The sequence below is a fragment of the Melopsittacus undulatus genome, chromosome 18, assembly GCF_012275295.1.
Source record: "Melopsittacus undulatus isolate bMelUnd1 chromosome 18, bMelUnd1.mat.Z, whole genome shotgun sequence".
Lineage (NCBI taxonomy): Eukaryota > Metazoa > Chordata > Aves > Psittaciformes > Psittaculidae > Melopsittacus > Melopsittacus undulatus.
In genome coordinates this window covers 1,736,933-1,975,574 of record NC_047544.1, presented here as the reverse complement: position 1 = coordinate 1,975,574, position 238,642 = coordinate 1,736,933, and the positions used below count along the sequence as shown (strand labels likewise).

The 238,642-nt window shown below is 47.8% G+C and overlaps 8 protein-coding genes across 15 annotated transcripts; 3 read left to right on the top strand and 5 right to left on the bottom strand.

Annotated features, from left to right (window-relative positions):
• Positions 1–10,960: 10,960 nt before the first annotated feature.
• Positions 10,961–15,816, bottom strand: BMP10 (bone morphogenetic protein 10). Its single transcript, XM_034070511.1, has 2 exons — positions 15,483–15,816; positions 10,961–12,069 (listed from the first exon to the last, which is right to left on the bottom strand). The coding sequence occupies exons 1-2, from the start codon at positions 15,814–15,816 to the stop codon at positions 11,129–11,131; spliced, it is 1,275 nt and encodes a 424-aa protein (XP_033926402.1). The 3' UTR covers positions 10,961–11,128.
• Positions 15,817–28,408: 12,592 nt separating this feature from the next.
• GKN2 (gastrokine 2) lies at positions 28,409–32,128 on the bottom strand. The gene is made up of 6 exons (XM_034070596.1): positions 32,120–32,128; positions 31,208–31,261; positions 30,603–30,734; positions 30,040–30,150; positions 29,013–29,166; positions 28,409–28,488 (listed from the first exon to the last, which is right to left on the bottom strand). The coding sequence occupies exons 1-6, from the start codon at positions 32,126–32,128 to the stop codon at positions 28,409–28,411; spliced, it is 540 nt and encodes a 179-aa protein (XP_033926487.1).
• Positions 32,129–32,831: 703 nt separating this feature from the next.
• LOC115945500 (gastrokine-1-like) lies at positions 32,832–41,722 on the top strand. Its single transcript, XM_034070595.1, has 5 exons — positions 32,832–32,852; positions 38,579–38,695; positions 39,114–39,221; positions 39,464–39,605; positions 41,667–41,722. The coding sequence occupies exons 1-5, from the start codon at positions 32,832–32,834 to the stop codon at positions 41,720–41,722; spliced, it is 444 nt and encodes a 147-aa protein (XP_033926486.1).
• Positions 41,723–42,199: 477 nt separating this feature from the next.
• On the top strand, positions 42,200–45,736 carry GKN1 (gastrokine 1; the record flags this gene model as incomplete). Its single annotated transcript, XM_034070594.1, has 6 exons — positions 42,200–42,247; positions 42,785–42,838; positions 43,178–43,315; positions 43,501–43,611; positions 44,926–45,064; positions 45,642–45,736. Coding segments are annotated over 6 exons (585 nt in total), but the record flags the coding sequence as incomplete, so codon positions are not given.
• Positions 45,737–48,835: 3,099 nt separating this feature from the next.
• ANTXR1 (ANTXR cell adhesion molecule 1) lies at positions 48,836–110,812 on the top strand. The gene is made up of 18 exons (XM_034070433.1): positions 48,836–49,340; positions 56,665–56,736; positions 57,259–57,330; positions 59,304–59,385; positions 60,469–60,502; positions 61,881–61,960; positions 62,491–62,559; positions 63,391–63,471; positions 66,443–66,503; positions 68,700–68,798; positions 75,448–75,517; positions 75,611–75,689; positions 79,576–79,671; positions 87,676–87,717; positions 93,565–93,660; positions 93,990–94,157; positions 98,460–98,540; positions 110,474–110,812. Exons 1-18 carry the CDS (start codon positions 49,189–49,191, stop codon positions 110,744–110,746), a joined length of 1,707 nt encoding a protein of 568 aa, XP_033926324.1. The 5' UTR covers positions 48,836–49,188; the 3' UTR covers positions 110,747–110,812.
• A 5,219-nt stretch (positions 110,813–116,031) lies between these two features.
• Positions 116,032–148,843, bottom strand: GFPT1 (glutamine--fructose-6-phosphate transaminase 1). 3 transcript variants are annotated; one of them, XM_034070431.1, is made up of 20 exons: positions 148,787–148,843; positions 140,200–140,307; positions 139,720–139,827; positions 138,943–139,068; positions 138,301–138,359; positions 137,170–137,304; positions 135,968–136,029; positions 135,697–135,776; positions 134,909–134,962; positions 132,100–132,205; positions 131,092–131,255; positions 130,125–130,220; positions 129,767–129,864; positions 128,330–128,450; positions 126,600–126,757; positions 124,900–125,014; positions 124,475–124,602; positions 123,675–123,842; positions 123,237–123,398; positions 122,397–122,684 (listed from the first exon to the last, which is right to left on the bottom strand). In XM_034070431.1, the coding sequence occupies exons 1-20, from the start codon at positions 148,791–148,793 to the stop codon at positions 122,640–122,642; spliced, it is 2,100 nt and encodes a 699-aa protein (XP_033926322.1). In that variant the 5' UTR covers positions 148,794–148,843; the 3' UTR covers positions 122,397–122,639. The 3 variants fall into 3 exon arrangements, with proteins under 3 accessions (XP_033926321.1, XP_033926322.1, XP_033926320.1); XM_034070430.1 differs by lacking the exons at positions 122,397–122,684; positions 134,909–134,962 and adding an exon at positions 116,032–116,286; XM_034070429.1 differs by lacking the exon at positions 134,909–134,962.
• A 4,116-nt stretch (positions 148,844–152,959) lies between these two features.
• NFU1 (NFU1 iron-sulfur cluster scaffold) lies at positions 152,960–164,605 on the bottom strand. 2 transcript variants are annotated; one of them, XM_034070530.1, is made up of 8 exons: positions 164,537–164,605; positions 162,632–162,738; positions 160,430–160,565; positions 158,329–158,395; positions 157,427–157,541; positions 156,494–156,557; positions 154,054–154,228; positions 152,960–153,298 (listed from the first exon to the last, which is right to left on the bottom strand). In XM_034070530.1, the coding sequence occupies exons 1-8, from the start codon at positions 164,581–164,583 to the stop codon at positions 153,251–153,253; spliced, it is 759 nt and encodes a 252-aa protein (XP_033926421.1). In that variant the 5' UTR covers positions 164,584–164,605; the 3' UTR covers positions 152,960–153,250. The 2 variants fall into 2 exon arrangements, with proteins under 2 accessions (XP_033926421.1, XP_033926422.1); XM_034070531.1 differs by lacking the exon at positions 164,537–164,605 and having other exon boundaries at positions 160,430–160,539; positions 162,632–162,731.
• A 2,631-nt stretch (positions 164,606–167,236) lies between these two features.
• Positions 167,237–232,747, bottom strand: AAK1 (AP2 associated kinase 1). 5 transcript variants are annotated; one of them, XM_034070381.1, is made up of 21 exons: positions 232,122–232,747; positions 210,350–210,468; positions 208,565–208,673; positions 206,224–206,366; positions 203,554–203,675; positions 202,159–202,240; positions 200,158–200,290; positions 198,908–199,011; positions 198,055–198,134; positions 196,506–196,660; positions 196,131–196,420; positions 195,157–195,381; positions 193,233–193,462; positions 192,505–192,662; positions 191,994–192,110; positions 190,382–190,477; positions 184,632–184,733; positions 183,024–183,125; positions 181,788–181,898; positions 180,149–180,253; positions 167,237–171,707 (listed from the first exon to the last, which is right to left on the bottom strand). In XM_034070381.1, exons 1-21 carry the CDS (start codon positions 232,282–232,284, stop codon positions 170,569–170,571), a joined length of 3,885 nt encoding a protein of 1,294 aa, XP_033926272.1. In that variant the 5' UTR covers positions 232,285–232,747; the 3' UTR covers positions 167,237–170,568. The 5 variants fall into 5 exon arrangements, with proteins under 5 accessions (XP_033926272.1, XP_033926268.1, XP_033926269.1 ...); XM_034070378.1 differs by lacking the exons at positions 167,237–171,707; positions 181,788–181,898; positions 183,024–183,125; positions 184,632–184,733 and adding an exon at positions 176,592–178,585; XM_034070379.1 differs by lacking the exons at positions 167,237–171,707; positions 181,788–181,898; positions 183,024–183,125; positions 184,632–184,733; positions 190,382–190,477 and adding an exon at positions 176,592–178,585.
• Between the last annotated feature and the right edge of the window lie 5,895 nt (positions 232,748–238,642).

The following is a 238,642-nucleotide window of genomic DNA, read 5'->3' as shown; positions in this document are numbered from 1 at the left end:
GCTGTGATGAGGACAAGTGCACATGATCTTAGTATAAACTGTGCATTCCTCCCCTTCCGCTGCAGATAGGCACAGTCAGCCCTGCTCTGGAGAGCACAGTGGCTTTGGCAAGATGCTCTGCCCATTGAAACCCACAGTGTTTGTAGTGGTCCTGCTGGAAAAGGCTTCCCAATAGAGGTTGGGAGGGATGGGAGCTCCTTCATGCATGGTGGGGAGTGAACAGCCCCAGAGAGCACTGTATCAGTTGGTATTGCTGTTGGGTGCTGTAAGATAAAGAGGGGTTTCCTGGTTGTTAGAAATGAGCTTATTCCAGAGGCAGAAAAGCATGGATCTGCCATGCCAGACCTTTGGAAACTGCAGCCCAAAGCCACACCTGGACACTGGCAATGCCCCAATCCTGCTGGATTTAATGCTCTGTTGGAGACAGCAGAACATGAGATGCCCAAAAGTTGATGCATGACCTCCATCCCCCTGTGAAGCTTTGTGGGGAAGGAGCAGCAGAAGAAGTCTCCCCTATTCCTGAAGCAGGAATTGCTGTTCCTCTATGCTGCAAAGGGCATTATACAGCCAAGGAGAGTAGTTTGGTGGCTGCTCTTCAGCTCAGCTGGCTTTAAGCATTGATTGTGGAGATCCTAGAGAGTGTGAAACTGCTACTACCTCCAGTGCAGCAGGTTGTCTATCATAGAGAAAGAATATATAGAAAGAGCCTTTTCAACCGTGTCCTGGGCACCATAGGCTTGGAAACTGCCAAAAAGGCAGGGTTTTACCCCATTTACACCTCACACTGCACCTCCTCAGGACACAAGAGCATCCTTCAAGGTGATGGGAGTGCAGGATAACCCACAACTCATGCTGAGGTTTTTCCCATCTCTTTAAATGTGATTTGGCTCTCCATATTACAGCAATAAACCTTCAGATCTGAGTGCATCGAAACCTGCTAACAAACACATGCATTGCAGGGTGGAAATAAAGCATATTATAGGATATCACTTCAGTCTTCTCTCACCTCTTTGTGTTACAGCAAAAACTGTGCATTGCTCTTTGTATTTACTGCATTCAGGTGGAATTAACTCCATTGCATCCAGGCGTTTGATAGGCGTGTGAGGCAAGGAAGGAAACCATCCTTCCCACATTATTCCCTTCGGATCCCGAGCCAGTCACGCTTCTGCTGACCGATCCTGTCCTATTTTATCAAAGTTGCATTTTTGGCATGATAACAACGTTCCTTTTTTAGCTTGGCTACTGCATGGAATAGCACATTGGTGGGGGAGGCGAGGTGGACGTGCAGCAGCAGTGTCCAGCCAGTGCTTGGGGTGGTTTATACACAGGAAAGCAGTGAGAACATGCTGTTCTCCCCAGCAATGCAATCCATCCTTCCGTTACACCCCGAAACCAAGCTGCTTTTAATAACACAGCCCAATAGAGACTTGGTGCATGGGTTACTCTTCACCAAGGTGGGGAGAGACAAAAGAGGTCCCCAGACTCTGGATGCAGTCCCATTGTCCCATTTGATTGGTGCTTTCCTGACACCTTGCTGCAGCACAGGGATGCTGTGGAGCAGACTGGCCTGCAGGAAAACCAGCTGGCAAATAGGATGCTCATAAAGCAAGGGCCATTGTGGGGCAGGAGGGAAGCAGGAAGGGGAGCAGAGGCAGGAGCTGCCTGAATAAGCACCCTTTTAGAGGGAATGCTCCCCTATTCCAGCATAAAACCCTGCAGGTTTAGAGATTGGTAGTTACTGAAGCAGGTGAATGAAGTGATGCTTATATAGTGAATACTGCAGAGAGGTTCCAGATGGGACAGCTTCTTCCCTGGAGCATCCACGTTGGCAAAAGCTCAGCACATGTGTGTTAGGTCTAGGTCCATTCTGTTCTCCTTTACAAGGGTTTGCTGAGTGGGTAATTCCCATAAACACAAGTGCTGAACAGTTCATCAGGAATGTGGTTTCTTAACAAATAAGGCTTCTAATTCCAGGTAAATCCAGCAGCCAGGTGAGTGCTGTGAGTGTGAGGGCAATATCCATTGGTTTGGGTTGGAAGGGACCTTAAAACTCATCCATTTCCAACCCCTTACCGGGGACATGGACACCTTCCACTAGAGCAGCTTGCTCCAATCTGGCCTTGAACATCCTGTAGGGAAGCTTCACCAAATGCCATTCATTTCCCTGCCTATCCCTGTCCAAAAGGCATCCCTTGTGCTCCCTGCGTGGTGCCATCCCCAGGGCCGTCAGCAGCCACTGGTGTGGCCGGTGCCAATTTGCTTTATCACATGTCAAAACACGATGGGATATTTCAACCCTCTTCACACAATGTGCCGAGAACAGGAACTGGGAGCAGGGAATGTGCCTTTAATCTCATCAGCTGGCCAAGATGCTCATTGCTGCATCCAGGGAGCTATTTCCAAACGAGTGTGTTTTAGAAGCAGGGGCCAAGCTTTGGGCTCTTATTAAAGACATGAGGATAAGCATCAGCTTGGCATCTGCTTCCTGAGCATGTGAGGGGTAAATCTTGCCTTTCCCAGAGGTGTTGCCTTGTTTCCTTCCTCATCTCCCTGATAAGGGCCAGCCCAGGCTGCCATCCAGCCGGAGAGGCTCTCCCTGCTCTCTGCATGCTCTGGATGAGGTCCATGCTGGATCCCTATGGCCAGCGCAGGTTTTAAGTCTTTCCAGTGGCACCTTTACCCTGTGTGTCCCATCCTAGGGCTCAAAGGATGATTTTCCAGTGCTGCCAAGCATTCCCTTTACATACATCCACGTTTCTGATACCACTAAAATAAGGTGCTCATTTTAACCACTGAACTCTATGGAAATGCCAATACAAAAGGAGTCAGGAAGTCAGCCAAGCACCCCAAGGACAGTTGTTCCCAACACAACAGCTACAGGCAGTGCTGAGGAGTGAAAGGTCAATTCAAATGTCCACTCCAAACTGCAACATTATCACACGTTGGGAGAGGGATGTTTCCACTGGGATAGAGGGAATATCCTGCTCCCTTGCTGCCCTCCTCCTATCCAGTGTAAAGAAGAAGGGGACAAATCACACTTCCAGTTTGCAGAAGACCTGGGATACATGTTCAGAAGCTCATCAGCTCCATCAGACTGGATCTTTCCCCTAGCTGGCAATGGAAGGGCATTGGCTTGGGGTCAAGGATAGCACAAGAAGGCATGGAAAAGCAGCAGCAGATTAAATTGCTGTCATCCACTCTGCCCTGCTTCTGCTCACTCAAATGCAGAGATAACGGCAAGCAGGGTGGCTTTTAAACTGCAAGGGTAGCAGAGTCTTTGTTCCGTGTGTGAAGAATTCCCATGTCCTGACATCCATCCCAATATGGGGATGGGACCTTCATGTGGTTTGCATCTAGAGTGCTTCTTAGGACACTGGTGCAGGGCTCAGATGGTCAGCCTGATGGTTGCTTTGGTCTTAGCTTGCATGTCACCAAGCAAGGAGCCCAGGAAGGGGAGCCTGAAGCAGTTCAAGCCTTGCAGACCCTAGGCCCATCAAGGCAAAGGAGTTGGCAGAACCATCCAAGCCAAACCAATGAGTCCTCTGTCCCAGTGAAAGTCAAGCCATGGAGGGCATAGATGGTTTTTTGCCCTCCAAAACTCAACACAAAAGTAATGAAGCCTTTGATATTTGCAGAGCACATCCAAAGCAGAGTCAGAAAGAGACTTGGGAGTCCTGGACCCCAATCTCTGCTAGAACTGTGATGCTAACTCATCTCTGGGCTTGCCAGATAACCCTTCCTTTTATTAGCTTTCACCTAAAGGGTTTAGGCCAGAAGTGCTGAGAGCATCGATGCCAGTGGTGAAGATGCTGGTTTCTTCCTTGAGAAGAATGACGCAAGAATGAGAGAATGCTCCCAAATTGGGATGGTTATGGATAAACCAGCCAAGGACGGGTCTAGAAGTGCAATTCATTGGTTAACAGAGGTGCTACCAGGTCCCTCAAAGGCTGCTGCATTCCACAGGGTGCCCAGAGAAGCTGTGGCTGCCCCATCCCTGGCAGTGCTCAAGGCCAGGTTGGACACAGGGGCTTGGAGCAGCTGCTCCAGTGGAAGGGGTCCCTGCTTGTGGCAGGGGTTGGAGCTGGATGAGCTTTAAGGTCCCTCCATCCCAAACCAGGCTGGGATTCTATGTCTCTAAGCTTCTCTTGCAGCCTGAGCAGGGGTTAATCAGCCCTGGGGAGCTCACTGAGGCCCTTGGCTAAATAGTTTGCCTGTCCTGGAGCTCATTAGCGTTGCCTGCAGTGCCCTGAGCTGTGTCCCATAGGAATGTGTGTGGCAGCCCCTCAGGAAGGACGCGTGTCCCACAGGCACAGCCGCTCCTGCTGCTGCTTATCTCCAGTGCACTAATTGGGGCAGGCAGAGGAAGCACGAGATGAGCCATCAATAGGGTTGTGGCTGGTGTACGTCCTCCATTGGCAACAAGGGAGGGCGAGAGAGCAAGAAGTGATGCACGAAGGGAAAAGGAGGGAGTTCAGCAAGGGAAAGGCTGACTTCAGATTTGGTACCTCCATTAAGTTGTATTTGTGTGATGTCAGGATGCTCTGAGTCTGTCCCAGCAGCAACCAACTACTGTAAGCTCAAATCAAGTCACTGAAACTGCTTCAATGGTTGGATCAGCCCATTAGGCTCTTCATTGTGTGGGTCTCAGTTTCCAATGGATCCCCTCTCCCTTTTTAACCCCTAAAGGGATTGAGGTTGGGATTCCATAGGTCTGGTGAAGAGCAAGCACCGGAAGCGATAACTGGTGAACAGTTATTGCTTACTAGTGCTTACTACTCTACTAGTAACTACAGCTACTAGTAAAAATGGGGAAAGGGCTCATTTCCCCTATAACAAGACACTTGCTATGCATACAGCCCAGCTGGCTCCTGTTTCAGGCTGTAGGCTTCTCTGTGTATCAGTATCTTGAGCTGGTCACCTAAGCTCTGCTAGTGATAAAGCAAAGAGAGCACATTCAGTACCGCAGGACATGGCTTGGCTTTGCTTTCCCACTCTCCCAAAGCTTTGCCTTTGGACTTTGCCTGATTAGCCAGCGGTGACAGCTCAGGAAACGGATTCCACCAAATCTCACAACAACTGATTTGAAAAGCTCTAATCTCTGGCAGATAAGGAGTTGCTACAGCAAAGCCAACATAAACCTGAGAGCTAGGGAAGGTTGGGCTGTTGTTTAGCTGCTGTTGCTAGCGAGCTACTGGGCTTGATTGCAGAGACCACCCCGTATTTAAACCTTCTCACTTAACTCAACACCTATCTTTTCAACACCATCCGAAGCTCACATCCTGGACAGCCTCAGCCACACAGGCCTGAAGGGCATTGTTTGGGGAGCTCCAGTGCTGCAGTGAGCATCCCCTCAGCCTAACGTCGCTGCACATAGGGCAGGCAGCAGCTCCTGTGGGGTACAGAAACCCATTCCTCTCCTTTCAGAGCCTTCACTTCCAATTGCTCTTATCCCTCATATTTCCTTTGTTCCCTTAAAAACACAATCAAAGATGCCACTAAGCCCTCGAAATGCTAAGCAGGAGGTTGAGCAGTTTGCATTGTGGATGGAATCACATTGGGCAGAGTAAAACAAGGAATCAAACTTCCTATTTCCATGGTAAGCTCATTTGCCCGCAGCAGGATGTGTTGCAGTGCACATGGTAGAGAGCTCTTCTACATTTTCTGGTGCTTCCTGCTCCACAAAGTAGCTCCAATAGCTGGGATAATGCAGCCATCTCCTAATGGGTTTGACCAGGAATGCTGTGTGCTGAGATGGGCTTGGAAGCAGAGATTGCCACTACTAAACATTAGCTCAAATCCTGCTTGGATTGACATCTCCTTTAGAGGCAGGAGAGTGAACTGGCATTTACCAGCATGGGGATGTCCTCAGTTGCTGCAGGAGATGTTCCCAAGACTTCAGCAGGGAGAGCTGGACCCCCATCCACTATTCATCTTCTTGACAAGAAGATGGGGTGCCTTCCATCTGTTCCCATTTAGGCATCTAAACTGTAGACATTCAAGTGTGGTCCCTTTACTTGCAGATAAGACAAAGGGGTCTCCTCCTTATCCGGTGTCAGTGCCAGAGGTTGGACTTGATTACCTTAAAGGTCTTTTCCAACCTGGTTGATTTATGACCTTACGATTCTATGCTGTACCAAGGTGTAGCCTCAAATGTGTCCCTTTTCACACCCCAAAATCACCCCATTACCCTGTGTGTAAAACACACACTTCATTTCTCCCTAAGACCTCAAAGCAGGAGCTTAGGGTAGGACCCAGCTCCCGTTTTGTGGCTGGTTTCTGTTTTCTGCTCCATAGACACCTCCCTGTGCCCTCTGCACTCCAATGCTGCCTGTGCTAGGAACACACAGCTCCGGCCACACTGCCCAGCTCTAATATCCAACACTAACACACTCCATATAATAAACCTCCTCTTCCAAGGGGTGCTGATAAGAACTTCCATTTTTAGTTGAACCATTCCTCCTTTCTTTGCAACTGAAGCAGGAGCTGATTCTTTGGCTTTTCCTGTAAATAGAGCGTTAATGAAGACAGATGGGTCAGCAGTGTAAACAAACCTCTATCTCCAGCTGGTTTTGTCCTGGCTTTGTTTCCCAATATAGTAAGCAAAGCACCAGCGCCCTGGTTCCCATCCTATTAACGGTGTTTGCACTCCAAACGTTGAACTGGCTTCTAAGGAAGTTTAAATTAACACTGGGCTGTAGTTTTTCAAACGCTTGCAGCAGATGTTCAAGTGCCAGAACTCTTCCTTTCTCTTTGCTTTTTTAACCCCCCTAAAAACCCACAGATTTTGATGGGTTTGGCCCAATATGTGCACAGCAAACGCTGAATTCAACTGTAGGTGAGCCTAGGCTGCTGCAGGTTCTGCTCTGCTTTGCTCTCTGGCTCAGAAGGGCAGTGAGGAGGAGCTGGCCATTGGTTTTGGATGATGGTTTCTTTGGGAGATGGTTTGCCTAAGTGGCCTCAGGTTTGGGGAGGCTGAACCTCACACCTTTGGCTTTGCACACCCACTGGCTTTGCAAGAGGTTATGTGTCCACAGCACTCAGGAATGCTTTGTTTTTCCTCAAGGATTCTCATTTGGACACCTCCAAACGGTGGCACAAGCACACCGAACAGTGTGAGGCTCTGCCCCTTCTCCCCAACAGCCCATCTGCAGTGGTGGTAGGAACAGCTTTAACACCCAAAAAGGTAGGAATCTGTATCCTCAATCAGCTGTGCAGGGTGAGCCTGGAGCCTGGGATCACACCCAAGCAAGGGATAAAACTGGGGAGAAATCTGTTTGAGGAATTCTAGTCCATGTGCAGAGAGCTAAGAGGTACGGATCACTTATGGGAACATCAAACGTGATATCTGGGATTGGTGCTGAGTGTTTGCATAGGAGAGGATACAGCTTCAAAGGCCAAGCAAGGAGTAACATATCTTGAAGTTCATGCTCTTCTGGGGACGTTGTGTGTGGTGTTGGTTTAAGAGCAACAATTCAAGACCAGTGCTCTCCCCTCAACCCCCTTACTGATGTGTTATCCAGCTTGTCCTCTCCTTGTCTCAATTGCTTCTGCTCTCATCCCTCTGCCTGTCCCATTCACACTGTCTGGGGTTTCATATAGCAAAAAGGGGCTCCAGAGCTGCTCATGCTTTTTATACATCTACAGTTAGAAACAGATGAAAGCAAAAATCCAATTGGTGAGACAGGGTTGGTGCCTCCTTTAATGGCATGGAATAGATGGGTGGGTGGGAGGATGGATGGGTGGGTGGATGGAGAGATGGATGAGTGGATGAATGAATGGATGGATGGATGGATGAATGGATGGATGGATGGATGGATGGATGGATGGATGGAAATATAGATACTTCCATACTGAAGCCATATTCTTCCAAACCTCTCTAAAATTGTTTTGTGCTTTCAAGACTGAAATCAAGAAACTTCTGGCATGTCGATAGAAAATAGATTAGAAATGAAAGGAAGATCAATGCATGCTACTATTTAATGTGGAAAACCATTTGCTTTAGAAATAGTCACAGTATCAATGTGGATGAATAGAAAGAAGGAAAAGAAGGAAATGAAAACATGCAGTGGGATGTTTATTCCAGGACTTCTGACATTCCCAGCACTACATCTTGGCAGCACTGGCTCTTGTCACACACTCACCATGTTCTTTGTGAGTGTTGTATCTACATGGACAGACACTCCTGAGCTCGCAGAACCAACCTTCATTTGCTGCTTAGGGAAAGCTCTATAAAATCATAGAATCATAGAAAAGTTAGGGTTGGAAAGGACCTTAAGATCACCTAGTTCCAACCCAAATAACTCCTCCCATTTGGTTTTGGTGCTATTTTGCCTCCTCTCTGCCATCTGACTGCAGGAGCAGCCAACAAATGTCTGTGTGTAATGATATTCAAAGGTAAGGGTTTGCTCATAAAGCAGGTATGCAACGCTAACAGGCACACAAAATACCATTCACAGCAGTTCTACTCTCAGGTTATGAGCAGCATAAGCACAGTTGATTCAAGAGATGCTAAGTTTTCTCCCAGAACAGCACAATCAGGGATATCTCATGCTTTAGTTTTCACCCCAAACTCTGGCTGAAGTCCCCTTCAACCAGCAGCAGAGTCCTTGTTTCTTTAGAAGTCATTAATATTACCGTAAAAACACTGTCCGAGCCCTAATTCTAGAAAACCAGCCCCTGTTTTTACTGATCTTGTACAAATCCACACCTGCAGGTTTACTAACTGCTAACACTATGTGCCTACCCACCTTTGGGTGCTGCAACACACTGCATCTGCTCCATTACACTGATCTCTGGCTTTAAGAGAGTGTGAAGGCAGCCACTCTGCTTTGCTACATGGTCACTTGAATGGGAACAGTGATTATGGGTGATTACAGTGGGTTATTGATGATATTTAGGGCCTCTTCAGGCAGGTTGGCACTGTTCAGTAAGGGCCAGTGGTGCAAAGAGCGCTCTGCTCACATCACTGCCACGGGGCCGGTCGTGGAAAAGAGATGATAAAAGGCAATGTCGGATTATCTCCCTAATGCTGGATTATCACTCCTAACAAGGTGAATGGTTTGTCTTGGCAAATGGCTTCATAAGAATCGTGGATAGTTTTGAAAGGAGCTGTGTGGTCACACTTCAACCGCTGGCTGCTGCAGTTCATGTCAGCAGAGAGAAACATCACACCTCTAACGAATTCCTTTAACGTGCCATTAAGCACAGGCTGATTGCAGTGGGGAAGGCTCTGTGACAGTGTCAGTCACTCACAGGCTGTCACAGCCATAAAGCAGTACAGCCCCACAGCAATCCTGCTATCGGGAAACAGGCAGCACGAGTGGAGACTGTGGAAGTCTACAATAAACTACACCACTGACCACTTAGAGCAGTGATACCCTGCTAGAGAACTTCTATGTTGGACAAGTGCTCCAGAATGCCATTATAAATCACTGCAGAGAGTAAACCATTCCATAATCAAGGAAGAGAACTGTTACATGGTGTTTGTGAATATCTAGAGGAGAAAAAGGATCAGCAACACCCATGTCTGTGCAGCACATCTCAACAGAAAGATTCCATGTAAAACAGGATTGGTACAAGGTTTTATCCAAGTCGGATTACACACAAGCACAAAAATAAACCATTCTGTATTCTACATTATGTTACAAAGGCAGGCGGTCAATAAATAGGTCAATAAATTATGGGAAGCACAGAAGAGTATGTGTGAAAATAGGTGAAACTGGCTTTTAGTTGGTGCATGATAAAGTCATTTGTGTTCATTCCCATGAAGCGCTCGAGTGATGCTTTCAAGGAGCCTTATCACTTCCCGGATGATAGCTTTCCCTTACAAGTGAGCACCAGATGCAGGACAGGGAGTGGGGCTGTGGGACAGGCAGAGGAATCAGCATCACTTGCACTTCCCCAAGAATCTGACAAATTTGCAGCTTAGTATAAATAAAGTGACGGGTCTATTGTTTCTGAGCTCCGACACCTCCTTATCACCACCATGGGATGCAGAAGAGTGGTGGAAACATGGCATGTGACTCCATCCTATGGAGTTTGAGGGGGAGGGCAATATCTTTATGAATTAACAACGTCAGCACATACATAAAGGAAAGATCCTCTCTATCTAGCTGGTACAAGGGGTTTCCTCTTTTATCTCGCTCTATGCAGGCTAAATGCAATCCTACTTGGCTATGTGAATTGGGTTACGGAGCTGTATTGGGTGTGATTTGCTGGGCTGGGAAGAGGGACTGGTTTCTTAGCTGGTATAAACTGGTACAGTTTCCAGGATTCAGGAAGTTTGCTGCAGTTATTTCTGCTCTGGAGACAGGACATGGATAATGCAGTAAAACTGGTACTTTACACAGGGGGCTTCTGTAATAACCACACACATGGAATTCTGTCATTGCCTCTCAGAGAACTGTATAAACCTATGGGGCCCATTCCTCCACCAGGAAAGGTGGGAAAGGGAATGGCTCTCTTCTGCTCCAGATACCAGAGCATCCCTGCCAGTCTCACTGAGATAGGGAGAGATTCAAGGCGCTTAAGAAAACGTGAGCAAAGTTTAACATCGTTTTGTGCCTTTGGGATTTGGGAGCTTGAGAATTATTTGGGCTTGAGATCATGTCCTGTGTTCCATTCCCAGACCATGTTGATGAAGCCCTTATTGACATGGGTTAGTGGTGGCCTTGGCAGTGGTGAGGAATGGTTGGACTTGATGAGCTTAAAGGTCTTTTCCAACCCAGCTGATTCCATGATTCTACCATTCTATTCTATGACCTTTAGCAGCTCTGGAAATCCCTATGGATACCAATCAACATTTATTAAGTACAAAAATATGTTTTTATTTCTGTGGACTCGCATGTGCCCCTTTGGGCACAGAAAACCCAGTGATCTGCTCTATGCCCTGCCAGGAAGTGAGACGCAGCCATAACGTGGACAGTGAAGAACAGCAAGAAGCAATGGAACAAAATATACATTCCCTACGGTCACAACTTGCCCATTCCCCTACCAGGAAACACACAATTATCTGTACATGCCTCATTAAATAACCTTATTAAATAGGAAATCCAAAATGTACAAATTTACAGACTGAATCATTAAATACTCCCCACTGTGCACTCCCCTCTGCTCGCGCTCCCCTCTACTATCTGCAGCCACACTCTGATACCACCATGCCTTCGTATTTGAACTTGTAGGTGACCACCCCTGCATCTAAATAGAGGATAGAGATGGGATCGAGTTTGGTGGGCACACAGCAGGCCTTGGAGGCTTTCTGGGGATTCTTCAGGTGAACCAAAGTCTGGACAATGGCGTGTTTCGTTGGCGTGACGTGCTCTGTTAAGGGGTAGGCACACACTCCATGGCACTCGTAGGCTTCGTATCCCGCTGGGGCGATGATCCATGAATCCCAACCTATTTCCTTGAAATCAATGTAGAGTGGAGTCTTTTTGCAGTAGTTGCCTTTTGCGTTCCTCCGGATGCGGGCAGTGGAGTCGTAAATGATGTTGGATCGCATCTGGAGCAGTGCTTCCTCCCCGGGCTGCCCATGGAAGTTGCCCACCTCCAGGTTCTCCAAGTCCAGGAGCTGCTCGTGGTCTATCATCTCGTTCAGCTCTTGCTTCTCCTCCTTCTTGTCATTGCTTTGGTCATCAGAGAACACAATCAACAGGGGCACGTGCTTTGCTTCGGAGTTGATGTCGATATCAAGCTTCCCTTCTCCATTCTGCTCCTCCCCTTCCCTGCTCTCTATATGAACCTCCAGCCGATGCGTGGTCAACCCTGCCCTTCGCCAGCGCCTGATGGCTTCGGTCACATCGAAGCTCTCCCACTCGCTGCTCGTGCCATAGATGTGCCTGGATGCCAAGGCCATTATCTTCCTCTCTTCTCCTACCCCCAGGTGGTTTTCCAGCACTTCAAAAATGGTGACTTTCCGGTCAAGCCCATCATAGAGCATCTGGTCCCGTTCCACCAAGGTGTAGAGCCGCAGCTCTGCCATGGTGATCTCTTCATGGTGAGGGATGGAAACATTGAATAGGAGAGGGTACTTCCGAATCCCTGTGACACCAATAGGGTGGGAGGCCAAGTCTGGAAATGACAAAGATCAAATAGTTATGAAGGGTCATAAATGCATCCAGCAACACGTGCACCCAAGTTCAGCTGGTACCTTTTGCATGGCTTGGTTTTAGCTGATTCCAGGAGAGTGGGTTTTATCCTTTCCCAAAAGGATAGGGAAAAAGGCTGACTTTCTTTTACTGTGTAAGGACAGCAAGATCCCAGCCATGCTAGAGGGCATAACCTGGATTTAGAGATTCTCTTTCTATCCCCTTGCCTTCCAGGCACTTCCTTGTCACCTGGAAGCATTATGGATTAAGAACACGTAATACTGAAATACAAATTCCTTCAAGGTCACTGCACAGTGACTATTTTAAATGGGGAAAACCATTGCTGTAGAACAGGAAAGGAAGAGGGATATGGCATGAACATGAGATGAGTGACCTATAAACTGCACATGCAAGAACAGCAGGCTGGATCTGTGTCTGCTTAGCATGTATGTGCTAACAAGTATTCCCTTCTGCTGAAACAGCCCTCAGAAACTGAGAGGAACAAGCACTAAGGGAGGAAAAGTTGCTTTGGAAGATGTAAAGGTTCCCGGTTAGGAAGAGCAGGCGGTGAACATCCCATTGGAGCAGATATCCTGCCATAGCCTCAATGGGCTTCAAGTGAGCAGGCAAAGAACTGTACTCAGCCAGGTGCTTTTGACATATAAGTGCATAACATCTGTTTGTCCATCAGGACATCTGCCCTGTCTGCACTGTTTATACACGAGCAGCATGTATTTCTTCACACCATGCAGGAATCAGCTCATCATAGAACCCTGGGATGCTTTGTGTTGGAAGGGACCTTAAAGCTCATCCAGCTCCAACCCCTGCCATGGCAGGGACCCCTTCCACTGGAGCAGCTGCTCCAAGCCCCTGTGTCCAACCTGGCCTTGAGCACTGCCAGGGATGGGGCAGCCACAGCTTCTCTGGGCACCCTGTGCCAGCGCCTCAGCACCCTCACAGGGAACAGCTTCTGCCTAAGAGCTCAGCTCAGTCTCCCCTTGGGCAGGTTCAAGCCATTCCCCTTGGCCTGTCCCTACAGGCCCTTGTCCCAAGCCCCTCTCCAGGTTTCTGATTTCTGGACACTGTGTATTTGCTGCTGAGTTACTGTGCTGTCTGCTTGTAACTCAGGAGACAGATCAGGGCATAGAGACTGTGGGTAACACATCTGCAAAGGCAAACTGTCCATCTTCCTCTCTGACTTCTCCAATTTGTTATGTTCATAGAAAAATGATGCTGATAACACTGCAAGTATTGGCCATGCTCCATCAGTGCACTGAAGCAGTTAACCTTAGCACATTGTCCTGCTTGAGGCACCTTTGCACTGCCATCTGTTTGTAAATGAGGGGTGATTCTTGCACTCCCTACAAGTCAGTTGGTAAAGGTGGGAGCTGGAGATGCTTTGCACAGCGCCAGGGTAGGAGCAGACCATGAGCTGAGGGGCAATGCTGTTCAAGCTTAGCTGTAATATCCCTATTGGAGGTAATCTCTGGGGCTTCCTAGACCTTGCTATGCTACAGTAAGTTTGCAATGAGTACTTATGGTGGAGAAATGCCTCCTGGTCATACAGATAAGCACAAGAAGCTCAGCAGAAGGCAGTAGAAAGCCACATTAGGTGTAAGAAGCCGGGTGAGTGCTAGCAGGGCATGAGAAGTGTTCAATTCTAAGTCAGGATGTGACTCTGACCTTTAGCTAGGAAATCATAGGGTGATGTATCTCCTACTGCTCCCAATGCCTCCCTGGTAGAATCAGGAAGAGAGCTCTGGAGTCCATAGGAAAATGAAGGATTTCCCTTAAGACCTTTATTCAAGTTTTAAGAGCTGATTAGTCCCATCTGGAATGGAGACATTAAGGGCCGTGGGTTAAACAAAGAGCTGATGCCTGTGTTACAGCTCTATAATAAGGGATTTAATGGGTAATGGAAGCACCATTACTGCCAATTTTAAGCCGGCAGGTGAATAAAAATGTTCCATGGTTTCTACTGCCCTTAACATTGCAAGTGATTAATTCCCTATCAGAAGAGCTCTTTAGCATGAAATGGATGGTTCTTGGTTATGCAGACTCTGAAGATATGTAACAAACATACATAGTCCCTTTAACCGGGTGCTTTTATGAAGCTGTCTTAACATCAGCCGTCTGTCTCACTTCACATCCTGCTGGTTTGCATTGGAAAAGGGGAGAGAAATAGTGACATGACAGAGAGTGAAGCCAAGTGATGGCTACAGCACAGCACAGAGCTGTGAACACAGCAAAAGGTTGGTCTGTCCCCTTCCAGAGCTGCAAACCTGATTTTGTCAGTGGGATGATGCCTTGCGTCACTAAACCACAGTGTAGTTTATGTTTTAGCACCTTGTACTGGACCTTTTTTATCCCATTTATTTTTTATGGCTAGTGTAAAACGGGAAAAGGATGTACGTTCCTATGTGTCTTCATTTATACTGATGAGCAGTGACAGGCAGGGCTGTTCGGGTGAGTAACTGCTCCCCAGTGGGTGTTAAGTGCTTTGCCACCAGCCCTTTAATAGATTTCTCCACACTGGAGACAAGAATACATAAAGAAGGTTTAAACCACATTTAAACCAGAAGCAGGTGCTGGTAAAGTGTGCCCAGGCCTGGCAGAAGGACACAGCAGAGCTTTGGGATTCTCTCCTTGCATCTCGCTGCATCACGACACTGAAGTCACTTGCACATAGCCTCTCCTTACAGGTCATAGCTTCAAATAGCAAATGCTATAGGAAGAGTAATAACAACCTTATACTTCATTAATTAGGCTAAGAAAGGATGAGGGAAGCCCCTCAGCAGTTTGAATAGCTACGTCTGCCTCTGATTAAACCAAATCACAGCATTCGTGTTTCCCAGTGGAGTGATTGGTATTTGGGGTTTAGTTGAAACACATTGTGAAGAGAAAACCTGTATTGGTGCAAATAGGGATTGACAAACTGTGGAGTGTTAGCACTGAAACATTCTCTTGTCCTCATTGAGCTGAGAGGAAATGCTGAAGCAGAAACAAGTCACAATCGGGCTTCCTTTTCTTGTAATAGGAAATAATCTACTCCTCCAAAGTACATTCTTTAAGGTATCCATTTGATATCAGGTAATTGCAGATGATGCTCATCCCTATGGGGATAATGGAACTGATGCCCTTACCTTGTACCTGGTGCTACCCAGTCATTAACCAAACATCTTCCTCCAAAACCTTTCAGTCCCAAAAGCGAAAGACAAGGGATCTATGTCACAGGGAGTGGGATCTGGTAACCCTGGTGCCTATTCCCAGTGCTATCCTCATTGAAGGGCCTTTTTCCCCCTAATACGGTTCGCGTTCTGTGCCTGATGAGCACATTTCACATCAACTATAAAGATGCTCATTTGTATTTCCTTCTCGAGACTGCACATCTCTTACCTTCGTTTTTGAAGCTCCTAATGATATTGGCGGACGGCATAGATGTCCTATCCGTGGCAAACCTGTTGTACAGCTCGAGCATGTACTCTGGCGGATCCACCTTGGCCGATTCATGCAGGGGGATGTCGGAGAGGTTCAAGGTCTTCAGGAACTCGTTCTTCATGTTCTGAAGCAGCGTGTTGAAATCAACACCATCCTGCTCCGAGAGGATCTCATCGAAAAGCGGCACATCCTCCTCCAAGGAAGAGTGCTCCAAGCTCAGGATGGGACTGCAAGCAGCAAGGTGGACCAAGAGACAGAGGGCAGCCCACAGCTGGGGGACTAGAGAATCCATGGCTATACTGGAGCCTCCAACCGCACTCAACAAGCTCTAGCTCTCGTGTGGGCTAAGGGGCGGTTTTATCCCTGTGCTGGTGTCACGGAGGGATGACAAGTTTGGAAGCTCTTGTCTTGAAGCTTGTGATCCGTCCTGCCTGTCTCCCCCTTCCCCCTCCCCAAAAGCAGGTCTCGGTAATTGGATATGGCTTGCTCTCTCTGTGGTCGCCCTGCCTCTCTTATCTCGGGCCCTGTAAGCTGTCCACCAGATTTGTTGCTATCTCGCAATCCCCTTTCCCTTAATGAGGGTTTTGTAAACATTCTGCGCTAGGACAGGCCGAGATAGGACAAGTTTCTTCTCAGAGAGGAGCTGCCCTTTCTCCCTGCTCCGGGAGCTGACGCTGCCGAGCGCCAACAGCTCCCATCCATGCATGTTTTGGGCTAACATGGGAAGTTCTATAGAGTCTCCATCCTAACGCATCAGTTTCATGCAGTTGCTCCCTGAAGGTAACAACTCTGCCCTTTACAAACCCGTCTCCCAACTATCCATGTTTCTATGGTTTCAGAGCTAAGTCTTTACATTATGCTTACAGGATAAGGAAAAGGTCCATTCCTCTTTACCTCTACACAGGGAGAGGAGCTTTCGGTGCCACCACAATACTGGAGGTACAAGGAGCAAGATGAGCGAGGAGATGAGTGAGGAGAGTTTCTCACATCACAACTATAAAGCTTTGCAATGGCTTTGCTGGAAAGAGCCCTTTGAAGAGCCATCAAATGCCAGCCAGCAGCATGGCCTGTAAAGCTGGGACTTCATTTCCCTTTATGCAGGCACCATACACTGCACTGGCACCACCGTTTAGTGCCAAAGGATTTCTTATTTCTATTGCAGGGTTTATTTTTGCTATAAACCAATCTTTCCTGAGCTGAACATCAGCACCAGTTGGATGTGAGGGCTCAGTGCTGAGTGCCACACAGATGCTCATAAACAGAGAGAGCTGGAGCATTTGCAATGGGTTCAGACACTCCTTCATCTGTGTGACTTGGTTGCAGTTATCCCTGATTTCACCTTTTTGGCAGTGCTGTAAGCATCTAAAAGCTCTTGAAAATACACAAAGACCATCAGACTACTCTGATTTCACCTTTGCATTAGTTCGAACAGCTCAGAGGCTCAACATGGAAGTGATTTTGCCAGAGAGATGGGCTACAATTACTTAGTGGGCCTTTTTGCTTTGGTATGGAGATTTCCACAGGATGGGAGCACTGTGCATGCAAACATGTGTCTGGTTCTTCACAGTGGTTTTTAAATGCACCCTTGTTTTGGCAGCAGAGCCAGAGCTCAGACTTTGCCATTATGGCTAAGCACATCCCTAGATCTGTTACTCCATCTGTGCAACTTTCTTCCCTTTTCAATAGCCCAAATCTATCAGTGGCACAAACAGACACAGATCCATCTAACTTTATGAGAATGATGCCCAAGCCATGGTTTAAATTCATTCTCTATTTTTTGTCTTAAATATCAGTATCTTTGTGTAAATTCATGTATTGTTGCCATGGAACCAGACATTAGCATGGCCTTTTAGTTGTTTTATTCAACTTTTCTTGCTCTGAACATGTGGAACTTGGATACAGAAGCCAAGTACTTTGTCAAGGTCCCTGTTATTGATACACGACATTAGAAACAGATATTTGAGCAAGAGAAGATTAATTCAGACCTCACTGTGGAGTTCATGGTTATCTGTGCAAGTTTATCTATAAATCCTTATGAAAGGCTCATCTTGGAATATTGCAGCATTCCAGAACTAAGCACAGAAAACTTGGGGAAATTCTGGAGTCAAGTTCAGGTCAATTCTGTTCTTTAACTTCAAAAGAGAAGCACAACCTTCTTTTGGTGGTGATTCATCACCTGACTATGCAGAACTAAGGTCCTTACGCCATAGGAAGTGAGATTAACATTAAAACCATGAGAAAAGGCTTGGCTTTAACTCTTTGCTGCAGCACGACACTGGTTCCTCTAAGGGAAAGTCTTCAGGATGGTTTGTCCCATCCAGCTGTGCAGGTAGGAGATTTGTCATGAGAGTAATAATACCTGGAGAAGTGATTCCCTTTGCTTAATGCTTCAATATCCGTTTCAGAATGTGCTGGTTTCATGTATCTAAATGCAGATGATGGTAAATGAAAGGGAGATGCACACTGGAAAAGCTGCTGCTTGCTTGAGGGCACCACATGCTGAAGCTTCTCAGCACTCACAGACATGGTCTTATCCTCAAGTCCTTGCTCATACTTTCTCAGCCAAGTACCAATAATGGCTTGTACAGGCAAGAGCTCACACATATGCCTCGCAGAGTTGGCAAGCACTGGGATCTAGGGTATTACATGGCTCATCACTAAGATTTTGGGGGTTTCTATGGGATTTAGAGCTGATGGGTTTGAGGTTAAAAGGATTCCTTCAGCATTTGTGAGGCTCTGAGGTCTTTAGACGAGTCTCCTCTCACTGTGAACGCCCCAGCCCTTGGCCAGACACCGAGTAAAGCTCATCTCTCTGTTAATCCATATGAACAGCTCTAGAGCCAGAGGAGCTTCTCAGGTTCACTCCACTTTCCTGGCACTTAAAACTCAGCCTGCTGGGTGTGAACCAACAGCATTCCTGCTCCAGCAGTGACATACACAGCCCCAACACTGCCTTGGAGCACAGACTGGGCTCAGTGACCCCTCTAAGCTCTGCTACATCCAGACAGACTCTCTATGAATCAGTAATTTCACACCCTGCAGATATCAGTATGTAAAAAGTAGGATGTGCACAGGAATCCGACATGAATTTCCTACCCCATGAATGTCATCTTGATCCAGAGGCTCATTAGGAACACAATTCCTGCTCAGACATTCCAACTGCCTTTGCGTTTCCGCTCTCATTTTGATAACTCCTTGAACAATAGCATCCTGCAGGGCCCTGCAGCCTCTGGGTTATACACAGACCCCGTTCTGCTCAGTCCTCTAATTTACTCAATTCAGACCCTGCTGGGAACTGGCCAGATGAGGAATACCCATAGAGTACATCTGCTACAGAAGCAGCTTCCTGCTTCCTTAGGTTGGAGGTTGATGGATTTCACACACATATCCTTCCCCCACCAAATTTAATTGTTTAATTGTTTAATTGTTTAATTGTTTAATTGAAACAAAACTTAATTGTTTAATTGTTTAATTAATTAATTGTTTAATTATTTAATTGTTTAATTTTTTAATTGAAACAAAATTTGTTTCACAGAAGGGTTTTATTTCATGTCGCTGAAATGAAGAGATTTGTCCTTTTAATTCACATGCACAATAAGTATCCGAGAAAGGAAACTGCTCTCAACACATCTATGTTAAATGCATTACCTGAGGTAGCTGGAGAGGGAGTATTAAGAAGCATCATTTGAACTCTTCTTAAATAGCATAAAGAGTGAGCCCATTTCCTTAGTGGTGCATGAGGCAGCAGAGCTGTACACGGGGCGCTTGGCTCTCAGTCCTAGGATGTTTGTGCTCATTTCCTGTGTTAATCTGCAGCTGTGTGTGATGGAACAGAGCTAAGGAGAGCCTAAACCTTTGCACTGAACCTGCCAGTGTTTGGGAACAGCACTCAGCACCTATGGAGCACTGTTTAATGGATGTTTCACCCTTCCTGGCAGAGCCGGAGGTGGCACTATGGGTTGGATACTCTCCGTTCTTATACCATGGCAAGGACTGGAGGGGGAAAATCAGCCCAGAGAGCAAAGAGGGGCCTTTCCTATAGCCAGCACTAAGCAGATGGGGCAAGACCATGAGTGCAGCAGCGCCTGGGAACAGACAGGGTCAGTCCTGAAGCTTGTGGGGCTCCAAAATAGCCTCTAATCTCAGGCACCCCACAACTTCCTCCAAGCCGATGCCTCCACGGCTTCTTCTGTCAAGAGGCAGCAGAAGAGCACGGGTTGGAGCAGGAATGTGTGAGGCAAGCTTGGTGCTGAAAGGCTGGGAAGCAAAGCAGGGCTTTGTGAAGTGTCAAGGTCGACGATATACAAGATGGAAAGGGTGTGATGCTCCTCTGGGTGAGAGGAATGTGAAGGGATTTGGAAGCATCCTCACCCTTCCTTAGCCTGGCTTTTGGGATGGAGGAACACCTGCTTCCACTAACACACCCAGACTGGGATGGTGAACCTTTCCCAGGAGGAAATGCCTCAGCTTCCTGAACATGAATAGGGCTCAGTGAATAGAAAGGAAGTTTATAACCAGTTAGTTATAATGCTGCGTGTAAACTCAGGTGGAGTTTGGTTCGTGTACACCTTCACTGATTTAACTGAGATTTTCATGTTAGATTGTTATCACATCTTGGGCTTTGCTTAAATCATGAAGCAGGTTTCCTTTTTCATGTGTTCCTTTCTTCCTCCCCTTTTCCTCTGGTTGTTTTTGATGGATTCTGTTGAAAGAGCCTCTCAGAAACACCACTGAGAGGTGAAGGTAGAGGAAAACAGAACTGTTCTTGGCTTAAATACAGAAGCATCACCAAAAAGACAATATTCCTTGAAGATATATTCAAATACTAAATAATCTATTGGAGGGGGAAAGAATATTGGAGTTTTGCCTGTCCTACTCATTTCTATGTGAATATAGGGATCACAGGTAAAACTGTGGCTGGAATGTGAAGGGAAGAGCATTTCATTCCGGATGCCACTGAGGAAGGACCCACATCAGGGGCTTTGGGGCACATTTCTCATAGATCTTCAAGCTGCAGCTCCAAATCCTCATACTTAGTGCAGGTGAGACTGGAGAGAAGAGAAGAAGATCTATCAAATGACCTGCCCAAGGTAGCAGAGGGCTTCCATAGCAGAGCCAGCAATAGCACCTCTATTGCCAGAACTCAAGATGCAGCGTTCTGCTTCACCACAAGAAGCTATCCTATATCATAGCTCATATCCTGTATCATATCTGATGTTTGTGTTATAGCACAAGGGAAGCTTTGTTTCTGTGCTAATCCTTTGAGACAGAAAATGTCAAGCTGGAGTCTTTTCTATGTGAGACAGAGAGCTGTAACTTAGCCACAAGAGTGGCTTTGCCCACAAATAGCATTAATAATGAAGAAAAGGATGGGTTTTAATGGAAGAACAGGAGCACCTTTAGTGATGTCAATCAGTGCTCAAACCCATTGGGATCAGTCTGAAATAAGCCCCTATTTTTCCTCTGTAAGGAGGTATCAGACATCCACACCACAGCACTTGGACTGAACCTTAAAGTTTGGATTAAATCTCAACATTCCGATTGAATCTCAGCATTCCAATTGAATCTCAGCATTCCAACTGAATCAACAGCAACACATCCTGTCGAGAAATCATTAACTTCATAGTGGGCAGACCTGAAACCCCCTTCAAAAGCTGTGTAAATGGTTCAGTTCAAGGCTAACCAGGACACCAGAGGCATATGTGCCATTCCAAGGAGGAAGGGGAGGGCTGCAGCTCCAGCACAGCATGTGACCTCCGGTTTTCCACAATCCAGGTTTGAAATTCCTACAAAACTGCCCCACAATGGTCCCTGTCAGGAGATAGCTGTGGCATGAGGTAACTGTTGGGTGCGAGATGGGAGATAAAGAAGAGTGTGACACTGACAGTGTGATGAGCTTGCAATGGAATAACTAAAATTAGTCTCCATTCCTGCATCTGCCCGAGTCCTTATTCCTGTATGCCTCTGCTCATGGCTGCTCTGGTTTGCCTGTCCATAAATGGGCTGTTCCCAGCAGCTCTGCTCTGATTTCAGATGGGAATGGAAAGGGAAAAGATAGGATTTAAAGCATGAGCGGTGCGAGAGAAGCACAATGATGCATTGCGACCTGTGTGGTTGAGGAAAGGAAATGGGGAGAAGAAGGAAAGTCTCTGTGCAGCCACAAGGGCAGGGAACTACTTACACTGAGTGCTCCAACCTCCTCCTGACCCAGAGATGCGCAGCAATAGCTTTATATGGGAAAGCCCCAGCACATCTTCTTCATCCGCTATTTCCAGGCAAGTGGAAGGGATGGGGGTCACACAGACAAGCAGAACACCAGAACTCCCTGCATTGCTCCTGGTGATTCCCTTTCCTCTCTCCTTTTCTCCTATGGAGGTGGCAGAAGCTCTAGGGTATAGGAAGGGAGTGCATTTGCACTCGTGCAACCTGGTCTGAGCTGCAAGTCAATGGCCATGCGGTGGTACAGATACATCAGGATAAGCAGAGATTTTGAAGCCTGAGAGACTGAAAGAGAAAGAAAAGAGCTGGAAATGGCTGGACATTGCCTTCCTGTCAGTGCCCTGTCATCCATGCACAGCAAATTCACTGCAAGCTCACAGCCTCACTGTCCCTGTGTGCTCCGTTCCCAAGTAGTTATTGCGAAGAGCTTGTAGTGTGAATGGGCTGCTGCTTGCTTCTGCATGTTCCAGCATTTAACCTGTGTCCTTTCCTTCTAGGCCTCAAAGGGAGTTAACACAGGCAATAGACACATTTACATTAAACACAAGTGTTTCCAGAAGAGCTAAATATTTGCTTATATCACTGATAGGATGGGAGGTGTCTCAAGAAATCTCTTGGTTTGCCTCCACAACCATTATCTCTGTACATGCCCCTGTGCAGATGGAGGCCTGAATATCAAAGGTCATTCCAAAACCAGCATCCCTAAAGGTCACATCATTTATTAACGTACAAACCTGGTGAGATGTGGTCAAAATCAACCCATTGCTATCAGAGCCCTTGGCATAGATACGACCGCACTGCAGGGCTAATGAACAGCAGCCTAGGCGAGCTGCTTCCCCCCAGGAGCTGGACTCTGCAGGCTCCTTATCACATAGGGAAAGGTCAAGAGAAAGTTTGAATCTGACATGTCTGGAATTCCTTCTCTCCTCATGGAGTTATTCCTTGGAGCTCCGGGATTCCTGCGGGTGTTCAACTCCTCGGAGCAGCTCCAGTGACACTGACAAAAGCAAGGCAGGGATATAAAGCTTCACAGCACCCTCCAGCATCGTTCCTATTCCTCTGTCAGCTCTGGGCCCAAGTGGGCTGCTTGAGGAAGATGATTCTTTCCCTTAATGAACTCCATTTACATGCTCCCACAGCCCTAACAGAACAAATGGGAATGGCTACTAAATGTATCTCGGCCTTGGTTTTTAGGATGGATTCTCAGTCTTGAGCAATGGGTTGGAAGAAAACAGGCTCTTTCACCCCAAATTATCCTATTGATGATCCTGATCAAGGACTTGAAGTGATTCCATTGAAAACCTGATGGATGGAGTATTTTCTGGCAGCATTAGTCAATGACCCAGCACGAGATGGTGATAGCAAAGGCAAACAGCTTGTAGCCACAGCAAGAGGAGAAATTAGGCAGGTCTAATATCTGCTGTTCTTTTGGTGTTAGGGTTGGGATCAAAAGGGGAAAGCAAATTGTATGGAACAGTAGAAATTCAGTGAAAATACTGCTTAAGCACAGCCTCAAAACAGCAAAGATTTCAATGTCTGTAACTTGATGCTTGCAATTAGACTGGGGAAATGAGGGTTGTCAGCAGCCTCATTCATGTTTGCTGTGCAACTGAATATCAGTCTTGTCTTTCCATGCATGTATATGTATATACATACATTTAAGGGGAACTCCTCATTAATTTTTGGCTTTTCATTCAGAATCTGGTCTGGTCCTCTTAGTCTGCAGCCCTTTTAAGGATGCTTAGAACACTCATTACCAATCACAAGAGGCAGGGAAATGAGAGCTGAGGGGTAACAGCTCTATGCAAGTACATTTCCAGTCAGGAAAGTCACCCCATTGACACACACACCGGTTAGCTGCCACATCAGTCAGAGATTTAGTGTACATATACATGCTCTATTTATACTGTATTAACACTTGTGAGGCTCAGGAGCATGAAAATACATCTTAATTGGAGGCTTTTGAGTCAATCTCCCACTCTTTAGACTCTAACAGTGCCAGCTCTACCATTCTTGGTGCGTTGTTCTCTCCTTCACAGCTGTTTAACATCTGTAAGCTATGCAGAGCTATTGCCCTATGTGAAGGATCCCATCCCTTTGGAAGTTCCTTGCTTTTTAACCAGCCCTCCCCTCACATTTGGGATTGGGGGGGTCTGTAACGTGCTTTAAATCATGCTGCACATCTCGCAGCTCTCCCTCAGAGCAGCTTGGCAGATAGGAGTGTCCTGTGAAGCGTGGATGGCAGCTTATCTCATTGAGAGCATGGAACAAGCCCCTCGCAGGCCCTGGTGTTAAAGGGCTCGACTTATCTGGAATGAGTGGCAGAGTGCCCTGGCTCAGCTCTCAGTATGTTGCATCCAGGGGGGACATTGCTTAATGTGCTGCTGTCAAACACCTCCCAGTGTGCTCAGGGCAAACGTCTGCGTCAGTGAGCTTCCATAGGTGAAAACAGCCTCTGCTTCCCATCCCAGGGAATGGGAAAGGTTATTGGCTCAAGCCTCAATGTCCCTATGCCTCAATTTAAGCATTTCTAGATGCTTAACAGTCCTTAAGTGACCATGGTACAATGGTGCCAGTGGGAGAGAGGGGAGACTCCCAGCAGCTGGCATCGTGACTATTAGGATATGTATGGGAAGGGTGGATGGACCATGTCCTACCTGGGAAGTGCCAGGCAGGATTAAGAGCCTGCAAACAGACCTTGGCTACCTCTGTAGTCTGGGCTGCCCTAGGAGCTATGTGAACTACAGGAACCCCATCAGAAAGACTCATTGTCCTGCTTTACCCCTCTGCCCTCCCCTATATCCCCACATCAGCTCCCATCCAAGCACCAGAATTACAGTGATGCTTTCTCCACTCTGAGCATAGCCACAAAAGGATCTGCTTTATGCTACATCCAGTTTTCCACCCAACAAGAACAGGCTATAGCAACCTGAGGTCCCCATTCATGAGTCCCCATTCAGAAGGTCTGAGTCACCTCCCTCTCCTATAGACACCCTCAAAAGATGAAGTGAGATGGGAACTGCCAAATCACTTGGGTCTGGCTGCCTTGTACTGAGCTGAGAGAAAGAGCAAAGAAAAGAACTTGTAGAATAGGAAGATGCTAAAAGCAGCAAAGGAGGTGGCTGTAATGGGTGCTAAGAGCAGCAGGACCTGCCTGCAAGGCTTCCCTTCCAAACCATGTGCTCATGGCCAGTGTGTGATGGATGTTGGTCAGATGGATCATTCAGGCGTTGCTGTATCCCTTGTCCGAAAGGGAAAAGGTTTCCACTCATTTGTGCATCTTTGCTATTCGTGTTCTTTGAAATCCTTGGTGAAGAAACCATCTTTGACAATGGCTCATTAGGTAAAGGAATTGTACATTAAAGATTAAAAACGACAAATAGGAAGGGGTTGAAAGAGAACTCAGTTCGTCACCAAATGGGGCATCGTTACACATGAGAACAAACACCTGCTGCTTCGGGAATGTGGAGAACTGAATCCTCTGCATCCTGACTCCTCTTTTACATCCCATGGAACAGGTCTCGGGTTGACCGAGGTTCATGTGTGTTAGGTTGGAGTTATGGTTTGTTCCTACCCGATGTTTTTATCGGCCTAATAACAGCGAGATCTCACTCAACAGCCGCAGGCTCAGGCTGCAATGAGAACCCAATGGAGTTCTGGTTACTGGAGCCGTTTGCCATCTAGTGGTGGATGAAACCACAGCCTGGTCTCAGCTCGGTGGGAAGGACTGGCCTATAGGCCTTGGAAAACCTTGGTTTAAACAAGGAACTGCTCAAAACCCAGCTCATCTTCCTACAGAAAATCATCTCCTATCTGAGTGTTTAAGGAAGTCCTTCCCTTTTGCATCCTCTTTTCTTCTTGCACGTGGATCTCAGTGCTCAATCACAGCAGTTTCCTCCTGGGTGCTTAGACACACACTCAAGAGGCAGGGTTTTGTCTTCTAAAATCAAGGCAATGTGTTTCTTCCTCCTTGTTGTTAGCACTAAAAGGGTGGGAAGCCCTAGACCAGAGGACACTCATTCCTGTTATGGCCTTGCCAACCCAGTCCCCACAATTCTTGTTTCAAACACAGGTTTGGTTCTCAGTTTGACTTCATTTTGTTTCCTCTAATGGAAACCCTTGCTCTTAAGGGACAATTTGCTATTATCAATAGCTCTTCCCTTTCATTACTTGCTGCAAGCTTGTCTTCCTGTATCAAACAAGATACCTACAGAAGCAACCTCATCCAAATGCTGTTGCTCACCAGGGTCAGAGTTTCCATGTGGAGCTCTGATTTTCAACTTACCACAAAGGTGTCATGCCCTGATCTTGGTACATGATCCTGTACACTGGGGAACTTGGGGGGGTTCTCCATCAATGGGTTTGGTGGTGGAAAGATCTTGGGTTAATGTGCAGCACAGGTGATAAACTGGTGTCCTTGGCACTGAGGGACCACTGAGGCTTCCTGCCCACTGATATGTGTGAGGATCCAGAAAGGTTAACTGCAGCAGAGCTGGAGATGTGACTGGAATGTGTGCTAATTCTGCCCTCCCCAAATGCTTGAGCTGTTTTAGCTGCCTGTCAGTGTGCATCCGATGATACCATTGCTGGGATGCCAGGAATGCCTTGAAACACCTTTTAGAAAGCTGGGAGCAAATAATCAGCATTATTCTGATATCCCACCAGGATAAACAGTGGTTTAACCTACAAAAGCTGTCAGTGCACATGCACTGGCTCCTTTCTTCACTGCTGTGATTGGAGCTGTGTTCCAGCCCTTTGAGGATCAGCACAGCCCTGCCCCTCTCCTGATGCACACACACACCAGCTCCTGTGCTGTTTCCAAGGTGTTAATCTCACACTTAAGGCTAATAAGGCCTCACCTTATCCCCTCTGTACATTAACCTTGGGCAGTTATTAGGATAAGCACTTTGCTTTGTTGACCCTCAACATAACTCTCCCTCTCTCTTTGTTTCTGAAACAGCCGCTGGCTGCTCTCCACTTGGGAAGCGGCTGCAACCCTCCCATGGAAGTCAGTGGGAATATTCCATCCATTCCAGTGGGAAATCTCAGGCAGCACAATGTAAAAAGATCTTTTCCAATAGATGACCTGTAAAGCTACCGGTACCTAATGAGCCCTATGGCACCAGATGCTTCATACTGTATGCAACATCCCAGTGAACAGAGGAATGAAACGAAAGCTCTATAGCTCCTTCAGATCATGAACATTCAGTGCAGACCCTTTGGTGACAGGCAAAGAGTTGAAGATTGATGATGTTTTCAGACTACAGTTGTTTAAGGCAAGAGATGGACCCTGTCTTCAGGGACACTTCACCTCTTGCTGCCTCATTGCTCTTCCACTTTAGTGGAGTGACAATACCCATCACCTCGCAAGATAGGAATAGATTCCTTATAGTCTAAGGCAGGTATGTATAACCCATGGCAAGCTGTGGCACCATCAACAAAGAATGAACACAGTAGGAAACAGCACTGACAAACTACAGTATCATCAAATAGAAAACAGGCTATGTGGAATGTGGTTCTTCCTGTGCTTCCTTTCCTTGTGTACCCCAAAAGATGCAGCACATTGCAAGAGATGTGTCTTCAGGGTGCTCCATCCACAGCAGTTCCCTGTATCTGTGCAGCTTGGCATTGGAATGCCATGGGAGTGGATGGAAGCATTACTAATCAAACAATAAACACACCTGTATTGCTGACAGGCCTGGCTTATACAATGAGATTGTGAGCTAGAGTAAAAGCTAGAAACTATCTTCTTCCATGCTTGTGTACACGAAGGGCAGAAGCATTACCTCCCAGCTCAAACAAAACTAAAGGGCAGATATAAGTTACTAGTGCTTGTTTCAGTTGCTCTTTGCAGAGCTATTTGCTCAGTATTGAGTGCAAACCCACTGAGCTTGTGACACTGCCCTCAAAATGAGCAGGCAATCAACACTAAAAGCTTAGGGTGAGATGTGTATGCAATACTTTCTAAACCAAACACGTGAGAGCTCAAGTATGCTTCTCATTTAAATGGAATTCAAACTACAGCAAAGGCTCTATGGGACTGAAGAGCTGCACTGAGTTCCTTCCATCACTGCAGTCAAACCACAGAGGGTAAGCTTATGCTTTGGTTTCCCACTGATAGCATCAAGGCAGCAAAGTCATCCCCTGTCGTGGTCACTGGCTGCAGAACTCAAGCTTCAATGCACGTGTTGGTAACCTGGCTCTGCTCCATCCCTTTATCTCTGTTCACATTTGCTATCCTCCTCCAGCCATAAGGTGAGTCAGCACCTGAAGGAGCTCATTCCAAAGGGAAGTTCTCCACTGGAACCAACTATCCTGGGACTGTTTCTTCTTCATGTTGACATGAAGCACATCCAATGCCCAGGTTGTGTTGCAGCCTGAGCATAGGACTGCCCCAAAGAGAACCTGCTCTAGTGGAAGGTGTCCCAGCCCATGGAACTGGATGATCTTAAGTCCCCTTCCAACCCAAACCATTCCATGATTCAATGAAGACATCAGACAAAGCACTTTAATTACTGCATTACCTTTATTTGTATATCAGAGGTTTTGGGTAGACAAGTAGAGTCTAACACCCCCTTCTGTTCCAGTTGGAGAATGTGGCTACCATCACAAAAGCATGCAAAGAAACGAGGTGTTTCCATGCAGCAGAATTGCCAGGATGCAGACTAGTTCATTCTTTCACAGATTTTCATGCCCAGGATGCTTGGAATTCCAGCACTGGCACAGCCATTGTCATCCGCTCGTGCTAAAAGGAACAAGAAAAAGAAGCTATTGAGTGACAAGATCCCTGTATCCAGTGAGGAAAAGTCTGCCTACCACACAAATTCAATCCCCAATGATGGTTCTGTTCAAGGCTCCTGTTGGTCTCGATGGATGTTGTGTAAAGTGTTTATGGTGTAACTTAAAGGGAGGAAATGTCTGTGCAGCTTTACATCATCTTTGTGCTCCACATTTCCCATAACCTGCATACAGCAGGTAGCATATAGCATCCAGTACATTCCATGTGGGACCACTGTATTGCTGGGGCATCAATTGAGTACAGCGGCCACACAGTGGCTCGTAACAGCAGGGAAGCCACTTTGGAGCAGGGTTTCAGATATAAGCATCTCAGAGCCTTCCCCTTTCAATCCTATCATGTAGTTTACTCCTCCCCTCTAAAGTAGAACAATATATTCCTGCCCCAAAGGTATCGTTTGGACTTAGTTTGGAAGGACAGAAAGGTGTTTATGAACTGGAACAGAAACATCACGTTCTGATCTTGGAACTTACCACTGGTACTTTCAAGCTGGTAGAGAGGCAGACCTGAGCAGAGCTGCTCAATGGGCCGACCATAGACAAGCCAGTCTCTGGCACGGCCAAACATGGAATTGCCAGGTTGGAACTGTACCCACACGTTGTATGGAGAGTAGACTTTTTTCATAGCCTAAAAGGAAAGCATTAGACACCATCAGCAGTGTAGCTTTGGGTTCATTCTATACCCCCAAATCTAAGATCCCCTTCCTTTGCCTCACCCAAAGCAGTAGCAAAAGAGGCTGCATACTTTTAGAGGAAGTATTTTCAGTCCCATTAGGAGCAATATCACTAGGTATTAACTGCCAAGACAGCAAAATGGAGCTGCATTGCTACTACAAGCTCTGCTAGCTGCCAGTAAGTGTTGCTGTAAATACACTGTACTGTAATGTTGGGCAGTGCAGAACCCAAGGGAAAGCCAGTCCATACTGTGATCACCCCAAAATCACACTGCTTCCCAGGGCAGGGGATGCTGCAGTTTTAGTCCCAATGCCAACTCCCTACAAAACCCTCTATGGGGCTGCCAGGATTGCTCATCACCTGAAAAGAACGTTCTACCTGACATTCCCTTCCAGTTCCATCTTGTCAGATCACCTTCTTCATCTTGGGAATGGAAAAGCCATTCCTAAGGACAGCTGCTCTCAAAGGCAGAGCAAAGGGCTGCTGTCATAGAACCATAGAATGGTTAGGGTTGGAAAGGACCTTCAGATCATCCAGTTCCAACCCCCCTGCCATGGGCAGGGACACCTCACACTAAACCATGGCACCCAAGGCTCTGTCCAGCCTGGCCTTGGACACTACCAGGGATGGAGCATTCACAACCTCCCTGGGCAACCCATTCCAGTGCCTCAGCACCCTCACAGTAAAGAATTTCTTCCTTATATCCAATCTAAACTTCCCCTGTTTCAGTTTGAACCCATCACCCCTTGTCCTATCCCTACAGTCCCTAATGTCACAGCACACAACTCTGAGAGCAGCCTTTCCTGCATGGGTTTACTGTAGTTACCTGTCTCTCAAAGGCCTGACGTCCCATTTCTTCCAGCTCTGGGATTTCTTCCCTGTTCATCTTCATGATGAAGCAGGCATTCCGTGAGAACAGCCTTGTTGCAATGTATCCCTGTGATTAAAACAATGGACTTCATGAACTGAAGGCTACCACTAATGTTAGCTGATTGTCTAACCCTAAAGGACAACCTAGAAGGAACAAAAAGGGGCTGCACAGGCTACTGCTGTGGGATGATTCTGCACCTTTGGGGAATGGAAGCAGCCTGCCCGAGCTGATGTCTGTCCATAAGGCTGGAAGGACCTTTCCCAATAGACTTGCTACATAAGAGTGATGGAAACCCATTCTCCATTGATCTCCTGGAGGTCAGAGGCATCCTTCTCACCTTCCCAAGCAGCCACCACAGATTCCATTCTAAGTCACCACATCGAAGGGGTGAAACAAAGAGGTGGCCCAAGAGGAGTCTTCAAAGAAATCATGTTTCAGGACAGCTTATGATGAGAGTGCTCTGAAGTGATTTCTGAGTTTAATAACTCAAATTAAGGCAGATTCTTTGGTTTACTTACACGTGAGTAGTCAAAAATGGTATCAGAGGAGTACAAGCCAGAACGGACATGGACATCAGCAATCTTGTTCTCATTGTCGACAGTCATCGTCCCAGTGACATAGCCACTCTCAGGTTCTCGCAGGCTATAGGTCTTTGGTAAAACACACAAAATCATTGGTCATCATCTGCTCACAGCTTTTAAAGGGGCAATAAAAACAAGTACCATTGCTTTATGTAAATAGTAAATCCCTTAACCCTGCAGCAGTCTCAGGAGGCTCTTGAGGTTGAGATTAATTGTGCATGAGTGTGTCAGAGAGAGAAAGGAGGGGACAGGCTCCCAGAGCAGGCTCAGGAGCAACACCACAGGGCATCCCAGTCCCTATGTGTACTAGCATGGGAGGGATCCATAGGGATCCATACCCCAACACATTGCTTGTTACCATGCACCTGCAGAGAGCTGCCTCTTTGGCTTATATGATTGCAAATGCTGTTTTCCTCTACACTTAGCCATAAGCATCCTGTTAGTTTCTTCTGTGCTTTTCCCCCTGTTATCTTCCCCCCCTGCCCAGGACCTAGTACCTGTTAAATGAGTACATGCACTCCAAGGCTTCTCATTCTACTTACGTCCAGTGCTGAAGCCTGAGTCCAGAAGACTCCCAGCAAGACGAGGACTGCAGCCTGTGAGAGGAACACATCAGTGCCATGAAAACCCCAGCTCAGGAATAGAGAGAAGCAGCATCAGTTTGCAAAGTCTTTACACATGTATTAGCTGAAAACAAGTCTTCAGTTCTTACTATTAGGCTCTGTTTTGCCTGTAGCTGGAAAAGCAGAACGATAACTTAACTCAAAGTCCCTCCTTGATGCCATGGTTCTGCTTGATTTGCCTCTACAACCACAGCTGTGAAATCATAACTAAATCCCCCTTCTGAATTACACCCAAGTGCTGCACAAATGGTGCTTCCACTGCCTTTAAGAGAATTACTGTGCCCCCCAAAAATGCAAGTTCCCCATGGAACAACCCAAGGAAACAATACACACATCCCATTAGCCCCAGCACTGTACTGCATACTTGAGCATCATCTTCTCTATCCTTTTGCTTTTAGAAAGAAGGAACCTTCTCTACCACAGGTTCAAGAATGGGTATACTCACAAGCCCGTTCATTTTCCTCCAGATAAGACCAAGAGGCTGCAGAAAGGAAGAATGCAGGAAAAGCCCAGAGACCTTCAGCTTTTATACCTTGCTGGAGGTGTGGGAAACACTTGACAGCAGCTTTCTTGACCAAGTCCATATCTACATGCCAAACTATGGCAAAGCTCATATCTGAATTTTGGGCTGGCACAGATAACCTGACCCTGATAGGATAAAAGCACTCAGGAAGTCAGCTTCTGTGAAATCAATCACTGCCAATGGCCATTATTCAGTGGTTTAAACTTTAGAGGAGTTCCCACTCTTGGTGGTTCCAATGTTTTAAATATTTAACAGGATATTGTCTGGAATGAAATGGCATCACGAATAACTCTGCTATTCATTCCTACCAACCGCATTGTGTCTTCTGGCATACAACCCCTAAGAGACTGTAGGCAAATCCTGGAATGAAATACCTACATCATGGTGGCCTAGTCATGAGCAGAGTAATTCGTCAATCATTTCTTCCATCCAATATACCCATGAGCTCTTGACAGGGAGTGCTGCTTGGTTTTGATCAGTGACCATGATGGATATAACACATGCATCAAAATCAATGATGGAATCAGGAATAACAGCTGTCCTGCACAAGACACTGCAGGTAACTGGCAGCCTCCTCAGCATATATGGAGCTCCAGAGGATGTGCAGTTCACACAAGGTCACAGCCCCAAAGGAGCAGGATGGGGATTCCTTCCTTAAAGCTACCTCTGTTCTCTGTAGTTAATCCAAGTCCCAATGACCACATGATATTCATCAGGGATGGTAGCGATAGGACAAGGGGTGATGGGTTCAGACTGGAACAGGGGAGTTCAGGTTGGAGATAAGGGAGAAGCTGTTCCCTGTGAGGGTGCTGAGGCGCTGGCACAGGGTGCCCAGAGAAGCTGTGGCTGCCCCATCCCTGGCAGTGTTCAAGGCCAGGTTGGACACAGGGGCTTGGAGCAGCTGCTCCAGTGGAAGGGGTCCCTGCCCATGGCAGGGGTTGGAGCTGGATGAGCTTAAGCTCCTTTCCAACCCAAACCATTCCATGATTCTATGTGAACCATTCCTCTATCACCACGACCATGCCTGGCTCCTCCTCAGCTGTGAGTCCACACCAGCCCATGCTGGAACCCTGACAAATCACACTCTGCTTTCTATTAGCACAGCATAAGTGAGGCCTGTTCCCTTCTAAGAAAACAAGAGCTCAGCCCAAGAGCCAACATAGCTCTGTAATCTCAGTCACTAGAAGAAAAGGTGCGAGAGATTGCATGGAATCTCTCTCAGCAAACAGGCCTCAATAACAACAAAGGAAATTGCACACATTAGCTTTATTGCACCAAAAAAACAGTACTTTGAGTATAACAAAGCTGTGCTGATAAGGAACATATCAGAATGCATATAGACAGATATAAACTGAGAAGCATTGCTAGACTGATTAGATTAGACTGACATCACTCCTGAAAGCTGGCTCTGCCTCTCCTGCTCAACAGATTCTTTGTTCCTGACATTACAGATAGGTCCAAAACACTCTGATTTCAGCAGCCAAAGAAACCTTCCAGAGCAGGGATTGAAGAAGGTTCAGGTGCCACAAGTGAAACCCAAAAGGTTTAGTAAGTTAAAGTAAAGCTTAAATAACTTAATGTACTCCTTTCTTCTGAAAAACACCCAAGAATGAGCATTTTAGGCACAGGTAAGAGCAACTTGTGCAACCCTCAGCTGTTTCATGAAGGAGAATCACAGCAACCACCACCTCCTGATTTCCACCTCCCTCTGGACTGATGGGATTGTGCTGATCGGATCGGACGAGGGCAAAAAGGGAAAGATTAATTTCTTAATTAACATTATTGCAAGGGAGAATCACTGCCAGATGCTGCCAGCAAAGCCTGCATGCACTGCCCATAGGAAAGCCTTGCTTTTTGGAGGTTCCTGCTTTCCTTCCCTCTATCTCCCAATAATGCATCTGAAATCAGTGTGCAGGCGCTCAGAGGGCAATGTTATCCATGACAATGCCAGAGTCATGGAATCATGGAATCAACCAGGTTGGAAAAGAGCTTTAAGATCAAGCCCAACCATTCCCAGCACTGTCAAGACCACCACCAACACATGGCACTGAGGGGGTGTGAACACTTGCAGGGCCGGTGCCTGCAGCCCTGCCCTGGGCAGCCTGTTCCAATGCCTGAGCACCCTGTGGGGCAGGAATTGTTCCTCAGCTCCATCTAAACCTGCCCTGGTGCAGCTTGAGGCCGGTTCCTCTTGTCCTATGGTTTGCTGGGAGAAGAGACTGACCCCACATTACTACAATGAAGCCAGGCTGAGAACATTGGGGCTGGAGAAGAGAAGCTGTGAGGAGACCCTCAGAGCAGCTTCCAGTGTCTGAAGGGGCTACAAGGATGCTGGAGAGGGGCTCTGCGTCAGGGACTGTATGGATAGGACAGGGGGTGATGGGTTCAGACTGAAACAGGGGGAGTTCAGGTTGGAGATAAGGGAGAAGCTGTTCCCTGTGAGGGTGCTGAGGCGCTGGCACAGGGTGCCCAGAGAAGCTGTGGCTGCCCCATCCCTGGCAGTGCTCAAGGCCAGGTTGGACACAGGGGCTTGGAGCAGCTGCTCCAGTGGAAGGGGCCCATGGCAGGGGTTGGAACTGGATGAGCTTTAAGGTCCCTTCCAACCCAAACCATTCCATGATTCTACGATTCCATGAAATGTAAAGGATAATTGTCCAACTTCGGTTCAAGCCTGATTACCAAACAGGAATTCCAAGATGGATTCAATCACCATCAACTCTCCTGGTGCCTTGTTTTTCCAGCTCCTTTTGGTAAATATGTACTTTATCAGGGAGTGAGCAGGTAGTGGGAGGAAGGGGAAGAACAAAGCAACACCTCAAAAGATCAACACCATTCTCTCTGCTTCCATTAGCAGAATGCCACGCACGAGATAAAGATGGGGTGACACAGCCTGGAGAAAAACTGCCTGGCACAAGGACAGGTCAAGCAGAATGAAGTTAGAGACTAATTCAATGAAGTTAGAAACTAATTCAATGAAGTTAGAAACTAATTCAATGAAGTTAGAACCTAATTCAAGCTTCAAGGCTGAAGGCAGAAATGGTTTCAGCAGCTGTGCCCTTGTTAGAAACATGCAGAAAACCAGGTGAAAATGTGTGTGCACAGAAGGAAATGGGCTGGAGAAAAGGTTTGAGGCTGGAGAAGCTCTTCACCTTAGGAGTTTGCTGCACAGAGGTGCAAGAGGTTTGTGCAGAAACAGGATGTCTTGAGCAGAGCTTTAAAAATGGGAGACAAACTTGTATTGGCACAAGAATAGGGTCTTATACAGTAAAAGCAGCCCTCCCTACCCTGTTTCCTGGCTTCTACTGCTGCCATTAGTTTCATAAGCTATTCCTAACGTCAAATGTGTGTGTTTGCCATGCAAACCACTCAGAAGTTGATGGAAGGATTGGAGGTGCAGGCTTCCAAGTATGACGCATCACTGTAATGGCCAAATTGGCTACGGTTGTTGGAAGAAATGGGCAAAACTGCTTTCCAACTGATTGCTAATGACACCACAGGGATTAGCATTCCACAGTTTGGTCTCAAAATGCCTTTCTTGAGAACTAGTCCATTAATCAAATGTCCAGAGACGACGAGAGGGTTTTGTGACATACAAACTAAGGCTGCTCTGTGTATTTCGGGTCTTGGAAGCTAAGGATGTACCTGTCTCCATTTAACATCCCCCTATCAGTCCGATTCGAAGACCCATAAATTCTTTCCCTTAGGAATTTATTACTTTCATTCAGCACATTTTAGTTGCAAAGTGGGTGCAAACTAGATGGAAAGCAGAGCTCTCTGCTCACAGTGCTGGCAGAGCACAACACCTCCATGCACTCATGTATCCTGAGCAAGGCATCAGTAGCAGGATGACAGAGCATGACCCTGACCGGTGTAAATGACAATTGGGCCTTACCTTCTCAGGTACAATAAGATTCTGTGGCTTTTCCAGTAACAGCTTCACCAAAGATCCTCAGCTCAGTTCAGAGACTTTCATTTATAATGACATTGAGTCCCCGTTGTGCCATTCTGGTGATGAAAAGGGCAGCTGAAGTGTGCAAACCCACAGTGCATGATCAGTGTACAGAGGTATCGAGAGAGCTGCTATTTAATAAGAGTAGGTACTTCTGGAGTAGGTAAATGAGCATCTCTGGAAGTGCTTCTTCTGTAACAGGCACAAAGAAACAAACCCATGCTATCTGAGGAGATACACGTATATATAATCTTAGTTTATTATTTCCTTTGAAATAATAGTGACATTAAATGCTCATTGTTACTGCTCCTCCCTTCCTCATCTTTTGTTTTCCCTAGCTTATAGTCCCTTAGTCACTAACCCTTAGTCTGTAATCGGGTCCTATTCTCATGAAGAAGCCCTGTGAAGACACAGAGGCTGCACCTAAAGACTGACAAGCAGCTGCAAACAGAGCGAGCTCAGACAGGTAACAAAGGAACTAAGATTTAGAGCAACCTCATGATTTCCAGGGACTGACTTCACATTTGACACAGCAAGGTTAGCACCTCCATTGATATAGAAGCAAGTATCAGCTATAGATACAATATCAAGCTGAGTCCTTCACCTGATGTTTTGCCTCCTGTCCTTCAGAGGCACAAATCATATTTCATTAGGCATCTATTCTCCCGTTCCCATACTCTTTTCCCCATTTAAAAGTCACTATAAACCACATTGAACCGACCATGACAAGGCTCCTTTCACCTTCCTGCACCTAATGAACTCCCCGAGGTTGGTATCAACCCTCCTCTTATCAGAGCACTTCCCCAGGAAGCCAGGCACGACTCTGTGAACACAGGGCACGCGCCAATAGGGTAAAGCCCATGGAAGGTTTAACTTTGGGCTATTACTGTATAAAAAGAGTACACATGCATTGCCAGCAGATCTCACCTCGCCTGCCACCAAAATGAAGGTCACTGTAAGTATCTGCATCACTCTCTCATAAAATGGGTAAGGATGAACAGCTTTATTCTGAGTCTTTCTTGGTGCCGAACTGACTCGCACTGATTTGTGCAGGGGGAGAAGGGCAAACGGGTTGGGATAGCAGGGGTGGGATGTCCCTTTTGGCAGGGATATCACTCCATGTACATCCTGAAACGTGAAGGAGAGAAGTGCTCTGTTACAAGGGCAATATTCTCTCATTCACAAGAGTCTCAGCAAGTTTGATAAGTTAGGGCATAGCTACAGCGCAGGGGAAGCACCATGGGACATGAGAGACTCCAAGTGCTTGACTCTAAAGCCAGGATATTTACAGCAGGATAAATCCCAAACTGAGGAACACTGAGTCACACTTGGATTCTTCTCATTAAAATCCTCCTTTGAAGTAGATGGAGTTTGTGACTAATTCAGTATTGGAGGGGTTGTTCACAATAATTATCACCAAAGGATTTGTCATTCTAAGGATATTAAATCTCTCAAAAAGGTATCAGCAGCAGTTTTGACAAATCTGAGCAACAAGCATGTGAGTCACTGAAACTATAGTATAAGTGGGTAAGAAAGTGCTTAACCCTTCATTTTCTGTAACAGAAATGTCTGTTCTACCCTTACACGATTACTCCTGTATTCAGAGGCATGAGATCTATTATATTCAATCCCCATTTCTGCTGTGTTCTGAGTACAGAGCTGTGCTGTGCACCCAGATTCCAACCCTTCACAATAGGTGCACATGGACCTTTCATGCATCTGCTCCATGTCTGAAAGCTAAAGCTCAAGGTGAATGGTTCACTGCTAAAATAAAGCATTTCAGCAAGGAGTTCACTGAACTGGGGCTGGGTGTGTTTTACAACCCTCTATGGAAATGATGCTCTTACCTGTGCAAAGTATGATACTGAGGTTAAGAGAGTTTATCATTAGCAAAAGGAGTCTTCTGTGTATTCAAATACCCTTCAGCCAGACCCCACTTCAGATACATGCGAGCAGGTACCCAAAGGTAAACTGGAAGTCAAAAGGCTTTGAAGACAGCAAATAACCTGATGCCAGATGACCATTCCCAATGTCAAAGTGCTGTGACTTTTGAATGTTCATTTCAGATCGTGATTGCTTCTCTCCTTGGGGTTTTCCTGGCTCCAGCTCTTGCTAATAGGGTAAGTACAGAGCTACCTGCGGTCATACAGTGCGGCCACAAGAACTAGTGGATTTAGCTGTAGCCTCTGAGAAATAGGTTTCTGAAAGAGAGGGAATCTATTAGAGTCTGATACTTAGCAGGAAACTGCATTGTTTTGATATCAAATAAGATATTTGGTATAAAAATACATGATATGAAGTGCTTGATATATTGAGGGGAAGCAAGGCAGTTGCTAGGCGTGAACTCAAAGTCTGTCTTGAGATAAGCATAGGCATAGAACCCCAAATATTAGCATGTGACCACAAGATACAGTGAAATGATGTAAAGAACTCACTGCCTGCATGTTCCTGCTGCAGAGAGAGCAACAGGGAATTCTTTTGCTTTTCCTTGGAATTTTTGCTTACAAGCTTGACTCTGAGCATCCAGCTTAAGGGATATTCCCCAGTGAAACAAGCGGTTTGCACATCTCTTTAGGGGAATAGAGCAGTAGTGTTAAAGCTTGGCTGCCTTTGTCAGGTGGCTGCAGACAAGTGAAAACCAAGCCTAAATGTCAGGTTTGACCAACAGTTCTCAGGCCAGAAATGCCTCCCCTTTAATGGGATCTCTAAGAGCAACTGCTTCCCGAAACGTGGCTACGGGAGCTATGGCTTTGAGTGAACACCTCCTGGGACCCACCATCCTCAATCCTCACCTCCTTTCATCTGTTCCCAAACCCAGAAAAGCGAGAGACACCTCAAGGGGCACCGCAGTGTGAGCCTGTTCTATGACACAGGGTACAACGGATACCCAGAGGAGGGCTCCGACCCTTGGAAATCAGTCTGGGATGTGAAGACGGTGAGTGCCCCTATGGAATCATGGAATGAGACAGCAAAAAGGTGTGCTCCAAACACCTGAGCTTCAATAAACCTTGGCCAGATTCTATAAGAGATGCTCCAAAACGTTCTCATTGAAGCACCTGAGTGCTTCTGCTGCACTGATGGTTGTAGCAGTGAATCCCTACACCCAACTCCAGCAGTGTAAAACCTCATACACATGGTGGTATGGAGAAAGCAATTTACCCGTTACCAGTCCTTTGTCAGCCTCAATGGCACATTTACCTAGGCAGTATCATTGAAAAAGCACTGTTTTCCTTTGCTGTGGTTGTTTTTACTGCATGAAGCCTTATTTCTTCTGCAGATCAGTGCTTCTCTCTGGCAATCCTCTTTCACTGTGTATTGCTTGCAACAAAAAGCTCTTTCTTTTGTTTCCATAGGGCTATGTTGCCACCAAGGTATTGTCAAAACACACCTGCATCATCTCGAAAATGGATGATAGTTTCCTGTTCGATAGCAGGTTTCCTGAGCCACCTCTAGGCAACCAGGTAGGATGGTGAATGAAAGCAGTGAGAAAGCTGGTCAGTGACCTGTGAGAAGTCCTTGTTCCCTACACAAGGAGCAGGAAAGGCTCCAAGAACTAAAGATAAGCTGAATCACTCTGAAGGTTCAGTCATGTCAAAAGCTGCACTTCAAGAACCCCTCGTCCATATTCAAAGCTGAGCAGAGAGGCTCAGCTCCATCCTTGTCTCTAAATGCTGTTGTCTGGGTTTGTCTCTTTGCTGCTCAGGGATCTGACCCTCGCCAGCTTCCACCCAGAGAGAATCGCCTCCTCATCTCAAGAGACAGGCTCCAAAGCTTGCGCCCATATGGAAAACGCATCCAAGCTCTGTGCAGAGGGATTCCCTCTTACCTGGCTTACCCAGCTGCTGGTCAGTACCCACTAACAGTGTTTGTACACCAAAACAAAGAGCAGCAAGGTTGCAAATAGAGAGTGAAGATGTGCAAGCTCCTCATTGAAATCCTGGGGTTTTCTATGGCTTCTTATACAACGGGGAATGAATAGCTAAGGAAGAGCAATAGATCTGTCATCCTTGTGTGTGTAACCTGGAGACCAGGCTTTGGGCTCTGGCTGCTAACACAAGCCTCAATTGTTTTGGCAGCTTCATGCACATACAATCCATGGGTCCTGCCACAGCACAGCTTTGGTTCAAACCCCAATATACAGCTTAGATTTGTCTCACAAAGATGGCACTAACCATTGCTTGTGGTGTAAGCTGGGAGAGATGCAGCAATCCTATTCCCTCAGTGCCAACCTAATCAGTTCTTCCTTTTCTTTCAGGCTCAAACTTTGTAACAGAAGGGACTTCATGCTTCAGAGTTAACATTAACGAACGGCCTTTCCATTACTGCCATTAATTCCTGAAGAATTAGACCAGCATCCGCATGAACAGGATTTTCCTCCTCGATAACCCGCTCATGATCACATTCTCAATCATTCCTCTGTCTCTTCTGCTCTTGTATCTCAGTAAAAATGATCATCACCCGACACTGGTCTGTGCTGTGTTGTTACAAAACCTTTCAAAACCAGAAGCAATTCCCAAGACAAGTTGCTAGAGTTCCAAGAGAATCCCAATGTGGGCATTTCAACCTCATCCCATATCATTCCCAGTGAGATTTCACATGTGGCCTTAGGCAATTGTTAATCAGAGTAAAAGCAAATGGTGCTATACAATTACAAAGAGACAGATGCACTATTGCTCTGATTAACCCAGAATAAGAGAATAAGCATGTGAAATGCAACTTGGAGCTGCATTTGGAGCTGAATACAGATGGTACTTAATGTGTTATAGATATTTCACACAGGAAGCATGAAAGTATCCCTTCACCAAGTAAAAGTTGGACATTTGAACAACTCAAAATGCAGTTAGGCCCAAACTAAGGACTGGTTTCTGCATCTAAACCAATCACTTCAGTAACTCTGTGCAGAAAACACCAACTCTTCACCTCTTCCCTCCTTGCTCAGAGGCCCTTTTATTGGATTGAAAGCAATTCCTTTAGGAGACCCTTTATCCATTGAGGAACAGTCAAGAGTTGCTCTATGAAGACATAGCAGCCTGTTCTGTTTTGGGGGGTCTTTAAGAGTTAACTGACATTAACACCAAAGCAAAACTCCAAAGAAAAGCAAGCATCCAATGTGCCTGAGGTTTCTGAAGAGGATCTCCTCTTCTCTTCCAACCTGAGACTGCCTTTTCCCAAGATAACCCAGGCACCCTCTTCACTTATCCCATTGCATGTCACTGGGAAATGTCTTTCTGGAGCCCTTGAAGACTATGGGCCAGGGTCTGTAACTGATGATGATTTAAGGGTGATTTGACCTGAGCAGGGTCTATGGTACCCTGCAGGCAAACAGGGATAACCCTCCATCAGGCTCACACAGGTCTCCTTGGTGGGGAATACCAGGACACTGATGCCTGCTCCAATAGCCTCTTGCTTAAGGCCAAAATTGCCCTAAACATTGAACATAATTGCCTTAAAATTGCCTTAAGCATTAAACATAATACACCTGCAGCAAGGTCCAGCTTCCCACAAAGCTACTTTAACTTGATGCAGAGTCCTATTCTTGCTATAACACCACACATTGTGGTGCTTAATACTACTCCAAGCTTCTTTTCATTCCATGAAAAGCTTGACTTAACCATGTGTCTCACAGTAACATTTCACACCTTGCAGAAAACACCCTATTCCTACTGACCCAATGAAGGAAAGGAGTTGCTTTTTCCAGATCCAAGGATTTTTTATTGTTTTATATAGTAACACCCCCATTTGTCTCATTTTTTTTCTTAATAACATGCAGAATTCCAGTTTAAAAAAGCAATTTTTCAACCATTACAGGCTTTTTACCTGCCATGGGCTGCACACAATAGGAAACTGAGCAACTTGACTTAAACTCTGAGTATTCCACAACCTCTCTGAGTGATCACCTCCTTCAGTATTTGTATCCACAAGGAAAAGAGTGCGAGACAAGGTAGATAAGGTGGTTGCCTAACAAAGAGACACCCAAAGACTTGCACATCCATGGAATATTCCAGCTTGAGCTGCCTATGGATTGTATGTCGTTCAATGTTGTATTCGGGCCATGGATTTCATTGGGCGCTGTGGTTACATGGGCAGCACGCAGTACATTTTGGAAGGCACAAAGGCTCTGATTTATTTGTCTAGTTCAAGGCTTTTGGGTTTTTACAACTTAGATTATCGCTGGTCTTAAGTTTGTTGTTAATTTTCAGAAGCAATTAGCTGGAAGGTTACTAGAAGACATGTTTGATTTTCCATTGCAAATGGTTTCTGACCCGATAATTACCAGGTCCCAGTTTGCATAAGCACAATCCCCATATTCATAAGGGATTTTGAGCAGGAAACCATGCTCAGGAACTCGCAAACAGGGATACAAATGGCAAAATCATTGTATTTCAACATTTAAGCCTTCCACACCTAATTCTGGAAACATATATAAATTCACATCACTCATTCTGCCCGCACCAGTGTCAGCCCTGCGGTCAAGATGAAACTCACTGTAAGTATGCATGCTTCTTTTCCTCCTTCTAAACTCAAATCGATCGCCTTTATCTCTCCAAAGTGCGTGTGCCTATCTAGAGCAAAAGGTATTCTCTGGAGAGCTTTTTCTCTTCCAGAATGAGCAACTCAGGCCCCATCAATCTCCTCAGGTGAAGGGGTAAGGATCTACAGGAAGCCTAAAAGCCATGTCCATTATTACCAGTGCTTTTGGAGAACTGGAGCAATGCCCTAATGGATCAAGTACATTCTTGTGATGCTCCAGAAGAAGGGATTTAAATCCCTTCTCTTCCTTCTAGTGAAATATCTGGGTATTATTGTGCAGTCTCAGAAGCAAATGCAAATTCACCTCTTAAATAAGCTTTTTCCATGTCTAGTTTGCATTACTCTAGGGGAAAGCAAGGACTATCATAATTCCATTATGGCAGCCCAAAAAGATTCGGGTTACACTTTAACACCACATTAGGAATTAGGGTTCTCAGGACCAGATTTGTCAGCCAGACCTGAGTAACACTTTGGTTTCCCATTTTCATTTCAGATTGTGACTGCTGTCCTTCTCGGGGTCTTGTTGACTCCAACCCTTGCTGAAGACGTGAGTACAGGGACCAAGTGCCACAGCCATTGCTGCTATGTTCCCTTGAGTTTCCTTTGCTTCTTTCCCCATCCTTTTGGAGGAAATGAACCTAAAACATCTTTGTACATAAACCTCTTAAACCCAGCAGATGACCCTTGTAAGATATAGGAATTAGTCATTGAACTATTAATTCTTACAGCTACTCCAGAATGCCATGATCTTAATTCTTTGTCATGTTGAAAACACTGTGGTCACTCCAGGTGTTCCCTGTGGGCAGCATTGCTTCTGTTGCAGCGATTTGGGGACATTAATGGCTGATTTGGAAGTCTTACAATGTTGTTTAATTCTGCTTGGTAGTTTCCGAATCCAGAAGAAAAACACATTGATGTTGAAGGAGGCTACCAAGAGCTGAACCTCAACAACGAGAGGCACGTGGCAACTATTGAGCAGAAGAGCACCCGTGGCTCATGGAAAACCATTTGGAACTATGATAATGTGAGTGGCAATTGTTTTATCAGAAGATATCCTATAGAGCTGACCAGAATAGAGGACTTCTTTCTTTGTTCTTCACATGAGTTTTGGGGTGAAAACTACCAACATTTATTACTTTAATACAGACTTTATTCCAATCTTAATTACTGAAAAGCTGAATCCTACTTGTCAAAACCTTTCTTTTCCAGGGCTTTATTGCAACCAAAGTGCTGCCCGAAGGAACTTGCTACATCTCCACCATGAAGAGAGAAGAGTTCCCTGGGTTCGACAGACTTCGCAGCCTGATTGAAGAGAACAGGGTAAGAGTAGCTACTCATGGAGTTGCACAACAGTGCAAAGCAAACAGATGACAGAGATATCACCACTTGCAATAAGGCTTTTTAACCAAGTTACTTAAAACCCATTTAGATCACACCATTGATTATGAAGCTGTATCCGTTTCAGTAGCATTTTACATTAACCTTTGACAGGTTAGAATGGCCGGGTTCAGATGCTCGCAGTGGAGATATTGCATGTTTTAATGATGGCTTAAAAAGCAGTCAATCTTTGGATATTGTTTTATGTTTGGAGACTTTTGGCTTGGTACTCATTGTAACCTCACATTCTTTGCAGGCTAAAAAGGGTTTTAAGCAACTTGAGTTGAGAAAGAACAAATTACCCAGTAATGAGGGAAAAAGGTTAAGATTCAAGCTTTCAGAACCTTTTCAAAGCATCACATTAGCATGAGTTCTGTCACCAGAATTAGCACAGGCGTTTAAAAACCCACCTCAGCATTCAGCATTCAGCCTTTTGCAGTCACCGGCTTCCCTGGAAGTGTGAGAACTGAGTCCTTAGGAAAATCCTGGCTTTTAAGGGCAAGAAGGCAGGATGGGAAGAAAAAGAGGAGAGTTACCCAAGTACAGGCTTGAGCAAATCTATCCACTTGTAGCTGTAGCTCCAGGTTTGCTTGTACTAAAGTGCATCTCTGTGCCCCTGAAGCTCATCTCTGCACCTTGCTTACCAGCAAGAGGAAGCACATTGGAGTGGGCTTTCAAATCCCACCATCATTTAGAAAGCCTACATCCATCCCAGTCATCCCTTACGCTACATCTGTCTTTAAGCTGGAATTCATCAAGCTGTTTCTTAGCTGTGCTTTTTCTTTCTTGAGAGGCTGAGGTTTTCACAGGTAGAAGGATTTTATTCTTCTGACCAGGAATGTGGCTTGGGAATTTGCCATGGGGGTGGTTTTCCCAAAGGAAAAATGTAGGTGCATCATTCCCCCAGCCCCAGCTCCGTTTTCCCTGAGGAACTGCAGGTTGCTAAGAAACAGCTTAAATTAGGAAACCTCCAATGGCATTAATTATTTTGGGATAGCAATACCTAAAAATAGCTCTGAGTCATTTCAATAGGAAATGGCATTTTCATTCCAGAACGTTGCTTTGCAGATGCTGTTGTTCAGACTTCTGTGTTCCTTTAGGGCACAAGAGAGCATCTCTGGGTTCAGCAGCCATTCCCCCATGTTAATGCCATGAGCCACAACAGGAGTCCACAACACTAAGTCATCATTCCAGAAACAGGAATACACATAGCATTAAAGGCACTGACCTTGCTGAATGATGTTATTTGATGTTTAGGTCCTGGAAGGTGAAGAACAACCCAGAAGGGAGATCCCATTCATCGTCAAGGGACCTGTCCAGGACCTCAACTCCTATGGCCCAGACATCTCCAATATGTGCAGGGGACTCACAAGCTACATGGCTTATGAAGTTCAGGGTGAGTGCAGGCAAATGGATGTTATCTGTATCCAGGCTTTTGTTGGGTTTTGTATGGTGACTACAGAAGGATCTTTTGGTGATACATGGAAGGTATTTCTAGTGCAGCAATGAGTAAAAGCATTGCTCAGAGCAATAAAGATACACCATTGTAGAACTCCAGCTATTGCTATGGAGACTCATCTACATCAGCTGTCTTGCTATGAGGCCATGACCATATTTTGATCACTTGCAACAGGATTTCTTGTACTGTGGGGAAACAAGGAGTTCTTTTAAATTGCATAGGAAGGAACTGAGTCTTACTCATAGGAATTAATCCTGGAGCACCAGCAGAGCACTCAGAGCCTTGCTGCAAGTGGATTGCAGACCCTGTAATGAGAAAGATGCTCTGCAGATCAGGCCTAGGATGGTTCATTCTGACACAGCAGCATTTCCACCTGCTCACTGCTTGCTTTGCTGCTTGAGATGGATCAGGTCAACTAAAAATGAGTGCAGTGTGCCAGGTATCTTTGGAACTTGTGCGGTGAGCACCCATCTTCAGTATTAACGCATGGTATTCTGTTTTCTTGTTCTCACAGGACCCCAAGACACATACAATCAAGGATCTTGCACTACCCTTAATATCTTGCGTGCTGTGGACCTTAAATACTGCCGTGGCTATGAGAATGAGTGAAAACCTTGCTTTTCTTGGACCAAGATGCTCGAGAGCTGCTACACAAAACAGACCCCGAAACTGTTCTTCCCTAGCATCTCTTCTGAGAGTGTTGTTCTTGATGATTCAGATGCTGAAACAGATCAACCTGTGACCATATCTTTCAATTAAAGATCTTTAGCATGGGTTAACTCTGGCTACTTTCTCGTTTCTATGCCCTTTATCAGATGTGAGCACATCCAGAAAGCAGCCCTTTGACTGCATCCCTCCTACCCCTGCCGAGCCCTTAGACACCCTTAGAGGTGGGCAAGTGGCAGCTTATGTACATTACAAATAAGACATGCAGAGTTAAGACTTTCCCTTTCCAGACCATTCACGTGGCATGAAAGGTAGAAAGAAAGAGGAACACCACAAGGAATTTGCCTGTTTTAGTGGAAGGGGATTTGCAGGATTTAGAGCCGTCCCATTGCTCCATTCTCAGTTCTTTCCTATGGAAAGACTATGGTTAGTGGCACTCAAGTAGAGGGGGTTTTAGCAAGGCAAGGTCCCTATTGTCTAAAACTTCAAAGCTGATCTCCTCTGCTCTATGAAAATGCCTTGGGTTTTCCAGGTGACTGCAAATCTGTCTGAAAGAAGAACACCAGCCATGCAACATCCCTCAGCTTCCATTGCACTGGTCCCTAAAGGCTTTGTTCTACAGGATGCAGAGTCCACTTAGGCACATCTCAGGCACAAGCACCTGAATTATGGGTTAGCATCTGAATGTGTGGGTTAGCACCCATCAGGCCTAGCAGAGGAGAGAGACAGACAGCAGTTTGTTATGGCTGATCACTTTCCTTCCTGGAATCACCCAAGTTCCTTTAGTTCCTTCCCACACCATCCGCTCTCAGCAGATGGACACATTGGCTTCACTCTGCTGGGCTGAGAGCTCTGCAGAGCAAATACAGCAGGAGCAGTCTCACTGTAGCTCTTCCAGCCTGTTCCATCCTCCAGCACTGCAGAAGATGACTGTACCCAGCAGGTGACATTTGATGGCAGAGAGCAGCGCATAGCACATGGCCACAGGGTCAGCTCTGATCCACACTGATTTGGGTTTTTCAAAAGTCACTGTTACACCTGCATATACCCCTATGCGTTTTGCCCTATAAAAGAAGAGCAGTACTAAAGACAATACTCAGCCAAAGGAGGCTTTTAAGCATGATTAGAAGATGATTAGGCTGAAGTGTTCCATTTCTCACTGCAGTCCGGACTCCAGTTTGGAGCATGTCAGTACAATTACCCTATTCCAGTGAAAGTCTTCAAGGAGCAATAGGAGCAGTTAAGATAGAGCCTCTTGCCTCATAGATAAATGGTCACCTCCTCCATGATTATAACACTTAGAAAGGGGCAGGGCAGACACTGCAGGTCCAACAGTCCCTGCACTAGCAGGAAAAATAAACCCTTGGTTTAAAATCCCATAGGATTGGGTGAATTGTAGCCAGTAAATCCAAATCCTTCATCCTGCACAGCTCTGCTCCCTCCTGCTGGCATCCATGCTTATCCTTGGCCTGAAACCCAACCACAGTAGATCCTGCTATTCACTTAAACCAACAGTGCTTCAGCAGTGCTGCTTGTGTGCTCATTGCTCACAGATGCATGTTTCTACATAATCATTGTCACCTTAGACTGAATTGCTTCAGATTCATGCAATTTGAGGTCTCTGGGGTGCTAATTGTTGCTGAATATCTACTCAAATACTAATAATTACTAATAATCACTGTCCAAATATGTGAGCAAATGGAACAGTCAGAAAGGCATCACTGATGACAGATGCCCCTTTGATAACCTGGGCTGAACTTTGCCTGCCTGTAAGTGAATGTAAAAAACCCACTTGCAGAGATGCTGCAGGGATGCTCCAGCCTTGGCAAAGTGCTTGAGAGCGGCTGAAGGCAAACACAAGCAATACACATGCAACACTGAGTAGAGGAGGGAAGGCTGTTGAGAAGGGTGTAGCTTTATTGCACAGGGTTGTGCAATAATCACCAGGGGGATAAGGCAGCACAGCTTTATATGCTGCAGCAGAGGGAAGTGAAACAGAAGCAGGGCAGGGGCAGATAAATGGGGCAGAAACATGAATTCTGGATCCCTTGAAAACTTGGAGCAATCCAGGGAAGCAAAAAAGCTTCCTTGGCCACTGGGTGACAGCCTTGAGTTGTACTTGGTACAATCGAAACGTGAACTCACAGCCACAGCCTGTTGTCCTACACCGTGTAGATCAGAGCAGCTCTGCTGGGTGCATTGCACAGTCTGAAGATGCAGGCAGTGAATTTAAGGACATGTCTCTACTGACCATAGGGAAATAGCTCCTGTGCAGTGATGTTTGTGGTAATAGCATTGGGCAGCGCAGGCAATTTGTTACTGCTCGATTACCCATGCAGATGCTGTAACAGCTTCCTGAAGGGCCATGAAAACTAGGGAACAGAAGCCATTGCTCAGGCAAAGGGAGTCCCCCCACCGAAGACACCCAAGTGAGCACCCAGGGCACTGTCAGGGCCTGCATCTCCCCTATCAGCAGCACCACAGGTATCCCAGACTGACAGAGCTGCCTTCTTCCATGCTGTGGGTTTCAGAAAAGGCCCCATGGACACATAGAAGATGATCATAGAATGATCATAGAATGATCATAGAATGGTTTGGGTTGGAAGGGACCTTAAAGCTCATCCAGTTCCAACCTCCTGCCATGGGCATGGACACCTTCCATTAGAGCAGCTTGCTCCAAGCCCCATCCAAGCTGACCTTGACCTATTCACACACTGAGGGCATCAGCTGGAGCTTAATGAACCCCTGTTAATTGCTGTATACAACCCGAGCCCTTATTGCTCATCCCTCCCAGAGCTGTTGGTCCCTTAAATCTCAGACGTTGCCTATGTGGGAAACAAAGCTGTGTCCATGCATTCCTGCATGATCGCTGCTATGATCACCCCTAATGCTGGCCTATAAGGTGTTTGGTGTGCTTAAAGGCAGAGACCCCGCTCAGCCCGAGGTCCCACCACGAGGTGGCATTCTCAGAGCTCTTTTCCCTGCTGAAAACCAAACCTCCCCATCCTTCCTAATAACAATAATCAAGGAAGAGGGGGGGAAACCACCCTCAGACCCTGCCTGTGTTGCCTGGAGCGTGTGACAAAGCCGGGTTTGCCAGGAGGCTGCTGCTCCGTTTGCATAGCGCTGGTGCCGCTCCGAGGGAGGCTCCAGTCCCTTTAAGTACAACAAAGTGGAACCCAGCATTGTGCATCTTGAAACCTGAGACCCAGGACCCGGAGTGCGAGGGGGAACAACGGGAAAGCCTCGCCATTCCCGAGGATAACGGCCGCGAGTGGAGCTTTGGGGGATAAAGAGACGCTTTAAGAGGTCGTTGGATGGCTTTTGTGGGGAGAGCTGTGAAATAAAGGAGCCCTGGAAGAAGAGAGCTCTTTTTCTCCTCCTCTCTGGATACAATGGCCATTGCAAAGCGAAGCATCTTGAGATCTGGCTTCAAATGGCTCTGCCTTGCAGCTTTTATGCTAGCCTGCGATGGACAAGGTGGAAAGCGAGAGAACGGGGGTCCTGCCTGTTACGGGGGATTTGATTTGTATTTCATTCTAGACAAGTAAGTGAGTTCTACTTTGTTTGCAAGGAATTCTTTCCCTCTGCATGCACTGGGATGGCAGATACCGCTCCCGAGGAGTTTTCCATGGATTTGGGGTTTGTAGGAGTCACTGTGTCCCCGAGGGACCTGCCAGACTCCAATTGCTGCTCTGGGCTCTGGTTTTGGTGCTTTGGTCGGTCTGGTCTATAATGCCATTGGGCTCTGTAAATCAGATGGGTTTCGGTTGTGCTTGGGAAAAGGGCCGCTCCATGGTCCCCTCTGGTTTCCCGATGGCCAGAGGAGGTTGAGGCGCTCCTGGAAGTGGGTGCTATTGTTGCAGACGTTACTTCTATAGCTGAAAAGGTGGAGGCAGTGCTCCTGCCTGCAGATCCCATCCTGGTCCACTTGCTCCCGAGCTCCATACACTCCTCCTTAACCTCTAAAGCAGCGACTTTCAGGTAACAACCGGCTCTGAGAGTTGTCTTCTTCCCTTTGGAAGGGTCTGGGTTTGGCCATTGTGATGGAAAACAGCCCTATTTAAAGAGACCTTTATTTGCTCTGCTGAGTCACATTCTCTTTGTTTCCTGTTAATCAATTGCATATTTTGGCTGTTTAACTGTTTATACCGGAGATCACTTCCTACCTCACTCTTTTCATCCTCAATTCTGATGGCAGCATCTTCTTGGCACTGGCAAGTTTGCCTCTTTGCAGGCCTTCGCATTCCAGATGGAGCAATATGGAATAGAAACGTGCTGAGCTTTGGAAAGCCAATGCAACAACGGACAAAAAAGAATAGGCCAGTACTAGCTGCAATGATTCTGCTCATTTTCTGGATTAAGAGGAGCTCTTTTCCACCAGGGGATTGGGAATACTGGAGAATGTGTATGCCAGAGCCGTGGTACTGACATTATTAACCATGAATTTCAGACACAGGAAAGTAGTTGCAAGCTGCCAAAGCACTCATTCTGATCCTCTGGAGTGCCTTGCAGTAGCTCCCACAATCCCTTAGTATAAAAGACTTGGAATTCCATAACACTTTGTTACAAAATACTGGGTAAAAAGTCAGACTGAGACTAGTGAAATGTGCCACTTGTCCTAATGCTTTGAGTCTTCTTTATTCCATGGCAAGATCTAAGTGCCTAGTGCCTTGTGTTGCTTTGGCTGCTCAGCCATTAGTTGGAATACTGCTATTGCTCCACATCAACAAACAAAGCCAGGGCATGGCTCATCCTTCTCTCACATCGGATGGATGTCTGTGGTACACCTCGGAGCTGAAGCAGTTTTAACAGGCACTGATTTCCAGATCTCTTGCTAAAAGTCATCACTTTCTAGCCTTGCTTAAGGGGTTATTGGGGTGATAATAGGAGGCTTGGCACAAGCTTTAAAGCAGGCAGGCTTACCCCAGTGTATGCATCCAGGTATCCAGCAAAAAATCCTGCCTGGAGAACTGCAGGTTTTCCATTGCTGGGATTTTTTTCTGGTGCAGAAATGAACAGGAACTGATGTAAAAGTTTCCTTGGTCTCTAATGGGATTTGGAGGAGGGTTACAGTGCTTAAGCTACCCATGGAACAATATGCCATGGACCTAGTTGTTCAGCCTTTGAGGAGGCTGATGGGGACTTTCTGTGGTGGAATGGGTTATCCCATATCCTTTACCTTTAAAACTCTGTCATTCCTCAAGGCTCAGCTGAAGCTCTAAACAACCTGAGTGCTCTTTAGCCTGGGTTTGCCACCTTCCTGCTGTCTGATTTCAGAAGTCCTGGATGCAGTGAGGTGATGCCTATAGAGGCCTTCAGGCAAACAATGAAAGAACAGGCTCAGGGCTCACTGCTTTGCTTTGACATAGCAATAAAAGTGACTCAAAATGCTTGTAAGTGATGGAGAACAGTGGGGCAGAAGAGATTGAGGCTCTCAAACATGAAACGTGAGTCTCGGTGGTGGATAAAAGCCATTTAAAGCATTGAGCAACCTACTGGCTGGGATTAAAGGAGTAATAAAACCAACAAACACAGCCCTGGAAGCCCCCAGGGCTGGAGCCCTCCACTGACCCTTCTGCCCCATGGATTTAGTGACTCCTCAAGTCCATTATTGCCCTGTGCTGTTGTAGGATGTGCTCCAGCTGCTGCGCTGGGCTCGGTCCTTGTCCCAGCACTGGCTCTTGAAGCACATCTGGCTGCAAGAAGCTCCTTCAACGTCAACGTGTAACCCATGGGGAAGGAGCACGTGTTATGGGCTGTTCTCATCCAGGGATGCTCTAACTTCCTGCAATGATCTCCTTAAGCAAATCTGCTGTTCCAAGCAAACCGGGTTTCCCCCGGCTGTCTGCAGGCAGCTGGAGATGTCACTCCCTCCTCATGGGACCTGACTCCAATCTCCCATTTCTTATGGTCAGGAAGGAGAAGCAAATCCAGGATTCAGCTGTTCAGGAATAATCCCATTAAGCTCCACAGCCTGTGACAAACACCAGCAAAGCTTGGCTGATGCCAGGGGACAGTCTGTTGTCTGTTATGTCTGAATGTTATCACTTCCAAGAGTGCCCAGCTTAGGCAGCAGCAGAGGAGCCTCTCATACTGTGCCTATGGGACCTCAGCCTGGCAGAGTTATGCTCCAGAAGTGATGCAAAGACATCCCAGAGGATGCAGTTTTGCAGAGGGAATTGTCTTCACATGGATTAAGACCGGATGAATCCATTTCTCTTGTGCTTTCACTGCAGAAAAAGCAAAGGGAGGTAGGGCTATTTGGAGTACAGTTGTGTGCTATTGAGGTTACGCATGGGATCTAGTCCCACGGGGTGCTGAGCATCTCACAGTGGAGGCTGGATTACCTTGGGAGAATCGCCGAGAGCTGGTCCTAAATGGCACAGCCACAGCCTTTTGTGTTCCTGTGCTGCTGAGGGCCTTCATGGACCGAGGCTCCCATAGACTGATGAGAGGGCAGGAGATGGTGCAGCCTGGATGCAAGATAAGATACAGGCCTTGGTGAAGAAGGAAGCAGCTGATAAAAACCCAAGCATTTGGGGTTTGCTGATGCTGATATTGTAGAAATATCATCCATGCAAGTCATTAATGAAGATATGACCCAGCCCTTAAGCTCAGTGGGACATTTAAAGGCAGCTCCCAGATGAATTTAGTTGCAGGTAGAGAGGAAGGAATAGCATTGAGGATGTGCTCTCAGTAAGCTGTGGCTGTATCCATTCCATGTCAGAGGTGTTCCTTCCTGTGCTCTTGCTTACTGTGTGCCAAGAGTGGGCATTTATACCCATGTGCAGCAAACTTGCATGTGTGAAGGAAAACTTGGCTCTGAAAGATGCTTGGCAAGGTGAAGTGAGCAATCCAAGCTGTTTCCTGTGATCCCTTCACTGCTCAGCCAGAGCTGACCTGGATTTAACCACTCGTATTGAAGTGAAACTCCTGCTCTAGGGAGGCTATTGGTTGGGGTTTGAGTCTAGCTTGAGTAACTGGAGTTACCAGGATTTAAGTGGGACTAAGTGCAGATTTACACTCAGTGTAGAAGACCATAGGGGCCAGGGTGGGATGGAGAGCAGACAGACATGGCATCACCAGACACGGAGCCTGACCTGTATGAACTGCTTCTGGTACTAGTGACTCTTCCTATGGGAAACGTGAGCCCTCTGCAGAGCTAACCCCAAGACCCTTACAGAGCAGAGCAATATTCCAGCTGTTCTAACCTGAAGAAATACAAGCCTTTAGTAGGTAATGGTAAAATCGAGTGTCTGCAGGAATAGATTCAGACTCATCCCTGATCTTCATTGACCCCATCAGTGATTGCTTGGCTGTTTCTCTGGAATCACAGCCCAATTCCAGAGCAACACATGCATTGTGTTTGGATGGTGGCCATTGCAAGCACAGGGAGGCTTGGTGTTCCTTTTGTTTCGGCTGAGGGCTCGGGGTGCTAGCAGGGCAGGGTGGAGAAACTTGTTCATTCTTGTGTCTCTTTGCTTGTTGCCTGAAGGAGTGAATGAATTCCCAATGCTGTGGGCAGCAATTGCAATGAGCTGAATGACTCTGTGAAATCCCTGCCTGTCGGGACCTGTGGGCACGATTTTAGCCTATGGGGAATCTGAGGTTAACTATTCCTTGGTAAAGGGATGGGCAGGAGGTGCCTCCTACCCAGGGCCAAGTGCATGCCTGCAGCACTGCACTGTATCTACTGCTTGAGATGTAAACCCACTCATGCTTCCTTGTCTATCAGTTGTGTTTTGATGCATCCACCGCTAGTCAGTAAGAGAAGGAAGCTCATGGGCTGCAGTTGGGCTTAGAGGCTTATCCAGCTCTGAACTGCACCTCCAGACCCAGTGTGACAGCATCCCTTATGAGCCATCGAGTGTGGCACAGAACAGTAATGTTTCCTCAAAGAATCAAACATCTCTGTGTTATTTAGTGTCTCTGAATTGCTCCTGAAGTATTTGGAAAGACAACACTTTATTTTTGCCTCATTTGTGTTCTTTGTTTAAAGAGCTCAATAAAAAGATGCTGCAAAACTTCTTGGGTCAATGCCACCTCTGGCAGCTCTGAGGCTTCTTGAAGTGAGTCCAAAACTGTGCAAGTGTAAGGAGAACTTGGATCCACATCAGTCTGATTTGGGTGTTTTTATGTGTCTCTATCAGCTGCAGGGCTATGAAGTCTTTGTGGAAGAGTTTGTGGGCTTGATTCTGTTTTCTTCTGGTTTGTGAACTAAAGAAAAGCATGGGGACAGTGAGAATTAAATGAAGGTGCATTGAGAAGGTGCAATGAGAGGCCTGGGAATGAGCAGTCTAGAAAGTGCAGGACACCCTAAGGAGTCTGGGTTGCTGCAGCTTTGGGTTGTGGTGCATCTTGTCACAGGGAACAGGAGGAAAACACCTGCAGGAGGGCAGGGTTTAGTCAGTCTGGAAGCATGGAGCCATGTGGAGCATCAATCTCAGCCTTGCATTGAGTCGAGATATGCAGAATGCCTCATGACCACAGAATGTCTCATTCCCTTGTCAAAGCCATCATGGTTTACTTGGTCTTCATTTCCATTTACTGGGTTTTCCTCCAGCAAGAGAATTTGGCATCCTCATAATGAGCCTCTTCTTACGTTGCAAGTTTACAGCATCAAGCATTCAGCTGCAAAGTGCTGGCTCGCTGAGCATCGTGTTCCTCTCTGGGAATATGAAGAGATAATGATTTTAAATCTGGCTTTTATTACCTTAGAGTTAGGCTTTAGAAATACTTGTCCCACTCTGAGCTCTTGGCCTGCTTGAAGAGAGGCTTTACAGGTGACAAGTGTCTTCTATCACGGGGCTTCTGAGTAACACAGTGGGTAACTGAGCCAATGGTGCTTTTGTGAACCCTCTGTTGACTGCAGGAAGGTTAGTTCTATTGCTTTTGTCTATTTTAGGTCAAGGGAAGACTGTAAAAAGCCTGTAGTGTGTTTCAGAAGATGGTTTATGTATTGGAGGGGTAATTCTTGGGCAATTATAGCCATGCCCTTGGGCTTGACTGGATGGAGAAACTGGCTGCAAGTAGACTGCAAGTTACAGATGGAAACCTGGCTGTGCTAGAAGGAGTTATTATGGTCAGCAAAGTGTGAGCCTTCATTTTGGGCCACTTCTATAGCTTGTTCTGGTAGAGACGAGGAACAAATGGGCTGTAGACTATTCCAATTGTCCCACTTCAGTGCCTTTGGAACTGAAAGCAGGAACCATCCTCCTTTTGTGGGGTAGAGAGGGTTTGTTTTGGTGATTGTAGCAATGGTAAGAAGAGCCCTTAAAATAGGTGCTCACTGTTCTTGAACTTCAGGTTGTTCCTTTTGTGTGCCAATAGATGTTTGGGAAGGTTCCATGGAAAAAGAGCTGTAACTTCAGATGGGGGAGGTTTGTTCCAGAGGGCATGAAGATGGGACTGTTGATGGGGAACCGGGGTGAGGATGCTGGAGGGGAAGGACATGCAGCAGGAGCTGAAGCTTATTGTGTGAAGAGCTAAAAGCACTGCTTATCCAACCATGGAAGCCCAGCAGGGCAACAGCTGCAGAGACAAACACTCAAGGAGGATGTGCTATTGACGTGTTGACTGGCACAGCCCTGAACTGAGCTCTTGGATTCAGCTTTATCCTGGCCAATGCTGGTTTCTGACTTCCCAGAGCCATGGAAAATGTCAGGGTTTTATGTGACAACCCACATACCTGATGCCTGCATCTCATTCCAGCTGCCCTGCTGCAAAAGTCATTCTATGGGATGATCAACTTCAGTTCAGAGGGGGGGAAATAACCATCCTTTTAAAGGCTGATGGAGCTTCTAGGGTAGCAAGTAGGAGTCAGCTGCAGGGGCTGAAAGCTGAGTTTCCCATAACATAAAGTGTAGTGTGGTTGTCCTACCTGCTGGCTAGAAGGTGTGTGTGTTGTGAAAGAGTCTCTGTTCCATATGATAAAGGATGGTTCAGAAGATGTGTGAAACTTCAATGAGGTGTCCTCTTATGAGAGGTAGATATATGGTCCAAAGCAATATATACGTTTCATTGGAGGAGGTAGTGGTCCGTTGTGGTCCATGGTTTGTCCTCCTTCAGCTGAGTGGTACAAGCACTGGAGATGTGGCTGAAGGTGTTTCACTTTCCCTGCTCTCCAGCACAGTGGGAGCACTAGAGAAGTTTCCTAACCTGTTCCTCCAACAGCATTTGAGTCTCTAAATACACTTGAGCTAAAAGCTGTGTGTAATGGGAGCCTATAGGGATGCTAGGGAGGGATTCTTCAGAAGGGACTGTAGGGATAGGACAAGGGGTGATGGATTCAGACTGAAACAGCAGAGGTTTAGACTGGATATAAGGAAGAAATTCTTTACTGTGAGGGTGTTGAGGCACTGGAATGTGTTGTCCATGGAAGTTGTGAATGCTCCATCCCTGGTGGTGTTCAAGGCCAGGTTGGATGAAGTCTTGGGTGATATGGTTTAGTGTGAGGTGACCCTGCCCATGGCAGGGGGGTTGGAACTGGGTGATCTCAAGGTCCTTTCCAACCCAACCCATTCTGTGGTTCTATGACTGTTGTGAGCTGGTGGAACTGGTCTAAACCACAGCACAGAGAGACAGGTCTTCACTCACATAGTGTTTAGGAGCTTAAGGTCGTGCTAACAGTCTATGGAACTGCTGTGTTATCATCAAGTGTAGCCCCAAACACTTGCACCAATGGGACTCATTCTGCTCTTCAAAGCTAAACCTGAAACATCATTGCCAGTTTGAGATCTTTAAAGTCACAACATGGACAGTGTTACACAAGGCAACAACTGCCTCTCTGAGCAATGTGCAAGGAAGCATCAGGCTGGGCCACGACAGCAGCAGCCGTTACACTGATGTCTCCTGTCCTGTTTCCCCAGGTCGGGAAGTGTCCTGCACCACTGGAATGAAATCTATCATTTTGTGGAGCATTTGGCCCACAAGTTCATCAGGTAAGAACTGGGGCCACACTCTATCATGGATAGCACCAGGGAACACAGAGGAGCTCTGCTTCCTCACTAGCTGCCTTTTCCCTAGGTTCCTGTCACGCAGCAATAGGAGCAGATAAGCCAACTCTTCCCTTTTCCCTGCCTGACTTGCATGGATCAGATAATGGGGATGGAATCCTCTTGGCTGCCTACAACCTGAGTACAGCAGCCTGGGTCTGCAGGGACAGGCGTGAGGCTGTAGCTTTGGGGCACTGAACGACTTGAGGTTGGATGAGAAATGCAGTGGGTGGGATGTGTTGTGATAAACACCATCAGCCTGCCTTTGTCTCCATGGTGATCCCGGGATGTGCTGAAGCTTTTCTTGCATGATGCAAGTGCTATTTACATCTTCCTGCTGGTTTGTCTTCACTGGGAAAAGCATTTTCACCCTGCTGAATGAATCTCTATAGCTCTCAGAGCATCCTGTGTGTTTGGTGTGAAGCTCTGGGCCTTCAGGATAACTCTTCTTTCCCTCTCCTTCTCCAGCCCTCAGCTGAGGATGTCCTTCATTGTGTTTTCAACGAGAGGGTCCATTCTAATGAGGTTAACAGAAGACAGGTAAGAAGAGGTTTAAGCAGCGTTTCTGTCCTTGTAGCTTCCTTCCCCTGCCTCGCTCAGTGATTCCCAGGGCTGTGAGCAGTGTTGGGACACCTTTGTGCCTCTCACTTTCATTGTCTCCATCACCAGCCCATTTTCCCCTGCCAGAGAGCCTAGGGTATGTTATAGACAGCAGTGTTCAGGTTACATTGCAAGGGTGCATAGCTCTGGCAGTGACAGTTTGAGTGCTGTATTTCTGAAGCATGTAGATCCCAGGTTAATCCCAGTAAAACCGATGGGATGGGTTCTCTTTTCTCTCTGACTTCAAGGAGAGCTGCATGAGCTCCTTTAATCACTTCTGCTTCCTCTGCTAACTTCATTGCCACGTGGAGCGAGAATATATGGAACACATGTGAAGACTCTCTAAGCCAGCATGTGTTTTACATATTGGATGTCTAGGAAATGGCATACCAGAGCAGCTACTATAGAGGAATGAAGAGGGAGCTGGCAGCTTTCCTAAAGAGCAGTCCACATACATACCAGCCTTGAATATGTCATTAAAGCCAGGCAGCCCAAGCAGCTCCTGCCACTTACTGCAACTCAAAGTGTAAAGAGAATGACCCTCATCTAACTTGATGCCAAAGGAAAAGCAGTTCTCTGCTTGTTCCTGCTCAGTGCAAGGGTCTCTGGTCTGTTCAGGCTGGAAGTGATGACACTAAAGTGTTTCCCATGTGGAAATGTATTTCATATTCATCCAGCTGCCCTAGAAATGCTGATGGGAACAGGATATTGGGATGGTATCAGTCCAAAGCAATTGACTGGAGAGCTGCTGGGTTTTACTGGGGGACTGACAAAGTGTGGGCTTCTTGCTGGTCCTTCAGTTAACATGGGCCTTTCTGAAGCAGGAAGCTGGAGTAGGGGCAAGCATCAGAAGCAGCATCTGAATGTGGAGATTGAGGGTGCTCAGCATCCGTTGGGAAAAACTCAGTGCATCTCATGGCATTGCAGTGATGTATCTTGAAGGTCTTTGCTGTGTGTTCTGCAGAAGAGTTCTGAGGACAAGAAAAGCTCTGGATTCTATATTCAGCTTTGGCTGGGTATGGGCATAGGTAGCTGAATAGAGGAAATATTGCCCCTACCCACCTTCAATACACAGCTCGGGGTCTGGCTAGTTTGAGATATCACAGGAACAGAGTAGGTTCCTAATAGTTTGATAACCCATTGCAACCAGATACTCTTTCCCCTATGGGAGTTACTGCTCTGTAGAGTGGGTAATGTCAATGAGCTGCTGCAATCAGCCTCACAAACATGAGAGGGAGGATGTGAACACATGGATTGGATTTGTGGAGTAGTGAAATTCAGGGACAAAACTGGCTTCTGGCATTCAGTGTTGCAGCATTAGTGGTCCTCCAAGCACTGATTCAACCCATTGCCCATGAAGCTTGTGTAGTTTGCTCAGAACCCTTTACCTTAGTATTAAAGATGTGTGGCATGCTCTTGGCTTCAGAGTTTGATGCCTGCAACCCAGTGGACCAGCAAATGGGTGCCCACCCCATTGAGCCTGCAGTTACCTGTCATTTTCCTGGGAATTCTAAAGAAATTAAAGCATTCCCTGGATCATAATAAACTATTGGGAAAGGCTTTAACTCTTCAGCTTGGTCTGAGCAGGAGTTGAAGGTGTGATGTTCAAATCCGAGCTGGAGGCTGGTTTGGGATTGGTGGCATTTGTATAGTCAGGAAGTGTGAGGGAAGTGAGCCATGGGCAAGTCAGCCCATGACACAGGGAATACCAGGAAGAAACACATGGGATCTGACCTTGGGGATGCTGTGGGAACCCTGGGAGCACCACTGCTGTTTTCCACCTCCTTAGGAAGGCATCTCCTGATCCATTAGCCTGGATGAACACCAAGCTACCTCCTTTCCCCCTCTTTGCCATGCATGACTCCTGTGCCTGGATCCCAGCTCCTGATACGTGTGATCTGCCTTCATTCCAGGGAACAGATCCGCCAGGGGCTGGAAGAGCTGCAGAAAGTGCTCCCGGGAGGTGACACGTACATGCATGAAGGATTTGAAAGGGTAACCAGATGCATGCCCAGTGTCCGGGTGCTCCTTGGGGTCTGGTTAATGGTTCTCTGGGATGGGATGGGGCTGTTTCCCTTTCCTAGGTACAATAGGTACACTGAAGTGTTGGAGCTGGCACAAGGGACCTGCAAACCCTCCTCCTTAGCTTCTTTTATTGCCTTCATCCTTTATGGGGAAGCTGCCTTTTCAGAAGGCTTTGGCATTGCAATCCCTATAGAACCATGGTCAGGAGGAGTGGAAAGCCTAGAGTCCTGCATTGGGGGCTGTTAGTAGGCTTCATAGAGCTGAGTGAGGGCTAAGGCCATGGCTCTAACTTGGTGGCCAAGTAATGCTGCACAGAGGTGACTGCCTGTTCTTGTCTTCTTCAGAGTTATTTAACAAGCTCAGAGTTATTTAACAAGCTTCTTTAAACCTGAGCTCCTGACCCCATCTCCCATTCCTCTACATATGGGAGGACTGGGAAACTGGCTGCCTACTGGAGATGTGTGTGAGGACACAACAGAGAGTCAATGATGCTGGCTCCCAAGCAGGGGTCCAAAACCCAACCCCAGAGCTTGGTGACTTCAGGAACTTTCCAGGAGAAGTCCAAAAACAAAAGAGGTTTAAATTCTGAATAGTCATGAAATTCCTAAGCCAGGGATGTTCGGATTGAACCACTGTGATTTAGAGCTGATGCACACAGAAGTGTTTGCCCTTCTACCATGCACAGTGCTCTTGTGCATAGACCAAATGACATATCATAGACAATATCTCCCTGAGGTTGGTTTATTTGCAATCAGAGTAGTTGAACCTAGGGCTTCTGGGGAATATTTGGACCTAAGATGCTTCCCAAGGAGGGAGGTGAATGGGGTTTTCCCATAGAGGAATAGCAGGAGACTACATTATTGTTGGCCAAGGGCCTTAGGGTTGGTTTGACTATAGGCAAGACACTTGCTCCGTGAAGCAGCTACCTCTGAAAGCAGAGGCTGTGTGCAGGCATGGCATCCTCACTGCCATCTTCTCCTTCTTTCTGGTGCATGTGTGCCCACAAAGTATTATCATTCCTTTATTGCTAATAATATTCTGATTTAATTTCAGGCAAGTGAACAGATTTACTATGAAAATGTTCATGGTGAGAGACTTTCTTGATACATTGATTCTTGTTTTTCTCTTTCTGACTGATGAATACAGTTGAAATGCAGCTTTACTGTGGGAGAGGTGGGGGGTGGCTCCTGTTCCTACAGGAATATTGCTATTTAGGGTAGTTGTTCCTGAAAAGGAACAGTTGGAGCTTTAAGGATCCAGAGCTGGAATGAATGTGTGTCAAGCCACAAGCAGCAGGATGGAATAGGTAGCTCAAACAATTCGGTTTGGGGTTGATAATGCTTTTAAATGCTGATGTATATAGTACAAGTAAACAGATTGCTATTATATGCAAGAAGCAGTGGACAACTGGGTCTTCAAGACTGAATGCTGGCCTGAGTATTTGTCCTTGCTCCACTCTAAGTGTGTTTCTATCACCTGCAGTGGGTCCAGAGGCTCCTGCAGTAGTCAGTGGATGGAGAAAGGCACCTCTGGAGGCTACAAGCTGGCACAAGAAGTGCTTGGTTTCCTCTGTCTCCTACAGAAAGAGCCTGGCACTTGTCCCTATGTATTGTTCATTGCTTGTCAAGTGCTCGACTTCCCTGTTGCTTCATTGCCACCTTATTTGTTATTGGGGATTTCTAAGTAGGAGAAGTAAGGATCAGATCTCTGTTCCATGGCACCTGAAGCAGCTCCTTGTTGGGATGTTTGTCTCTCCAGCAACAGCTTGTAAAGGTACAGGAATACTCCAGCGATGGATTCAGGGATGTAAAGGTTGATGATTTACACACATGGACACATTCAGCCTTTATCTTTCCATGGCAGTGTTTGTGCAGAGGTACCTACAAGGTTCCATCCATCCGTAACAGGACTGTTGTCAGAAATGGGAATTGATTCTGGTGTAAACTAATACACCTTGTAAACCCCAAGCTATAATCAATGCAGAAGGGAGGCTGCAAGGTTTCACTGCTGGAATCAGTTACATAGGAGTGTTGAGGATTTTAGGCCATTTCCCCACCATATCTGTTGAAATCCTAAGTGAACCTTTTATCACAAGCTGAAAAAACATCATCTCTGGATTTATCGAATTGGCAGCATTGATAAAATCAGGGAATAACTAGGAATAACTAGGAGCACTTTGCACTGGGTTTTGATGGCTGCAGTCTAATCTACTGGTCTGAAAGAGTGCAATAGTTAAGGTGTCAATTAAAACTCATTGACCCATCAGAGGAGGGTGGTATAAAACTGGTCCTGAAGGCAGGTGAGTGAAAGAGCATGCAGCAGTTCATGGCTAGTAAGGACATGGGCTTGGTGACCACTGTGTCTGGCCCTTTCAGTGCACTAGGAGGTCACTAGCAGGATGTTTTCTATGGCAGCATAACAAATACGACTCAAACCCAAGGAGCTAAGGAAGTTTGTGTCTTTAGGTTACAGAACTGCAAGTGTCATCATTGCACTGACAGATGGAGAGCTCCATGAAGACCTGTTCTTCTACTCTGAGAGGGAGGTGAGTGTCTTACATGTTCTTAGCCAGAGAAATGTCCAGGCTTGCTGCTTGGAAGGCAAAAATGAAGGGAAGCCAAAACATCACCTTGGTCCTCCTTAGATGGGGATGGTTTGGAGAGGAGCTAATAGAACAGAGACCCTGGACTTGGCTCTTACACTGGGAGTTGCTTCAGTTGTTTGGGGTTTAGATGCTCGGTGTAAAACTGGAATGATGGTTTTCTCACAGAGCACATTGCTATTGAACTACTTGAACTACGACAGTGTTGTGAGGTAACCTGACTTGCTGCTATCATTCCTGGGAATGGGGTTTTGGTGTAGGTGCTCCTGTTCTAATGGAATGTGATTGAATGACTTCATGCTCATGCAGGCAAGAGCATTTACAACAGTTGCTTTCTGAATGGTAAATGCACCTTCATCTGCCTAGCAGTGAAGTAGCTTTAACCTTTGTTTTACAAACACATGATGAAGACCTGTCAGAAACCTGCATCCATCCCATTTGCATCCATATCATCCTGCCTTTCCTTGTTTCAGGCTAACCGGTCACGAGACCTGGGAGCAACAGTGTATTGTGTCGGTGTGAAAGACTTCAATGAGACCCAGGTAAATGATGCCTCCTGTTTCCAGAGGTCCCTGGCAAAGCTGTGTGTTGAACACGTTCAGTGCTCCTCAAGCACATCCTTGAGTGGTCTGTTTGACAGTGTGAGGTCTCTTGGTCTGGCTGTTGGGTTTAAGCCCCTTTATGTATCCCTATGTGGAGGACTGTCCCTCTGCATGTCACTGCGACTCTTGCTAACAGTGAGAAAAGCAGAGGTAAAGACAACCAGAGAGCAGCAAATGAGCCTGGCTGGAGCTGTAGGCAGGAGGGGAGGGTTTGGGGACTGGTTTTTCCCCATCACCTTGAGATGTTGCCATAGAACACTTCAGTTTCAGTCCAGCTTTTCTTTCCTGGGAAAACTATGCTATAAAAAGCAAACAGCTTTATTGGTGACATTAATGTTTTAGTGGTTTCCTATTTGATAGCCTGACTTCTAAATTTACCATATGAATGCTGATATGTCCATGAATTGTGTTCACACCAAGTGTAATGGTTGGCATTGCTTTTCTAGCATGAGTGAGACACTTGTACAGCCCCTAAGTGCTGGAATAGTTCTGGAATAGTTCTGGTTGGGGACCATCAGTGAAACCCACTTTGTCTTCAAAGCTAAAAGAAGCCTTTTCTGATGCCTGCTACAGAGCTTTCTAAACTCAATCAGGCTACAGAGAAGCTTTTCAATGCCTGACAAAGCTATAAAGCACCAGCACAGATACTTGGAGTATGTGGGGTTTTCACTTGCAAGTGGCTGAGTCTGGAGAGGTCTCACTTTGCTGCCTGCTGCCTCATTCACCTCATTCTTTGCCTTTCTCTTTGCTTCTCTTTCCCCATGGTGTCAGCTGGCCAGAATTGCCGACAGCAGAGATCACGTCTTCCCAGTGAATGATGGCTTTGAAGCCCTTCAGGGCATCATAGACTCTGTAAGTATGTGGTGTTTGTGTGTTGGTCTGGCTTGCACAGTTTCCTGTGTTCACAAGGACCTGCTGACTGCTAATAAATCACTTACATGTGTTAAAGAAACTCACCTTTGTCTGTACTAATGTTGCTACTTCCAGGTCGAGTTTATCAATAGTCCCAATAACGGGAGCTTTGAGCCCAAATGTCCTCTCTGTGGGCATTAACTGACTGAATGGGCTTAGGCACGAGATCTAAATGGACTTAGATCATCAAATAGGTGCACAGCCTCCCATCCCTTGTTCCTTGGGAGCAGAGCCCAGCCCCTCCTGGCTCCATCCTCCTGTCAGGCAGTTGGGGAAGTCAAGGGGAAGGGATGCAAGTGAAGAGCAAGTCACCAACCCCAGCCTCTTCCCTTACCCATCTCATGCACGGGATGAACCCCCAGCCTTAACCCTATAGTGTTTCTCATTACTTTAAGCAGCTTAGGATCAGAACTTCTTCTTTACCCTAAATGCATCTTTAAAAAGGACTTAAATAGATTTATCTTGCTGAGCTCATGCAGATATCATTGGGCAGGAAATGCTTCATAAACAAGTCCTGTTTGTAACTGGTAAGAGCCAGTTATGCAGTAATTAACCAGGCGTGATAATGAGTACCCAGCCTCAGCCTGTGGGTCACTCACACTAACAGTGATGGGGCAATGACCTTCTATTAAACTTCAGCATCCTGTTGGCTAATCAGAATTCCCAGATTTGGTGGAGAAAAACTGTATAAGAAATAGGCAGCTGCTGTGTGAGGTAATTGTCTGCATGCTTGTGGAGCAGAATTCCAGGTGGGAGCTTCCAGCATCCAGGAGATGGATTTGGGAATCTGAGCTCCTCACTAAGCGTGCGCTGCTCAGGACAACAGGATGCTTCCTCACCAAGAGTGATGCCTTTCTGCCTGGGTGCCAAAGCAAGCTGCAGTTAGTTCCTGTGTGAATCAGAGCTGTTGTGCCTCTCCCTATGGAAGTGAGGATGTGGAGTCTGTTCTCCCTTGTGTCCTCTTGGAGCAGTGCTCAGCTATGGGATTGCATCCTCACTCCTGAGTGTTGTTTGCCTTTCATGGGGAGCCAGGCTGCACTGAATGAAGTGCATCTTTAGCTCACACAAGGCTGTGCAGCCCCTGGGAAATAAGAGAAGTGATGAAATCATCATTGCTGAATGCATTGAAGTCCTTTCTGAGTGTGTTTGTGATGAGGAGGAGACACAAAGGGATTCTTGTGCAATAGATGCTGTTGCCTGATTTTCACCTTAGGGTGGGTGCTCCAATGGCTGGAGCATTGGAAGCTTATTCTAAAGCAAACTAAATATTGCAGTGAGCACTGTAAAAAGCATTTCCATAGTCATGGAAACGGATTGGGTTGGGCTGGAAGGGAGCTCTGCACCATCTGAGCCACCTGCTATTGCACCCTGTGTCCAAACTGACTTACAGCACGAGTGTGTGCAAAGGGCTGAACACAAGCCATGAATTTCAAACTCAATCACGTCAGGTTGTGCTTGGTTTTTCAAAGAATGGAATTACTGATTGTGTTATTCATGCATTTGGTCTCATTTGACTGCTTCTCTTCCATTTCATTGTGACATGAGGAAGAAGAAATCACTATTAACATGTTTACGGGTGCTGAGGGAGAGGGGAACAGAATCTAAGGGAGAACTGGGGGGAATGTGAAAAGCTTCTCTTCTGAAAGGAGATGTTTTTCAGTGGAGAGGAAAACCCTCAAGTCCTGGTTGTGCTCATTAGTCCTGGCCCTTGGGTTGAATAATGCTGGAATTTCATAGGAGCAGAACCTGGAATGAGGAATGGGGAGGGAAGCAGAGAACTGACAGGAGATGGAGGGATGGGTAACTACAGACGGGTGCTTTGGAAGTGCTCTTGCAGCCCTCTTTACTCTTCTTCTGCCTTCCCAATCCTTCTGGTGCTTGTCAGTTCTGTTCTCAGCTGTTGACTTTCTCTCTTTTTCCACTTGACAGTTCCTGTATAACCTTGTTCCTGCAGATCCTCCCTCCTCGCTTGTGAGGCTGCCAGCGGCTCCAGCAGCCCTGCTTCCTTCAGTCCCTTGGTACTGCTTCCATCTCTCCCCACCCTGCTTCTGAGTGAATCAAACTCTTGTTTAGAAGTAGAAAATAACTAAATCACTGCTCTGCCTGCACCGTCTGCAATCAGGTATCAGAGTCTGATCGATTCAAGAGCTGTGATTGAGGACAAAGCAGAGATTATCTTTTCCTTACAGAATTGATGCTGTTGGTTGCAGTTCTTTCCTTACAGATGTTTCAATTTAAAGTTGGGAAAATACTTTTGGTGTTGGATTTGTGTCATGATGCTTGGCTGACATTTACTTGCCTCTGTGAGCTGACCTAAATCTTGCTTACCATTGCCTCGTCTGGGGGCTGCTCAGCACTGAACATCACAGCTCTTGGTTGTTGCTCTCACAGGGGCTTATAGACACTGGCACCAGTCTGCTGACTGGGAACAGTGAGGAACTGGACTTGGTGTTCAATCCAGGGAAAGGCTGCTGCATGCAAACAGCTTGAGGTATTCTAGCACCATGTGGGAATAGAGAGTACCCAGCTCCAGAATGCCTGCAAGCAGCATGCCAGGCCTGATGCTGAAGTACAAATCACTGTCTACAGGTGACATGGTTAAGGGCAGTGCCAACCCTACAAAGACATACTGCTTAGTTTGAGTTTGGCTTAAGTAAAGAGCAATTGAGCATACACCCTGATTTGAAACCTTTGAGGATGCACTCAGGTATGCTCTCATAGGTCAGGTTAACACCTGATGAAGTTGGAGCCCCTGTACTGAGGGGTGGGAAGTGGCTATGCAGCCATTCCCAGGATGTTTTAATGTGCAATGTTGAGTTCAGCAGTTGCATGAGACCAAGTGCTCAGGCTTTGCTGTGTGCTTCTATAGAACACGTCCAAGAGACTTCCTGACACGTTGCCTGTCTTTTAGATTCTGAAGAAATCCTGTATAGAAATCCTGGCAGCAGAACCTTCCAGCATATGTGCAGGGGGTAAGTATCAGCTGAGCCCTATTGGTCGTGTCAACTATTAACTATTCTATTAACTGTTAACTGTTAACATACTAACTATTCTATGATTCTGTGTTGCCTAAAACACACTTTGGGTCTATAGAATAGTGTGGGTTGGAAAGGACCTTCAGATCATCCAGTTCCAACCCCCTGCCATGGGCAGGGACACCTCACACTAAACCATGGCACCCAAGGCTCTGTCCAGCCTGGCCTTGAACACTGCCAGGGATGGAGCGTTCACAACCTCCCTGGGCAACCCATTCCAGTGCCTCAGCACCCTCACAGTAAAGAATTTCTTCCTTAGATCCAATCTAAACCTCCCCTGTTTAAGTTTTAACCCTTTACCCCTTGTCCTGTCACTACAGTCCCTAATGAAGAGTCCATCCCCAGCATCCTTATTGTCCCCTTTCAGACACTGGAAGCTGCTCTGAGGTCTCCATGCAGCTTCTCTTCTCCAGGCTGAACAGCCCCAATATTCTCAGCCTGTCTTCATACAGGAGGTGCTCCAGCCCCTCTGGACTTGTTCCAACAGTTCCACGTCTTTTTTATGTTGAGGACACTAGAACTGCACACAATATTCCAAGTATCTCCAATTGCTGGCGAGTGCAAAAGGAGCCCATTAACTGGTGCTAAATCCATTGCTTTTCTCGGTGAAAAGGCTTGAATTAGACAGTTTTGCTCAGTGTATTTCAGGCACTCCAGTCTGTCTCATTCAGACCGTGCTGCATCTGCTCATTTCGGTCTCAAGCAGAGACAGGATCCCCGTGGTTAATCAGACATCCTGCTTTTCCACTGCACTTGAACTCATTCCCCAGCAGTTGAGGCTCCTGTGATTTCTCTTAGGCATTCATCAGCCCCCACACTCCAGAACAGAGCTCGTCTCCCCCCGTCCTTCCCAACTGCTCTCACACAATGGGCCTGTGAGGCTGCAGCAGCTTCCCTGGCTGGGAGTGCTGGGATGATTTGCAACTTGGCTGTAAAGGAGTGGGACCTGGAGGGGATCCCAGATTCCAGAGCAGAGCTGGTTCCTTGACAAGTACAGTGTGCGAGTCCTTCAGGGAGATGAAGGATGATGGGGGCTGTGAAGTGCAAAGGGAAAGCTTTGAGCCTGCAGAAACTTGGTTCCTTCTTGCTCCTGGGAACCATCAGACCAAGGGCTGTGTTTGATGCACTGTGGTTGCTCCTGTGTTGTCTTGGGAGGTGAAACGTTGTGTGTTCAAACCACAGCCAAACATCAGTGGGGGTTAGCTGAGTGCCTCTCCTAGATAGGAATTCCCACAACAGGAATTGTGGGGGCTGCTTCCTTCGCTGGGTTGGAGTCCTTGTGTCCACGGCCAGAACTTGTCTGGGTCTGTGGCCCTGCTTCAGCCTCTGAAAGTGATGCTTCCTTGTGAGCAGTCTGAACTGCTGCTGGTGGTAGGAAGCTTGTAAACCCTCCCTAGTGTTAGGTTCAAGGAGCTGGGATAACAAGGGATAGCACAGAGCTGTCAGACTTGTGAGGAGGTGATCTCATTGCTCAGTGATGCTTGTTCCAGCAAGGACCACACAGTTCAGTGCTCAGGTATAGGGGACCATCCTCAATGCCTTCTGCATTAGACCTTGTGCAGCTGATGTGGAGAAGAAGCAAAGGAAGACTTAGGGAAATGCTCACACCCTGGTTTGTCCCGAGACCTGGAAGCTGATGGAATGAAATCCCCTGTAACTGTATGGAAATGAGTCCCATCAAGGAGTCCTGGTGATGGTACAGGCTCACAGAGCAGGATGCGGCCAAACTCATGGGAAGTGCTCCCAGTTTGAGTTACCTAAAGCTGCCCTTGAACTTCTCCAGGTGATCTGTCACTGGGAGATTGTTTTCCTCACTGTGGGAAGATGCTTTTACCTTTCTTCACCCAAACATTCCTATTTAAAACGCCAGCCTGGGGAGGGGGAAGCTCAGTGTTCTCACTTAAATTCTTAGTCAAAATGCTTCTGTTGTGTGTTAATGCCTGTTCCTAAAGGTTGAATTTGGGCAGGGAGGGAGTGGAAGGTCCATTCTTTACTATGGTTAAACTTAAAACTTATGAAACTGCATATTTTACCTGAGGAGACCAAGTGAAAACTGATGGCATAGACACCTTGTCTACATGACCATCCTTTGCCTCACCATGGATCAATAACCCACTGTCTCTCCTGCTCCAGAGTCGTTCCAGGTGGTTGTGAGAGGAAATGGATTTCGGCATGCCCGCAACGTTGACAGGGTGCTCTGCAGCTTCAGGATCAACGACACCCTTACCCTCAGTGAGTGCTTTGGGTTTATGGCTTGTCTGATCCTGTGCTTGTAAAGTGTTCTGGATCCTTGTTGACTGTGAAGGGTATAATTGTATGGGATGAGGAGCAATAGCAGTGGTGTGCGCTGTGACTGCAGCAAGGATGTGACCAGATGAGCTTGAGCAGTGGAGGGGACAAAATACAGATGATGAGAATCTTGGCTGTAAAGAGCATCTCTGAGTGTCCTGTTGGGTTAAGTACCAGTGAGGTCAGGCCTGTTGGGATGGAGCAGCTCTGCTCTTGAGCCAGGGTGACAGAGCTGGGCTGGAGAAGAGAAGGGTCCTCAAGGGGAGACCTGAGAGCAGCTCCAGTGCCTAAAGGGGCTGCAGGAAACCTGGAATGCGGCTTGGGACAAGGGATGTAGGGACAGGCCAAGGGGAATGGCTTGAACCTGCCCGAGGGGAGACTGAGCTGAGCTTTAAGGTTCCTTCCAACCCAAACCATTCCATGATTCAATGGTTACCTATATTTTGTGGTATTTAGCAGGTCTGCTCATGCAGCTTGATTAAACACTGCTGCTGGAAGCTATAGTGGAGCAGTGGTTAAGGCACTGATGTGCTTCTGTAGAGGCAGCTTGGAAAGAAGATTCCTCTACGGAGGAACCAAAGTAAGAGAAGCAAATTAGACCCCGAGTGTCTGCTCCCTCTGTGAGGTGTATTTAGCTGGAAGAACTAACAATCCTATTGTTCTCATCTGGCACCTTTGCAAACCCACATAGGAAACCAGATAGCATAACTCACACCTAACGCCACTGTGACAGCAGAATTCATCTTGTCTAAAACAGAACCTATTCTGAAGCTGCCTGATCACTTTGGAGGTGGTCCTGATGCTTCTGACAATGAAATAAATGCATGAAGCAGTTAAAGTGTGGAAGTCAAACTGCTCAGTGTTGGACTTGCTCATGCTTTGAGCATCTGTGTAACTTGCTCTTTGGAGCAGGCAGCGGTTTGCTAAGGCTGTTTGTCCTGTGAGGAATGCCACTGAGCGTTCAGGGCCGGTATAGGACAGTGGATGTGTGTGGTTTATCCTGTCACTGTTACATTGGGCTCCTCTGCAGCAGTTTGGTTCTGGAATTGCCAACAGTGTTGTCCCTAAGCAGGAAGCCTGTCCCTAAGCTGCCTGTGCTTGTGGCTCCATAAAATCAGACCCAAACCTGACACGTGGCCAGAACTCCTTAAATCTGGATCATGGCCACACTGAGGTGTTGAACCAGAGTCTGGATCCAAAGTTCTGTTTGGATCACACTTGTTATAACGTCTCCCATAGGAAACCTCTACCTGGAAGGAAGGTTCCAATGGGAATGAAATGGCTGTTTGGATATTTAGAAGCTGATTTTGTCCAAAGTCTGAAGCCACATGGAGCAAACGCTTCTGCTCCTGCTTCCCAGATGGGAGAACTGCTCCAAGTGAGCTGCCTGCAGACACTTCATTCATTTCTGCCTTCGTATCCACCCAATAATTGTCCTTATTATGGCCCCTATGCACTGAGCCTGAATGGAAGGTGAAAGTAGCTCCTCCTCCTGCTTTGTGAGGGAGGGAGGTGATGAGTGTTTTCCTTCATTTCTCTCCTATGTAAACGCTTTTCAGCACTTGTTTTCCTGGTCCACTTTCTCCTCAAGAGACCACTTCTTGCTCCCTTGTCACTGGTGTGAAAGGTTCCTCTGTTACCTGAGGCTAAAGATGCTCTTGCATCCCAATTCCTCCTCAGCTCCGCTTCCTCCGAGCTGGCTCTGCAGGAAACCATTGATTCCTGGAAACATCCACAGTTAAGAATGTCATCCATCAGCTTTCCATTCCTCAGTCTATGGAGACACAAAAGCATCCAGTGCTGCCAATGGGAGGAGCTGTTTGCGAGGGTTACCTCACTCCCAAACACTGTGACCTGGTGGTGCTGAGGAGGAAGACTCTTTCCTTGCTTTGTGATGCTTGTCTGGCTGTGATTTATTGTGGCGTCTCTCCCCATTGTCTCATAGTAGCTTTTAGGAAGGATCAGCTTCTTTTAGTGCAACCCATAGGTGCTTTTTAGTTGAAGCTGTCTTCCTGTATCCACAAAATGACTGGAAAGCAAGAAGGCCAAATGCTTCCTGCCCTCTGACCTGGTGCATCCATTGCATCCTGCATTGATGCATTGAAGTGAGCTCATTCTCCTTGGCACTGATCCGTTTTGCTCAGCTCCAGGCTGTTCCCTATGCAGTGACCTGGAAGCAGGAGGCCACAAACTGAGTTTCTGAGTTCAAACCATCCCCTGGTTGAGGCAACTCAACATTTGCTCCCCTGTGCTCTCAAACCCAGGTCTCTCCGGGTGGGAACAGCTCTCTTAAGCTGCCCTATGTGAGAATGTGCCTTTGCTTTACCTGCAGATCCAGCCTGTGCTCTCTGCTTGCACTGGAGCTGCAAGCAGCTTACCCTAAGAGTTAACTTGAACGAGAGCTTAGTGGAAACCATGTGGGGATTGGCTTGCTCAGCTGGTTTTGTTTGCTTGGAACCTCTCAGCCACTGATTGTATCAGGGAGGGAGTTATTGTTACAGATAACACTGAGCCAACAGATCCTGAAGCCCTCCATTATCCCAGATGAGATGTCAACCAGCACAGCAAGGACTTGCTGAGGTCAAGGGCATGAGCTAATAGGGTTTTATTGGGATTCTTGGCAGGGAGAAGTGGCAGGTGAAGAAGAGAGCATCACTCGTAACGCTATGGGGTAAAACATCTGTAGAAGCCATGAGGAACACTTGGCTGAGCAGAGCTGTAACCAGATGCATGTACAAGAGCAGTGTGTTTCTGCCAGCACAGGACCTGGGAGGATTGCTTTCAGGCTGCACAGAGTTAAAAGCCATTACCCAGTGCAGTGATTTACGACTGCTTTGTGGTGCTCAAATGGCTTTGTCTGCTCAGGCTGTGCGGGAGCCAGCAGGGATAGTTCTGGGCATAGAGACGGGCTCTGTTCTAAGGGTTGGTGGGGAAGCAGCTCCACAGCAAAGGTGGGGTTAGAGCTTTGTGCTCCAGGGAATGCTTTGGCCACTCGGCCCAATCTGAGCCTCTGCACGAAGTTGCCTGATTCCTTTTGTCAGCATTGAGTACCAGGAGCAATGGGGCAAAGGCAGTGGGAGCAGGACTCCCAAAACTGCCCCACAGATGCCTTGTGTTTTCAAAGCCTTGCTCTGTTCTCCCTGTCTTTTTCCTGGCAGCACAGCACTTCCCTGGTGATACCTCTTTCACAGTCTCACAGCCTGCTCACTCTTAGCATAGGAATGGTTTACTTTGCAGTTCAATATTTAATCCCCCATTGATCGCATCACTTTAACCCTCCCCTCAATCCTTTCCTTTTACTTTCTTATAGTAGCTTTGCCCTCTTTCCCCTATGGTACTGGAGGATGCTCATCACTGCATACAAACCCCATCAGGTGTCCTGGGGAGGAGTGTGGCCTTTAGGAAGGGCACAATGAATGCTTCTATTTCTCCTAGGTGAAAACATACACCAAGGTGGGCTTGGCATCATGGTTTGAAGGGTGGCCCAAGTCATTGCTTGACAGAGAATATGACCACAGAAGAAACAGCATTGCTTCCCTCAAATGCTCTCCTCACCATCAAGAACTGCAGGTTAAAGAGCTTTTAAAGCAGGATTCCTATTGAACCCATCAGAGAAAGAGGATCCTTCCAGATCCCTCCTCTCCATCTGGAGATTGCTATGAATGAGATATCATTGCTATGTGCAGATCTGCTCTTCCCCCATCCCCTAACTGTGCTCTCAATGGCTCTGGCATTCAAAGCTCATGCGTCCCTACACAAAGCAGAGCAATTACAACATGATCTCAATGTGGTTTTCATTACAGCATTAACAAAACAGCTCTTATTTACGGGTCGGTCTTGCAGTTGCTTTAGCTCAGAGAGTGTTCCACTGTCTTCCTACATTCCTATGTCCCCACAAAATGGTTGGAAATGAAAACTTTGCTTGCAGAGCTGTCATAGGGAGTGACGAGGATGAACAGAGGTTGGGCTTTGGTAGCTGGTGCAGAGGATTATAGAGGTGTTTTGTCTCATCTTGGGTGACAGAAGCATTCAGGCTCTTTGATTCGATGATTCTGAGTGTGCACTGGTTTGATGGAGCAGAGTCTTCTCCAATGCAGAAGACATCCTCAAAGCATTGCCTGAGATATACTTTAGTTGAATTGAAATCACAAAGAGAGGGATAACAGAAGGAAGATGTTAGTCTAAGAGATGGGCAGTTTGACAAACAGCTTTTGCATCCTCTTTGGGACTAAACTATTGCTGATATGGTGGGTCCAACAATCAGCACTGTGAGAAGACACTGTGCTTCCTCCCATCCCCTTGTAAGGATCTTTACAGTCAGTTCTCAGCGTGCCACTTGGTTCTGGGGTGAACCAGTAACCAAAGAAAAGGCTGTTAAATAGCTTGGATATATGGCTAAAAGAAAGTCCCACTGTCCTGGTCACCTTCTGTGGGGTATTGCACCTCTCTTCATTGGGGTTTGTTCTTCTGTGTTAAAACTTAATGCATATATTGAGGCTTTTATTATTATGGTTGGGAAGTACTCCAAGTGCTGGCTTGCCAAAAGGTTACACCCTGCTAATGGCGAAAGAAACTATTCCCTGATGCTGGAATAATAGATTTTGCAGGCTACAGATAGTTGTTAAAGGTGCAGGAATGCTGGGTAGTGAGTTACAGGAATGCAAGCGGGAGCAAGGACCTTGTTGAAAGGGGACCCACAGAAAACAGATGGATTTTTGTGTGGTTTTTTTCTGTTTCTTCCCTATTTCCAACCTGAACTTCCCCTGTTTCAGTCTGAACCCATCACCCCTTGTCCTATCCCTACAGCCCCTGATGCAGAGCCCCTCTCCTGCATCCTTGTAGCCCCTTCAGACACTGGAAGCTGCTCTGAGGTCTCCTCACAGCTTCTCTTCTCCAGCCCCAATGTTCTCAGCCTGGCTCCATACAGGAGCTGCTCCAGCCCCTGAGCATCCTCATGGCCTCCTCTGCACTTGCCCCAACAGCTCCATGTCTTTATGTTGGGGAAACCAGAACTGCACACAGTGCATCTCCTTTGATGTGCTGCTCACACTCGCAGTATATGGGCTGCATCAAGCAAGTAAGATGCCCAAGCTCTGCCCATGACTGGTGTCTGAGCTGTGCTCCAGACTTGGGCACCCTGTCTATAGCAGACATTGCCACTATATCCATTACCAATGGGTATAGACATTGCCAATATATCCATTGCCAATGGATATAGACATACACAGTGGGATTTCTTCCTGGTTACCCAGCAGGAATCACTTCCTGGGTAGCAGAGACATGGAGTGGAGCACTCCCCTCCCAGCCTTCCATAGCTTTTCCACTCGTGTTGTCAGCTGAGCAGAGGCCAAGCCACAGAATTCCCATCCTGGCAGAGGATCTGGAGTTTGGGAGCATCCAGACCCATCTTTTCCTGCATCAGACTGCAGAGAGCTCCTTCTGTAGCAAAGAGAAGCAGCATTTCACAAGCACATCCTGCAGATACAGATGTAACAGCACATGAGGAGTGTTGTTTGGGTTCCCTAAGTTTTCCAGGAAGGAGTCAGACAGCTGGACTTATGCAAACCAAATGGATCCTCCTTTGTTTGGAGCAAAGGAAAAGGATCTCTCATTTTTGTGGTGAAACACAAGCATTCTGCAAGCAAAATCATCTCTCCCTGTAGCCATGAGCTTCCTCCTGGGACCCGGCTCTGATAAACTGGGCAGGGAGGCACAACTTCCATGGAAGCTGGGGGTGGGAATAGACAGAAAGAGAAACAGAAAGCTCATGGCATCGAAGTAGGCAGCCTGGTGAATTCAAACCTACTGTTTTAGTGGATGCTGGCATGGAGAATGCTGTGGCCTTTGCTGCCAGTGTTAGTGAAGGAGAACATAAGACATCAGTCTTCATTCTCTTGGCATGTGTGTGTTGAGACAATGCCATAAATTGAGGGGACTGAATGGTATCTTCTTAAATCAGGGTGAGAAGAGATCCAGGGCCAGATTCAGCACCACTGCTTGTGCAAGGTGGGGAAAGCTGCTGGTTTGGTTGGGTAACTCCATTGCAAAACAGAGTGTCTATGGGGTGCAAGCTCAGCATCAATCCAGTGCCTGTGCTGCTGGCTGTGGGAAGTGAGGGATGTGCATTGTATCCTTCCATCGTGTGCTTTAAATGCCTCTTGTCTGTCTGCCTCTCAATTAATGAGGAAGTAATCCAGATGGCATGGGGTTGGTAAAGGAATACCCTGTGCTAAATACATCTGCCCACAGTGTTTAATGGAAATGACTGTGTTCTTACCTTAGAGCTGGGTTGGAAGGGACCTTAAAGCTCATCCAGTTCCAACCCCAGGGACCCCGTCCACTGTATCAGCTGCTCCAAGCCCCTGTGTCCAACCTGGCCTTGAGCACTGCCAGGGATGGGGCAGCCACAGCTTCTCTGGGCACCCTGTGCCAGCGCCTCAGCACCCTCACAGGGAACAGCTTCTTCCTTTGCCTCTTACACAGTGCTTGAACCTATCTATGCATCAAGAGTGAGGGAAAGCATTAACTAAGCTTGGTCTTGAAGGTCTGTATTGCTGATCTAGTAATAAAACCCAGTATCTCTGTTTTCCAGATGAGAAGCCCTTTGTAGTGGAAGATACCTACTTACTGTGCCCAGCGCCTGTGCTGCGAGAAGTTGGCATGTATGTGTTTTACTTTGCAGTGGGAGAATGAGTCTCTGTCACCTCACTTCAACCTGTTCCTGACTTATTCCTTGTGGTCTGGCTGTTTTTCAGGGAAGCAGCTCTTCAAGTCAGCATGAACGATGGTCTGAGCTTCATCTCCAGCTCCGTCATCATCTCCAGCACACACTGTGTAAGGTTTGATTCATGTACCCACAATGATCCTGTAGGATGGTGGGACTTAACAGCAGGTATTTTACACTGGGATTGGGTATTGTGGAGGCCTGGTGTGCAAAGGAGCTGTTTCTCCATTTGAAAGGTGAGCTTGGGAGTGTGCTAATAGGACATTCTGTATGCAGTGTGTGCCATAACATGGCAAAGCTCTTGAGTCTCCAGTACACACCATGGTGTAGGATGCAGACCAGAACAGGACCAGCAGCCACTGGTCTGGAGGTGTCTGTATCTGCATAAGAAGCATGTCTGTGGGCTTTGTTAGCTAGTCTGGCTCCTCTACAGCAATGTGCTGCTGCTGTGGAAGGTGTGTGGCTGTCCCAGTCACAGCCTTTGTCTGGACACCAGTGTGGACCAAAAGATGGGGTCTGCACTGCAGTAGCTGGTTTATGGCTGGTAGCAGGGAATTGCTGCGTTCCATCCAGGATGATGAAACCATTTCTAATTCATGGTATTGCTGAAGATGCTGCTTATTTTAAGTCATGTCTATTAGGAATAAAGCATCAAATGATGAACTCTGAGTTCAGAGCAGTCCTTTGTGCTTCAGTGTATGCAGCTTTATCCATCTGTGAGCAGACTGATCTGTTCTTGGAATGGCTGGGATGCTGCTTTACTTCTGTGTGCTTTGGGAAGCCAGAGTAGTTTCACCAGCAAATCTGTCCATGGGCTGCTGTACTCCCTGCCCAGCAAAGGCTCATTGTGCTTTATACAGAGCAAGTGAAAGGCTGTGTTGTAGGACACGGGTTACCAGCAGCCTGCTGCTCTCTACTAAGGCTGATGCAGAAGAGGAGAAAAGTCTTTTGTGTCCCTTGATCTTGCTGCTTGTTCAGCAAGGACCAGATTGTGTGGAAACAGAGCTTACAGGAGGGGTTATATTCCAAACCATACAACGACTTCCTTATGCCTTTAAAGGAGGGGATTAGCTCTATTAGTTAATCTTTGGTTCGAGTTCTCTTTGCTCACTGCCATTTGGGTATTGTCAGCAAATTGCAGGCATATTTTCCTGTGTTTTGCTCATATGAAGCAAGACCTGGGATAGAGCTCTTAGAGAAAAGTTATTCCTGATAGGCCTCCTGCTGGGGATGGAATGAATGTTCCTAGGTTATAGGAGGTGAAATATCCGTTCCTTTGCTATTGCTTTAATCACTGTTAAGGAACCTTCTTTTGCCTGTGCTTCATGGCAGCGCCTACTCCTCTGATGCCTCCAGCCTATGAAACTGGGTTTGCAATGCAGCCAAGCAGCCAGAGTTCAAATCCAGTTCCTACATCCAACCAGAGATGCAGCTACATTTGTTGATTGCTTGGAAAGCTATAGCACAGGCTTCACTACCAATGCTGTTTATCCTGGATGCATTAAGTGGTGCTACTTCAGTATCTGTCAGCTCTGAATTAGACCTCACTGCTTGGGCGCTGGATGGGGTTTTGGGGTTCTGCTTTGTTTCAAGGAGTCCTACATAAACTAAAACACTTTTGGAGCTCTAAAATCCAGGCCCTTTGGAATCCACTTGCCTGGACTGTGGGTGTCTGTTGTGCTTTGAGGGGCTCCTCGTTTCCCTTGGCTTTCTGCTTCCTGGAATGTGGGAAGCTTCAGGGATGGCAGCCCCCCAGCATCCCAAGGACTGTCAGAAGCTGAACAGTGACACTCCACATGCTGGTGCATCAGGAAGCATCATCAGAGCAAAGCTCAACTCCCTGATCTCATGCAGGGGTGAAGGTGAGGTTAAAGATGGAGTTGAGCTGTCTGGCAATGGGAAAAAGCATTGATTGTGGAATCGCATGGGATGTGCAGCCTTTGCCCCCAGGAAGGGCAAAAGAAAGCAAGCAAGAAGATAGAACCAGGTTAGCAACGGAGATGCATTGGGCAGAGCATTGGTTTTATGGGATGCTGGAATGCAGATGAAGCTCTAGCTCAGGGCAGGGTGATATTCCATGTAAACATCCAGCTCACTTGTACCCTCCCCATGCATGGCCACTATGATTTGTCCCTCGAAGGCTTTGCTGACTGCATAGCCCCGACTGGGGATTAGTGAGTGGCTTCTGGTAAAGCTGCTGTGACTGTAAATCAGGGGCTGCAGACAGCACTTTAATCCTGCTCCCCACTAACTTACATATTACCCAGCTAAAGTAAGATAGGGCTGTCCTGAGTGTAATTTAGGGTGTTGTTTGGCTTGGGCTATGTGACCACTGGCAGCAACCCCAACAGAACAGGGGAATGGCTGGAATGAGTGTTGTTAAGGTTTGGAGACAGCCTCCTGTTTATATAAGGGGGATCAGATGCCAGCATCTCCACTATGACAAAGCTCAGCTGGCTGGAAGTATGTGATGACTTTGTCTCTTGGCTTCCTTGTCTTGTGGTTTAATCCCACACAACCACTCACTGTAGGGATAGGACAAGGGGTGATGGGTTTAAACTGAAACAGGGGAAGCTCAGGCTGGAGATAAGGAAGTTCTTTACTGTGATGGTGCTGAGGCACTGGAATGGGTTACCTAAGGAAGTGGTAAATGCTGCATCCCTGGTAGTGTTCAAGGCCAGGCTTGGGTGCCATGGTTTAGTGTGAGGTGTCCCTGCCCATGGAAAGGGATTGGAACTAGATGATCTTCAGGTCCTTTCCAACCCAAATCATTATATGATTCTATGGGGGAGAGAATCTGAAGGGTGAAAACAAGAAAATTCATGGATGGAGATAAAGGGAGTTTAACAGGTAAAGCAAAAGCTGCAACAAGCAAAGCAAGGGATTAATCCACCACTTCCATGGTCACAATATGATATCGTCATTATTATTAATGATGAGTTTAAAAAGCAGTTTCATCCCACTGCTGAAGTCAGGACACCTTTGGTAGCTGAAGGCACCAAGAACTAGAGCCCACTCTCTGCTAAACATAACCCTTCCTCTTGTTGTAACAGCAATAATATAAGACCCAGGGCCAGCAGTGCAATGGGCACTGAGCAGCCTCAGCTTCCACTAGTACTAAGTACAACTCACTCTTCTCCCTCACCTCTTAGTCTCAGCATAGCACCAACTTGGTGTGTGAAGTTGCCCCACATCAGCCTTTAGTGCTTTGAGCCCAGTGTGCATTGCTGTCACCCACACCAGCTAATGCCTGCAGAGTGTGTGCTGCAGTGGTGACTGCTGGAAGTAGCAGCAAGGGATGGCTGGTGGATTTGGGAAGCCCTTAACAAAGGCATTATTCCTGTTGCCATAGTGGGAGTTCAAAGAGCTAAAAGAGGGTAGAACAAAATCAATGCTGGGTATGGATTTGTCCACCTGCAGATGTGCCTGGAGCAGGTTTTGCACCAAGTGTGCTCAGGAAAAGGGATGTCCAATAGAGGACACATGCAGGCAGCGTGTGGAGGCAGGAAGCGAGTCCCACTCTGCTGCTGCCAAGTTCTGCAGTGCAAAAAGAGCATCTCGGAGAGGAGCCAGGATGAGAACTAAAACAAGGCTTTGTTCATCCTCTCAACTGGCCCCAGAAGAGGAAAACCCACTGCTGACCTCTGGCACTGCAATGAAACACTGTGGTGTGAGCTCTCCTATCAATCTGTTCCTTTCACTCTTCACCATACTCTGAGGAGCTGCAGTGATCTTGATCTGAAGTGTGAGGATCAGAAGATCAAGACTAAACCTGTAACTGGGCAGTGAACCTGAGCTCTCAGTCTCTTTGCAATGGGAGGTGGGTGACACATTTGGATGTCTGAGGAAGGAGGAAAACTGCATTTGGCCTTAAGGATAAATGGAATATGGCCATGGCCTCTGGACATGTACTTGCCTGGAAGTAGGATGTGTGGGATGCATGGAGGGGAGTTCTGTGTCAGTGCTGCTCACACGCTCTCTGTGTTTCTCTTCCAGTCAGATGGGACCATCCTGGCCATTGCTTTGTTGATCCTCTTCCTCCTGCTGGCCTTGGCTCTTCTCTGGTGGTTCTGGCCTCTTTGCTGCACCGTGGTAAGTGACAGGAACCCTTAGCACAAACCAGCGATTCAATGATGCCCGAGTGTAAGAGACGAGTGGGAAGCAGGCAAAGGTTTCCAGTAAGGAAGAGCACAGGACTGGTCACTGAACAAGGCAGCGTTTCTTCCATTGCTGGCACTGATTGTGCTTGTTTCATTTGCCTGACCTTTGGATTGTACCCATAAACCAGCACTGTGGCTGACATACAGACCTTGTTGGGAGCCTTTTAGTCTTATTATTGGTTGTGGAAGAGATGACACAGTGAAGCTCTGCTTTTGCTTTGGGTCATGTTTGTGCTGCCAATACAGAACAAGAATCAGGGATGCACAAAAGCAGCAGACCTGGAGCCTGGTTTTGGTGACTGTGTAATGTTCCAGATGCCTCTTTTAAAGCTGCCCAAACTGGTTCCAGTGTGTGGGTCACTGCCATTAATCCTGGTTTTAGATGGCTTACGCAGGGTTGTAGATTTGCACCATGTTGTACCAAAGCTACAGTCCATTGCTGAGAGCTCTGAAGCCACAAACTGCAGGAGCAGCTACACTGGAGGATGAGCCTCTGTGCTGAGATGTTCCCTATCCAGAAATAGGATGGAAATTCCATAAAAATGGAATTTCTTTAATTCAGAACAATAAAAAACTGCGTTCTAAATACGGGCAAAGGATCAGCAGTGTGGGAGGTGGCTCAGAGCCATTGGTCTCAACTGAGTGGCACCATCCCAGAGAAGCTGGGCCAAGGTCTTTGTTGGCACATCTGCATAGGAGGCAATGGAGATGTGTCTTACAGTGGGATGTGGTGGAGAACTGAGGTGGCAGAGAGGAAAGGCTGAAGGTGATGGTGCTGTTTGAAGGTTCTGTTATAGGAGGAAGATGAAGCTGATAAGAAAAAGACCCAACGAAAAGCAGCAGGAGCAAAGGGAGGATGGAGCTGTGCCCAGGGAGAGGGCTGCATATGGAGTGATATAAAGATGGTCAGGGAACAGTGTTCTTCAAGTGTGAGAAATACAGATAAGCAAAGTGAGTGCAGCAGAGATAGGGAGCCCCTTGTCCACAGGAATCCTTATAAGCTTAATGTCTTCCAGATTTAAATGCTGTACTTGGAAACCCTGTTGTAGATAAAAGCTTTTCCTCACCCTCTCTCCTCCTTTACCTCCCACATTCCCTCTTAGTAAGGTCTTCAAGTGGGGCCCATCTGACTGATAGGTTCCAAATGTGAGTCCAACACATGCTGGAAGGGTTTTAATTCCAGAGCCTGTAGGAAGCCTCTTCCATCTCTCTGGGATGGGATGTTTGGCAGTAGATCAGCAACTAAGATACCCCCTGTTGTATTGCTTACCCAAAGAGCAAAACCTAAAGGCATCCATAGAGGAGTACCCAGCCTGTTTGGCTTAGGGCAGGGAGAAGGAGGGCAGAGCAGGGCTAATTTGCTGCTTTGGGAATGGCCCATTAAGGAATGCAGTGTTGTCAGAAGCACAGAGTGAATTAGGGGCTTGCACAGTGTAATCAAACCGCAGCCCCAGAGACACTGTGGGGATTGAAACCCAGAGATGCTTCAGAGATAAGTGTGTGCAGGGGGAAAGGAAGAAAACACAACAAACTCTTTTCTTACCCAGTATAAAGTCATTTCTGAGTGACAAGCACATTTCTAAACCCTGCAATTCCTTTTGGCATCCTTCTTCATTAAATGGGAATCATTATCATCCAGCACTTCTTCAGGAAAGACACCAAGCCAGCTCCATCCCTGGAGTAAATGGACTGAAGTCAATAGCCTTGCTCTGGAGATTCAGCTGGAGCCCAATTGCTCCTTGGCATGCATCCATGAAGGAATGCTGTTTCCAAATGTATCCAAGTTTATTGGTCTCAGAAGGATTCTGGGATGAAGGTTGGAATTTACCACTCAGTTTTACAGTAGATGCAATTGTTGCTGAGTGCATCAGAACAATAACAAGGTCTTTGCTGTGCCTTGGTACCAGCACAGGCAAATTTCCCCTGGTACCTGTTGGAGGGATATTACAAAGCCAAGAGCCAAGCACTGACCTTCCTAAAGGATTCAAGGATGTTTATCCAAAGCCAACAGAAAGCAAAGCAAACAGGTATCCCCAACACTGTTATCCCAGGAGAAAGAGGGCAAATACAAAGCCATCTGTAACAGGGTGACCCCACTTTCCCTGGGCAGAACGTATCTGCAAGACACCAGATGCCACATCCTGGCCTCATTGATGCCTGTGGGCATTTTGCTTCTCCTCCTTCCTGAACACAGCATAACCTGCAATCTGAGCAATCATAGTCAGAACTGTGTGTGCAAGAGGCTCTTTAGGTGCCCAAGGATGAAATTGTTCTGGGTAGGAGGCCAACATAAGGTTTAGGTTTAATATTGATGCAACCCAAATAGATTTGAATGTAAATGGAAGCCAAATAGATAATAAGCCTCCAAAACTATCTGAAGATGGATTTTACAGGCACATTGTTAGATTGGCTTGGAAATGGAGCTGGTTAAAGTGTTTGGCATGTGCAGTGAAGGCATAGTTAATACAATAGTTGGAAGGACTGACTGTGCTGGGACACTTTCCCTGTCCCAATATACAGCACACAGTGAGCAAACATCACCCATGGCCACGGAGTTGCCAGACCCAGAGTTGTGCTTTGCACCTGAGCAGGATCTGCCTCATCTACCCCTGCAGCCCAGATCCAGCTCTGGGGCAGCAGCACAAGAGGGACCTGGAGCTGTTGGAGCAGGTCCACAGGAGGCCATGGGGATGCTGCAAGGGCTGGAGCAGCTCTGCTCTGGAGCCAGGCTGAGAGAGCTGGGCTGGGGCAGCCTGGACAAGAGAAGGGTCCTGAAGGGGAGACCTGAGAGCAGCTCCAGTGCCTAAAGGGGCTACAGGGAACCTGGAGAGGGGCTTGGGACAAGGGATGTAGGGACAGGCCAAGGGGAATGGCTTGAACCTGCCCGAGGGGAGGTTTGCATGATGTTGTGCCTGGAACCAGGGGATAAAATGCAGAGGATACAAGGATATGCAGCTGCGAGTGGGACACAAAGCATTTAGGCACAAAAAGCTGGTATTGTTAATGGCTCACTCAGCCTGTATCTGCACCAGCTTACTCCTTTTTACACTGCAGCTTTTTAAACCCAGGGGTGGGGTAAGCACGTACAAGAGGTGTTGGCATGGAAGCATCCAACACCATATTTAACTCAAAGCTGTTTTCTGGAAGGCAGCATGGAAGAACCCAGCAATTTGCTTGGCTCTGCCTGGGAACAGAGAGCTGGATGGGGGAAAATGCAGAAAATATATATTAAAACCATATGGAAACCATGGCTAAACCAGAGGAAGAGGAGGGGAGGAAATGCACCAGCTCTACAGCAACCCTGAAGAGCCATAACATTACATGGTGCCTGTTGGCTTGATGGAGATGACTTACAAAGGTCCATGTATCCCGATTCCCTCCTGTGGGCACAGGGCCCAGTTTTCCTGCAGTTACATGATTTTCATAGAATCCCTTCCCATCCTCACAAGGAAGAGGTTCTGCCCTATATCCAACCTGAACTTCCCATGTTTGGGAAGTGGTAGCACTGTTACTGTAGGTTTAAAGCGGTGGAAAGAGCATAACCTGCCTTTGCAATTGCAGCACATAAATGGCAGTGAGAGGATCCAAGACAGTGTCATTCCTCATCCAGAGTCCCCACACAACTCACTGCTCCTCTTAGCCTCCTGTCAGTTGGATCAGAATGGGTTAAATATGGATATCATGCTCTATAACTGGCTGTCTTTAAGCAGGCTGGCATGGAACCCAGTAATGGCATAGCAGAGGTGTTTTGCCTGGGCTAACACCATCAGCTCCACAGCAGCCTAGGTAGAGAAGTGGGCTAATAGAGCAGCACCAGGCATTAACTGGGGTGCTTTGACATGCTGTGTGATGGCTCATTACCAAAGAGTTGAAGCCAAATTCTCCATCTGGGGTGTCTAAACTGAAACATCACCATGGAGATCATCTGAAGGGCAGGAAGGTACCATTTGGATAGGCCTAGACTACAGGTTCCCAAACCAATTCACTTGCTAATGCATTTCCTCAAGGTCAGATCCAAAAGCCAACTGCATGAATCTGGACCAGGCTCAGCACCCTTTGTTCCAGACCACAACAGATACTTAATGTGAAGGAGGCCCTGTTGTTCCTTGCTCTCATGCTGCATGGGAAGTAACTCACTCAATACAGATGACATCTTCCTTTGGTTTTTAACCTGGTCTCCTCTCACCTCTTCCAAAGGAAGCTGGCTCAGTCCAGCTCGGGAGAAATAGATCTTTAGGACATAGTTTTACCAGGAAATTCACTGGGAATGAGAGAATGAGAGCAGGAATTCTGCATGTAGGAGAAAGCAGTGATGATGTTTTCCTATAGTCCAGAAAATGAATGTTATTCACATGGGTTTCCAAAGAAAGTGGGTCAGACACTTGGAGCAAATCCCCATTGGCCCTGTGGCAGTGAAGCAGCCTAGGAAAAGGAATGGCCTTTGCAGATGCATTCCCTGTGGGCCCCATGCACACTGTCCCAGCTTAGTGCAATGGAAGGGTTTTACTTGTGTGATGCTGTGTCTTCAATACAGGGCTGATTTTGACATGCACTGTGATGTATTGAATGTGGTTTGTGCTTGTCAGCTTCAAGTCTTCAGGGTGAAACAGCCTCTTCTTCTAGTTCTAATGAGTTAAAATTGACATTCCTGGATGTGCTCCAGGCTGACAAGAGCACTTAACTTCAAAGGATGAGTTAGCTTTCCTGTTGGATTCCATGGACCTCTTGCTTGTGCAGCTGGGAAGAAGAATGTGTTGTACTGCAGGTGAAACAGGGACAGGCTCCTGCTTGTATTACTTGATCCTGCTTGAAGTGTAGACTAAACCCCCAAGGCTTTAATGGGGACTTAGAAGACACAACAGACATAAACCAAGTAAAAAGCAATTGTTTCTCTCCCCAGCTCATCACTGAAGTATGAATCTGTCACAGGACTTAGCAGAGGTCAGAGCTATAAATATGGGGGGGGAAGAAAAAGAATGAGTCAGATGGGTCGGAGTTACTGCTATAAAAAACCCCAATCCCTGTTTATTGGGATAACACAAACACAGATCCTGTGTTCTCCCGAAGAATGAAGGTAAATGAGGACAAAGCATCTGCTCAGTTGAGTTCCTGCTCCCTTCCCAAGTTTTAGTCCTGATTAGAGGCTAAGTAAGTCCTTTATTTCTGATTTTGGACTGTTTTCTCATCAGCCTTCATTTTAAATGATGCTCTGTTCCATCTTCAAACAGATGCACTTCACTGACAAGAAACATATTGCCCCTATTCATCATATTAAACTCCAGGGACAGTTACTCGAGTATGTGCTTGCTGGACACTGTAAACTGGTGGAGTTTTCTGCTCTTCCAGCATGGAAAACATCCTAGACACATTCCTGGAATATGCAGTATTTGGATTCAACATGTGCTCTCTTCTGCTTGAATGGCTACAGAAATGTCAGGCCAATAGCCAGCCAGTCCTTTCCAGTGCTTTGGAACGTGCAGGAGGTGGCTGATAGTGTTCCTCTGCTTGCTTATCCATCACAAGCATCCTCTTCTCTGTGCCACCAGTGTGGGACAGCCAGCAGAGACCTGTGTCCATCACAGGCATGGTGAGGAAAGGCAAAGAATTCCTTTAGCATCCTGAACTGCTGGTGAAGGTTCTCCAGGTTTCTTCCTCTGCCAAGGAAAGCCAATGGCCACCTCTCCATCCCACAGGAAGCCAAACACCATTGTAGGCAGTGGTGCAGTCACCATCCCTACACAGTGTAGACAAGACCCTCAGTGCCATGGGTTAATGATGGCCTTGGCAGTGCTGGGGAAGGGTTGGACTGGATGAGCTTAAAGGGCTTTTCCATTCTATGGCTCTACAGCACAGTGATGCTATAGGAACCCTCAGGTGCTCCTCACCCAGTGAGCAACCAGAGCTGCTGAAGGATCACATCTTCCCCCTTTCAAACACAGGGCCAGGAGCTCCGGTTGCAGCAGCCATCCCAGGACTGGCCTGGGGTTATCCAAACACTTGCAAGTGCACATGCACAAACACAACAGCCTTGCCAAGCTAAGCTGGGCCCAGCGTTTTGCTTGGCCAGGGGTGTTCCCAGCGGATTGCATTCCACAGATCCACATGTGGCAATGGGGAAGGTGAGAGGTGCTGCCCAGGATGAAGTGCGGTGGGCAGAGCTGACTGGTCCTCATTGGGACCTGCAATGGGGTCCCTTCAATGGGGTCCCTTCAATGGGGTCCCTTCAATGGGGTCTCTTTAATGGCCTTTTCCTTCTTGTACCTGAGTCGTTCCTATCTCTGCAAATGGAGCAAGGGAGAGGCCCTGGGGCCTTTCTCACACCCTGTTCACTCGTGTGAGATGGCACAAAGGTCCCATGTGCTGCAGAATAAGGCTCCGTGCATATAGAGCTGTAAGGATCCAAAGGGAGAAGGAGAGGGGTTGTGCTGTTTGCAGACTAAAAGCCTTTCCAGACCTGGGCAGAGAGACAGAAAATACATTTCTCAACTTGAGACTAACCTCTCCCCATCTTTGGACCTGTCCAAACGACCCCATCCAAGTTGGCAGCCTCCAGGGTGCTCCATTGCTCTTAGAAATGAATAGCACTGAAAAATGGAAGGAATCTCTTTTATTTTCTTTCTTCTTTTATTTTCCTTTCCCCTCTTGAACCAGAACAGGGAAAGCTTGATCTGCTCATGAAATCACTTGCTTTGTGTGTATGTGCGTGCATATGTTATGAGAAGGCATGAAAACCATGACAAACACAGCCACCTCTTCATTTCCAAGCCTGGAACCTCCAGTTTTTAGTGATTCTGGCTGAGAAGTTGTGTTTGGATGCTTAGCTGGACCAAATGTGTTGGATGGATCACCCTGAGGTTTCATGCCAATGCAAATGAGAACCCATCATGTTCCATCAGAACAGGCAAATGAGGCCACTTCCAGTTGGTGTATTTTGGATCAGGCGTCTGATGTTTCTCAGCATCCAATGGGTTTAAATGAAGGGGTTGGGTTCAAAAGGAGGTCTGCTGATAAGTGCCATCCATTTCCATAGGCACTCAGCACCCTGCCAGCATCTGCCTCATGGCCTGATGTGTACAGAAAGAGCTGCTCATCCAGATGGACTTAAAACTAATGGGGAAGATCCACTCGTGGGGCAATCACTGGTGTTTGGGCTGGGTTCAGTGGCTGTGCATTGGGGTGCATCTCGTGTAAGGGAGGGACGTTTGACGTGCCTGTATGCAACTGCTTTCCCTTTGGAAGGCTCTTTGTTGCTCTTGGAGTGGAGGGCTGTGGAAATAGCCAAGTGCCTGCTGAGCCCTCGATGCAAACTGTTTGCATGAAATAATAACCTCACGCCCATAGAAACTTCACTTGTTTCTATGGAAAATATCCTGGACCACTGTAAAACCTCACCCTGCTTGCTCTATTCCAACCCCCGGGAGAGCCTAAGATCTGTACATATATATATGTCTGTTTTGCCAGCTTATGAGTCTGGGGATGGGGGGTTATTGCTGCTTTGCAATGTCTCCAGGGCATTCCCCTCCATCCTGGTTCCAGTCTTTGTTCAGGCTATTGGAGGCTGGGTTTGTGCAGCAGCCAGAAGGAGACACTGATTTCATGTGGGTGTTTGGGTGAAACAGTGACTATGGCTCCTGCTGGGATCAGGAGGCTGGAAGATGAAGGGTAAATGGGTTTGCTGTTAGCCCACCCAGAGCAGGGTTCCCTGATGAGCACTGTGAGGCTGGAGCTGTAACTGGGAGATGTCTCCATGGCAGGGCCCTGGGATGCCTCCAGTCTCCCCCCTTGCCTGACACCAGCAGCACACAGAGCCCTGTGACCGAGCTCACTGGTGGCTCCTGGTGCTTTCGTTCTCTTTGGGGTTGCTTTCAGTGATGTTTGCATTGTGCTAAAGAGCAAAGGAAGAATTTACTGTTCTGTTTGTCTTTGATCCTTCCAGATCATCAAAGAGCCTCCCCCTCCTCCCGCAGAAGACAGCGAGGTGAGTAACACCATCAGCCTCATTTCCTTAGGGTTTAGGACAAGGTTCTGCTCAGTGTCCTCATGAGAGGTTGTGATCAGAGTATGAACCATTTAAACCTTTCTGTAGCCTTAAAGCCAATGGAGGTTTAGCTAAACCAGAGGCTTTGTAATTGATGCCTACCACATGTATTTCACTCTGCTCACTCTGCTTTCTACAGAGATAGAGATGTGTGTGTTTAGGAGTGACTGTAGATGTAGGAATACAGGTACCTCCATGGAGAAGGCAGGGAAGGACAGCCAATAGTTGGTACTGCAGAGTTAGGCTGTGATTCAAGGACAACCCTTAAGTCTATGTTGAACTTTGAAGTTAATGGAACCCAAACATGTGCTCACCTGCTTGGGAAGGCACAGTAATGATGTTGGTGGTTCAGCATCTAAAACAGCTCTGATGCTGCTCCCTTGGACCACAGCTACTGTGGGTAAAGGCAGCCCCACAGTCACTGCAATGTGTCTGGAGACAGTGGGTAGATGTAAAACCATCCTGGCCTCAGAAGAGCTGCAGAGAGGGAAGTTTTAATGGAGAGAAGCAGTGGAGCAGCATTAAAACCATCTCAATTCTGCTTGTGCTCTTTAGGTGAATCTAGCAACAAATGGCTTAAGGTTTTGTCACCAGTGCTCATGTTTAATGTAGACTCTGCCCAGAAACATGCCCACTTCTTGATCTGCCTCTCTCTGTGGCCTTCTGCTTCCAGCACATGAGGAGTCTCCACTTCCATTGCTCTGCATGTGGGATTTCATTGCAGGTCCAGGGGTTGTGTTGCCTTGATGTCAATGGGAGCTTTTCCATTGACTTCACTGGGCTTTGGATCAGTTCCTCTTAACTATGCAAGTAAAAGAAGACTTAGACCTCTGCTCAGAGGGCTTTGGTGGCTTCCCTTGCTTTTTGCATATGGAGACAAACTCATTGCCTGCTTCAGCTTGCAAGTGGAAAAGCTGGAATGATCCTCAGTGTCTGTGCCAGGGCAGGCAAACACCCTCAAACTCAGCCCTCTGCAATGCTCCATATGGAATCCACCCCAGCTTCTGCCTGCACTGAGCACAGAGGAATAGCTCAGGGCATGTGGAGCCCAGGCCAGTGCTAGAACCTCTGTCTTGATGTCACTCATCCCCTTCAGAGCAGGCCAGAAGGAAACCTCTGAACGTGAGCATTCCTGGACCTGAGGGAGGTTTGTGTTTGGATCCAGTGCTCCCCATGCCTCCTTTTTGGGCTGTTTTCCAAGGTAGCCATTCCTGTTTGGGCTGCATCTCCATCCATCAGCTTTGTTAGCTTCTACGCTCGGAATGGAAAGGAAAACATGACCCCAGAGCTGCACATGCTCCATTGTGCATCACACACTCCTCCAAGCCAAGGGATTCAAGTGCTGAAACCAATGAAAATGCATCCCTCTGGAATGCTGGCTCACTGGCCAAGGGCTGGAAGGGGAAATCAGAGCTCTGGGCTAAGAGGGCAGGAGTGCTTCAAGTAGAAGGAAGCCTTTTATCAAAGCAGTAAGTGCTGCAAAAACAAACCAGTGTTTGCCTCGGCTTACATTGAATTGAGCTGGTGTCAAGGTATTTCTGAGCATGGTCTGTTTTCTCAGAGCCTGAAACTGGGTAATTCTTATGTCTGTTGTCATCTTGCCCATATGCACCAAAGCAAACACATACAAAGGGAAGTCCTGGGGGGAAAGGACCATTCAGCAGCACAGACATGAGATGCTGAAGGTGTTCATCGTTGTCATGGGAGGCAGCATGAACAGGCAGAAGTGAACTCACTGCAGAGCAGCTGTTGTTAAGCCAATACATGAAACCACCCATCATAGAACCACAGCTTGGCTTGGGTTGGGAGGTTGCTCTCCTCTCTGGCAGGTTCAAGCCATTCCCCTTGTCCTGTCCCTACAGCCGCTTACCCAAAGCCCCTCTCCAGGTTTCCTGCAGCCCATTTAAGCACTGGAGCTGCTCTCAGGTCTCCCCTTCAGGAGCCTCCTCTTCTGTGAGGACATCCCACACGTTCAGCTTGAATCACTTTGATCTTTGTGAACTCATCTCTGAGCATTGAGGAGGCCAGAGGATGGCTAGAAGGGGGTTATCTGCTCCTCTTGCTGCTTGTACCCTCACTCCTTGGTGTTCATGGATCATTTCCCAGTTGTTTTCCTCTCCCTTCCTGAAAAGCTTTGCTGGGGAGACAGCAAAATAAGCTCCAGAGAAAGGATGGGGAATGTTCTGTAGACACAGGATATTGATTCTGTTATTCCTGAAGCAAAGCCAGGTCACAGTGGTGTGCCAGCGCCTTCCTCCCCTCTGCTCCCCTTTTATAGGGAGTTGTGGAAGTATGGGAGGAGGAGAAAAGAACCTTTCAAGGCATTTAGAAGCTTGGGGATGCTATTGGCAACAGGGGAGGTGTAGGTAAGACACCATGAAGGTGTGGAGTTTCATAGCTGGATTCACATGTAACATCTAGGCAGGCCCAGCACAGCAAACTGCTGGTGTAGAGCTGTGCAAGTTGGGTTTGATCACATCAGAGTCGCAGTGGGAACACCAGGGTTAATTCCTTTGACATTATGAGACCTTATTTCATCTTTGTGTAGCTCAGCATCTGAGCTATGGACGGGCAATAGCTCAACCTCCTTTCTTCTTCATCAGAAGAACGTCTTCATCCTGCTCCTTAGTAGAGCACCAGCAGAGCATCCTCTTAAGGATGCTCATGTGAGCTGGCACTGCTTTCTGCTGATAGTCTGCAGGCTTGGACCAGTGACAGGCAGAGATAGGAGAAACCCAAAGCCACGAGTGGATGCAATTGGGATTCACATGCCTGGCACAGAGCAACAAGGAAAACCTTCCACTGCAGAGAGGAAGCTCTGGAGAGCCAAGCAAGGTGTCTTTGAAGGGTAAAACAACCCCTTGGATGATGGGATTTAGCACTGAGCCTGGTGTTTGGAGAACAAGGAGGCAGAGACAAGCCAGAAGCCTCAAGAACAACACATTCACCTCCCTGCTTCCTCCAATGTAGTTAGATGGTAACATCTCTTCCTCAAAGGAATGACTGTCGTGTGGTGTCCGAGCTCTTTGTAAGTGCTAAACCCTGACAGCATTCAGGCAACTGTGAAAGCAATTAGAAGGGTGGGGAGAGGGGGGAAGTATTCCAAGCTTTTTATTTTCCTATCTGGCCACATTCAATTTGAGTTTTACCCGGAGTGGTTCAGATCTCCCCAGTGGAGCCTGGCTTATCCTTGTGTTACCCACACATGAGGTTCTCTCAGGTCAGGGTCAGAGTATAGAGCATGGAGATAAACAGAGATCCTTGTTTTCTGAGCCCAGCAGCTCTGGAGCTGGAGCTGTTGACTGGGAGCTGTGGCTCTGTCCTGCTTCTTTAAGAGAAACTCTAGCTCCATCTAAAGCAGATTTGAGGGGTGGAAAGATGCCAAGTTCTGCACGGTCACTTTCCAGCATCCTTAAATGCACTTGGATTTTCCGGGGCTGGTTTTTGTACTGCTGCTGGGTCGGAGCTGAGGATCCTTTTGCAGTTCTCCCTCAGGCAGAAACCCCATTGTAGTGAAATGTAGCAAAATATGGGCAAAAACTGAGCCAGGACGTGAGAATTCAGCCCTGGTTTATTGGCTCAGCCCTTGGGAATGGGGCAGAGAATCCGTGGCTGCCCCATCCCTGGCAGTGTTCAAGGCCAGGTTGGACACAGGGGCTTGGAGCAGCTGCTCCAGTGGAAGGGGTCTGTGCCCATGGCAGGGGTTGGAGCTGGATGAGCTTTAAGGTCCCTTTGAACCCAAACCATGCTGGGATTCTGGGATTCCTTCACATCTTCCTGCTGTTTCTCTACCCCCTGACCCCCACATTCCCAGTGTCTTCCCTTTCGCTTCTCACGTGCGATGTGAGCCCATTTGCCAAGCGTGTAGGACATCACTGGTGGGGTTTGCTTCCTTTTTGCTGGTGTTGCAAAACCCCATTGCCTTCAAAGCCCATAAACAGACTCCTCCTGAAGGGAGCTTGTGACTCCTTTGTTTTCCCTGTGTCCAGGGCTGCCTTGCTGTGCGTGTGCTCCTTCGGTTGTTGTTCTGGCAGGAGGCTCCTATCTCCCATTCAAGTGACTCGCACAGGGCTTTTAAGGGCTTGTGGGGGAAGATTTCCTAAACCTTGGTATTTCCTGTTGTGAGAAGTCCAGTCTGTGCTGAGCTGCCCAGAGAGAAAGGGAATCGCTGAAGGAAAACGTTTCCATGGCTTTGATTCCTGCTCCCTATAGAAGTCCTCATGGAAAACTTCATGTGAAGCTCTTGGGTTGCAGCAAAGGAGCCTCAGCAGCAATAAGCAGAGGGAGAGAAAGGGCTCAGCTGGGAAGGGGAAGAACCTGGGTGTTTATGGCCCAATTGTTCACTCTTCCTTCAGAGCAGGACACAATTCACACTCAATTGATGCGTATTCTGCAAGAACAGAAAGGCTTTTGTTTGCCGTGAAAAGCTGAGTTTGGTTTGGGTCTTTCCCCCCCTTCTTTTCCAGTTTTCCTTCCATTCCCAAGTATTTTTGGCTTCTCAGTTTTGGGAAAAGGTTTTGGAGGTTTCCCAAATCCCTGTGAGAAATTAAGGAAAGGGCAAGAAAAACGAAAGGGACTTTTTTTCTCATCTCTCTCCCCATTTTCACAGGAAATACTTCACGTTTCTGATGAGCTCTGCGTTTCTGCTCTGCCAGTTCATGGCCTCAGCTGCAGGAATTAAAGGGAAAGGCACTCCTATAGGTCAGGGAATGCATGGAGCTGTTCTATAGTGCAACAAAGGGTGTAGAATATATAGAATCCTACATACAATATATATAGTGTGGAATATATAGAATCCACTCACTAGGACTTTAGATAGACTCCTTAAGGAGAGATTCTTGATGTATTCATTTGGCTGTGTGTGAATGTCACCGTGAAGGTCCTGAGCATGTTGAACTCTGTGTATGGTGATAGGTTTCTGCCTGCACTATGTAGGGGTAAAACACATCCAAACCTGTACATTATGTACATTACGTTTACACTTGACTTCCTGCTGCCATAAGCCATGACCCTCCCTGAAGCCCCATGGACTTCCATGGGCAGCCTCTTTAGCAGAGCTCATCCTTCTAAGAGCTCATTCCATTCTTATCACTCTTCCATTAGGCTGTTCCATCCTATTACACTGGTCCAGCTCATCTCAAAATGCCTCATCTCCATGTTGGACATCCACACTGGGGTTGTTTCCAAGTGTACTCCTAATTTCCCTTCATTCAGGATGAAATTTGCCTTGATTCCTTGTTTTTCCCTTTCCTCCTGTCAAATCTGAATGACCATAGGATGGTTTCACTGGAGGTTCCTCCACATGGGGAACCACAATGCAGGGCAGGAGCTCTTCTCTCCCCAGCCACAGGCACAAGCAAAGGGATGGCAAGGAGGAGGCAAGCCCCTGCTATCACCACTCATGGCTTGCACATCATCCAATGTGCACCCCAAAGACCCCAGCTCTTGAGCTGTGCTGAGTAAGGGTTTGGTGCCTGCTTCAATGGGTTTGGAGCTCATAGACAATTGACTCCCCTGGATTAAAAGATGATGAAAGACAGAGTCTCCTTAAGAAACACTAAACAGAGGGGGATGTGTGAGGGCTGGAGCTGGGCTGGACCTTTCAAGTGGTGCATGTTTATGTCATGAAGCATTTTCTCTTCATGAGTGTACATCCTCTAGAGCATAACCTGGAGATCAGAACCTGGTTCTAGCAGGCTCAGAGGACCACATAGCCTCTGGCTGTTTATTCCTCTCCATCTCCACTCATGCTTCCCAACAGTGTAATCCCTTCCTTCTGTTTTGTAGGAGGAAGATGATGATGGCCTTCCGAAAAAGAAATGGCCAACAGTAGATGCCTCTTATTATGGTGGACGTGGAGTTGGTGGCATCAAACGGATGGAGGTAATTAGATACCAGTTAGTGTACCCAGAGACCTTACTGGTGTGCTATCCCCCTGCAATTACCCAGCAAGAAACTCAGCACATAGATAGGCACAAACTCCTTTAAGCTTTTCTTAGTACATCTGAGCCCAGGTTATTTTTCATGGAGGGATATTTGAGAGCCCTTAGATTCCTCAAGTTTGGGACCATCTTCTTTCCTTTAGTACAATAGGATTCTGCCTAGGAACAAGCTTCATAGCATCACTCTTCACCTCCCATTTGGACACTGGGAAAGTATAGCCAAGGGATGTAACAGCCACACTTCTAATGTGCCCTGATGTATCTTTTCAGGTGCGCTGGGGGGAAAAGGGCTCCACAGAAGAAGGTGCTAAGCTAGAGAAAGCCAAGAACGCCAGGGTGAAGATGCCAGAGCAGGAATATGAGTTCCCTGAGCCCAGGAACCTGGCGAACAACATGCGCAGACCTTCCTCTCCTCGGAAGTGGTACTCCCCAATCAAGGTAAGCCCAGCCTTGTACATCATGGGGTGTTTCTATGCAGTCTTAAGTGCTTTAAGGCTAAGACATAGAGCTGCCCACAAATCTGTCATCTCAAGATGCTGATGTGCATGAGGGAGTCCCTCTGGACATGTGCCTATAGGAAGGAGCTACATGGGGCAATGGGTATTTCCTACCAGGTTAGTGAGGTTTTGGGGTTGCATTGGTCGCTTGGAGCAGAACAGGATCCTGAGCTCTTCTAGTGGTGCAGCTATGGTCAATGAGGTTCATACAGATTGACTGCACCTCCCTTTAGTCCACAGTGCATATACCTCGAGATGGAGGGAATAAAGAGCATCCCTGCAGTGTTCAAGGCCAGGTTGGACACAGGGGCTTGGAGAAAGATGCTCTAGTGGAAGGTGTCCCTGGTTGGAACTGGAAGAGCTTTAAGCTCCCTTCCAACCCAACCCATTCTGTGATAATATGAGTTCATATCCAAATGAAAACCTCACACCACTGGAGCTTGGACCTCATTTCAAAGTGGAGATGCTGGTTGATGCCTTTGAAACCTTTAACAGGCAATTTATCTGCAAGTGGTCTTCAAAGAGGGTGTAACATACGTAGTAAACCTTTTGGTGTGTAGAACTCACCTTAAACTTTAGGCTGGGGAATGAGAAAGTGCCTCAGTGCTGGAAAAGAGAGGGTTTATTGTCCTGTGTTCTTCCTCCCCAAAAGCATCCTCTAGCCACATTCTGTTACCAGGTTAGTGCAGTGCGGATAGGCTACCCTGCAGTACACACAGGTTTCCCTGTGTTGTACCTGCTTACTGACCAGCTCCAAGCAGTGCCCATAGGGATTTGGGTAAGTCGCATGTTTTGGCTCGCCTCAGTCATTGATCTTGCAGCTGGTTCAAATCCAGCAATGGGAATGGCAAGGATGCACAAGGGAGGAAGAGTGGTTTCCGGAGGATACGGAAATGTGAGCCTCTGAGAACCTGGTCCAGTGCCTTCTCTTTTCCCCCCCTTTATCATCTACTAAACAGAGCTGACCAAGGAGTCATCTTGGTGGTGTTATAATGACTTCAACATGTGTTCATGGAGGTTTTTCATTGCCACACTGGGACAGGTTTGAGAGTCAATGTTTGCAGTTTGGAGTGGGAACGCACTAAGCGCCATCCCATATAGCTGCTCCCTTGTTCCTAAAGGCATCTCCTTCCCACTTTGCATCGGTGTGAAGCATTTATAATGCACACTTTGTCCCATCTGGGGGACTTTTCCCTCCTACTCTGTGCTCATGGAAATGACCTCATGGAGCTGAGAGGCTCAGCTCAGTGCTTGTTGCGTGCTGCAGTCAGAAGGGCTCACAGCACACAGAGCTATACCTCAGCCACCAAGGAGCTGACAGAAACACTGATTCAAGCCCTGCAATCCACATGGGTACAACTACCTGAGATCATCAGCTGAGAGCTGGCTCCTTTCCCATAGAAGGCAGTGCTGAGTTTCTCCCCTCTTCCTTCACCAGTTCATGCTGTTGAATTGCAGCAGAGGTTATTCTGCATGGTTGGAAATCAGCTCTGGACAGAGGAGACAAGTTCATTACAGATCTGTCTCCCAGCTGGAAGTCCCCTGGTGTCCAAGAGAGGAAAGATTCAATGCATGTAGGGTTCAAGTTCTGTTCTGCCTCTGCCTAGGAACAGCTTTGGCTTTCTTACACCAAGAATTCAGTTACAAGGAAGCTTATATTATCAGGGGTATCTCATGGGTGATATTCCCAATTCCTTTAGCAATATCTCTTATCCACCATTCAGACTGCATGCAGTTCCAGTCCAAGAGCCCTTATCCAAACACTCCCATAACCCTGCAGTGTTCCACATCTGGGCAGGATTTAACAGCCTGTGGACAAGAATGTGCTTAATTATTAATTGCCACCACATCCCCCATTGAACTGCACCCAAAAGGCAGTGGATGCAGATGGGATAAAGCATCCCTCGCTTTCCCCACCTGCAATCATGAGCACTCATCAGATCCAGAGGGGCTCATTCCTATGCAGGTCCAACAGCAAAGTCCATCAGCACTCTTGTCCTGAAGACGTGAGCATGTGGAGAGGAACTTGCATTGTGTGATACAGGGAAGCTCAGGACTGTGAGCTCCAATCCATCCTCTATCTATGGCCTTTTGCAGTCTGGGGCTTAAAACAACACAGAGGCTCCCACTGCTCCTAGTGAGAGCATTCCACAGACTGCCTGACCTCACCCATAGGAAATGCCTCCTGAGAGCTCAGATTTGCCCTCATCCCCATGCTCCAAGTGCACTGCTAGGAGCAGATGTTGAATTTCCACCCTTTGCACTGGGCTGGTTCAAACACCTCTTTGGAAAGGAGATAACCACACATATAACAAGTCACCCAAATGAGATCCTTGGTAAAGGAGGAAGGCAAAGAATTAGATCTCAGGAGCAGGGAACCAGCATAGCTTGGATCTGACAGAGAGCCAGGAAATTCACATGCCCAACAGGCCTCCTTTTCCCCATGCACACAAGTGCCAGCCTTTACTTGGAGCATTCTGCCTTTTGCCAGGTTATCTAATGGAGTTACTCTTCCCAGAGTAACATCTATAGTATAAGTAGAGAGTGGGGAGATGGCTGTTTGAAACACTCCACACGTTCATCTGCTCCCAAGCGTGGCTGCTGACACCGAACAGATTGTGGTTGTTATTACTGGGATGATTCTCATTTGCTGCTGTTACTTCTTAGCACGGTGCCAACGGATGATCCTGCTTTAAAAATATCATTGCAACAGACTGCAAAGTCAGTGCAAACAACCCAAGCCTTAAGGAACTTGCCAACTCCTCCCTTCATCCTACAGAGGAAGGGACAGCACAAAACAGAGGTGCAAATGATGCCTAAAACCCAGTGCAGAAAGGACCACAAGCTGTTCATCCCCATGCAGGACGTGCCCCAAGGCTGAGGTTGAGGCAATAACTGATGCTCTCAGAAAGAAACCTCAGGTGAATCCTAAGGCAATGCTACTTAAGCATTTACAAAGCCTTGTGTCCCTGGCCCATTTTCTGACCTTCTCCCTCCTGTGCCATGCACAGCTTCCTTCCTAGAAGAGGCCCAAAGGCAGCTTGGATTCATAGATAGCCATGAATTCAGGAAGAGAATGCCTTCATCATGATAAAGCAATGGCTGAAGCTGTGTCCTCCTTCATTTGTCCTCTGCCCTGATTGTTCCTTCCTTCTGCACTTCATTCCCAGTAGGACTCAAACCTTTTTTCCCCCCCAGGTGACCAATTGCAAAGGAGTTCCTAAACAGAGACATGGCCCATGCAGCAGACATAGAGGTGTTTGTATTCCCAGGTGAATGCATTGCCATTCACATTGCTTCGGCCAACATCATCCTTTCCATGATGCACTCTCCCTTCCTTCCACCTGGATGTCCCAGACAGGCCCTGAAGCTCCATTCGAACTCCCAAAGATGGAGCTTTTCCCAAGGAACCTTGGTAGGGTCTTGGAAATTAGGACTGGAGAGTAAAAAAAGGACTTTTTTGTTCCATGGAAAGTTGTAATTTTCCCTTTGGTTTCCTAAAGGAGAAATGGCAGCAAAAGGTGTTTAGTTCTTAAGTTGTCAGAGGCAACAGGAGATCAAGAGCTTGAAGCAGCTCTCATGTAAGGATGGATTGGGATGGACAAGGATGGCTTCCCTCAGGTCTGAGGGTTGTGCTGTCCAAGAAGAGGCTGACAGATGAGTTTCTTGCTTCTTCCTTTGAGGATTACACTTTCCTGGCTCCCACCTTGGGAAGTCTTTCCCCCAGTATCCTATGGAAATACATCTATACAGTCATTCTGTGTGTGTGTCTCCATCCATGTATCCCTCCAAATCCCAAACAAGCTTTGAACCATTGGCTCAACACTGGTTGAAGAATACAGGTCTCAAAGAGGATTACACTCCCAATGGTTTCTTGAAAGGGAAAAGAAAGACTCTGTCCCCACAACAGGAACAGTGCACAGTGCATGCATTGAGTCTTTAGATACCGGAAAACCAGGGGCACAGAGGGATCTTTTCAATCTAAATCACCCCTCTGCCAGTTTAAAGCCATTCCCCTATTACCTTTGGGGGTTTCCAGAATACATAAAGACACATGGATGCTGTTGGCTCTCAGCCATTCCTGCTTATTCCTTTGCTCTTAGAGCAAGTTCAGGTTCCTGTGAGGGAAATCATTGACTCCATCACCTTGGGCAATGACTGAGTATCAAACACATAGGTCTAAGCCATGTACCTTGCACTTGTTCTGGCTCAGAAGATAACACTGTGTCCCTTTGGATTGCAGGGGAAGCTGGATGCTCTCTGGGTCTTGCTGCGGAAGGGTTACGACCGTGTGTCTGTGATGCGCCCACAGCCAGGAGACAAGGTACTGTGCCTTAGATAACACAGACTTGGATAAGTCTTGTTTGGATAACACAGCTGCTTCCAAGTAATACATCCTTCTAAGGAATAGTAGGCAATATTCCTGCCTATTTTTATGGATTAAACTCATATTCTGAAATGAAACTCTCAATATACATGAATGCTGCAGAAATTGAAACTTTCTGGGCACTTGCACAAAGCAAAGTTTGCAGAATGGGGTTTGTTGTGTGAGAGGGAGGAAGTATTCCCACCTCTTGCTGGTCAAAACTGGCTTCATGCAAACTTCTCTCCATTCACATGTGCTAAGTGTGGGTGGAAACAGAAGCCATTGAAGAGAACAGGCTAATGCCAGCTTATGGGAATGATGCTGTCTAGGGCAGCAGGACACTAAAGGGCTCCAGCTCATCTCCAAGGTAGGAATCTCCTCCTCTTCAGAGGAATTAAACATCAGGGTCCTTCCTAATCAATATCAGGACAGTTCCTGCTGCCTCTGTAGGCAGCTACTTGAGCACTGAAGTGACCAGCACACACTCATGTGTTGTGCCCAGCTCTGAGCACCAGCAGACACGCAGGGGTTGTGTGTTCAAGGCACACAATGGGGATGAATTGAAATCCTTCTGGCATCCCCTAACTCCCTGCAATTTAGATGCCTACACCCAGTATCCCGGAGCTGTTCCCAATCCCCAGTTTTTGGTATCCTTAAGGATGGAGATTCAGAGGTTTAATATTTTATGTATTATTTAATATTTGGTATTGAATATTACCATTCCTTCAGAGGGGAGACTTGCTAAAATGTCTTTGCTGAGTGTGACAGTGATATCTGGAAGAGCTCTCCTAGCACAGATTGCCACTTCCTGGCCATTCCCCCTGGATTGAATAATGCCTGTTGTGTCAATCACTGTTTTCACTGCACAAGCTGAGATCACTCACCTGAAGGATGGCACTGGGGAAAACCCAGAGCAGCTCAACTGAAGCTGACAGAGTTGAACAGCAATTTCATAGTGGATTAGGCCAGGTTGGACACAGGGGCTTGGAGCAGCTGCTCCAGTGGAAGTGGTCCCTGCCCATGGCAGGGGGTTGGAACTGGATGAGCTTTAAGGTCCCTTCCAACCCAAACCATTCCAGGATTCTACTGGACAGCAGGCTCCATCCCTTTCTGGTGCTGTATCTCTCAGACACGTGGTTCTGTGTCCTGCAGCATAAGCAATGGCTGAATGATGGGGATGGCAGCATGGACACATCTGGCATGCAGAATGAGGCCGTTTGGCCTGGATTTAGGTATTCCTAGTGGAGGAGATGCTAAAGGACAATGTGCAGAGGACATTCACACCCAGGCAGCCCTGCACATTCACACACAGCCACTGAGATGCTCCCCAGCCCATGTGCTCCTGGTGTAGGGTTTGCCAGCAGGATAGAGCTGTAGGAGTTGTTTTGGCAGTGGGGAGCTCAGCTCTAAATTCCTGTGGCTTCTCCATGTGATTCCTAATAGCTCCTTTGGACCAGGGACACAGCAAGGACAGGCTTGATCCTCACCAGGTTGCAGAATCTACAGTGGCAATGCTGCAGGCTTTCATAGCTGTCCATTGGCAAGTTTGGCTTCGATCCTGTTCTAGTGGGAAGTGAAGGCAAAGGAGTGCTCTGCCCAGCTTGGCAGCAAAGGGGCCCATCAGAGCAGGTATGGACAACCCCAAGCCTTTAAAGTGGCTTTAAATTGGAGGCCCAGATGGTCAAAACCAGGATGCACTGGTGTGAACACAGCCTCATCAGTTGCAGAAGGGAAGCTTCAGGCAGTTGGATGCAGGGATCTGTGGTATTGCTGCACAAGGCAGCTTTTCCTGCCTGCATCCCAGTGCCATCCTTTCCCAGGGAGCTGCCATGTGTGCTCCCATCCAGGTCCTCTGCAGGGATGGAGGAAGTGGGACCAGCAAGTCTCAATAGTACCATATTGAGTACTATTATACATATAGTACCAACATACATAGAGTACCAATAGCCACTCCACTCAGTGTAGACTTCACAACTCAAGCTGAATAAGCACTTCAGTTACTCAGCAGCACACTCTCATACCCACACTGCCCACATACAGGCTGCCAGCTGGAGCAGCCCTTACAGCATGGATGTGCCCTGGGAATGAGAGAAACAGGGACCAGCAAAGCATCTTACAGGAGCCAGCAGGCTCAAATGGAGCCCGTCTGCTTAAGAACCCACCACATGGTGCATTCTCAGGCTGGATGAATAGTCAGACCCTGAGATTTATAGAGGGGGCTTTGACCGTATGATATTCCTGAAAGCTGCAAAAGGAGCTGTTTCAGAAGCAATTTGTACCCCTTTCCTGATGAAAAGAAGGCAGCACTTTTCAGACTCAATGGTGTTGAATGGGCACCTTAATTCACTCACTGGTCAACATACCCAAGTGAAGCCAGATGAGCAATCACTGGAAGGCATCTGTTTGCTTTGGCGCCTGCAAAGGAGTTGGACGTAGTCCCAGGGTTACATCATTTTCATATAGAAGCAATCCCTTGCTATAATCAGTTACTTTATCCCTTGCCAGCACATGAGCTGAGCTGTTCAGATAGATCCCTTGGAACATGGATCCAGCTTCAAACACTGGCTTGACTAATGGATGCTGTTTATGCCCACACAGCCTCCCAGGTACCATCCATGCTGTCAAGGAAGATGTCCTGAAGTCCCCTTTAGTCTCTAACACGACACTGGTTCAAGGGCAGTGACTGATACATTTGCAATCTATATACATTGCAGTGGATAATGTGGGTATAGAAGCTTAGATTCCAGTCCTCCTCCTCTGTGTGACCTCAAAGAATCTCTTTGCCTCTTTGTTCTTGCCCTGAAACCTTGAACCAAGGTTGAGATGCCTTGCACAGGGGCTGCAAAGGGTACGGATATAGAAGTATGTGTAAAGAAGCATAGGATAGAGCTGTTGGAATGAGTCCAGAGGAGGCCATGGGGATGCTGCAAGGGCTGGAGCAGCTCTGCTCTGGAGCCACATTGGGAGCTGGGCTGGACAAGAGAAGGCTCCTGAAAGGGAGACCTTAGAGCAGCTCCAGTGCCTAAAGGGGATGCAGGAAACATGGAAAAGGACTTTGTCCTGTAGGGACATAGGTCTGGTTTGCTGAAGGCTTTTAAAGATGCCTCTTTTCTCCCGAAGCAGAAGGAAAGCAGAGGGATGCTCAGGCCCTGTTTTGAAGGGCACGAGAGAGGCTGAGATGCACTAGAAGGTTGTGAAACTCTTTCTTTGGAGTCAAACCTGGCAGTGGCCTGAGGTTACCAACAGGCACAGATGGTTCCAATAAGGGGAGGAAGTCAGAGTCACATGGGATTCCTGTGGTCTCCTCGCATTCCCAGGAGCCTAGGTTTGCATTCTTGTCAGCATTAATGGGGTTATTTTTACATCTGAACCATCATCACGTTGGGGTGATGTAAAAATACATCTATTTTTTAGATCACCTTATCACTTTGAGAATGGACCAAGGCAATAACTAAGCCCAGGAGCCAAAGAATCAGATTGTCTTCAAAGCTGAAGCTGCATTTCCTTGGAAAACGTTGTGGTGTCAGGAATTGATGGGATTATTCAAATGTGTTCCAGGCTCAGGCTTGGCCCTGAGCTCTCAATCTGGGAGCAAATGATGTTTTCATCGTTATTGCATTGCAAGAATTGTGTTTCCATTTTGTGTTTGTCAAGGGAAATATAGGAATAGGTGGGATAAATGTGGAGAAGTAGAACAAAACCACGTGTGGAAAGATGTAGCCTACCTAAAGTAATGGATCCCAGAATCCCAGCCTGGTTTGGGTTGGAAGGGACCTTAAAGCTCATCCGATTCCAACCCTTTGCCATGGGCAGGGACCCCTTCCACTGGAGCAGCTGCTCCAAGCCCCATCCAACCTGGCCTTGAGCACTGCCAGGGATGGTGCAGCCACAGCTTCCCAGTGCAGTCTGGGATGAAGATGCAGGGAAAGGAGCTGTTTCCAGGCCTCGCTGAGTTGTGCATGGTTGTGGTGCAACGATGTGAGCTCAGCTCTTGTTAGATGTCGGTGATACAGTTCTGGTACAGATTGTGGTCAGCTGTGACAGGAGGATGAGGCTATGAAATACATGAAAATGTCCCCATTAAAGCAATTCCAATGGTTCTTTTTTACTATGAAAGGAAGAATGTGTGTGTATGTGCATGTGCTGACATCAAAACTCGATCTGACTATAACCAGAACAGACAGAGTATGAAATAAGCTAAATTCGCAGCCAAAATGCATGAATCTTCCTGACAGAAGAGTGTTGGTTGTGAACCCAAGCTCCTCAATGCCCCTCAATGCCCTACAAATGCTTTAATATCACAGTGCAATGTCCAAACCTCAAATTAACTGGATTTCAGGCTTCACTGGGGATGTTTTGTGTGGCCAAAGGAGCTCAGACCACTCTGGGTTATATCAGCCCATCCTAATGACCCTTCTCATGAAGGGCTCAATCCTGCCAAGCAAGGACATGAAAGCATCCCCAAAGTCATCATTCTTTGTCCATAGCTGGATACTGAGGAGCAAATTCTGCCAGTGAGACCACTGAAGTCATGAAATCTGTTGCATTATGGAGTAGCCAAGATGTAGCATGGCATAGGCTGGGTATTACTATGGCATTAGTGGGTATTCCTGGTGAAGCATGAACAGCACAAAGCAAGGGGGCAAAATCTGTCACCCTGGGAATTCTCCTGGATCCTCTCCTGTTTTAAGTTAGGAGCCTGTCTTATAGATAAGGAAATGCAGCTTTCAAGTGTCTGATTTCACACCATGCTATTCCACAGCATCACGAATAGAAACCTCCTCCTGAATTCAGAAACCAGGAGGTACAACTTCAAACTCCCCTGCTGTAAATACTGGACCACATTCCCATCTCATACCTGGGTGTAAAACCAGCTGTGTTGAGTCCCAGATCACCCCCCACACAACTGCACATTGCTATGTAGCTACTTGCTTGGTGATTCTTCCTTCTGCAGACTCCAAAGCACACAGGCACTAGTGAGGAGCTGTTGTTTAAGCCATATTTCAGTATAAGCTTGAAGAGAAGAGCATCTCTCTGTGAGCAGATTGTGGGAGCTGGGCCTGCTTAGTCTGGAGAAGAGCAAACTGAGAGGGGATCCCATCAGTGCAGATCAGTGTCTCCAAGGTGGGTGCCAGGAGGACTGGGACAGGCTCTTCCCAGTGTGCCCAGTGAAAAGATGAGGAGCAATGGCCATAAACTGAACCATAAGTTCCACCTCAACACGAGCAAGAACTTCTTTACATTGGGGGTATCAGAGCCCTGGCATAGGATGCCCAGGGGGGTTGTGGAGTCTCCATCTCTGGAGCCATCCCAAACCCATCATGGACACATTCCTGTGTGCCCTGCTCTAGCAGGGGTTGGACTGGATCATCTCCAGTGGGACCTTCTAACATGAATGGTTCTGGGATTCCTGTTGATCTGCTGCAGTGCTTGAGACCCAGATTGCAACCTTTCCACACACCCTAGTGCAATGTGGTTTTCCATTAATAGCCATGGAAAAGTTAACCTAAACATTAGCTGTTTTTCCTGGAACTAACAGCTCCAAAGCCAAAAGCCCAGTGATCTGCTCCTGGGCCTGCAGGATTACTGCTTGCTGTAAAACCAGAGCATGGAGCTGGCTCCTGCACTGCTGGAGCTCTGCTTGGGAAACAGGGAGCAGAGAGCTCATCGGGGAGCATCCCAGTCCTATCTCTATCCAGGCAGCGTTTCCCCTGGCCAGAAGGACAAGCTTATGCCTTTAGCATTGACGGTCAGAGGTTTGCCTTAGAAGCCAAGGCAAATCCAGCAAATGGGAATTGTTTCCCACTGAATAAGACAGAGCTTTGAGCTCCGGCTTGGAGCAGCTGCTCTAGTGGAAGGTGTCCGTGCCCATGTTGGATCTGGATGAGCTTTAAGGTCCCTTCCAACCTAAACCAGTCTGGGATTCGATGACCCCATGAGCTGTGTCCTGCACCATGCCCTGTCTTTGCCCAAAGACAAATTGCACCCAGAGCATTCCCCATTGGGATCACTGATGTCTGCAGGCTGCACGATCCCACCGGCTCTTTCTTCCTCTCCAGAGGGATGTTTATGCCTGCCCCTGGTTCATTGCTCCCGTTATTGCTGCCAAAAGAACCTGTTCCATGTTGTATTCCATGCTTTCTCCTCTTGCTATTCAACCTGCAGAGGCACGATCCCATCCCTGCACGAGGCAGTGTCCCTGTTGCATTGCTCCATGTTTCTCCAAGTCTAGCCACCTCTTTCCAGACAGACAATGGGAGAAATGAGCAGATCTTCCTGGAAACAACACCCATCCCACAGCATCCAACAGCCAAAAGCAGCTCCTGCTAAAGCCATCAGGTCTATGTGCTGACACACAAATGCCCGCTCCTCACTCAAGGAGCCACGCTCCCAAACTCCGGCATGAGCCAAAGGTTGAGGCTATGAAGCTCATTCCCACGCTCAGATTTGGCAAGGTTGAAGCCGGTATTATCTTGGTCCACTTCCTGGAGGGCTTTGCTCTATGTTTTCTTTGCAGTAGGCTCCCCATAGGGGTCAGCCCTGCAGAATGTAGTTAGAGATGACAGCAAGAACCAGAGGTGGCAGAGCAATGGGCAGGATCTGGGCTATAGCAGAGCAATGGGCAGGATCTGGGCTATAGCAGAGCAATGGGCAGGATCTGAGTTGTAGCAGCAATGGGCAGGATCTGGGATATAGCAGAGCAATGGGTAGGACCTGGGCTATAGCAGAGCAATGGGCAGGATCTGGGTTGTAGCAGAGCAATGGGCAGGATCTGGACTATAGCAGAGCAATGGACAGGATCTGTGCTGTAGCAGAGCAATGGGCAGGATCTGGGTTGTGGCAGGTTTGAAGAGCCAGGCATGGATGAGAAGTTATGAGTAAGCTTATGAGTAAGATCTGAAGTGGAGGTTGAATTGGCAGAGCCCTCTTTGTACTGTGGAGCCCTCAGATGCACAGTATATATATCTATATATGCACATCTATAGACATATAACACGCACGCATATATATATAGGTATATGCAAGCTTTAGTCATAAGCCAACATGACGGAGTTGGTACTTTAAATAAACTCTTACTTATTCCAGATTCTATGGCAGTTCTGCTAAAGCTGCAATACTTCAAGGTGTTGTTTCCTCTTGGGTTGCTTGTCTAGAACAGGATCATATAAACACAAATTCAACCCCTTGCTTTAGCATCTGAACAGACCAGCCCATGGGAAGGCATCGAAGAACATTGGGATATTGCTTCTTTTTACCTTTCTGATGTTAGGATGCTCATCTGCACTGCAGGAAACTGCCTCTGCTATAACTGGAGCTCAGTGCCCATGTGCAAGATTACTTGTCACTAAGTTTGTTAACGTGGTTATCACTTACCTGGGGCAAATCCCACCTCCTTACTGGCTTCAGAAGGGAACACCATTTTGTACCGCTCTATTCCTGGGAATTAGAGTCAAATCCAGCACTGAGACCCAACAGAATGCCTGCATCTTGCTCCAGGCTTTATCACCCTGCAGCACTTTCCATAGGGTTTTACCTTCTTTTAAGGTAAAACTATAACAGTCCATAGTATTCAGTGCTACCTCTGCCATGAGAGACGAGGTTATTAGGGCCCTGTTGGAGTGATGATCTCATCACTCAATGTCTAACTCCTATTTTGGGGATAAAACAGGTCAAGCCTCCAATTTCTCACTTATTAAATGGCCAAGGTGGCAGGGATGCCTTGGGAATGGCTTATGAGCTCTGTAATGAGGCACAGATGGGAATGGTTCTGTTGCAGAGCTGCTGTATCACACAATGAGGCAGTGTGAATAGCTGTTTGGTGACTCAGGGGTATGGAGGTAGCTGTATCACTGGTGAGGTGCTGTTTCCATCATCCTCCACACACACTGAGCTCACACAGACCCGGATAACAAACCCCAGAAGCCACTCCACAGCTCCCCAATGCTGTCTCCAGACACTCTTGTGTGATGTAAAAGCAACCCAGGCCTTGCAGACAGGGAGATCTCAAGCTCATGGAAGCCAGCTGGGATGTGGGGAGTTACCTTGACAGGATTCAGAGCAGCAAAACCCATTGGGAGCCCAACCAGTGCTGATCCCAAATTGGTGGGAAGCAGATACTGATGATTCTCACCCTGGTCCTTTCCCAGTAGCACCTTTATCCAGGCACAAAGGGACACATGGAGTGCACAGAGCAAGGACCACTTTGACAGCAGAGCATCCCCATCACATTGGCTGCTGCAGTGTTGCTCAGTGCCACTTGGCTCTTGCAGGCTGTGGACAGGCAGAGCACCAGGTTATTGCCTCCATCCATATCCCTCCTCCTCATCACCCTCACAGGTGTTTGTGGAAGCTTCATCCCTGGACTGGGCTCAACTCAAGCACCTTGGGAAGGGGCTTGGAGCATTTAGCATTAGTTTCTCCCATCCATGTATGTGCTTTGCTTGTAAAGCAGCTGCAGTTTGTAAATCACCTCTTTGCAGACACCAGTGGTAACTGTCACTGTATTGAATAGATTTAATGTTTGCCTCTTATTCATTTGGCCAGACCCTCCCAAAAGCTTTTATTTGAGTCAGAATCAGGTACCAAATCACAGCTTTTTGTCTCTTCCTTTCTCTTTCTCTTCTCATTCCTGGATTTCCTCTTGTTTCTTTCTCATCACAACAGGGTAACCCAGGATGTTGTTTATGGAAGGTTTGCATTACCCACACATTAAGGATCATATCTTTTCCAATGCCTCTTTCTAAACCCAGGAGCCAGCACTGCAGAGCAGCTGACCCAGGCAGCAAAGGAAATAGGAGGAGATAGATAGGGAATGGCATGCTTGAGATGAGGGAAAGGCAACTCCATCCCGGTTTAAGGGAATGGGGAAGAGGTATCTGTGCTGTGCTAGCCCTGGGTTCAGTCTGGCTCTCACGTCTGCTCTCCAGTGCTTTCAGTCGCCTGGTCTGCATCCAAGCATCTAATCCTGCTCAGATTCCAGGCCAACTCCTTGTTAAACCTTGTCCACAAAGCCCTTATTTAAGCAGTCACCAAGTGGAGACCAAAAAAGAGCTCCAGTTCCAAAGCAACCCCATTACTGGAGAAAAGGAGTTACCATCAGCCATGGGTATATTCATGACCAGAGGCTCAGCAGGTCGCAGCTGACTGCAGACCCTACTGTAAACACCATGCAGCTATACATTGGTAGGCATTGTTAATACCTTCTTTATGGCAATGGCTCTGCTTTTAGTCCCCAGGCCCCAAACCCAGCGATTCCAAACCCTCACTGAAGGCAGTGCTCAGTTCCATTTGGATCAGCAGCACCATAACCTCACTCCTGGAGCATCCAGACAGAGCATCCCTCCACACAAACACAATTGCAACTCCTTGTTCTCTGGCTGGGATCCCTGGACTGCTGCTTGCTGTAAATCAGGACAACAAACCCTGTGCAAGGCACAGGCTGAAACGCCTCAATTTGCATTGCAGGAGACGTGGCACTGGAACAAGGAAAACATTCCTGGGGGTTGGAGGGGGGGTGAGTGGAATTGGTTCATCTCAGTGAGGACTTCCCCTCACTCAGCAGGTCTGCCCCACAGGGTTGGCTTAAAATCATAGCTAAGTGCATTAAAATGATGTTAAAGCAGAGACACTGCAAAGAACAAACAGAAGCTGGGGCACTGGGAGCTGATACTGGTGGGGATGGATGGATGGATGGATGGATGGATGGATGGATGGATGGATGGATGTTCTGAGGGTGCTGAGAGAAGTGGTAAATGCCCCATCCCTGGCAGTGCTCAAGGCCAGGTTGGACACAGGGGCTTGGAGCAGCTGCTCCAGTGGAAGGGGTCCCTGCCCGTGGCAGGGGTTGGAGCTGGAGGAGCTTTAGGGTCCCTTCATCCCAAACCCGTCTGGGATGCTGTGATTTATTTCAGGCCTGCTCAGCCTGGCAGCTGGTGCCCAGCTTTGGGCAGCACCAGGCACTGGAATGCTGGGGAGGGATTTGCCCACCCTGGCATTTCATTTTGCTTTGGCATTTTGTCCATAGGAAGGGATGGAGACCACATCCCCACTGCACAGATGGTGCATGAACAGTGCTCAAGCCTCTTCCCCCTTTCCCCTCTCATTGTCCTGCTGTTGGGACAAGCCTTAACTGAGAGTTAATGCTCAAGGAGGGCATTACCATGGGTGCATCCCTGTCCTTTAGTGGGTCTCTGCTCTGCCCTGCAGTCTGATTCCTCGAGGAGAGCTGGACTTGAACCCAGAGGCTCTTCCTGCTGACAGGAAGCCGAGGCTGAGCCACACTGATGCTCTCATCTCCAATGTGATGCAGGTTTTCCTCAGCTGCCCTTTGCTTGCACTCAGCTGCTGTGCACTGCCCTCAGCTCGGATGCTCCTTCACATCCACACTGTGATGCTAGAACTGGCAGAGCTCTCGGAGAGGAGCTGCCTGCATCCCTCCATGTGCCAGCCCCTTCCACACCAGCTCCTCTCATCCCTGTCACATCCTTCTCCCTACCAGCATCTCCCTTAGTTCACTGCAGGTCCCTCATCACAGAGCCATGCAGAGGGTTAAATGCCTGATGTTGTTACCCTGACAGATCTACTCCATCCTGCACAGGATGCTCCATTTGGCAGCTTCTCACCAGGCAAAACATTTACTTTGGGAGAGGAAGGAGGAGAACAGAAAACAAGCTCACACCCGGATCCAATAGCAGAGCATGGGCTCAGGATGATGGGATGATTTCATATCTGAAGGAATGAAGCCATAATGCAGTAGTGCTGATCCTGACAGTTGGGTATTTACAGTGGGATCGGTTGCAGGTGGGACTTAGAAGGGGGAAAAGGAACTCAGAGGGCAAAGGTTTTGTTTTAAAATGGACAACAAACTGTAGCTTAGCACCAAGGAGCAAGAACAGCAGTTCATTGGCTTCCCATGAGCATCAGAATGTCCAAGACACCCTAGTGAAGAATGGAGCAATAAACCCAGCTCAGTTACAGAAACCTCCCCTTTTGCCTGGTAAATGGTTCAAAATCAGACCCAAAAGCCAAGTATTTGAAGGAGAGGGAGGCTCCGAAGGTGCAAAGTCCAGATCCACACTGTTGGGTGTTTAAGACCAAGGTCTGGCAAGAGGCATCTGGGTCGTGCTGGCTCTTACCAGTTCCTGCAGCTTCAGTGTGAAGTATTTGATGATCCCGGGGTCAGAAAACCGTATGGGAGGATTTCATCCTCCTCTGTAAGAGCCGTGGTTGGGGTTTAACCTCTTGGATTTACTCTTACAACATCCATCTCCGTGAAGGAGATGAACAAGGTGCACATCTGGTACCAGGGATGCAGGTATCTCACTTGGGATGCTGCTGCCTCCATAACTGATCTCCTGCTTTGGAGATGAACAAGGTACAGAGCTGGTACCAGGGATGCAGTTATCTCACTGGGGATGCTGCTGCCTCCATCACTGATCTCCCACTTTGGAGATGAACAAGGTGCACAGCTGGTACCAGGGATGCAGGTATCTCACCTGGGATGCTGTTACCTCCATCACTGATCTCCCACCTGGGAGAGGAGCAAGGTTCATAGCTGGTACCAGGGATGCAGGTATCTCACTTGGGATGCTGCTGCCTCCATCACTGATCTCCCACATTGGAGATGAACAAGGTGCACAGCTGGTACCAGGGATGCAGGTATCTCACTTGGGATGCTGCTGCCTCCATCACTGATCTCCCACATTGGAGATGAACAAGGTGCACAGCTGGTACCAGGGATGCAGGTATCTCACTTGGGATGCTGCTGCCTCCATCACTGATCTCCCACATTGGAGATGAACAAGGTGCACAGCTGGTACCAGGGATGCAGGTATCTCACCTGGGATGCTGCTGCCTCCATCACTGATCTCCTTTCTTCTCTCTCCTTTTAGGGCCGCTGCATCAACTTCACCAGAGTGAAGAACACAGAGGCCCCCCCCAAATACCCTCTCAACAACGCGTACCCCCCATCATCCCCCCCCCCAGCACCCATCTACACCCCCCCACCCCCAGCACCCATCTACACCCCCCCTCCACCCAGCTCCCCCACCCCACACACCCCATCCCCCTCCTCCACGCTCCCCCCACTCCCCCCCCCTCCCCAAGCCCCCCCACCCAACAGGGCCCCCCCTCCATCCCGGCCCCCCCCTCGCCCTGCAGTCTAAAGGGGGGGGTTCAGCCTTGTTCCCATCTCTTCCACAAGCATCCGAGGGGCTTTTTCAGCAGTACTGTACCACATCCATTGGTGGGGGGGCTGGGGGGGGGGGTGGGAGGGGGTAGAGGAAGCTGGATTGGGTTTGGAATGGGTGATTTCGTGGTTGTCTTTGTCCTTTAGATTTCTGTTCAATCCCCTGTGCATCAGTGCCACCAAACTGAGTAAGAGCAGCCAAGAGACTGCAGGAACAAGGCAAGTAACTTGAGGTCCCTTGCAGCAAGGCTCTCCCCCTTCTTTGTCCCCAAGGCTTCCCATGGCGATTCCAGGATATATTGGACACAAAGAGGAATGGGTAACTACAGCAAGCTCTCCAGAAAGGGCAATAATCCCCACGGAACAACTGCCAGAGACTCTTCCAAGTGCAGCCATCCCAGGTACAAAGGCACTGGGATAAGACTCAAGGTATGAGAGAGAGCTGCTCGCATCCCACTCACATCCCAGCTGCCAAGCAGGTGATGACAACAGCAGGTCTGCAAGGACAGGAACCTGGTAAATCCAAAGAGGATTCCAATGGACCATGAGCTGGAGAAGGGAAGGTGGTGTCATCAAAGAGGGTCTGGATGGGAGATGGGGTAGGACTCTGGATCCGCGTATGTTGGTGTGTGGAAGTGCAGGTGGATGAGAGCAGAGCACCACTAGGAAATGGCATGGGAAATAACCCAGGTGGAACAGCACAAGGCTTGGATCCCATCCCTTGAGGACAAGGAATAACTGGCTACAGGTCAGCACTCCCGGTGGGACAGAGGAGTTCCTGGCAATGGAGGAAGGGAATCTGGGAAAGGTCTGGTTGATGGAAGAGTCTTTGCATTCAGTTTAGGCTAATACCGGCTATTGAGTTGACAGCTCTGCCATCCAGCAGTGCCATTCGATGCTGCTTTCCAAAGGGAAGTTCCTGGATGCAAGGGATGTATCCATCTCCCTACACCCATTCCATTTGGGCTCCTTGCTGCTGTCAGTTTGAAGTGGTTCCCACTGTTGCGTTTGGTTTTCCTGCAAATTCCATCCTTTCATCCCAGAAATGTTTCCATGTGGATTGTTGGATTCTGTTTTCCTTTGCGGAACAAGCAGCAGGCACCTTCATCCCTGTCCTCAGCTCCCAACATCCCTTCTGGTAGCAGTGGTTGCCTAAGGCAAAACTCAACCCATCGGATGGGCAGGATGGGAATCAGCCTTCCAAGGAATGCACTGGCTGCATTTCTCCATGCTCTGTCCTCGCCTTCATGGGACCCCCACCGTATTCCACACCATTTGCACACACACAATAGATGTTCTCCTATAGCACAACCTGCCTTTGTGACAAATAGAAGTAGGTTTGAGCCTGGTTGACTGTCAGGATCAGTTCTCACAACGTGACTTTCTCTATGGAAGTTGGTAACCCACCTTGTAGCTGCAGTCCGATGAATGTCCAAGGGTTCTCATAAGCATGTATGTTTGTAGCAGCTAAAGAAATGCTTTGCCAAGTGCTTCCTTCAGTGCTATTGGAAATAAATAGGAATTTTAGCTTTTCTAGGGAAAAAATAGGAAAAAAAGGGAAAAAATACTCAAGGAGAAAAGGGAAGAGACAAAAAAGACCCTTCTGGTCCCCATTCATTTATTCACATTTGTGAATGAACCCTTATGGTGAGACTCGGAGTCAGTCTGACTGTTACTCACCAACCTTCCCCACCGTGAGGTCATGGCATCTATCAGATGGGATAACACATCCATCTACTACATCCATGATGCTGGATCTGAGGACGCAACCTCCAGCCAAGGCTGTTGTGCAGAAAGGCTGCTTGATTCACCCCTAACACTGTTCTGTCTGCAGGCAGCACAGAGCAGCCCCAACCAGGAGCAAACCCAACAGTTCTGCTACTCGCTGTTGTCAGATGCATCAGCTACAGCCCATAGGTAGCTCAAGTCAACCTTGTGCTTGGCACATGGGAATGGGAAGCTTTCAACACACGTTCGGTTGGACTCCCTCTTGTGATGGATGGGATCTAGTTCAATGGGTTCGGAAAGAAAGGGGTAAAAACTGGGAACGGTGTGACAAGGATCAAGGGATACGTCTCTGAACAGATCCTCGTGTTCCAAGAGAGTTTGGGAAGGAAATTGGTTTTCAATAGGATGGCATTGGGATTTCATTTGGTTTAAGGGTCACTTCGCTAACAAATCCAAACCTACTGCTGGGGGAAGCCCCATAGCAGTGTGTATCCATGCCTAAGGCCCACTTCTTGCAGATGTACATAGAAACCCTCATTTTCCCCAAACTAAAAGCCCCTCCAGTATCCAAGAAGCAAACTCAAACCTATATGAGGCCAGGGAAATCATTGCCCACTCACGACGAAAAGCCAGACTCCAAATTCTGTGTTGTACATATTGTTACCGCATGCTTACCATATGTTAGATGGAAGCATTCCCTATCCGAGTGTGGATAAGAAGACCATTGTTCAAGTTGTAGTAAATTATTATGAAGCCAATGACATTTCATGGCACGTTATGGTATCAAGCTGTGCTTGTTGTATTTTGTTCTTTACGGTTGTATTGCTTTGTTTTTTATCCATGTACAATATCTCCTGTAGTGACGAATGCCTGTGGGACATAGCATTAACTGCAGCACTACAGCTCCTGCCTGCACACTCCCTTGATCCATCAGCATTGCTTTTCCACATGGATCCAGGGTGGGATGTGGATGGAGCATGGACACCAAAGCAGAGCACCCAACCCTTTGGTGAACTGCTTTTGGTGCATCCTTTCTGATGCTCTCAGACAACAATAGGAGCGCATTTGGTGGTCCTTGGTCTTGTGTTTAGGATCAGCCTCAATGTGGCTGCTAGAAAGGCTTCCCCAAAGCACCGCATGTGCTTTTAAAGATCCATGCTGATCCCTAGGGATCAATCTAGGGATGCATTTCGATGAATCAATCATTTAGATCAAGCCTAAAACTTGGTCCTGACTTTAAATCCGCCTCCACTGCCGATTGATGCTATGTAACCCAGGCTGAACCAGCTGGTGTGCCATACACCGCCCTATGGTACCCTATGTATTCTCTGGCTATAAAACCTCCCTTAGAAACACATTACCCAGGCTATCAATCCTCACTAGCCACTTCTGAAGTAAACCTTCCCTATAGATCAAAGGGAGCTGAGTGGCACCACATCTGCTCCCAGTCTCCCAGGGCTTCCCTGTTCACTGCTCCTCCATGGGCTGGTCTACACAGCCATAAGCAGACATCATTGAACAAACCCTTGTTCCATTTGCTCTGGAGCCCTCCCTTTGATTGCTGCGTTGTTCCTCCTTGCTGCAAACCTCCCTTTGGTGTCCTGCAGCCTCAAAGGGCTCAGCACCTGCGTTTGACAGGTCCAGAGCATGGGTTTTAAGGGCTAAAATGCTCCAGATCATTGCTGGCTGCATCTCAATGCGTTCACCCACAGGCATCTGAATTCACCCTCTGCTCCTCGGTGTGTGAAGGCAGCTCCTATCCCTAGGGAAAGAGGGTAACCAATTGGTGCCGTGGCCTTTATGGGGTGCAGCACAGGAGGAGGAAGAAGCCTCTGCTGTGATGTGGAACCAGGGCTCGTGGGTTCGGCCAGCACTGTGCAATGATGCTCTGCTCCCTCTGTTTGCTGCATGTGTCATTTGTTAAACCCAGTCATTACTCTTGCTGCCCTTGATGTTATTATTAAAGAACTACACCGATTCCTGTTGGGCTCCATGTGGTTCATTGCAAAGGGAACGAAGCAGGAGGCAATGGGTTTGATCCTGGCTTCCCATCACCCTGGAGAGCTGCAGCGTGGTGCTGTGCTTCCCAGCATCCCAGAGCCTCACCTCTAAGCACAGGGGAGCCCCTCATTCACATTCACCCCCTTTAACAGAGCATAGCAATGACTACAAGGAGCTCAGCACCTTGCCTTATAGTCATGCTTGCTCACAGTCCTTAACCCTCACTAACTCATTGTATGGTTGGAGCATCTCATTCCACAAGGGAGATAACAGAGCAGGAAGTTCAGCCTCAGCATCCTGCCCTTTCCCAGCAGGGCATGCAAGGCTCTAGGCTTCCTTGGGAAGCACATCAGCTCCTGGCTTAGCCTGGATCCTGCTTGATGTTCAGGCTTGGGTCTCATAGGGAAGCCACAGGATAAAAGGTGCCTTTTAAATGGAGACAAGCAAAGCAAATCACAGCTGCTTTAAGCTTCATGCAATGCAAACACACCAAGCCCTGATGGTAGCTCAGAACCCATCACTACCCTATGGAAAACACCTGAGAAAGCCCCTATAGTGAGCCCCTGCCCTTCAGCCACTGCTGGCTCAGCACCCCTTGGCTCCATGAGCCTGTTCCCAGCTCATGGCACCCCATTGTGCTCCCACCGTGGCAGCCTTCATCACCACACTGGCACAAAGGGGGGATGCTTTTGGAGCCAAGCTGCTCCATAGGAAGGCAACGTGGATGTGGCCATCCCTTATCCTGGGCTGGCTCCTGATGGCCATCAACAGGCTGGGAGCAGGTCTGGGCTCTGTGGGTGATGCTGGAGCAGCTGGTGGCAGGAACCAGCCTGTCCACAGAGCAGGGATGTGCAGGGATGGTGCTGGCTGCAGATGGGAGAAGCCCAAATGTTGAGTCCTGGCTGGTTCCCAGTAATTCCTTTGGGATTTGTGCCCGGCTGGAGCGGGGTCAGCAGCACCTGCCCCTCTCCATACCAGTTGTGTATCTGCTCATAACTGGACCTGGATTGTTCCTCCAGAGCCTGCTCTGGGGGCAGGGATTCTGTGTTGGCAGGGAAAGGCATTCCTGGTTTTCCTGATTCTGGCAGAGAAAGCCCTTTCTGAGTCACAGATAAGGGTTTTGCATGGGGGTGATTGAGCCTTGAAGCCTGGTGGCTCCTCTTTGTCTGAAGTGATGCTCCAGAGGGGAAAGGACCTTACTGAAGCAACAGCCAAGTTGCTCAAGGCCAGGTTGGACACAGGGGCTTGGAGCAGCTGCTCCAATGGAAGGGGTCCCTGGGTTGGAGCTGGAGGAGCTTTAAGGTCCCTTCATCCCAAACCCTGCCAGATACAGGCTGGGGATTCCAGTCAAAGCCACACAGGTTTAAGCCCTCAAAACCATCACTGAACAGGAACAGAAGGGGATGGGAGGGGGTGTCACGAACTCGGTTTCTTAGCCTGCAGAAGGCAAGAAGGGAAGGATCCACCTAAGCCAACCCCATCCATGGAGCAGGATGCTCCGGGTTTGGTGCTCGCTTTAAAACTCAAGACCTGTTTGGAGACTTTTATTGTTTAAAACCTAAAACCGAAGCAAGAACCGCAGTGCAAAACACAACCAGCAACTGGAGGAACCTGGGGCTGTCTCTGGGGGGGTCTATGCAGGTGAGTGATGCTCAGCGCTGCCCTTGGTGCGGGCAGAGGAGGTGGCACCCATGGGTGCTGCAGCTCACCCGCTCCTTCCCCCGGAGGCTCTGGCAGTGGCTCGGGCAGAGGTGATGCTCAGTCTCGGGAGGCAGCAATGCGGTCCACCTGCAAGAAGGACAGCCCATAAAGAGAACAGAACAGCCCTCGGAGCAGGAGCTGCGGCCACCATTCCACACTGGAATGGGAGCCAGTGTCTGGGAATGGCCATGGGCAGGGACCCCTTCCACTGGAGCAGCTGCTCCAAGCCCCTGTGTCCAACCTGGCCTTGAGCACTGCCAGGGATGGGGCAGCCACAGCTTCTCTGGGCACCCTGTGCCAGCGCCTCAGCACCCTCACAGGGAACAGCTTCTGCCTTATATCCAGTCTAAACTCCCCCTGTTTCAGTCTGAACCCATCACCCCTTGTCCTGTCCCTACAGTCCCTGATGCAGAGCCCCTCTCCAGCATCCTTGTAGCCCCTTCAGACACTGGAAGCTGCTCTGAGGTCTCCTCACAGCTTCTCTTCTCCAGCTCCAATGTTCTCAGCCTGGCTCCATACGGGAGCTGCTCCTGTATCTGTGCTTTGGGAATGCCGGGATACAGTCAAATCAGCCTGGGCTGTGACCTCCCAAACTCCATTGGGGAAGGCAGGAACCAGGATTTACCAAGTCAGTGTCAGCCACAGCCCCTGTGAGGTCGGGAGCTGCTGTGGGTCCCACAGGACCCCTCTCTTTAGGCTTTTCGACCCATTTCCAGCCTTGGAAGCAGCATCCCCTCGGCTCCATGGGCTGAGCAGCAGCTGTAGCTCTTCATCTGCTCATCCAGCCATAGCATCACAGCAGCTATTTCCCTTTGGAACAGGACTTTGGGTCATGCTTTCCACAGCCACTGAAACAAGCAATGCAAAGACAGCAGCATTCCCAGGCGGGTGAGTCCCATCCCAACTTGTTTCCCTGCTTGTTCCTATTGATGGGAGAAGTGTTCCTGAGCTGGTCCCACAGTGTTAAAGCCTCTTGGAGCTGTGTCCAGTTGTTCCGCTGCGGCTGGTGCTGGTGCATCAACTGGTCCTTCATTGCTTTTCCATGTAGGCACTGACCATGGGACCACACAGACACGAATGGGAGGGTGAAGTGATGAGGTACAGGATGCTCCTGATGGATTTTAAGCTGTCCCAGAGTTAGGAGTGGGTTTGAGCTCTCCCTTGGTCTTGGCTGCTCATCAGGAGCCATCATCCTCATTCCAGTGGCATCAAGTCCCTCCTGTCCTGAGGGATGCAGCAGTGCCTGAGGGATAGACAACAGCCCCTGGCTGTGCCTCCTTCCCCTTTGTATCATCCCAAACACACTGAGGATGCTCGATCCCACGTGCTCGATCCCACATCCCAGCTGCATCCCATGCATTCCACTGCCTGCTCCTCTCAGCCGGAGCAGCAGCATCACTTCAGCCCAGCCTTGGGCTTTGTGCAGGACCATTTCCTGCTTGACAAGGTCTTTGGTCACCCTCCACTTCCCCCCATCCCACCCGTGGTCCTGGGGTGCGTCGGGATGCTCAGGAGCAGCCGGGAGCTGTGCTGGGATGTGAGTGCCTCCAGTGTGTCTGGGATCCAGTGTTGGATTGGAGCTGCCCAGCAGCCTGTTTGTTTGAACTCGTTTCCATAGGGATTGGTAAGGACCATGGGAACAGATTTGATCTGACCTAAACAATAAGGAATGAGGCTGAGGAGGGGGAAGGAGCCTGGCTTGTCTGCTTTGTGGGGCTGATTCCCTTAGGCTGGGTAACCTCTGCAGGACCAGCTTGGCAAGTCCATGGGCTTTCTTCTCCTCCTTCTGCTGTTAAATGCCTGCAGTTAATTCCAACCATGATAAATGCATGGGAATGAGTCAGAAATTAACCCTTCTTAAGCACACGGGGCAGCTTTTGGGTCAGGCTTGAAGCTCAGAAACCCTTTTGTGTCTGAGCAAGCAAAGAGCACAGCTTGCTCCTGACACCTGCACAGGCACCAATTCTGTTGTGGTACTAAAGGTACGGGCATTGGTTCAAGGCAATGGGCCTTAAAGAGGAGCTTTGTGGCCTTTTGGTTGTATGGGAAAGGTGTAGGTGAGGAGAGCGAGTCCATGTTATCCAGGGAAACAAAGGATGGTGTTGGTATCATTCCAGGGGAATGGAATCCCAGACACTGCGGTTATCCAGAGTTATCCAAGCATGGCTTAGCCATGAGCCATCCCGCAGCTGCTGCCTTACAATGGGCACTATGGGCTACCCATGGGCTCATCCTCCTCTGCTGGCTCAGCACCCAAACCCAGACCTCCAACACTTGTGGAAGATGGGGAATATTCTCCTGGATGTGCTGGGATTTTCCATTGCCCCGTGTTAGACAAGTGGGAGTTGAATGAGAGTGAGGGTGCCAAAGGCAACACCAATGGCTCTGCCTTAGGGGCATCTCAGGGGCTTTCTTCTTGGCTAATGGATAACCATGGGTGGGAATCAGTCTGTATCTCAGCCAGGACAAAGAGCCTGGCTTTACCCTCTGAAACAGGGGTTTCCTGTTCCCCAGTGGGTTCAACTGAAGACCAGCAGTTCTGTTTGGTTCATGTAGGGCACTTGATTTTATTCAAAGGGTGAGATACAAAAAAGGAAGCAAAAAAGACAAAACCCAACTTATAAAACACTACAGACAAAGGAAAAGACATCTGCATACAGCACACGACAGGAAACAAGGTACGGACTGGTCCCCACTAACCAAGCCAGCTGGGTTATGTACAAGCAGAGGCAGAGAGAGCTAGAAGGGAAGAGATGGGGGCATTTGCCACTTCAAATGTCTGTTTACACAAACTGAATGGAAGGCAAAGAGGTTTCTTTCCTTTTATCCAAGCCAAACGCTTCCTTGTTGCTTCTTCTTCCCGTTCCTGATGCAGAGGAGGGACTCCAGACTTTGAGGCAAGTTTGGTACATCCAGGTAGGATCTAAAATCAGCCACAGCTAAACACGGATGTGCTGCTTCCAGAGCTCAATCCAATCCCTCCCTTCATCCACACACCGAGTACCTGCTCATGGATGGGGTCAAGGGCTGCCAATGGCAGTTCCAGAGGGGAAAAGCCCAACTTCACACTCATGTGCAGGACTTCCTCATGCCTTTTGAGGCCTCAATCTGCAGCTTAACCAAATCTGGGGTGTTTAGGCTGGGTTTAAGGCTCCAAACTGAGCATCATTACCTGCTGTGTCCATGAGCTCCCTCTCACTTGACTGGGAAATGCTCTGTGTGAAGCTCTTTCATACAGAGGGCTTGAGACTTGCCCATTGGGGGTGTCCAGCTGTGGGGCTGGAAGAGCATCCCCATATCAGGGGTACCCAAATCCCCTTCAGGGCAGGCCTTGCTAAAAGGAGATGGCATTTGCTGGCCTAGACCCCCTTCCAGGGACACAGGTGCCCAAGGGCAGGTTTGGGCTCTCAGTAGGAACATGCACATAGGCAAGTACTCACTCATCCAACAAACTGAGGACAGAACTATCCATAGCCATATCCATATCCATAGGTTCAAGATCTCTTGGGCAGAAACAGCACGTGCAGAGCTGAAGGCTCTCTGATGATGAAAACCCCTTCAGACCTACAGGCACATGCTTCACTTTAAGCTTCTGTTGATGGAGATGAGGAGAATGGCTCCTTAAATAGAGATGAACTGCCAGAAGCACTCAGTAAGATGCAGCTGCTGTTCCAAATGCAAAGGCCTTGATCCGTGTTTACCTGTGGCTTGATTTTAGGGAAGGGGCTATTGAAGTTTCAACCACCTCAGTTAGGAAGGAGGGGATTTCACTGGCTCAGTAAGCAAAACACTCATTCTGGAGAGCACAAGACTGCCTAGCTGTTAATAAATACCACGAGACACCCTAACAGTAGCCTAAGGAAAAGAGAAACATCATCTGTTCATCACAACGCATCACACCGAGACGAGATGAGGTAAAGGGAAGCCAAAGGGAGTCCTCTATCCACTCGCACCTCCCAGCCATGGCAATGAGCAGTGAGATGCTGAACCATGCCCTAAAATGCTCAGCAGAGGAATTCTTCATGGCAAGTGTGTTCCAGGCCATTCCTTGCTATTAAACCTTACACCAGGTAGTGACTAAACCTCTGTCCTGGCAGGTGGGTTTAGGAGCTTCAGGCTTTGTGGTGGCGATGTGGAGGATGCAGGGGGTGAATGCTACTTTCCTTCTGACAGTGAGGAACCTGTCACGAGTTTTAATGCCTTAAGTTACAAGGAAGAAGGGTTTGTCTATCCCAGCAGAAAGCCAAATAGCTCAGCACTACCTGTACAGTTACAGCAATGGGAGGTGGGACAGGTCTGCCTCGGATTCCTGCTCTTTGGTCCTCTTTGTGTCCAACTTACTCATAGACCAGCCTGAATGATCCAGCTACTGAACAGCAACTTGTATGGGAACAGGGATATCGAGCATCCTGGTTGGGAGGAGGACGTGGGGAAGCAGTGGACAGTCACCTGGCCAAGGCTTGAGAAAAGCAAAGCTGGCTGCTTCTGTTCTGAGTGGAACAGGAGAAAAGGGGCTTAAATAATCCCTTTGCAGGGTTCTGTTGCATGAGACCCCCCCTTTCCTAATGGGAACAGAGGATGGGACCCTGCAAGTCCTTGTGCTGGGGGGAACTGCCTGTTCCAGCCTTCTGCCCAACACATCTCCCACAAGCTGAATGAGAGGAACTGTCTTCACTGTGTTAGCACTGGACACGTGCATCACCTCCAGCTGAAGCAGGGAAGCCACTGGTCATGTTTAAGCAGAGGCATGTAACTGGCATAGTCAGGGTACACATAAACTGCAGTATTTGCTCTTAGACACTGCTTGTAGATGAATAGCCTGGATTTGGTGTATTAATAAACACAGAATGGTTGAGAAGCTGCTTCCAGCATCTCATACTCAGAATAAAACTAAGCCTTGAGCTGACACTGAGCTGAAGCTCAACAGTTGCTGTGGTTTCTACGTAAACCACAACTGCTCCAGACACCAGGGTCCCCCGTGCAGGCAGAACCAGGTCTGAAGGGGCAGTGGCAGTGTTAGAGCCATTCCTCATGGGCAGTGAGTGATGTGGAACCCTCACCAGCATGGGGCAAGCATCGCTTCACACCTTGTACAGGTGCTTTGCTTTCTATAGGGTGTTGTAAAGCCAACTCAGAACCTGGTAGGATAGTCACCTTTTTGCATTAGGGGACCATGGGGCTGACTGCCCTTTAATGGCTTTGGAGAAGTCAGTGTCACATCCTGAAGGTGGATTTTGTGTGTCCTTGTTGATTCTCTGCAAGCTTCTTATGAAACTATCACCAAGGTATCATAAAGGTATGTATTTCTGCTGTATATGTATCATATACATCATAAAGGTATGTATTTCTGCTGAGTCTGCAGAGCCTTTTCCAGCCATTCCAAGTTGAAACCAGCTGCACTGGACACAAGTCACATAAAACCTGCTCCTGATAACCCAGAACCTGCGTTTCCATTACAGGGCTGGGGCTAAGGCAGTGAGCCTCAGGAGGGGAACTCCAGTGCCCTCTCTGCTGCAGATACAAGGCAGATACACTCTCTTCTACACATTCTGACTAGTCAGTGACCTACAGCAGCACAAGGCTGGCTCCTCACAATGTGTTATAGTGCCACAGTTCAAGGCAGGGAACCCTCAACACAGGCAGATAGGTACTTAAAAACACCCAAACCAGCAGCAATGAGACACCAGCACAGACTGAGCACTGCTGGTTTTCCTTCTTCTCCCACTTGGAGCCTCCACACCAAGTCGGCCACAGCTTCCATCTGTACTCGAAGGCGTGAGTTCCACTGTCTTCACAGGCACAACTACAGGTCTACACTGGTGTTACACCGTGTTGTGGCCCACTGAGTCCACACGATTGTCACTGGCAAGGTATTTGGCACACATAAAATCCTGCTGAAGCCACATTGCTTTCTTAGCACATGAACTTAGGAGGCTGTGACAGCTCAGTTGAACTCCCCTGTGTACACGAGGCAGAAACTGACCCCCCCATGCCATCTGTTAAGCTGTCTGCACAAGCACGACCAGTAGCAGCTCTTGTTCCCGTTGGATACTCTGGTACCCTGGTTCATTGCCTGAGAGCACAACAGGTAACATGTTCCATGGCGTCTCATCAGCAACTGGAGTGAGCCACAGTGGGTAAGAAACAATGACATTGCTGTAAAGTGGAGGCCCCTTCCCTAGAAGACTCAGTCATCCTTAAAGAAGACCACTGAACATCCTTCATGGGAGTCTATTGTTCAAAAAACCCCAAAGCTATTGACATAGCACGTGGAATCAATCTGACAATCACTATGGTAATGGAATTACGGTGATCTTATACACAAACAATGATTTACCAAAATAAGATTTACCTAGGGGACTTTAAAATCAAGTTATTTTGGTACCAAAAAGAAGTCTTTCATTTAATCCCCCTTTTGCCCCTATGATTCAGATGATCTTTCACTCTACAGTTACGGACTTGGCCAGATTTCTTGGGAAATCAACCTGCAGAGAGGGAGGAGAAAGAACACGCTCGTGAGTATTCACACACTTGCTGTTTGGGTATAACTGTACCATGTGGAACGGTGGTCTCGGTTTCAATAGGACACTTGAACATATTTGCATGTTTAGGACAATCTGTGCAGAAGAAGTCCATAAACCTCATAGTCATGACTCCTCTAAGGGGCAAGTCCCTTTACTTGGCATTGCTACAGTGCTCATGTATCACAGTCACCTTATATCACAAGGCATAAGCCAGTGCCTGTATAAAGATCAAACCCCTGACACAAGCAGACTCGGTCACACATCCTCCTGTGTGCTGTCACCTTCCTTCCAGCTTCCTGCAGCTCACACCAGAGAACAGCCACGGGTCCAGACCCCAAGTGCACCAACTCAGCCCTTCCAGTGCTGTTTATAACACCAGCTCCATGTAACCTGCCCTCCCCACAGCTCCAGCAGTTACAGACACCCCCAGACTTCCAACACCTCCCAGCACATCTCCTCCAGGACCTGCACACTGCAAACACAAGCATGGAAGGGGAGGAATGCTGTACTTACATCATATCCTCTGAGAACTGCAAGGTGGAAAGCCAGGAGCTGAAGGGGAATAACGCTCAGGATCCCCTGCAGACAGTCCACTGAATGGGGAACTTTGATTGTTCTTTTATTGTTCTTAATGGTCTCGATGTCTTCCTTATCACAAATCACAACTGGTCTCCCCTGCAACAAAGGGAAACGTTGAGGAAAACCAGGTCTGGAAGGTTCTTACTTCCGTTCAGAGCACCAGTAGCAAGAACAAAACAGCTGAGCATCCCATGAGCATCCCTGTAGCGTGTTTTAAGGGACAAACAAACTACACAGGGCTTCTGCCCAGAGTATCTACTGAGCTCCCATTTCAGTTGGTGGTACCAAGGTAAATAGTTTGGGTGCTCTTTAAACTGCTTCTATATTAAAAGCACCGTTTGTGGTGCACTGTGAACCTGGGCAGGTACTCACTTGCCGTGCAATGACCTGCTGCAGAGCGTTCTGGCACTTGGCATACGTGTGGTCTCTCATGATGATCATGATAACAGGCATGAGTTTGTCCACCAGTGCGAGAGGGCCGTGCTTCAGCTCCCCTGCCAGGATCCCTTCCGAGTGCATGTAGGTGATTTCTTTGATTTTCTAGATGGGGAATAAATAACTCATGAACTTTTGGACAAAACCTCATAAATTTGGTTAAATCATCTCTGTGGTTTCTTCCACTTTCTCTGTATTATGGTAAATAACATGTTCTGGCTCTCCCCAGATCCAGTACTGAATGCCCAGATCAGTTCTAAGACAAAGCCCACCACAGGCCTTATGATTCTGACAACATACTGATCATCACAGTCTTGAACTGGGCAGGCAAAGAGGATGTGTCTGCATGTCAGTGGGTGACAGCACAACAGCAATCTCCTCCAAAGTCAAACTGCAATAGCAATAACTGGGTACAGAAAGTACACACTCGGTTTTGGATACTGAGCATGGCTGGAAATGCCACCCCAGCAGTTCATAGGGTGGTTTTATCTAGCTCCAGTGAGGCATTCCCAGTGTGAATGTGGAAAACACACCTTTCAACCCATTGTAGCCTATGGCTGTTCCCTGTCTCAGCAGGGATACGTTGTGTTTTAGCTGTCTGGCTCCCTGTGTCAGCCAACATGCAGTAGCTGTTGGCTGCTTTAAAACAACTTATGGCCACATGTAGTTAACTGTATTTCCATGGAAGTCCCCAGCTAAGTGTGTTTGAACCAGCTTTAAAGCAAGAATTCTCTTACCAAAGCTCCCTCAAGACATGTAGCATAATGGTATCCACGTCCCATGATGAGAACTGACTTCTGATGGTACAGCTCCGTGGCCAGCTTCTGGATCTCATCATCCATGCTCAGCACTTCCTTAATTAAGTCTAGAAGGAAAGAGAGGAATTAGTTGTGCATGTTTATGTGCCTCTCATGCTACACATACTATTTATTCTTCATATACAGAGAGCAGTGACTTGCATAAAGACTGAACTCAGTGTTTTAACAGTCCAACTTAGTGGTCTGAAGACATAGAGAACACAGTAGCCAAAGGTATTGCTAATGGTCACCTTGCGCTCATCTGATCCCTTGTTTTGAAGGAGCAAGGGTTCAGGCCTTGCTGAAGCTCATCTGTGCTGCTGAGTTTCACTTGGTGAGACACAGTCAGTGCAGCAGTTTCCTACCTGGCAGTCCCTTTAGCCCACGCATGATTTCCTTGCGCCGCTCCTGCATTGAGATTCTGTCATCACACATCATCAGAGCAAACATCACCAAGGAGACAAACTGGCTGGTGTAGGCCTGGGAAGGGGAGGAGAGAGAGAAAACACATCACTGCAACAAGTAACCCAATGGTTGCCACCTGCTGTGTGAAATCCTTAGTCTGGCTGTTGGCTTTATCCTTCCCATGGTACCAAAAAGCAGCTTTCAGTCCAATCTAGCCAAGATGAACATGAACACAGGGAAATCTCACTGGAGCAGATCTTCAATGGAGGCATGAAATGGCACTGCCTCCTTATGCTCCAAGAGATGAAGAGTCAATGAGCACAATGGCATATTCCTGAGATTCCTATCACATCCTATTTTGTGACCTGACCTGTGTCCTTCTTCACTGCAAGTCAATGCTGACAGCACTGAAGCTGGCCAGAGCCATGGACTGGAGATGTCCAGTGAAGCCCAACACTAACATCCAGCCAGCACAACAGCACTGCAAGGTTTCTGGACCCCATCTGAGGAACACAAAGGCATTGGCATGGTCGTTTCCCACCCCTCTTCTTTAGTGAGTGGTGCCACTGATTTTGGGGGACAAGCAGCTGTACAGGCAAGTGAAATCAGTGCTCGAGGCAACTGTGTTCACCAAACCAGAGGCACAGCATCACACAGCTCCTGCAAATGCCTTATAAGACAAATGTTCAATGATCAATCTTCCATGCTGCTATACCAGGGGAGATTTAAATAGCTCTGAAGGAATCTGGAAGAGCTTCAGTTGTGCTGACCAGAGCAGAGTCCAACAGGGAACGTGAGTACTTTGTTCAGGTGCAGCTGATGGTTACAGAAGTAAATGGCACCAAACAGTCCCTAACAATGCTTGGCTGGTTTATAATGTGCTCTCAAAATGAAGTTCTGGAGAACCTTAGGGCAGAACCTTTCCAAGTTCATGTTTCACATACACACAACGATGGTAACTCCTCACATCACCAGAGAGGGAATGGCATTTCCCCTTATCTCCAAACTGCAATGATGGCTGCATGAGACAAACCAGGGACAAACAACTGGTTCAAGAGTTTCTTGCAAGAGACTCATGAAGTTTCCATGATCAAATTCCCCAATGAACTATTAAATGTGGCTTTTGGCTGCATTTATGTAACAGATTGACATCATCTCGCCTCTAAATATAACTAAATCAAAGCAGATTTCACCATGCAGCAGCACTTCATCAACATGAAATGCAGCAAAGCAAGTTTGTACTGTATCATGTGTAGCAGATGCATCAACCACATGATAATTCCATTGGGTGGACATACATACTGGTAAAACACCATTCCCCCAATACAGAAAGTATAGGTTTAGTATCACACTTTCTTTAGTAAAGCAGTGCCATTAAGGGTCAGAGTTTCCATAACCTTGGTCTTTCAATATCCTTTTTCATCTTCAGACCTTAAACTGAGTCTGCACCTTAAGACAAACGATGGCAAAGAGGAAAGAAGTACTCAAGGCCAGGATGGATGGGGCTTGGATCAAGCTGCTCTAGTGTGAGGTATCACTGCCCATGGCAGGGGGTTGGAACTGGATGAGCTTTAAGGTCTCTTCAACCTAAATCCATTGATGATCAACACTTTGGGAAGCAGCTTCATTAATCAGTGGAGCCTGTAAGCTTATGACTTACCTTGGTACTGGCAACACCGATCTCTGGCCCTGCATTGATGTGCACACCACAGTCAGTCTCCCGTGATATGGAGCTGCCAACTGTGTTGGTTATTCCCACAGTTAAGGCTCCTCTTTCTTTGCAGTACCGAAGGCCCATCAGGGTATCTGCTGTCTCACCTGGCAAGACAAGTATTGACAATGCTGTGGGTCAGTACCAGTTACTGCTCTCACTGCAGGTGTAAACCACAGTCATTTCCCAGCTTGAATCTTAGAAGTGGCTGCAGTGGCACTAAGTTACAGCCACCTCCTCATCCTCCCACCACCCTACTGCCACTGGAACTCATGGGACTTTGGCTGCCAGTGTACCAACACGTGAGCTTGTGGAGTCTGGTATCAAAGAGGTTATGTCTGAAACTCTTCATTCCTGTTCCAAATTGCACTAGGCACACACAGGCTGAGGTCAGGCCTCACTTAATGTGTTGATTCAAAAACTAGATATAAAAGCAGCAGAAAAAGGTGATTTAAAGGAATGGGATGGGGGGACAGAGCAGAAAACCTTGTGCTGAGGATGCAGCAGCGCTGATTGTGAGTGGGGCTCCAGAGATGGGACTAGAAATAGAAGCCACTGTGAATTCCATCTGGTGTTACCAGTTTGCTTTTGTCCTAAAAGGACATACCTCTCCTGAGTACTCCTGCATGCCTGAGGTGACAACAGAGAAAAAGACCCCCAAGGTCAGCTTGGTACATGTCTCCTCCAGTACACCCCTGCGTAAGAACTGCTCAGTGTGCTGCATCACTGAAAGCAAGTCATGCAGGGTGGGAATCTAAGGCAAGGAAACCAGATGTATGGGTGGGGGCAACTGGAATGATCTGAACTCAGTATTTACTTTGGGTTTGTGGTACATGATGACCAGGCTCAGGTTCTTGGAATATCTTTGTTAGCTGCCACGTCCAGCACCTCGGGGGAAAGCTACATCCCTGCTGTGTCTCAAAGGGGAAGCAGAAGCATCCCTACGTGTACTCAGAAAGCCAGGGGGTAAAGTTCACCACGAGGCTCCCCACAAAGAGGGGATATTCCGAATTACTGGAATACCAAGAATGAAAAATTGCTACCAAAGTAGATTTCCAACCTATGGAGAATAAGAAGGGAATAGTTTTGGTATTAAAGGTGAAGAACAGTTATGGAAACCCATAATGGCAAATGCAGCTAAGAGGAAAACCAATAGTGTAGTTTTGTATTGCAACTGTCCTTGAAAGTATTCTGAATATGATACACATCCCTTTTTTCTTTAGTGCTTAAGTGTGTCTTTATCTCATATTCCATTCCAAGGTCGTATTTTCTGATGCTTGTGGCTATTTCATTTCTTTCATGGCTCCAATCCATCACAGGGCTCAGTATTTGGTAGCACTTTAACCAGAGAACTACAACTATTGAAAAGACACCATCAAGCTGCCTTTACCAGAGCCCCATAGAATGGTGACTGATGGAATATCTCCCCACAGAGAAAGGGAACAAAACTACTGTTACCATATGTAGCTAAAAAAACCCTGCTCCAGCATGCAGAGGGATGGAAGGAGAACCACTGTTTCTTTCCTGTCTCTATTACATGTGTGCCAATCTCTTCTCACACACACACCATGTGCAACCCCCCAGGCAAGCAGAAGGATTTGGCCCTAAAACCTTTCCCCTCTCAAGTTCACATTTACAGGGAAGGGGGGAAGCAGTGGGGGGGTCAAGTGAGACCCTACCTGACTGGCTGAGGAAAAAGCAAACATCATCTCTGAAGACAGGAGTGTTTCTATCCAAGAAGTCGCTGGCCAGCTCCACCATGACGGGTAATTCAGTCAGTTCTTCCAGAACCTGGCGGGTCTGGTAAAAGGGGATGTAAGAAAGTGACATATTACATCATGTGTAAAAAATACCAAGTGTTTTGAGCCCCAGAAAAAGCCTTCTGGTTGTCTCACACACTGGAAAATATTACTATCAAAACAGCCCATGAAAACAAGCGCTGAGTTGTACCTTCATACACACAGTGAAGTCACACAACCACCCCTGTGCAAAGTGACCCTGCTCCTGGCACCAAACTGAGCCTGTGAGGCCACTTCCTCCCTCACATATAGACTGGTCTTAAGTAAGTCTCACTTACCTACTGCTACCTGTATGTTATAACACAGGGGCTGTCTCTCTATCAGACTATGATTGCTATTGCTTAAGAACCCTGCAAGCACCAGCTGTACCCAGGCCAAGCCAGACATGTGCTGATGGATCACTGTTAACACTGCCTTACAGGGCTGCCCAAGCTGAGCAAAAACGCTCTTTTCTGGCCCTGGTAAACCCATGAACATCACTGTGCTTTGCAGCCCTTCTGAGAGAAGCTCTGTGAAGCTGCAGAGGACTTTGAATTGCAATATTATGGGCTGCCAAGCTACAGTCTGGAATGGCTCCATCTACAGCCATCACGTTTTAACCAGCCATGAGGTCAATCCCACCCTGGTGGTGGAAACAGCCAAGGCTGCTTCTGTCTGGTACAGAGTGAAACCTCTCCTCTGAGCTGGGCAAGCACAGTGATGCCTCTGAGCAGGCTCCATCACTGCCTCTGTAAAGAGCAGAGGAGGAAATCCTCCCCTGCTGCAGCATTTGCAGCCTGCTCTGGTCTCCTCCCTCACCAACTGTCTCCTATGACAGAGCAGGTTTGGGGTTTTAAAGCCTTCCACAGCAATAAAGTCCTAGGGAACATTTTCTTAAGTTCTTCAGCTTTTCTACTGCTGTTGCTGGGGAGCTGAAAGCCTGGTGTGAATACAGCTTCCAGAAGGGTCTCCACTCAGCAGGGTGGACTTGCTCAATCTTAACCTGAATCACAGAATGGTTTGAGTTGGAAAGGACCTTAAGATCTTCCCATTCCAACCCCCCTGCCATGGGCAAGGACACCTCACATATCACCCAAGGCTCTGTCCAACCTGGCCTTGAACACTGCCAGGGATGGAGCATTCACCACTTCTCTGGGCACCCTGTGCCAGTGCCTCAGCACCCTCATAGTAAAGAACTTCTTATCTCCAAGCTGAACTTCCCCTGTTTCAGTTTAAACCCATCACCCCTTGTCCTACCCCTACAGTCCCTGATGAATCGATCCTTAACCTGCCTGACACACACAGCACTGTGCCCACAGCTCCAGACTGGCCACTCACCGCAACCCCAGCGTGGTAACTGGTGCCACAGGCAATGAGGATTAAACGACGACACCTCTGAATCTCCTTGATGTGATCCTTCAACCCACCCAGGTTTACTGTAAGCAAGATTCAGAGAGACAGTTAGGGTGGCCAGGTAGCACCGGTGCTGACACACAGCCTGTCACCATCCCCATCAACTGCTTGGCAAAAACCATCCCCAAAAGCGATCCTGCCACCAGTAATTCTGGAAGCACTCCCTGTGAGACAGGCACATCATCTTACAACAGCATGTTTTAATGTCCCATGTCATCACCCACTTCCTCCTCTGTAACTACTGTGAGTAACTGCTGGATACTGAGCCGTAAATCTCAATTACCAGTGTAGTCATCAAAGTTGACCCTTCCTCTCATCGTGTTAACGACAGATTCTGGCTGCTCAAATATTTCCTTCTGCATAAACGAGCTGAAGTTACCTATAAAAGAGAGAAAGAAACAAAATCTCCTCGTAACTTACATTTTTCCTGTGTACACAGGGAAAAGCTTGAACTAGAGTCACTATTGGGCCAGTGACCAGTCGGGAATTATTAAGCTGATGCTTCTTGTTCTGCCAAAGCATCTGCTTACTGGGGAAGCTAGACTGAAGTTACTAGGATGTGTCAAGTCAAGGGTCAGATGTGGAATAGCAAGCGTGCTAGGGATCCATATAGGAAAAACAGATGCCTCCAAGCAGGAGGTAAAGCTCTCTGCCCCACAGTTCTCTCCTTTATGGTGTTAGTAACTAGAATCACAGAATGGTTTAAGTTGGAAGCACCTTAAAGACCCTCTCTTTCCAACCCCCTGCCATGGCACAGGCTGCTGATGCATAATGAAGATATGTACTGTTTCCCCCTTACTTTGGTATATGAAATAAGCACAGCAATCTGTGCTTCCGTTTTCATCTGTTCTACATAAGATGAGCCCTAAATCTCAATTACCAGTGTAGTCATCAGAGTTAACCCTTCCTCTCATTGTGTTAGCAACAGATTCTGGCTGCAAGAACTACCTTCCCATTGGAAGTGTTCAAGGCCAGGTCCCAGGAGATGCAACAAAGGGAAGTCCCAGATGAATGAACTTTGCTCACCAGGAGGGCAACAAAGCACTGGAACAGGGGCTGGGGGATCTCTGTCCTTGGCAATACCCCAAACCCAACTTGAACAAACACCATTAACACTCTGACCTACTTGGCCCTGCTTTTAACCCACGGACTGGCCCAGGGGACCTCCAGAGGCCTCTTCCAACCTGATTCATTCTGTGACCCCCAGAGGGACCCATGCACCTCCACAGGTGACAGCCAAAGGACTTTACCCTTCATGATCTGCTGAAGCTCCATCTGCAGGGTTTGCACAGCCCGTCCGGGGTGGTCGCCTGCCGTGCGCTTAATGCGATGGATGGAAAGCCGCCCGTCGACCACAGCAGCTACATCATCATCCTCCAGGAAGATCACTCTGTTGGTATGCTCAATGACAGCACTACGAAAGCACACACCATTTGCCATAAGACATTGTTCCTCACAGACAGATGAGGGCTCCAGCCCCATTTCTAAGCCAACCTACAGCTTTTGGGGCAAGAAAGTTGCTCACGTCAATGGAATTTCTGTTAGAAGAAGGTGGGTTCTGTAAAGTACATTTCCATACTGCCAATATAACTGGATTTTTTCCACCTAACTCATTCTGCTTTAAGAAACTAGGAACTCCTTGGACAAAGCAGCATGTGCAGCACTGGGATCTGACTGTTAGGAGGTAGAAACAGGCAGAAACTTGCTCTAGCACATAGGGATGCTCGACTGCAGATGGAGGTTCCTTTCTTGCCTTTTGCAGTGAGAACCCACTGCTCCTGCCTGAACCTCACTGTCCCAGTCTGTAAGAGCTCAGACACCTCTTAACGTCCTCATAAATCAGTGTAGAAGCACTCAAAGGGTGAGGTACTACCAAACACCTTCCCCTGCCTGCAGTTTACTTGGGGAATGTCAATGTTGGAATCAATCCTCAGCCAGGTTTTAGGGTGTACTCTCACAGCTGATGAAGGCAAGCTGCTCTGAAAGGGCTCCCCAGTTAAGCTTCACTCTCTCTACTGGGATTAAAATCAGGCAGCTTTGATGCTGAAGGAATTGCACACGTGAGACCCCTGTGGAATCAGCACAGTTTGCATCTGGGCTATTAATGCAGTCAGTGCTCTCTCAGGTTCATGACTGTAAACTCTATGTATGGGGCTGTTACTTCACATTATCCAGAGCAAAACCACACATCTCCTGCTCACAGCCTTACCTTCAAACAGGTGTTGTTACACACACTAAAAGGTTCCACAGCACATTACCTAGCATCAGAAGCAAAGTAGTACTCCACAGCTTTCTCCTCCACGGGGAACAGGCAGGTGGTGCTGTCCACACGAGACAGGTTGCAGCTTCCCTTCTTGTCCTTCCCTAGAAGACACAAGGGTCAGGGACCACACGTGCCAACACACTGGAATGCGGCTGCAGCATCACTGTCACCACAGGCCCCATGAGTACCAACATGAAGCAGTCATTTCACTGAGCACCCACTACAGTGGGGCCCTTCCCAGTTGGCTTGCAAGGCTCTGGATGGGCTTTTGAGTTCAGCCTGCAATGTAATGTTCCTTTAAGTTGGGAGGAAAACATGAGTAAAAGCTCAAATGAAAGCTCATGTGTAGCTCTGCTGTGGAGGATTCAAGCTGCTTTAGAAGCATCTCATCTAATCTGCCTTGTTTCATCACTTTCAGTTTCTCCTGTGCTCCTGTTTCTCCTAACCCTAACCCTAACCAAAACTGAGTTTTGTCTGGTGGAGCTAACGCTTCCCAGCTCAGGAAAACCATGATTAAATACCTGGTGTTGCTCCTGAGCTACCAAACACAACCACTGCATTCTGGTCCATAAAGCTGGCAAACCACTGTGAGTCCTACACTGTTGCCAGGGATGGGGATAAGTGGACACAGAACTGAGAGCTTAGGAGAAACCTGTACTAAGGCTTTAAAGGCAGTGTTTGAGCAGGGATCCTTTCTGAGGTATTCCAGCAATTCCCTCTAATCCTCTTCTTTATACACTTTATGGTGGCAAATCCCATCAGGAATGCCAGTGAGGACCTGCTCTGCACCCACCTTGGATGGAATGAGGTGGTTGTCGTGTAGGACACGGCAAAAGGTGAGAGGGACTGTGCAAAATGGGACTATTGCCAAAGAACACCACTAAAGTGACTGTTATCTTTATTCCTGAAGCTCTCGTGCTGTATTCCACCCACTGGACACCAATCTGATTTAGGGATATAAGCAGAGCTCATAAGGTTTGGATTTATCCTTCTGTGAAGGAAAATGGAACGGGAAACTCCTGCTTTCATGTTGATACTCCTTAAGGAAGAAGATTCCACTCGACCAACAATTTAGAGCCCTCCAGTTCAGTACATGAGGAAAACAGCTCCTTTGTTGTTGAGGTGAGGCAGGAAAGGCTGATTCGGTGGTGAGAAAGGACAGAGCAAAGGTGTTAGTGGCTGTTCCCCCCCCAGCAGCACCCCAACTTGATCACAACATGCAAATTTGCTTCTCAGATCAGCACAATTCCCTGCATTGTCTTTATTATGTTGCATTGCTTTCCTGTATTGGGGATTCTACCTGGAACATGTGGTTATTGTGCACATGCACTATGGATCTGCCTGACCAGGGAGGGGTTGAGAAGTTCCAGTGAGCATCATCAGCCAACTACAGTTATGTCACCCATGGGTTTGGCCACAGATTGTCCATTTCTCTATAGGTAACCTACATCTTTGCTCTGCAGCACCTACCTCCTATTGACTACAATTTAGAAGCATCACAGACTTCATCCTTCATTCTTTCCCTTTCAAATTAAAGGCTGGAGGAGACATCATGGAGAACTCACACAGGTAGGGTAAAAAATGGGTGAGGGAGTCTCAGTTGCTCAGGAAAGCCTCTGAAAGCTGAGGGACTTTGGTTCCTAAAGCCCCCAGGACTTATGGTCAACCTGCCTTAATGCTTTACACTGACTGAAGAAGGCAAAGAGAAACAAAGCATCACCTAATGGATGCTGGAGAGGAGCTCTTCATCAGGGACTGTAGGGACAGGACAAGGGGTGATGGGTTCAGACTGAAACAGGGGGAGTTTACATTGGATATAAGGAAGAAGTTCTTTACTGTAAGGATGCTGAGGCGCTGGCACAGGGTGCCCAGAGAAGCTGTGGCTGCCCCATCCCTGGCAGTGCTCAAGGCCAGGTTGGACACAGGGGCTTGGAGCAGCTGCTCCAGTGGAAGGGGTCCCTGCCCATGGCAGGGGTTGGAGCTGGATGAGCCTTAAGGTCCCTTTCAACCCAAACCATTCCATGATCCTAATGTTTGGGTTCAGGTAAAGCAGCTCCCAATGGAGCAAACACACTGCTCCCTTTGAACAACCTGAGGTTTGGTTCTCCTCCAGCAACAGGGCAGATTTCACCCCCAAGGCCATGGACTGCTGATGGGGGCATCACACTTACTTATCAAACTAAGAATCAGTTCCTTTCCTCTTACAGAAGAGCACTCTCCTGCTTCAGATGTGATCTTGGTTCATCGCATCACACTGGGTTTAGCCTTTAAAGGAACTGAAGTAGTTAATGTGCATTCAAAGTGGTTCACTTAATAATAAATGAGCAAAGGGAAGCAAGTTCCAGCCTCAGGTCAACCTTAGTGCTTCTACCAGGAGCTGCAATTCACACTCCTGCTGCAACCAGGAGGGAGGAGGTAGCTCTAGACAATCTAACCCAAACTATCCTATGATTCTATGATCATTAGCAGCCTCCCAACAGGGTTTCACTCTTTTAATGGGAGAGGGTTTAAGGCAATTTACTGTTTCCTTCTGCAATCAGAGAAGCAGGGAGCACAGAGCATGAGCTGCATCAATTGTGCACATATGCTGAGAGCTGTGTCAGAAGACTTGAAACGGGATGGGTGAACCCATGGGTGGATTGGTTCCATCAATCCAGAGGAGATTCCCACTCACTTCACTCCATGGAAAGCAATAACCACATAGTAAAGACACAGTGCAGATTTGTCTCATTCGTGATTGCTTTCCTAAAGAGCTGGAGGGTTTGTCTGAAATTTGGGAGTATTAAATTGTCTCTCGTAGGCACCTTCCTCCATTTTTATGGATATTCCATCAAAAGAATGATCCATAGATTGCACAGCTGAAAGTGTAATTGGGGGAAAAGAAACTGTCAAACACCAAACTTGAGATCATCAGTGAAAAAATACATACATACATCAAGGACTACTGCTCACTATCCAACCCAGAGCAAGCACAGCACAGCTTACTGGTGCCCAGAGAACCAGGCCAGTGACTGTATGGGCTCAGCCTTCTCTGACAACAGGAAATTATGGGACCATTTAAAAGAGGAGGAAAAGGACAAATAACTCTTAAGGCACTTTTCATTTTCAATGGGGCACCCACATGTCTGCAGTGGTTATAGAGATGGAGGGACAAGGAGCTGTGGGTGCCACACACAGGGTACCAGTGTTCTGCTTGTTACAAGTCACATTGGGGATAGGGGAGAGGTTTGTGACAGTGGAAAGGTGGCACAGCACAGACAGAACTGGATGATCTTAAGGTCCTTTCCAACCCAAACCATTCTATGATTTAAGCTTAACTAAACTGTTAACTTACTTATCCTGTTTTATTCTATTCTACCACATCAAGATGTGTTTTCTTTGCAACCACTGCACATTAAAGCTTTGATTACACAACAGAAATTAACCTGAAGGACACAGTGATTAAAACTGGCTTAAAAACACCCAAAAATCTCATTTTTGCAATAGTTTCCTTTACAGATGAAAGTCTGAAAGTGTTAATATGCATTCCAATGCCTGTGAAACCCTGTGCTGTCTGTGAGCGGAGCCTGGCTCCAGGGATGCTCCCACTTACCCGTCCGGTAGAGGATGGGGATGTGGTCGGTGGAGAGCTTGTGCTCGCTGCGCACCCCGATAAGCAGGGGGCTGCCTCGCCTGCAGGAAGACACAGAGTTAGAGCCCAAGGTGCCCCAAGGTCCATCCAACCCAAAGGGGCCACTGTTATCCAGCACAGCACTGAACCAGGCTGATGAAGAGCAAGCTCCTTCCATAAAAGCACTCTTTTATGCCAAAGGAGTGATATATGGGGATGCAACACGGATGCTCTTTCCCAAAGCAATACCTACCTGGTCCCAACTGCTTGACCAGGATAATGAACACTTTTGAAGACGAGGGCAAAAGCACCTTCCTGGAACAAGAGAAACAAACTGTTCATCCCATCCTTACACAGGCAGAGAGAAGGTAAAAGCAGCATCAGAACTCTGGGGTGTCTGCTCAGGTGTGGTGCCAATGGGTAAGCCACCACAATACATCCCTGGTCTTTGCTGCTACAGCTCCTGTGTGAGACCCCACTTGCAGTACTGTGTATCCTCAACATGAGAGGGATGTGGAGCTACTGGAGCAAGTTCTGAGGAAGTCATGGGGATGCTCGGGACCAGAGCAGCTCCTGTATGGAGCCAGGCTGGGAACATTGGGGCTGTTCAGCCTGGAGAAGAGAAGCTGTGAGGAGACCTCAGAGCAGCTTCCAGTGTCTGAAGGGGCTACAAGGATGCTGGAGAGGGGCTCTGCATCAGGGACTGTAGGGATAGGACAAGGGGTGATGGGCTCAGACTGAAACAGGGGGAGTTCAGGTTGGAGATATGGCAGAAGCTGTTCCCTGTGAGGGTGCTGAGGCACTGGCACAGGGTGCCCAGAGAAGCTGTGGCTGCCCCATCCCTGGCAGTGCTCAAGGCCAGGTTGGACACAGGGGCTTGGAGCAGCTGCTCCAGTGGAAGGGGTCCCTGCCCATAGCAGGGGTTGGAGCTGGATGATTTGATGCCCTTTCCAACCCAAACCATGGTGGGATTCTATGATTCTGAAAACTTCCCGAGCTCTGGGCAAGGGGATGGATCCTGCTCCTGAGCACCCCTCAGCACCAAGTGGAACCACACGCTAGGCAGTGCGGTTCCCACAAGGGGTCAGCACCTCTTCCCGATGGAGGCTGCAGGGGAGATTCGAGCCTCAGCCTTCATTTCACTGCACTTATCCCCACTCCATCCCACCTCAGCTCCCATCCTGCCCATTCACCACACAGCCCACCAGGGACCCGCTGCCTCAGGACACTTCTGTGCCCCAAACCGTGGCCATTTCTCTCCCAAGGAATGCATCATGTTAAAGAAAACCCAACATATGCCTTGGATGAACCATTGGAAGTAGGAAAGCCAAACCCACACCATAACGTGCGCCACAGCACGACCCATGTGCATCCTGACAGGGCCACATTGGCCACCCCCCCCCGGGCAACACTGGAGGGGTGATTTGCTGTGGGTACCCCTGCTCCCAGCATTACCAGCTGCTGGATGACCCTCTCCACCAGTGTGGTGAAGCTGATGTCGTCGCTGTCGCGGTTGTCGTACATGTACTTGACCAGCTTGGCGATGCTCTCCGTGTCCGTCTCCGACTCGAAGTCATAGCCCTTGCTCTCCTGCAGTGACAGCACACGCTGGGCACAGCCCCCTGCCCACCTTGCTCCTCCTTCCCTTTCCCCAGCCCTTTTGCCTCACATTGTTCCTGATGTTCCTTTCTCCTGCTTTTTTCTTCTCTCCTGACTTTCGGTTTCTCCATTTATTCCCCCTTTCCTCCCCTCCCCTTAGCTTTTCTTCCCTCATTGTCTCATGTCCCTCCTTTCCTTAGCTCCTTTCCTTTTCCTTCTGCCTTCCCTTTTTTCCTTTCTTTTGTCCTTCCATGCTGCATTTCTTCCTTCCATTCCCTTTTTCCATCCTTCCCTCCTGCCTTTGCCTTTCTTCTTCTTTCCTGATTTTCCTCTTCCTTTTCCTTCTCTTCCTTCTCTCCTTTTGCTTTTCCTTGTCTTCCCCCTCCATTTCTTCTTCCTTTTCCCTCCTGACTTTTCCCTTTATATCCTGCCTTTCTTCTTCTGCCTTCTTCTTTCCTGCATTTCCCTTTCTCTTTTAATTCCTTTCCTCTCTCCCTTTCCCTTGGACTCCTTTTCCTGCCCCCCATTTCCTGCCTTCTACCTTACCCTTTCCTTTCTCATTTTCCTTCCGTCTTCCCTTCACCTCTTTGCCCTCCTTTCCCTTTCATCCCTTCCCCTCTGTATTTCCTCCTTTCCCTTCTCCTACCCTCCCACCCCACAAGTGCAAGTACAGGAGTGAGTGTGAGGATCAGGGTGCAAGTGGAGGGGTGAGTATGCCAAGGGAGTGTGAGTGCCCACACGACAGTGCAAAAGGGAGAGGAGCACAGGAGTAAGTGTATGAATGTACATAAGAATGTACTCACGATAGGAGAGAGTGGAATAGTGAGCATGGGTGCAAAACCATGAGGGGGGAACATGAATGGAAGGGGAAACACGAATGGGGGAGTGAGTGGAGCAGTGGGACAGGTGAGTGTGAGGATACAAGTGGGTAAGTGTGGGAGCACAAGGGATTAAAGGGGTGAGCATCACACACATGGTGTCACTCACCAGGAACTTGCGCAGGTCCTTGTAGTTGGTGATGATGCCGTTGTGGATGACAATGAACTCTGGGAATGGAGGAAAGACCCTGCTCAGCCCCAGCACCCGTCCCCAAGGGCAGAGCAGAGGGTTTCAGCCCCTGGTGCCATCCCCTTCACTGCCCCATTTGGCTGGGCTGGCAAGGGCAGGAGGTAGCAATGAGCCAGGCAGGACAAGGGTTACTGAGGTCCTGCCATGGTGAAGGAGCCACTTGAGTGCTCAGCAGCTGCTACACAACCTCTGGGCACTGATCCTGGCCCTCCCTGGGACTGGTCATGGCTAAAAACATCCCATGGCCAGAAACCACATCCAAACCCCTCCAGCTTCACAGCAACTGGCAGCACAGCCTGAATAAACCCACTGCCCTGTGACACATTGGGCATCAGAAGCTCTTCCACATGAGGGGCTTTGGACAAGGACCTGTAGGGACAGGACAAGGGGGAAGCTGTGGCTGCCCCATCCCTGGCAGTGTTCAAGGCCAGGTTGGACACAGGGGTTTGGAGCAGCTGCTCCAGTGGAAGGGGTCCCAGTTGGAGCTGGATGAGCTTTAAGGTCCCTTCAACCCAAACCATTACATGATTCTATGATGTTCCAAGACCTGTACCCACTCACCATTGTTTTTATCCGAGCGCTGGGGGTGGCTGTTGATGGGACTGGGCTCCCCATGGGTGGCCCAGCGGGTATGGGCGATTCCAAGGTGCACATCAAACTCGATATCCAGGTCCATGTCCTGTTGCTCTGTGGCAGAAGTAGAGGTGTTTAGTCTCAAGGGGGTGTCCCCATGCCAAAGTCAAGGGGGGAGTTACACCACAACAGCGATGCTGATGGGGGCACAGTCTCCTTACACTAAGATTACAGCTACCCACTTTCCCTTTGGATTAAGAGCCCACTGCACCTGGACGGACACTAGCACACGATAAGGAAAGGGAGGTTATAACACAGCAGCTGTCAAATGCAAACTGAAGAGCATCTTCCCATGCCCTTCCCAGTGCTCACACAAACTCCCCATCCAACAACCTTCAGGTTGTGCAGAGATTTAACAAACTACTAAGAGCATCCCTCTTTTCTTCCCAAGCTCCATGTCACTGATAACCATCACCCAGGAATTCCCTTTCCCCAGCTTAAGGAGTCTTTTGTCTGGGGTGTTTTTAGGTGTTTTCTAAATCAAATTCCAGGTCTGCTTGACTCTAACAGGATGTGATTCATCTGTCTTGTGAAATCAGGGTTTATCTGTAACTTCATGCCAATGCCCATAGGATCACTGGGTTCTTCACAGCACACACACTTAATACACAAGTTATGTGGAAACACATTGTTTCCTGGGCAAAGCAGGTGATCTTCAAAGCACAAAGGAGATGAGAGGGCAAAGAATGGAAGGCAGATACATACTGTGAACCTCTTCATCCAGAGCCTTCACTTTCCCCTTCTGTTTGATAAGCTGGATTTTGCAGGCATTAGCTTCCCAGTCTTTGTCGTTTCCACCATCGAATCCCACACCTAAACATCACCACAGGATATGAGGAGAAAAGGAGCATTACAGAAAGTGTGTTTTACATAAATACCATCCATATTTCTCTCCACATTGCCCTTTCCCCCCATAGCTGACCCTCCAAAGAAAGGCAAGAAAGCCCTTTGATAAGCACTGAGTTTTCCCTTCCTCATCTCATGGGTATTTTTAAAGCATCAGATTCTGGGCATCAAGGATGCTCCTAGAAACGTGTACAGTGGAAGTGAACCCAAACCTCTGCCACCCCATCAGAGGCACTTCCAGTGTGTGATGCAGTAGAAACCATGCACAAAGACCCCATGAAAATCACTGTTTACAAGCCAAGATTCAAGCCAGGATGAGTGTTGCTCAGCAAGTGCTACCTGCGGAATCATAGCCTCTGTACTCCAGGCGCTGGAGCCCTTTGATGAGGGTCTCCAGGATCTCCCGTCTTGTCCGGGGAACATGGTAGTTCAGGTAAGCAAAGATTCCTGTATGGGGGAAAGAGCACAGGTTTAACCCTGAAGAGACCATACAATGGTTTGGGTTGGAAAGGAGCTTAAAGCTCCTCCAGCTCCAACCCCAACACCTTCCACTGGAGCAGCTGCTCCAAGCCCCTGTGTCCAACCTGGCCTTGAGCACTGCCAGGGGTGGGGCAGCCACAGCTTCTCTGGGCACCCTGTGCCAGCGCCTCAGCACCCTCACAGGGAACAGCTTCTGCCTTATCCCCAACCTGAACTCCCCCTGTTTCAGTCTGAACCCATCACCCCTTGTCCCATCCCTACAGTCCCTGATGCAGAGCCCCTCTCCAGCATCCTTGTAGCCCCTTCAGACACTCCATGATCATCATCCACTGAGCTTTGCTGAAGAACCATCTCCTAAAGGAATCCTTCCTCAAATAACTTTCCCCAAGTTCCTCCCACAGACTCACTAAGAAAAACCCCCATTCCCCTCATGCAAACTAACACCCTCAAACTAATGGAGCTATTTTGCCTGTAGGTTGCAAAGGAAGAGAAGTTGTGGCTTCTATTTTTAAGCAGTGATGGGACACACAAATTCCAAGAATCCTAATGCCAGCTCCAGCTCTGTTGCAGAAAGGTTTCCTTTGGTGCCATCATAAAGCAGCAGCATGAGAAGACATTGAAGTGGATGCTGGGAATAACACTGGAAATCTACCATTTCACCCCAATGTTTTAAAGGGGGAAAGTATCTGTATAGGATAAAAGCAGAAGAGGTTTCACATAGACAGCTGTGCATGGAATTTGAGGGAACAGAGCTCAGTCACACTCACAAAGTCCTTTTAAAGGCATCCTGAGCCTCTGTTGTGTTCCTGGTGGTGCTGCCATGCTCTTACCTTTGTGGTTTGGAAGGAAAGTAAGCAATTCTAAGCTTTTGATGTCTTCATTTATGGTGTAAGTGAAATATGGGGCAGCACCAAACACCACACACCAAAGCCCCTCCAGTTCTGCATTTACCTTCTTCCATGCTGCTAGAAAAATCAGATGCCCTTTCTATTGTTCCTCTTTCTCAAACCACACGGTCAGATGAAGGGAAAAAACCCCAAACTGAGCTTTCCAATGGGTTTCTTTACCTTCACTTCCCCCAAAGCCTTTTCTCATCACCACCTGCAAGACCACCAGGACCAAGCTTACGAACGTCTGCACCACTTCCATCCCTGCTGACATCCCAACTGAAGGATGCTTCCAATGAGCAAACCCTCCTCTCCCCACCCTTTGGGCACAAAGAAGGTTTCCAATTTGAGCTGCTTTGTTCAGTCTGCCTCTAAAACCTGCATTCCTCAGGCAAACAGCAGCCTCCCTGTTGACAAGTGAGCTGACTCCAAAGAGCTGCCATCCAGGCCAAAGGATGAGCATCTCACCTACATCCCGGATGCCTCAAGTCCTTTAAAGGACTTCCAGGTCTTAGAGCAGGAGTACCAAGCACACTGCTTTGGTCGCAGGCAGCTGGAAAAGTCCCTCTCTTTACCAGACACCCAAAGCAGCTCATCACACATATAAGTAACAAGTGTGTACAACCAAGCAAGGCAAACAAGCACATGAGAGGCCTTTCAAAAGGCAGGCTGTGTTCCAGCAGTCCTGGACGTGTCCCTTCACATCACCTACCATGGCATCCAAGGTACAGCTGCTTCAGAAGGCACAAGTATAACCAGCACGAGTAACTATGAATCATAAATGCTGCTTATATTTAGCTAAGTAATTCCAGAGCTGGAACCTCTCCCTGCATTCGATTTATACACTAAGGATCCCATTCCCACTTCATTGACAATGCTGGCTCCATCACAGAGCTCTCCTAAGGCAACCTCTGCAGCTCCCTCAGGGGATTCCAGCTATCCCACTGTGGCATAACCCATCCTGCTCAGGCACATGGATACCTAGTAAGTTATTCCACTACCAGGACCATTCAAGTGGGAAAAGCTCTTTGGAGTGAATGAGGACCAGCATGAAGGTGCTATGGAGGTTGAACATCAGGCTGGCCACAGGAAAACAGCTCTAGGAAACCCTTCCCAGTGAACAGCAGCAGCACAAGAGCTTCATTTAGACAGGATACAGGGAACAATTCCTTCCCTAAAGGGTGCTCAGGCATTGGAACAGGCTGCCCAGGGCAGGGCTGCAGTGTTCACACACCCTCAGTGCCATGGGTTAGTGGTGGCCTTGGCAGTGCTGGGAATGGTTGCACTGGATGATATTAAAGGTCTTTTCCAACCTGGCTGATTCTATGGGAGCACAGAGGGCACCAAAATGCCATGGACTGAGCAGGAACAAAGTGGAAACCAGTGTCCTCCAGGAAGGGATGGCTCAGCTGGAATGAGCCCCAACAATAGTGCTGTTAATCTCGACTTGTGCTCTTAAATACACTGCAAACATGTAGCTAGAAAGGAGCCAACTTGGCATTTGTCTCAGTTATTAACAACTATTACTGTTATTAATTTGAACAAATTATTAATTACAGCACAATTATATTAAGATTATTCATCTGAATATGAAACTAAGACTGACACAATCCCCCCAAACCAAGGAATTCATTGCTTCAAAAGAGAGACTACATTAGGAAGCCAACAAAGAACATGTAAATACAGTATTAACACTTCAAATGAACACACACTTAACAAAGATGACCAAGTAAACACTGGGAGGTTCAGGTCTGAGTCAGTTCAGTGGTTAGATGTTGAGAGGAGTGATAATGGAGATGCCACAGGGAAAATCCTAAGCCTAAGAACTCATTTCATAAAGAGGAAGGCAAGTGAGACAAGAGGGTTCAGAACTCACTCCCTATTGCACATAATAGGGAAAAGTTAAAAAATAGGAAAATGGGGCAAAATAATACATAATGAAAGTAAAACAAATGGGACAAAAGGCTGCTGAAAATGAGCACAACTTTTCCTAAACACAGGCCTTCCTAACCCACAGGCTAAACCCAACTACTTCAAAGGCTTTTATGGCCATTTATGACACTTGTTGATGCTGAATTGTGTGTAAAAACAGTTTCACTTACTGGAAAGATTCTCAAATGCATTTAATCTTCCCCTTTTCAAGCAAGCCACAACAATGTGCCCATGGCAGGGGGTTGGAACCAGATGATCTTAAGGTCCTTTCCAACCCTAACTATTCTATGATTCTATGTGACTCTCCATAGCCAGAGAAAGCTTCAATGCACATTCAGCAACCATCACTTCTACTGGCTTTCTATTGGGCTCTTCAGCAGTCACATCTTGTAATCACTCCCATTTTGAGGTACAAGTCAACAGGACCTGAGCAAAGAGAGACCCAAAGCATCAAACACTCATTGTGCTTCACTGACCTGAGTGGTGGTTTGGAAAACCTCTGGAGTTAGACCTCAAGCCCTTGGTCTCACCCGGGTAAACGTGCAGCAAGGAAGGTGGCTGTGCTGAGTCAAAGGGCTCTCGGGTGATGCAGCCCTGCATGATGCAAAACCAGCTCAAGAAAGAACCTATTTCTACACCAAAGGGTTCTTCTTCATCCAGTTACAAAGCATAACCCTCTCCGAGGTAGAATGTGGGCACACAGCAACTCTACCTTTCCTTTCCTAGACCAGAGATGGGTTGTATGTGTAACTCACAACGTTAAAGCCCTGTTTGCTCCATCCTTGTGCTTAAATTCATCTCAATCTACAGCATTCCAAAGATGAAGAGGCACCAACCATGAGAGCTGCCTGAAGGCTTCCATTGGGAGCGCTCTTGACACAAAAGTGCCAGTTTTGCTGTCAAAGTGACAAGTCATTTAAATCACAACAGTCAATGGAAACATGTTGCTTTGGATGACATTGCAATGCAAATCTAGCTGATTTCCATCAGGGTCCCCATCTGGTGTAGCACCAAGCAGAACATGCCTGAAAATGGGAACTTCAGGTCCCTAAAGGAGACCTGAAAAGGGGAGTTTCAGTTTCAGCTCAACTTACATCAACTGGTCCATCACAGCCCCGAGAAGCCTTCCTAAGCCTCCACTAAAACCAGCTCTTCTGCAACATCCCATGTCCAACAAAGGGATAGTAAGCTGAAATTAGGGATAAAGCCTTCTATGGCCCTCAGTGCCATGGGTTAGTGGTGGATTTGGCAGCCCTGGGGGAATGGCTGAACTCAATCTTAGAGGTCTTTTCCAACCTGGTTGATTCCACGACTCAACAACGAGTGGTTTACAACAGTAACTCCACACCTGCCCTCTGGAAGAAGCCAGAAAGAGGAAGTATCACAGAAGACCAGGATGTGTCAATGACATTTAATGCCACTTCCTTGCCAAGCCCTGAGCTGGCACTGTTTGAGGTGAAATATGTGCTTTGTGAAACAAAATCCCAACCTTTGGGCTTCATTCTGGTCCAGCACTGTTTGTCATTGTGAATTCCCAAGCTGGAATAAGGCAGCAGCAAGCATACTACAGGAATTTCCAGGCTCAGAAAACACAATAACCCTGTCTGGAATACACTCACATACTTCAGCACTTGACTGTCATATGTATTCAGGACACTCATATACTTCCAGGCTGGAACAGCAGTCATGCTTCACAAGATAATAGAACATCTCGACCAGTAACTTGACACAGGACTTTGCACATAAGGACTCAAAACTCTTATTCAAAGCATGTCAGCTTATCATTCCATTCTTGATTCATACAGCCCATCGTGGCAAGAAGTTCTATATAGATTCCTCCTAAGTGAAATACCTTCAGCAATACACTATGGGACATAAAACCTATCCTTTCTTGAGGGTTTGCCTTAGAAACCTGGTGAACCACCAGCAGAGCAGGCACTGACCTGCTTGTGAAGCTCAACTCTGCCTTAGAAACCATTCCCAATGGCCAAGCACAAAACTTAGGCCTTCTTAATGACAGCTACAGAAAGAATTCCCTACAAAGAGGGGATACACTAAAGCAAACAGCATGTTTACCAAGTGGACATTCCTAGTTCCTACTGTTGGCAGTCACCAGAAATACTTCTTCTGAGAACTGCATTTTCCTGTGAGCTTTTTGGTTGCTTTATTCCATGGTAAGATTACAGGCAAATGAAATTAGTCACCACTTCCAGGTAAGACGAAACCATCTCCTCCAGTGCCTTGAAGATGCAGTTACTCAGGAACAGCTTTACCTCATCCTTTCCCTACAGAAGCAGAACCTTGGGGCTAGGCTTCGAGATGGATTTAGATTCCCTTATACCACACCATATACTGCTCAAACCATCACAACAGACGATGTTATCAGTACATCCGCTTGGCAATTCCAAAGAATCCTTTATCCTCGTGATCATTATTAGGCCTCAAGTCTGCCACAGATTAGATGCAGGTTACCAAATATCACATATGCAATGCATGCTACAGACTGGGGGAAGCAATAAACACATTTTCCTTCAAGCTACAGCAGGGGAGACACCAGCAAGCAGCAGGTTCTCACAGATACTCATCATAGCTCAGAGCAAAGTCCCAGATTGATGCTTAAAAGCTGCTGGAGCAGGCTCCTCTTCTTTGGTGCCCTGCACTTGAGAGGTGGATGCTGTGCCAACCCCTGTGTAATGAAATAACCCTAACTCCACATGGTTTGAAGGAGCAGGAGGTCAAAAGCAAGCAGATGTTATTATTGTGTCTGCTAGCTGTGTATGGGGGAGTCCATGTTCAACACTGGAGCAGGAAATCATCCACATCTGTCCCCTGGATGCTGCTTTCACTGCCCATGCACACACCTCTCTCCCCACCTAAAAAGGGCAGAATTGTTCCTGCTTGGAGTAAGCATCCAGTGCATCAGTCCTAAGGACTCATTCTGGGCAAGAGCCTCTACTCTGCTTCACAGAGGAGTATACACCCAGGTGTACAAATGGCATCTGGGCAGGCGGGAGGGCAGTCCCCACTGCTATGCTGGAAACCCAAGTCTTTAAGCCTATTTTTATCTCCAGCAATCACTGGTAACACAAGACCTGAATTCTACAATCACTTTTTGTCCTTAAGAATGGTCAGGGCAGGTTTACTTATTGACAGAACAGCCTGGCTACCTTGAAAAACCTGTTTTCCAAACTATTTCATGGATGCCATTGAACTGGTTTGGTGCATCCAGCCTAAAGCACATCCAATTTACACCTAGCTAGGTCCTCAAACTGCAAGACATACCAAGAGCAAAACCTATTTTCCACTCATGTTATTAAAACCAAACCCCCCAGGTTGCTCCAGGCATCAAGGAACCAAACTCTGAGGCTACTTTCCTTTACCTGTCAAGCAGGAAGAGCACATCGGATCACAGGACTTGGTAAGGTCACGCATACATAAACCTGAACATCAGATCATCTTACACTGAAAACGTTGTGTTGGTAGTTCCAGTCTTGAAGCTGTCACAGGGAGAACTCAGATAACAGTAACAGCATTGTTGTCTTTTCTTAATAAAGCAAAACACTTGTTTAGTAACTGATTTTCTACCCAAAATGGGTAAAAATCCCAATGTAGATGGTGCACCCATCAGACAGCACAGCAGGTAAAGCAGCACATATCCTGACTTACAATGGAGGTATAAAAACGTTGTCTGAGGGCTCTTACAAGCACCCAGGCTTGCACAGCTAACACTACACTGCTCACAGCATGAGACATCAGGGCCCTCTAGGACACAGACTGCTGTCACTTCAGTGAGCATCAACATTAACTCTAGTTAGCCTAAGTACTCAGAGTACCTAAGAGCCAGCTCTGCCTATCCAGGACACTTGCAGGATGAGCTGCAAGGGCAACAGCTCTGTTTGTTCACCTTGTTCCATCGCTGGCGCCTGCTGCTGCTGGATGGAAGGAGCCCAGATTGCTGCAGTCGATGCTTCCAAAGAGGAGCTGAGACCACCGGTGATTGTCCTGTGCTGGATGGAGCAGCAGAGCTCACTGTGCTCCTGTGCTTCTGCCAACTGCTCTTAACCACAAGAGTTCATGTGGTAGCACAAACAGCTCTCCTCCTGTTCCCTATGGAACCTGAACTGTCTCCAGCCACGCACTTCCTGCGCTCCAAAGCTCCTCAGGTTCCAAGGCTCATTTTTCTGCATGAAGATGCTTGGTTAATGCTCCCCTCTTCTTGTTCTTCACCACACGATGTATTTCTGGCTCCCAGAACAGAACTCAATGATCATCAATGCTTACTGCCTTTCCTACGGCTCCATAACACATTCCTATATCCAAGGAGAACTTTGCTTGCATCAAAAAGGGAAGAAACACGTTTAATCTTGAACACGAGTAACTACCCACAGCATTGTCACAGCTTATCGTGGCTAAGACAAAGAGAACACTGTTAATGCTGCACACTTCAAAGGCCAGACGTCAACTAAGGCAAGCACAAGGCACCAAACACATCCCTATCCCTGCAGCAAGCTATTTATACCAGTAATTACCCCTTCCAGTCTTAGCTTTGCTCTATTTTGTACCTTTAACACAAATTAACATAGTGTTAAACACAAGTATGAATTTCTGACTGCCTATTCATAGCACTCCACAGGCTTGAGAGGCTGAAGGTGATACTGGTTCCATCTCCTTGAAACAATGAAAGGAACAGAGACTTGCTCAGTGTAAACCCCATTACCTTACTTAGAGCAGCATTTTAATTGCACTTGTAACAACACAGGGGAAAGAAAGAGAAGGAAATGGGGAAAAACAACTGAGAAGAGTCAACAGGTCAAAGCTGCATGAATTTCTATGGAAAGACATGAAAACAACGTGCTAGAAGGAAGAGAAAGGGTAAATCACATCCCTGGGTCCAAATGATGAGGCAGAGGCATTGTGCTAATACAGCAAACAGGAGGGGAAGGTACCCAAGTGACTCTTAAGGCATCTGCTCAACCGAGGGGAGCCCTGTTGGGGTTCAAGCAGCCTGGGGTGAGCTAGGGCAGACCCCACAGTGGCTATTTCCACCCCGTGTCTACCTGCCTGCCTCACAACCTGCACCGAGCAGACTGGAACCGATGGACGAGCATCCACAGCACAAGTTTTAACGCCTAAAAACACAACCAGAAACAACAGTTCCCACCTAGAAGTGGTTTTCCTGATACAACCATGTTCGGAAAGGCTACCGGTGAAACCCACGTCCCTTTTCCATACCGTGTATGTATCAGTGATGCTCACTGGGGCTGCGGCTCCTGGGCACTCGGCTGCCTTGAGAACCAGACCCCAGCCCCACCGCCCCCCAAGGCTCCGCACCGAGGGACCAGCACTGCCTTTGGTACCCCCCGGCCTCAACCGCACACAAATTGGGGCCAATTCGTCCTTTTGAGTTATTATCCCCTTACGAGACGCCTTCCCCAGGGAAACAACACGATGACACCTCCAGATAACGGCGCTCAGGGCCCTTATCTCTGGAACCGAGGCAACGCAGACGCGGCCGGCGCCTTCCTTCCACCGGGCTCGCTGCGGGCACCGGGATATAGGAACCGGGACCAGGATATAGGGACCGGAGCCTCCCCGCACCCCCCCAGGCCTCGCCCCCCGGCCCTTACCGCACATGGTGCGCCCCGTTCCGCGGCCGCGCCGGCTCTGCTGGCCGGGCCCCCACCGCGGAGGGGTGCAGGGCGCAGGCCCGCAGCCCGGGCCGCTATTGGGCACCGCTGCCCGCCCCGCCCCGGCCCCGGCCCGGCCCCCGGGACGTGGCAGCCGGACCTGCGGCCCCGTCGGACGGCAGCGTTGGGACGGGCGATGTACCGGTAGCTGTTACCCACAACGGGCTCGAACGGGCTCCGGTGCGGAGCAAGCATCGGGCTCTAGCATCAGTTTCTACTCCGGCTACAGCGGCAGGGACCGGGGAAGGAAGGAAACCATCGGATGAGTGTGCAAAGCAAACGGGGATGGGTGGGATTGACAAAGGAGAGGCTCGGTTGTGCCATGGCCACGGTCAGGTGGTAGCCGAAGGGTACAAAAGAGGGCGATCCCTTCAGGAAAATGCTGTTTGCTCAAATTTGCCTCAAAAACGGGGTTGGCTTTGTCTAAAGAAAAATGCTGTTCACTTAACTTTATCTTGATGCTGTAAAAGTCAATAGATAACTAAGGGAGGGAGCTGCCTTGTGGCAGTGGAAACCGGTTCCCCAGATGAGAAGGAAACTACTAATCCGCAGAAAGGGGATCACCAGAAATACACACAAAGTAACTCTGGCACAGAAATACCTCCCTCTGCGCTGGCTGCTGTTCCAGTTCTCTTTGTTACCCATCCACCAGGCACACCCAAGGCTCCTGCTGGTTCGTTCCTGTATCAGGGTTTCTTTACAGCAGTTCCTGCTCATCGCTGCTTACCACGACCAGAACATCCACCTAAAATAAACTACAGCATTATCATAAGGCAAATTGAAAGGTTCTGACCCTAAACAAGGGACACCCCCAAAACACACAGTTCACATCAGCAAACACCAAACTTCAGGGGTTAAACCTATTCTATACTTGATGTTATAGAAAGGAATGCCGCAGACTGAGGCTCACCCATCCACATGCACTGATCTGGTGTGGATGCCACACACACTGATATTTACTTCCATGGGTTTACTCTGGAAGTGTCCATTGCATATTTTTCCCCTATTAAAAGCCAGGATTTATCCCCTACATAATGTACCTTCATTCTGAGGTCTGCTGCACACACAATACATGGTTTTACTACCACATGTAGCTCACGCAGATGTAGATGTGACACTTGTTACCACATGGAGAAAGGTGCAAACATTTCTCTCTCACATGTCAGCCTTTTAAAATGAACAAAAAAGGAGTCATGTTTGGGGAAGAAAAACACCCATTTCCTTCAATAAAACTCATATAAATAGAATCTTGGGATGAACTCCTGCATTTTAGACACACTGCAAACGATCACCCCAGAGGAGTATGTTTTGTGACCCCTGATAGATCACACTGTGCAGATTAACATGAGGGAACGTGAGCAATTCCCAGGTTGGAAGTACCTGTTCCAAAGCTGCTGTCAGGAGGCTGGGGCTATGGGTGCTTCACACCTTGCACTACAGCATCACCACAAGTCTGCCTTAGAGACACACAGGCTACATCCTCCCTCCTAGGAGCACGGAATGAGTCACTTCCTGACAAAAAGCACATGTCCACCTGCAAACAGTTTCAAGATGATGAGTTCAGATAGCTGTCATCATCTCTTCCTGTAAGAGAGAGTGCTAGAACATCGCTCTGGAGACAGGAGTGGATTTGCTCTGTCCCACGTGAGTGAGAAACAAACAGGCTGAATGGCTGACTGTAGTCTCACACTTGTCTAAGCCACAGCAAAAACACCAATGTACTTTCTCTTCCCCCTTTAAAGCCCACCAGTGATTTCAGGCAGTCATTACCATTCTAAATGCATTTTACAGACCTTCCCCCTGCTGACCTGAGTGTTAAAGCACAGCTACAAAGCCCTTTCTGTGTTAGGGCTGCAAGAACATCATGTTACACTGCCCCTCCACAGACACCTAAGCTAAACCACTGCACAGTCATTCCAACATTCCTCTGTTTGCTTTGGTGTCTGTGAATGGGGAAGGCTTTTTGGGTGAGCAGAGACAGGACACCTCTTCCTAGCAGGGCTTCTTTCCATGACTAAGCTGTTCCAGAGCTTAGGAGGTTGACACAGAAACTCCTTGATTCAGGGTGATTCATACTGTGCTGCTGCATGGGTTTGTTCCCCAGGTGAGAACTGGGACTTAAACCCCTCCCTCTGCTTTCATTTCCCCATTGCTTTATGCTGCAGAAATACAACTGCTGCCCTAAGAGCTTACTTTAGATGACAGAACAGAGAAGAGGATAGGATGCAAGCATTACGTGCTTTTCTCTCCACAACAGAGCTTGAGAACACACAAGATATATGCTGGACATGGAAGCTCTTCAGTCTCAAGATCACAAGATGCTTAATCTTCAGGCTCATTACACACAGGCTTAATCTGGTCCTATCTGTACACATCAAAACCCCATTAAAAACAAGACTGGAAATACAACAAGTGGCAGAACTGGGTCCTTACTGTACCTGGAGGAGATTAGTACTGCTTAATTAGAGAATACAGACCACATCTTTAAGAGAGACATTTTATTTAACACACAAACCAGCCACTTTGCTGTTTAAGTTTTGCCTTTGATAGTGCATTAAATCGACAAATGAGGCCTCAAAAGCTCTATTTTTGAGAAACCAGAAACATTAGTCGCTGTTCTATGATTTGCTGACAAAGAAGAACGTGGCAATAACGTTTGCACAAGCTCTCTTTTGGGTAGTCTGAGCCTGCCTGGAGGGAAGTTTTGTCATCTATATGCTTGCAGGATCAGGCACCGTGTTACTTCGTAACAGGGTAAAGAAAACACAGCTATTTCAAAGCACGTTTTACATCATGAGTGGGTCATTTCAATGGCAGCAGGTTATCACTCCCCATGAAAGCTGAACAAGTATTTTGCTAAAGTATTTCAAGTTTTGAACCAGTAATATGAAGTTTATGGTTAGATATAAGGAAGAAGCTCTTCCCTGTGAGGGTGCTGAGGCGCTGGCACAGGGTGCCCAGAGAAGCTGTGGCTGCCCCATCCCTGGCAGTGCTCAAGGCCAGGTTGGACACAGGGGCTTGGAGCAGCTGCTCCAGTGGAAGGGGTCCCTGCCTGTGGCAGGGGTTGGAACCTTACGATCTTCAGGTTCTTTCCAACCTGAACCATTCCATGATCCTATGGAGTTTATGGCAAGCATTAAGCTGATCTGCACACTACAGAAAAGTTTCTCACTGACAAACTAATCCTGGTTAGGGACTCAGTGGAATTAGACTGGCAAGGAGTGAAAGAGAGGGACATCCTGGGAACTTGCACACAAGGAATACGACTGCAACCAGAACCCACATAACAACTGCAAACTCAGCTCGACTGTGGCAGCAGAGAAGCAGTACTTCCATCAAAGCCAGCTCGTAAAGCCAGGCACCAGGAAGAAATTCAGTCCTACACATTCAAGTAAACAGAGGTATTTGCAAAGCCCAATTTACGTCTTTTCCATTGCAGAACAATAAATATTTCTCATCCCATAGTCTAAAAGCAGAACATGTTTTGCTGTGCTACGTCTTCGCCTGCTCAGCCAGGGCAGCCAAGTTACACACATGCTGCACTCTCTGGCACTGCAGGAGCAAACAGGATATGGCATAGGTAAACACATTCATTTTCTTTGCTAGCCTACAAATGTAATTTGTGCCCTTAAGCACCACGCATTCATCTTGATGTTGGAGCATTATGTTAAGAAACCATCTTTTGCAAGCTTAAACAGACCACTAATGGTGGCTGAACAATTTTACTGCTAAAGAAGCTAATTAGTCTCTCCACTTACTAAACCTGATAAGGATCTTGATCTTCCAACATTTACGTTAAAAGATACAATTTTTATAACAAAACACTCCCCTTTTGTCTGCCTGTTGCTATTTGCACAGTGGGAGCAAGTGAGCAGGTAACTTTCCACAAGTGATGGCAACATCACATCCTCTGCAACAAACAGTTGAGGTTTTGGGTGACTTTTCACACACACAAAAATCCTATGAAGAGCTTTCTAACAAGACTGGCTCAAATGAACATTCCTGAATTCCCCAGTTATGGAGCAAGGGCAGAGAGCCCTGGTGAGCCCCATAAGGAGGTTTGGGGGAATAAACATGTAGTATTTCTATTGCACAAAAAAGAAGGCAAGAAACTTTACTTTGGCCTCTCATTCAGTCTCGATTTTTATATGAAAGAACATAGGAAAGACACATCATTTTTAAAGCCCATCATTTCTTGCTTAAGACATAGTACAAAGTAGAGCAAAAGGTTTCTTATTTGAATGCAGGGCATTTAATAACCTAGTGGACAAACTGCTTCAACTGATGATACATTTTCACAGATGTAAGAGTGAAACAGAAGGCAAATTCAGCTGTTCCTCAGCACAAGGAGAGTTTATGTACACCAAGAGGTTAACTACTTAGTTGGCCACAGAGGATGCCAGCTCACGTAGAATTTGCTTCTTTCTCCACGTCATCATCGTCGTCAACAACCTGAAATCAGATCCAGAAGTAGTTTAGTTAAATAGCTTAAACCCTCAGTCCTGTCAGATTGCACAGAGAATTTATTACACTAAATCCATGATGGATGCAAGGGGAACAGCAGTTATTCTACACCACTGAATGACAATGGTCATGTGAAGAAGGTAAGAAACACTCGCTATCAATAACACCAGGAGGAAACGTGGCTAAAGATGATTAATTCCAGAAGGAATGATGTAATAGGAGCTGGTGAAGTTGTTCCAGAGGCCACCAGAACAATCACTACAGGGTATCAGGTTTTTAATGAGAAAGCAAGACTCTGAGTCTTCCCTTATACAAAAGAACTTGTTCTGTCTAACCTGACCTTCCCCTGTTTCAGTCTGAACCCATCACCCCTTGTCCTATCCCTACAGCCCCTGATGCAGAGCCCCTCTCCAGCATCCCTGTAGCCCCCTTCAGACACTGAAAGCTGCTCTCAGGTCTCCACACTGCTTCTCTTCCCCAGGCTGAACAGCCCCAATGTTTTCAGGTTGTCTTCCTATGGGAGCTGCTCCAGCCCCTGGATCATCCTCAGGGCCTCCTCTGGACTTGCTCCAAGAAGCACATGTTGGTGCTCAGAGCTGTACAGGACACTGCAGAGTTCTATATCTTTAGCTAAGATACAGCTTCTGACTGGGAAGAACTGCATCTACAAACCCCCTACACTGGAAAGGGACAAAGACCTTTTCCATTTGAAAGCACACAGCTATTACCTCTGACCAACCCACCTGTTCCACGCCTTCTACTTCAGGGATGTAAAACTGGAGCATGTTCTGTATCCCATTCTTGAGGGTGATGATGGAACTGGGACAGCTGGTACATGAACCCTGCAACTTCAGCTGCACAATCCCATCCTCAAAGCCTTTATAAATAACATCACCACCATCTTCTTGCACTGTCGGCCTGGTGGAACACGATACTCAATTTAAAGCAAGTATAGCTGAAGGATGTTTCCTTCCAGAAATCTTTAGTAAAGCTAAATTTAATACACACAAAGAACTGCCAAGACATAGTAAATATAGCCCTTTTTCCCTAAAACCACCCAATTCAATGTCCAACAACTCATACTTTGCTGGACCCTCACTGCTGTTTTACCATAAGACATTAAGCAAAACATATTGGCAGCAGCATACAAAGGAATCACTGAAATTCTAAGGCTGAGGGCAAGCACCTCAGAGTTGAGCTTGATTCAGTCTGCAAAGACATATGGGTTTGCCTTAAGGCCCTCCCCACACATAATGCTGATTGCCTCATTTATGTGCCAAATACAACAGGGGTGTGTCCCACCACACCATGTATGTGCATCTGTTACCTGAGCAGGGACAGTGATAACAAGTCCTTAAGTGCTTCCATAAATAAATCCACCATTCACCAGAGTTTGCACAGGGCAGGAAAAAGCTCCAACTAGGAAAGCTTAATCCTGCTAGCAGGTGAAGAAACCAGCATCTGAGAATACATCCCAGTACCATTAGCATTCTGCAGCAAGGGCTCCTTTTGCAAGCCACAAATGCCCAGCACTGTAACTGTATCCCCACAGGAACCTTTCTCCAGACCAGGCTAAAACCATCAGGTTACTTTAACAGAAGCTCTTTATGCTGCTTTTCAAAGTCACTCTTTGAGAGCAACACTCCTAAGAGAATAATCTACACATTTAGTAACAACTCACCATAGAAATTATCTCCATTCCAGAAAGCCAAAGACTAAAAATTCCACTTTTCTTACGTGAAATTAGGTTTTTTAAACACACCACGGGACCTTTCAGAGCTGTATTCCCTCCATCCTGCACTTTCAGACAACTTCTTTGCACATATTATTGATCAACTAAATAATAAATGCTTTGTGTGTAGCACTGGTGTACACATAGCTTCTGTAAGCTATCCTGCTCTTGAATGAAGTAGGAGACACTACTGCTAGTGCTCTTCTCAACAGCTTCTTGGTCCATTGAGGGGACAGGGGGAAAGAAGTGAGTAAAAAAGGTGGGGAAAAGCAGAAATTTGGGCACAAATTCCGTGACCATTATGAAAGAGGAAATCAAGGCCTAACATAGAAACACAGAATAGTTAGGGTTGGAAAGGACATACCTGAGGGAGCTTAACCAAGCACATACCCAGCAGGAGCAGGGCCTCCTGAACGAGGCTTTATGCGACAGTGTAAAGTATATATATGACATATATAAAGCCTTATACGACAGTATACTTGGGATACATGTTTCAACACTTAGTAAATGTGTTTGGGAAAAGTGCTCCAGCTTATTCCTGCTTTTCTCCTCTCTCCTTGCAGGAACATTAACCAATACCATGTGTCAGCTGTGAGACAACCACGTTTTGACATTCACAGCACTTTAAAATACAGCAGAATTAAATAAAAAGGCCAAGTTTGCCATAACTTCTGGAAAAATTAAACTGAATTCCATGATTTTGATCCACATACAACTTCCTGCCTCCTGTAATGTGAGCTGGGGAAGAAGTCACCAACAAGCATCAACACGAGAAGCATCAGACATTTTCCCCTGCATCTAAAATGTCAAGCTGCTTACTCCTTTCAGTTCACTTTGGAAGGCAATTAATGAGCATAAAAACACCCTTCAGGTACACGTCATGATCCACAGCCCCCCATGAGACTTTGTTAGCTACCACCAGTCTCTAAATCCAAGCCACGTTACAACACCAACAAAACTGCAACAGAATGCAAGGACAAAAATCCATGGAAGCCCAGACAGTAAAGGAAAACCACTTGTAAGTTCTTCTTTAGAGTACTATACAAGAATATAAACTAGTTTGGAATACTCGGAAGGCAGGGACAAGTACAATTAAGACAGAGACATACAACAGAGGAAAAAAACCCACCCTAATAGCAAAGCTTGTGCTGTTTTCACTGTTTAAAAGTAAGCCAGGTTAAACCAACGGACCTGGTCCAAATGAATTATGGAGGGTAAGGCTATACACCATTCTAAAGTTACTGAGCAATAAGGAGTCTGTTCCACACACAAACTAGACAGAAAGCTTCCAACTAGAGGAAACAGCACTCTCAATGCTGGCCCGTGTTGCACTTTAACTGGATACTGGACCATGAAATCACGCATACCCAGAGAAAAACACATTGTTCCCTAAATGAAGCCAATCCCCAAGACTAACTCACTCCCACCTCGCAGTAATGTTCCCACTTTACCTTATTCTTGTATCCAGCAGTTCTTTAATCATCAGTACAACTTCATCATCATCTTCTGATGCACCTTGGGAAAGGCAAAAAGTGCAAATCAGACTTACTAACACTGTATATCCATAATGGCAGAATGGGAGAGGATAAAACCCATCACTGAGGTGACTGATACCAAAACATGTAAGTCTCAATTTAGAGCAGCTTCTTCTGCATTGTCCTTATTTACATCCCAGGCTGCCACTACCAAAAACCAGTATCAGTTCAGAGTTCTCAGCAGCCAAAGGCCTTAACAGACAATAGCAGTCCCCTTTTAAAGGAAGTAACAACTAACATTCAGTAAGGATTAATGGATCAAGGCAGGGTCCTCAAAAGTTTTAGCACCAAGAAAACAAAGCAGGAGAAGAATTATGACCATGCCTGGGTGTAGGAGTTCTGGATGCAATTTTGAGCTCAGTGTTAGTCTCACAGAAGCATTTTTAAGACAACTTTTCCAAATAAAATAAAGCCTATTGAATATTGAAATTCAATCCAGAGAGGAACTCAATAGCCATAACCTTCCTTAAAACACTGGGAAAATTGTTTAAGTTGTTAAGTTGCAAATGAGAAAATAAATAGCAAAATACTGCCCCTGAGCTAAATATGAAGTTAGTTTCAGTTCCTCTCATTATGGTTTGGAAAAGACTTCTTACAATTTCTTGTTCATTTGAGACCATAAAGTTACCATTAAGCTTGGGCACTCTTTTTGATTTAAGGAGGGAAATAAAACCCTTTGCAGGTGCCCATACAAGAAGGGTCTGCTACAAAACCCCACAGCTTCCTAAGGCCTCAAAAGTATTTCACACACAGGAAGAGGACATGAGGAACAAGCAGAGGCTCTTCTGGATGTCACATAAACTAAACCCAACACCAGATTCCAGCCTCTTCCTGAGGAGTTTGATTTACCTGTATCTGCCCTAGGTGCCTCGTCAGTGACTACAGGTAAGCCAGAGGCAAAGAAATCCATTATAGTTGCATAAATATCTGGTTTGAGTAAGTTCCAATCCAGGTCTTCGCTATCCTGTGAGAATGGGGTGAAAAAAGAAAGAAAGAGTAAAACCAGAGTATCTGCCTCCTAATACTAAATTAGACAGAGATTCTTCTTACATTAAAGATATCATGGGCTCTCACATTCAATGCATGGATTTGATTTGATTCCATAGTTTTGTCAGGTCCAGGCACAGCTCTGCCAAAAAAGTCCAGTAAGACTCAACTTATAATGGTCAATAGAAAGGTTTCCTTGTTTGCAAGCCAAGTACTATAAAAGTGTTAGCTAAAGAGGTGAAAGTTTCCTAAATACAGTATTTAACACATATTTCTACCCAACCATTTCAGAGACTTGAGATTGGTCCCATTTCGAGTCAAATTATCATTCCCTGACTTAGCCTTGTGCTCTTCACACAATGAGAGGATACCTGCAGGGTTACTACCACCACCTTCTCTCTGTTGACATGAGCTCCACACCTTGTGTAAACAGTGAGTACTGAATCCATCCCCATCACACAGCCATTCACTTGAAAGGTCATCCAGCCCAATTCTGGTCTGACACAGAGCCAGCTTCCAAGCTACCATGTTGCACAGGGCCTCATGCTGACCCTTTCCAAGATCAAGGAAACCTAATCCAGTGCTCATACACACTTTATCATGTTTTTTGCTTTTATATTAAAGGCAATTCCCTTGTGAATGTTGCCTCTGATACTTTCATGACACACACCCAGGAGTCTGACTGGATCTTCCCTATGGCCATTTATGAAGACAGCTGGATCTCAACTCATCTTTCAGCACATCCAAATCTCTGCTCTGCTTACCTTGGTGATCGTGATGAAGTCTGGTCCGAAGAAAACACTTTTAACTCCTTCAATTCTGAATAACTGCCTGTTAAGAAAACAACAACCCAAACCAACACACATTATAGCAAACTCCTGAAGATTTATGTAATCTGACAGAGAAAAAACATTCTAGAATATACCTCTTAGGCAAAAAATAAGCACTAAAACCAGAGCCATTGGGAGAAACAGTTACTTCACCTACAGCTTAGTAAGAGCCAGGAAACCCTGCTGTGAACCAGTGTAGGGAGTAAGACTGAACACATCTCTTACAGGATCTGTGTTTCTCTTTGAAGGCAAAACCATATTCTGTATAAAAAGCTGTTTGTTCACCATCAAACCCTGTAGGTACCTACTGTTTCAGAGAGGACTAGTGCAAATATGAGGAATGGTCCTGAGATTAAAGTTATTCAAAGTAACTGAGCTCAAAACAAGTTCCCTTCAATGCTGCTGCTATTAAATAAAAGGATCAGTGCCAAACAGTCCACAAGGCTTTAACACCCAACTCACTTTGTGAGCAGTCTTCAACAGTTTTAATCATTCAGTTAAGTAAAGGCTTACAATTCATATTCAATTGCTTGAGAGGGCCCCATACAGCATCCAACAACCAGGTCGTAAATTACCACACAGCCAAAGCAACACAAGAGCTTAGAGGGGAGGCAATAGCAGATGTTTGACAATGAAGTGCAAAAAGCAGAATGAGAATGCAAAAGCCAATTTCCACAAATGGTTAAATAAACCCCAACAAATTCCTCCACAAAATAAAGGATGCTACTCCTGAAAAGGCATTTATGTAACTCTGTGTGTGTGTGAAATCTCCTGTAAAACATCAAAAATGCAACGAAGGAATTGGAAATCTCATCACAAAGGTATGTGCGATGAAAAGAGATTTCACAATAGCCATCTGAAAGCCTTCCTACACACAAAACAGCTACATGTGTTCTGGGCTTTTACATCACTAAATCAACGGCATTTTAACCTTACTCAAACAATGACATTATGCAAGTGCACCAAATCACCCTGGATCAACCAAAATGATACTCCCCCTTCATCCCCTTCGGGAAGCTTTTAATACTTCTTTGGAAAATGAGCATTCCCTATTAAAATAAATGAGTGTCCCATTTACAAAAAACATAATCTGGGGTTTAAGGATCTAGACAGTTTTTTTCCCCATTAACCTGCAGGATACACATAACCAAGCTGGTTTGCCAGGGTACACATCCTACCATATACAACCTCTTTCATGAAAATGTCTATTTGCAAGTACATGACAACAAAAACCTCCTTTCTGTCGACTGCACTCTGCAGCCTGATGTACTTTGGCATTATCACACCCTACAGCTTCAGCATCCCATCAACACGTGATGTCCTCACAACCCTTTCACAATGTATTTAAGTAACAGAGCTTCGCTCATAAAGATCCTGTTTGCACAAACAGCTCTACAAGAGTTGGAATCATCAGAGCTGCATGTTTGATAACTCAAAGTTCCTGGAGAGTATCACATGAAACAGCTTCTACTTTTGCATATAATCCTTCCAACATATAAAGATGATTTAAACTGGGATCTCCAGAGGTAATCTACTGCAGCACCTCTGGGTCTTGGGCTCAAACTGAAGCACTTCCACCCATATAATGGATAAAGGTTCTTTTCAGAGACACATGTGAAAGCAATGATGTAAAAGGGATGATTCCAAGTATTTCCAGAGACTTGTGAGGATCTGTTTCCCAACTGTGAGAAGCTGCATGATTTCCAAGTAACTACTTGAATTAAAAGTGTTCTGATGGGAATGATTTTGTGAACTCAGGGCCAGAGGTCTCACTGTTCAAGAATGCAGATTTATGATACCACTCAATTGAGTTACACGAAGTAGAGTATTGATGATACAGAAATGGGGAGTACAGACACAGAGAAGGACTCCTTTAGTAACCACAATCCTCCCAGCTTTAATTTTACACACAAGGAAAGAGACATTAAAAACTGAAATCCAACCAAGCTGCTCCTGAGTATATGGAGCAGAATGTGCTTAAAACATCAGTTGTCACCACACAACCCATACAGATCCCCCCCACATTTAATAATACCTTGCTAAAGGTGAGCAAAATGCTGCAGCTGGATTGGAAAACTCCATAGTCCTCGACCCCAGCACTTCCTTCCCAGGAATAAACTTCAAGCTGTTTGGATTCGGTGTGTCCTGAGTTTGAATAAACATCCCTCTTACTGGAAATTAAAGCAAACAAACAAAACAAAACAACAGAAAGAAGAAAAACAGTGTAATCAAACCTAAGCAGCTTCAATGAAGTCAAGGATCCTGATTCTTCAGCAAGCCAAGCTGAGAGCAATAGCTGTGCTATAGGAAACAGCAGCAGCGATAGTTTAAAGCACAATGCAGTGGGTTCCACAAAAGCTTTCGGACAGACACAAAGACTGACAAACAGGAATATCATGGCAAACAAGATGATAAATGGAAGCTTGTCTTTGCTCCTTTTGCTAGCTTTTTATTTACTAAAAGCCATCCTAGTGCATTTAATAGCTTATTTTCCTGCAGATGTGTTCACACAGCATATTCCTAATGTCCCACTGAAGCTGAACACCAGTTAGGGACAGTCTCTTGTCTTCTTTCTAGTTCTCCTCCTTCCTAACTCTCCCTGCACATCAAAGAGCACAACAATATACAAACATTCAGGGAATAAAATGCATTTTAAGCCAAAAAATCTCCAGGAACTAATATTTATAAACACATACTAGTAGAGAAACAAACTCACAGAACTCAAAAGCATGCACCAGGGATTTAGAGCAGCAAAAAGAGCTGACATTTTCATTTCTGCAAAGTGCCATTTTGCTCACGACTCTTTAGTATTAGGTGACAAATGACACTACTTATAGATTGCTAAATTGTTACTATATGTGTCTGTCATGGTAACAACCCATTTGACTTCAACATGCACAATGGCAAAGCACACACGCATACTTTCTAGCATGGATGTTCTTAGTTTTAACATGGAAAGAATAATCCCAATGGAGCAAGCAACCAGTCACCTTCATCTACAGGGATGGAAGAAGTACTCATCTTCCAAACCCAGCTGGCATCCAAAATCACATCCAGTGTAACAGTGCAGTTTACAGATGACCAACAATGGGGGATTTGGATGGTGTAAACTGAGTACAGTGCCCAGTTTTTGAAAGCAATGGGTCACATTATTCATCTACCATCTCTTAACACCCTGAAACACAAATGGCTGCTGCAAAGCTATCTGTATGGGGGGGCCTCTGTATTTGGAAGTGACTTCTGCAGTTGAGGATCTGCCTTCATAAGGCCAAGATTTTCAGTCATGAATCAATCTGGAGAGTTCTTTGCACAGCTGTGAAAATAACTCATTTGGAATTCATTATTGCATACTTGGTAACTGTCTGCATTCACGTCAAACATCTATGGTGCTTCTTTCAACCCTCTGTGGAACACTCGGTGTATGCCTGTGCATTCGCCTAGGGCATCAGCCTAGCATCAGCTCAAGGTAAGAGGAAGATACCAGAGGCCACTGTTAGGATACTTGCAGAAGCAGGTAAAATACTGTATCTGCTTGTCAGAGTCTGTCTGTTGAGTAAAACTGAAAGAGGAAAAATGGTGCTGGAGCTGATAAGACAGGATTTGTCTGCAATCAAAATCAAAAAGAACCTTCTGCCTGAGCAGACTCATTTACATTACATTTCCACTTGTGACTAATGCCATGCAACAGCACCTGCAGAACGTGTCTCACACTCTTCCTACTGCAACGTTAGAGATCGGTTGCTAAATCCCTCAGGCAGGTGCAAACTCAGGGTTTTTCTGCACTGCAAATTTCAGGACATTAAAACAAGACAGTATTGCAGGTTTAGCAATGAAAAGCTTTGCCCCCATCCTTGCCAGGTTCTAGCTGGACAGGCAGCAGTTTTGTCTGGCAGAGCTCAGGAGCTGAAGCTGGACAGAAGGCAACACAAAGTCTTTCACAACAGATACACTTACCCTAGGAAATTAAATTAAGAAGCACAGCAAAGCCCAAATATTTCGCACCAGCAAAGCCCCTTGGTAAGCTTTGGCATCTGAATGACACAGAACAAACACGCATAATCCAGCCCAAAGTGAGCCATCCAAACCTCTCTAAGCTCCAAATGCACTAAAACTGCATTAAAAACCACGTAGGAAATGTTACACCACTCGGCTTTCAGAAGGAATAACAAACTGTCACGACTGCCACAAGACACAAAGCCACAGTACGTTCATCTCTTCATTTTTAACTAGTGTTTACCTGCATTATGCCACACTGCAGGTGGAAGAAAGGGCTTCTTTGGCACAAGCTGGTGGAAACACTGTTGAGGTGTCAAACTGTGATCTCTCACCATCACACGACAGAACCTAGAGAAAAGGAATTTTACCAACAATTCCCAAATTGCACTACCCCACAGTGTTCCGCACGCTTCTCTCTTGGATAATGGAGCAGGCTGCATCACAAGAGACACAGCTCCCAGGTTTTAGCCACCTAAAACATTAGACTCCTTCAGTCACTAAAGCCAGGCAAATCACCTTACTTACTTGTGACAGAAGAGGATAAATCACCCTAAAGAAACCCTCTGTCATCTTCTTGACAGCAGCCAGTGCCTAGAAACCTAGCTTGGACTAAATACCTGATTTTCAGCCTAGAAACCTAACTTGGACTAGATACCTGATTTTCAGAAGGCTACAGACAGCTGAGATGAATCCAGTCTCAAGCACCTGAGGCTAAATCAAGCCCAGAATCCAATCCTATACAATGTGGGTTTAGCTGGTCAAAGATAAGGGTCTCCAATGGGACTGTTGGAAGATACAAGACAAGCTAAAAAGTTAATGCAATGGCTACCCTTACACTAACAACTGACATAAGAAAAACAGAGCAGGACACTTGGATAAGAGATAAAACCCCTTTTAGCTACTCACACCATTAAGCCTCACCCCTGTTCACCTCTATGCACTTCCTCCCTTGGAGGAATAAAGAAACTCAGTACATTCCTGTACAAGTGTTGCTCCAGAATTAAACCAGAGGCTCTGCTCCATGCTGCCCATGCAGCCAAAACAGGGCTGGTGTCATCTGCTCAGATGGGGTTAAAAGGGGAAAGAGCAGAGAGGAAAGGAACTGGAAGAGGAAAAAGGAAGGTGGAGTGATGGAGAAACAGGCCTAACTTCCAGAGTTAATGTATCTCAAAGTGACAACCAGAAAATGAACCAAAATCCACCTTGTTTCACAGATACCACGTACTGAGGACTCATTACTTCTGGTTTCTCTCCTCCTTTTAGGATACAGGAGGGAAAGCAGGTAAACTGAACACATTACAGTATTACAGGGGAGGTAAGAGAGGCTGCAATGCTCTCAGGGGGTCATGGATTGGAGCACAAGCACAATACCAGGTCCACATTCCTCAAGCATGGGAACGGGAGGAAAACCGTCAGGAATGTACCTCCTTACTGTAAGTGAAGGCACACGAACCCGGAAGAGCTCTGAATCATGTTATTTGCTTACTTTTGTGGTCTTGATGGCAGGTAGAGAGGCCACAATGGGCTGTAAGGAAAGGCCCCAAGTTCTCCTTTCTGCCTTAGGTTTGTCCATTTCACACCCGATGTGCCCACAACCACACTGCCCTTGGATTTTCCCCTTATTACAGTCTCCAAGCACTTATGGTGGGGGGAATTTCCCTTTACTGCTTGGCCCTAAGGACACGTATATGGAAGGGGATTCCACTGCCTCTCACTGCATGATCCTATGCACATATCGGGGCGAACAGCACGGTCCTGAGCCCTGTATGGGGAATTCCACCTCATTACCCACACCTTTGTGCGTAGGAGACCTCAGGGGAAGGCCCTCACCACCTGCGGGGCTGGGGGGGAATTAACCCCTCGCTGTTAAAACGGTGTAGAGAGCAGAAAGAGCCTCTCACCCTCCGTTTATAACGAGGGGAGGGAAGGAATTACCTCACCCTCCTCCGCCCCGCAGCGGAGCGGAAGGGAAGCGGAAGAGCGAACGCGGCCTGCGAGCTCGCGGTGCCGCTCGCTACGACGCGACCACCCCCAGCCTCTGGAGGGGGAGGAAGGGGAAAGAGGGGACCCCTTGGAGGGGGACACGGACACAAACCCGGGTCCCCTCCTCCGGGCCGGGGCAGCGCGGAGCCCCGCGGTCACCTACCGGGAGCCCAGCCCCGCAGCCGCGCCGAGCCACCGCGCGGCCGCCATCTTGACTCTCCTCAGCGCTGCTGCCGGCGCCGCGGCTGAGGCGCTGCGGCGCCCCCTGGCGGCGGCCGGGGATGGAGCCCGGTCCTGGCCCTCTCCGGCTTCGTGATCCAACGGGAATTATCAGGTTTTAGCCCTTAAATTACCAATTTTCCTTTTTTTTTAACACTTTCTATCACTCTAGCGCATTCCAGAGCGATGGGACCCCACTGGCCGCTTCCCAGCAGCTGGCATCGCTTTAGCACCGTCTGGACGCAGCAGGGTTACCACACAGAGCACTGAGCTGGGCTCACCTCGGTAACATACCAAAAGATGCTTCTTTTCCCCTCCCCATATCGTCAAAAAACGGCGAATTCAGCCCAAAACCCCCCCAGACACGAGGGTTTGGGGAAAACTAAAGGTGTGTATGTTTTGATGAGGAGATCGGTGAGGGAGAAGCTCTTGCTTGTGCAGTGCAGCCGCTGCCAGCCCTCAGGGATGAGGATGAAGGAGAAGGGAGCAAGATGAAGATTCCCCCCTTAATATGATTAGTTTTGCCAATTTGGGGCCAAAAATTCCCTTAAATTAGCCCAGTCACAGCTTATTCTATTAAAATTAACTACTTTCATCTAAAAACACAGCCAAGCTCTTTAAGCAGCCTTCCCGTTCCAGCCATTCCTCACTGGATTCACTGTTCTTGGCACGCTGCTGCACTCACATCCAACACGTTTTCCCTTGGCTTTGCCAAAACCCGTTCTTGGATCCCCCTCCGTGTTCCCCCACAGCTCGGCACGGATCCCCTTTGGAATGAGCTCCGGCTGCCCCTCCTCTGGGTGTGCAGGGAGGGCTCCATAGCATTGAGCTGGATGGGAAGGTGGGATATATGGGCTTAAGGCATTGGGATCAGTTGCACTTCCCAACTGGTGGATAAAACACATTAAGTTCAATACCTTGGTGGGACAAATTCCTTGTATCCAGGATAACTATTGGGCACGGGGAGGGGAGAAGGAATGCACAGAGGAGATGTATTGCAACCAGATACAGCTTTAATAGAACGCACACAGGTTTACAGCTCCAACAGCTCTCCATAAGGATGACCAGGAACACAGAGGATTGCACCCAGAGTGTGATTCCATGGAATCTGTGAGCCAGATCCGGGTACTTCCAAGGATTGCGGTGCGAATGGGACACGATGACTTGTCACAGCGGGGACCATGGATGCTTCCAGCTCCATAAGGAAGCAAGGGAGTTGCACTGGAGCATGGAGTAGCTGCATCCTACATCACAGCAAGCAACTGCTCTCCTCCCTGCTGCGAGCAGTTAATCCTCTCTTTGGAGAGGAGGGATTGGGAATGGTGGAGCATCAACACCCCTCTAATAGGGGAGTATTTATAGGGGTGGTTGAGGGTATTTACCCTACCTACAATGGAAGCTATAGGCCATGGTTTATGTTAGAAACACAGCTGGCCAGGTTTCAGGAATGCGCTTCAGAACTGGAACAAGACTTCATTGTCAAGATACAACTACTGTAAAAACACTTTGGAGTCTTCGGTGCATTGAAAGGCCTTGATTTAACACCATGGGAATAAAAGAACCCAGCAAACCCCCCCAAGATTCAATTCCCCAATGCAAGTCTTTGGTGGAAGCTGAGTTAAAGGTAACCGGTTATGGCTTTGGAGTGATGGAGGGTTCAGCCATTCACCACAGCTCAGCCTTGCTTTAAGTGCTGCTGAAGAGATGGGTGACATGGGTTTGATGTTCCAAGCTCCGGATCACCCGTGTGCTCCATGCAGACAGAGCAGGTGCTGGCTCCAAAAGGACTCCAGGTTGTCAACTTCACCCCATGTGTGACCACTGCGGAGCTGAATGGGAAGGAGAGATGTGGAGCAAGCCTCACCAATACTGCAGCAGGTTAACAGCAGGGTGGCTGGGCCCTGATGTGCTGCCTGACCCCCATGGCAGTGAGGCACACAGAGCCAAGCCAGACAAAGGTTTAGAATCACAGTTCATTCTTCACAGGCAGAAACTGATGAAGCACTTTGAAGAGAGGCTCCAGATGGGTAAGAACCAGTCCCTTTGACAGCATGACTGTAAGATTGTCCCAGGGCTGTGGCCCTCTGATTGTGCCTGAGGACCAGGGCAGTTGACAGAATGTATTCCAGCTTTAAAATCAAGACGTGACACCAATGGTTTGTTCAGCAAAGCGGCTTCAAAGCGTTGCAGGGAGGCTGGACCACTCTGGGTTCAGCAGTAGCATCATTTGGCTCCTTCCTGGTGCAGCCTGAGAACAGCGCTGATAACACTGATGTTTTGAGTTGTTGCTCAGTAATGTTCAGTCTGAACAAGGACTTTGTGAGCCTCATGCTCTGGCAGTGAGGAGGGGAAGCTGGGAGGGAGCAGAGGCAGGACACCTGACCCAAACTAACCAAAGAGGTATTCCATATCACAGCACATTGTCATGCCCACTATAGAAACTGGGGGCAATTACCCAGCAGGGCTAGACTGCTCAGGTCAGGCTGGGTATTGGTCAGCGGGTGGTGAGCAGTTGTATTCTCTGCCCTTGTTATTCCCTTACCATTATTATTATAGGTGGTATTATTGCGCTAACCTTAGTTACTGCACTCTTCTCATCTCAACCCATGGGATTTACATTCTCTCTTCCCCATCCCTCCAGGAGCATGGGAATAAGCGAGTGGCTGCGTGGTTCTGAGTTACCAGCTGGGCTTAAGCCACTATGCAATCTGATTAAGATCACCAGTTGTGTGGCAAAGGAAGCAATTCCCATTATTCTCCCACATTCATTAAAACCAGTAGGCTCCAGAGAGCATGGAAATCACATTTCCACTTACAACTCATCACGCTGAAGCTGCAGCACTGGTAGTGCAGGATGAGGAAGAAACCAGGCTGGAAATGAGATGGAGATCAGATCAACAGGCACTGAAATGCAGTTTTCTGCCCAGAACCAAAAGTCCCATCACTTTACAGGTCACACACAGAGATACAAACAAGCTGCCTCCACCCCCCTAGAACAGCTTTCAGACCACTTAAGCACCGGATATATGCTGGCTTTTGGGGCAGGGTTTACTTGCTCTTTGTGTAAAGTGCTTGAAGAACATAAAAGCTGCCAAACCTGGAGATTGAGCCTGACTCAACATCAAGCAGGGCTGCAGCAAACCCGCACACCCCACTGGGCCTTGCTGGGTTCTCCCTTCCACCCTTGGCTTGCAGGGCAGGAGAAGGGAGGGCTGAAGAACCCACAGCTCATTTCCACCTCGCCAATAAGGGCCAAGAGATCTGAGCATGAAGGGGAGCAGGATGATGCTCCTCCAGCATCAGCTAAGGGACTGGACGTGGCACTGGAGGACGTTTCACAGAATTACCCAAATGCAGTTTTTCAAGTAAAAAAGCAGGAAGGAGAACCTGGATCCAGTTTGCAGAGGTAATGCCTTGAACCCACCTCTTCTTTACACATGGGACCTGCTTAGTCCCTTGTTCCATGGGCCTGACCTCCCTTCCAGCAGCTTCCCAGCCAATTCACCAACTCAAGGCCAAGCTCAGCCCCATGCCACGAGTTGTGTCCTCACACTCATTGTCCTCAGTACCCCTTGAATTCACAGTTTGCAGCTCGCACAGATCCAATCCAGCAACAAGCAACTTGGGGTGTGCATCATGTGTGTATTTAGAACAGAAACAACCGCCTCTCGGGTATAGATTGAAACAGAAAGCAACAACAAAACACAATCAACAACAGCCTCAGCATTGCTGAAGGAACATCTCCAGGGAAAGCCAGGGAATTCTTTACAGTACTTCTCAAGACGTGGTGACAGAGGACACAAAACCCATCAGTGTGCATCAATATTACTTCACTCCCAGTGTAGCAGAGCAGAATTGGACCTGACCTGGGCTCAGCAAGTCGCTATTTGCCAGCAATCAGGCTGTGCAAGCCTCCCTGCTTCCAAGTGTTCTCCCTCCCCATCCCAGGCTGCAAGAGCTCAGCCCAAACTCCTTCCTCTCCCTTCCAGGCGATCCCCATGCCAGGCACGTCCAGCAGAACATTTGGCTCATCTCTGGCAATTGGAGATAGTTTGGAAGGGCCTGAGTTTGGGGAGGGGAACGGAAACCTGGAGCAGTTGGTAACTCCTATTTGCACATGCTTTGTTAGTCAGCTCCTGGCGTTCAGGGTTTTTCCATCCCTCCTCCCCTTACACGGCTGGGTTAGGAGTCAACCCTGGACTGTGCAGTGCTCTGCTTTGTTCAAGCAGCCTTCACGTGTATCTTCAACATGCCTGTTGCATTCCTCTAGGGCTTCTTATTTGGACAAAGCTCTGTCCTAGAGGTGGCATCAGGGGGTCTCTTCCCTGTCAAACCAGACTGAAGTCTATTTTGAGCTGCAGAAACTCTCCTGAGTGGGCCTCCAGTGAGTTAGGAGCAGCTGTATCTGATCCTTCCATCTCTTACAGGGACAGTAATCCCAGTACAACCCCATCAGAGAGTGGGCAGGGCAGGGACCTGCTCTGCATCCTGATCTCAGCAAGCCACCCATTGCTTGTGGGAGACCCCCAAAGGCAAGATATGTCTTTACCCTCAGTGCAAGCTTCAGCTCATGCAGTAATGAACAAACTCCATTGGGAAACGGCCACCATGAGGCTTGGCCAGATACCACTGGAATAAAAAGGGATGTTTTCCATATAAATCAAGTCCTTTAGATTAAACCCACTGAAATCTTCTCTTGGGAGACATTCTGCAGCACCAGCACCTCTCAGGGGAAGGATGACTGCACTGCAAAGATCCATCCACGACTGGGAGCCCCAAGAGTCCCTACACCTGGATCTTTGGGAGCAACTCCACACTTAAAGAGCCTCTAAGGGCCAGAAATTGCAGATCTGAGACAACTGCAACCAGGCACTTTGCAGAATCAAGCTGGGAGGTTTCACTCTTATCCCTGTCCTACATCAGTGGAAGGAGAGGGGAGCACAGCCTGCTTGCTTTCTGCTTGTCAGGGCTGGTTTTCCTCCAAACACTGTACTGGGATTCCCTACATCAATGACTGAACAACCAAGAAGAAGTTGCCTTTCTCCTTGGGAACAGGGTAGAACACACAGTGTTTTGGAAGCAGAGCAAACATTCCCAAAGGAGCATGGATGGATTTTGTTTAGGTTCATCCTTTATCACCAGGAATACAAAAGGCAGAGTTCACAAACGGAGGGGAGGTTCTCTATAGCTCAGCCTAACCGGATTGCAGCCAGCACTGAAGTGACCACATGAGGTATGGAGCTCGGGACAGCCAGGGAAGCGTTTGCACACTCAGCTTTTCAGTAAGGCTTATGTTTAATACTGTAAAACTGCTGCCCAGCTCCCTCCTGCAACACCACCATCAGCAGATCCCTGCGCTGGCATAAACCAGACAGGGAACACGCACATGAACTGACAGAAATGGCTCTAACACAGACCTGGTGCCACCATCTCCTGCATGGCATCACCTATGGATGCACACGACAGCCTCCGGAGCATGGCTGCCAGGTTTGCCATCGCGGCCAAGCAGCAGGAATATACAACATCGCTGTCTTGCACTGATAGGAAAGAGGGAAGAAGTCACAAGAACCCTTTAACCTGTGAAATCACTTCCTTTCCAGAGCACTAGCAAGTCCCGCTTGACTTGCTCTGTAATCCATAAACCTCTTCATTCTTCTTGTAATGCATTTTCCCAGCCAGGACCAGAAGATATGGAATATTACTGGCTTGGGAAAGCATCAAAACTATAAATGGAGAGGAAGACAATGAGAGGAGGAAGGTAAGAAGCAACTGAAAAGGATATGAAGATCCTGAGAGCCAGGTTTGAGGCTAACATAACTTAAAATGGTTCAGCTATATAGCACTGCAAATAGAGTTCTGACCCAAAAATAATAATTATTTATATATATATATTGCTATATCATTCATTTCAACTAAGAGGTTCAAGGTCCTGTGGGAGGTGCTCCTAGGGAAGCACACCTCCCAGCTCACAGCAGATTAAGGCTTTTGCTTTCCTGCTTTGGAAGGAAAGGGTGCTGCAGCAAAGGGATCCCCGCCGGGCAGCTCCGTAGTCCTGGAAGACAGAGGGACAACAGAGACAGATCCTGCTATCGCCTGTCTGTTGGGCTGGGAAACCACTTTGTAAGCAGCGATGGGCTTCACGTCGAGCCCCTGCCCATCATCCGGGCTGTAGTGACGGGAGTATTTGGACAGGGCTTGTGGACGGAAAGGTTTGGTACCCACGGAGCCCAGCACAGCCTCCTGTGGCAGCGTGCCTGCCCCGGGGCTCCTCTCACCGGCAGTGCCACCCTGCTCCACACAGCCTTTAGCAGGGATGTGCTCCTGGGCCTCTGGGGCTCTGATGGGAGAGGCATGAAGGTTTCCTGGCTGATTAAAGCCAGCAGAGGAGTACTGAGCTCTGGCCGAGGCTGGGGACCCACACATGGCAGAGTCCAGGCTTGGCATCACGGGGTTAGCTCGGTGCTGGCCATCGCCTCCCTGACTCAGGAGGATGGGAGGTGTGAATGACTCTTTAGATGTGCTATGGGAAGTCAACTCTTCCATGCTTTTCTTTTTAGTGAAAGGGGCTCTCAGAAACACGTCTGCTTCTTCGGGATGCCTCAGAGCCACGTTCCCCTTGGAGATAAAAGGAGCTTTGGTAAAGACATCCACCTCATCAGGCACTTTCCTCACGCTTCGGAAAGGAGCCGTGGCAAAGACATCTGGCTCATTGAAAACCTCCCCGGTGTGTGACTGGAAGGCAGGGAACAGCATCTCCCCTGCTCTAGGCTGGGAATGGGGATCCTCTTTGGAAGCCTCATGCCTTTCCTTGGGCACAGACTGCAGGAACCCTGGGCACAACTTGCAGGTTTCCTCCTCCTCTTCTGAATCCATCAGCAAAGGCCTGGACCCACTGCAATCCAGAATGTCCCCTTCATGGTCTGTCCCCTCTCCTTCACTGCTGTAGAAGGAGCTGTTGCTTGAAGGACCATCTCTTGCCAAGTAGTCTGACTCCGAGTTGTGCTGCGTTTTCACCTCCCGCATCTCACACCGACCCTTGTACAAAGCAAGTCCATCACTGCCAGAAGGCCCTTTACAGAGTTCAACTGGGAATAGGGCTGGATCCCTCTGCAGACCTAAAAACGCAAGAGAAGAGCGTTACTCATCAAGCTCCATCTCCTCAGTTGTACATAAGGAGGGTACTTGTTACACAAGAAACATGCTGCTCAGATTTAAACCACCATCACGCATGGAAAATGGGAAGGAGAAGGAGGGCAAATAAAAGAACACACAAATGCCAGGGTAGGGACTGAAGACACACAAAGTGACACAGCTCAGCACCGCTCACAACTCAGGGACACTGCTTTCCAGAAGGAGATGAAAGATGTCTGACACATGAATGGGCAACCCCAGCACCCTCTCAGCACCATCCCACAAGGTTTTTTCTCTGCCACCCACAACAACAACCACCACAGGAGAGGTTTTCACTTTATAACGTGCTGCTGGCTTGGAGCTGCAGCAAACAGCCAAGTTCTGTCACCTTGTTCTGCATTGGTGCTTGCTGACTGCCCTACAAGCAGATGTACTGCTTGGCATAGCCTCTGTTGCTGTGAGCCATCCCACGGGTCCATGGAATTACACTCAGGTAGGTAAAACACACAGGGATGGATCCCTACAACCTGCTAAAATAACATACACAGCTCCAAGGATGAAGGTCAGCCTGTAGCCTTTAATAAACCCTGCTAACTACAGCAGCATTATTTAAATCACTGCAAGGCAAATGATCTTCAACACTCCTTATTATGGCTTCCAATCGAGCATCTAACATAACCCTAACAACCTGGCTGGCTTCTGTGTTAGTGTAACAAGACAAGGTGGGGAGAGGCTTGCTGTTCTGGGCTCCTCCAGGTAGAAGAGCCCAAGATGGGGTTGGCTTTGCCTTACGACTCACACAGACAGAACACAAGATCTCTTACCTTCAGAGAACTACTGGCAGGTTAGGAGTGTGTCATTGGGCTCTTGTTAGCAAGGGGATAGGAAAGAGGCATGTGAAAAAGCAGCAGTGTGAATTGCAGGAAGAATGAGGAGGGTAATGATGGTATCTGATGGGTAAGTGAGGTACTAACCGATACACACTGCTATGACAAGAGAGCATCACCCGGTGAATCATTCCCATTTACAGCTTCTCCATCACCTCCATAGCAAGTCAACTCCTTCTCACAAGTAAAGACACAGCAGTCATTCATGAGGCATCAAAACCAGTATTTATTGGGAAACTATTCACTTGGATACATTACACTGCTACGGAAAGACAGTGTAGAGATAGGAACATTCCATAAGCAACTACAAAAATACTATCACTCTTTCCCGAAGCCAACGGTGCCAGCAGCACTTTCAAGCCCAGATGCTAATCTCAGCCCCCAGGAACAGCACGTGTGTGGTGGGGTTTCCTTCCAGGAGGCTGGTTATGCATTTACCAGGTGTCAATGGGAGGCTTGGAGTGCACAGGTTGAAGCAGAGCAAAACCGGTCCCTGCAGCACACAACCACCCTGGTTCTCATTGAAACACAGCGTGCAGAACACAGGGGAAGGAAAAAGGCATTCATCACGGGGAGCCTTGACGCAGACCAGTGCCCCTTGGTGCACAAAACCAGTACAAACCAGTCATTTGAGCTAAAGAGCTCCTTGCATTAGTGGGTGTCTACACGTGTGCAAGTGATGACATTTGGAGCAAGAGGGTTGACACGGTATGAGCCTGTTTGTGTAGGACAGAGCAGCACATGTCTGACCTTGTGTAACAGGTAGAACATTGGGTATGGAAAATGACTTTTCCCAGTGTTTTCTTTGCCCATCCCATTGAGGAGGAAGCAGTTTTCCTCCTCACTGAGGCCACAACTGGGGGCTGAATTACTCTGGGAGGAGAAAACAAAGTGATGCTTCAGTGGGAGCTCCTTCTGGCCTCCAGTGCTGAGCTGGTTTCAGAGCTGCCAGGCAACACTGCACGAAGGGAAATGGCCACAGGAATAGCAACATGCACTGGGAAGCATGGGGATCTACTGACAAGAGAGGAGGAGCACCAGCTATAACCCATGTTCTATTTTCCTGATGCTGAGGGAGGAAGACCCGGCTTCCAGATACCATCCCACAGCATCTGACCTCAGGCACCTTTTCCTTCCCACCTTCTTAGGGTCCCATCTGCTTCCTTTGGCAGAAAGCAAAGGGACAGTCCCAGAAGGAACAGCGGCAGCATCGCCACAAGGAAGACATCCCCATGCCAGCATTATCCTTTGGCTAATATCTGGGAGTAGGCCTAGGCAGCGGCTTAGACATCTCTTACATGTTAAAGGCCTGAGCTATGCTTAACACACCAAAATATGCACTCACATCATAAAATCCCCAAATCCCTTTGTGTAAAGGTCAGGTTAGAGCTAATGAGACACAATCAGTGCACTCCCATAAGCAGCCGCAGGCCTTGCAGAGGTTTCAGAGGACAGGGAATTGGAATCAGGCAGCCCTGAGGGATGCTTCCGAGGTCTGAGCTCATTGGTTCCACATGAGACGGGTACATTTGTTCTGCGCAGCACAGAAAGGGTCACTCCAGGGGGCTGGGAAAGGACAAGCCCTATGGGACAGTGCCTGTGTGCAGCCCTGCCCCTCCTCTGCCTGACTGCACTCCCATTCACACCATGCAAGAGGCCTGAAAAGAGCCAGGCAGATGGTTTGCCTGAATGGACACACAAAGAGATGCCTCTTCTGCAGAGGCAGCACTTCCTAACATCTGCCTAGGCCCAGATGGACACAGGCAACAGGCAGCTGCCCCTTTTGTCATCCCCTCCTCCTCCTCTGGGCTCCAGGATCTGTGTGTGACCTCATGGGGAAGCATCCCTTAGGTTCTGAATGAACCCAGGTTTTAACACACACACACACACACACACACACACACACACACACCTGACACTCCTTTACAGCATCAAATCTTCACTGAGCTTGAGCTTAACAGCTCGGGTTCTGCCCTACCCCTGTGCCCATCAGTCTGGATTCCAGGCTCAGAGACAAGCACTAAAGAAACCCCACTGCAGCTCCCTTTCTGCAGGGAGAACCTGAGCATGAAAACCACTCATCACCTGGGAATGCCCCAGCAGAGAGCATTTACAAGATCATTTACACCTGAGTTACAGCACCGACCCATGGACTTCCCCCATCTTCTAAAGGAAAACCATGCCCTGAAGAGGCCAAGTACTGGAATAAGTGACAGGAATGCTGGAAAACCTTTACTCTTCCTATGATGGGGCTGCAGGAGGCAGAGCAGCCCCCGGGACCATGAGCTCATTGCTGGAGCAGAGCCCAGAACAACAAAGGGGAGATGGAGGCATTCCTAGAGCCTAAAGCTGCTCTTCCACCTGATTTCAGCCAGCCAAAGTCAGGGATCTCCAACTCAGCACCGTGACCAGCCAGCAGGATCACTGCTCTGGCATTTGAAAAGGGTCAAAGGACTCCTCATGCCTTTGTTCCTGAAAGCAACAAACCCCAAGCCCCAGCAGCCCTGTACAGTGCTCTGAGAACACCAAAGCTCAGCATCACCACAACTGCAGCATCCGGGGAGCAGGATGAAGCCTTTGTACCCCCCATTTGTACTGTGCACAAGCCACCTGGTCCATCCACAAGAACACAAGGTGAGTCTCTAGGGGTTAAACCTCAAGAATGGGCAGGAGCATGAGTCTCATGGTGGTACCATCCACCTACAACAAGAGCCGATGCTGTGCACAGAGCCCGTGCTCTGGTGCATTGGCACAGCTGATCCAGAGCACAGAAATGAACACAAAGAAAACCCCTTCTGTCCCCCCCCATTCCCTGTTTCCTGCTGGGTGCTGCAGTTCTGATGGGCAGTGCCCATCACCTGAGCAAGGAGAAGGCACAGGAATTGGTCTCACTCCTAAACCTCATTCATCTGAGCACTCCATCCCAGCTCATTCACACCAACCATTCCCAACACTGCTCCGAGAGCTCCTGAACTAGGAAACGTAATGGCCATAAAGGGAATGCCATGCTCCATGCAGACACACACTGCAGCACACCACATGCCCAATGCCCTTCTGCAGGCAGAGACCCACATGCTCTGCATTGGTGTTTGCTTGGACACCCCAAAACTTGCTGAACCGTGGCTTGAATAGCATCTAAACCTTCACTGTACCAAGTACTTCCTTCTTTCCCAATCCATTTTGAAGGCAGGCGGTTTGGAAAGTCTCTGGAGGCAATATCCTGCAAGCTTTCAGGCTGAAGGATGCCATCCTCCTTCATTTGCCATCATTCATTCACAAGAAGCCCCCTCTAAAAAGAGCTTTGCCCAGATTCACTCCAGCTGCCGTTCCCTTGTGTAAGTGGCCTGTGAGAGGCTGAAGTTCCAGCTACTCCATGTAGTACTGTGGCTGCAGCTGTAGCACCTACAGCTCCTACCAGGAGGATCCATCTGAACAGGTAATGACAAGACCACCACCACAAGCTCCAGCCCATTAGGGCAGGAAGGAGAACCTGCTGACTCTCCATCTGTGTTATGTTCCCTACCACCACCAACCCTGCGACCCTCACAAGGGGACACAAGCATCTCCCATAACTTGAAAGAAGGCTCCAACCATCGCTATGAGGCTTATTGTGGTACCACTTTGGGACTGCACCCGATGTCTCCCAAGCAGGTAAGTTCACTTCATCCCTTCACAGCAGCACCTATAGGACAGCCACAGGGGTTGGAGAGCTTAAAACGAATCCCACATCTCCACTCATCCCACCTCTCATTTGCCATTCATTCCACAAGTCCTTTCAGATGAGGGAGGTCAAGATAACAGACACCTCTCAAATGTAACCTTCCACTGTCCCGTTTCCCACCCAGCTCCATGAACAGCTACTGGAAAGAGCAATAAATAACCATTCACATCTGCTTATTTAATAGCATTATTCACAACCCAGTGCATTTAGAGGTCGTTCCACAACAACTCCCTTGAACAAGTGCCATTAGAGTTAAAACCTTAAACATTCTTTAAAAGTACTTTAATTCACAGAAATCTTTGTTTCTAATATACAGTAGATGGTTACTTTGTAAAATCCATTCTCTTTTCATATAATCTCAGTATCTGACTATACAATAACTTTCTATCTATAACATCTTCATGGTTCCAGTCCAGCTCGCCTGTGCTTTAGGAATATAAACCCAAAAAAATAATGAAGTTTCTATCCACAATTGGACTAAGGTCATTTCCAACAGTTCTCATGTAAAGCTTCTCTTGGGAAGTGCAGTATACACAGGGAATGATACAACACACTTCAGCAATACCTTTATTAGTAAGTGTAAGGTTGGAAAAGAAGAGGAATGGAGAGCGGACACCATCCATGGTGGTTCTATTTACAGGCTTTGTTCACCTAAGTGTGGGGTGGGGAAGAGCAGAGAGGCTGGAGATAGGAAAGGAGGAGTCACGAGCTTGGATTTCTTCCCTTCTTAGCAAGAGGTCAGTACATACAGGTTTCAGTCGTTCCTACTTTCGCACATGGGAAACTGCACTTAGTACTAATACAGCTACATACACATACACAAGGTTAGCAGGAAGCTAGGAAGTATTCCACTACAGAGGAAGAGTCCTTCTGTTCAGAAAGAGCTTTCAAATACAAGATCAGAATTCCAGACTTCAGGACCAGAAGCCAATGAAACCCAGGTTAGTGTATCCAGCTGATGGACCAACTAAGGGGAAAGGTAAAACCCCATCGAGTTGTAGCAGCACTGAACTTCAAACCATCCGAACCAAGTGCATGCTTGTTCCACACAGACTGAGGAGTGAAGTCCACAGTAATCTTTGTCTACTGAAACAAATGTGTCCCATACTCAACTGGTTTGCACTATATGCAGGTACAAAGATAACGGGGAACCCAGAACAGATACCAGATGCTTGACTAAAACCAGGATTAAAAATAGACAAACGAGTGGAGGACGATTTGATTCATACACAATTTACAGGTGGTTGTGGGGGGGGATTTGCTTTTTCTTCCAGTCTAACACATGAAAAGAAGTCACAGAGAATACATCTGCTGCTGCCACAACGCCCTTTTCATCCCAATGAAGGTCAACACAACGCAAGTCACAGCCATACTCACATGGATTCGGTTCAAACCCCTTCCGAGATCTCCCTTTGGGTCATTGCTGCAGCTTTAACACTCAGGTTTGGGTGCTGTTCTCCCCCTCCCCAAGGAAGCGCAGTTCATTCCCAAGCAGGGATGTTAAACAGCTGGGGGCAGTCGGGAAAGCTCTCTTCAATGCACCATCACCAGAGGTACAAGGACAACTTCAGAGGAAGTAATTGTACCTCCTCCATGGGTCACTGAGAAACCTCAGCTCTCCTAACCCGTGTTGTGCAGGAGAGGGACATCCCCCCTGCCTTCCCCTGCCCAGAAACAGGAACCAACCAACAACCAAACCCCAAACCCAAAGGTTCAAACACAGTTGTTCATGCCCTGCTCTAAGGAGAAAGGAGTCTGTGGCTCACACATCAGCTCCAGTTCTCTAACTCATGTAGTGAGGCTTTCCATGGTGCTATGTGGACATCTCAGCAGGGTGGCTAAGGATGGTGCTCCCTTTACACACAGGCTATAGAGACACGTGCAGAAGGAACCATAACAGGCTTTGACCAGCTTTAGAGAGGCTGGGCTACCTGGAGACCTGAGACAGGCTCTTGCCCAGGGCCCGGGGGGACAGGGGGAAAGGTGGGTGAGTGGCTCCTGTTGACAGATTTGGTTTCCTTTGAATGGAGGAGAAAAAGAAAGCAACAAAAGCAGCAAAACCAAAAGCCCAAAAGAACCAGGTGGGAAGGGAACTCTTCTGGAACTGAAAACGGAGGATTAGGTACGTTACAGAAACTGCGTCTGCTACTGTGTCACTGCTACAGGTCTATGAGCTGATCCACCAGCAGCAAAGACCTGGCTATGTTGGGAAGACTGGACTCAGAGCTTCCACTGTTGTTTCTAGAATGCCCACCTGAAAGTGTGAGAGATAGGAATTCAGTAGTGAACAGGACACGCGCACACGACAGTTTCAGATGTTCAAGATCAAGCAAGCAAGACAAAAGCCCAAGCAAACCAGCAAATTCCCTCAAGCTCTTCTCATTGCTTGTATCACCTATCAAGGTAACAGCATTCCCCTGCTCGCTCTTCCACCCGCTTCCCACCACCCAATCCTAACTGGCTGGCATGGCAAAACATCACAGCAGCAACCAGTTCCTCTTCCCAAGGCTTGCATCTAAGCTGCAGAATTCTGCCCTTACTAAAGGATCTATCCAGTGAATACAACTGCAGAGCCTATAGAAAGGACTATTAAAGGTTTTATATCTATAGAAAGGACTATTAAAGGTTTTATATCTACAGAAAGGACTATGAAAGGTTTTAAATCTTGGCATTCAGTTGCTCTTTGAAGAGCATCTTTAAGTTGGCAACCACTGCAAGGAGAGTGGAGCTATCACATGGCTTTCTCTAACTGGTACTTTGATACTGAAGGGGAGATGCTTGTCTTTATTCAAGGTATATATGTATATATGCCTTGCACATATACCAAGGTATATATGACCCAGCTTTGGTAGAAATCTCTGTCTTTCAGTAGGAGCAGGGTTTCTACCTATTGAGTGTCAGTCTTTGCAAGCTAGCAGTGAAGCAGAGCAGGGGTATAGCACATTCCTGCTGCAAACCAAAAGGGGCCTTAGGGAAGTCAATGAACTTCTCCAATCCAACTTAAAAACCCAACCAAACCAAAGACAGAATCAAAACAGGATCAAAAGGGAGCCCTGGAGTTTGGCTGCAAACCTGCATTGGCATAATCCAGACCTTGCAACTGCAGAGACCTACTGGACTGATGGGACAGCAAAGGCTGCCTACTTCAGTCCCTGCAAGAGGCAGGAGATGCAGCACTGTTGTCTGTTGTAAGGGAACAGTGCTGCTTATATTAACCCTAAGTAAGGCTGAAACTGGTTGCAAGGTTACAGGAATGCTGTGAAATGCAAAACTTCCCAGTCTGTGGCCTAAGGACCCTGTTTAAAAGCATTTCAAAGGAGGGGGGTGGCATCTACCAAACCTCTTGCATTCAGCTCCCACAAATGCCTTTGAAAGGCATCAGCATTCACTATCAGTAGGAGTCTGAGTGTTATAAAGGGTTATCATCATCTCCCTTCCTTGTGCCTCATGCCAACTCAGCTTAAAAGTCAAAGGGGCTCCTTCCATTGGCTTCAACAGTAGCTAAGGCACAGAAGAACCCAGTTCTCTGCTGTGCCTTAGCTACAGAGGTATCTGTGCCCTGCCTGGCCTCATGGGCCCTAAAGATGCTCCTATGCCCATTGTCTCTTTGGCCATGCAGTCTTCTCACAGAGTCTGGACAAGTTTGAAGGCCAATGCACATCAGAGGAAGACTAACCTCACTGACACTGCAATGCTGGTCTCTTACAGCTTATGATTCGAACTAGTTCATAGGTGCTGCAGCACCACTGCCCCACAACTGATTTACAGTCACTGCTTTCCTTTTTCCTACCCTTTTCACCCCCATGGCCTGGCTTACCTTGTGAATTTTTGGATATCAACACTGGAATTGGGTCAAACTCATCTTCTGTCACCTTTTCAGAGCCCTCAGGAGCATCAAAGCCTGATATCAGGTTAGTATCTTCTGCAGCATACAGGAGAAACAGAAGTAAAGAAGCAGAGACAGCAGAGAAGGCTGGTTAGAATGGCTGAAAAGTGTTAGAGCATCCTTTATGTTTTCAGAGGCAGGGTTTAGAAGCAGGAGTTCCATTGGAAAGGTGATTAAAGCTGGTAAGCCTTTGCTAAACAAGGTAAAGAGTAAGACAGACAATACACAAGTGGAAGGAAGGCAAACCAAAAGGAAGCCAAGTCATGAAAAGCACAATAAATGTGGCTAATCTGAAGGTTTAGCCATTGCCATAGTTCAAAGCTGTGGTAAAAGCCCAGGGCTTAAGCTCCTTAGGACTGAAGGTGTTCTCCATCATCACCCAGTGGCTGTCAGGTATTAGGGCAGCTTGAGAGCAGCCTGGCTAGCAGCCCTCATAGAACCATTGAACAGGTAGGGTTGGAAGGGACCTTGAGGTCATCCAGCTCCAACCTCCATGCACAAGGAGAAGGAGGGGGGAAAGAACCAAAGAAGAGAACCATCACAGAAGGAGCTCCAGTCATCTACATGAGACAAAAGCCCTGAGCTTCCAGCTGGGGTGATAAAGCAAGCAGTGCAACATTTACAGTGCCTGAAGACATCACTAGAGAGGGTTTAAAGGCCCCAGGAGCAGCCCTGACACATCAATTCCATTGATCTCAAACCACACTGAGACACTTGGTGGGAGGCACTTTCAACCAGCTCCACAGCAGCTGAGGCATTTATCTGCCTTATAGGCAATTACACATCTTTAGAGGCTCTTGCTGTGCATCACTGCTTATTACACCTTGGACACCTAAAACACCTGCCAAAATCTGGTCCTCTATCGCTACATGAAAGCCAAGCTGATGGTTTCTAAGGAACGAGCAGGCTGCTGTTTGACTCCCATCAAGAATAAGAGCTCTTTACCTAAAGCTGACAAACCTGGTAACTGGTTTTAGGTGAGATGAAGGAAGAAACCACTTGTGGAAACAGCCTGTCCTCTGCAGGATGAGACCCAGAGAAACACCCCACATCCAAGAGCAGCCTGGCCTGTGAGGTGTCGAAACCACACAAAGCCTCATTTTGGCATCACTCTGGCTGGAAGAGCTCTGTCCCATGCCTCACATGCGAACAAACCCCTGTCACTGGTATAGATGGGTATCAGGCTCCCTCCCACAATGAATAATGCAGCCCAAAATCAGCTCTTAAACACCACGTACAAAGAGCAAAACCAGAGTGCATTCACCATGAACCTGAGGAAGGGCTGCAGACAAAACCCTGCCCTTTAAACCTACTGCATCCCTCCTGCTGCATCCTTGCTTCATGGAAACCTTGTCTTTGCAGTCAAGCTGAATGCTTTCATTTATCCTTTTCCCTTAGTACCTTAATGTGCATTTCAAGTTAAACCAGCTTGGGAAGGAAACGAAGCAATGGCTTGGGGATAAAGCAAAACCATCCCCATGGATGAGAGCATCTGATGGTGTCAACTGGGAGCAGCTCCAGAGCACGTCCCAGGACCAGGAGGTGTGGAGAGACAAAGGGACAGTTTTACCTTTGTGAGGTTGAGCTGCGAAAGCTACCGGAGCAAACTCATCCACGAGGTCAGCAGCAGGGTTAGAAAGCAGGGAACAGTCAAGCAGAGAGTCTTCCCCAGTGAGAGAGTCTGAATCCACGTTAGCATCCGCAAGGTAGCATTAAACAGGACACAAACACTGTTAAGCTCACGTTCCCACATCCCTTTTCCCAGTGCCGTTTGTTGGGATGGAAGCACTCCCTGCTGCTCTGCAGGGAGGGCAGGGGGAGGCCCAACACCTTGAGCAACACTCTCTGGGTCTCACTGCCCTCCAAAGCCCAGGATACAACAATGAGATCCCACACAAGTGACAGGTTAAAGGGGCAGCAAAGGGGAGTTTGGGAAGGGAAAGGAGACAAAGAGCAAAACTCTGGCAAAAAACTGAATGTGATGCCTATTTCATAGGAGATCTCTGAGATGGACATCAAGTCAAAGTGTGCAGATCATGGAATGGTTTGGGTTGGAAGGGAGCTTACGGCTCCTCCAGCTCCAACACCTTCCACTGGAGCAGCTGCTCCAAGCCCCTGTGTCCAACCTGGCCTTGAGCACTGCCAGGGATGGGGCAGCCACAGCTTCTCTGGGCACCCTGTGCCAGCGCCTCAGCACCCTCACAGGGAACAGCTTCTCCCTTATCTCCAACCTGAACTTCCCCTGTTTCAGTCTGAACCCATCACCCCTTGTCCTGTCCCTACAGTCCCTGATGCAGAGCCCCTCTCCAGCATCCTTGTAGCCCCTTCAGACACTGGAAGCTGCTCTGAGGTCTCCTCACAGCTTCTCTTCTCCAGGCTGAACAGCCCCAATGTTCCCAGCCTGGCTCCATATGGGAACTGCTCCATCCCCTTTATCATCTTTGTGCCTTTCTCCGGACTTGCTCCTATTCCACGGCCTTCCCAGGAACAAAGGGATAGGAACCATTTCCTACAGTGTCCCAGTCCAACAGGAAAGTCAGTGACTGCTCCAGATTTCCAAAGCACTTCATTGCAGCAATACTCCAGCACCTACAGCTCTGTAGTGATGGGTTGACAGAGTCCAGTACTCTTGTACAGGGAGATGAGCAACCCTGACCTCCAAGGAACCACACAGCACCTGCTCCCAACACACAGAAGCAATCCTGGTGTGCAACACAGCATCACAAGGGACACTTTTGTGACTCCCAGAGCCCCCATGGGTACAATCCAACCCTGTGCCCCCAGCACCCTCCTGCCTCACACCAACCTGTCCTGTTGGAGGCCACCGACTCGGGCTGTGAGACGAGGCGCTGGGGCAGCGGAGCCTCCAGGCCTGGAATCAGGCTCTCCACGGCCACGTCAGCTTTTCCTTTGCACACATGCGGAGCAGCAGAGCGGAGGAGAAGGCAGAGGTCAGTTTGCAAGAGGCAGCATAAGGAGGGATGAAGGCAGCAGTTGTCTGAACCCTTTAGTGCCCCTTGAACACACGGCAGCTACACGAGGCTGATGGAATCCCAGACACATCAGTGCTCGAAGGCCTGAGGCTGGGGATGTAACTAGATCTGTATCCAGCACAAGGGAAACACTGAGCTTTAAGGTGTCCCCTTGTGTTAGAAGGAACAGATCATCCAAATTCCCACTAGAACCCTTAATGTATTCCCAGTTAAGCTTGGCAAAAGCCAAGATGTGGCATCTTTCTGTCCTGTTTTGTGTGGAGAGAGATGGTGAAGACTTGGAACTCAGTATCTTAGGGAGAACATGAGTCCCCAGCATCATTTCATGTTGGTGTCCATTCTGTGCATCCAAACTGAGATATTTATAGAGGCTGGATAAAAAGATCTGCTTTGATAGACACCATAAAGGGAAGGAGAGACATAGAAGGTAACTGCCACAGTCATACCTGTCTGGGTCTCCTCCTCGAGGACCAACATCAAGATAATGACCAAGAAGTTACAGAACAAGGATGCCCTCAAATGCCTGGACCAGAAATGGTCTGAATGCTCAGCCTAGGAGAGCTTCATGACTATTTCTGCTTGCACAGCAGTGTGTGTGATTTGCAGGGTCATTCTCTAAAGGCATTCAGACAACTGCCAAAGACTGCAGAAGAGAGAAGAAAGAACAGGACCCATTTCCCACCTTCCTGTTCAGAGCTACAGAGGGTGCAATCAGCTAACCAAGGGATATGGTTGGGACCCAAACCCACAACAGCAGCTGGTTACAGCTTGCAACTGTCAGGCTTTCGTACATCTGGCAAGTAGATAAAAGCCATGATACTGAAACACATATGAAGCCTGTTGTGTCTGGGCACATTGATTCTCAGCATATGTCCCAGGCCAAAGGCAATGCTCCCTCCTCACCCTGCTGAGGGTGATGAGACATGGACCATGGTTCCACACTGAGCCTATAGCAGAAACAGGGGAGTTTTTGTACCTCCTTCAGTCAGCTTTTAGCTTCCTTCTACAAACACCACAGGTACTGGGCCACATCAGTAAGCTTAGATTTTAAATGTGAACACCAGGTCTCTGCTGTTCTCATGGAGAACAGGCACTTCCATCTTTGCATCATGGAATGGTTTGGGTTGGAAGGGACCTTAAAGCTCATCCAGTTCCAACCCCTGCCACAGGCATGGACCCCTTCCACTGGAGCAGCTGCTCCAAGCCCCTGTGTCCAACCTGGCCTTGAGCACTGCCAGGGATGGGGCAGCCACAGCTTCTCTGGGCACCCTCACATCATCCATAGCTTCCCATCACACTGAGTTTCCCCACCAGCAGTGGCTGTTCTGGGAGCCCAGTGGGGTCAACACGCAGAGGCAGCATGCAGGACAAGACATGCTGTGTCAGACAGAGGGGAAGGGGCACCCTGGGTTTATCTTTACCATTCACAGCATCTGAGGTGCTACCGAAGGGGTCAGCGAGAGGCAGGAGATCAGGGAGCAGAAGAGCAGTCTCAGGAGATTTGAGTCCCTCAATCAGTTTTTCTGGGTTAAAGCAGGAAAAGGAGGAGAGCAACAGAGAAAGAGAAGCAAACAGAAGAGACAACGTTAGTCAGGAGCTCCAAGTGCAGCGTGGCAGCCTCCAAAGTGCTGTGGGCAAATACGCTATCACTGAGAGAGCAGAGGGCAGCTCCTCACTGGCCATGGTCATCTAAGACAACTGGGGATAGCCTCATCCACTGTGCACTGCTCTCCCTAAGGAGCCTGTTCATTTGCTTGAGTATGGAATACTTACAGCTTAAGCAAAGGCAGGGATCAGGGAGACACTGAAGTGTCAGACACTGGAACCTGCCCTTGGGTTAAACAGCTCTTTAGGTACCAATTCATGATGTCAATGATCAGGTTTCAAATCAGACACATCATTCTCAGCAGCACAACTCCTGTGGTTCCCATTATCCCTGGCACAAAGAAATGCAGATAGCTGGGGCAAAAAGCTAATCTCAGTTATTATCTGGGGGATGAGTGATTTCACCATCAAACTAAGCCTGTTTCCATGAATGATTCAGCTTTCCCAAGGGATTCTTCACAAAGGAAGGAGATAAAGAACGTTCTGAGGGTTTGCTAGAAGGAATCACCTTCAGCAGAACACCTCTGATAAGCTGTGCTCCACATGGACACACTCAGCTTGTGGACATGATGCATTTGCAACCCAATGTTAGAAGGAGCTGTGGTCCTGCCCCTCCTTTACAAAGCTTTTACATCCATGGTTTATGTTCCACGTTCAAAGGCTGGTGGTGCTATTTATTATCCACGTGGTTCTTAACAGCTCAGGCTCTGGAATCCTGCTGTATAAGAGAATGCTGAGAAAGCCAAAGAAGAGCTTAAGCTGCACTGTTCCATCCATGGCAATATCATCCATCTTTTTTATTGCCTATATAAGTCATAACACAGCCTTGTGGCTTTGGAGCTACTTAGTCAAAGCAGGACAACTTCTACTCCCCATGGAACACTTCACAAGCCACTAAAGCAACCAGGAGAGGAAGGATATCCAACAAGCAAGCCAAGAGGCAGCTGGTGCATCATTAAGGGCCTGAAGAAGGTCAGCTGAATGTAAAAACCTGATGTACTTGAATGCACTTGCACCCTTGGATGTACTTGCAACCTTCCCACCTCAATAATACACAGTAGTAAAGGTTGGATTTGCCAAAGAAAATGCACCCTAACTGCATCCCATTGTCTGGGAGCAGAGGCTTGGCAACAAGAAGTGGTCTTAATGTTATCAAAAGGGGACTAAGAGGATGGAGTTGCTTATAGGGTGTTCAGAAAGCACAACACAACACAGGAGAGAGGCTTGGTGACGACAAGGAACGTGCTCAATTCCTTTGCCCATAAGTGGGGCAGTAGGTAACAGGCATCCAGCCAGGTACCAGTTAATGCAGAGAGCCAGGCACAGGACACAGCAGTGGGAGAACCTATGGATTGCCTCAGAGTTGAGCAGTTTCACACTGGGTTTGGCTCCTCCTTTGAGATGAGGTTGGTCAGCAGTGAAGTGACACATGGGACATGGTGAATGCATTCCCATTTCAGGCCTAAGGTAATCCCTTCAGAGCAGTCTGCAGTCAGAGCACAGGTACAGGAATCAACCATTTTACAATCCCATTGCCAAGTGGCATGAGCATCAGTTGCAGTTCAGATACATGGAGCCCTGGGAGGGAGAAACCTTCTCCCTCCTGAGCCTGAGCTGCATTTTGGCTTCTGCCACTAAGGGAAGGCTCCAGCAGAAGTTTAACTTGTCATTTCCAAGGGAGAAGCTGCTTCACCTGCAAGTGAAGGCATGGTTGAGATGGGGAGCAGGCAGCAATGCCAAGTAACCTGAATGAGGAAGGAATACAGCAGTGCAAGGAGAGGAAAAACTGGGGTAAGTAGTCTCATTTCTGGTAGCTGTACTAACCCTACAGTTCCAAGTCAAGTACAGGTGATCATCAACCACAAACTCCACCACCAAACTGAGCCCTTCTGCCCCAAACCCAATGGCCAGATCCTGATTATTCCTATGGAGACCAAGGCACAAGCCCAAGGATAAAGGAGGTCAAGAAACTGTAACTCAATACAAAGGTTATTTCTGCCATAGAGCTCCTGAAGGGCTTTCCACAAACTGCAGATGCTTTAACCGATACCTGTGCCCCCACATGAGGCTGCCACTTAGGGACATCCTCTCCCCCAGGCTTTGGGGTCAGAGGGGAGGAAAGCTTGGTTCTGGTTCAGGTCTAAGCTGACCACTGGGTTCTCTGCTTTGCCCATTTCCAGTCCTGACAGGATAGCAGCAAGCTTCCTATGGCTTTGCACCAGTTAGGAAGGGGCTGAGGAAGCAAGAGCCAACAGCAAGGTGTCTGAGCTTACAAGTGTGCCCCATCAGCCCTTCCCACAGCTAAACCCAGGCACATACTGCAGCCATTAGACAAGTGTTCCATGTTCTCCCGACCTTCCAGCTCCTCACAGTAAGAAATGAGTGGTTATTGCCTCTCAGTAAAGCAAAACCCACTGCAGAGAAAGCACAGCAAGAGCCTGCAGCTAACAGGTCTCACAGGCATCCCCACATGAGAGATGCTGGGAGCTTCAGAGGCTGCAAAACCCAATCACTTCCTCCTGGAATGGAAGCAAGAGCCTTTCCTCTGACTGGCACCAGCATAAGGAGGTAATGGCATTTCCCATCAGCAGAATTAAGTGTGATTTATGGCACGGGACCAGCAAGCAGGTTCAAACCCCATGCGGAGGTTGGGAAGCACAGCTTTGGACAATCCAGGGAGAAAATCCTGCCCTCTTCCTTCAGATCCCTTCTTTCCTAACACGTGCACAATGCGATCTTGGGGATTTCAGTCCATCTGCACAGCTGGCATGCTGCATTTAGACTTGGCAATGGTGATTTGTCAAGCAGCAAAGTATATGCAGGAAGCCTAGAGTTATGACAACCCATAAACCAAGAGACAAGGGTGGCAAATGGGGTTTTGGTTAGAGCAGGGCATTAGAAAGAAGACTCCTGAAACACTCGGCGTTAGAAAGGGAACAGAGGGCAAACCTCTGCCCTCAGCTGTAACACAGCCAACAGCCAGGATGCAACCCCTCAAAGCCAAAGGAGATGCCACCAGGCAGGCACAGCACACAGCAAGAACGTTACTCACTCGTGTACTGGGGAGGAAGAGCAAAAAGAAAGACAGCTCAATAGAGCACACAGCAGAGTTCTTGTCTTCGGATGCCAACTGAGGAAGAAAGACAAGGGTGTGAAACTCCTGCCAAGGCAAGTGTGCTGCGAGTGGGAGGGCAAATCACCAAGGTGGGCAGTGATGAGTCAGGTTCTGCCTATTCCTTAGCCAAGGACCAAAGAGTAAAGGAGGCCCTGTGTGTTCTGCAGCAGCAGAGCACTTGGACTCATCAAGGGAAGGCACTGGACTTCCATTTTGCTAATGGAGTTCTTGTGGGGTTGTTTCTCATGCACAGAAACGGGAAGAGAAGGGTAACAAACAGGAGTTGGCATGCTTTAAATACACATCACTTTGTAGCACCGCAGAGTAACAGGACAGCATTGAACAGCATCCCTAAGAGATGAGAATCAATCTTATGTTATCTCTCCGGATCTCAATATCCCTTTGGATCAAACTGAAACCCTAAACAGGCACAACATGAGGTACTATGTGCACTCCTTTGGCTGGCATTCCTGTAGCCCATTGGCTTTGTTGCTCCAAATCATCCAAAACCCATATTGAACTCTCAGTTACTAACATGGCAACAAATTCAGGTTCTTATATGAGTATTTCCCCTTTTGCCTCTTCCCAGCTCAAGATGTAAACTCAAATCCTTACACATCCATAAGTGTTTGTGTATATCTGCATCTACTTCATCTCAGTATGTCATAGCATCCCAGACTGGTTTGGGCTGCCCCTTTTCAACCCCCTGCCCATGGCAGGGCACTGGAGCTGGATGACCTTGTTCTCAATCTGCACTGCAAGATACCTGCTTCCTTAGCCCTTTGATGAGCATCCTCCCAGACTAACACCAAAAAGCATCACACCGTGAGCATCTGAAGCAAATAAACAGGCAAGAATCATCCTTAAGTGTTGTTTAAAAGCTTTGGAGAACTCCACCATGACAATGACTCTATAACAAGCAACACTGTTTGCTTTCCCATCCGAAATGGGAATCAGCATGGGCCCTGATGGGCAATCCACAGCACAAGGGAGTCTGTCCTCCAGCCAGAGCCATGGGGGAGCAGAGCTGCTGTTCCTCAGCTCTCACACCTCAGTGCTGCTGCTCCACAGCTTCTCTGTGCTTGCTCTGCTGCCAGGGACCCATCCCCACCACCTCATCTCTGCATGTCTTTGCAGGAAGCCAACAAAGCCACATCCACACACACCACAAAACCTAAAGAGTGGTTACTGGCACCCAAGGGCAGGGTTGAAAGAAGCCACTGCAGAGGAGCTGCCCCTGCTATGAAGAACTCCAGAGCTCCTGCACCCAAGGGTCCAACTGCTGCTTCGTATGGTTGTGCTGTACCAAATGCAATAGGCAATAAGGAAAACAACCACCTCAGCGTGCATCTCTCTGCATTGAGCACACTGGCAGAGCTGACAGACTTCATGTCAGGAAAACCAATGCTTCCAATGGCATCTGGGGGGAAGAAAATCATGCAGGCCCCATCTGCCTTCTGTAGGCTTGTTTTCCATTGGAGATGGGCTGCTCAAGTGCTCTAAGTTCTGTTTCTTCTCTCAACCTGCAGCATTTATGAGTAAAATCCCTCTGGAAGCAAACCACGTTCCTCGTGCTCTTTGAGCACCCACCAGAAGGAAGCAAGCTCCACACTTATGGCAAGAAACAGATCTTTCTTTTTTTAACCCCAAATTGCTGAGCTGCTCATGGAGAGATGCCACCTTTGCAAGCACAGCTTGAAGCTGGTGTCCTCCACCATCAACCCACCAGCGAGCCCCAGCTTGAGCTAAGGACAAGGGCAAGAGCTGTAACCAGCACTTGTTCTCCAGTGCTAGCGGCCAACAAGGGACCTGAGACATACATTGACAGGAGAAACTCCAAGGAAAAACCCAACATTCCCATATTCCAGCCCTGCTGTGTCGCAAACAAGCTCCAAGGCACTTACATAATCTTGTGCTAAAAAGTGTTGGCAGAGATGCTCACATAGGAAAGGCTCTGAAGCAGCACCGCAAAGCGAATGGAAATAGCTCCCGACTGCACCAGAGGCTTTTGCCAAAGGAGGAAATGTTCCATGTTAAACCTGTGCATCTGCAAGAGGGCCTGGAAGCCAAAGAAACACTGACTCTAATGGCAAGGAAAGAGGAGCAATAATAAGAAGTAACCTTTCAGACCTGGAGCCTGATCTGAGCACAGCTTAGGTCACAACAGGCAAACACCCAAGCATTAGTTTTGCCTTTGAATACTGAACCTTTCAAGACACCAACACTGTTGGCATTAGAAACAAGGTGATAACCTTACAATCTGCCATGAAAACAAAGGGCTCTGCACTGCTCCCACTGATGGGAGCCTTACACACCACTACAGCTTGTCAGTGCCCAGCACTCCTGCCTGAGGGCCAGGATTTCAAGTGTGCCTAGAAACAGAGCAGCAGATTTAGCATACAAAACAAAGACCACAAAGGTGCCCCCCTCTATAAGGTCAGTTCCAGTTACCTGGCGTGTCGGATAATGGGAGAGGAATGAAAGGATCAGGCACAGTCAGAAGAGAAGGGCTAGCGTCCAAGCTCAGAATGTCTTTCGTTTTCTCAGCTGGTACCCAGGAAGAGAAAAGGCAGAGAGTGAAACAGAGCAGAGAAACAAGCAGCAAGCATCCAGCAAAACCTCAGTGTCAGAGTCCAGGCTGGGGCCTGACAAGCAACACACACTCAGAACCAGTTTGTGTTGCCAGGGAAGGGAAAGAGGGAAACCCCAACAACCCCCAAACAGCTATTCCCATGCAGTAATCCAGCACAGCTGAACTCAGACTTCTAAATACTCCTTGCAAGGGAAGTAACTATTCCCTCACTTTACACCAGGACAAAAGGTGAAATGCCTTCACAAAGGCCACACAGCAGCCCCATGATGGGCCTCTCTGTCAGCAATATACAGCATCTTGTGTCAGACAAGCTGTATCCATCAGCAAAGAGAAAGAAAAGGGCTGGAAGTGCCTAGTGCCAAACATACCTCCAAGACACCATCCTATGAGAGAGCTACTAAAAGAACCAAACATGCTACAGCATCCAGAGAGCCCAGAACATGCAGATGCTTCTCAGCTGGATCTGGAGCTGCTGCAACTCAACATCACTCCACAAAGGCTGATGGAACATCATAAACTGAGCACAGGGCACTGAAAAGCAAAACCCCAGAGCACTCCTGCACCATGGACTTCGACTCCTGCATTCTCAGGTGAGAGCCAACAACACCAAGCTCAGTTATAAGCTCCTCTAAATCTCTTTTCAGAAACAGAAATAAGCACAAATGCATTTGTCACTTCCTTAGGGCTCCTGGAAGCAGGTTTCCAATAGTGAGACGTGATGCTGAAGATGTAGAAACCATCACCAGTGCTCACTCAGCTTTTCAGCATAGAAGGGGCTGCTCATGGCAAAACCCTGGCACCAAAAGAGACACCAGATGAGATCACACATGCAGAAGCCTCTGCATATAAGCCTCTTCGACCAGCCAAGGACTTGTGGCCTCTGGACCCAGACAGCAGAGCCAGGGCAAAACTTGCCTTCATCATCTAACACGTCAGTTATGAGACGCACTGTGCTCTTCCCTGAGGATGTTCCCTGCTCAATCCTGGCTCTGCAATTCCTGCAGCACAGACATCATCATCCCTGCTCCTCTCCTTTGTACAGTCAAAGAGCTGCAGGCAAGGAATTCCTTCCAGCATGGCTCTGAGTCCTATTCCCTTATTGCACACTCCATATTCCACTTTTAATTAAGGACTTACTTTTGATTAACACTTTTAATTATGAGCTGCAACACACGAAGACTTCTTCTTGTGAACTTAAGGGGCTCACCTGGTTTCCTCCCTCACCAGAAGCCTCACCTCTGCCTGCAGGCAGGGCCTCCTCTCTGCTGCCCAGCTGTGAGAAGCACACATCATTCCTACCTTCCCTTCTCCACTGAAGCACCAGCCCTATCCTCCAGCTCCCAAAGCCAAGGCCCAGCTCTATTTCCATCAGTTTTGCCATCATTTCGAAGAGGCTATGACAAAGGGTTGCTGTTTTCCTGCAGTGCTTCCACAGGGACAGGATCCTCTAGGACACATTCACACACTCACCTGGTCCAGCAGTGAAGGAAGAGCCACCAAATGCATCCGGCTGGGCCGCAGAGGAAGCCGGCTGGAAACCTGGGATCAAGTTCTCTGTGGAACTGCCCATCTTTTCTGGAGCCTTCCCTGAAATACCAGAGGCACATTTAGGGATAAAACTTCCATTCTGAAGGTTGGGTCCTTCCCATGGCCTTTCATGATGCTACTGCAGGATGTGGCTTTAAGCCCCTTCCTGCAAACCCCAACTCATAGATTAAGCAGAGTTTAAACTGTAGCTCCCACACCAACTGATCAAGGCTGCTTTGGAAGGGGTTAGTACCTCTGCCTTTAAGGATCACACTCATTTAATTGCAATGGCTCAGCAAAGAGGACAAGGACTGAGTAGGGAAACAGGCAGGATTTAGCTCTTACAGGTACAGAGGACCATGATAATATGGGAAAACCCCAGCAGCATCTGCCCAACAGCATCATCGTTCCATGCCAGCTTCAGGCGGGTATGAAAGCATCTCCATGAACCTACCATCACCCAGCTTTGCAAAGTCCTTGTTCAGCAGCTCCTCGGCTGTGAGTTTGGAGAAGTTATCATCATCAAATGGGTTCCACGTGGAGACATCGGGTGGGTTATAGACATTCTGCTGTGAGGTCCTTGGGGAACCCGATGGGGTGGTGGAAGCAGATCTGGATGTGATCATCCCAACCAAACAACAGGCATTAATAACCCTCTGGCCAGCACTATCTGCTGATCTAAGCTACTTCATTACAATTCCTACTTAAAACACAAGCCATTGTAACTGCGTGCTTAGGAACATGGGACCTACTACCCTCACCTACTCTTAATGTGGTTGTGCATCCCGGAGCCGAGGATGAAAACAAGGATCAGCAGCATCCCATTGGAAACAATTCCCTGCAATGAGACTTCCTGCCTGTAGACACTGCGAGAGGGAACCAGTGAGGATCCCAGGAAGTGCTGATGCTAAGCAGCAAGCGTGAAGCATGCACCAGGGCTACTGAAACAACATTAACTTCTGTAATCCAGAGAAAGGCCTCATCTGCTTGGCTTTTAGGGAGCATGGAAGCACTCAGGACTTCCAGCCTTGGGGAAGCTTTTCAGCCACTTTCTGCCAAGCCCTAGACTTGGCAAAGACTCCTTTAGACCCCAGTTTGCTGCCTACCTTCACCCTTATACCTAGGGAGCCTCCAGAACCTCCTCTCCCCCTCCCTCCACACCCATTGACACCAAGCACCTACTTGGACTTGTTGAGACTGGCCTCAGCAGCAGCTGCCTGCAGCAGCTGGGTGGATTTGCTGGCTGGAACCCCAAACACTGCACTGTGGGTCACGTCGCTCAGAATCCTCCTGTGGCCTGCACGCTGGGTCTTGGGGGAGGATGGAGGGGTGAGAGACCCCAGCTTCTGACCCTGCACTGCTGCAGGAGGGGTCGTCTGAGGCTTCTGCTGGGGCCTCATTTGTGCCTGCATCTAGGAGAGAAAGGACAGGAATAGGTCCCTGTTCATGGGGGGTGAAAACACAGCTTCAAGTCATGGATTGGGAATAGCCAGGAAGGGAACAAAGAACTGGTGACAAGGAGGAATTCACTGATGCACAGAATTCCAGTATTATTACGACTGCACAAGCAGAGGCTTTCTCCTCTCTCTATGGAAGGCAAAGCCTCTGCTAGTGCTTGGCATTAAAGACCAAGTGCTTGAACATGGATGAAGAGGTTGAGATCCAGCACAGACGTAACATCAGTTCAGAGTATGCAGGACTCTTATAGGGACACAAGGAGCAAAGAGCAGTGCTTCTTCCAGTGGATAATGTGTGACGGGTCAAAACCCTATAAGGGATGCAGGGTTTGTGCAGCATCTTGTGCAAGAAGCTTTCTTTTAGGGGAAAGCCCCCCCAAGGACCACAGGAGCATCATTTGTCATTAAAACAATGGAGGAGAAACCCAGGCACTTTTGGTTTGGGTGTTTTTAAGTCGAGAGCCAGCAACAAACCCTTTACAAACTCCTCACACTGATCTTCTTCCATTCCCTTAATCTTGTGTTAAACTCACGTCCCTTTAAGTACTTGACATACTGTTTGGTAGTGATAAATAACAGCATCCCTTACAGCTATGTGAGTTTCCAGACTGCAGTGAGATATCATGGCTGCATTTAAAGCAGGAAAACTGGAATGCAAAGGGCTATGCACAACACTTCCATTGCTTGAGCACAACCTGTATCCTTCCTGACTGCATCCAACCAGGGAAAATAGAGGAAATACTTGGGAATACCTAAGAGGGCACTAAGAAAGAGTTATATCCCCAGCATGGTACTTAACCATAGTGGAGCAGGGCAAGCAAGTGATTAGCTGCCTTGCTTTTCATGTGGCATCTTGTCCGATTCACTGAGGAGCAAGCTGACCTGCCTGCTCCTGATGCACCCACCTCACATCTCCCTATATAGGTCACTGCAGAACAGTACATTTGGTGCTGAGAAATCAAAGGGCAGTGCCATAAATCACCACAGAAATGAATGCAGAGCTGATTCAGCTGAAGCCTCACAACGTGAAAAGGTCCTGATGGGTCCTGGTTTGACATCTGCTCAAAGGCTCTGCAGAGGCCATGTTTCACCATCACCTTTTAAATGAGCCCATCACTGCTGCAGGAGGGGAAGAGAGTCCAGATGCATCCATTCATAGCAGCCTTCCTGGGGGGATAAGGCTAACTTTCCATCTAGCTGCTGGAATAAAACTAAGGCCTTCTTTTGTGCTAGTGAATCACAGCAAAGCCCTTTGGAGATGCTCTTCATTATCATGTGTCCTGGGTTCAGCATTTCTCCCCTAAAAGGACCAGGATCATAAAGGGCCTCATCCAAACCCTGTCTGCATGCACTGAAAACCTCCCTCCACCTTTAACAGACTTGTCCCAGGTCATTCAGAACAGCAACCAGCCCAGGAACACAACAGTTCCAAGGCTTAGCGCCAGGAATTACTATAAAACAAAGGGGTGAATGTGACAGAGCCTTGAGACACATTGGAGGGTAAAATGATGCTTCCCCAGCACTGCACAGGCTTATGGCCTTTATCAGCCAAACTAATCCCTGATGTTACTGTGGGTCAGAAGAGCCCTGCAGGACCTTGCAGGAGAACACTCACCAGCAACTCCAAATGCCTTCCCACAGGCTCTTACCACTTGTTCCTGCTGCTGTGCTGGCTGGGCCGCACTCTGCTGGGGCTGGGGCTGCGCTGGGGCTGGGGCTTGCTGTTTCTGCTGACCTGCTGCTCCTGCTGTCTTCTGCTGCATTGCTGCCTGCTGGGCCATCATCTGCTGCTGCTGCTGCTGCTGTTGCTGCTGCTGGTAATAGTTCTGCATGAGCTGCTGCTGGGCTGGCGCTCCTTGCTGCATCACTGGGAACTGGGAAACAAGTGGTTGGTGAGCAGCTGGGGACTGGGGTACCACCACCCCAACCTGGAGCCAGCCACAGGCTGTGATGCTTGGAGACCAAAGGTGTGGTGGGAAGTGGCCTTCTGATCTAAGGACAGATGCTGAGTTACACCCGTAAGGTCCTCCCTCAGCACACTCTCCTGTGGTCCCAAACTCCTTTCCCCACCTATATCAATTCTAAACCTTTCCCCATCCCTTTGCTTCCACTGTTAAATATGCTTTAGCAGGGATCTCTGCTGCTACAAACACCTATAAACAGCATGCAAGTCTGCCATCTACACCCACCCCATCTAACACATCAGGCATCCGCTGGCCTCCTGATCACTGCTGGCTACCACAAACCCAGACCTGAATCTTACAATTCAGAAGACATGCCAGGCTCCTTGTATCACAAGAGCAGGAGAGAAATTGCATCCTTCTGTTCATCAGCTGAACACTTACCCCAAGCCTCTGAAACAGTCAGAGCTGTAAAATCTTCATTGCTTGTTTCATGTTTGGATGTGACTAAACTATCTCAAGGCCTTTTAACATTAACAGTTAAAAATACCAGCCTTGTGTAGCAAAACATCTCACTAGAGAACTGCAGATACATTGGAAAACACCCAAACCCTGCCCTTTCTCCCCCCAAAAAAACAGAGGGCTTGCCCTAAATGCAAAGATCCAACCTCACAGGCCTCTAGCACAGTAAGCAAGCACCAAACACAGCTGTGCACATCTACCTGCTGTGCCTGCATCATCTGCTGCTGCTGGTAATAGGCAGCCTGTTGTTGTTGCTGCTGCTGCTGCTGCTGCTGCAGGAGCTGCTGCTTCAGGAAAAGCTGCTGTTGATGCTGAGGTGTGGCTTGTGGCTGAGTAGAGGGGACCTGGGGCTGTGCCTGTGGGGCTTGCTGGGGAGGCGGTGCTTGCTTGGCTTGCGGCTGTGCTGGAGCCTGTTGAGGTGCTGCTTTTTGCTGGGGAACACTTGCAGGGAGCGAGGGCTGAGCAGTGGCCAGGGCAGCAGGGCCTGCAACTGGTGGGGAGGGAGAAACAAGACAGCTCTGTTAGATCCAGGTGCACCCCAGCCCCGTGGTAGTGCACAGGGAGCATCATCTCACCTTGGGGCTGAATGGCTGCTTGAGCCGTGGGCCTCTTCCTAGGTGTCAGGGCTGGCTGAATGGGCAGGATTCCAGGGTTGGGTTGTGTCTGTCCTGCTTTAGGTCTCTGGCGAGGTGCTATGGAAGTTTCTGTTGTAGGGATGGGATCTGTCAGCCTGGAAGGTAAGGAATAAAAGGAATAAAGTGGGAAAAGCGCAGTCTTTGTTAGCCTGATAGCTGGTGCATGCAACACACACTAGAGGTTTGAAATACTTGAGTGATGATGGTGACATCCAGACACACACACTGACTGTCCAGAAAGCTGCAAGCTCAGTAAAACTGAATAGATGCATCCCTAACAATTGATTTAACACCGTCCTTTTTGACTTCTTTGCCAACTGTGGCATCTTCTCCTGTTGGAGAGCTGGAAGCTGTTAAAACCACTCATTCAAATACCTGATACAACATACTGGTTATATCCGCTTCTGGATGAGCAAAGGAAGGACATCACAAATCAGATTAAGAGCAGCTGGTACCTTTGGGCAGAGTTATCTAAATTGGCATCTTTGGAAGTACCTTAACTTCAGTACATCTGCCCCAGAATAGGTCACTGCACCTCTTCTAATCTCTGCTCAGCATTCACTGAGCTCCCACAATGCACACAACAGAGCCAAGCAGCCAGACACCCCCCTGCCCTTCTGTGCACTGCTCATTAGGTATTGAGTTGTCCTATTAATGTGGAAGTAACTGCACTCAGTTACAAAACCAAACAAAGCAGCTCCTGGGGCTGAGAGGCAGGAGGAGACATTCCCTGCTCCAGAGGGAAGGAAGCTGCTGGGTTTGCAGCATTGAGCTGCACTGCTCACTCTGCAGGAGAACAAGGGGCAAGTTTTGTCCAAGAGAATTGCCAAGTCTCAATCACAGCATCCTAAGCAGAGCAGCAGCAGCAGGAGAGGATTAAAACCACATAGTACAGTGGTTTCCCCACTAACTGGGCTCTTCAGACGGATGGAGCCTCCTTGGGCTTTCATGTGTGTGTCCCCCAGAAGAAATTATAGGGCTCTTGCAGAAATCACAACCATTTCATCCAGTAAGTACTGGGTTTTATCATCTACCAAGGGTCAAACCCTAACAGCAACAGTCCCTGATGCAGCTTCTCAGCAGACTCGTGTTCTCTGGGCCAGTTCCAAGCTCAGTGCAGGCCAGCTGCAGTCTGCCTCCTGACTTTGCTCTCAGGTACTCCGGATGGATGACACACCACATTCATCTAAGTGCATGAACCTCAAGTGCTGCTGTCAAGCAGTGTCTCCAGTGCAAAAAGCTCAGCTGTTGAGTCATGCTCAGCATCACCCAAGTCCTCCCCACGCAGAAAGGTTTCCTCTAATATCTGCATTTTCTGCCTTTCAGGTCAATGGGATCAATAGTTATTTATGTCACTGAAGCAGAACCCTCAGGACTGCAGTGGAGATGTAAGCCCCCAAGGAAGCAGCTAAATATACCAGGCACTTTTCCTAAAAGCAGAAGGACAACAGGCACTAAAAAGGGCTGAGCATGATGCAGATGTGGTTACCTGGCCTTGGGCTGACTCTTCTTTGCAGCAGCTTCACTTGCTTTAACCGGGTCTGGGAGTTTGCTGGGGATTGGTGAGTTCTGCAGATGCCAAAAAGCACCACATTTAGTGTGAAAATAGGATCAGAAACCATTTGCACAATGAAATAGGCAGATTGGGGGATCCCCAAAGCAACTATTCCTCATGCTGGACAAAGGACAAAACCCCTCAATGTTAATGTCATGGGGAAACAGGAGTTTGGGAGAGCCTCTGCAAGGGAAAAAGTTCAGCTTTTTGACCATTTCCTGTATGTGGACACAAAGCTTCATAGCACAACCTGGGGACAGGAGCAACAATACTAATACTGCTGTAAAAAAGACAGGTAGAATAGTGCCATAACACCATAAGAAAGTACTTGTCAACCCTGTTTTTCAATTGAAGCCTATACAGATACACTAAGATGGTTGTGGAGGGTCTGGTGTAGCTCCAATGGAAACAGACACAACCTGTTCTGTCTAAACCCAACTGCAGCACAGATTACACACGCGATGATGAATGTGCCTGGAAATCCAATCAGCTGCACAAGCATGGCCTAATTTTCCATGCTCACATGCACAGGATCTCTTGCTTGACCTCACGCTGATAACTGGGTGAAGAGGTAAATCAGGGACAGAAATACACAACATAGGAAATAAAATCCTGATTCCTGCCATTATTCCTCCCCCAAAATACACCAAAATCCCAAATACCTTTGCTAGTTGAAAAAGAAAGACCTTCCTAATGTCAGAATCCAGCAGGATACCCAATATTCAGCAAATGCCATCCCCAGCCTCCTCCCACAAAGCCCTGCATCAATCCACTCCTTTGCACTCACCTGGACGTTCTGGACTGGGCATTCCTTCTTGGCCAGTTTGAATGCAAAGTAGGAGACCTGATAAATGTCAGGTCTCTTATCAGGGTCTGGCTCAAGCATATACCCTTTAAGAGACAGAGATGGAACATCAGAGCAATAGCACAGACAGGTTCACAAGCCATTTGTGGCAGCGTACCAAGACAAGATAAGGAAGAGAGAGGTGGAATATGCCCCGTCCCTGAAAACATTCAAGGTCCTATAGGAGAAGGCTCTGAACAACCTGATCTAGTTGAAGATGGCTCTGTTCATGGCAAGGGGGTTGGACCAGATGACCTTGAGAGGTCCCTTCCAACCCAACCCATTCTAGGATTCTACATTTGGCATGACTGATGCTAACGGGGTGCTCTGCCTCTTACAAAGGGCACCTCAGCAGGGGCAGCTCAAAGAGGGGCAAGACAGAGACAGAATAGACCTGACCATATCTTCCAATACAGCTATGAACAACCTGTAGCTGCTATTGAAGGTTCTAGGGCAAAAAGGAGAAAAGCAGGCAGCCTAGTCAGGGAATAGCACTGGTTTTCACTTCTGCATTGCCAAGTGACCTTGCAGGAAAAGAGCTTGATGCAAGGCTGGTGTGTGAGCAGGGCAGAAGACAGGCCAGCCACACACACCACTGCCTATCCACCACACCACATAAGCAAAGCAAATACCAGGCTGCACTGCAAACACATCCAAGTCTGTATTAGTCAAGATTGTGGCTAAGCAAAGAAAAATAGACTCAAATGCTGGGCTGGAAACAAGAGAGCTGCCCCAGCTTTGCCAAGAGCAGAGCATTGTCCCCTTCATTCCACATTCACTCCAGTCAGTGGCTTATTTATACATCATTTCAGTTGTGTTTCTCAGTTCACAGAAGATGGATTCTTATCACTCGTCTTAAGTCACTGTGAGTCCTTTCAGTTCCTTATCCAAATAGATTTATTACTGGAGAAATACGTTTCGACATCAATAAGGTTATTGTGCAAGTTCCTGTGGGATTCCTAAACCTGTTGTCTGTTTTCCTGCCTTTCCAGAGCTCACGACAGCCTGGCCAAACAGCAACCTCTGTCACAACCATCTGTCAAAGAGTCCCTAAGCTACTAAAAGATCCCTTTAACCACCCCTGTGTGCAAGGAAGTGTCTTAAACAGAAGAGAAACACCAAGAGCTTCACTGTAGGGGCAGGAGATACAGGAACAAAAGCCTTGAGCTGTGCAGAAGGGGATCAGGACTCACGGATGAGGCAGTGCATGTCTTGCGAATGCCGGGAATTATCTGGAATGGTGAAGTTGCCATCACAGATTGCCACCTGACTCTCTCCAAAGGGCAAGGTGAAGTAACACAGCTTGTACAGCAAACAGCCAAGGGCCTGAAGAGACAGAAGAGAGCAAGGGATTTAAACTGGGAATGGGACAACTCAAACACCCTTGTGGATAAGAGTCCCACATGGCATCAAGCTGCATTTTAACATCCCTGTGATGCACTTGGAAACAAGCAGAGTTATACAGGTAGGTAAACACATGAAGAGCTCTCCATCTCCAGCCTGAGACACCGTAACCTGGGGCACTGTGTGAGCAGCATCACACAGAGAGCTCCAAATACCCCTATACAGCGTGACCATTCACATCACGCAACAGGCAAAGCCTGTCTCTGCCACACACTGGGAGGAAAAGGCAAAGCAATAGCAAAAATAAATGGTACCCATCATCCTCAATATATTTTTCTGACTCAGAAGGATCCAAACTGTGTTCAAGCTGAAGTTCAACCTTTCAACCATTATAAATGTGTTCCAGGGAGAGCCACACGTGTACAGCTGCAGGCTGCTAGGTTCCATCACCCTGCCCTCTATCCCTGTGCTGCTTCTGACAGCAACAACTGCCACCTCTTGCAAAAGAAAAGCCACGTTTGGCACAAAAGGCTCATTATAAAACCCTCCCACCACCTCCGAGGGGAGAGGAGGAAGCATTTCCCCATCCTAAGCAACTCAGCAGCAGCTTCTATCTTTTGTCATAGGATTTCACAATCCAGCTGCACGCTGGTTTACAATAACCTTGATAAGATTCAAGGAGAGGGAGGTTTCCAGCAGGACAAGCACTGTGACAGCCTTGAAGTCGATGCCCCACTGTGCAGAGCACCACATGCTGGTGTGGAAACACTCAGTGGGTTACTGGAGCAGAATTCCTTCCATGCCAGGAAGAGGAGAGCCTTTGGGTGTCCTCCCTTCCATGCTATCACAGGAAGGAGGGTGAATCCCAGTACCTCGGAGGCCCTGGCAATCTTTCCATGCTGTTCCAGCTGTGAGTCCCTCTCCAGCCCTCTACCCCCAGCCCTGGTACAGAGCCTGGCCCTACCAACCTCCTGCTGAAGGCAGCAGAGCAAGAGCCCCACAGGAGCTGCTGCTTTCCTGCCTCCAAGCTCAGCTCAAGAGAGGACAGAGGGCTCCTCCCAGCAAGTTTCCCTCTTGTATATGCAGATGCAGAGCTACGGAGGAGACATTAAACCTCTGCTTATACTGCTCCTGCCCTCTTACTTCCTAGCCCAAGGCCTCCTAAACCCTACAAACATGCTCTGAATTTACACACCTCCCATGTGCTGAATCGCCACTACACTACAAACAGCACAGACTTCTTTTCATCTCCAACCCAACTAAAGGGAAGCCTTCCATCCTTCACCAGCTTAGCCAGGAATGGATTACACCCCAGCTGCATTTTGCTGTCAACATGAAAAGCACGGCAAGACCACATTGATCATTAGAAACAGCAGTGCAAACACTTGGTCTTTGGCCAGGTTTGACAAAGTAACTGTGTGACACTAGCCAGGATAAGCATCCTATTGCTCCTGGGGAAAGGTCTGTTTTCTACTCACTTCTAACCAGTACCTTTGCTTTCACATGCTTGCAAAGCAGCTCAGGCACAAGTAGTCACAGTCCTCTGAATTTCCCGTTTCAACTCCTGCTATGGAATCAGGTTTGCACTGTTCAGCCCTGGGATTTCACCCACCTCCAAATTAAAACCACACTGCAAGTAGCATGCAAAGAAGCACACATGTTCTATCCACAAGGCATCCTACTCAGCAGGAACTGATGGGAAACGTCAAGCAGGGAAACTCTGTGCCCAGAAGCTGCCCAGTCTCTTCAGGAACCTGGGTTAGCCCCAGCCAGAAAGTTACCCCAGTCATTATGGTAATGAAAACAAGCTGCAGTCTGGTTGTATGCTGGTAAGTGGGTTTGATACGTACCCATATGTCTGCTTTTGTAGTAATAAGTTTGCCACTGTACAGGTTGACCATTTCTGGTGCTCTGTAGGACAACGTAGTGTACCTGTAAGGAGAAAGGGCTATCAGTGAGTTGGAAACGGCTGGAAGATGCATTTGCACTGTGTCACTTTCCCAAGTGATTCAAAATTCACTCCTTCTCTATTCATTTTAAGGAAAGGGATAGTAAAGATGATCATCTATTGGAGAAATCCTTTAACAACAGCATCTGCATGCCCCTAACAATAAAATACCAAGCACTGCAAACTGCCCTGTGGAACCAAAGCAGAGACCAAGCTCCTGCCTAAAGCCAGCGATTCCTCCTAAATCTGTGCAGTCACTTGAAGAACTAGAACACAAATATCCAAGGATTCAGAGTATTCACAAGGTCGGCAGCCAAATGTCCTCTGCAATGTCCTCACTGCTGGGGCTTTGGCCAAGTGAATTACAAAGATTGTAACTGGATATGTGGCTCCTAATAAACAGGCTTCCATAGCCAGAGTCCTGCTCATTGGACACAAGGGAAAGGTTATTCTGCATCACTAATATAGGTAGAATCTGCCTCTTTTTAACAAACAGAAAAGCTGGAAACTGCACCACAGTTGAAGAGCCTCCTATGAGAAGATTTCCTGTCATTCCTGCTGTGGCACCTTGCACGCTCTGTACCTTGATCACAAGAAAGCACTGCTAAAGGCAAAGTTCCTATAGGCTTGTTAGTAAGTGTACAAGCCTATAGAAAAGGGCTCCAAAGGGACTGCAATGCCAGACTAGCAGCTTCAGCCAAAGAAGCTTAGGAAACCCGTGCAGATGGAACTGAATCCTAACAAAAAGGAGGTGTTTGCTCTTTTCTAACCAGAACATTGTATTAACAGAACTGGAACATCTGCAGCAGTGATGTTACAGCTAAAGCAAGGCAAAGGACCCAGACAGTGCCCCATTCCTTCCCTATGTCCTCCTGAACTGCCACCTAAGGCCCCTTGTCAAAAGCATCAGGGTGCATCTAGTTGCTATCATACAGCTGGTTGTGCATGCAGCAAGAGCCAGATGAAACACCCCAAGGATCTGAGGAGCTGAGGAGTCAGGTCATGAGTTCCCTTAGTCACTGCAAGGATTTATGCTTGTGGAGGACAGGGATTCTGCCATCTGCAGTATCACCATTCAAAGAAGCCAAGACAGAGGAAGGACAGAGACAGTGCCCATACATAACAGAACATAACCTCCTCAACGTGGGCATCTTCTCTGCATTAATACCTCAGCCTTTCAGGTCCAAAGCAATTACATCAAGCTCAGTTTATTGTTTTACCTTCCCCCAGGCACTTACCTGCAGCAGATACTTCAACTATGAGCTGTGTCTGAGCTGCAGAGGAAAAGCACACTTACTTTTTGATCTCCTCCTCCACTGCATTCACCCCTTCTGTTTGAGGGTTCTGGAATTTGTTAGTAGCACTTCCAAAGTCACACAGGACATAGTGGCCACGGTCGTGCAGCAGGATGTTTTCCACCTACAAGCATCACAAATAGACAGACAGAAAGCTCATTCATGTCCTTCAGATGAGCTTTTAGTGCCTGAAGACAGCAGGTATGTCTGACATAAAAGCTTAACATGACAGCAGAGGAAACAGGCATCAGAACTCTGTCACATCTCCTGAAAGAGAAGTCAAATCATGGAAGCATAGCTGTAACTAGGGACTGTCTTCCCTCTGCCACCTCTCTCCTCTCCTTTCACAAGCACATTACCTTGCCTCTGCTAAGACCACCACTGCTACTGAAAAGATGAGCCCTTTCCTTTAAGCATTGTTTGGAATGGGACAACTGAAACACAGGCTGAAAGCAACACCTGGCAGAGCTGGAAGCCAGGAAATCAAGCCAGCAGGCACTGCCTTTCCCCTAAACACTCACACTTAACCATGCAGGAACAAAGGTCCAGCTCACATCCACCTCGGAAAGCTGTCTGTATGGTTCAACACTGACCTAAGATGTGGAAACCCCTGGGTTCAGTCTCTGCTTTGGCAGAGCAGGCCTGTATTCCAGCTCCTCATCTGCACAGTGGCATTACCAAGATGCTGTCTCAAGAGAATACAGCCAGGTTAGAACGTGTTCCTCTCCAATCAATGTCAAATGCTCAGATACAGCCATGAGATAAAGCACACGGTGCAGTTATCTCCCAAAGCCTTTGGAAGCAGAGCTCCCCAGCAAAGCTGATCTTGACAAGAAGGAAAACAAGGAGTCAGCATTTTAAGGACCAGAAAACGCAGCTGAAGCAGAACAGCTGAGGGGGAAAAGGCTGGCTTGAAACCAAGGGTTAAACAACACCCTGCCCCCTCCAGCATCCATCTGCTTTGGATAGAGCACCATGCACAGATGTTCTCCCAAGATCAACACTGACTGTGTTATTCCCTATTCCCTGCAAACATTCCCTATTCCCTGGCAAACACTTCCAGAACAGCCCTTCCACTTTCTCTGGCTGAGAAGTCTGAGGTGACTTCTCAGTCACTTGCCAGCACTGCTCAATGCTTGCAACTCCAGCTGCAGTCTTTGATGCACCCAATGTCAGATTTCCATGACTCCAAAAATCACCTTTAAGGGAACCTGTGAGTGTTCTAAAAGGGCTCAGAGATTATCCACACCACCCCTTCTGCTGGCTGAGCCTTCTGGGCAGGAACCTCCAGCATTAGAGCAACACCAAAGAGCTGGAAGGCAAAAAAAGCCCCCAGTCCCCAAAGTCACCATCTTCACTCTTCAACAGGGTTGTGTTCACCCAATGAAACACCTACCTGAGGATGCCTTTCCTTATGCTTGTACAAGGCTTTGCTGGCCCTAATGTCTCCCTTGGAATTACAGCTCCCTCTTGGCATTTGAGTTTGAACTCAAAATGAAAACATACCTGAATCATTCATTTTGTGTTAGCACTTGGATTCCCAACTGTGGCAGGAGCTGCAGAGGCCATCCCAACAGAAACAACACAACAGTCGAGTGGGAAAGGTGCCACAAAGCAGAGAAGAGCCAACTCTCTTTCCCTGGGCACAGCTTACCAAGAGCCAGGCCTTGCAGAAGCTTTACTGATCTAAGCTGGACATTAAACCATAACAGCCCATTTCAATTGCAGCTCCGTGTAGAAAGCAACACTCAAGATCAATCCATGAACCCACCACAGATGTCCCAGAATTCATTCACATGGCACACAATGAGCTTGCTCCTTATGAACAGCAAAAGGTAACAGCAGGGTTAATATCATCTCAAGAGGTCCCTGTTCCCAAGCCTCATGAAACACGTTAAATCCCATCAAACCCTGAGCATTTCCCCCCTCCCTGCACTACCTGGCTCTCCTTGGCACAGGTGGAGTCTTTGGCTCCTATAACCAACAGCACAAAGCAAACATCTGTTGAGGGCTTGGAAGGCAGAGCCTGACCTACAAAGTACATCTGAATTTCCAATGCCCACAGCAGCCTCCTTCGTGGCTGAATGTGTTATTCAGGCAGTTTATGAGCTGCTTGAGAAGAAAGGGAACATCTCCCTGTTTGTTTGATGATAGGCATGGGATTGTTCCAAAGCAATCCCCTCTGTTCCCAGCTAAGCACACAAGAGCTTTACAATGCACTTTCATGGAAGACAGAGAGTTAGAGGCCACTTTCAAAGGCTTCTAATGCCTCCTGCCCCAAGGCCAACATCTCTGGAGGGCTCCTTTTAATGTGGGTCCAGGGAACAAATGTACAGCCTGCTTTTTGCTCCCTACCTTCTACCATCATTTCTGTTTCAGGTGGTGAAAGTCCCCCTGAATAATTCATCCGCTGCTTTCATCCGTGCAAACCACAACGTTTGTGTGCTTTAAGGAGATCTCTAGATGGCAAACATATGGTAAGGAGCAATGAGAGGCTCAGCTCTGTTTTTATCTTCCAATACAGAGAGATATTCATGCCCACTTTTCCCTCACTGCTAACAACAGAAGCACAGCACCAGCATTCCAAGCCCGTCTGCCGTGGCGTAGGCAGCAGCCAGACACGTGGAGGAGGATGCCCCCTCCCTGCTGTACCAGTGGCATCCACAACTCACCTTCAAATCCCTGTGGATTATGGGGGTTTTACACTGGTGCAACCTGGCGACGGCTTCGCAGGTGTCACAGAAGATCTGCAGGACCTCGGTCTCCGTGAAGCCTGTCTGCAGGCGCTGGTTCATGAGGTTCACTACCTGACCCCCTGGGCAGAAACAGCATCAAGAGTCACAGAGGGATGGGGCTGGAGCAAGGGAAACTGCAAGCAAAGCAAAGCAAAGCAAGGCGAGGGCTGGCCTGCCCTAAGCCCCAGTCCTAGCAGACATCACTTGTCTTTGCCCCCCACACTGTGGCTGTACAATCGGTTCAAATGCCAAATTCACACCAAATCCCAGAGGATTCTTATGCATCTTGTGCTGTTCTCATTTCCTCATCTAAATCCCGGGGGAGGGTCTGCATATCTGGCAGGGGGTGTTGCATCTCATCTTGACTTCGAACAAGAGCAGCAAGTTAGCCTCTAAGGCCCACAGTCACCTGGCTCAGATGTGATTCTAACCCCATCTTTCCCTTTCTTCTTCAAAAGAAGACTTCTTTTTGGCAGACTAGGGAAATAAAAGGCTGAATATGAGGCATGCATAGTCCAAAGAGTAGCTTGCCACATATAAGCAAGAGGAGGGGGAAAGTGAACTACTAAAATCCCCCATACACGACCAAGAGGCTTGGTTAAAGTCATAGACAGGCAAAGCAAACTTAAAACCCATCTGGAACAAGGGAAACTCCAGAGAAACAAAAGCAGGTTTTCCTGAATGAGTCCTGAATTTGCCTCAGCTTTGAGGTTTTGTTGCTGTCAAGGCCTTTCCAGGAGTCCCAATTCTTCCCCTCTCCAAGCACTTTATATACACAGGGGAAAAAAATCTCCTTTCTGAACCTTTGGCAACGCAAAACTGCATCATTTCACATCCCAAGTGCCAGAAAAAGTCACTTGCATGGGACAAAAGGAAAGCTCAGCCTAATAAACATGACAGCTGCGAGCATTTCCCATTCCAAGCGAGTGCAGTTCTGCACACAAAAGACACTGATTTGGTTTGGAAAAACCAACATGTAACAGCAATTCCTGTGCTTCAGTCTGAATGCTGGAGACAGAGGCAGATGTATGCTGAGCAGGGCATCTGGCAAAAGCAAACTATGGGAGAATCATGGAATCGGCCAGGCTGGAAAAGACCTTTAAGCTCATCCACTCTCCAGCACTGCCAAGGGCACCGCTAACCCATGGCGCTGAGGGCCTTGCCTACAAGCAACAACCACCCTACACCTTTCAGATGGAAGGAAACACCTTAGAAAGACCCATTTTAGGTCGTTGTGGCACAGAGGAAAGGCTGATGCAGCTGCAGGAATGCATTCTGAATTGCTATGGTTGGCACTTCCCTCCATCATCACAAGCTCTGCAACCTGGAGCAGAGTAAGGATGTACTAGCACTGTCCAGGCCTGTTTCTTACAGCTCTCCTTGGGATATTTAGGTTTAGGCCTGCAGAGAGCTGAGGGTAACGATTCCTACAGCAAAACTACACATAAGGCTCTTCCTTTTACCAGCAAACAAACCCAATGCAGTTAATCAAGATTCCTGCATCAAAATGAAGCAGCAAAGAGGTCATAAGCTCTACCAGACGTGCTCAAAGGCATTTCAGCATCTCAGTTCATGCTACACTGCACCTGGCTTCAGTTACAAGCCAAACAGTGCCACGAATGCCTATTTCCATCAGCTGCAACCATCCAAAAGCAGCCACAGACTTGTAAAGTCACCTGGCCAAAACATTGGTTTTGCTTAGCACTGTTCCTGTGAGAGGCATTGGAACACGGTATTTTCCAAACCCCACATCCTAGCCACAGGAGATCAAAGCCTTAGGACATCTGGAAAAGCCTGGAAGAGCCTGCCTGGCTAGAGACAGCCAAGCAAAAAGGTCAGAGGTAAGAGGAATACTTCTTGGCTTCAAGTTATCCTTTTGGTGCTTCTTCCAGAACAACCCTAAATCAGGCTGAAGTGGAAAAAAGCTTGCAATCTGATATAAAGTGAAGGAGGATTCCATTCCACAGCCTGGCAGCTTTGTAACAGCCACTTCCTGTGCGGATCAGCCTATGGAAAATAGCAATATATGTATTTAAGGGTTGTCCTTCACAATGGAAAGGATTTAGGACCATCCTGGGCAGGGCCATTACAAATCCCATCAGCAGAGTCAACATCGCCTCTTCTCCACACCCAGTTTTAGCTTTGCTTTGCACAGCAGCTCCTTGGGAGCCAAGGAAGGGCCAGGCCTAGGGAAAGGTTTGGTTTGCTTACAGGAAGATGCTGTGCAAGTTTCCTGTAAGCACTGAAAAGGGGCAGATCCCCAAGGAACACCACTCACCTCGGCAGAAGTCCATCAGGATGAGCACTTCCCACACGTCCCCGCTGCTGACGGAGTTTATACTGGAATCAATGTATCCCACAATGTTCTTGTGGCCAGACAGATCCCGCTGTAAGATAGATAGAGTCAAAGGCCAAGCCAGCCATGTAGAGTGAGCAACCTTTCTGCCTGGCTCCTCTACACTGCCCAGCATTCCCAGCTCTTCCAGACAGGCACAACTCTGGATTAACCATCATAATGCGACTTAAACCCAAGCTCTGTCACTACCTGTTCTGCTTCCAGAAGGATTCGAGGCAAACAGCAGAGAAACAGCCACCCTGCTGAAGTGACTCATCCAAGCATCACTCCAGATCTTTGCATGCTGCCTTAGATGGCTCAGGCCAAGCCACCTTTCCCATAGCAGGGAGAACAAGGAAGGTGTTTGTGATGGGGATGTGGACACGTTGTGCTCAATGCCTTCCACTCTTCTGCTGGTGAACAGTATCTCAGATCTACCCATTAAGGTAATAAACCTTAACTTTGGGTTTAGAATAACCTTCAGTAATTCAATGGATCAAAGCACAGGTTCTCAGACCAATGACTTATCCGTGACACATGCAGGGAAAAGCCATTTCTTTGGGATAGCTTCTTCACACACATTCAGCTTCACCAGTAAAAGATTCTGCTGGCCATGCTCTGCTCTAACACTGTAGAGTTAGAAGTTAAGTTTAAAGGAATTCTTTACTGCACAGGAGTTAGGAAAGAAGGAAATATCTCCTTTGAGTACTGGTTTCTTCAAGGCAAAGGGAAGTGCTTCTGATGGAATTCAGTATGGAAGCGAGTGGACCTGCCGAGTGATAAGGATGCTCCTCACCCTCACCCTCCAGGTTAGCCACACATTCCCCATCTCACATGAAGGAGACAGCAGCAAGCAAAACCCAAGTAAAGGAGCTTTGGGAGCACAGCTCAAAGCTTTGATGCAAGATCTAATCTCACCTTTTCCCACACAGCATTAGCTCCAGGGACAATAAACCATGCCCAAAAGCTCCACTGTGCTATCACCCGACTCCAGAAGGCAACTTGAAAGGTATTAACCCAATGTAAAGCTACTTCAAAACACAACCCCAGAAGTGCTATAGGTGAGAGCTTCTGCTCTGAAGTTCCTCTAAATAAACCATTAAAAATAGCCATAACTCCTTGCATCCAGTAATCTACAGACACATCTCAGTGCTTATTATAAATACCTCCCTGTTTCACAACCCCACAAACACTGTTTTAATCTAACAGCCCCACCAATACAGAGATAACCATCCCAACCCCAAAGACAGGAGCTATCATGATACAAACTGATCTCAGGATGGAGATCTCCCATGCATGCACTGACTGGAGTTCAGAGATGGTCCATCAGCATCCTCAGCCTTTCCTGATGAAGTCTAAAAGGGTGAAGGCTTTAGCCCTGACCTGAAGACATCAGACTGAAGTTTAACACCCCTCCCTCAGCTCACCTCTTCAGCTCTTCCTTTTCCCAATGGGGGTGACAAAGGAGGTTTTTCCTCCCCTCATTTTCCTTAAATTCCCTCTGCTTTTCCACCTTCCATGTTTTTCTTGTCCACTGAAACCATGTCCATTTTAAATGGTTCAATAAGATTTCCCCATAGCTCCTAACCCCAGGAGTTAGGTTTTCCCCAAACCAAGCCAATTCTGCTATGCAACCACACCATTTGGGACAAGCTGCTGCACAGATCACAGGCAGGATGCGACCAGGCTCTCACACTAGCCCACTCCCAGCCTTGGGTGATGACTTACCATGATCTGGATCTCCCTTTTGCAGACCTGCAAGTCGTACTCGTTGTTGACGTACATCCGCTTGAGGGCACATTTCATCCCGTTGTTAGTCCTCACCAGAAACACTATGGCAAATCCACCTGGGGAAGACACAACCCATCCTGTTCGTCAGCATAGAAACCAATTTGTCCTTGCCTCCAGAAGAGGGAGGCCACTCAGCAGCCACCAAGCTCCCATGTCCTTAGCTCCCACTCTTCCCAAATGGTTATTTCTGGGAATGGAGAGGAATCCAAGGGGGAAAACCTTGAACTAATGGAAGCAAGGCTCACATTTAAGACTGCCCTAAACCCAAGCAACGACACTGGTTATTTGTCCTACCACACACTGCACCATTAACTCCCATTATGGAGTTAGATATGAAGTATAAACAGCAACGTTGCCTTGGACAGAAATCAGAGGCACACAAACCAGAGGCACTGAATCACCACAGGCCTGTACTTGAAAGGCACCCAGCTTGGGAAGCAAAGCCCCATTACAAAGCTGATTTGAGCACGAAGCATTAGAAACCATCTCGCACCCATGGTTTGATGGTGGTGCTTTTAAGAAAGGCCAGAAGAACAAATCTCAAACCCCAACCAACCACAATTCATTCTGGGGCATTGCTGGTAGCAATGTCAGGACTCCCGGGATGCTGGACTTGTTCAGGATGAAAGCTCTTTGTCTGGTAGCAATGCATCAAAATCTCAGGGTTTTAAGCCTGGATAGACAGAGCAAAAAGCTGCTGCAGGTATTTAGGCATCAAAGTTTCCCACCTGGCTCCAGAGACCCAAATACATCCAAAGAGTCTCATGTATGCAAGAAGTGCTGCACAACGACACTGTCGATGCCACAACCTAAGAGCACTTCATTTGCTCTCTGTTACCTTATATCACAGCACGTATTTCTTTGATGCTTAAGGACTTCTGAAGTCCCACTACACCAAAAGCTGCAGCTGGAGACTGTAAAGAGCCAGTCACACCCCAAAGAATCCCATTGGAGAATCCCATTCTGCTGCCAGACACCATCAGGCACCAACACATACAGAGCTATATTGGACAGGATTGTACATAACTATTAGGAAGGGTTCTCTAACACTTCCATCATGTGAAATGGAACAAGCAAGAAAGCTGCATTTGGGTAAAACGGGCTTAATTTGACAACTCCAGTCTTGCAGCAACCGGTCCTTAAAGCTGTTCACCAATCATCACCATAAATCAATGGTTCCTAAATCAATCACCAGAGCCTGAAGGCCCAGGGAAGCTTTTACTAAAACTGGCATTTATTTTTACCAAGAAAAGACTGGAAAAAGAGCCAAAGGACAGCCCTCCCCATCCCTTATCACACAGCTCTACAGCATCCCATCAGAGCCAAAACGATCACAGGAGTTCCAGATGCAGATGCTTTAAACTAAAGAATCTCTTAGCACACAAACCCCTTTACACATCATAGTTGGCCATAGGAAGCAGACCAAGTCTGCCAAGGAAGCCCCATTGATTTTAAGGAGCAGAACTAACCCATAGCAGCCCCAGAGAAGTTGCAAAAGGATGCAATGGAGGGAGTAAGAAGAAAGAAAAGCAGGAGGGGGTTTCCTGCAGCCTCAGTTATCATCAGAACTGGGCAGAAGAGGATGCCTGCAACATTTGTAGAGTTGTCACAATAGGGAAGTCATAGGAAAATTACATAGGATCATAGAACAGTTAGGGTTGGACAGGACCTTAGGATCATCCAGTTCCAACCCCCTGCCATGGGCAGGGACACCTCACACTAAACCATATCACCCAAGGCTCTGTCTGACCTGGCCTTCCTTGTGTCCTTCCCTTTAACTCCTGCAAACTTCACCTGACAACAGCACACACGGAAGTTCTGCAAACGCATTCAGCTTCTTTTGTCTGCAAATACACCTACCCATTTGATTACTTCATTACTGAACTCCCACTGCCTGTGGATTACAACATGACAACTTTGCTGCTAGTGAAAGCAACACACTGCTCTGCAGAGAACACAAGCATTGATTTCATCAGGGTGCACACAGCAATAGGCACACAGCGACCTAGAGTAAGAGCCTGCCTTTGGAGAAGCAAAATCTGATGATCCACATCCACTGAACAGAGGTGTAAAGTCTTACTTATCCTGTCAAACTGCCCATGGCAGGGGGTTGGAACTGGATGATCTTAAGGTCCTTCCCAACCTTAACTGTTATATGTGTCTTCTGGTCTGATTGTCTCAGTTAAACAGAGCACAACATTCCTTCCAAACTCCATTTACTGAGCCCAGTAAACTGCACCCAGAAAGGCACAACACAATCCCAGACTGGTTTGGGTTGGAAGGGAGCTTAAAGCTCATCCAGTTCCAACCCAGGGACCCCTTCCACTGGAGCAGCTGCTCCAAGCCCCTGTGTCCAACCTGGCCTTGAGCACTGCCAGGGATGGGGCAGCCACAGCTTCTCTGGGCACCCTGTGCCAGCGCCTCAGCACCCTCACAGGGAACAGCTTCTCCCTTATCTCCAACCTGAACTCCCCCTGTTTCAGTCTGAACCCATCACCCCTTGTCCCATCCCTACAGTCCCTGATGCAGAGCCCCTCTCCAGCATCCTTGTAGCCCCTTCAGACACTGGAAGCTGCTCTGAGGTCTCCTCACAGCTTCTCTTCTCAAGGGTGCCTCACTCCCCTCAGGTCATCCTTCCACATTTCAATCAGAGGAAGTGTGAAAAATACCACCTTCATTTGAATTTCTCTGCATTTATTACACTTCCACTGCTAATTGGCTTCAGCACTCCCAGTTTTACTGCAGAGAACAGGACTGCACACAGTAAAACAGCAGGAGGATGAAGGAGAAGGATAGAGAAAGAGCACAACGAACAGCAGCTTCTTGCCACACTCATACACAAATGGCTCTAGAAAGGTCTGGTTCATAGCATCAAGCTGAAACTAAAACACTTTAGCTTTTAATTCTCTTGTGAGAGCTGCTCCCCACTGGTTAACCCTTCCTCCTTGTGCCCACCTAACTACATCACCACCTCCTCAGCCCCAAGGGCTTCCAGAGCCTCAGACCACAACCAATTCCTCCCTCATTATTCCAGTCCAACCCCCAACTTTCCAGATCTGGGCAAAGTTGAAAGGAACCAGATCAAAAGCAAACTGACAACAATTACCCTGAATCCCTGCCAGATGCACATTACGAGACCATTTACTTCTATTCTCAGTGAGCAGCAAGCAAGGCAACCCTTCCAACACACAGGCTGCCAGCTCCAATGCTCGATGCCAGCTCCAGTGTGACAGACAGGCCAGGATTTGGGTAACTCCAATCCAACCAAGGTCAAGAGTTGCCTCAAGTGAAGTCAGATATAGCTGTGCTACATGCAGCCAAGGAAGGTGGGTCACACAAGGCAGAGCTTGGAAGCAAAGTGAGCCATGCACTGGGAACATCCTCTTTGCTGGTGGAGCCCTTTTCCCAGTACATGTATGGAAAGCAGAAGTCAAGAGATGAGTCCAGGCTTTAGATGCAATGGAGCAAATAAATCCACAGTGGCAGGGGGTTGGAACTGGGTTATTTAAGGTCCTTTCCAACCCAAACCATTCTATGAGTCTATGATTACCATCAGCTCAGAGCCAGCAACAGCCATGGATGGGGCTCTTGGAAAACAGCACTGCCTTTAGCAGTCAGGAATGCATCCACCTCTACAACAGCATAATAACACTCACCCTGTCACACACTTCTATCCTGGCTGTTGGTCTTGCTGAGTGGCTTCAGGATAAGCTGAATACAACAGGAGGTTCCAATGATCTCCAGTGAATACAGAGCCATTTTCCATGCAGGCCGCTGGAAGCAGGCTGGCCAGCTTCCAGTGCTGGGAGCTGTATCCTCAGCCCTTCTGTAATTTCAGCAGGATGCAGAACCCTCCACAGCTGGGTGTGCACTTCTAAAGGAGGTGAAAGCAGCTGCACGTGATCCCCTCTCCTACCTCTGAGCAAGGGAAGGAGGCAGCACCCTGCTGCACTTGAGTGCCTGGAGTCCTGCAGACAGGCACCAGATGCTGCTTCCAAGCAAGTGGTCCTGATGCTGCATGAGGAAGTTCACAAGAGAAATGGGTTGCTCCTTCCATCACCCTTTGGTGAGGGCCTCTTCCAGAGCTGCCTTGCACTGTGGAACATACCTCAGCCAAGGTCAGTGGGTGCTGCAGCAGCAGATGAGCTGCACACCTTCATCCCGGATGGATGCTGACGCCTTCATCCCGGATGGATGCTGCACGCCTTCACCCTTGGATGGACACAGCTGCCCTCCCATACACCCCGGGTCTTCCAGACCAACAAATCCACCTTCCCCTGGGATGGCACCATTAGTGGTGGTGGTAAGGAACCATCAGAAATAGGTTGTCCTGAGAACCCCCTTCCTGCTCACACCATTACTGTATCTTCACCATCACTTACTCAGCTCGTTGACCTGCATTTAAGTCCTGCTCCAAAGCTTCAAGCACATCCTATCAGATGTATTTAAACACATAGAAGGAAACAAGGTATTCCTGAAGGCAGGATTTGTGCCTGCCAGACAACAGGCCCCCATAAGAGAAACAAAAGCCTGTTTTGTTCATGCCGAGTCAAAATAAACCAAGTTCAAGTGGAACCAGTGCTTGAAGCACCAGCTCAACAGACCATTGCACCCAAGTTAATCATAGTCCAGAAGAGGATGGGCTGGACTCTGCCCTGTACACACACAGTAAAGCAGGTTGGATTTCACAGGATCTAAAAGGCCTTTTCACAGCCACCAGTGTCCTCAAAACACCTGCACTGTGTGTGTTATCCTGCTGTGCTGATCCACCACCCTCTGCAGGAGACAGCAGGTACACTAACAAACCAGAACCAGCATCTCCCTTTCAAATCCACACTGGAAGTACCTCCCGGAGACCTCAAGTGCTCTTTGCAGAGGTGGGAATGAGACGTGCTGATCTTCCAGCTGCATGCTTGAGCTCTGCAATCACAGCTACAAAACCATCTCCACCGCTTGGATGTGTCTCCTCCCTGCAAACACTGTCAAGCTTTGCCTTAGATCACATCCCCAGGGCTATGCTGAATAACCCAAAAGCAGCTCAGGTTTGAGGAGGAGGAATTACTCCCCTTATCAGTTGTTATTCAAATCATTGGCCTTGAAAGAGCCAAATCATCAATTCCCACTTAAAAGAAACCAGGAAAAATCACTTCTTCATTTTGGATTTGCTCCACACCCTTCCACAAACAACAGAACATTATCAGGAGCTCCCAGAGTTCCTGAGAAACCTTCTGGATGCCACTAAAAACTCCATTCTTCAGGGGTGAAATTCCTTTCCGAGCTGGACAAACAATGACCCTGCTTACCCACAGCTTCCTGTGGTTCAGTTCTATCTCCTCCACCTGGAAGCTGAGGCACAGCCAAGTGCTTTTCACATGTCCCCAACAACTGCCCCAGGAACACTGAGCCCCAGGACCAGCCAATGGGGCCTTTTAAGCTCCAGTTGCACACTAGCACCAGGCACAAAGCTGCTCCTCATTCCTACCACTGGAATACTGGCTGATCCTTATCCATCAAGAATGATGTCATACTTTGCCTTATCTCCCAAGCTACAAGGGCTTCCGTAGCATTTACTTTTCCTAAGTACAAGGGGCAGCCTCATTCCACTTTTATTCCCCACCCTTCCCAAGTCAGGATGCTGTGACCCAGTTACAGGAAAATCGTATCTATTCCCTTGTTTGCAGCTCACCATTCCCAAAGCTTTACCAATACAGACTTCCCAGCACTTATTTCTCCCCACAACCAGCCAACACAGACACTGCATGTCACCCATCACTGGGCATCATCTCTTGGCAACACCAGCACTATTGTCACGGTGATGAGAAAGCCATCCTGCACCTCTGACACCTCTCTCCAGCTGGCATAACATGACACTGAACAAAAAGTAAGGTTTTCCCTTGCTGTATATAAACCATAATCATTCATTCCAACCCAAACCGTTCTAGAATATGATTCTGGATGATAAAGCACCAAAATATCACAGCAGGGTCATTTATGCTCCATCCCTGGCAGTGTCCAAGGCCAGGTTGGACAGAGCCTTGGGTGCCATGGTTTAGTGGGAGGTGTCCCTGTCCATGGCAGGGGGGTTGGAATGGGATGATCTTAAGGTCCTGTCCAACCCTAACTATGATTCTATTCTATGGTTTCAAAGGACAGAGATGGCTTCAACAAACCTCAACTTTGGAGTCACCTATTCCCCATCACAAAGAAAGAAGGCCAAGGAAAGCACTTTGGGTGAGGTTAAGCAATACAATAATGTGGTATTATTCCAGCTAGTGCTAGCCTGGAGCTCTGCAAACATCCACATGTGCCAGTGCTTCTCCCCATAGCTCCGAGCACCAGCTCTCAACAAAGGTGAAGGAACAGCCCAGTCTCAGCTCTCCCAACCAAGGATGGACAACTGACTTACCTTTAGGAGAGGCAAAACCCACCAGTGTGCCTTGGGATTTGCTCCTTGGACCACACTGGGGTTGTTGAGATCTTCACAACCACTCCCTGTAACAGCTAGGAAGTGTCACTGTGCATCTCAATGCGAGTCTTGCTGTTCAAGATCAGCTCTTATAAAACACACCACACTCAGGCCCAAGAACACAGCAACCTCCCTTAGTGAGTGTCTCTTGGGTTACCCTCCCCACAGGTAAGTATTTGCTGGTTAACTTTTATACAGGCTTTTTCCTTTGAATTATAGCTCCCCTAGTCAGCTCTGATGGGCATTAGGATTACAGGGCTATTTCTGTTGCTATTAATCTGCACTAATATATTCTTTCTGCTATCTTTTATTCCCCTCTTCCATTGCAGGGTATTACTGCAGCATAACTGCTAAACCCCATAGGATTCCAAATCCCATTTTCCCCCCTTTAGATGAAACTTCTCCATCACTTCCGAGCTCTGTTTCCAGGGCAGGATTATTTCACCCCAGAGTCAGTTTTCTGTTCTAATATTACCCCTTTTATTACCAAATATTGGGATCAATATTGTCAAGTGTTGTGCTTTGATGTCTAACAAGGAATTGGAACCGTCAGGATCATTGCACGTTGGGTTTTCTCTGCACCTACAACAGCTTCAGACAGAGATGTCAGCATTAACACCTTTAAAGAAAAACATAGCAACTCCCTCCAGATTTGCTTTTTCAAGTGGTTGAAGGTTTAATTAAGAAGCCACAGTAATGAGGCAGACTTTGCATTAGGGCTGTAACACCCAAGATCACAGCTCCATCAAAGACAATGCTGGTACCATCTATTTACCGAGTCCAACCTGGAATGGTACCTCTGCTCCCACTTCCTTGAGGTGAAGCTTGTCATAAGAACAAGCAATTTGCAAGTAAATCCTCTGTTCTTTAAACCATGGTCTTCAAAAGGGAGCTGCCAGGGTAGGAAAACCTGCAGTTAACAGAACAGGCAAAGAAGAAGCTGCCCAAAGACCATGGGGGTCAGTGGGAGAACACACTGCTCACAGCAGTATGAAGCTAAGGCCCTGCTCACACAGCTCATGTCCCTGAGCTCTGCAGCCTGCCTCCAGAAAGCAAATCTCTGCTGCAAAGGCACCAGAAAGGACCCTTCAAACCACAGCATCTCATAGGAAAGATATAGATATAGGTATATAAAGATACATAAAGCAAATCATCCTATCAGGATGGGACTACAGGTTTACCCTCTCATTACATTTGGGGTATGGCACCACACATTCCCAACAGGAAGAAACCCTTCTGGAGGTTTCCCAGGTATCACAAAGGGCTCTGACTGTTGCCAAGAATCCAGTCTTAAAGGGAACATTAGTTCTGCTCCTCACCAGCTTGCTTTCTCTGGTGAAAGATTAACCCCTGAGAGAGCCAAAGAGCATTTCTTACACCCTCTGCTCTTTAGAAGGCACCAGAGTAGCTTCTATAAAGCCTGGATGCAAAGGATGCTTCAGCCTTACCCCAGTGAAGACACCAGTCTGGCTGCAGTTAAACTGGTAACTGCAGGATCATCACCATTCCTTTTCAATGGTCATCCCCAAAGTGAGTGCTTTGAGCCTTCACACTTACCTCTCCCTCCCCAGTGGCTTTACAGCTTCCTAACATCCCAAAGCTGCACAACATAAAGAGAGGATTTTCTCCTTGACCCAGTGGAGGTGAATGGACATAGGTGAAGGAAGACAGAGGGGGGCTTTCTCCAGCCTCATTTCACCCTCTCCAAAGAGCAAGAGGCTGGTACACAACAGAGGGATGTCCCAATGTCACCACATCACTGCCTGCCACAGGATCTTGCTTACAGGCAGGACTTGCAATGCCCTCAGTCACTCCTGTCTAACCAGCTCTTTAAGTACTCACACATTCCCCACATGCTCTTGGAGCTCTTTACTCCTGGGTTGCTGTGACAGTCAGGAAGCATCACCAAAGCCTCACTGACTTGATCTTAACCCCAGATTCTTACCCTCTGCACCAGACATCAAGTCGCTGCCATCAAGCTCTGCTATCCAGAATGGCTTTCCCAGGTTACCCAGCACAAAAAGGCTAAAAAGACTTGAAGCCAGTGAGGGTTGTAACCAATCTGCTCCTTTGTGTCTGTATTTTACTCCTTGATTACTACACATCGGAGCATTCATCGTCACACTTGGGGTTTGGGATTTAACTAATGCCGATGACTCACTCTGCCACCCGACTCCATAATCCTCTGGTTACATTAGGCTATTTCCATGTTGGTTTATATTGATAGAAGCAATTATTCACCCTCAAGCTGCACGCACAGGAATCACACAGCTTGTCCTAGAGGCACAGAGGCATCGTGTCTCTGGAGTGCATGGGAATACCTGGTGAAACACAGGACCCACTGCACCCACAGCACAACAAGCTGCAGAACCAGGAAGGCCTGAAAATGGATCTCCTGCTTTTAGCACACCCAAGTTGCTCTAACTCCAGCCAGAGCATGTGTTTGTGTGTGTATAAACGTGTGTGATAGCAACCATGGAGTCCAGCTCGGAGCAAGAACGTAACAAAAGCCTTCATGCCCTGCCAAGAGGCCCTGCAACTGAGCAAAGGAGATAGGATAATGCTAAACTATACAGGTCTGCTCTCAGCCCACTTTCTAACTCAAAGGAAATAACAAGCTTTACTTAGTTGGGTTTGGGGTTATTGTTTTAAGCTAAAGCTTAAGAGTGCCAAGTTTAAGGGACTGCTTCAATCTAAAAGGGCCTGACCAGCATCTCTTAGGCTAAACTAAGCTAAGTTCTACATAGCAGGAATACAAACCACTGGTCTCTGCAGAGTAGAAAGCAGGCCCTTTGTGCACTACTGCAGGGGTTCTCCTTCAGCTCTAGGGCTCTAAAACACTAAGATAAAGTCCTTATAGTCCATGCAGGCCTAATGGCTATGAAGGAAATGAGGGCACATAAACCAAAGTACCAGGTTTCCTTTCATGCACTGGGAAGCTCCCCATGCTCATGTCCAAGAGCTCTCAGTTCCCATATTCACCTGTGGCTGCAGGAGCAAATCAGAGCTTCAGGAATGTGGGGAAAGTAGAGAATACCTCGATAAAGCATAAAGCACACCCAGAATTTCAAGACAGGAAACCTGCAGCAGGCACAAATAGCAGGAGAATGGGCTGAAACCTGCATCTCCCCACATGAGATACTAAGCTGATGGAAAACTCAGCTAACCAGGTATATTTGCCACAAGATCAGGAATTTAACAGTGATCCTATTGGAAAGGAGATTATAGCAGTGACACAGCTGTAAAGAGTCAACAGAGCTCCAAGTGAAACTGAACTTACAGGAAATGCAGCTTCTCATTTGCTAAGTATTTCTAGTGATACTTTAACTAAAGAAACCAGACAAGGAACAAGGGCACAGGCCGTGGGTCAAGGTGTGCAAGAACAGCATCCTCCTGGCACAGCACAAACTCCTAAAGAACATTCAAGCTGTGTTGGGCAGCAGCTCCATAGCATCACCCACAGCCTTCCCTCCTGCAGAGCAAACACACACACAACTGCTTCCTCCCAGCAAAGGCTGCAGCTTCACGGGTTGCATCCCACTGCCAGAGGGAAGCAGTGGTAGGAAATCATGGAATCATGGAATGGTTTGGCTTGGCAAGGAGCTTAAAGCTCATCCCGTTCCAACCCCTGTCATGGGCAGGGACCCCTTCCACTGGAGCAGCTGCTCCAAGCCCCTGTGTCCAACCTGGCCTTGAACACTGCCAGGGATGGGGCAGCCACAGCTTCTCTGGGCACCCTGTGCCAGCGCCTCAGCACCCTCACATAAAGAACTTCTTCCTTATCTCCAACCTGAACCTCCCTTGTTTCAGTCTGAACCCATCACCCCTTATCCTATCCCTACAGTCCCTGATGAAGAGCCCCTCTCCAGCATCCAAAGCCAGGGTCTGCATCCACCTGGTTCAAATTCACATCAGCACCAGTTTCACAGACTCACATTAATCCTCTGCTTGACACAGCCTGTGGCAGGGAGAACACCACATGCAATTCCAGAGGTCTCCAGGTTTAGGAGTCAGGTTCTGCACTCCTGCACCAATAACCATTATAACTCTCCACTCAGCTCACATTTGAGGTGGAAAAAATTGGGTCTTCACAAGGTAAATTTGCATGTCTGCAAGCAAATCACATGAGCAATTTGATTGTATGAGCAATCAGGGTTCCAGGTTCTACTGGCTTAAAAGAAGCTTCATGCTTCATGAGCAAGTTCACCAGGCATGGAAAGCCCAGCATCTGTGGCAGCTTTGTGCTGGGTACCAAACGCATCTCCAATCACAACTGATGTAGTGGGAAGGGGGGGAAGAGAAAAAGGAAACAAAACCCAGACAGCTATAAAGATACCTCTGGAATCATGTGCATCCATTGACAACACTCCCAGAGGCGAAGGTCTGCATCCAATACTGCAAAACAGCACAAGGTGTGCAGGCAAAGCCCTGCTCTTTGGGGCTCCCAGCCCCAGCACTGCTGAAGCTCTAGTCTTTAAACATAATAAAACACCCAGTATATGGGACAGAGCAAAGGAATTCTCTCCCATGTAAAGCAAAGGCTCTCGTAGAGCTTGTGAGTCATGTTTTCAGCATGAGTAAAGCAGTCCTACAGATTTACCATAGCTGAGAATCCTAATGTGATTAGCCAATATTACCAACATAACTTAGCGACACTGCTGCAATATCTAGGCCATGACAAGAGAGATTTAGCTGCTCCACCCTCTTCAGGGTGCTTTTCCAACATGCAGGAGGGTACAGTTAACATCAGTGTGGCCTAAACTGGGCAAAAGAACACAATCAGAAACCCCAGAACCATTCCAGTTGGAAGGAACCTCTGGAGATCACCCAGTGCAACCCCTGCTAGAGCAGGACACACAGGAACGTGTCTATGATGGATTTGAGATGGCTCCAGAAAGGGAGACTCCACAACCCCCCTGGGCAGCCTGTGCCAGGGCTCTGCCACCCTCAATGGAAAGAGGTTCTTGCTTGTGTTGAGGTGACACTTGTTGTGGTTCAGTTTATGGCCACTGCTCCTTGTCCTGTCACTGGGCACCACTGGGAAGAGTCTGTCCCCATCCTCCTGGTACTCACCTTTGAGCTATTGATCTACATTGATGGGATCCCCTCATATTTATATAGTCCCAGGCATTTTGCCTGCATTGATAACATGGAGAAAGCTTAACTGCCTCTTCCTTCCTTCTGTGGGGTTTATATAGGTCTGGTTTAAAGCTGTTTAGCTTTATCTCTTTGTGTTTTCCAGGATCCTGCCTCATTACAGGTCTTTAAGAGCCACTCCGCTCCCCTAGATGATACTTCAACACCTGACAGCTTCCATGGAGGAAGTCAAAAAGGAAGCTATAAATTGTAACAGAGCAGAGGAAATAAGGGGGGCAAAGAAATGAAATAAATCTCTGCCACACAACAGCATTTCAGAAGCCTAAAATCAATGACCAAGACTCATCCTGTGCATTCACACTGCATTGCCTTTTCAAAAGCTCTAGTTCAAGGGCAGCGATAGCTTGGTCACACTACCCCATCCTCCAAGCACACTGTCAGAACACAGCCTGAACACTTTCATTTAGGGGTATTAAAGTCTCCCAGTACTTGTGACAGCAATATCATAGCAAACAGCAGCTCACTAAAGGCTGTGGAGCTGTACTGGCCTTCCCAGCAGGTTCAGATGTTCACGTGGGTAGGTTTGCCAGGCATGTGCTCTGCTTTACAGGCTTGTGCATCCACTCAAATTCCTCCCTGACAAGGCAGGCTTGGAAACCCAAAGCTGATAAAGCAGTGCTTTATTACTATGCAGCAAGATACACTGCCTCCAAGCAGATTATTTGGCAAAGCAGAGTGAGTCCCTCTCTCCTGTGACAATTTTAGTCCTTGAACTTCCACTGTAAGACTGGGGGGAAAAAAGAAGAGTAATTACTGGGTCATGAATAACTCACAGCTTCAAAATATACCATTTGTTTAGTTATCAGTCAGCCCTCTCCAAAGCACATTTCAGCTGCTATTATTCCAAGCAGCTGCTAATAGCATCTGAGACCTTGTTCATCTCCAAGTGAAATCAGCAGTGCCATGAACATGCTCCGGAGCATGACTGTTCTGAGTGAACACGACTGGAAGTGCAATGCCAGCAAGAAGCTGCAGCTGAAAAGCTTCAGTGGAAAGGCAAGGAAGGGTGAATCACACTGACAGCAGAGAGAAAACACAGGACAAGCTGAGCAGAGAGCAGGTTGTAACTGGAGGTGCAGAGGAAGGAGAAAGCAAGACTAAGGTGGTGGGGCTGGGACTGGTTTTAATGGGACTTGCTTGCAAAGGCCAGCCTGGGTGGGTTTATGGAGACCTCAAGTGCTATGGTAACAGCAAACTCCATTTGGGAAGCAGTTATGCAAGGATCCAAAGAGAGCTCATGGCAACAGCCAAGGCAGACATGAAGGAATTCTGATTACTATGGTAGCACTGAGACATCCCTGTGAGCAAAGCAGCATGGAAAACACAAGAGAAACCCCAATACATACATATATTGTAAGCAAAGCTCAGGCTTGCAGGTGACATGATCCTGTACGAGCTTCACTACAGTGTATGTAGGCTTGTTTCAAACCAAGTTCTTCTGCTTAAACCCAGGTTTCAGCCTTTTCAGGTCTCCCAGCTACACACTTGAGCCACAGAAGTGACATTGCACTAACAGGAGAACACACATTAAGGACTACATCATACTCCTCTAGAAGAGTATATGCTGATTGAAGCCTGAAGATAGCCATGGACTTTCCAGCTTCTCACAGCACAGAGACATCCATCCCACCAGGCAGCTCTCAAGGGATTCAATAGCACCGGGTACCATCACGACTGTTTCAGTTTGACCCCATCACCCCTTGTCCTATCCCTACAGTCCCTGATGAAGAGCCCCTCTCCAGCATCCTTGCAGCCCCCTTCAGACACTGGAAGGCTGCTATGGCCAGGCATATGCCTGTCTGTTCACTTGTCAGGTATCCAGAAAGGACTGCAGGGATCCAGAACCTGCAGTCTTGTGCCCAGTGCTCACAAGCACCATAATTATCAGGGATTTAATTCATCAGCTCAAATGAACTTCCAGAAGTGCTTGAGAGCCCCAACTGACATACAATATATTGATAGATGCATTTCCAGCCTGCCTGGTAGCAGAAGAAGTTCCAAAGGTACAATTACCTGGACCCCTGGCATAGGCTGCAACAGGGCTTCCCAGCTGGAAGTCTCAGCCTGGATGATGATTCAGTGGTATCTGATGATGTATTTCTTCTTAATCTCTGTTCTCTCTATGCAGGAATGATTTGATGCATTGCTAACATTCTTTGGTACTTATATATCTCTGATTTGCTGTAATGTACTTATTCACTACACAGAGAGAGAGATTTACCTAATTCACATTAGTGTGCCTGCTTAATAAACTCTGCATATTACACAGCTAGTGCGTGGTCACTTTGTGGCATACCCACTCTGTCACTACAACACGAACACTGTGTGAGGAAGGACTGTGTGTGTCTCCTGGGGCCTGTGAATAACAGCAGCTCTGTAGAAGATACTGTGTGCTAATGATCAGCTGTAAGAGGACAGCTGCTTGTGTCTTTCTGAGTGTTTCCTAAGGCAGCAGCACTTGAGCACATGTCGGTGCCAAACACAAGTGTTGAGCCTCAACAGTCACTGACAAGGGCAGTCAGGCACCTCCTAGGAGCATGAGCATCTTTGTATGGGATACATTGGACACAGGGGTCTTCATGTTCACTGACAGCAGAGGCTGCACAACAGCTCAAACGACAACCAGTAACCAGGCATAGAAACAGAAGGGTAAACTCATATTCACATATCTAAGTACATCTTCTAACTCCAAAGCAACAGGTAAAGGCCAAAAGAAGGGCTCTGACTTTCAGCAGAGCTTTTCTTGCCAGTCTGACCCATGTCTGCATTACCCCTTCCCTTTTCTCTCTTCCATCCTCAATCCACACATCAGTGCTCTGGGATGCATTTCATTTCCTTGCAAACATAACCAATACAAACAGAACATCTGAGCCAGCATGATCTCACCAGTTGATTACTGGGACTGAATTCTTGTGTCATCTTACATCCACTGACCTGTGAAAGGGCTGTAGTGAATATGCAGCCACTAAAAAGCTTAGGTCAGAGCACACTCAACTTTACAAGCAGCACTTGCTGAAATACCCAGGGACCATTCAGTGCACACCAGCTACAGTCCACATCAGCTGCTCTCCAACATGGTCACGAGCATCCTTCTGACACTGCAAGGGGGAAGTAAGGCATAGAGATGTTCCATGAGCATAACAGGCACCTCCCAAGTGTGTAAGTTGCCAACAGGACATCTGCAGGACTCCAGTCAAAGCAACAGGGACCCTACAAAGAGGAAACCCTTACATCCCAACCACTGAGCCATCCTTATCTCTGCTTACCTCCTACCCTTACCCCATCTCTCTCCCCACAGAGACATGGCACTGCCTCTTCCCTCCAGCCAACATTTCCTGCCTGTCAGTGCTCCATCCCAGAGGGGTGGTTATTCCTTGTTACTCACCTAATCCCTACACATCACCCATATGCTGGCCTAACAAGAGGTGCTACAATAGCCAGGAGGAAAGGCAGGAATGTCAGCACATAGCACACATACACAGATCCTTCTCTTAAAAGGATATTATTTTCTTTAGGGATTTTACCCTCTCTTTCACCCCACTAACCAGTTACATACCCCCGGTATCACTGACCATCAGAGCAGAACCCAAGGGCCAAGAGCAGCCACAAATACCTCCTTGGGACCACGCTGCAGTTGTAAGGCAGGGATTTCCTATTGCTCCAGCTCACCCCTCCAAAGCAGCAACTGAACACTGGAGTCAACACCTTCATTTCTGAAGCACTTGCCAGTCAGAAGCAGTTCATCCTCCAGAGGCTCATGACAGGTAACTAAGGTATCACTGACTGAGCAGGTAGGCTGCACAGAGACGGCACATAAAGCAATTGGTCTGTGCTTCAGTACTCCTCTCACATCAGCACTGGTTATTTGTGTTCATTTTAAGCATTTTAAACCACTTTGAGAGTCAGAGTTTGATATCACTCACCCCCCAACACCCAAATAGCTTCCATCTACATCCAGGAGAGCAGTGAAGTCACACACACAGGTGTACTCCATGAAACCAAGGGCTTCTCTTGCCTGCTACAGCACTTGGAAGAGAAAGAGCTGTTCACAGGAAGCCCACACAAACCAGGCCACATCGTGCTTCTCCTGGAGCATTCTGTACTTGGGAGACAAGCTCTGGGTTTATTTTACTGCTGCCATTGGAGCTGTGCAGCAAAAGCCCACGTCAACCTTGCAAGCATCATTTAGGTTACAGAAGTAAAGGAGAAACATGCTATCATCTGGTAATGGATGTGCACTTAAACAGCTTCAGAAGGCCACAGGTTTTACTGCCATGTCAGATTGCTTTTTAAGTTCAGACAGGCACATTTTGGGGTCAGCTCCCTATTACAGCTCTACCAACACCAAATAAGAAGTAAGACCAGCATATTCCTACCAGTGAATGAAAGAAGATCAGATCTACCTGTCCTCATCACAGCTTCCAGTTCAGCTCTGGGGTAGATGTATATGCATTCAAAGTCTGGCTTGGGGAACTCAGCTGCTGATGGCTTCTTTTATTTTTAATCTATGAGATCACCCATCCTTGGTACATGATTTATTTCTGCAACATCATGAAGCAAACCAGATGCTTTGAGCATCTTATTCCATAAGATGTCTTTAATGCACTCCTGGGACACAGGGCCCAAGGTCCTGGTGCCAGCATGGGCTGTGCCACACAACAAGTGTAAATGTATGCCCAGATCACATGTGTGCCAAGAGCACACCCCCATTGAAAACACAGAGGCAGCACTGGAGGGAGAACATCAACTGCAATTAAAGCACTCAAACTGGATGGCCAGAGATCAATTCTGCACTTGGCCACACGTACTCTTCACCTTCATATCTCAGTATATTATTTCCCAGCAGCCCTAAAAGGAACAGAAGGACATTTCCACCGACTGTGCCAGGGCTCAGATACTCTGGCAACAGGGTAGTGAGAGCTCCTCACATTAGAGGAGCTGCAGCAGCTCTCCTCTGCGTTCATTCTATGGCATCAAACTCAGGCACCTACAGTAACCTTCATTCCATTTAGTGGCACCTCCTACAAAAGGAGAAAAGGAAATATTCCCTAATGCTAAAGGCCACAAATGAGAAAGAATTATCCTGCAACTGTGTTTCACTTAAGCCTTCCCAAAGCTTTTCCTTGTGCTTGTAAACCTCGGTCTGTATTGCTCCTACATTCAGGAAAGTACAACAGCCAGTACCTGGTTTAAAGGGGTGTTATTCCAGTATGGTATCCAGAGGGTATCCTGTGCTTCCCTTCATCCTTTCCTGGGAAACAACTGATTTGGTTACCTCTTGTTACCGAAAGAGAACTCCTCCATAAACTCCATTTACTTATGGCATGTTTTCCCCCAGAGAATTCCCATCTCCTTCCACATGTGAAACACGAGTAAACACTTACTTAGTACAAAGAAAGGTAAATTGGTTGTGACTTCTCACAGCAGCGAGCCCTGTGGCTGCTGTTCCAACAGGCACAGCCTCAGTCTGTCCAAATCCCTATTTGCACTGGGAAAAGCCACCTTCCAAGGAAGCAGCTTCCAGTCACAATGCGAGCGTGCAGCCCTGCCCTTATTAGCCATGATTAATGCAGGTGGGTGAACTTGGAAAGCAGCAAGTGCTAACCCCAAAGTGGATTCCAGCTTGTCTTCAGCACATTTATAACTTACCACCTGCTCCCTGCAACTGCTGACAAGCTCCTGTGCAAAGGGGAGAAGGGCCACAGCACAATGAGAACATGTGCACTGCCATGAGGTTTTCCTTAGATCCGAAGTGTCACTGCTGGGCTTGCAACCAGAGGTAACCCGTTCATACATCACCACTAGAACACTCTGCAAGACCAGTGTTGGAGAGTTAAACCCTGTCATTTCCCTAGTCAGAATCCTTAACCTTTCTTACACTAAGGAACTGGCAGCTTCCTAAGGCTGATGCAGGACTGCTTCAATCACAGACTGTTTTAACATGGAACGTTCTTTCCTGGGAGAACAACTGCAAAGATCTCATCTCCCCATGACTGCAGAGGACAATCCCTGCCATTAAATATACTGATGAAGTATATTTAAGTATATGTAAAAAGAAACCAGCCACCCCCATGTGCAATCCCAGACCCATTTTCTGACCTGTTGCATAAAGCTTAGAAGCGAGGCTAGATGATGCCAGCCTCTATGCTATAGAACTTCTTACACAGTTAAATCCATCAACACCTTCCTTTCCTTCCTGGTTACATCCAGGGCCATGGCTTAGCCCCATGAAAATCTGTGCTGCTAAAAGCACCAAAGCACATGGGGCACCTCAACATTTACCAAGTAACTCACTGGGATCCTTCACCAGTTTGCCTGCCTTGTACACTCAAGAAACCAGACCACTAAACCACAGAGGAGCCAGTATCTTACCTAGCAGGGCAGAGCATCCATGCCCTGCCTCACAAGGTACACAGGAAAAGCTAAAGTAAAAGAATCCCACATCCCATTCTAAGAGGAGAAATAGCTTCATTCCTAACCCAAATGGCACTGGCTAGCAGCTGGCCCTTGGCAGAAGCCAGAAGTGACAAAATGAACTTCAAAGGGATGCCCTCAACCCAACCACGTTGGAACTGGGGTGAGCCCTCTGCTATTAAGCCCAACCACACATTCAGGCAGCCCAGGGGACCACCTCCCCCTTTGGGTACAGGTTGTGCACAGCCAGGCTCCTGATGAAACCTCCCCACAGTGCCCATCCTTTCAGCACAGAGTAAAACATACAGCTGGCAAACTGAAGCTGATTTTACATTGGTTTCTAATGCCACTATTGAAGGCTTCAAAGTGGACATTAGCCAGCAGCACACACAAGGCATGTATCTGAAAGGCATTCTGACAGTTACTAAACTGAATCCCCTAACTTACATATTTTAAGGGGAAAAGACTACAAGTAGCACCTTCAGAAGGATACTACTAAGGGGGAAAGTGACTTTTCACAGAGCTGAAGAAACAACCTGCATCTTTTGCTGGGAACAGACCACAACTAACAAAACTCCAGCTCAAACACACACCCCATCAACGCGTTTGTACCTTGGATCAATTCAGCACTCCCACACTATTGCATGTACAGAGGGTAACACAAAGCATAGCCCCCCAAAAACTGGATGTTGGGGGGACTCAGGCATCCAATTGGATCACACTGTATGGTTTCTTTTCACAAATGAAACAGGAAGATAGCAGCCTGACTCACCTCCCCAGGCATTCACCTCAGCTCCCTGGAACATCAGGCATCTTCCAAATAGGAACTCGAGTCCCCTTAGAGTTCCAGTGTAGATGATGCCACTGCTTTAACCCTGACCTTACAGAACTCAAAGGCCAGTGGTGCTGACCTCCCACAGCATGTAATCCTCATGCAAACTCTGAGGGGGATTTCTCCAGGGTTCTGTTATTATATGGATCAGAGCAAGACAACTACAAAGACTCAACTAAGAATCATTTACTGCAATATACTTGTAAGAAAACACTGATTCATCAGTATAACATCACCATAGACAAACAACCATTCAAGCTCCTGATGTATTATTCCCATCCACTTCCTCCCTGCCCAGGAAAGCCAGTATCCAGACAACTATTTTAAGGGGGTGTGGAGCTGTACCTAACCACAGCAGATATTTTGGGGGATCACGTGGGATCACATTTGCCATCTGGCTCTGTGACTGCATCAAGAGCTCCCATCCTGGGCCAGGGAACGCTCATCCTCAGCAGGGTTGCTCAGCAGAATTGAGAGGGACCAGCCACAGCCTGACCGAGAGATGTAAATCCCAACACTTTAACTCCAAAAGCTCTGGTTCAAGCAGTTCTTGGGGCTTGCAACTCGAATCTCCCCCAAAGTATCCATCTTTTCAGTTTCTTTTCCATCTCATTTCCTTTCTAGGCTCACATGATTTGGCAGTCCTGGGGTAACAGTTGGATTTGGTGATCTTAAAGGTCTCTTTCCAACCTAGTTGATTCTATGCTGCACCAAAACACAGGCCTCTCCTCTCCCTTCTAAAGCAACAGAGAATAGAGATGTCTCTTTCCCAGACAGGATATTCCTCCCCCACCAAAGTGCTACCCAGGAGACTTCTCCTTTTAGCAGAAATAGCCAAGACTTCACAAGTTGCCTTTTTAACCCCGCTGAAGCACCAGAATTCACTGCAGACACAAGGAAGTTTTCCAGCCAAGGATTGGGACATCAGTAACGCAAGGACCTGGTTGCCAGAGAACCCCTCAGGTCTCCAGCTGAGTCAGTGGAAAAATGCTGTTTACCAGCACTTGGGGAGCACCCACAGCTACACCCAAAGGCCAGAAGCATGCAAAGCTGCTGTTGACCCACGCTGCCTCCCCAGATGATCTCCCTTTTGATAAAGGATATGGTATTTCACCCCTCTGTTCCCATCAACCTGCAAACCCACAAGCCACCCTGTTCCTGTCCCCTTGGAGACTTCATTCAGCACACAGAATGCTTTTGGACTGCCCACACCAGGAGTCCAAGTGTGAGGAAAACACCTGCATAACACATTTGAGCAAAATAACTTCTTTTGCCTTGTAATGTGGCCAGGAAGAGAACACAGCACCCTTTTTACAGGCCTGTCGCTCCTCGCTTGGCTTGTGCATGCAGATGTAATAGTTGTAGCCCACCCTAGGCCATGCTTCATCCCAAAGGCTAGCCAAGAAACCAGGAATCATAGGGAAATGACCTCAATAAGCAGCAGCTCCTGTGGGACAGAGAGGTATAGATGGGAAGCACATCTCCTGTGCAACCTGTGCTTTTGTGGCTGTAGAGCAGAGAGCCCAGTGACACATGGGCTCGCTTCCCAGTGCTATCAGCACCAGGGCAGAACCTGCCAGCACATTATTCATCAGCAAAGAAAGCCTCTGGTTTCCCATGTTACCAGGATGAGGCCAATGTGCATTAAAGAACACTGTGACAGCTCCTCAGGTTGGGCTCGTGTAGTTCTTAAGCTTCTAAGGCCTTGGGAGTGCCAGCCAAGGCAAACCTATTGACAATCTGAAGTCAAGAAGGAGAAGATCACTGTAGTTACTAACTGACAGCCTGGTGTTGGTGCTCCTCTCAGCTCAGCACGCAGAACACATCAGAAACCACGTCTGAAAGGTGGTCACAGCTCTATTTTCTCCTACACCATGGTGGCTCGTTACAAACCTGAAGGCACACGGCGTACACACAGTCCCTTTCCCATTTTAGGGCTTTTTCTCTGCAGAAGCCTACACAGGTCCTCCCACTCCGCTCTCACAAGCAGCTACCCACTCCCTCGCACTTACACCAGCAAAACATAACACTGTTTTGACTGGAATTGCAAAGGAGATGGACCAGGAGGAGGCCAGCGTCTCTCTGAAGGTCGAGGCTAAGGTTAGCAGCCAAAGCCATGCAGAAGGTTCCTTACATCCCAAGCAAATGAAATGGAAAACGATAGTTCCAGCAGCAGTGCTGCAGTTTAAAAGATGCCACCAGCAGCTTGCTGCACTGCAAGGACTGGACATGCAAAGAGTTTTATAACCCCTACTGCTCAGGTTTAGCTCTTTAATGGCTTCATTTTGACACCGCCTCCAAAAAAAACCCAAATACACCCCAAAAACCCCCAAACAATTGGGATTACTGCAGAAACCCACACAAATGGAATCCCTCATCCCAGATCATGGGTAGCTCTATTCACCCTACCTACGTGCATGACATTATCTACAAGGAATTTACTCCAGTGTTTTATTCCTCTCTGCTTAAGACAGGAAAGGCGCTTGAAGAAAGTTAGAATGAAGGCCACTGCTTGCTTTATTTACAGCACCTTGTTCTGCAGAGAAACGTTTGTCCCTTGATTTGGGTTCTGTTTGGTGTAGGGAAGGTGGGAAACGATCAACTTCCGACCCCCCCTCCGTTCCTAAAGCACTTTAAATAAACCCCACCAAACCAAACCCATCCAACCCACACCGGGTTTCCATATGGGAAGCCCACGAACGTCAGCTTGCAGGTGCCACTTCTACCACGGCCAATACAATCTATGGGGAGATAGGGAGAGGTAGAACGGCCAGGAAAGGCCAAAGCCTCCCTTCTCCAGCTTGGCGAAGGGGGCAGCAGCCGAGGCCTTGGGCTCTTACCTTCCGCCAGCACCTCGTCCACCGTCACCTGGTGCCGGCCGATGCTGAACACCCGTCCGATGTACCCGCTGCCGGGGCCGCCGCTGCCGCCGCCGCCGCCGCTGGTGCCCGAGCCGGGCCCGGAGCCAGCCTGCTCCCGACGCGAGTCGAAGAACTTCTTCATGTCTCAGGAGGCGATGCTGCTCTGACGGTCCCAACCCTCCCCTTCCCCGCTCCTGCTTCCTGCCGCCCGGCCGAGACAGGCTCCGGGGCCGGGAGGGATTCACCCGAGCACGGCAAGGGCTCGGCAGCTCCCCTCACAGCGCGGCCTGGGCCGCCGCAGCCCCCTCAGCGGAGGCCCGACTGACAGGGCCCCTGACACGGCCCCCGCCCGGTACCTCAGTGCGGGCCGGGGTGGGGGTGCCTCCATGCACCCCACAGCGGTGCCCAGGGCCGGCCAAGCCGCAGCCCCAGCGGCGGCTCACGGCGGGGCCCGCATCGCTGCCTGGCGGCCACGGAGCCCGTCAAGGACCGACCCCGCCGCCCGCCGGCCCCATCCGAGCAGGAAATGGGCTGTCACAGGAAGTCCCGGCTGCCGCCGGCACCGCCGCCCCCTTCGCTTCTCGGCCGAGCTCCGGAGGACCCAACCCGGCCCCGTTAACCCCGTTACCCCCGGTGGCCGCTGCCGCCGGCGGAGCCCCCGCTGCCCGGTAGCGCGGCGGTGGGGAAAGCGCCCTTTAGCAGGGGAGGGTGGCGGAGTAGGCGGAATGGCGGCAGCGGCTCGGCGCACGGCACCATGGGAGTTGTAGTTCGCAGTCGCGAAGCTGCACTGAGATAGAGGGGGGCGGAGCCGGGGGGAGGACTACAACTCCCACAGTGCACCGCGGCTCTGCCGAGGCGGGGAAGCGGAGGGGGTGCGGGCTGGGGGCGATGTGTGGTGGGGCCGTGAGGGGAGAGCCCGGTATCGAGCGGTCCCCTCCGTGCCCCCGGCCGCGATGGGGGCCCCGGACACCCCAGCGGCATCAAGGGGTGCCCGGAGGCCATTTCCTCCCTTCGCCGTGAGGGATGGGCGTTAAAATCCTGTCAGCGAGGAGCCGCGGCCCGTGTTGACGCCTCGCCTGGTGATGGTTATTTACATTGATTTTACAGATAGTGCGCCTAAACTTAATAATAATGATGATAATAGCAACAATAATAGCTCCCCCCTGTGATGATACCTCGGAGCCTGGGTTGTCTGCACACAGGCCCTTCAAAATGCCTCGTTTGAGAGCCTCAAATGAAGTATAAACAAGATCCCGGGCTCTCTACACCCTTCGAGTGCTTTAAGCCTCGCAGGTGGGTTTGTAAAGCCTTAAGTTTGCCCTAAATTGCATCTTTCTACTCCCCACCTCGCAGAGCTGATAGGAAGATGCTCACAAGCAGCCACAGCACTCATGCAGAGAGCCTTTGGGTCAAGCCTCAAGAGCTGTTAGTTTGAAGCTGATGAAATGTACTTTAAATGCATTTTGGTTTGTTTTCAGCCTTTTTTCCCCCTTTGAAGTGAGGGGATTATTCCAGCACCCAGCTCATTCCTGCTGGGAAGGCCAGAGCTGGGATTCCAAACAGAAGCCTTCAAATGGGAGGACAGATTGGGTTTCCCAGCCTGCAGCCCCATGTACAAAACCCTGAGGAGCCACAGAAGTCCCTCCAGGACAGCACTGCTCCTTCCTCCCTTGCGACTGGGGCAGAGGAGGAAACCAGAGCATGCTGGTGCTTTCCCTATGGCTCTTATTCCCTGTATTATGGCAATAACTACAGCCACCCTGCTGACAAGCGGACAGGAAAGGCAGGCCCTGCTTACTGTGCAATAGCAGAAATATGTTTACCCTTTTCCCTGTGTTGCTCTTGGGCACGGACTTCCTGCAATGCCAACAACATTGGATCATCATGTTGGAAACAGACTTAATTGTCCCCATCTTCCCCTGTTTGGAGGCTTTTAAGAGGCAAAATAGCTGGTGGTAATAATCTTGAGCATGTTGGATGTGTAGATGTAGAAGTGCATCACTATACCATTGCTTTTCTGCTGGGCACTGTGCCTCTTCATCACAGGTAATGTATCATCCTCCTTCTCAGAGGTTCTTGCATGTAAAGCTCCACAAACCCACCTTGCAGACCTCAAAGTCCTCTTTGGCCACCATCATCCACCCACAGTTTGTAAGGGGCTGCACAGTGGCTTCTATCTGCATCTCATTCCCACGTGTCATATACGTGGCACCCTACATCCACACAGCTACAATGGCAGTCAGCCAGCTAACACATGGGTGAATACAGTCCTTTCTCATTTAGCAGGCTTTAATCTTCATTAAAGCTTGCTCAGCTGTGGTTTGGGGCTGTGTGATGAGGTGCCCGTGGTCAATACAGAAGGTTTGCTTGCCCTTCAGATTAAATATGAAGTGGGTAAAGCCTCAGTTGCTTCTATAGCCTTTCTTTTTTAATTACTCTAACCTGTGAAAGCTCCTTAGGGACCTATTAAGGCTGAGGTAAAACACCCAGTGCAAAATGAGAGTCCAGTAATCAGTGATTTCTGGGGACTCTGCAGAACTGAATGATTTCCAAGGAAATTGAGCATCTCAGTACAGTACAGGGAAATGACTCATTTCCAGCCAAAGGAGATAAAGCCTACTGCTGTGCAGACAGCTTGCAGATGCATTGCTGAACATCTAAACTAGGCACTGAGAAGTACTTGTAAATGTACCTGGGAGTGCTGAACTGTAATGCAGATGAGTGTCAGACCCACATGCAATGTTCTCGCCAAAGGCACATAGTGACCATTCTGAGGAGCAAAAGCACAGCAGAAGCTGATCAGATGCAGATGATATTTGTCATTCCAGAAGGCTGCACTGCTGCAATCCCAATGACCTTCACAGGGATCAGAGAACTGACCCTTAAAGCTTTAAGTGAAAAAGCTAATCGGTGACTGCAGGAGAGATATGGTCTGGTACTCCTGTGTTAGCCTGGAGCAACTCCATTGTGCTCACAGACTGATTTGTCTTACTGCAAAAGAGAAACCTCACTGACTAATCCTGACAACCATAAACACCAAATCTGAGCTGTTAGAATCCAATGATGCTGGGTTTAAAACATTCAGGTCCTGGTGATGCAGTCAACAGGGGTGTTTGCATGCATATCATCTCCCTGAGCCTTCTATGCTGCTAATAAAACGCATTCAAATCCCCAGGAAGCAGCACACGGATCCAGCTGCATCCCTACCCATCAAACTTTCCAGACAGCTCAGCATTTTCTAAATAAAACCAGACCTTTGGAAAGGTTTCAGGCTCTCAACCTAAAAGCGAGGGCACAGTGACCCCTCCCGAACAGTTTGGGAAGCGGCACAAGGTAGGAAACAGCTTTCCCATCCTTGGTTACACAGAGCTACCCACGGCAACAAAGTAATGCTGGTGTTTTCTTCTAGTCAGTGTGTAAGAATGAAATCTTTGCATTCAGTTATTTTTACCTTGATAAGCGTTTCCCCTTCACCACATTTCTGTCAAGCTTCTCACCAGCTAAACGATAGTACAGCCACTACTTTATCCCATAAATTCCATTTAAGTGCATAGCAATGACCTGCAAACACTGTTAGTGTGACCAGGAAAGCCATAATTTTTCTTTACCACCCCCAAGAAAAGGTCAACTCCCAAGCATACCACCGCATAGCTGGTAACTCAACTGGATTTTAAGCTCTATAGAGACAAAAAGGCTCCAAAACATATATATATATATGTTACTTGATTAAAAACTTCCACCTTTTATGGGCTCCTGGTTACCATTTTATGCAAGGCATACTCACTATAGCTAGCAATAGCTTCACTTCCTACAGCTAAAAGCCATCCTCTTCCCTCAGTGGGAAGGGTGCATGGCCTATGTATAAATATAGAAGGCACACATGGAAATAATTGCCATCTGATTATTGCAGGCCCATGCATGTTTGATGCAATGCTACACACAGCCTGGATTGAGTCTGATTGAGCACCAAGTCAGCAAGAGCCATGCTTCTGGAAGAGCATGACTGTGCACTACAGAGACATGCTCTTGTTTAACGTAAGTTCTTGTTACATTAAGAGAAATTTGCAGCTTGGATTATCACTGAGAAGGGAATTGTCAGCTGTGTTTCAAGTGTCAGGGTCTTGAATGTACCCCCAGGCTCTCATTGCCCCAAGCAGGTTCACCTGGACCTCTACCCACCACCCTTAACTCATCAGCTATCACCTCTATTTAAGCACAGGCACAAGAGAATCACTCTCTTTGGAGCGGTTGTAGGGGTGGTTTTGTTTTTGGTTGTAGAGCTCTGGACTTGTATGTAAGTAGTGTTGCTCATTGGTGTTTATAAACTGGGTTCCAGAGTAGGCTGTGGACTTGTCTTCGTTTGCCTCATGGTTACTGAGTGATTGGTGAAGCTGGTTATTGCTCCTGACTATCTTTAGGCATAGCAGGATTGGATCCTATCTGCAGGCTTATCCACAGTGCTGTTGGCATCCTTTGCTCCTAGCTTGTTTTCTCTTATGCAGCAGCTCTGCTGGTTTTGCTTTCTAAGCGCTAGGTTCCTTATGTTAAGATCATAGACTCCCAGGCTGGTTTTGTTGGAAGGGACCTTAAAGCTCATCCACTTCCAGCCCTTGCCATGGTCAGGGACCCCTTCCACTGGAGCAGCTGCTCCAAGCCCCTGTGTCCAACCTGGCCTTGAACACTGCCAGGGATGGGGCAGCCACAGCTTTCTCCCTAAGTTGTTGTCAGCTGTCATGAGCTTCTATTGTATTTCCATCAAGGAATGAATACACATGTGCCTTAGAAGTCCCACTGAGCCAGGCAGCCACAGCCCTGTTTCCATCCCCTAGAACTGCATTAAAGCCAAATTACAGAGCAGCCAAGATAAAGCTACATAGAAGCAGATATTAATTAAGAAGAAAAAAATGAAAGCTACTCATTTCTTCTTCAGATCTACATGTATGCTAATTAAAGCAAACATTCATTAAGCTCATTAAATGGAATTTAGGCTTGATAATGCATTTAAGGCTGCTGGAAGCCGTGGTGTAGCAGTTCACAGCCTGCAGCTCTGGGAAAGGAGGGTTTAGGTTGTACCACAGGGGCATTGGGAGTTTTCCTTACTGAATGTCTCCCTATGGAGTTGGCAAATATCTTAAGGCTTGGGGTTTAAATAATATCACTTAGTCTTGATTTCTTTGAGGCAAAGTTAATGTATTTGTATAAACTGTAATGTAAATGCAATTATAGTCATCTAGTCTTGTCCTTAATGTACATAGGCTATACCATGATAAGCAGTGTTATCTCAATTGCACTACATCCACACTGGGAGAAGTCTTCCCAGCAAGGACTGGGAATGGCTTATTAAGACCAGGCAACCTTAGATCCTGTGAAGGCTTCTGTCTTAAGGCCACAATCTGTGCTTTAAGCTCTGCTATGGGTGTTGAAGCAGACCTGTTTTCCCCAGTTCAGTTTGAACAGTGGAAGGTGAGACAACACAACCGAGATCAAGAGCAAGTGGCAACTTGTAGAGCTGCAAGTTGTTCTGAAGGCAGAAGTGTCACCTACAAGTGCTTAAACTTCTTCACAAGCCCACTGACTCCAGCCCCCCTTTGGGTGACATTCATTAACACAGGCAGCTGATGACGCTGTCAGACAACCACTGGCCCAGGACTGCTTGTGGTCCCTGTTGTTTATAGCTTTAGTTAATAAAAGAAAACAGCAGACTGGGCTCATGGCCAAGTGCAGCCTGAAGTTTCTCTGTGAGAGGAAGGCAGAGTGTGTGGGCACTTCTGAGATGGCAGCAGTACAGCATATGCTGTGGGACAGCAGTGTGGAAAGCGCTGAGTGTGGTAGCACCCCAGAGGCTGTTATAGCTGTCACTTATAAATGGCAACAGCACCTAGGAGCTCCTCTCCTTGCCTGCAGAACATGCAAGCAGCCCTGTCTTAAGAAGTCTTGTGATTGAAGCACACTTGAAGTGGAGAGTTTGACTTGTGGCTCTTTCATACAGCTGCTCATCCCTGTCTCACCATACAGCTTATTTTGAGGTGTGTAGATCATTGTGCCTATGCAGTCTCTTGTTCTAAAGGCATGTTAGGTTAAAGGGATTTTCTCAGATCAGTTCTGCTCCCCTGTTCCTTGGCCTTATGTGACATGTGTGTTTATGTAATCAGCCTGGGTCTATGCAGAGAGCCCTTAACTTGCATAGCAGAACTGGCTCAGGCTTTTGTGAAGCCCTCTCTGAATTGCTACAAGGTGGAGTGCTACACTTTCCCCTCATCATAACATCTCTGATGGTTATGGTAAGTAATAAAGAGCTAAGAACTCTTTCATTTCTTACATGAATTGGGCTATTTCAGTTTTCCCACCTCAAATCAACACTGCTTACCTAGTTCTGGGAGTGTATATGTCACCTTCCTTCCTCTCTTTGTGTTAAAGGGCTTCACTTGAGAACAAAAGCTTCAGGATGGCTGTTCCTAGGGTCTTTGTCAAAACACCACTGTTTCTACACCGAGGCTACC

Excerpts from the sequence above, each read along its gene's own strand:
- ANTXR1 (XM_034070433.1), top strand. The coding sequence starts at position 49,189 with ATGGCCATTGCAAAGCGAAGCATCTTGAGATCTGGCTTCAAATGGCTC. Across the intron at positions 66,504-68,699 it reads TTCCAGCATATGTGCAGGGG|AGTCGTTCCAGGTGGTTGTG; the intron begins GTAAGTATCAGC and ends CTCCTGCTCCAG. Across the intron at positions 98,541-110,473 it reads GCCCACAGCCAGGAGACAAG|GGCCGCTGCATCAACTTCAC; the intron begins GTACTGTGCCTT and ends CTCTCCTTTTAG.
- BMP10 (XM_034070511.1), bottom strand. The coding sequence starts at position 15,816 with ATGGATTCTCTAGTCCCCCAGCTGTGGGCTGCCCTCTGTCTCTTGGTC. Across the intron at positions 12,070-15,482 it reads TAGGAGCTTCAAAAACGAAG|ACTTGGCCTCCCACCCTATT; the intron begins GTAAGAGATGTG and ends TGTCATTTCCAG.
- GKN2 (XM_034070596.1), bottom strand. Across the intron at positions 30,735-31,207 it reads CTCAGGCTTCAGCACTGGAC|ACCTATAGCCTGCGAGAACC; the intron begins GTAAGTAGAATG and ends GTTTTACCAAAG. Across the intron at positions 28,489-29,012 it reads CCAGCTTGAAAGTACCAGTG|CACGAGCGGATGACAATGGC; the intron begins GTAAGTTCCAAG and ends TGTTCCTTTTAG.
- GFPT1 (XM_034070431.1), bottom strand. Across the intron at positions 135,777-135,967 it reads GGTCAAGCAGTTGGGACCAG|GCGAGGCAGCCCCCTGCTTA; the intron begins GTAGGTATTGCT and ends GTCTTCCTGCAG. Across the intron at positions 132,206-134,908 it reads ATCCATAAAAATGGAGGAAG|GGAAGGACAAGAAGGGAAGC; the intron begins GTGCCTACGAGA and ends TGTGTCTTCTAG.
- LOC115945500 (XM_034070595.1), top strand. The coding sequence starts at position 32,832 with ATGCCTGGCTCCTCCTCAGCT. Across the intron at positions 32,853-38,578 it reads TGCCTGGCTCCTCCTCAGCT|AAAAGCGAGAGACACCTCAA; the intron begins GTGAGTCCACAC and ends TCCCAAACCCAG. Across the intron at positions 39,606-41,666 it reads CCTGGCTTACCCAGCTGCTG|TATTTGTATCCACAAGGAAA; the intron begins GTCAGTACCCAC and ends CACCTCCTTCAG.
- NFU1 (XM_034070530.1), bottom strand. The coding sequence starts at position 164,583 with ATGGCGGCCGCGCGGTGGCTCGGCGCGGCTGCGGGGCTGGGCTCCCG. Across the intron at positions 157,542-158,328 it reads ACTTCATCACGATCACCAAG|GATAGCGAAGACCTGGATTG; the intron begins GTAAGCAGAGCA and ends CCATTCTCACAG. Across the intron at positions 154,229-156,493 it reads CTGCTGGATACAAGAATAAG|GCCGACAGTGCAAGAAGATG; the intron begins GTAAAGTGGGAA and ends GTGTTCCACCAG.
- AAK1 (XM_034070381.1), bottom strand. The coding sequence starts at position 232,284 with ATGAAGAAGTTCTTCGACTCGCGTCGGGAGCAGGCTGGCTCCGGGCCC. Across the intron at positions 193,463-195,156 it reads CACAGCAGCAGGAACAAGTG|ATGCAGGCACAAATGAGGCC; the intron begins GTAAGAGCCTGT and ends TTTCTCTCCTAG. Across the intron at positions 183,126-184,631 it reads CACCTCAGATGCTGTGAATG|GAAAAGCTGACGTGGCCGTG; the intron begins GTAAAGATAAAC and ends ATGTGTGCAAAG.